The 251,034-nt window shown below is 38.8% G+C and overlaps 5 protein-coding genes across 13 annotated transcripts; 4 read left to right on the top strand and 1 right to left on the bottom strand.

Moving 5' to 3' along the window:
- Positions 1-2,837: 2,837 nt before the first annotated feature.
- NRROS (negative regulator of reactive oxygen species) lies at positions 2,838-26,702 on the top strand. 4 transcript variants are annotated; one of them, XM_045540022.1, is made up of 5 exons: positions 2,906-3,019; positions 14,392-14,442; positions 14,893-14,972; positions 20,593-20,713; positions 24,477-26,702. In XM_045540022.1, the coding sequence occupies exons 4-5, from the start codon at positions 20,606-20,608 to the stop codon at positions 26,445-26,447; spliced, it is 2,079 nt and encodes a 692-aa protein (XP_045395978.1). In that variant the 5' UTR covers positions 2,906-3,019; positions 14,392-14,442; positions 14,893-14,972; positions 20,593-20,605; the 3' UTR covers positions 26,448-26,702. The 4 variants fall into 4 exon arrangements, with proteins under 4 accessions (XP_045395980.1, XP_045395978.1, XP_045395979.1 ...); XM_045540023.1 differs by lacking the exon at positions 2,906-3,019 and having other exon boundaries at positions 13,943-14,442; XM_045540024.1 differs by lacking the exons at positions 14,392-14,442; positions 14,893-14,972 and having other exon boundaries at positions 2,838-3,019.
- A 33,063-nt stretch (positions 26,703-59,765) lies between these two features.
- On the bottom strand, positions 59,766-65,620 carry CEP19 (centrosomal protein 19). 4 transcript variants are annotated; one of them, XR_006732678.1, is made up of 5 exons: positions 65,127-65,620; positions 62,728-62,927; positions 61,370-61,995; positions 60,119-60,305; positions 59,766-59,789 (listed from the first exon to the last, which is right to left on the bottom strand). XR_006732678.1 is itself a non-coding variant. In XM_045540018.1 (3 exons), the coding sequence occupies exons 2-3, from the start codon at positions 62,852-62,854 to the stop codon at positions 61,634-61,636; spliced, it is 489 nt and encodes a 162-aa protein (XP_045395974.1). In that variant the 5' UTR covers positions 62,855-62,927; positions 65,127-65,620; the 3' UTR covers positions 60,499-61,633. The 4 variants fall into 4 exon arrangements, 2 of the variants coding, with proteins under 2 accessions (XP_045395974.1, XP_045395975.1); XR_006732677.1 differs by lacking the exon at positions 59,766-59,789 and having other exon boundaries at positions 59,807-60,305; XM_045540018.1 differs by lacking the exons at positions 59,766-59,789; positions 60,119-60,305 and having other exon boundaries at positions 60,499-61,995.
- PIGX (phosphatidylinositol glycan anchor biosynthesis class X) lies at positions 65,302-89,688 on the top strand (the record flags this gene model as incomplete). The annotated part of the gene is made up of 6 exons (XM_045564782.1): positions 65,302-65,851; positions 69,121-69,184; positions 79,041-79,182; positions 83,472-83,685; positions 85,388-85,488; positions 89,001-89,688. Coding segments are annotated over 6 exons (1,215 nt in total), but the record flags the coding sequence as incomplete, so codon positions are not given.
- A 2,734-nt stretch (positions 89,689-92,422) lies between these two features.
- Positions 92,423-180,286, top strand: PAK2 (p21 (RAC1) activated kinase 2). The gene is made up of 16 exons (XM_045540017.1): positions 92,423-92,498; positions 106,537-106,694; positions 135,063-135,270; positions 150,312-150,412; positions 150,772-150,919; positions 152,533-152,564; positions 153,877-153,984; positions 157,451-157,583; positions 159,533-159,596; positions 160,828-160,876; positions 161,630-161,742; positions 162,919-163,036; positions 165,293-165,392; positions 167,938-168,134; positions 175,775-175,912; positions 176,370-180,286. Exons 3-16 carry the CDS (start codon positions 135,084-135,086, stop codon positions 176,454-176,456), a joined length of 1,575 nt encoding a protein of 524 aa, XP_045395973.1. The 5' UTR covers positions 92,423-92,498; positions 106,537-106,694; positions 135,063-135,083; the 3' UTR covers positions 176,457-180,286.
- Positions 180,287-200,714: 20,428 nt separating this feature from the next.
- Positions 200,715-250,460, top strand: SENP5 (SUMO specific peptidase 5). Of its 3 annotated transcripts, none has more exons than XM_045540014.1 (10): positions 200,715-200,865; positions 217,371-218,914; positions 229,813-229,918; positions 230,069-230,207; positions 230,452-230,499; positions 233,388-233,465; positions 242,527-242,664; positions 246,882-246,965; positions 248,438-248,488; positions 249,397-250,460. In XM_045540014.1, exons 2-10 carry the CDS (start codon positions 217,402-217,404, stop codon positions 249,505-249,507), a joined length of 2,268 nt encoding a protein of 755 aa, XP_045395970.1. In that variant the 5' UTR covers positions 200,715-200,865; positions 217,371-217,401; the 3' UTR covers positions 249,508-250,460. The 3 variants fall into 3 exon arrangements, with proteins under 3 accessions (XP_045395970.1, XP_045395972.1, XP_045395971.1); XM_045540015.1 differs by lacking the exon at positions 200,715-200,865 and adding an exon at positions 208,075-208,096; XM_045540016.1 differs by lacking the exon at positions 242,527-242,664.
- Positions 250,461-251,034: the final 574 nt, after the last annotated feature.

Here is a 251,034-nt window from a genome sequence, read left to right as displayed (position 1 = left end):
AAAGAGGCACCGACCAGGCATGGTGGCTCACATCTATAATCCCAGTGCTTTAGGAGGCCAAGGCAGGAGGATTGCTTGAGGCCAGGAGTTTGAGATCAGCCTGGGCAACATAGTGGGATCCCCATCTCTACAAAGAAATTTTAAAAATAGCTGAGCATGGGGGTGCACGCCTATAGTCCTAGCTACTCAGGAGGCTGAGGTGGGAGGATCACTTGAGCCCCGGAGTTCTAGGTGGCAGTGAGCTATGCTCATGCCACTGCACTCCAACCGGGGGGATGGAGCAAGATCCTGTCTGGAAAAAAAAAGAAAAGAAAAAAGAAAGAGGCACATAGTCTCTGAGACTCTCACCACTGGGTAGGGGGGTGTGGTTGGCCAGGACAGACGGGGCTGGATGCACCATGGGCTGTGTTTGAAAGGAGGCACTTTAGTCCCCTCTGTCTTGAACAGCATAGTTGGGAGGGAGCACAGAACATCCAACCAAGTCGAGAATCCTGAGCTGTGCGGTCAGGCTTAGAGCCTTGCTGGCTGTTTTCAGCTGCTAATCTGCACTGGTTTCAGCTGGAAGCCTTAGGGTCCCGCCTGCAGAGCCAGCTTGCTGCTAGCCTAGAGGACAGCTGTTGGCATTATTTGCCAACCAGCTGGCTTGTTGGCCATCAAGACCATTGGTTTACTAAATTTTTTTTGAGGCATAGTAGCTTCCTTTCTCAAAAGAAATTGAGAATCTCAATGTATAAAACATTTAACAGTGGAAATTCTTGGGATGAGGAGGGGATGGAATATCTGTAGTCCCACCCAGCCAGTCTTCAGGTATTCAGTCCTCAGTGAGGAACCCCTGAACCTGCTGGACCTGGCTTTAAACTACTGATCGAGGTAAGGGATGCTAGGGCCAGCCATTAAAGGGCTTTATGCAGGGAGTGAGACAATCCAATATACATTTTAGAAAGATGCCCATGGCTGTTAGGTGGAGTCTACATTGGAGAGGGACAAGATTAGGGACAGGGAGCCAGCTTAAGGAAGCTATTAAAATGGTCCGGATGTGAATTGATGAGGTCTAGACTCAGGGCACCGGCCCAAGGGTTGGAATCAAGAAATATTTCCAAGTTAGAATCAGCAGTTGGAGATAGCTGGGTATGAAGAGTGGAGTCTAAGAGGGCTGGACTGCCTCAGTTGAAGCGTGCCATAATGACAGCCACACAGGGAAGGAGATCAGCTGCGACAAAGGACGTGAGTTCAGTTCGGGATACATTGTGTTATGGCAACTCTGGGTCATCTAGGAGTTGATTAACTAGTAGACAGTTAAAAGTACAAGTCTGGATCTTCTCTCAGAAGAGAATGTTGGAACTAGAGATTAAAATTTGGGAGATATCAACATATTGGTAGGCACGGAAGACATGGAGCAGAGGATGTGCATGTAGTGAGAAGAACAAGGCCTGAATCAGAAACTCTGGTTTGTAACAATTTGATCTTTAGTTTTTTCACTGGTTTCATTGTTATTACACATGAATATTTTAGAGAGCAGCAGCAGTTTGCTGGATGTTTGGAGCAGGAAGAACCTACTTCTGTTCTCACAGGATGGACATGTCAAGGATAACAGTGCTATCCAGCGTCGTAAATCACCAGGCTACAAGAGAGGTGACCCCACTGCACTCTGACTCTCCAGATTTGATGGGAATGAGAGATCAGAACCAGAGGCCCCTTCTCTGAGCCTAGTATGATGGTCCACACCACTCGCTCAGCATTACAGCAGACACTGTAAATGTTCTGCCTTCTCCATTATACGGGGAGCCCTTGAGAACAGTAGCTCTGAGATAATGCACATAAAGCTCTTTGCACAGTGCCTGGCACCCCTTCGGTGGTGGCTATCTGGTTAATTCTCCTTATTCTTTTGAATTCTTGGCAAGAGCTAGCAAGGAACTTTGTACACATGAGGTATTAAAAAAACCCATCCAGGCTGGGCGCGGTGGCTCACGCCTGTAATCTTAGCAATCTGGGAGGCCGAGGTGGGAAGATTGTTTGAGCTCAGGAGTTCAAAACCAGCCTGAGCAAGAGCAAGACCCTGTCTCTACTCGAAATAGAAAGAAATTAGCTGCACAACTAAAAATATATAGAAAAGATTAGCCGGGCATGGTGGCCCACGCCTGTAGTCCCAGCTACTCAGGAGGCTGAGGCAGAAGGATCGCTTCAGCCCAGGAGTTTGAGGTTGCTGTGAGCTAGGCTGACGCCACGGCACTCTAGCCTGGGCAACAGAGTGAGACTCTGTTTCAAACAACAACAACAACAACAACAAAACCATTCATGCAGGCTGTGATCAAGAATCTCAAAAAAATAAAAAATAAAAAAAAAAAAGAATCTCATGGCACTCTCTGACAGTCTACCACAAAGCAATTTCTTTTTCTTTTTCTCTTTTTCTTAGCACAGTGCTGGGCCCATAAAAAGAGATTATTAATAATGGCTAGTTATGTGGATAAAACCAGACCAGTTGAATGGATGACCCTTCTAGACGGTAGACTCTCCCCCTTTACAATTGGAAAACATTTGTTGCCCACTCCTGAAGTCTGCCAGCTTGGTCCTTGGATAGGATGTTGAAGAGTTTCTGGGTCAGCCCACCTCACAGGCAAGGACCCCCAGCTGGCCACCCCCCAACACTTAAACAGCAAGAAAGCCTGGGGAGCCTGGTTACCATTTCCGGAGATCACTGAAACATCCCACCGCTTTGGTGACTAAACCTGGCAGGTATTCCAAGGGGCCACCGCTTTCCCGCCAGGCCTGCTCCCATCCCCCGCGCCACCGCGGCTGCAGTTCCCTCTAAGATGCCTATCTGTGCGAGCCTGAGTGCTGAGTCGCTGAGCAGCTCGCTCTCCATGTGACTTCAGTTTCCGTCTGTTCCTTCCGCAAGTGCTAAAATAATCTGATGTCCCAGAGAGAGGAGGCAGCCCAGCCCCGCGTTCGGCTGCTCTCGAGGAGGCCGGAGCCCCTGGAGAGGATGCGCCCCACGGAGCCGCCTGCGCCTGCGGGAGCCGTGAGTGTTTCCTGCGCGGGGGCCTCCCCGTGGGCAGCTGTGGCCCTTCTCGAGGGGGGCGGGCTGGGGCGAGGTTGGGTGGTAGGAGGTCAGCGACCGTGGTCCTTAGCTCTGGGCTGACGGGGGAAGCTGCGGCCTGCTGCATCCAAGCTGTGCCGCCTCCGCGCTGGGTTTGGAGGCCACAGCCCCGGGTACAGGTGGAAATACCTCCCTGTAAGAGCACTTAGAGCTGAAAAAGGTGGTGTGGTGTGGTGTAGTGGAAACAACAAGGGCTTCAGTCGTGAGTTTGATTCCTGGTTCTGCAGGGAGAATGTGAGCAGTCAGTAAACGTTTCTGAGCCTCAGTTTTTCTCATCTGCAAAATGGGAGCAATAAGGCTCCCTCCCTGGGCTGGGTGACTGGATATAATGAGACTACTCTGTGAACGCTCACCATGCTGAGCGCTTGGATCTCCTTTCCTGCCCGACAGCATGGATGGAGAATCACTATTTCATAGAGATACTAAGACTTGTTAACAGCAGCTATATTTATGCATATGTTATGGATGTCTTCCACGTGCCAGGGGCATCCAAGGCCCCGGAGACAGTTGCAAAGAAGATGTGCAGAGCCCCTTCCACCACTAAGCATTTGTCCTTGGGAGATTCACTAGGGTTCTGCTACTTAGATCCACAGCTAGCAAGTGTCAGAGGGAGGCAAGAACTCAGGCCCTTCCGACCCCTTGTCCAGTGCTCTTGCATTAGCCCTCATGGCCTCTACATGTGGGCTGGGTTCTGAAGGGGTCAACATGTATCCCCACGTACCGGGGGACTGGACAGAAAAAAGCCAGGAGCTGCTAGTGTGGCTCCATGCTGCCCCCAGAACGGGCTGCAGCTCCATTTCACCCCTGAGAGAAGGTGAACACGTGCCCCGTGGTGGCTGGGACTAGAGGAGGCTGAGGCAGGGTCCTAAGCATGGAGCCTCTGGACACGGCTGGCCCCGGGGTGTGCACTTCCAGGGGACAGAGGGGACCTCACTGGAGGTTTCTCCCATGATGGGTGCAGCCCAGAGTCTGCATGGTAGAAACAGTTTACGGAGCTGGCCCGCCACGATTTCCTGCACGCGTTTTACCTACTGGCTGTGACACAGTCTGTTCCCATGGATGTTGCTGGTTTGCTGGGCTTTATAGTTCTGAGACTTATTTATTTTCCTCACACGCCCCACTTGTTCCTCACACACCGGTAGCCATATGCATGCCTGAGAGTTCCTAGAGGGGTGTATAGAATCGTGGGCCCAGGTAGAAACAACTCCTGCCTTTAGGTTAAAAAAACAAAAACAAAAACCCAGCTTTCATCCAATGGTTGCCCTCCTGGAAAATTCATGAAAACTCATATAAATATGTTCCCCCATAGTTTGTAAGCCCATCATCCAAGAGCAGGCACTTCCCAGAGAGTAGGCTCCCGTTGTCTCTGTTCTGAGGTCTGCGTTAGAAATGCATTGACCTGTCTGTCCCTGGTCTTGTTGGCTGGTTTGGAAGAGCACTGCTGGTACCCATCATAGCTGCATCCTGGCTGCGGTGCATCCACGCTGCCACGTGTAAACTAGACTCTTGTATGGACAACTAATGTGCCTTATGTCATGCTCAGATCTGCTTTGTAGCCACATAAGTTAGGGGAGAGTGGGCTTTCAACCATGACTGAAAAGCACTATCTTTCTCAGGTCATGCTTGTCTGTAACATTCTTACAGGTGTTTCTGCTCACTGATACTCATTGATGTGTCATTGCACATCAGTGACAAATGTTTATAACTTTTTTTTGCCTTTGGTAGAGTTTCTTTATTATACTCATCCCTCCCCCTGCCACCATTCTTCTTAACTTTATCATGGAACAAGTGCCATGTGCTCCACGTGGGGGGTGCTCTGGGGTAGGTTGGGCGATGATTTCTGAAAGCTCGGAGAAGTGAGCAGAAGCAAAAGGGATACTGACGTGTGGATCTTCTAAAGCCTCACACACAACTCTAAACCTGAGTCCAGGGATCAGATTATGAGATAGGACTCTTTTAGTTGCAAATGACAAAACCCAACTCAAATTGGCTTCAGCAAAAAAAGAGGATTTATTATTTCAAATAAGTGAAAAGTCTGTGGGCAATAGCTTCAGGCATGGCTGGGTCCAAATGTTCGAACAGCATTGCCAGGAATCCATCTGCCTCCACCTCAGCTCGGCTTTCCCCTGTGTAGGCGTCACTGGCAGGGAGGTCCTGAGTTGGTGGTGAAGATGGCTGTTGGTGGCACCAGTTTGGCCTCTGAAGCAGAAAGAGAAAGCCTCTTTCCCATTACTTCTAGTAACTGTCTTTGCACTGATTTTCACGGGCTTGGCTTCTGGGACGTGCCTGTTACAATCTAATCACTGTGGTTAGGGAAATGGGGTGCTCTGAGGGGCCCAGCCTTATTCATAGGCCCCACCCTGGACCCAGGAGTTGGGATCAGACCCCCAAACATTGACTTTTTAAGAAAGGAAGGGGGTTGGTTGTGCAGCAATATAAATGTGTTTAACACTACTGAACTGTACGTTTAAAAACAGTTAAGTGTACTGTGATAACTTTTATGTTACGTGTACTTTAACCACAATTAAAATTTTTTAAAAGAAAGAAAGGGGGTGGTTTTCTCAAAGGGGAATTGAGGAGTTGTTACCAGGAGAAATGAATGTGAGTAGGCAAAACCAACCAATTTTGAGAGCAAATGGAATCAGGTGCTGAGACCAAACCACGTGTCTTTTCTCACTTTGATGCGTGAATGACTTCAGAGTCCACAGGGGTACTAAAGGAGGAAGCAGACTCTGCCATGGTTCTCACAGTGAGCTGGGTGCGAGGGGCAGGGCTGGTACCAGTTATGGGCTCAGTGAGGGTGGCCGTAAAGCCCCCTGAGGTCACGGGACTCCCCTCCTCCAGCCCCACCCCTAAAGCTCGCCTAGGTCGGGTACTGTGCCATGTGCCCCAAGCAGCTTTCTGCTGCCACCTCCAGGAAAGATAAGAATTGGGAGGGGATTTTTCCTCAGGAGATAGCCCTTGGGGCTCTGTCTTTTCACCCTGGCTCTCCTCAAGCAGGACCTAAGCGTCTGAGGCAGCTCAGCACCTACAGTGCTGCCAGGGGCTTATCTTGGGGTCCGCATCATGTCCTCCCAGTAACTTCATGTCACTCCATTTTGGATGTCAGCCTGGACAGTGACTCCTCCTGACCCCCCTGCTGTCACTCACTCCTCTCCTGGTCCAGCCCCTGTCCCTTGGGGCCCTCCTGCCTTTCCAGGGTCTCCTCTCTGTGGTCCCACTGGGTGCCAAGGCTGAGCTGTCTCTCAGCCTGCAGGGTCAGTGGGGCTTGGGTCTTTCCCTCCCTGGCCCTGGGCCACCTCTTTTAGGTCTCCCTATTACCGCCCAGTCTGGTCCTGAGATGACCTCACAGGACTCCCCAGTGGCCTTTCTTTTCTTCCAGGTTATTGGGCCCTGCCTCAGGTCCTCACACCGAAGCTTTCGTTTGACTTCTTATCTCCTTCTAAATCCCCAGTTTTTTCTAGGCTCTCTAGCTCCCTTTGAAGACGTCTAACGGGCCCACATCTTACCCGTCCCCACAGAAGGCCACGGTCCCATGACGCACTCAGGGGTGCTATTCAGAATATCAAGCAGCACATGGCACAGGCACTGACCAGTCAGAATGACATTGTCATTAGAAAGAGGGTCCTAGGGGGCTCTGCTGGATCAGGTGTTACCTCTTTGGTTGCTGGAGCATGGTGGGGGCCCCGGGAGTACCAAGAGAGGGGCCAGGCAGCTGGGGTGGGGGCTCATGGGATAGCTATCTACCAACAAATACACACCTGTGCACCCCAGGTGACCACTCACCTGACACACATTTCTCCCAGGCAGGTGAACATCCAGCATCCTGGGCCTGAACTCAGTTCTGGTTTGGTTTCACTGAATACAAGCTATGTGACTTGAGCAATTCGTTTTGGCCTTTTTGAGTCTTGGATTTCTTACCTGAAAAATGGAAATAATAAGCAGGGACTTGAACAGATACTTGCACACCAAGGCTCGTGGCATTATTCACAATAGCCAAAAGGTGGAAACAAACTAAATGCCCATCAATGGATGAGTGGGTATACAAAATGTGGTATGTACATGTAATGGAATATTATTCAGTTTAAAAAAGGAATGAGATTCTGATACATGTTATAATATGGACGAGCCTTGAAAATGTTACTTAAGTGAAATAAGCCAGACACAAAAGGACAAATATTACATGATTCCACTTATATGAATGCTTAGAATAGGCGAATTCATAGAGAAAGAAAGAATAGTGGTCACCAGAGGGGCTGGGGTGGAGGGGGAATGGCAGTTATTGTTTAAGGTACAGAGATTCACTTTCTGTCTTTGGGACAGAAAAGTTGGTTGCACAACAATGTCAATTTACGTAATCACTGAATTGCACATTCAAAAAGGGTTAAAATGGTAAATTTTATGTATATTTTACCATAATACAAAAGGAAAATAATAATGCTTATTAAATAGCACAATATTAAATGAGATCAAATGTCTGTAAATAGCCTTTGCAGCCTCAAGTGCTATTATTATTATTGACCAATAGCATTAAGTTATAATCCGATTCTCTTGGCTTCATCCAAGAATTCCCTAAAAATCATTTTTATTTTTTAGGGAGGGAATTTTATAAAAATCATATTACTCCTATTCCTCTGTGAATTCAAGTAAGTTCTAACGAAAAAACGAATCAGCTTAGAACAGCTTGCCAGTATTATTTGAGCAATTTTGAAAAGGACAAAATGATCTCCCTCATAATCTTGAAACTACACCATGAAAACTTTATTATTTTTCATCATTACATATAAAAATACCCATTAAAGAGCAGTGCAGGTTGGGTGCGGTGGCTCACCCGAGGACTTTGGGAAGCCGACGCAGAAAGATCGCTTGAGGCCAGGAGTTCAAGACCAGCTTGGACAACAGAGCAAGACCCCATCTCTACAAAAAAATTTAAAAAATTAGCCGGGCATGCTGGCATGCACCTGTAGTCCTAGCTATTCAGGAGGCTGAGGTGGGAGGATTGCTTGAGCCGAGGAGCTCGAGGTTGCCATCAGCTATGTATGCATCATTGCACTCTATCTGGGGTGACAGAGCAATAACCTGTCTATAAAAAAAGAAAGAAAAGCAGTGCATTACGGAGGACATCACCCATTCACACTTTACGGTGTCCTGAAAACATAAGGCAGTGGTTATCAATTTTTTTTTCTTTTTTAACAACACAGAAATATTTTTCCCAAAATATTAATAAAATATCTGACTTTGCAATCTCAGGATGCTCTTCAGTTGAAGTGACCCAGAAGATTAAAAAAGTAGAAGACACTTTTTCTTCAAAGTTAAATCACTTGGTGTGCATTCTGACGTATTTAGGGGAAAGTGTACCGATGACTACAATCTATTTTGAAATACATCAAAAGATAAGATGAATTAAAGGATGGATGAAAGGATAGACAGGTGGATGATTATATGATAAAGCAAGTATAGTAAAATGTTAATAGTAGAATCTAGGTGGTGCATATACTAATGATCACTGTCTAATTTTTTCTGTTTTTCTGCATGTTAAAATTTTTTCATAATGAAACGTGGAAAAGTTAAATTACTAACAATACCTAGTAACTGTTCACTTTCCTTTTCACAAACATAAAAATCATATAATAAAAAATCCAGAAGCTTCCACAGGAGCTTTAACTACCTATAATATACAACCATATTATATGGGTTATTAGATTATTACTCAACTGAACTATTAGGCTGTGATAAAGAGATGACACATTTACTGGGCCTTGCAGGATGAACAGGAGTTTGGCAAGTGAAGAAGATCTGAGAAAGTGTCTTTCCCACAGAGGAAACAGCATGTGCACATGTGCGGTTTAGTCAAGGATAACAAGTATCCCAGGATGGCTGGGGCTTGTGGTATTGAGGTTGAGTTGTTGCAGCAGTCACAGACCTGATTTGAATTGCAGCTCTAACATTCTCTAGCTATATGGCCTAAACCTTCGTGAACCTTGATTTACCATGTGTAAAATGGGGATGATAACATTTACCTAGTAGGATTTTGTGATAATTATTATGTGTAAAGCATTTGGTATGGTGCTTAATCCAAGGTGAGAACTCAATTGACATGAGCTATGACAGCTAAGAGCCCGGAAGGAATCTGGGGGCTGTTTGCAGCCCTTGAATACGATCCCATTGACTCAGTCCATTGTCAGGAATCCATATCATCTCATCCGGCAGCTGTACTCTTTCTCAAGGAAACCAAGTGGGGAGGGGGGAGATTTTTCATTTTCATTCCACTCTGGGCGCTAAATCTCTGCCATCACCTACAATCCCTGCCCAGAGTCTCCCACAGACACTGGGTGATCTCACCTCCCCTGAATGTCCCAAGGGCCACACTCTGCCACTCCCATGGGTGGGAGGAGGTACTGCAACTCCTTCCTTGTATTTATTTCACCGCCAGCTCCCTGTTTGCACAGAGGGACTCTGCTTTCCCTTTCACACCAACACTACCTTGTCTCACTGCAGAAAACGTCTGCCCTGGGTGTGGGGGTGTCCTCCTGCAGGCCTGGGAGGGTGGTGAGGGTCCCCCCCTGCACTTGAAATGAAGTCCACAACATTCCCTTGTGTCAACAAAGCTTTTTCACACACATTCTCTTATTCAGTCTTGACATGACCCTGTGAGGTCAGCAAGGCAGGTATTGTCACTATGGCCCCCATCAGAGTGCAGGAACCAGACCTGGGCACAGTCCAGGGTCCCTTCCTCTACAGGTCTCACCTGCTGCTTCTTACCAAGGATGGTGGCAGGTAGTCACCCCCTCAGAAGTGACCAGAGAGAACAAACCTGTGATATTGAAAGGAAATGAGAAGCTGCTGCCTTCAGGGTTGCGTGTCTATCCAGAGATTATGTGGGTCTCTCATATACAAAGGTGACCCTGACGAGCCACCACCAGCCACCACCAGACATGCAAGAGGAAGGTATTATCTTCCAGTGGGAGCAGATCTGCAATTTGTTTAATACCTGTGGCCTGATGCAGCCTGTGGCCATGGAACAGGACAGAGTGAACTGACCTCTGTTGGCTCTAACGGGCTGACGCTGACCACACAGGGAAGCCAGCTGACTCATTTGTGGCCCTGAGGAAATGAGGTCTGAGCAGGAAGTGCTCAAAGTGGACTCCACACATGCATTGCCTGGAGTCACCCCAGGAAGAGCCCAAGGGAAGAAGGGTTGAGTGGCCCTTAAACCTCCCTCCAGGTGGAAGCAGAGCCTCGCTCATTCCTAGAGAAAGTCTCTTCTCACAAGCAGTGGTGGAGCCTTGGCTGAGCAGGAGTGCAAGGCTGGGGTGGGAACCAGAGATCTGTATTTAAATGGTGCTTGGGAACCGCTGCACTCACTCCCGAGCTACTTTGTCCATATAATTTCATCTCCCTGGCCTGAGTGTTCTCACCTCCAAATGGTGGTGGGTAGTCCTTTCAGAAATGCTATAGTTCTTCTCAGAAGGGTGGTCAACACCAAATTTGAATCAATGTGCAGTTACCAGAAGGGTCACGTGCAACAGATCTGTCCTTTCTCATACACATTCTCAGGACCACACATTCAAGAACTGCAACAAATTCTAATGCTACAGCTCTTCACTTGCTTGTCCAGGCTCAGAGGGGGACCCAAGTCCTGGAGGCCAATGTGAAGGGGCCTCCCAGTAGTACAATCGGCTGCTTACAAAGCAGTGATCTCCCACCCTGGGTGTGTTTAAGCACAGGCAGGTTGACAACCTGCCAGGGACATTATAATGATGATGAAGACTACTTTTTGAACATTCTTTTAAAACTTTTCTTAATACAGTAGCAGCCTGCAAAACAGGAATTATTATTCCCATTTTACTGGGGAGGAAAGTGAGGCCCAAGGTCAGAGCCAGGCTTTGAACCTGTTCCATCTGTCCCTTTAGCCTGGGCTCTTCCTTCAGCCCTTACAGCCACCGTTCCAGGGAATGGGCTATGAACATGTAACCATAAATCTAAATCCTCTTGACCATGAAAAAGAAAGGTGATGTCCACAATGAAACTTATTTTAATTATTAGTCAATGATATTTTTCCCATGAATTCCAAACATGATCATTTTAAGCACAATCACAATAATTTCAATTCTAAGTACCTATAAGAAATTCTCTATTTCAGTGATATTTATCAGGCTCTGATTATGATATATATATTAATTTTTCAGTTATTATAGATTAATTCTATCCTTTCAAAACTTGACTTAATACAGCAATTGAAGTTGATTTTTGGAAAATTAGAAAATACAAAGAAACAAAAATACAGATACAGAAAAAGTAAATATCGGGGTGCACTTTTCCCCACTGTTGAGATTCTGATATGTACCCTTCCGAGTATTTTGTATGCACATGCAGATACATGCATAATCTTTTAACAAACTTGAGGATTATACTATATGTTCTGCTTTGGACTTTCTTTTTTTCTTTAATGTTATTTTATTATGAATATCTTTCCATGTCAATAAATATATTGTTCCCAAAGCATTTTTGATTGCAGCACACTGTTCCTATTACATAGTTGTATCACAATTTATTTAACCAATTCTTCCATTGTTGGACTTTTGAGGATTTCAATTTTTCATTATTATTACTAATGCTGGAATGAATATTCCTTTAAAAATATTTTAATATACATGATAATTCCATAGGATAAATTCCTAGAAATGGAATCATAGAATAAAAAAAACCTCATGCTTTCAAGGTCTTTGACAAATTGTGCTAAATTGTCTTTCAGAAAAAGTGTGCCAATTTGCTTCTCCACCTGGAGGGTATGAGACAGTTCTTAGAGGGGAAAAAAACCCAAAAGCCATTGTATTGCCTGTATTTTAACAAATTCATTATTAAGAGAAAGTCAGAGAAGGAAATCTCGAGATCTGAATTCATACATCACAGTTCTAAATGCTCTGTTGGCCCAATCCTCAATTTGCAAGTTCTTTTTTAATGTACCCAGCATTTGAATATTGATTTTTTTCAAAATATAAGAATGTGTTAATTCACTAAAAAATGCAGCCAGTTCTTTGCTTTTAAAACTATTCTTCATTTTCTTTTACATGTAATTTCAAAATCATAATTATATCTCAATTTTAAAAAAGTATATACATGGCTTATAGTAAGGGAAAGGGAACACATGGTATCTTTTTAAAAGTTTTAAACATCTCCCTTAGATTTGATAGCTAGTTATTGAAGTAATCCTAAATTCACTTATCAAATGTTGAATAGTTATCATATTGAATGTAAATTTTGGGCCAAAATGTCACTCTGCCTTTCTCTTCTATCCTGCCCTGTCTTCATTCTTAACTTTACCAGGTTATGTTTTAAGCAATAAATGTATTTGCTAAACTATTTGTTTGGTGTAAGAATGATTTCTCTGAGCAAAAAATGCTTGCAAATAAAATTAGTTTTATGCACAGATTCTTAAAAACATGATAATTTGTCAATACTCAAGTCATTTTTCCTGTGTTACATAAATCTAATTAGTATTAGAATACACTTTGAAAAACATTTTGTTCTTTGCGTTAATTTGTTGTTGTTGTTGTTGTTTTTGAGACAGAGTCTCACTCTATCTCCCTGGGTAGAGTACGGTGGCATCATCGTAGCTCACTGCAACCTCAAATTCCTGGGGTCAAGTGATCCTCCTGCCTCAGCCTCTCAAGTAGCAGGGACTACAGGCCCATGCCATGACGCCTGGCAAATTTTTTTATTTTTTGGTAGAGACGGGGTTTCGCTCTTGCTCAGGCTGGTGTTGAACTCCGAAGTTCAAGCAATCCTCCTGCTTCGGCCTCCGAAAGTGCTAGGATTATAGGTGTGAGCCACTGCACCCAGTCAGTGTGTGAATTTTTTGTAACTTTTTTTAAATGAAATTTCATACTTACAGAAAAGTTGCAAAAATAGCACAATTGATTCCCATAAACTTTTCCCCCAGATTCAACAATCGTTAACATTTTGTGTCACTTTTGCTTTCTCTCTCTCGATGTATATATAGGCACACACACATATGTGTATATAATTTTTTCAGTGTGTATTTTGTAAGAACAACGATCATAAATCTGGAAAGTTAACATTCGATTCAACATTATTATTTCTTCCCCAGTCTGTATTCAGCTTTGACCCCAGTAAAATATACAAAATTGAATTTTGAAAATATTCAGAAGTGCCCCAGTAATGTCCTTCATAATAATTTGGTCATTCGGTTGAGGAATCTGGTGATTTCTCCACTATAAAGTTGCCATTTTGGCCTTTGTAAAATTAAAAAGTAACTTGTGGGGAGATACTTTAAAACTATATTAGCATCTTGTTTCCCAACAAATTTTGACTTTTTATTTTTTTTATTTTTTTATTTTTTTTGAGACAGTCTCGCTTTGTTGCCCAGGGTAGAGTGAGTGCCATGGCATCAGCCTAGCTCACAACAACCTCAAACTCCTGGGCTTAAGTGATCCTAACTGCCTCAGCCTCCCCAGTAGCTGGGACTACAGGCATGCGCTACCATGCCTGGCTAATTTTTTCTATATATATATTTTAGTTGGCCAGATAATTTGTTTCTATTTTTTTTAGTAGAGACGGGGTCTCGCTCTTGCTGAGGCTGGTCTCAAGCTCCTGACCTCGAGCGATCCACCTGCCTCGGCCTCCCAGAGTGCTAGGATTACAGGCGTGAGCCACCGCGCCCGGCCTTTATTTTTAAAATCTCTTGCATCTCTTGATGATTCTTATCTGCAGGATGCACTTTGAAAAATATATTGCTGGAACACATTTCAGCCACTTTCTCTAAATTTTAAGAGGAGTTTTAAGATAGCATTAAAAAGATAGCTTGTGTTCTTTGGAAATATTATGTATGATTTTGTCCTTTATATTTAGGCCTGTTAAAGAGCCCAAGCTGTGTTTTAGTTAGGTTCTTTGGCTGCCAAGATGTAACAGCTGAGCCAGCCATTGGGGGTGGCCATGGAGGGGTGGTTATCATGAGAAAACATGAAGCTTGGAAACCAGCTTGGCCTTGGTGAGAGGCATCAGGCCATCAGGAACCCCCCAAGGCAACCTTAGAGCCCATTCTCTCCATCCTCTCAGCCTGCTTGGGCCACCCTATTCCAACTTCTCTGATCCCTGCCCTCTGTTGAATGTTCTATTCTTTTCTGTTCATGTGCCTTGCTGTCCACCTCTTCTTAGCTGCTGCTTCCCCGTGGTGGGATCCCTAAAAAATTCATCTGTACCTTCTCTCTGTGTGCCTCGTAGCTCCAATTTGCACAGCTAATTACCTCATTCTCTCCCTGTCTCCGCACCAGGATCACCCATATGGCGCTGGCAGCATAGAAGGATTGACTCCTCTTGGTCAGGTATTTCCCCCAGATTCCGTCAGTTTGCTGGTGGTGGAGGTGGTGTGGGAGTCTCCCAAGGGCTGCCCCTCCAGGGCGTTGTGGGTGTGGTGGACAAGCATGGACTGGAAGTTCTGTGAGCACATCAGCCTTATTTCCTGAACTACCGTCCAGACACATGATCTGTCACTTCTGTGCTCCTCTCAGATATGAGAACTCATCTGGAAGCTCTAATTTGAATGTCAAAATTTTGGAATTTTCAGGATTTTTTAAGGTTTATGTATATATGCAATTTTAACTTAACAAGTGTTTACTGAGCATCTTTCTGAGAAGAATGTTTGAAAAAAGTGTGATAAAAATTCCTGGAAATTTGGGGACAAAAGATTACCATAATTTTGCCTTCCCCTTTAGAAACTCCAACATTTATTTCATTTCCTCATTTTTTAATTTTGAAAATTTTGAAATTTACAGAAAAGTTAGAAGAAAGAACAATGCTAGATTTACCAATTGGTGATATTTTGCTTTCACTCTCTCCACTGAGCCATTTGAAGGTAGGTCACATAAATTATAGACATCATGAACTTCACCCCTAAATACTGCAGCATGCATTTCCCAAAAACAAGGGCACTTTGCTATATAACCACAGCATCATTATCATACCTATGAAAATTATCAATAATCTGTTCATATCACCTGTACATCTGAAAACACATCATTTATTACACATTTAAATTTCCCCAATTGTCTAAAATTTTTCCTTTAGAGATTTTTAAAAGTCCCAAATCTACTCAAGGTTCATGCATTGCACCTGGTTATTACGCTTCTTAGTTAATTGGGATCTAACCCAGACACCACCTCACGCCCACCCCCAGCATTTCTTTGTATTAGAAGACTTTGACCCTTGAAGAGTCTGAGCCAGCTGTCTTGCAGGACATCTTACAGCCTGGGTCTGTCAGATTGTTTCCTCATGACTGGATTCGGGGCAAATGTTTTGGCAAGGGGTCCACCGGGGTGGTGCTCTGTGACTCCCAAGGCACCACACTCAGAGGGTCAAAGTATCAGGAGGTCTCACCACGTGGGATGCCAAGTTTGAACATTTGGTGAAGGTTGAGGTCACCCTAATTTTGTGTTAAGAATCAGAGAGACCAAAGCAGCTTGCCTGCGGCCCTCAAATGCTTCCTGGGGGAAGGGACTGTGCGAAGCGGTCACAGACGGGGGTTCTGTTCTGTGTCATCTGTTGTCTGTGCCCGTCATCAGCTGCTCTTCCCCTTCTCCCAGATCCCGGATGGGACTGACTCCTTCACGTGTGCACGAAGGCAGACTCCCTTTCCTGTGAGGCCCTCCACTGGCCGCCCAGTGCCCCGTGTGTCACGGGCTGTCCGTCACACGTTCCCACGCACAGCCCTGCGGGCTCTGCCTCAGCACATTCCCTCCCCCAGACCCGTCTAGAAATACGTGTTTCTAGCACAGAATGCCTGTGATGCCCACTTTCTCCACAAGACCCCATTGCTTAAAGTTTTTCAGCTTCTGTGGTTATTTTGAGGAGGAAATTCTCAATTACATGGTAATATATGTAAAACACTTGCTAACAGCTCCTTTAGCAAAGAGGTTACAGTCCCGGCTCTGGCAGCAGCTGCTCTGGTAGTAGCAGTGGGGGTGTGGGAGCTGGGGCGTGGGGAGGGGTCTAGAGCAGCCCTAGCAGGAAGAGGCAACCACTCTGGCCTGAACATTTCTGCTATCCAGGGTGCCCCCAAATATTAGAAATCCAGCATCCTTCCCTTAAAACAAAACAAACAACAAGAACACTCAGATTTAAGTTAGTCCTTAGTATTCCCATACTTTTGAGTATGAGGAGACCTTTTTATGGTCAAAAATACCTGCAGATTGGCCCCTATTTGATGGCAGCTGTGCTCTATTATCAGCTGATTAAGACATTAGAGAAAAACAGAAAGCTACTTGTTAATAGAATTAATAACCCTTAAAAAAGAAAAGTTATATTTTATTAATATGGGAAAATCTTCCTCTGTTGGAAAAACAGGAATATACATATGTGATTAAGTGTCAGAGGGACTGACAAAATAGGGATGCTCCTCTACTTCTGAACTATTGTGATTTTAGTGATGACAGGGACAGGGATACTTCAGGACTTCAAGAAACAGAGACCAGTTGAAATATTTCACACACCCTTTATTTCCTGTCCACTGCAAAAGCAGGCAGCATCCATTTGTCCCCCACACTGAAGCCACTCCTTGGCCTGCATGTGGCCGTGTTCGTCCGTCCAAGCAATCCTGAGCCCCAATCTGACATGATCGTGGGGGTGGAAATGGAAGTGTTGCCCCAGCTTGCAGCCAAGCCAGCAGGATCAGGGATGCCCTTTCCCAAACGGGTAAATGTCCCCGTCCCTTCTCTTGTTTTGCACAACCCATGGGGCCATCCAATCATGCTCTTTTATCCTACTTGGGTCAATGAGGCAAACCGTATTATTCTGTGGAAACAAAAACAGCAAACAAGCATAATTTCTACGACAAAAGGGAATCTTCGCAGCTGGTGTACATTTATTTTTCTTCCTCACTGGTCGTGTTCTCCTGTTTCAGAATACAGTCTCGATTTGTGTTGGTGTCATGAATGGATCTATTCTCACCACTTATTTATTAGGACCAGGTTTAGAGGGAGAAAGCCAGGCCAAAAGCTGTATTGTCTTTCTGCCTAAAAGGGAACACCAACTCTTAATACACAAGGGATGGCTAGAGATTGAATCACAGGTTTTCATGATACCAATTAGAATGCATCAGTTTTCCAAACGGGCCAAACCTTGTCAAGACAGGAGCATCAGGCAGCTCGGGCTCCCAGGAACACTGACCGACTCACAGCCCCCTCAGGAAGCTGCTGGGCTGTGGCACCTGTTTCTGCATTCTGGGCACACTCAGGCTCAGACAGCATCTTACAGCTGGAGGCACTGATGAGTGGTCCTCCCCCACTGAGGGTAAGGTGGGGAGAGGGGAAGGTGTTCTGTGCACACAGGGGAGGGGCATGGAATTTTCCAGTGAGATATGGCATCTAGACTATTGGGCTCTCTGCAGTGCCATGGCTCTGAGGATGCTTTCTACGGCTACGCACTCTAGGAAGAGTGTTTCTCAACCTGAGTGGTAATCAGTGTGAAAGTCTTAATTTCTTTTCAGGGTCATTGCAGACTTTTAAAATTTATTACTGCTTCATGGCCATTCTCACATCATTGCATCAGGGTCTAACCAGGAAACAGAAATCACCGAGATTATTTAAAACAGAGGACACATAAAGCAGGAAATTGGCAACACGTGATAGAAGAGGCTGAGACACCAAACAAGAAAAGAGACAGTCCAAGGATTAGCAACTTTAGGAGCTTAAAGGAGGAGATGGTATAACCAGAGATGTGGGGTCACCAGAAGAAGCTCAAGGATGTCTCTGGCCAAGGCAGACAGGGAGACAAAGAGATACCCTGGATTCTCCCTGCCAGCCTCTAACCTCCCCATAGTGCTGCCCGTTGACAAACCAACTGTGGGCCAGCTGACTCTCGAGTTTGGGAAACGGCCTTCAGAAGTCAGCCCCCTGCCATCCAGAGCAGGCCAGGGAAGGGAAGGCATGGCCCTGAGGACAAGCAGAACTCAACCAATAAGTCTGTTCCTGGGATTAGCCTTGTTCTGGCATTTATTAATGTAGAATTTTTAATCCATCTTTGCTGTACACCTTTTACACATTTAGTTAGTATTAATATAATAATACATTCATCCTTCCAGCCAGGTTATTCACTCCTTTTATCCTGTTTTGTGAGCTGTTGAATTACCTTGGAGATTACATATAGGATTAACAAGTGCTCAACCAGCTCATTGGTGTTTGAAACTCATAAATAATAATTATGTTATTATTAATAACTCCCTTCACAGTTAATGAAGCACTTGCACATACATGATACTATTTTATTCTGTTACAACTCTGTAAACAGTCATTATTATTGCCATTTTATAGAAGGATTATCTGAGTCTTGGAGACTTTATGTGAATTGCTCAAGGACAAAAAACAACTAACAAACAGAGGCAGAATGAATGTAAACTGTAGACTATGTGGTTCCAAATTCCATAATTTCCCCGTGATTTCCTGCTGCTTCCTGCCAGAAGGAGTTGCTGGGAGTGGGGGTGGGGGGCGCACAGCAAGAGTTTCTCTGGGCTAGTTGGCTGAGTATAGAAGGAAGGAGAAGGTATATTTTAAACTTGCACAATTCTTGGTGACCTAGAAATTAAAATTTACTCTTGGGTGTAAGTGACACCAGGCCCATCCAGCATTCTGGTCTGAAGAATTACATTCTCCCTGAAGAGACTGCACTCTTGCCCTTTACACACTTAGATTCAGTATTTTAATAGGCAGAGCTGGCTGTTCTAGAAAGATCAGAGTCACGGCACCATGTACCTCCCCAAGAGTGACAGAAGAGGAGAGAGAGGAAGACAAGGAGGGAGTATGTCCAGGGGTCTCATCTCTCCACCTCTCCTCAATAAAGCACAGGATACCCAGTGAAACTTGAATGTCAGATAAACAATTTGTTACTATAAGTATGTATCTGACATTCAAATGGTGTCTTGTAATTTGCTAAATCTGACAAATTCTGCAAACTTCTCTCAAGGTTTTAGGGGCAGGGGTGGGGGGAAGAGTGCCGGGAGGATCCCGAGGACAGGAACCCATATGGCTCCGCTCGCGCCATCTGTGCCCGTGCAGGCCATCGGGTAGCAATTCCTGCACAGGTGCAGAAGCAGAAGCAGGGGCCGGAAGGGGGTCCCAGTGTCCGCCAAGTACTGGTGAATTCTGAATTGGAGGTTCTGTCTGTGGTGAGGAGAGTGGGCCTGGCCTGAGGTGAAGGTTAATGCTGATTTACTTGGCCTCGCTCAGCTGCTGAGCATTCAGATCTGCCCGAAAACTTAAAATTAGCCTTTGAGATGTGTAAACTTATTTGAAGTAAGGAAGGAGGCAGGAGTGGAAGAGATCTAGATGTGTCAGGCAGAAAGGTCAGTGAGTGGCTGGAATAGGTGAGAAGGCGCATGTCGGCGTTGGTGCCCCTGGCCCAGAAGACAGGAAGGCAGACACTGGGGCTTTCCCAGGTCGGTGTCAAGTGCGGGGCAGGTGCCATGCTGGGGCCAGACCCTTCGGTCTGATTCAGAGGAACGCAGAGCTGGGAGGGCATGCCCCTGGGCTTAACTCTCCCAGCAGAGGAGCAGTCTGTGCAACACCTCTGACAGGGAGAAATGACCCTGGTGACTGATCCTGGAGCTCAGGGAGGGAGACCTGGGGGCTGGTCTCAGCCCTGCCACTAAGGCAATCTGGAGCCATGAATAAGCCATTATTATCTCTGGGCCTTTGTTCATCTGACAAATACCACGGTGTGGGTCATATTACACTTCCTTATGGTTCCTCTTAGTCCCAAAATTCTGTTGGTATATGTTTAATTTCAAGCCTTCTCGTGACTGCCATTTTGTGTACACTGGCCGGGCAAGAGGGCTGGTGCGCACTCTTTTTCAATAATCTTTATTATATCTGAAGATTGCTTTTCCATTTTCCCCTCAATGCTTACCCCTATCCAGGCAAACCATCAAAACGCCTTTTTCAAAGGGCTATATTCAAATGAGTTAACCAATGAAATGGAGACTTTTCTAAAAGCCTGGTGTCAGCAAGACACTTAGTAACTCTAGGGGAGGACAGGCTGCAATTAGCATTTCAATCCCAGCTTGCCCTTCGTTTGTTCACTCATTCTCTCAGCAAATATTTATTGAGCTCATGTGATGCATCAGGCAGATTTGAGCTGCAGGGAGGGAAATTTAAGCAGAACTGCAACACCCGGGGAAACTCCAGGTGACTTGAGACCTCATTTCTCAAACCCTTTGCTTCTGCCTGCTGTGCTGGACGCATCGAAGTTTAGCAGTCAGCCGTCCTGTCCATCAAATGGTAGAGGCAAACAAAATGAGTCTTTTTCAATAGTTTTAGCGAAAGGTGAAAGGGTTGGATAAATTGAAGATTTGAATAACCCGTGGGTTCCACCTCTGTGTAGAGGAGCTGTGGGCCTCCAAGACCAGACGTAATTGGGGACTGGGTCCTTTCACGGGGCATGCAAAGCAGCCCTCGGGGCTGTCCTCACACCTGCCTCCTCCGTAGGGCTGCGCTTGAGATGGAGTTGCTGCCCCTTTGGCTCTGCCTGGGTTTTCACCTCCTGACAGTGGAATGGAGGAACGGAAGTGGAACAGCCACAGCAGCTGCCCAAGGGGGATGCAAGTTGGTGAGTTTTCCCTTGAACTCTTCTTTGTCTGTTGCTCCTGTCCTGATGAGGTTGAGTCCTTCTGGAAAGCGGATGGATTGTCAATCAAGAAGGACAGGGAATGAATGAGTCCGAATCACTCTGGGCCTGCCCACCGCAATGCCACGTGCAAGCTGCTCTTTAACCACGGGTTTTTAACATAATGCCTGGGAAAAGCCAGGCAGCCCCTGCCCCACCTTTTTCATACCTGCTAAAGACAAGAGGCCCCAGAGACAAGCCTAGGTCAGTATCCTGGAACAAGAGTACCTTGTTAAAAACCTGGATGGTTGAGCTCCACTAATGGTATTAGGATCTCTGCATGAGGCATATTAAAGCTGGGGAAGCCCTGCCTCGGAGTTTCTGTATGAGCCGACAGCAAAGGCTTCCGCAGCCTTGCAGAGCATGCTGCGTGCTGCACTGCAGAGCCACATATTGACCTCGCTGAGGCTTAAGGAGACCCAGAGGGTGGTTCCCTGAGCCTGGACAGTTGTCTTCTCCGGGGCTTTCAGCTTGTATATGGAAACAGATGTGCGTCATAATTGAGCACATTTCTAGCAATGTTCTCCCTTGCCTATAACTGAATGATATCAAAAGTCTGCTCAGGAAACACACAATAAATATTCCTTGAGCCCTATTACATCTTAGGCACTGGGAAGACAAATTGGATGTCAGGCTAATACTTACATTCAAGAATGTGTTCTTAAAGCTGATTAATCTTACAAACCCAGCTGTCATCATTCTTAACCACTTACAGTAACCTCTAACCACTATACTAGCGTGTGCTCCAGTATGGTGGAGGGGTTACGAGCCAGACTGACCAAGTTTAAAACCCAGCCACACCACCCATTAGCTGGTGACATTGGGGCCACCCTGTGCCATAGTTCCCTCATCTGTAAAATGTAGTGGTAATAATAATACCTACTAATAATACCATCACATTGGGTTGTTATGATGATTAAATGAGTTAATACATGTAAAGCACTCAGGACAGTGCCTGGTATATAGTAAATGCTATGTGTTTTATCTATTATCATTAATTTTATTATTGTTAATCTCGGCTACATTTGCCCTCCACCATTCCCTTACAGAGGCAATAACAGATCAACTCACAGTTGCTCCTCAGGGGTCACCTGGCCCACAAAGAGGAAGGGATAAACGTGAATTCTTTGACAACCTTTCAGAGTTCAGTCTACACCCTGCCTGACCCTCTCCGGCCTTGAGGCAGGAGTAGAACTCGGCTGCCAGAGAGCCCAAAGAGTGGGTTTCCTGTGGGAATTGAGGACTGAGAGTTCGAGCGCCAGCTACCCTCCATTGCCCTTTATGACTTCAGCCATTTGATGTTGTAAAACAGTGGATGTGGGAAGGTTTTCTGGAGCTCTGATGTGGTCATGTGGTCCGTTTGCAGCACTTCAGTGGGGCCACGGGGAATTGCAGAGGTGCGACCCCCATTACTGCACAGCTGTGTGGAATAGGGTCTCAGAGCTTGAGGAATCCCCTAACCACAACGTTCTTCAGGGAGCCGCGGTGGAGGGGGGAGACCAACACTTACTCAGATAAAGAAATACACCTTGTCTCCGGATGGGGAGATCCAATTTTGTAAAGATGTAAGTTCTCCTCCAAATTAATTCATAATTATAATGCAATCCCACTCAAAATTCCTAAGACTTTTTTTCAGGAAGGGGCATGTGGCAGGAATTTGACATTCACTGTCATGTTCATCTGGAAACTAGAAACAACTTAAATGCTCAGTAATGGGAGATTGATTAATTAGATCATACTAATAATTCTAGCTAACATTTATTAAGCATAATAAATGTGTCTTATGTAAATAATGACACTCAATCATCAAAAAAAAAACCCATGAAAAAATTACAAGTATAATTTCCATTTACAGGCAGGGTAATGGAGGTCTCCTCTGGTTAGTAACCAGCCCAACGTCACCCATTTGATAAAAAACAGAACCAAGATAGGCTGGCCCTAGAACTCTCACTTTTAACCACTGTGCTATTCATGCAGTGAAATGATATAGTTCTTAAAAAGGATGTGACCAAATTTATTTTTACTGCCAAAGCAGTATGTCTATCATACATCACTGAGGGGGGAAAAGTAGATTACTGAACAATTTGTAGAGTATAGTCGTTTTTTTTGGTTTTTTTGTTTGTTTTTTTTTTAAGAGAAAGAGGTACGTAACATCTTAGGAAAAAACCAGAAGGAGATCTAACAAAAGGTTAGTGGCATTTCTCTGAAAGTCTGAGATTACTGAAGAGTTTAGTTTTCTATATGTCAAACAGTATCAATTTTTAATTGTTGGAAGCTTGTATTTTAATAATCAGATAAAGAACTTGAGGCTTTAAGAGGTTAGTTCCCCACCCGGGGTCCAAAACTAGTAAGTAGCAGAGACGAGATTCAGACAGGAGTCTGTCATCTCTCCAAATCTGTGCTGTTTCCTCTCTCTCGGGATTTTCCTCCTCTGTCCCACTACTCTACTTGCCCTCTGGGATTATACCCACAATTTTAGGTAATCACTGGCATTGTCTACTGACCAACCTGTAGAAAGGAATGACATTGCTCTTCTGTCTTATCACTTAGAACTTTTTTCCTGGACACCTAACTGACATCCTACAGCTGGTTGTTTTTGCCAATTTTGCAAAGCATAGGTCTGAATTGAAGTATCCTGCCTTGTGTGATCTTTGCAGTGAGACCGGGATCGCCTCTCCTTCTGCCTCCTTACACTGCACTGCCTTGGGCATTCAGAGCCTTGGGCTTGGGCCCCAGCACTGCCATGGCTCCTCAGTGCCCCCTGCAGACTCACCTGACTTTTTTGTACAATTCAGAGTGGTGATGAGCTCCCAAGTCCTTTTATTTATTTATTTTTTTTTTGAGACAGAGTCTCACTTTGTTGCCCAGGCTAGAATGAGTGCCGTGGCATCAGCCTAGCTCACAGCAACCTCACACTCCTCGGCTTAAGCAATCCTACTGCCTCAGCCTCCCGAGTAGCTGGGACTACAGGCATGCGCCACCATGCCCGGCTAATTTTTTCTATATAGATTTTTAGTTGGCCAGATAATTTCTTTCTATTTTTAGTAGAGATGGGGTCTCGCTCTTGCTCAGGCTGGTCTCGAACTCCTGACCTCCAGCAATCCACCCGCCTCGGCCTCCCAGAGTGGTAGGATTACAGGCGTGAGCCACCGCGCCCGGCCCCAAGTCCTTTTAAATGGTAATATTTATCAATCCAGAATACAGGGGTGCCTCCCATGCAAAATTACTTTGTGTGAAATGAAGATGCCACAGTATTGTCGATTGTTTGTCAGTGGCTCTGTGAGATACACAGGTGTTATGCAGTAGTGATAATAACATAATGGTGACAGTTCACCAAGCACTGACTGCCTGCCAGGTACTGTGCTAAGTTCTTCAAGAGCAGCTGCTGGTTTAATTTCACAACAATCCTCCAAAGTAGGTATTATTTTTATCTCCATTTTTCAGAGGAAATAACAGACTTAGGCTAAATTATTTGCCCAAGGTCACACGGGAAATAAATGTGTTTTAAGGGAGGCCTGGAACTTGGCTGCCAGCTGACTATTTAAGTGTAATAGTAAAGAACATTTTCCTATCCTGTTTTAAAATTATCATCTCTAGCGCCATTTCCAGTGGTTGCATGGACAGTCCAATGGATGGACTAAGTTTCTGTGCATAAAGCTCTGCCTCAGGGCCTCCTCCCTGCTGACCAGTGTGTGTTTGGACCTAGGTGGGTGGAGCCGCTGACTGCCGAGGGCAGAGCCTTTCCTCCGTGCCCAGCAGCCTCCCGCTCCACTCCCGGATGCTCATCCTGGATGCCAACCCTCTCAAGACCCTGTGGAATCATTCCCTGCAGCCTTACCCTCTCCTGGAGAGCCTCAGCCTGCACAGCTGCCACCTGGATCGCATCGGCCGCGGCGCCTTCCAGGAGCAGGGCCACCTGCGCAGCCTGGCCCTGGCTGACAACTGCCTCTCAGAGAACTACAAGGAGACGGCAGCTGCTCTCCATACCCTGCCAGGTCTGCAGAGGCTGGACTTGTCTGGAAACTCCCTCACGGAGGACATGGTGGTCCTCATGCTCCAGAACCTCTCCTCACTCGAGTCTGTGTCCCTGGCCAGGAACATGGTCATGAGGCTGGATGACTCTGTCTTTGAGGGCCTGGAGCACCTCAGGGAGCTGGATTTGCAGAGGAACTACATCTTTGAGATTGAGGGTGGTGCTTTTGACAGCTTGACTGAGCTGAGACACCTCAACCTGGCCTATAACAACCTCCCCTGCATCGTGGACTTTGGCCTCACACAGCTGCAGTTTCTCAACATCAGCTACAACATCCTGGAGTGGTTCCTGGCGTCCGGGGGGGAGGCTGTCTTTGAGCTGGAGACACTGGACCTGTCTCACAATCAGCTGCTGTTCTTCCCACTCCTGCCCCAGTACAGCAAGCTGCGTACCCTCCTTCTGCGGGACAACAACATGGGCTTCTACAGGGACCTGTACAATGCCTCTTCGCCGCAGGAGATGGTGGCCCAGTTCCTCCTTGTGGACGGCAACGTGACCAACATCACCACTGTCAACCTCTGGGAAGAGTTTTCCTCTAGCGACCTCTCAGATCTCCGCTTCCTGGACATGAGCCAGAACCAGTTCCAGTACCTGCCAGACGGCTTCCTGAAGAAAATGCCGTCCCTCTCCCACCTGAACCTCAACCAGAACTGTCTGATGACGCTTCACATCCGGGAGCACGAGCCCCCAGGGGCGCTCACGGAGCTGGACCTGAGCCACAACCAGCTGTCGGAGCTGCACTTGGCTCCGGGGCTCACCGGCTGCCTGCGGAGCCTCCGCTTGTTCAACCTGAGCTCCAACCAGCTCCTGGGTGTCCCCTCCGGCCTCCTTGCCAATGCCAGTAATATCACTACACTTGACATGAGCCACAATCAGATCTCGCTTTGTCCCCAGCCAGCTTCCTCAGAGGAGGTGGGCTCCCCCAGGTGTGTGGATTTCAGGAATTTGGCATCTTTGAGGAGCCTCTCTCTGGAGGGCTGTGGCCTGGGGGCTTTACCAGACTGCCCGTTCCAGGGGACCTCCCTCACTCACTTAGACCTGTCCAGCAACTGGGGCGTTCTGAACGGGAGCATCGGCCCTCTCCGAGATATTGCCCCCATGTTGCAGGTCCTTTCTCTGAGGAACGTGGGCCTCCGTTCCACCTTTATGGAGTTGGACTTCTCTGGGTTTGGGAATCTGAGGGACCTGGATCTGTCGGGAAATTCCTTGACCAGCTTCCCGAGGTTCAGGGACAGCCTGGCCCTGAAGACCCTGGATCTCCGCAGAAACTTGCTCACAGCCCTTCCCCAGAGGGCTGTGTCTGAGCAGCTCTTGAGAGGACTGCAGACCATCTACCTCAGTCAGAATCCATACGACTGCTGTGGGGTGGAGGGCTGGGGGGGCCTGCAGCGTCTGCAGTCCGTGGCCGACTGGGCCTCGGTCACCTGCAACCTCTCCTCCAAGGTCTTCCGTGTGATGGAGCTGCCTGGGGGCGTGCCGCAGGACTGTAAGTGGGAGCGGCTGGACATGGGCCTGCTCTACCTCGTGCTCATTCTCCCCAGCTGCCTCACCCTGCTGGTGGCCTGCACCGTCATCTTCCTCACTTTTAAGAAGCCTCTGCTTCAGGTCATCAAGAGCCGCTGCCACTGGTCCTCCATATACTGACCTGGCTGCGTGCTAAGGTTAGAAATTTGGTCTCCGTGTGTAAGGACACTTTCTTGGCTAGATTTCAAGATCTTATGCAGAGGCCAAGTCTGATGAATTGAAGTTTAAATTAAAATTTAAAATGTTTCCATCCCTTAGCCCCCCCAAGTTCTTCTTCCACCATTGTGAGTTCTCGTCATCCTGGTAAAATATTTATTAAGTGACAGTCTATGAAAATAAAAGATAACATATCTCATAAATATTTTTTAAATCAAATGCAGTTTGTGCTTTTCTTTTTTTAATGTTTATTAGTGGTTTCACTTAGATTGTTTTTTAAGGTCCTTCCATTGGTGACATCCATGGAGCTGAAAGTGTGGCAATTCAGTGGTAGCCTAAAGCAAAAACAACTCCAAGAGCATGTCCCAGGGATGATGAGAGTCAGTGTCTCTCCCCTCCTGCCTGGCTAGCCTGTATTGCCACCACAGTCAGAATGGGCCTGTGGCAGGGCCCTTTCCAGGTGCCCTGGATCCATACCTGGAGTCTCTGGCAGACAGACATGACTCTTCTGTGGAAAAACTAAGAGAACAATAACTAGGCCCTGAGTTTATCCATTCAGTAAACACCAGATGCAGCACTTGTTCTGAGGGAGAGAAAGGAGGGAGGCAGAGAGGAGTGAATTCTGCTAACTTGTGGATCCTCCTAACTCTTCACAAAGAAATCACAACTTAGCTGATGTTCAGTGTCTGTATTCACTATAGTTCTAGTTTTCTTTCTCCCTCGATGAGTAGTGAGCAATTTCTGTGCTCCTCTCTGGGGGACAGATAACAAAGACACTGCTCCTGTCTTTTTGGTAGTTTAGAATTTACACTTTGAACTTTTTATCCCTGCTTACTAAATCATAAAAAGGGATTAAATGCAGTGGGGGAGGGAGGAGAGTGGAGGGGGGCTAGAAATCCAACCAACTGATTGCTATTACCATGCAGACTAAATGTCAGCAGAAATGTTTAGGCAAATCAAAGAGATAAAATCAGTGGTCTTACTTTGACAAAGCAGAAACTTCCCTCGGATGCTCTACGGGGGTAGGAAAAAGGCCATTTCAGTAAGTCTCCACATTCAATAGCATTAGTAGCAGGCCCTGTTAGATTTTGCCCTTATTATAACCCCACTTTTCCACACTGCTCCTACCTAGTGCCTGGGATGTCTCTCAGATTGCCTTGAAACCTCTGTCTAGTCCTTCTGGGCAAGCCCAAACAGCTGATGCCCATCAGACCAGACTCTTCTGATTTCCTCTCTCCCTCAACAAAACCCTTTCCCTGGGATCCTGCTGTTTCCCAATTAGACAAATGAATCTACCTGTGGCTGGTACATTTATAGCTTCTCTTGAGTTCATGTGTCACCCCTGTATCGATCAGTGTCCTTAGTTTCTTGCAACTGAAGATGGTTCTGTCTGATTTAAGCAGCATAGGAATTTAGTAAAAGGATATTGAGAAGCTCTAGACTCTCTAGGAAGGCTGAAGAGCAGGCTTGGAAACAGGAAGCCCAGCCTGAGCAAGAGTGAGACTTCGTCTCTACTAAAAATAGAAAAAAAATTAGCCGGCCTTGGTGGCACGCACCAGTAGTGCCAGCTACTTGGGAGGCTGAGGCAGGAGGATCGCTTGAGCCCAGGAGTTTGAGGTTGCTGCGAGCTAGGCTGATGCCATGGCACTCTAGCCAGGGCAACAGAGCAAGACTCTATCTCAAAAAAAAAAGAAAGAAAGAAAAGAAAAGAAAAAGAAAAAGAAAGGAAAAGAAAAAGGAAAAACAAAGAAAATGGGCAGGAACAGGGGCCACTGTACAGCAGTTGAGACCACAGCCCAAACCATGCCATGAACAACTGTGAGACATGAATGTAGCCACCCCTTAATAGGGGATGCCATGTTCTGCACTGCTGCCACTGCCACAGGATCACTGCCACTGCTGCCACCACTGCTGAAGTAAACACTCCCCCAGTTCTGCCACTGGCTCCTGATGCACAGTCTGGAGCAAGTGCATGGCTGGTTGACCTTAGGTCCTGTGTCCCTGTCCTGGCCACAAGAAGGACTGGGAAAGCAAATGCTGTGCCTCTTGGTGAGGTGTCTGTGGCAGAAGACGGGCTCTGCCTCCTCCAAATACTCATAAGGGGCAGAGTTCTCAAAACATAGGAAAAGTAAGACGCTGAGCAGATAAGAAGAATGTCAAGTAAGTACCATACCCTTTTAGACAGCATGCACATTTTAGCAGGCAACTTCTGTAAGCAAATTCTTAGCATAAAGGAATGACTTGAATGACGGCAACTCCAGACAGAACCTCAAGCCAGCAGTGGAGACAATTTGGGATCCCGCATGCCTTTTTTTTTTTTTTTTTTTGAGACAGAATCTAACTCTGTTGCCTGGGCTAGAGTGCAATGATGTCATCATAGCTCACAGCAACCTCAGACTCCTGCGCTCAAGCAATCCTTCTGCCTCAGCCTCCCGAGTAGCTGGGACTACAGGCATGTGCCACCATGTCCGGCTAATTTTTTCTGCATATATTTTTAGTTGTCCATATAATGTTTTTCTATTTTTAGTAGAGACGGGGTCTTGCTCTTGCTCAGGCTGGTCTCGAACTTGTGACCTGGAGCGATCCACCCTCCTCAGCCTCCCAGAGGGCTAGGATTACAGGCATGAGCCACTGTGCCTGGCCTCCGGCATACCTTTTGAAGCCCCTCAGGTTACAGCTGACCACCCATTCTTCCTGTTCTTAGGGTCCAGCCTGGCAGGAGGGCAAACTGAGAAGTCAGGACAGAGCCCTAGCCCTGCCTGTGGCAGCGACTTCAGAAGACTGTGGGCTTCCTTATCAGTTTGTGCCATTGCTAGTATCCAAAGGTGATTTCCTAGGTTTTTTTTCAGTATGGTGGGAGGTTAGATAGGACAGGTAGCTTTCTGCCTCCAGTCCTGAGCTATGGATTTTCCAGCAAATTCTGAACTCTTACCCTACTGCCCCCTACCTCTACCTGCAGGTCCACTCTAATGTCCACTCAAAGAGTACTAGAGAAGGAAGGACTCATAGAGCGAGTTCCCTGGGGGGGACCAGAAATGTCTGCCTAAGATGTCCCATACAGCCCGACTGGGCACCAAGTGGCTCTCCCTCAGTGGGTGAGAAGTGGGGGGCCACCCTCAATTGCCACATGCCAGCATATGCAGACAGGAGAATATTCAGAATCACAGATAAATAATGTCAGAGACTAGTCTATGAACATGAGTTAACAGTAATTCAGATTTTGAAAATCCAGTCATAAAACAAAAGTATAAGGTTTTTCTAGAAGAATGTAAGTTAGGAGTCAACTGATCTTTTTAAAGGACCCCAGTTGCAAGTAACTGGACAAACTAATCCTTGGTTCGTATCGCTGGTCTCCTCTGGTCCTCACTGATGCATGCATGGCCCACTCTTATTTACTTACGTGCCAGACAACTTCCATTTGCCCCTCCCGATCCACTTTCCACCCTTTCCCGCCCTGTCCCAGGAGGCAGACCTCAGTGGGCTCCCTCCCCCATTGGCTTCCAGTTGTATTTGGCTGAGAAGAAGCCTTGGCAAGTTAGAAAGGAGGAGGAGAGTGAGGTCGGAGTATTTATTCTCCTGACTCCTCCCTGTGGCTTTATCTCAAACTGGCCGCACACATTAACCAAAGGTCATGCTCCTTTCAAGGTGGCCCTTTGTACACAAATCTGTGCCTTGGGGTTCTAGGAACTATTCACTCCATAGGTCCCTCCGCTCTGAGCCTGGGATGGGTAACAGCTCTGCCTCACCAGCCCCGTGTAATTGTGCTGTCCTGTGGTTTGCCTTTCCCTCCCCTCCCCTTCGTAAATAGTCCCTTTGTAAAACCTCCCAGAGGTGTCCTTGTTTAATGTGCCGTCTGGTTCCTGTTGGGACCCTGAGTGACGCAGTTGGTTGTTCATGTAGTAATGCTGGTATCAGGGAGCCACAGAATGCTGGGTGCACCAGGGCTAGGGAAGCACATGCCGCAAAGGTGGCATCGCTCTGACTCACTGTGGTGGACGTGAGGGAGGTGGTGGACGTGAGGAAGATGGCACACCTCATTGTGTTACCAATGTCGTCATATTTTACCCAAATTACAGTGGGAGAAATTTCCAGCCCTGGAGACCTTCTTTAAAAGAGCGTAGGTGTTGTGATGGCCAACTCAAACAGAGGATGGTAGGAGGAAAAAAGTGTTACAAAAATATATTCCTCCCTAACCAGTCATCTTCTACTCTATCCTCATCAATAACTACCAAGCACTTATTTTGTGGTAAGTGCTTTATATGGATAATTTCACTTAATCTCAGGGAAACCCCTAGGCTGAAAGCAGTTTAGATTTGCTCAAGGTCACATAGAACTGCCGTGAAGATGTGAGTATTATGCTACAAAAGAGAAAGTAGCTCCAGCAAATTGATGTCTTATCAAGTTTATCAAACTGTCAGCTGATGGGCGGTTAGTGGTTGCTGAACAGCACATATTTTCTGATTAAATGGCAAACCTGGAGAAGGGTCATACGGGGCAAAGGTGAGGAAGCCCAGAGTGGGCAAAGATCACTCACTTCAAATGAAGCTGTTCGGCAGGCAGCAGCAAGGTTTGGAGGTAATGGATTAATACAACCGAGGAATCTGCCTCAATTCCTTCCTCCTTCAGCTGTGCAACATCTTCCTGCCAAACCATCAGGACCAAAGGCTGACATAAGAGGACTCTGGTTTTTGCCGTAATTTTGAAAGGTCATTGTGGGCATGGGCACTGATTAGGGAAACCATTTTGTCAAGGAGAAGATTGTTTCTGGGATAGTCACCTGATCCAAGATTTTCAAATGTAGAACCCAACTTTGGTAGGTGCAATTTCTCCAGAAGAAAGATTAGGTTAAATACTAGTAGACAGAGAACTTACTCAGATACTAGAGCTGTTAAAACACTGACCCATTCACTCCAGGACCTCTGAGCACTCAGTCAGTTAGTTCTTGGTTCTCAGCATTACCAAAGAAGGTAGATGTCAGATGAGGGCCGGGTAACCCGAGGAAAGACTTGAGAAGGATTGCAATGCATAGGTCTTGACACCCCAGATGGGGTATCTCTCAAATTATACTTTTCAGGGCTCTTTAAAAACAGTCTTCTGGCTGAGTGTGGTGTCTCACACCTGTAATCCTAGTGTGGGAGGCCGAGGCGAGAGGATTGCTTGAGCTCAGGAGTTTGAGAACAGCTTCAGCAAGACTAAGGCCCTCATCTCTACAAAAAACAGGAAAAAATTAGCTGGGTGTGGTGGTGCATGCTTGTAGTCCCAGCTACTCAGGAGGCTGAGGCAGGAGGATCGCTTGAGCCCAGGAGTTTGAGGTTGCTGTGAGCTAGGCTGACGCCACGGCACTCACTCTAGCCCGGGCAACAGAGTGAGACTCCATTTCAAAAATAAATAAAATGGAAAAAATAAAAAAATAAAAACAGTCTTCTTTAGTGATTGCTCCCAAGAGCCACCATGTCTTTCACGCATCCTAGACTTGGTTTTTAATTGTCCCATCTTCATGCAAGTGCAAGGACCATCCTCAGCAGCTTTTTGGCTGCACTTGGTCCTGTGGTCATTCTTCACGCATTCAGTCCTGCACTCCCACCACCTCCAGATCCCTTCATATGTAAATATGAAAACTAGATTCCAAACTTCCATCATATTTAAAACTCTTATCCCTGGACACAATGAGTTTGTAACCAATAATAAACAAATAACCCTCTGCTTATTTCAAACGTGTTTAGCTTATAAAGGGCAACACAATAAACCATTTTACATATAAGAACATGCAGATTCTGACACCAAAGGCGTCTGTGTCTCAATGATTGACCCTCAGCAACTTTACACAACAGTATCTTACACGTTGCTGAGACTGAGAGAAGTTTCTTGCATTGTCTCAAAATCTCAAGAGAGATAGATGGTCTTAGCAGATCACAGTTTGAAAACAGTCTTTCCCACAGATCTCCAAAAAACTTTATCTAAGAAGAGGGCACAGGGAAGGCATGGCCAGACCAAATTCCAGTGGAGACAGAGTGGGCGTGAACATTGGAGTGGCCTGAACAGTGCAGCCCCACTGGGGCCTCCCAGGCTCCGAGGGGGAAGTGGGGCCAGTGTGGGGAGGGCACGGGCAGCGATGAGGACGGGGAGAGGGTCATGCTTTCTGCAGGGTGGGTGTCTCTTTTCCGGCTACTGTTTTCAATGTGGTGAGCACATCCCTTCAGCTTAATGCCCTGGAGAGGAAGCCCAGCACTTCCTGTTATCTTACCAGTGCTGCAAAATGCAAGTTAGAAATAAAGAAAAAAGAGGAAAAGGGAAAAAAATGGGAAGTTCTCCTGGTTAGCTCAGGAATGCCAGCCTTTAGGAGGAAACTCAGCTCACTTTTTCCTGTAGACGTAGAGGAAGAGGCACCTCCCAGATGTTGATTGTTTCTCAAATCAATTAGATCCAGAAAATAATGTCTCTATATAAAAAAGACATTGTGAAAAACAACATAATAGACAACAAAGTTGAAGATCTTAAAAGGAAGAATAAGGAGATATATATATTGCCAAAGAAATACACCTATCCCCTGCTTAATGCCCTTAAAATCTTTCCATTCTGTGAGTCTCTACCCCAAAGTTTTGCAGGCTCTGAAAGAATCATTTTATTTATTTTATTTACTTATTTATTTATTTATTTATTTGAGACAGAGTCTTGCTTTGTTGCCCGGGCTAGAGTGAGTGCCGTGGCATCAGCCTAGCTCACAGCAACCTCAAACTCCTGGGCTTAAGCGATCCTACTGCCTCAGCCTCCCGAGTAGCTGGGACTACAGGCATGCGCCACCATGCCCGGCTAATTTTTTTTTTTCTATACGTATTTTAGTTGGCCAGATAATTTCTTTCTATTTTTAGTAGAGACGGGGTCTCGCTCTTGTTCAGGCTGGTCTTGAACTCCTGACCTCGAGCAATCCACCGCCTCGGTCTCCCAGAGTGCTAGGATTACAGGCGTGAGCCACCGCGCCCAGCCTGAAACAATCATTTTAATATTAGATTTTGTTTTATTGTTTTGCTGCTATGAGCCTCTTAGCTAGCTACACAATACTTTGTGAGATTTAGTGGAAATAACATCTTGGCTTCCAGGGTGGAGTATGCAGGTGGTGCTGACAGGTCACTATGTATTTACATATTTATTTATTTATATCACCGTAATCAATATAAATAAATTTATTTTTTAGTACCACCATACAGCTTACCATTCACCAAAATATAGCCTCTCGTTGGCTTATTTTCACTGACAAACTTTATTCTTCTGTTCTTCAAAAAGCTAGTATTATCCCCATTAAAATTTTGCTTGGCCATGTGTGTTCGCCGCCACGCCCTCATCTCAGATAAAGTCTTCCAGAGATCTGTGGGGAGGACTGTTTTCAAACTGCCACCTGCTAACGCCACTTCTTCTAAAATCTTGAGATTATGCAAGAAACTTCTTGTCTTAAATTGTCAAGCCAACCCTGACTTTCTTGAACTAGAGTTCTTAAACAGTATCATCTTCCTCTATCGCCTGTGTTTCACTTCACAGAACATCCTTCCTCTGAAAGAGAGATAACAACAACAAAAATTCCACTTTGATCATAACGGTTGATTAGAAAAAGAAACTCCTCTCCAATTTTCTGACTTTTCAGAAATGTCATGCTTTCCTTTTGAAATGCTTCCCCAATTTCATTTCCTACAATTTTCCTAACAGGCAACTACTGACTGCCCCATAGGTAGGGACAAAAACAAAGAGGCTCAGACACCTTTGTTGCTATTGTAACCTTAAGTTGGTTGTTTTTTAATTACATCTAGCTTTGATTCTAAAGATAATGTTTTCCTACTCCTCTTTGCCATTAAGTTCCAACCATGTTTTCTTGTTATGAAAGATTTTCAAATATTCGGCAATATGTATCAGATCCCAGAGGAATGACCTTACATTTGTGTCCAGTAACAACCTGAAGTGCAGGAGGTCCACAGAGGGGGCTGCTCAGCCCCATCAGCTGGCACTCCTTGGTAGTGGGAACATTGTGACACAGATTTGAATTAAGTTTTCTTGTTTCCTTTTCACTATTGGAAAAACAAAACCTGTCACTAGTTACAAAATGCTTACAAATTCTACTATGGCATTAATCAGATCACATACACTGCAAATGTTCATTAAGAAAGGGAGACTATACAAATAAAACCGAGGAGTTGAAAATGATCATGATATAACAACAGATTTAACATTATGTGCATTCGGTGGAAATGAAAACACAATCTGCCATACATGCCACATTGCTAAGGAAAATCAATCTATTTAATGGATCTAGAGAAAGTAATTGCTCAAGATAAGGAAAAGAAATATAGACCCTTACTTAATTTCCAGTTTCACATGAATTTTAATGGTGTTTGGATATGTGTATAAGGATAGATGAAAGAAGAAATCACACATTTTAAAAAAAGGGTCCAAACATGGAAAAAGAATGAGATGCCATCATTGTTTTAATAAAAGCTTAGTAGTACAGTAGAAATTCAAAATATAGAAAAGTATGAAATAATTCAGTAGATATATTCTCAATAAGGCATATTATGTTATAAAAAAAGAGGAAAAAAGTAAAAATATTTGTAAAGACAGTTGCATTTAGAAATGAAAGAACTGTTTGCACAAAGGATGTGTTCACAAACAAGAAATGGGCCTTTACCAATTCAGTGTCTGAAATACAATACTGTGTGTGAAAGGAGGGAAAGTACAAAGTCTTTTTAAAATGTGCTTTATTTACTTTTGACGGCTGGTACTTTTACTGCGGTTCCCATGGAGGGCGCAGTTCTGCAGCTACTCAACTTTCTGTGGGTTTTGGGGTCTCCCGCTCCCCCCTTCCCAACCCTGCCCCAGCACCCGGGAGGTAGAACATCATTGTTCACACTTTTTTGAAGTTTATTCAAACCAACAGTGAACCCTTTTAACAACTTGACTTTTTTTTCTTCTGCATGCTATTAACTTGAGTACTCCCTACTTTTTGGCATTTAAAATCTTGTAAATAGGTACAATTTGTTTCTCAGGCTTCAAAGGAAGAAAAGAGACAATATTAATCCTTCTCTGAGAAGCTTGGCATCTGGTGCCTGGCATTGAATCCAAATGGCTCACCACTGAACCTATCACCTTCTCCCTTCCTGATTTATTTAACCTTTTTCCTCCTCAATTTGCATCCATTAACTACCCTTTTATTTCACTTTCAGGTGCTCTTCTCTGGTATACTTTTGTGAGTTCATGACCATATTTTATTTCTTTTGGGGGAGCTTAGTTTTCCCATTTGACTTCTTTGCTCATGAACGTCTCTGTAGTCCTTGCAAAATGTCTTTGCACTTACTGTTTACTTTTGTAGTTTGTTTGTTGTTTCAATCACTGTGTCAGGTAGGGAGCTGTATTCCTGTTGTGTGGTAACTAAGACGGTGACTGCCATGGCTTGTTTGTTAAGACTCAAGTGGTGCCTGGACTTTGATGTTGTGAGGTTTGTTCTTTCTCAGAGGACAATTTAATTTTGAGTTGCTAGCTGAAACTACTACGTTGTCATATTACTGGGTTTCGATATTATATTCTAGATCCTGCTTAATTTCTGGTGGTGGATGACAGCTCTCATCACCATTTTGGAGATGATTGAGTATAGCCTCTTTTGGGGACTTGTATCAAGTGAAGAAGCGTTGCTGGTTAAACGGTACCAATCCTCTGAGTCATCGATGGCTAGCAATTTCTATCTTTTAATGAAACATATTGTTTTTCATAATCCCAAGCAGCCCTTTTCCCCATATATAATTTTTTAAAAAATCAACCATTTGGTGATAAGCTTTTCCACTGTCAGTTCCTGCCTGGGGCTTATTTCAAGTCAAAATGCACAGAAATCTTACTCCTTGTTGCATGTCCCTCGGTGTGCTATAGTGACGGAATGGTAGAAAGGGAGGACAGTCTTGGGTCTGGCTTTTGAATCCACTCTGAGGTGACTCAAGGTAGAGGAGCAACACCAGTATAGCAGAAAGTGCCTTTGACTAGGAGTTATGGCTGAGGTTATAGTCCCAGATTGGCTTCTAACTACATGTGCACCCTTGAGCCAGGCATTGCCCTCCTGGACTTCACCTTCCCCACCTGCAAAATAAGGAGATTGAACTAGATAATTTCTATAATTTCCTGTAAATCTAATATTCTGTGATTCTAAAAGTTTTCTGTTAGATTATCTGGGTGAATTAGGCAAATATTATAAATATTTATAAATAAAATATCTATTATAAATAAAATTAGAAAGAGTGGGAGGAGTCAGCTTAGTTAAGAAATGGAGCAATGCAGAGGTGTTTGGTTTGCGATGGCCCAAAGATGATCACGAAGCAGTCTTTCCTTCCTAGCCACTTTTATCTTATTGTGTATAACTGTGAGCTACTAGATCTGCGAGAACACACATGTGGATTTTTTTGTTTGTTGTCTGTGAGGGTTTTAGATAACTCATATCCAAAAAGTCCAGTAACCCTTGAGACTGGTATGTCTCAGCTCTATTTTTCTCAGCCAGGTTTCAGGATCTCCTTGTGGGGTATTGACCAGGAATCTCCCTCTTAATGCCCCTAGAATAGGTTGGAATCCCCCCAAACCAGTTGAGAGCAACTGAGGCGGACATGGCAAGAGGAAGGTTAGAAATGACTGAGCATGGCAGAGGGTACTCTATTGGAAAACTGCCCACAGGTTTCTTGGTATCAGTCAACCAGAGCTTTAAAGAAACAGCTTCTTCGCCCCACCCCACCCTCAACCTCAAATCTGATGTCCTAACCAGGGAATTGCAACTCAATGTCTTCCCTATACTTTTGACATCATAAGCCTTTTAGGTCTGTTAACTTTGAGGCATATGCATTTATTTGCTTGGGGCTTATTTCCAGTCCAAATGCACAGAAATCTTACTCTTTGTTTCATGCCTCTCGGTGCTCTACAATGAGGGAATGGGCACAGATCCCTAAGACCTTTATTCATTCAGCAAATATTCATTGAGCTCCTGCTCTGTGCCAGGTACTACTCAGCTCTGGGGATACATACAAAGCTATTTTTTTTTTTCCTCATTCGTTGTCATTTATAAATTACTTTTTGTACGTCCATCTCCCAGTCTCTCCACTGCTTCTTTTTTTTTTTTTTTTTTTTTTTGAGACAGAGTCTGGCTTTGTTGCCCGGGCTAGAGTGAGTGCCCTGGCATCAGCCTAGCTCACAGCAACCTCAGACTCCTGGGCTTAAGCAATCCTACTGCCTCAGCCTCCCGAGTAGCTGGGACTACAGGCATGCGCTACCATGCCTGGCTAATTTTTTCTATATATATATTTTAGTTGGCCAGATCATTTCTTTCTATTTTTAATAGAGATGGGGTCTCGCTCTTGCTCAGGCTGGTCTTGAACTCCTGACCTTGAGCGATCCACCCGCCTCAGCTTCCCAGAGTGCTAGGATTACAGGCGTGAGCCACCGTGCCCAGCCTCTCCACTGTTTCTGACTCTCCTCAGTATCCTTGAGAGCGGAGTACTGAACTACTCTGGTTAGTACTGGGCCGAGGTACTCCGTGCTATATTTGGGCAATGACGAGCAGGGTGTGTAATATAAGCTCTTTTCTGTGTCTTCAGTTTTCATAATTTAATGTGCTCCCGAAAAAGGAATCAGTTTGTGTTCCTGTGTTAACCACACATTTGCCACATAATACAATACAATAGTCCCTTTCTATTCTTGGTTCCAAAGCTGGGTGACACAGAGCATCAATTTGCCAAAGATCCAATTATCCAACAGACATATTAGTCCAGACTCTGATCTCAGATTCTCAAAGAAAGTGGAAATCAAGTGATATTAAGTAATATTGGCTTAGTCCTGGTGCCAGTCAACTGTCCCTTTACTTTCAGATCTGTTCTTCACCTTTCCCTGCTTTGCTCTGATCCTTCCATACCCATATAAAAAAATGATTGAAGAAATAAGTAAAATGGGGAAAAAGAGACAAATCTTCCTTGCGGAAGAATTCCAAATAATGTATGTAGATACTCCTCACTCTAGGAGGTGAAGCTTAACTTCCTCCTTCTTTCTCCCCCAACTTAGTGACTCACTTGCAAACAACAAAATATAGAGTGAAAAATAGTAACTTTACAGTGAAGCAACCTGGCAGATACCACTTTAAGTGACCAAGGTTAATATCACCAGTGATATCATGTGACTATCATATACCCCTAGATAGGATGAGATGGGCACATCATCTCTGTGGTATTCCTTCAAAAAACCCATAACCCTAGTCTAATCATAAGACAAACCCAATCTGAGGTACATTCTACAAAGTGTCTGACCCGTACTCCTCAAAACTGTCAAGATCATGAAAAATAAGGAAAGACTGTAAAACTAATAACTAAACACAATGTAGTATTCTGGATTGGTTTCTAGAATAGAAAAAGATCATCAATTAAAATATCTGATGAAATATGAGTAAAGTCTGGAGTTTAATTAATGGTAATATATCAGTGTTGATTTCCTAGTTTTGACAAATTTATTAGGGGAAACAAATTGGGTGAAAAGTGTATGGGAACTTTCTATGCTACTTTCACAACTTTTCTATAACTCTAAAATTATTCCAAAATAAAATGGCTATTTAAAAAAATTCCTAGCAACATTATCAAGAAGAAAAAACATGAATTACCAATATTAGGAATAAAAAGGAGACTATTGCTACAGATCCTACAACATTAAAAAGATAGTAAAATGTTACAACTATCCTTGTGTAACAAGTTAAACAATTTAGATGAAATTAGCAAATTCTTTGGAAAATACAAGTAAATACAACTGGTACAAGAATAAAGAAAAAATCTGAATATTCATATAAGTTGAATCTGTAACTAAAACCTTCCCACAAGGAAAACTCCATGCCTAGATGGCTTTAACAGTGAATTACTAAAAATATTTAAGAAAGAAAAAATATTAATATTCTTCAAATTAGGAGGCTGAGGTTAATCGCTTGAGCCCAGGAGTTAAAGTCCAGCTTGGGCAATATAGTGTCTCTAAAACAAAAGATATATAAAAATAAAATAAAATATATTTTAAAATGTTTTTAAAAATCTTCAAATACTTTTAAAAAGTAGAGAAAAAGGGAATACTTTTCAACTTGTTTTATGAGGCCAGCATAATCCTGATATCAAGATCTGAAAAAGGGCCGGGTGCAGTGGCTCACGCCTATAATCCTAGGACTCTGGGAGGCTGAGGCAGGAGGATCGCTTGAGCATAGGAGTTCGAGACCAGCCTGAGCAAGAGTGAGACCCCATCTCACTCAAAATAGAAAGAAATGATCTGGACAGCTAAACATATATAGAAAAAATTAGCCGGGTATGGTGGCACATGCCTGTAGTCCCAGTTACTTGGGAGACTGAGGGAGAAGGATTGCTTGAGCTCAGGAGTTTGAGGTTGGTGTGAGCTAGGCTGATGCCACGGCACTCTAGCCCGGGCAACAGAGCGAGACTCTATCTCAAAAAAAAAAAAAAAAAAAAAAATCTGAAAAAGAAAATGCAAAAGGAGAAAATTATTGGACAATATCTTTAATAAGATTGGATATAAATATCTAAACAAAATATTAGTAAAGTCCAGCAATAGACAAAAAAAGATATCTTGATCAGTAATGCCAGGTTTATGCCAGTAATGTAAGATTAATATAACATTTGAAAATCAATCAACATAAATCTTATGTTTGCAGACTAAAGGAAAATAACATATAATCATCTCAATACACAAAAAAAGCATTTGACAGAATTCAAAAGTTGTTACTATAATAATACTCAGCAAACTAACAATAGAGAAAATTTTCTTTAATCCAATAAATGGTATCCACCTACAAAAAACCTATAGATGTCATCAAACTTAATGCTGAAATATTGAACACTTTCTTCTAACATCAGAAACACGACAGTGATATACACTATCACTACCAATACTCAACAGTGTACTGGAAGTTCTAGCCATTACTATAAAGCAAGAGAGAAAAGGCATACAAATTGAAAATAAAAATTAAAATTGTCATTATTCACAGATTACATGATGACATATGTAGAAAATCTGAAAGAATCTGCAAATAAACTATTAGAACCCATTAATGCATTTAGCAAGGTTGCTGGATAGAAAGTCAATATACAAAAAGCAACTGTATTTCTATATGCTCCTACAGCCAATTAGAAAATGAAGGCCGGGTGCGGTGGCTCACGCCTGTAATCCTAGTACTCTGGGAGGCCGAGGCAGGAGGATCGCTTGAGTTGAGGAGTTTTGAGACCAGCCTGAGCAAGAGCGAGACTCCGTCTCTACTAAAAATAGAAAGAAATGATCTGGACAACTAAAAATATATATAGAAAAAAAATTAGCCGGACATGGTGGCGCATGACTGTAGTCCCAGCTACTTGTTTTATTTATTTATTTATTTATTTATTTTTTGAGACAGAGGCTCACTCTGTTGCCCAGGCTAGAGTGCCGTGGCATCAGCCTAGCTCACAGAAACTCAAACCCCTGGGCTCAAGAGATCCTCCTGCCTCAGCCTCCCAAGTAGCTGGGACTACAGTCATGCGCCACCATGCCTGGCTAATTTTTTTTCTATATATATTTTTAGTTGTCCAGATCATTTCTTTCTATTTTTAGTAGAGACGGGGTCTCACTCTTGCTCAGGCTGCTCTCAAACTCCTCAACTCAAGCGATTCTCCTGCCTCGGCCTCCCAGAGTACTAGGATTACAGGCGTGAGCCACTGTGCCTGGCTGTCACAGCTACTTGGGCGGCGGAGGCAGAAGGATTGCTTGAGCCCAGGAGCTTGAGGTTGCTGTGATCTAGGCTGATGCCACGGCACTCTAGCTTGGGCAACAGAGACTCTGTCTCAAAAAAAAGAAAAAGAAAGAAAGAAAGAAAGAAAGAAAGAGAGAGAGAGAGAGAGAGAGAGAGAGAGAGAGAGAGAGAGAGAGAAAGAAAGAAAGAAAATGAAAATCTTTAAAACACCATTTATAATAACATGAAAAACCCACTGAACATCTTGGAATAAATCTAATGAAGGATGTACAAGAGCCCTACACTGAAAACTACAAAACGTTGCTAAAAGAAATTAAAGAAAACATAAATGGAGAAATATATCATGTTCATGGATTGGAAGAGTTAGTTTTGCTAAGATGTCAAATCTCACAAATTGATCTGTAGATTCAGTGAAATCCCAAACAAGATCCCAGTAAACTTTTTTGTAGAAATTGACAGGAGAATTCTAAGATTTATATGGAAATGCAAAGGACTAGAGTCAAGGTATCTTCAAGAAGAACCAAGTTGGAGGAGTGTACTACCAGTTTTCAAGACTTAGTATAAAGCTATAATTCAGACAGCATTGTATGTGCATAAAGATAGACAAATATATACATGGAAGAGGATAGAGAACTCAAAAATAAACTCAACACACATATAATCACTTGATGTATGACAAAGGCACACTACTGAAATTCAATGGGAAAAAAGATAGTCTTGTCAATAGGTAGGGTTAGAGTAACTTGATATTCTTTTTTATTTTTTTTGAGACAGAGTCTCACTCTGTTGCCTGTGCTAGAGTGCTATGGTGTCAGCCTAGCTCACAGCAACCTCAAACTCCTGGGCTCAAGAGATCCTCCTGCCTCAGCCTCCCAAGTAGCTGGGACTACAGGCATGTGCCATCACACCCAGCTAATTTTTTCTATTTTTTTTAATTGCCCGACTAATTTTAGTAGAGACAGGGTCTCGCTCTTGCTCAGGCTGGTCTCGAACTCTTGACCTCAAGTGAGCCTCCTGCCTCAGCCTCCCAGAGTGCTAGGATTACAGGCATGAGACACCACATCTTGCCCAACTTGATATTCTTATGGAAAAAAAAAAAAAAGAACCTTGATCCTTCACTTCTGATCATACTCAAAATTTCATTTGAAATGGATCATAAACCTAATTGTTAAAACAAAGTTTCTAGAAGAAAATAAGAGCATATCTTCATGACGTTAGGATAGTCAAAGATTATTTAGCTGTGACACATAGGCAATACACAAAAGAAAAAAATTGTTGAGTTAGACTGGTTAAAATAGAGATTATTCATCAAAGACACTATTGAAAGAATGAAAAGACAAGTCTCACATTGGGAGATTTGCACAATATGTGTATCCAACAAAAGACTCATTATCTGAATATATAAAGAACTTTTACAAATCAATAGGAAAAAGAAAAACAACCTAAATTTGAAAAATGGGTAAAACACAAACAGTATTTCACAAAAGGATATCCAAATGGATAAATAAGCACATAAATAAGGTTCTCAAATGAGAAAAATGCAAATTAAAACCACAGTAATTTACTAATACATATCTACCAGAATGGCTCATCTTAAAATTACTGATAATACTAACTGTTGATGAGGATATGGAACAACTGAACTCTATCCGTTGCTGGTAGGAATGTAAATTGACACAATTTTGAGAAATTGTAGCATAGGATCTACTAAAACTAATCATATGTGTCTCCTGTAACCCAGCAATTCCATTCCTAATATATATTTGAAGAAAATGAGTCCATCAAAAGACATGTACAAGAACATTTTTAGCAGCTTTATTCACAATAACCCCAAACTGGCAACAATCTAAAAGTCCATCAATGGACCGCTGGATAACCAAGCTGATATATTCATATAATGGAATGCCACACAGCAATATAAAAGCATACATTACTGTTATATGCCACACAGTGAATAAATCTCACTGCTCAGTGTTGAGCAAAGAAACCAAATGCCTTGGGAAAGTTGAAGGTAAGAGAATAAAGAAAAATAACTAAAAAAGAAAAAAAGAAACCAGATGCCAAAGAGTATATACTGTTTGATTCAATTACGTTCAAGAAAAGATGGGCTGGCCAAGGTGGCTTATGCCTGTAATCCCAGCAATTTGGGAGGCTGAGGCGGAAGAATCACTTGAGAACAGGAGGAGTTCAAGACCAGCCTGGGAAATATAGCGAGATCTTGTCTCTACAAAAAATAAAAAATAAAAAAAATTAGCCAGGCATAGCGCATAGTGGCATGCACTTGTAGTCCCAGCTACTTGGGAGGCTGAGGCAGGAGGATTGCTTGAGCCCAGGGGTTCAAGGTTGTAGTGAGCTATGAAGCTATGATTGAGCCACTGTACTCACTGTAGCCTGAGTGACAGAGCTACAAAAAAATAAAAAGATGAAAATAATCTGTGATGGTAGTAGTTAGTTGTTAGTTTTTTGGGGATTAGGAATTGACAAGGAAGGGGATGAGCCTTTTGGGGGTGCTGGAGATGTGCTATACTTCTATCTGGCTGGTGATCACAGGGGTGTACACACATGTAAACATTCATTGAACTGTACATTTTAAATTGGTGAACTTTACTTCCATTAAATAAAATGAACTATGGAACAATAGTAACCAATCTAGACAATGATAACAATGCAAACAACAGGTGATGAAAGCCCGACCAAAGCAATAAATGCGGAAATGGGTGCCTGTGTGTGGCGGAGGGAGTCGTAGTTTCTGAGATAGACTCTTCAGGATTTAGAATCAACAAAGACATCTTGGAAGGAAAGATAAGTGTAATAAAATAAATTTATTTCTTCTGCAATTTTATTAATATGTTGTATTTTAAAGGACACTGTTGCTTTAAACATGTGATATAAACAGTTTTTTAAAAGTGAATTGCCGAAGTGTTACAACCTAGCTTAGAAAAACTTGCCAAAGGGCTTGTTAATTAATGAACACACATTGTGTAGAAAACATGCTACTCCCTGTGAGAAAGAAAAAAAGGAGCTGCAGGAAACAAGCTTGTAAATAACAGAAAGGAGGGAAATACGCTTCCTCCAGCCGGTAAGGAACACGTGCAGAAAGGATGTAGGTGACTATCTTTTCCCCCACCCTTCCCACCCTGGACTTTTCCCTCATGGAAGAAGGAAAGAGATGCAGATATATTTGCTGGGGGTATTTTCTGTGAAGCAGGGTGTAAAAAAGATATTATGAACCAACCAAACCAAGGCAATTTGTCCGTTAATAATTAGCATCTATTTGGTAGATCACAGATGAGGTCCACAGATCTCCTGACCCACATCATGGCCACCATGAAAGTAAGTCTTAGCCTAAACTTGGCCACACAGACATAATGTTTATGATTAGGCAAGTACATAAACAGTCTTGGAACTTCTCTGTAGACTTGATGAAGCCCCAGGTCTCCATCTTTTTAGGTACTACTCCATTTCACAGGAAAGAAATGAAATGCTAGTCTCCCGTGAGGATTCAGCTACCATTTTGTCAAACTCAACTTGCCCAAGTCTCTTCTGAATCAGTGGCTGGATCACAGGACCATTTAGGAGTCAAGCTGAGAGTGCTGTTCTACAGGGTGTGGGCCACTGGGCATGTGTCCCTGCCCCTGCCCCTGCCCCTGCAATGGCAGGGAATGCTCTTCAACATTTCCAAGAATCTGCACATCTGGGGTGCTAATTTTGCCAGTGAAACCCCTCTAACATCCATTGTGCTGGTTAACAAAGCCTCCCATGTGACTGGACACAGAGCCATCTGAAGCATTTGGTGGTGGGCTTCACTAACCATCCCTAGAGTGTGTGCTCCGGCATAGCGCATCTAGCCAGCCCTAGCTTGTAGATCCAATCTTGGTAACACATATTTATATTAGATGTGATTCTGCTGGAGTCTTTAAATTACAGACAATAGAACATAAGCCGTCACAGAAATGGCTTCCCAACGGAGGGACACAAAGTCAAGGTTGGTGGAAGGGGACGAGGCTCTCTCTTTGACAACTGGAACAGAGCTGAAAGGATTATGAATGAAAAAAATTAGAAATAAGTGGTGGTGGGGGGGAACATGAAAAAAATGAGTTACAGTAATAGTGCTTGAAGCTTTCGTAATGTATTGCTTTTAATAAAAGGAGGTTGAAAACATTTTTTAAATGTAGAAATCATAGCTATCCTCAAGTGAGCTCTAAGGGAGCTCAGCCCATAGATTACCCAAACCAGTGTTGAAATCTTACCTCTGCCACTCACGAAATGCTAGGTTGCCTACTATTTACTTCACTGTTCACCTCAGTTTCTTAATCTGTACAATAGGATCAGAAATTCCTCTGTGAGGAAACGGAAAGCCCAAACCCGGCAGACACCTGACATTGGCACACTCCTGCCCCCTGGTGGCAATTTTCAGAACTATGTGGGCCGTGGCGAGAGCAAAAGTAAAATGTGGAAGCTGTAAAGTGAAAACCACGGAGTTGCCTTCCTTGTAATGCACAGCAGCGTTTGAATTAATTTTCCTGCCTCCTCAGGGCTCTCTCCCTCCTACTACTCTCAGTAATCCAAACACACACTGCAGGAAGTTTCAGGAGTCATCCACTTACCCCAGAGGAATTGTATACAGCATTTGTTTTCATTTTTAATTTTCTTTTTCCTCTAGATAGCACGGATTTGTGGAGCACATCCACGTTTTCATGTCATTAGCATGACCTTTTTAGGAGATGTGACCATGGAGTCAAAACAAGCCATTTAGAGATATGCAAAATTCAGCTGGAGGTCATTTCAATATCTAACACGGCTTTAGCACTGGCGGGTAGAAAGAATAAGAAAAGAATTCAAGATTGAAAGAAGTACTAAATTGATTAATTAGATTTAATTAAGGAGCGAGGCAATTGAGTTATGGAAGTTCACCCATTCTAAACAGGAGGTGTCCATCCCAAAATACTTGGCATGAAAAAAAATAAACAGGAGGCAAAGTGGAAAAAAGTTCAAAGATTTAGGAGGAATTTAAATTGAATTGAACTCAAGGGAATAGGATTACAAACCCAAGCCCATCGGTAAGACAGCTTTCACTTAAAAAATTATCCCTTATTTCCCCCCTTTTTACAACTGTCAATGTGAGCTTGGAGTTAGAGTGGGAGAGGGAAAAAAAAAGAATGAAGGGAAAGAAGTAGGAGGAAGATTCTAAAAATGGGGACATAGTAAGGGAAGGGAAGGGATGGGAGCAAAGTCCTGGCATATAGATGCCAACATCACAACTCTTGCCCTGTTCCTTAGCTGCTTGGTGTCCCCACTAGGGCCTTTCCCACAATCTGTGGCCTTGGCACCTTCTTGTTGCCTCTAGGTTGAGCAGGGATGTTGCTCTGTTGTCCCACCTGGACATCCTTCAGTGGGTGCTGGCCCCACCCTTCACATCTGGAGCTGCTATCTGCTACACTTTCTTCCACTGATGCTGCCTCAGGCCCAACCCTGGGTAAGGTTGTGATGTGGCTGAGGTGTCTGGGTGCGATTCAAGAATTCTGGAAGGAGTTTGGGGTTACAGCTTAATAATTTACCAAGTCACAGCCTCCTGGATCCTTGGTTTCCTTATCTATAAAATGGATATATCTGTCTTCTCTAGCTCATAAGAAGTTGTAAAGATCAAATGTGTAAATATATGGGCAAGTGCTTATGAAAGGTGAGGCTTGTATCACTGTAAGGGGGTGTCATTGATAACTAGTATATGACAACCTGCTGCCTCCAGCCTTCCCCATGTGAACCCCATGGTGCTCTCAGGCTCCCTCCTTCCTGCCTGTCTTTCCCCCCTCCTATCACAACCTGCTCTTTGTATATATCTGCTATCTACATCTTAGTATAATAATGTTAAATCAGAGATTTATATGGTTAAATCTGAGATAATTACACTTTGTCCAGAGATATTTTCTTATTAAATCTCATCTCTATTTGGGTGGTAAAAACATTTAGTCCTTGTTCAAGAAATGTTAACTGACAGTTTGGGGTAGGAGAGAGAAGCAAGGCTTTCCACTGTATTTCATGCCTGAATTATCCCATCTGAGCTGGAATTCAGTGTGAATCTTTGGACCAATGTTTTAAAGGGATAGCTTTTGAGACTTTCATTTTTTTCTTCTATGCACAAGGTTTTTTTTTTTAAAACTGGGATCATATTACAGTCACAGCATCCAGTGGACCAATGTGGTCCACTGAGAGACATACTAGTGAGAGAAAGTGTACAAATCCTGAAGCCTGATGACTTGGGTTCAAATCCCAGTTCTCCCATTTATTACCTGTGAACTGCTCTGGGCCTTAGTTTCCTTATCTGTAAAATGGGGGAAATTAATAATATCTATATGCAGAGGTTTGTTGGGAGGATTAAATAAGTTAATAGGTCTAAAACACTTGGAATCGTACCTGGCACTTAGTAAGCATTAGCTAGTATTTATTACAATTGCATGTTTGAAAAAATTTAAACCATTCAGAAATTTAATTTTAAAACTAAAAAAACTCCACTTAAGCCCTCTACCTCCCACTTTAACCTCACTCCCCTTTCCACTGGCAAACTGTTAACAGTCACCTTGTGAACATCCTTCAAGAGTTTTTAACTGATTTATTTTTAAAATCATGGAAATATAATATACTCCCTATTTTGCCAACTTGTTTTTCTCACTTAACCATGTAACTAGGAGTAATTTCTGGGTCACCACGTCTAGTTCTACCTACTTTTTCCTATGGGCTTCATAATATGCTACAGCATAGACATTCCACAGTTTATTTAACCAATGTCTTATTGATGGGTATTTGGGTTGTCTCCAGTTTTCTCCTATCATATTCACTTTTTATACATTCTTTTCATAATTGAAAACCATCAAGCTGAAGCCCAGCAGGGCTTCCTTATTTCACCATCGTAGCTCATTTCCTATTGAGCAAAGCTTCTTCCTCAGGTCAGCTCTTGCTGCACCCTGCAGGGGTGGGAGCTTTTTCTACAGAAAGAAGAAGTAGAATGATCTGTCCTGGGCCTTAGGAGTAAACACACCCAGTCCCGTGATGGTGCTGCCCACACAGCACGCTGCCCCTGAGGCTCCAGGACGGCTTAATAACCTGCTACAACAAAATCAACATCACTGGCTCCAGCATGGCTGATGGCACTTAATAGGTCTTAATAGTTCTGGCAACAGACAGGCTCCTTCCCACAATGATTTCACCACCTCACTGCAGAGATGTTCCAGTGTGACTCGGTGCCTCAGTCTCATCCCAGTATGTACTCCTGTGCTCAGGGGTCACTGTGCATACGATCCCCTTGTCAGGAATGTTCTTTCTTCTCCCTTCTAAATAGACAAATCTCCCTTTGAGGATGCACCTAAATCCAACCCCTTTTGTGAAGCTTTCCCAGTTGCTCCAGCCGACACTAACCCTTCCCTCTGCTGAATTTCTTCGGCAAGAATGCCTTCTAAGTGCATAGCCTCTGTGTGAGGATGAACCCCTGGACCACAGAGCCAGTGGTCACAGAAAGGTTTAAAATAGAAGGCCACCGTATACCTTAATTCCATAGAAATAAAGTTACTGTAAGTGGACTACAAGCAGAGAGACATATTGGAGTTAATATGAACAAAAGGGAATTATGGGTTAGAAACACCAACACCCACAACAAAAAAAAGAAGGAAAGCAAAAACCTAGCATAATATTTCTCAAAGTGTGGTCTGGGTGGGGGGGCTTGTTAGAAATGCAAATTCTTGGGTCCCACCCCAGACCTACTGAATCAGAAACTCTGTGTGGGGCCCAGCAATCGGTGTTAAAATGAGTCCTGCAGGAGATTCCGATGCACCTTGAAGTCTGAGAACCAAAAACTTGAGTAGAGACTCAAAGTTTGTATCTCCAGCAAGATAGAGACTTTAGCACCCACAAGTCACAGAAGGTGTGAAGAAAGCAAGTAGAGAGGGCTGCAGGTGTTACTCATGCTGCATCCAAGTCAGCTGCAAACATTATCGAGCACCTGCTGGATTCTAGACTAGCTGGTAGGAAATAGGGAAACAAATCCAAGTGATATGTGGTCCTTTAAGGGAAAACAGGATGCATAAATAAGACAATAATTATACAAGATAAGATGGCCTCACTGCCGAAGTGAGTGATAGAGACTGGTGATTCCCAGATGGGGTCCCCTAAGTAAGTTTGTTACAAATAAGATTCCTGGATCCCACCCTGTAAAATGGAGCCATTCCTTTCCTTGATCTGGACACTGAACCTCAATTAGGGCAGCGCAGGTTTACATAAGCTTCCTTGGCAGCCACTCCACAGTGTGTTCTTAGTGCATCTGCTGTCAATTAAACGCCCTCTGTGTGCTTCACATCAATTGCTATTAAGTTAACTCTTTCCTATCCTGTGCTCTTGCAGTTGATATTTCTTAATGTAAATGCCGGACTTTGCTTTTATCTCCATAATATCTCATCCTGTTGGTGTTAGTCCAGTCACTCAAAATATTATAAAATCTTGACCTTGTTTTTCAATTACTTGCCAGGCTTAGTTATCTCAAATTTTAATAAACATTAATTCTGTACACTTGGAAGACAACATATCTGGAGCTCAGGAGGGGTGGAGGCAAGAGATTTTTTTAAACTTCCACATATTAGGTTCTTACCCTATGCCAGATACTGTGCTATGCATACACTATCTTATTTCATCCTTATACTAACCCAGTGAAAACAGGTATTAATATCCCATTTTACAAATGAGGAAACTGAGATGAAGGGACAAAGATAAAGGTATCCTGCTCTCTGAGGGGTCTTTTTCATCTGTCAGTCTCAGTGACGACTGAGCATGCAGATATTCCTACATTCACAGACACTTAAGCCCCACCAGTGGCTGAAAGCCTTGAACGGGAGGGAGGGAGAGCAGAAGAAAAACTCTCTCCTCCTTCCTTCTCCTTGGATAACATCTCTTCAACCTTTTCAAGAAAGTAAGGTCAGGTGTAGGAATGGACAATCAATAAACAAATAAATAAATATAGATAAAGTTGGATTTTGAAAATAAATCTTTATTGGTATATAATGCTATAAAATGTGACTTGGTCATACAGGTGTCTGTTACATGATGTTGGAATTTGCATACAGTGGCTTTATCAGGCTAATATAGTTGTTCTTCCTTGATTTCCTGTTTAGATTCTGCAGGAGGGAATGATGATTAAGTGAAGGGGTAATTCCACATGACCCCTACTTTATCTGCACAGCATTTATGACCATCTGATATTTTTCTTATTGATTATTTCTCCCCCATTTAGAGCTCTCCCCTGTGAGAGTGAAGTCCTGGCTGCCTTGTTCTCCTCTGTATCCCTGTTACCTAGAATAGTACTTGGCACATATTAAATGCATAAAATATATAAGATGAATAAATAAAGAATTACTGTAAATATGGCATACACAATCTACATTTTAAAAAGCCTTAACTTTTCTGTTTTTCGCTTGGAGGAGCCCAAGGTGCAACTTTCTTTGGGTTCATCCGACACCAGCCGCCTCCACCATGCCCCCTAAGTTCAACCCCAACGAGATCAAAGTTGTGTTCCTGAGATGCACCAGTGGCGAAGTTGGTGCCATGTCTGCCCTGGTTCCCAAGATCGGCCCCCTGGGTCTGTCTCCAAAAAAGGTTGGTGATGACATGGCCAAGGCAACCGGTGACTGGAAACAGGGGTCCCCAACCTTTTTGGCACCAGGGACCAGTTTCATGGAAGACAATTTTTCCATGCATAGGGGTGAGGGGGGGAAGAGGGGAAGGGGAAGGCGTAGCTCAGGTGGTGATGCAAGCGATGGGGAATGGCTGTAAATACATACAGATCAAGCTTCCCTTGCTGGCCCACCACTCACCTCCTGCTGTGCAGCCCAGCATGGGAGACAATTTTTCCACAGTGGGGGCAGGGAGGCGGAGCTCAGGCAGTGATGCACAGCCCAGTTCCTAACAGGCCACTGGTACTGGGCCTCGGCCTGGGGCTTGGGGACCACAGACTGGAAGAGTCTGAGGATTACAGTGAAACTGACTATTCAGAAGAGACAGGCCCAGATTGAAGTGGTACCTTCTGCCTCTGCCCTGATCATCAAAGCCCTCAAGGGGCCTGGCACGGTGGCTCATGCCTGTAATCCTAGCACTCTGGGAGGCTGAGGCAGGAGGATCGCTTGAGGTCAGGAGTTCGAGACCAGCCTGAGCAAGAGTGAGACCCCATCTCTACTAAAAATAGAAAGAAATGATCTGGCCAACTAAAAATATATATAGAAAAAATTAGCTGGGCATGGTGGCTCATGCCTATAGTCCCAGCTACTCGGGAGGCTGAGGCAGGAGAATTGCTTGAGACCAGGAGTTTGAGGTTGCTGTGAGCTAGGCTGACGCCACGGCACTCACTCTAGCCCGGGCAACAGAGTGAGACTCTGTCTCAAAAAAAAAAAAAAAAAAAAAAAAGACCTCAAGGAACCACCAAGAGACAGAAAAACATTGAACACACCAGAAATATCATTTTTGATGAGATTGTCAACATTGCCAGACAGATGCAGCACCTCTCTTTAGCCAGAGAACTCTCTGGAACCATTAAAGAGATCCTTGGTCTGCCCAGTCTGTGGGCTGCAGTGTTGATGGCCACCACCCTCATGACATGATAGATAACATCAACAGTGGTGCAGGGAAATGCCCAGCTAGTTAAGAAGTACAAAGGAAAATATTTCAATAAAGGATCATTTCTCACACAAACATACACACGCAAGATTTAAAAGGAATATAAAGGCTGAGCAAGTCTCACCATGGATGTGAATGCTTAAATTATAAGAAAATATTGCTAACATCTTTTGCCAAGCCAAAGCTACCTTTTCATAATCTAAAGAACAAATACTGCCCTCTGATGGTACAGAGGTTTCTTTTTTTCCCCCATTTTTAATTTTAGCAGCAATAAACATCCTAGTTTCCATAAAATCGAACTACAAATGTACACAATGGCAGAGCCATTGGGAGGGGCTTTAATATGCATAATGTGCTTGCTATATATGTTCAAGATAATTCTCCTACCCTACCCCCACATTCCAACTTTTCCAACTAGATTGCTGCCCGCCAGCCTCTCTTATATAGAAATTCTAGCTCCCTATTGGTTAACTTGGCAGTGCTAGGGTGGGCCTGCCCAGAAGTGCTGTCAGGAGCATAGTGACGCAGCTTTGCTTGCATGGGCCAGCTGGGGTGACCTAGAGGGGAGTGACCCTTAACATGGCAGTTGTCCTTTATCTGTCTGGCTTCTCAGCTTGGCCTCCTTCCTTTTTTGCCTCCAGGTTTCTGCTCTTGCTTGCTTCCTGTTCTCAGCTCCTCTCATAGGTGAAAATGTAAAAAGTCTAAAATATGTTAGTTCATTGCATCAAAAGGCTAAAGAGATGTTAATCTCTTTATCATATGGGCTATCTGTGTCAAAGTATACTTTTCAAAATTTAAAAAACATAATTCTCACATAAATATAAAATGAATATACGTTTAAGACTTATTAACTCATTAGTGTGGGGGACCAGTAAGATGGTAAAGCTGGTTCAAAGAGTATTTTGAAGAACTAAGAATTTACAGGCATTCACAAGGGATGTTAAAATAAAATTGTTAGGTTAGATACAAAAGTGGTTAATGTTGTATAGGGACATAAACCATAGCTTTCATGGTTGTCTTTTTTGTTGGACAGAAACCTTCAAGTTAACATGTAACTGCACAGTGTTTAGGCTCCAATCAACTAGTAAATAGCAAAGTCAAACACAGTTACATTGTTCTAGAAATTTAAATAATCACTGGATAAGCTTTTAAACAATACCCCAATATGACATTGAAAAAATGTTTGGCTCTCATTCTTTGTTCTATTTGTAGCTTTTGGATAATTAACATGTTTATCTATTTTTCAAGGTCTTACCTTTCTTTTAGTCTTTCCCTGTTTTGGAGTGTGTCATTACTTCTCAAATAGTGAATAGCAGATATAAGAGAGAAAAAAATATAACTTTCTCAAAACTTTTGTTACTAGTTGATAATTCTAATTTGAGGGTGGGGAGAAAAGAGGAAAAGTGAGGGAAGAGATTAAAATTTTTGGATCAAATGAACTTTGAAGATTTTATATATAATGGATTTTAATTTATTCATTCTATTTCTGTGATTCATTATCAGAAATAACAGACTTTAAGTTTCTTGAGGATAGAGAATGCATCTGAACAAAAATGTGAAAGTTATCTAGCATCCAGTATATAATATCAGGGAAGAGAGACAATGAAATCAAGAAATATTTAATATAATAGTAGTGATGACTTTTCTTGGCTCTGGTTAAAATTTCCTTCTAAGTAGAGAGGCATATGGTAATCTTGGTGGCCCAACTACACAAGACTACAATCAACAATTAACAAGATCAAGGGTCGTGAAGAATGCACCCCTAATGGGATTTTCTTACTAAGATTCTCTCAGTAGAAATTGAAAGGTTCCTAGATCAAGTGTCTATGTTTAAGTCAGGATCAAGGAGCATTCATTCAATTTGAAGAATACCCTGTCTGCCTTGAACATACACTGACAAATTTTGGGGGTTTTGGTGTTTTTTTGTTTTGTTTTGTTTTGTTTTTTTGCTTTTGGTAGAGCATGTATAGAAATATTTTTCTGATATCTATATATACATGTATTTATATTCTGATTGTACATTTTAAAACTATATATTTAAATCAAACCCTCCTAATCTTTCATCACTTCTCTGCACTTTTTCTTTTCCTCTTTCCTAAACATCTACTATAATTCCATCTTTTTACATTTTCTTCTTCAAATTATTGGTACCGTTGCTAAAACCATAGTAAGCATTTTATACCTACCCAAATGACTTTAAGCTCTGGCTGATTCTCTTCTCCCTTTTGTTCCTCATCAGTGTTCCTAAGATCTTTCAATATCTGAGCTGTTGCTCCTTCAGACTCCTTGATTTCACAAGACTCCATAACTTTCTTAATTTTATGGACTTCCCTCTCTATTTGTCTTGGTCTGGACCCTGCAGACACTGGATCTCATTAGTGCCAGAACTTGCTAAACTTCTGGAATCTCTTAACTCAGCATTCCCCTTCTCTGACTCCATCGCTTTGTCTGTTTTCTCCCAAGCTTACCTGCCCCAACTTGCTAACCCTGCCCTGGTGCTCCCTTCCTGGTATTCTTGATTGCTCAGCTCCTCCCATTTTACTCAGCTGCCTGCTGGCTGCACAGGACTCCACCAGCCTTAGATTCCAAGGTCCACTGCTTTGTTCCCCCCTTGCCAGTTCCCTGGCCTTCCTGAGTCCCTTATCCTTGCTCTGTTCACTGTATCAATCTCTTTCCAGAAGCCTCTGAGACACAGATGGCCCTTTTAGATCCAGAAATGGAAGAGGCCAATGGAAGAGTCTTGTTTTTTTGTTAACAGGAGTTTTTGGCTGCAAGAAACTGAAAAAGCATTTTAAATGGGAAATTTATTTTTTATTTTATTTATTTTTTTTTAGAGATAGGGTTTTGCTCTGTCACTAAGGCTGGAGCACAGTGGCACGATCATAGCTCACTGTAGCCTTGAACTCCTGCCTCAGCTTCACAGCTCAGCCTCCCAAGTAGCTAGGACAACAGGTACACGCCACCATGCTGGGCTAATTTTTAAATTTTTTGTGGGGGGTGGTAGAGGCATGAGAGCGTCTCACTGTGTTACCCAGGCTGGTCTCGAACTCCTGGCCTCAAGTTATCCTCCCACCTCGGCCTCCCAAAGTACTGAGATTACAGGTATGAGTCACCACACCTGGCCCTAAAATGGGAAATTTATCATTTCATATAACAGTATGTCCAAAGGTAGGGTAGGCTCCAAAAGCAATATTTCAGGGCTCTGGGTCCATCTTTCTGTGATTCTCTTTGTTCTGCCCTCACCAATGGTTAATGTCATCCTTAGGCTGGCCACAAAATGACTACAGTATTTCCAGATATCACATTCAGAGGCAACCATGTTTAGAGAAATAGAACGGTCTTTCCTCTTCTCCAATAAATATAGAACACCTCTTAAGTCCTTATAGACCTCCCCTTCACATCTTATTGGTCAGAACCAGGTAACATGGCCATCTCTAAACAAATAAACGACAGAATGGGACAACTGGGATTTATTTAGACCAATCAGGATTTGCCTTTGGATCTGTGACTTTTGTGGGACGCTTATGCCAGAACAAACAAAACTGGGTCTCTGTATGCAATGAAGAAGGAGGTTAAGGATGTTGAATAGATAATTAACAGTATCTGTGGCTGGGCACAGTGGCTCACACCTGTAATCCTAGCACTTTGGAAGGCTGAGGTGGGAGGATTGTTTGAGGCCAGGAGTTTGAGACCAGCCTGAGCAAGAGCGAGACCCCCATCTCTACAAAAAATAGAAAAATTAGCCTGGCATGGTGGCAAGTGTCTGTAGTCCCAGCTATTCGAGAGTCTGAGACAAGAGGATCGATTGAATCCGGGAGTTTGAGGTTGCAGTGAGGTATGATGATGTCACTGCACTCTAGCCAGGGAGACAGAGCAAGATCCTGTGTCACCAAACAAACAAACAAAAAACCCCCTACAGTATCTGCTATAGTGTGAAATAGTGAACTGTTGAGAGAAGGGCTTTATAGCCATAAAAGTTAAAATTTTTGAGTTTGAAGGTTGAGTGTTAATTTAACCATTAACACTCTTCTTGTAGATTTGACCATGGGAAGCTGTTTTATTTGTTTTTTGGGGAGAGATGTATTATCCATTTTTGTTTGACATCCCCCCAATCTACTTTCTCCATCTATGTTGAACACATCCAACCTCAGATTTCCACCTGAAAAAAGGTCCCCTGCTCACCTCCCATTTTCACACTAACGACTCACTCTTTCCCATTGTTCCTCCCCAGTGTCACTCTAATAACATGCCTCTGCTTGGTCCATTAAGGAGAAAACTGAAACCATTAACCTCAACAGGCCCCTGGCATCATAACTGGCCTACATCAGTCTTCTGTCTTGTTCTTCCCTCTCCTTTAAAGCTGTTTATTTCCAGACATCCTGGGGAGTTTCCACAGAGTAAATACTCAAAAGGTGTTTTATTGAATGAATGCATTTATTCTGTCCCTTCTCCAATCTTTTTCAATCTCCACCTCTATGCAAGGCTAATGAAGTTTTACACATATTTTTGGCTCTTCTTGCTTGGTCTTAGAACAATGGTCTGCAGACATTTTTTTCCCTATTTTTTAACAGCTTTATTGAAATATAATTTATATACTTCAATATATATTAATACTATAAAATTCACCTGTTTTTAAGTGCACAAATCAGTGACTTTTATGAATTTATAGAATTGTGCAAACAAAACACAATCCAGTTTTAAAGTGTTTCCATCACCCCTAAATCTCTCTCATACCCATTTGCAGTCAATTCCCATTGCTTAGCCTCCGCCCCAGGGAACCGATTCAAAAAGTTTTGGATTTTGGAGCATTTCAGATTTCAAATTTTCAGATTTGGATGCTGAACCTGTGTAATACGTTTCTGTGTAACTTTTAAGAAATTACCAAACTGTTTTCCAAAGTTGCTGTACCATTTTACGTTACCACTAACAATGTATGAAGGTTCCAGTTTCTCCACATCCTCATCAACACTTGTTATTATCTGTCTTTTTTATTATGGACGTTCTAGTGGGTATGAAGTAGTATCTTACTGTGGCTTTAATTTGCCTTACCCTAATTGCTCATGCTGTTCAGCATCCGTTCATGTGCTTTTCATGAACATAGCATATTTCTTTGGTGAAATATCTATGTAAATCTTTTGCCCATTTTTAAATTGTGTTCCTTCTCTTCTTGAGTTGTAAGGGTCCTTTATGTATGCTGGATACAAGTCCTTTTTCAGATTTGATTTGCAGATGTTTCCTCTCAGTCTGTGGATTGACTTCTTATGTTCTCAATGTTATCTTTGAAGTGCAAAATTTTTAAATTTTAATGAAATCCAGTATACCAATTTTTTCTTCTATAGATCATATTTCTGGTCCCAAGTCTAAGAACTCTTTGCCTAACCTAAGGTTATGAAGATTTTTTTTCCTTTATTTTCTTCTAAAAGTTGTAGTTTTAACTTTGTCATTTAAATCTATGATCCTGTTTCCTTTTTATTATCTTGCAATTTCTATCCTAATCAACCCCTTCAAGCTGCATTGTTGAATATTAAGAGACCTAGTTGCCAAATCTAGTGGCCTTTCCTCAATTTTCATCACTACTTTTGTCAAAATATTAGATAGGTGATTAAATAATGACAAAACCTTAATGAGTAAAATAATTGGGAAAGTACAGGTAGACAGATCTGGTCTTGTGAATCTCCCAGGACAAAATATTTAAGGTTAAAAAACTCATAGTACCTTGACACAGAGGGTACTTGATATATACTTTCTTAATTAATAAATAGAAAAGATTCTGTAGGTCAGTTGTTGGGCTGACTCAGGGGTTCATATACAGTCTCTGGTAACAGTGCAGGACACTTACGAGGTCCAAATGGAATTGCAATCCCAGGCTCACATGTGAACCAACCTATATCCTTTGATGAACCAGGGAATCTTAGGATCCAACAGACTGAGGCTAACCCAGGGCAAAACCAAACTTTCAGGGCAGCCCTTGAAGGATTGAGCTTCGTAGGCTGAGCCTGCATCTCCAGAACTGGACTAAAGCTAGATCTGCTCTAAAAAGTAGGGGTTAGGAGGAATGTTAGATTTATGTAATACTGAGATGAGTTAAACTTTGGTTAGATACAATATTAGGTACTGAAAGACTTAAGGCAAAGTCAAGTGTTTTATTGTTTTAATATAGAAGAGGCTTGCATATGTTTACAGACTGCACAGAATGAGCCAGCAAAAGAACAAAGCTGAAGGCCGGGTGCGGTGGCTCACCCCTGTAATCCTAGCACTCTGGGAGGCCGAGGCAGGCAGATTGTTTCAGCTCAGGAGTGCGAGACCAGCCTGAGCAAGAGCGAGACCCAGTCTTTACCAAAAATAGAAAGAAATTAGCTGGACAACTAAAAATATATATAGAAAAAATTAGCCAGGCATGGTGGCGCATGCCTGTAGTCTCAGCCTACTTGGGAGGCTGAGGCAGTAGCATTGCTGGAGTGCAGGAGTTTGAGGTTGCTGTGAGCTAGGCTGATGCCATGGCACTCTAGCCCGGGCAACAGAAAGAGACTCTGTGTCAAAAAAAAAAAAAAAAGAACAAAGCTGAAAATGACAGAGAAGGGGACACAGAGAAAGGATAATTGATGAAGCAAGGTCACAAGAGAAAGGATCCAGAGCCCTTACGGAAACCAATTTCTCTGCAGAGTGGGAACTGCGGGGAGAAAGTGAGGGGAGAACTTTCCCATTTTACTTTTACACTCTGGTATTTGTTTAAAATTTTAAAATAATGAATATGTATTAATTTTAAAATACAGAAAAATTTCTAAGAGCTCTGCAGAGAAATTAACTTTGGACAGGACAAGATACATGGAGAAAAAAATCCCCAAACTGCTCAACTCACATGATCTCCCCTTTCTGCTCTAGTTATAGTTAGTACCTCTATTGCATATGTGCTAATTTTGTTGCTTTGGCTAAACATGTGACACCTCAAAGGCAAAAGTTATGGACTATTTTGTATCTTTCTAAAACTTCTAACCTAGCAGACAAATGAGATGTACTCAATAAACAGCAAAAAACATGAATTGGGAAGTGTGCTGCAGATGATATTAACATCATCAAAAGATAAATATTCTGCTACATATGGTAATTTAGTGTATGATAAAGGTGACATTTCAAATCAATGGGTTGAAGATACATAGTTTAATAGGCAGTGGTGTGGGACAATTGAATGGGCATCTGGAGAAAAATCAAGTTGGATTTGCATTTCACATTTTATACCAAAATAAACTCATATATAGAAAAAAAAATCTTGGAATGTGGAATGCCTTTCTACATATGACTGAAAATGCAAAAGTATAGAAAAAAATATGATAAACTTAATCACATTTAAAAAATTCTGCCTAGAAAAATATCATAAAAAATTTTAAAAATATTGACAAGGTGGAAATATTTGCAACTCATCATAGACTAAGGACTAATTTCCTTAATAAATAACTTTTATACATCTATAAGAAAAAGACCAGCAATCCAATAGAAAAATGAGGAAAGAACATAACAGTTATTTCACAAAAAAATGGCTCTTAAATATGTGATAATACTCAGTCCCACTCAAAAGAAGAGAAACACAAACTATGAAGTACCACTTTCAAATTATAAAATTTGGCCAGGCCCAGTGGCTCACACCTGTAATCCTAGCGCTTTGGAGGTTGATGCAGGAGCATCACTTGAGGCCAGGAGTTTGAGACCAGCCTGGGCAATTGTGACATCTCGTCTCTGCACAAAAGAAAAAAAAAATTAACCAGGTATGGTGGCACACACCTCTAGTACTAGCTACTCAGGAGGCTGAGGCAGGAGGATTGCTTGAATCTAGGAGTTTGAGGTTATAGTGAGCTATGATGATAGCACTGCATTCCAGCCTGGGCAACAGCAGGACCCTGTCTCAAAAAAAAAAAATATATATATATATATATAGATAGATATATAAAGCTTGATTAACACTCTCTATTGATAAATATATGGGGAAAAGGTATACTCTCATATATTGCTGATAGTTTAAGTTGGTACAACCTTCACAGTAAGTACTATTGATGCACTGGCAAAATACACTCCAATTTCATCTCCTACCATTTTCTCTTTTGCCCCATCTGTATTAGCCACATTAGCCTTCTGCTTTTCCTCAAATATGTCAAGCACACTCCAGCCCCAGGGCCTATGCACTTGCTTTTTTCCACTAACACTGAAATGCATATCAATTTTTTCTTACCTCCTTCAGGTCTTTGTTCAAACATTACCTCTTCAGTGAGACCTTCTTCAATTACTTGATCTAAAACAATGGCTCCCACCTGCTCCACCATTCTCCTTTCACCATTTTTTCTTCAGAGTACTTATCATCTGACATTATTCTACGTATTTATGTTTATTGTCTCTATTCTCCAAATAGACTTTAAACCCTTTAAAAGCAAGAGAATGGAGAATGTACGATGTTATTTGCTGTAGCACTGTATGTAGTAATGAAAGAAGACCACTCAACTTTTAAAATAAATGACCTACATCTATACAATGGAATAAATCAAATACTATGTAGATACAGAAAGATCTGTTCTGATTTCAGATCTAATTCTGAAAATTCTTTTGGTACTTTTGGCAAATATACATATGAGACATGACTATCTTAAGATCCTGATGATAACACTACAAGAATGATTCCATTAATGGGGCATTTAATGGTAAAGAGACTAGTGATGGATAAGTAGAAAAAATGAATAATTATTTTTATAGTTTTATTTAATATCAATTTCCTCATAGAAAACATGGAATTTCTACCATTTAAATAATATTCTAGTAATAAATGTATCTATACACAGACAACCTTGTTAAACAAAGATTCTCTCTTGTAGATCCAAGTCATGAATAGGTCTAAACTGGCAGTCCTTATTGTTCATTTATTATGGGTGGATTTCCCACTTTATAAACAAACCTCTCATGGGAAGAGTTTTAGGGTTTCAGAATGTCTTTAGTATGTATTGCCTGATATGATACCGGAGGGGCAGAATTCCCCTGTTGTCCATCAAATGATATCTACTCGCAGCTGCAAGGCATTTTGCAGGGCACTCTTCCACTACAGTCAAATATAGATAAAGATATAATGCATACAGGATAATTCCCTGTACCACATATGCCCTCCAATCTTGTCAAACTATAATTTGCTTACTGCTTCTTAAATACAAATTTCTTTTTTTTCTGCCCACTTCAGATGCCAATCAAATACAAATTTCTATTTCTTGTTGTTTTACTACCTCCCTCCTTCTTGTTTCTAGTTGTCCTCATCTGGAATCCTACACAAGCTTCTATCCAAATATTACCATTTCAAGGACTAGGCAAAGTCCTGTCTCCCTACTAAAGGACAAAGTCTTCCCCTACTATTCTACACTACGATAATCTAGGCTCTAACCTTCTTTAGCCTTTATTTAAGCATCTGGTTCTAATATTTTCACTGCCTAATACTGTAAATTACCTTTTCACAGGTTTTTGACTTATCTTCCAATTTAATTGTAAGCTCCTCAAAGGCAGATTTCTTTATTCTCTTTTTCCTACATTCCTCGTGCACCTACATAGTAGATGCTATAAATATTCTGGTTTTGCAAAGTAACACGGTCAATCCAGTTATGACCCAACATATACATTTAGTGTTCTTTAAAGATTTTTCTAGAATCAATTTATGTACTTTGTATAAATATGGATATTCGGCTAGCCCAATAAATTTTTTGAGTGTCTGGTATCAGAACTCATCAGCTGACTCTGTGTCCCAACCACAGGACTGCAGTTGTTCATCCTGTGGGAACTCAACCTCAACATCATAAACAAAATTTGGATCATCCTTCTTCTTCTGATTTTTCTCAAAAAGTTCATCCATGATGCTCTTCCTTTTGGCAAGCTCCTTGTCATCTAGTTTGTTCAGGTCTTCCTCAGGATCAATGGTTGTTTCCCGTCGAATTTGTTCCATTGTTTCTGCCAAACTCTGTCCCCACAAGTAACCTCGTAAAAGGCTGAATAACTTCTCTAGCTGCCTCAGGGATACTTGTTCCAGGTAACTCTTGTGTCGTGGATTATTCTTTAATTGTTCAGCAGCTCTGGAGCAATCTAGGAGGGAGAAAAAAAACCCTATATACTACATACATCATATATACCACAAACAATTGATATACTACAAACCACTTCAAGGGCCAAAACAGAACAAAAAACTCAGAACCCTGAAAACATTATCTCCATTATAGCCAAGTAGCTATATGGCTTTATAAGAATAAATTATTATGTATAACCATTCTTTACATTGAGCTTTGAATATGGTGGGGGAGGGAAGGATGCATTTTTTACCTCCTCAACTTAAAATCACTTTGTGGAGATGTTAAATACTTTCAACTGGAGAAAATGTCTGAGAAGAAAAAGTGGTCTTATAGCTTTTAGATAGTAGTAGTACTACTACTATTAAAGTAGTACTACTACTTTAATAGTAGTAGTACTAATAAAAATCAAGATTATAAATAAACATTTGGAAGGAGAGAAGGGAATTAATATTACTGAATAATGCTATCTCATTCAACCCATATAATAATCCCTGAAGGATTAAATTATCAATTATCAAACTGGAAAAAATTATCAATTTTTTCCAAATTACCTATTCCCTTTTACAGATTAGGAAACGGAACTACATTAATTTAGCCAGTGTCATACATCTAGTCTCTGAGTTGTGATTTGAACCTAGGTCTGTCTAACTCTAAAGGCCATGTCACTCCATTGCATGAGACTCAAATTGTTCTTATTAAGTAATTTAGAGAATATTTTTAAAAGGAGGCAAGAAAAAACATGAGGTACCTGAAAACTTTGAAAAGTTTCGGACCGGCATAATTCGCTGGCGACTTTTCCCCTTGATTTCATTCTCATAGATTAAGATAATAGCTGGAGGCTGGAATTTAATCCCACATTTCTTGGCAGTGTACATTATTCCCACATACACTTCAGGGTAAATCAGAGGAAATCTGATGAAAATGTGTTAATTGCATAATGACTTCCTGCTAAAGGAAAAAGGAAAAAAACAACTAGGTATTGGATAAATCTCACTGCCCTCCATTCTCCTCCCTGGCAGATCTGGCTCTAGTCCAGTTCTGGAGACACAGGCTCAGCCTACAAAGCTCAATCCTTCAAGGGCTGCCCTGAAAGTTCAGTTTTGCCCTGGGTTAGCTTCAGTCTGTTGGATCCTAAGATTCCCTGGTTCATCAAAGGATATAGGTTGGTTCACATGTGAGCCTGGGATTGCAATTCCATTTGGACCTCGTAAGTGTCCTGCACTGTTACCAGAGACTGTATATGAACCCCTGAGTCAGCCCAACAACTGAATGATAGGTGTTTTCTATTTATCAGTTAAGAAAGTATGTATCAAGCACCCTCTGTATTAAGGCACTATGAGTTTTTTGTCCTGAGAGATTCATTAGACCAGATCTGTCTATCTTGTACTTTCCCAATTATCTTACTCATTGAGCTTTTACTAATTACTTATTTAATCATCTATCTTTCCTTCTACTCTATAGCGACTTGAAGGTAGGGAGCATATCCGTTTTTCACATCTCAGCACAATACCTGAAACAGAGTAGGCATTCCATATATACTTGTTTAATGCTATGTATTAATATAAGATAGCCCCTGTATATCCTCTAAGTATTTACAGTCTAGAAGCCTGATCAAAAAGGCAGACCTGACACAAAATTAGTCTCTTCACATACAAGACAATAATGTTTACATGACTTTTATTTCAGCTTATTTGTTTCACTATATGATATTTTTCCAGTTACAAGAAACACAGGCCGGGTGCGGTGGCTCACGCCTGTAATCCTGGCACTCTGGGAGGCCGAGGCTGGTGGATAGTTTGAGCTCAGGAGTTCGAGACCAGCCTGAGCAAGAACGAGAACCCCTCTCTACTAAAAATAGAAAGAAATTAGCTGGACAACTAAAAATATATGGAAAAAATTAGCCCGGCATGGTGGCACATGCCTGTAGTCCCAGCTACTTGGGAGGCTGAGGCAGGAGGATCACTTGAGCCCAGGAGTTTGAGGTTGCTGTGAGAGAGGCTGATGCCACGGCACTCTAGCCCGGGCAACAGAGCCAGACTCTGTCTCAAAAAACAAACAAACAAACAAAAACAGTGATTATACATGTTTATTGTAGAAAACTGGGGCAAAGGAGGGGATTAGGAAACATACATAAAATAATCACCCTCGATTACTTCCAGTCTTTTACTAGGTATATATATATTTTTAAAGCATAACATTTTTTAATATCATACATACTATTTCCTGACTTAAATTTAACAACCTATGTGATTATTTTGTCATTAAATATTTTACTAAAATGCAGTATTTTATGACTGCCAAGTGTTTTGTCTTATGAATGTGCCATAATTTATATTGGTCACCACTTATTTTTGGACAGGAGAATTTTTACTCTTATGAAATTAAAATACATAAAGAACTGCTTTTTCAAATTCTTGTGGTCTGCCTTGAAATTGATGCCATGATCCTCCCCCACTCTCCTTCCTTTTCTTTTCTTCTCTTTTTAAATCAATACTACTCCCAGTTCACCTGACTAACACTGTTAGTAAACTCTCTAGGAGATCCCACACAGCACAATATAAACTCCACACATTGAAGCAAATGGCTGTACTGGTGAATGATGTATGCAACTGATACTCAAAATGCAGTTTGACTACAGACTCCTTTCTTTTTAAAATTTAACTTTAATTTTTACTGACATAATTTTGTGCTCTCTTTGGAATGTAAAATAATTCTATGAGAGAATAAAAAACTATTGTTCTCTGCCCTACTCTTCATAGGGAACCAGTTTCAATTTTTAAAGCTATGTCTTCCAAAATTTATCTCTGTATTTCTTAACAACATGCGTATACTGCTATTTTCAGTTTTAGATCGTATTTTTTGACATACACTCTCTTTCCTGTTTGAGACAAGCATTGGCCCTCAGAGCCCTCTGTTCTGCTCCAATCTGCACTGGATGCTCTCCAGATTCCACTCAGTTCAGAAAGACCGACAGTCCATGTACCTAATTATTCTTGCTGGATACGAATACATTTCTCCCCAGAGATCAGTGACTGCCCATAATCTTAATTATCCCCCACAGCACCTAAGGGGGGTACGGATTTCCCCGGGGGGTAGACGATCCTCTCCCTACTCACAATCCCACTAGTGAAAGGCTAACTTTCTTACCCTTAGAGAAATACAGAAGGCCCATCTTCTCCTGCAGGCCACCGTCTAAACCTCCGGGAGGGGGCTGTTTCCATCCAACCGCAGTGCACAGAGGAGCACTTCAGTCGATTGTGAGGGCGGGCGGAGCCTGGCGCTGCAGGAAGAAGCGAGAGCCACAGCCCTGCCGACGTGACTGTGGACCGAATCCCTCAGCAGGAGGCCTGAACTCCGCAAACACCTGCAAGCGGAGGTGGAGGCCGGACCAGGTCGCGACAAGCGAGCACCACGACAGCGTGCGGGGGGTTCACATTCCTGCCGAGCGCTCGCCGAGCCGTTCCCACAGCAACAGCCCGGGCGCTCGCTACCGCGCTTGCGCCGCTGTTCGCCCCGCCCCCGGCTGGACGGCGAGGGGCGGGGCGGCGAAGGGGACAGGGCCTGCCGCCTCACGCGGCGCCGGAACTTTTGCGGACCGGGGCTGCAGGTAGTGGGGTACGGCGGGACGCGCACAGAGCCCTCGGCCCCAGTCCCTGAGTCCGCGACAGCGCGCTCTAGGAGCGGCGTGAATCGTGTGCAAGCCCCTTTCTCCGTCCGCATCTGCTCCCCGCACGCCCCTCTCGGGCGTCCGCCCTCCGGCGTCCTGGCTGCTCGGGCCGTGGCTGTCCGGGCGGCAGCCTGGCTGCTCCTCTGGGCGGTGACTGGGCGCACCCCCTGGCCCGCCAGGGCCTTCACCGCCCCTTCTGACCCTGGTAAAGGGAGAGGCGGGGCTGCGCGAGTGCAGGCGGGGTTTGGGGGCCCCGGGGTGGGAAGCAGGCCGGACTCGCGAGTCCTCTCTGCTCCGCGGTTTGCAGAGGGCCTTCGGTTACCCAGCACGGGACGCTGGAATGGTAGGGTGCTCTGGAGGAGGTTAAAAACAAAGGCCGCGTGCTTTCCTCCTCCTTCCCGCCTCCCCTCTGGTGCCCTTAGCTGTGTGGCCAATCCTGGGTTTCTGGAGAGTCCGGCTTTGTTGTTCCGAGGCGACACTGGCCGCTCTGTTACTAAAGTATTGAAAAGGAAGTGCAGCCGTGAAGTGTCTTGGGATGATCTTGGAATGCGTGAAGCTTCTGACCACCAAGGGGCCAGTAAGGCCTTAGCGCTCTGTGAAGTGTGAGAATCCCGAAACTGAATATACAGACTGGGGAAACGACTAGTTTTATCAATATCTTTGATAATAAAACGGATTGGGCTGAGGTTTTATTTTTCTTTTTTTGACTCTGGGCTGGGCAAGCGAAGTGCTGTGGATCCAGCCCTGAGCCAAACACGGCACCCAGCCGTGATGGAACTTTAATGAGGGAGACAGACGCGTGCAGGAATAATTAAAATAATGTGATAACGTTTGATAGAGGAAGGAAAGTCAGTACAAACCCGGTGAGTTTCTCCAGCTGTAAAATGAGGATGTCAGACCAGTATCTGTCAATCAGTGCAGTGCTGTTTTTGTGCTTACATATTAGGTTTCCAAATTTATGAAAGGATTAGACCAAAAAGAATTTTTAAATAACTGGACTTGATGATCTCTAAAGGGTCTTCCATTGGCATTTTATAATTAAAAAGGGGTCGATATCCAGCGCCCGTTCAGGCTACCACAATCAAATAAAGTAATTTTTTTTTTGAGACAGGGCTCGCTATGCTGTCTGGGCTAGAGTACAGTGGTGTCATCATAGCTCACTGCAGCCTCAAACTCCTGGGCTCAAGCCATCCTCCCCTCCTGCCTGGGCCTGCCAAAGTGCTAGGATTACAGGTGTAAGACACTGCGCCAGCCAAATAAAGTAATATTTAAGAGGAAAAATCTTAAAGGTGAATTCAGATACAACAAATTCATTTTGAAAATGGTACTTTTGCCTAAAAGTTATAAATAATCTAGTATGTGCCATACTGTGGTTTTACAGTAGCTTTTCTACCATCCCAAGAGGAGTGACTTAGTACTCTCTAGTGTACATTACAATAGAATTTAAGCGTATTTTTTTTTACTTTGTTGCGTTATTGAATATTGTTCATTCTGTCTATCTGACTATATTTTTGCACCCGTTAACCATCCCCACTTTATCCCCTCCTTCCTGTTACCCTTCCCAGTCTCTGGTAACCATTCTACTTTCTGTCTCCATGAGATTAATGGTTTTTAATATTTAGCTCCCACATATGAGTCAGAATGTGTAAGATTTGTCTTTCTGTACTTCGCTTATTTCAGTTAACATAATGTTCTCTGGTTCCATCCATGTTGTTGCAAATGATAGGATTTCATTCTTTTGTGGCTATATAACATGCCGTCGTGTATTTATACCGCTATTTCTTCATCTGTTCATCTGGTGATGGACACTTGGGTTGATTCCACATCTTGGCTAATGTGAATAGTGCTGCAATAAACATGGGAGTGCAGGTCTCTTTTTAATATACTTATTTCCCCTCATTTGGATATATACCCAGCAGTGGGATTTTGGGGTTATATGGTAGTTCTAAGTTTTTTGAGGAACCTCCATACTGTTTTCCTTAGTGGTTGCACTAATTGACATTCTTACCAACAGTACACAAGGGTTCTCCTTTCTCCACCAGCATCGTTATTGCCTGTTTTTTTGATAAAAACCATTTTAAGTGGGGTGAGATGACATCTCATTGTAGTTTTGATTTGCATTTCTCACATGACTAATGATTTTGAGACTATTAATCTGATTGTTTTCTTGTAATTTAATTTATAGGTAGATATTAGCCCTTATTTCCCACTCTACCCCCATTAAAATTAAACATTATGAAGAAAAATCTGGATTTGTATAAGAGCTACATACATATATGTTTATTTGAGAAAATATTATATGCTTCTTCAAATACGATTTCTTCAAATAGCTGGGTGAGTGGAAGTATCTTAGGTTTTAAAAGCCAGGTAAACTTTGCTTCTAATCAGTCACTTACTTAGTTGTATGATCCTGAGCCAATTACTAATCCTTGTAAGTCCATGTTTTCGCCTGTGTACAATTGGCAATAATTTTGCCTCTTTTGCTAGGTTGTGAAAGTTAAAACACATGTGAAAGCCCCAAGTGGACGATCTGGCATACAGATATTATTTAACAAATGTAATTTTTTTCTATTCTTTTTTCCTTTCTTCAAGTGGTTTCACCTTTATGTTATTTTTCTTAATTCATCTTTTTAGGAATAAATCTTGTGGATTCAGCAATATTAATAATTTATGGTTTTATGTTTGTTTTAATGTTCTTCCCATAGACTTACAACTTTTGAAATGGGGCAAAGTTCCATAGCAAGGTGCCTGGCAGAGTTGGTGGTTGGTAGTAACTGAGTTTTTAGTTTTATGGTGCTTACATTGAGTAACAGTTTTGATGTCTGAATTCTGCATGGAGTCAGTATAGTGAGATTTTCAGATGTTCTAAAGTAAGTTTACAAAGGAACCCTTTGAACCTTTAAGTGCCTCTAGTTTTGATTTTTTTTTAATCTCTCCCAACACTTCCACAAGGCATAAATATACCATCTTTCTAATTTTGTAGGCATGGATATTAGAATATAGAAGTTGCCAGTATGTATCTGATACACAGTTTCAGTGAGCTAGTATTAAAACTCAGATTTCCTGGCTCTTTAGGCATTCTGTTCCTTTTTGGTGTTGTGGATATCCTTTATCACCTGAATAAAGTAATATTAATAATAACAAACATTTATATGAAGCACTTACTGTGTGCTTCGACATGTATTAAATCCTTATGACAACTAGCAGAGAGATAAACTATCTTGTCCAAAGCCACAGAGCTATTAAATGACAAACTGATTTAAAATCAGACAATCTAACTCCAAAGTAAACGTTCTTAACCACTATGCTATACTGGAAATAGATTTATATGTAGCTCAAATTGCCTAAATTTTAAAAGTTTTTAAATTGGTTAGATTTTCCAGGCAAGTAAAGCCTACTGACATAATTCCTTTCTAATTATTTAAATGTCGTTTCATTGAGTGCTTTTAAAAAAAGATCTTTTGGTTCTTACAGGCATAAGGGCTACTTGTTCTGAAATTATTTTGAGGCAAGAAGTTTTGAAAGATGGATTCCATAGGTAAGTTGCCTGTTGATTTCTACTTATGTTAAAATACTGTCTTGCTTGACCTTGAGGCTGCAGTGAGCTATGATCATGCCACAGCACTCTAGCCTGGGTGACAAAGAAAGACCCTATCTCCAAAATAATAATAATAATAATAATAATGTTTTAAATAATTTGGAGCAAAATGTGAATAGTTGAAACATGTATAAACTGAAAAATCACTGGCTTTCTTAAAGTTTACCAGTGACAGATTTAGTATATGTGGTTCACACTTTGAAATAATGATTATAATCACTGAGTGGAGAAAAGAAGAAGAAAAAAAACATACTGTTCCCCATTTATAGTCATCCTTTGATATCTGAAGGGAATTGGTTCCAGGACCCCCTGAGGATACCAAAATCCTCAGATGCTCCAGTCCCTTATATTAAATGGTGTAGTATTTGTATATAACCTGTGCATATCCTCCCATGTATGTTGTATATTTTATATATATAGCTAGTAGCTATATATACAGTATTCCATTTAATCTTCACAATGGCTGTGAGATGGATGATATCTTTATTACTTTTCTGATGAGGATGCTAGGGCTCAGAGAATTTAAATAATTTGGTAGAAATTGGGTGATAGAGCTCTGGCTCAAGTGTAATACTGTTATACTTCAAAGTCATGCTCTCAAGTACTATGATACAGTACTCTAAATCACTGGTTTTTTTCTTTTTTTGAGACAGAGTCTCACTCTGTTGCCTGGGCTAGAGTGCCATTGCATCAGCCTAGCTCACAGCAACCTCACACTCCTGGGCTCAAGTGATCCTCCTGCCTCAGCCTCCCGAGTAGCTGGAACTACAGGCATGTGCCACCATGCCTGGCTAATTTTTTCTATATATTTTTATTTGTCCAGCTAATTTCTTTCTTTCTTTTTTTTTTTTTTTTAGTAGAGACAGGCTCTTGCTCTTGCTCAGGCTGGTCTCGAACTCCTGAGCTCAAACCATCCGCCTGCCTCAGCCTCCCTGGGTGCTAGGATTACAGGTGTGAGCCACCGCGCCTGGCCTCACTGTTTCTTATTTACTAGATTTCCAAATCACCAAGCTATTTCCAAAAAGAAATTATCTTTTACTCAGAAGGCTGAGGAAGGAGAATCCCTTGAGCTCAGGGATTTGAGCCTGTAGTGAGCTATGATTGTGGCATTGCATTCCAGCCTGGCTGACAGTGAGACCCTGTCTCTTAAAAACAAAGAATGACAAAACCCATAAAAATATCTTCAGAAAATATAAATCCCAGAATTGTTTGAGACCCTCAGAAAATGCCAGTAATCATTTTTTCAAAAAGGCTTTTTAGTTGTGTTTAGAGTAGGTGTCGTTAGTCTTGCTGCTGGGATGGGTAAAGGATTTAAGAGATTATGAAGTAGAGCTCTAGCTCTTCTTATTAGAGTTGCTTCCACTCTGGAAAGGGCCAAGAAAATATTGGTAGTGGGGAACTGAAGTGCAGAATATGTAAAGGAATTATACAGAAGGGCCTAACTACTGTAAAGGAGTTCAGGATTTCCCCTCCCTACTGAACTATATTTCATTACAGTAGGAGAAAGATTGCTAAGCTAATGGTTGCAGTCTTTGGATAACCTGGGAGTTAGGGAGAACTATAGAATATTGAGGTTGATGTAGATTCTGGGCAAAATTCTAGACCACATTATTAAAAGGATGGTTTGTGAACACAGAAGTGGTGGTCTCTGGAAACTGGCATGAATTTATTACAAATATTTCCTGTATAGAGTTACTTGATAGGTGAATCAAGGAAATGCTATAGTTATATCTGATTTTCTAGAAGACTTTTAATGAAGTTTTACATGTTACATTTGTGAACAAGATGAAGAAATGTGGACTGGAAGATAATACAGATAAATGACTTCATAAAGATTAACGTATACACCCATATCATGATTAACAGATCAAATGTCATCTTGAAGGAAGTTCCTAAAGGGTTTCTGTGTTTTAAAAGATATTTTTTTCTGATTATAAAAGTATTATCTGTTCATAAATACATGTATAATGTCCAGAAGGGAAGAGTATTCCACCTTTATAGAGGCATAGTGAAATAGTGGCTAGAAATGTGGGCTTTAGGGTAAAACTACCAGAATTTAAATCTTAGCTCTTGGATAAGTTACTTATCCTCTCAGTGCCTTGGTTTTCTTACAAGTAAAATAGGAATTAATAGTACTAGTTCATAGTTTAATAAAAAATAATCTTCATTGAGTTTTGACAAATATGTACACCCATGTAACTACCACCACAGTCAAAATATAGAACATTTTATCATCCTACAAAATACCCATGTGCTACCCGCTCCCAGCCCAACCACTGATCTGCTTTCTGATGTTACAGATTTTCTAGAATTATATGAATGAAATCATACAATATGTGCTTTTTTGTATCTGGCTTCTTTCACTCAGCATTGTGTCATTGAGATTGATCCATGTTCTGTGTAGCAGTAGTTCTTTTTTGTTGATAAGTGCTGAAATTTGTTTAAAGTTGTTTCCAGTGTTGGGCTATTATAAATAAAGCTGCGATGAACATCTGTGTACAAGTCTTTGTGTGGACATGTTTCCATTTCTCTTGGGTCGATACTGAGATGAGTGGAATTGCTGGATATATGATAGATATATGTTGAACCTTTTAAGAAACTGCCAAAATGTTTTCCGAAGTGTTTATACTATTTTAAATTTCCACCAGCAATGTATGAGAGTCTGTTTCTGCCACTTCCTTGACAACTCTTGGTATGGTCAGTCTTTTTAATTTTAGACATTCTGGTGGCTGTGTAATGGTATCTCCTTGTAGTTTTAATTTGCATTTCTCTGATGACTAAAAATGTTCAGCCTCTTTTCATGAGCCTATTGGCCACTTGTATATCTTTCTTTGTGAAGTGTCTGCTTAAATTTTTCATCCATTTTTAAACTGGGTTGTTATCTTGTTGAGTTGTAAGAATTCTTTATATATATATTTTTGATATAAGTCCTTTGCCAGGTACATGCATTGAGAATATTTTCTCCCAATCTATGGCTTGCCATTTCATTTTCTTAGTGAAATCTTTCAAAGAGTAGAAATTTCTAATTTTGTTGGAGTCCTATTTATTATGTTTTTCTTTTATGGATCATTGTTTTTGTGTCCTGTGTAAGAAATCTATGCCTATTTCAAGATCATGGAAATTTTCTTTTAAAACTGTTACATGGAATATGATCCATTGTGAATTAATTTTTTATATATTTTTAGTAAAAGTTGAAGTTAATTTTTTTCCATATGGATGTCCAGTTGATCCCAGCATCATTTGTTGAAAGGACTATTTTTTTCTCAGCAAATTACTTTGACACATTGGTTGAAAATTAATTACGATATATGTGTGGATCTATTTCTGCTTTCTATTCAAACTATGGCTCACAGGCCAAATGGCCTTGTTTTATATGGCCTTGAGCTAAAAATGATTTTTATATTTTTAAAAGTTAAAAAATAAAAGCAAACAAAAATATGCAACAGAGACCTTATGTGGCACGCAAAACCTAAACTAGTCAAGCTCTTTGTAGAAAAAGTTTGCCATCCCCTGCTCTGTACATCTATCCTTAGGCCAGTAACATTTCTCTGATGGCTAATAATGTTGAGCATCTTTTCATGTGCTTATTGGCCACTTGTATATCTATACTATCGTGATAATTGTAGCTTGGTAGTATGTCTTGAAATCAGGAAGTATGAATCCACCAACTTTGGGGTTTTTTTCAAAATTGTTTTGGTTATTCTAGATCCTTTGCATTTCCACCTAAATTTTAGAATTAGCTTGATGATTTCTTTAAAAAATTGTGACTGGGATTGTTGAAACTCTGGATCAGTTTGGAGAGAATTGGTATGTTAATATTAATTAATGAGTTCCAATCCATGAATATGGCATCTCTGTTTATTTAGGTTTTTTTCCAGTTTATAACAGTGTAGCTTTCAGAGCATAAGTCTTACATATATTTTGTTAAATTTATTGCTAAATATTTCATACTTTTTTGATGTAAAGGGTATTGTTTTAAAAATTTCATTTTTAGTTTGTTGCTAATAATAGAAATACAATTCACGTTTGTATGTTGAACCTGAGTCCTTGATGAAATCCCTTATCAATGCCTGTAGATTTTGTGTCAGTTCCTTAGGATAGTCTACAAAGATGATCATGGGTTTGCAAATAAAGACAATCTGTCTACTTTTTATTTCTTTTTCTTACTTTTTTTAACTGGGTAGGATCTCTAATACAATGTTCAATAAAAGTGGTGAGAACAGACATTCTTGTCTTGTTCCTAATCTTAAAGGGAAGAGTCTAAGTCTTTCACCATGAAATATGATATTTGTGTTAGGTTTTTTTGCAGATAGCCTCTGTCAGTTGAGGACATTCTCTTACATTCCTAGTTTCCTGAGAGTTTTTTTCCATGATTGAGTGTTAAATTTTGTCAAATACCTTTTCTTCATCTATTATGAAAGGATCATCAATTATTCTATTAATATGGTGAAGCACATTGATGTTTCCAATAATAAACCTACCACTTGGTCAAGATACATTATCTTCTTGAAATATTAGTGGATTTGATTTGCTAATAACTTGTTAAGGATTTTTACTTCTGTGTTCATGAGGGCTTTTGGTCTATACATTTCTTTTGTTGTGATGTCTTCTGGTTTTCGTGTCAGGGCATTGCTGGCTTTATAAAATAAGTTGGGAAATATTTCCTCCTCTATTTTCTGATTGTCTTATGCATCATTGGTATTATTTATTCTTTAAGTATTTAATAGAATTCAACAGTGAAACCATCTGAGCCTGAGGTTTTCTTTATGGTAAGGCATTAAATATTTTTTAATTTTTAAAAAATTTTTATATTTTATACAGATTCACAGCAAAGATAAATTTTTTTATTAGAAATGCAAGATATACAGCTATTCAGATACTCTACTGTGTCAGTTTAGTAATTTTTTTCTTTCCAGGAATTTGTCTATTTAAGTTGTTTAATTAGAATAAAATTATTCATAATATTTCCTTATTGCACTGTTAATATGGACAGATTGTGTAGTAATGTTCCCTTTTTCATTCCTGATATTGGTAATCTGTGCTTTTTCTCTTTTTTTTTTGTGATCAATTGAGAGATTTATCAATTTTACTGATCTTTGCAAAGAAAGCATTTCATTGATTTTTCTCTGTTATTTGTCCACTCTATTTCATGGATTTATGCTGTATTATTTTCTGCCTTTTACTGAGTTTAATATTTTCTTCCTTTTTAGTTTTTTTAAAATCGTTGATTTTAGACTTTTTTCTTTTCTAATGTAAATATCTTTGCATTTAAAGCTATAAGTTTCCCTCTAAGCAGGGTTTTAGCTGCATCCTGTACATTTTGACATATTTGTTTTCATTTCATTTACTTCAATATATTTTCTTTTCTTTTTTCTTTTTTTTCTTTTTTTAAACAGGGTCTTGTTGTCACCCAGGCTACAGTGCAGTAGCATGATCATAGCTCATTGTAACCTCCAACTCTTTGGCTCAAACAGTCCTTCTGCCTCAGCCTCCCTTGTAGCTGGTACTATAGGTGCATGCCAGCACGCCTGGCTAATTAAAAAAAAATTTTTTTTGTAGACATGGGGTCTTTCTATGCCACGCAGGCTGGAGTTCAGTGGCCCAGTCATAGCTCACTGCAGTCTCAAACTCCTGGGCTTGAGTGGTCCTCCTGCCTCAGCCTCCTGCGTAGCTGGGACTACAGGCACATGCCACCATGCCTGGCTAATTTTTCTATTTTTTGTAGAGACAGGGTTTCATTATATTGCTCAGGCTGGTCTCCAACTCCTGGCCTCAAGTGATTCTCCTGCCTCAGCCTCCCAAAGTGCTGGAATAACAGGCATGAACCACCATACCCAGCTTGGATTGGTCTTTTTATTCTTGCATTTCTCCCTGAAGTCTACTTTTTCTGATATTAATATAGCCATGTCATATTTATTAAGGTTTGCATATCTTTTCCATCCTTTTACTTTTATCTGTGTCTTCATATTCAGTGTGTTTCTTGTAGACAGCATATTATTAGGTGTTGCAATTTTATCCAGTCTGTCAGTCTCTGCATTACAATTGGGGTCATTAGACCATTAATTTTTAATGTAACTACTGATATGATTGGTTTGGTTTAAATCTATTCATCTTGCTACATTTTTTCTATTTGTTCCATCTAATCTTTTCTCTTTTTTCTTGCTTTATTTTAAATACATTGAGTATTTTTTAAGCTTTCCATTTTATCTTCATTTTTGGCTTATTAACTGTATCTCTTTCTTTTTTAACTGGTTGCTTTAGGGTTTACAATGTGCAATTGTTACCTATCACAGTGTATCTTCAAATAATATTATTCTACATCACAAATACTATATGAGTCTTTTATCAGAATAGTTTCATTTCCTTCTCCTCTCCTTTATGCTATTGTTGTCATACATTTTACTTTACATTTTACTTGTGTTATAAACCCCACAATATATTGTTATTAGTTTTGCTTTAAACAATCATATTTTTACATCATTTATTTTAATTGTGATAAAATACCCATAATGTAAAATTCACCATCTTAACTTTTTTTTTAAGTGTATACTTTGGTAACATTAAGGACATTCACATTGTTGTGTTGTCATCAACACTGTACATTCGTAGAACTCTATTCATTTTGTAAACCGGAAATTCTGTACCTATTAAACAATAACTATCCATTCTCCCTTCACTCCTGCCCCTGGCAATCTCTATTCTACTTTCTGTGTCCGTGTATTTGACTATTCTAGATATCTCATGTAAGTGGAATCACATAGTATTTGTGACTTTCTTATTTCATGTAGCATAATGTTCTCAAAAATTTGTCCATCTTGTAGCATATGTCAGAATTTCCTTTCTTTTTAAAACCCAATAATGTTCCATTGTATGTATATATAACATTTTGCTTACCCACATTCATTCGTTAATGGGCATTTGTGTTGCTTTTCTCTTTTGGCTATTGCAAATAATACTGCTATGAACGTGGGTGTACAAATAGCTCTTCAAATTCCTGCTTTCAGTTCTTTGGGGTGTATACCCAGAAGTGGAATTGCTGTGTCATATGGTAGTTCTATTTTAATTTTTTGAAGAACTATAATATGTTTTCCATAGTGACTACACCGTTTTACATTCCCACCAACAATACACAAGGGTTCCAATTTATTAATCATATTTAAAGCAAATAAAACATGAGAAAAAAGTCTTTCATATTCACCCACATATTTACCTTTTTTCCCTGCACAACAGGGTCTCTCTCTGTTGCCCAGGCTGGAGTGCAGTGGCGCAATAATAGCTCACTGCAACTTCAAACTCCTGGGCTCCCGTAGTCCTCCTGCCTTGGCTTCCTAAAGTGGTGAGATTATAGGCATGAGCCATGGTACTCAGCCATTTCTGATGCTCTTTTGTTTGTTTGTTTATTTTTGAGACAGATTCTTGCTCTGTTGCCCAGGCTAGAGTGCCATGGCATCGGCCTAGCTCACAGCAACGTCAAACTCCTGGGCTCAAGAGATCCTCCTGCCTCAGCCTCCTGAATAGCTGGGATTACAGGTGTGTGCCACTACACCCAGCTAATTTTTTCTGTTTTTAGTTGTCCAGCTAATTTCTTTGTTTTTTTAGTAGAGACAGGGGTCTTGCTCTTGCTGAGGCTGATCTTGAACTCCTGACCTCAAGTGATCCTCCCATCTCCGCCTCCCAGAGTGCTAGGATCACAGACATGAGCCACCACACCTGGCCCTGTGATGCTCTTTTATTTCTTTGTTATAGATTTATGTTTCCATCTGGTATCATTTTCTTTCTCCCTGAACTTTTACTATTTCTTACAGTGACAGAATCTCTTTGTGTTTATCTTAGTCTTTATTTTGCTTTTATTTTTGAAGGATTTTCTTCCTGAATATAAAATTCTAGATTGACAGCTTCTTTTCTTTTAGTACTTTAAATAGGTTGTTCCGTTGTCTTATTACTTATTCTTATCTTGGTTACTCTCTACAGAATGCATCCTTTTCCTTTGATAACTTTTAAGATTTTCTTTTTTTTTTTTTCAGTGATTGTATAATAATATGCCGTGGTGTGATTTTCTTTGTGTTTATCCTGCTTGGGGTTTGTTGAGCTTCTTGGGTTTATGGGCTTATAATTTTCATGAAATTCAGAAAAATTTCAGGCATTATATCTTCAAATTTTTTTTCTGTTAAATTCTCCCACCTTTTTCAGGTACTTCAATTATGCATATACTAGACCACTTGATATTGTTTAAATATCACTGAGACTGTTTGTTTTTTTCTGCCTGTTCTTTTTTCCTCTCTGTGTTTCAGTTTGGATGGTTTCTCTTGCTCTGCCTCCAATCACTGATCTTTTCTTCTTTAATATCTAGTTGCTTCTAATCATATCTGGGTAACTTTTTATTTGAGAAATTATATTTTTCATCTCTTGAAATTACATTTAGTTTTTTAAAAAAAAATCTTCTTTTTCCCTTATAATGTTCAAGTTTTTCTTGAAATCTTTGAACGTGTTGGACTTATTTATAATGACTGTTTCAACGTCTTTGGTTATTTTTGTCACTTCTGTCATTTTAGGTCTGTTTCTGTTGACTGATATTTTTCCTGTTTATTGGTCACATTTCTGTGCTTCTTTGCATGTTTAGTAATGTTTGATTGGGTGCTGAACATTGTGAATGTTTTGAATATGATCATTGATGAGGGTGAATTTTGTGATCTTTATTTTAAAAATGTTGGGCTTTTTTTCTGTTGGTAGTTACTTGTTTATCAGCTTGATCCTATTAACCTTTTCTTGTATAGTTCTAAAGTTGCTAGGGGTGGTCGCTCATGCCTGTAGTCCTAGGACTTTGGGAAGCTGAGGCAGGAGGATCCCTGGAGCCCAGGAGTTTGACGCCACAGTAAGCTATGATCATGATCATGCCACTACACTCTAGCCTGGGCAACATCTCTAAAAATAAATAACTAAAATAAAAAATAATGTTAAAGTGGCCTTTACTCTAAGGCTAATTTATCTACTAAGGCTCTACTGTATTGTGGCCTCTGCTGAATGCTTCAGTCTGTGTGTTCTGGTTGGTTGGAACTTGAATGTCTTCCGAGCCAATGTGAAATTTTGGAATTTTTCAATTTTCAGTTCACTTGTCATTTTTTGCCCAGTCTTGTGGAGTTACACCTTACTCATGCTTATCTTAGTATTCAGCAAGGGATTCCTATTTGGATTTTTGGAATTCTTTTTCCACAGGTTTCTCTGTGGAATTTACTACTGTGACTTATAACACTTCAGTCTCCCTAAACTTCTATCTCTGTTTCCTCTCATAAGCAAGAATACTGTGCTATGCTTTGAATCTCATTCCCTGCACTGTTTCAGATCTGCCTCCAGATGGAAAGCTGGGATAATGACACATTTAGGTTTATTATCTATTTAAATTAATATTTGTATATGGGGTGAGGTAGAGATCAATGTTTATTTTTGTCTGTATAACTATTCAGTTGTTCCAATATCATTTGTTGAAAAGACTAACCTTTCCCCATTAAATTATGTTGCTACCTTTATTGAAAATACATGTGTGACTATTTTTGGACTTTATTCCTTTCCACTGATCTTTGTCAATTTTCACACTAATGCTATACTGTGGCTTATGATATGAATTATGAAAGATCTAATGGCTGATTCTGACATAGTATAAATATTTCATTTGACTTTATAATCTACTTTTGGAAAATGAATTTGAAATATAGTGTTTCCACTAATACGAATATAGTGTTACGTTATCTTATTTAAGAATTGAATGAAGAGATTTACTGTGAATGTACTTGTCTTACAGAGACCTTTTAATCAAAGTGAAATTTGGAGAAAGCATTGAGGACTTACAGACCTGCCGACTCTTAATTAAACTGTACATCCCAACAGGACTTTTTGTGGATCCATATGAGTTGGCTTCATTACGAGAGAGAAACGTAACAGAGGTACAGTTATTAGAGGATTTTTTTGAGAGAAAGTAATTTAGGGATGCCATAATTTGGATTAAGGACAAACAGTAGATAAGACAACACTGTAGCATTTTTTTTTCATTTTGTCAAAGTGTATAAAGTGACATTTTTAGAGGTAGAATGGGAACATTGTTCAACAAGTGAGTGATACTTGTCAGGCATAAGCCAAGTAAATTGAGTTAGTTAAATGCTTTTTGGCAGGATGGTTCATAGTTTAGTGACTAACACAATTATATGTGTGTGTTTGTAAGTCTTGAGAACATTAATGGCCAGTAGTTAGTGCCTCAACAGCAACTTTGTTAATTGAATAGACATCTGCATAATTTTGGTATGTGATGTCTATTTACTAGGTATCTATATGCCAGATATCTTCATTTTTTCAGAGGAAACAAGGTAAAATTAAGCATTAAAGAAAGATTGTGTCCCACACACTTTACATAAATTAATCTTTATAACAGCGCTGGAGGTAGTATCTTCATTTTATAGGTAAGGCACAACGAGGCTAAATAACTTATCCAAGATCATATAGGTAAACAGTAGAGCCAAGAAATGAATCCAGGGTTGTCTAGTTCCAAAGTTGTTGCTCTTCCCAGATGTGAACCTTATGTTACCCCTTAGTTAAGAGTTTCCCCAATTTTGGTAAGGTTCACCTGGGGGTACTTTTTGTACAGATTATTGTCTTCCTGGGAAATCTTGATTTTTATAGGTCTAGGTTGGGCCCAAAAATCTGTTTTTAACAACCCAAATGATTTCTATTAAGAAATTTTGGAGGACTGTGTATTCAGGGCACCTTGAATCTATGCTCCTGGGTTGAAAAAAAAAAAAGAAAATTTGAGAGATATTGTCTTAGTTCATAACATTAATCTACATATGAATTTTTTTAAATGTAAAATAAAAAAAAATCACCCTTTTGATGTGTACAGTTTAGTTTTTAGTACGTTCACAAAGTTGGGTAGCCGTCATCACTATCTAATTCCAGAACCATTTCCAAATGAAACCACTTATTAAGCTCAATTTTTATTCAGTACCAGAAGTGAAATTTTTTGAACCATCACCAAATAACCCTTTTGTCAACAGAGCCCTCTCTGAAGACCAAGTTGCTGTTTCCACCTGCCTTATATCGCAGTTTAAATTCATGTAAAAAAGTATTCTCAATTTTACCATATTTTTATTTCTATGTCCAAAAAAACACCAAAAAACAACTCAAGAGGCCAGGTGAAGTGGCTCCCACTTGTAATCCCAGGTTTGGGAGGCCGAAGCTGGATGATTGCTTGAGCCCAGGAGTTCAAGACCAACCCAAGCAACATAGTAAGATCCCATGTCTACGAAAAATAAGAAAAATTAGCCAGGTCTGGTGGTGTGTACCTGTAGTCCCAGGTACTTGGGAGGCTGAGGTGGGAGAATGCTTGAGCCCAGGAGTTTGAGGCTGCAGTGAGTTATGATTGTGCCACTGCATTCCAGCCTGGGTGATAGAGCAAGACCCCATCTCAAAAAAACCCCCAATAATTAGAGAAATTGAAGATCACAATTCATCATAAATTCTAAATAGCACAATCAAGAATATGCTGTATGTCAGTTTCACTTATATTTAATTTTCAACTGGTCAAATATTGGCTATTTTATATTATTTAACCTAATTGAATAGTGGAATCAGTTTGACCTGTCTTTGAATCTTGGCTCCTGCACTTATTAGCTGTATTGTTTAACTACTCTGTTACTTCATTTGCTCATTTATATAATAGGGCTAATAGTTCTACCTGATAGGGTTCTTATGAAAGTTAGAGGAGTTAATGTTTATAAACCACTTAGCGAAATACCTAGCACATAGTAGGTGCTCAAAGAAAGGTACCTTTATTAGTACCAGGTCATATATGTATATATATAGACACACATATATACATACACACACACACACACTTGTTTATGTGAGACAAAAATTTGGGCTAGCCAGGTGCAGTGGCACATGCCTGTAGTCCCAGCTACTTCAGATGCTGAGGCAGGAGTATCTCTTGAGCCAAGGAGTTTGAGGCCAGCCTGGACAACATAGCAAGACCCTGTCTAAAAAAGAAAAAAGGGGAAAAAAAAGGAAAAATTTTGGCTCCATGTTGTTTTGGTTTTTATCTAGCTGTACCCAAAGAGAGTTCATTGATATATTTCTAGCATGAGATCACTAGTAGTCTTCCTTAGGACTCTGCTCTTGACCCTACTGGTTAACATTTTTATCTTTAAATAAATGGATTTTGGGCTTAAATAAAAATACAGAAGACATGATTATCAAATTTGTAAGTGCCATGTAGCTGTCAATAAAATCTCAACAACTTACAAAAATGGACTATAGCTAGAAAGTTAAAATTTAATAGAGGTAAGTTCAATGCCCTGCATTTCATTAATAAAAAAGTCAATCACTTAAAAATAGGATGAGTGTTACTTAAAGTTTTCTGCAAAAAGTGCAAATGAAAAGTATAGGAATGAATAGGTGGAACACACGGTTTTTAGGTTAGTGAAACTATTCTGTATGTTATTGTAATGGTGGATACATGTCATTTTACATTTGTCAAAATCCATATAATAAACAATATAAAAAGTGAACCGTATTGTAAACTACAGACTTTAATAATGTATCAATATTGGCTGAATAGTAATAAATGTATTACAATAATACCAGATGTTGAGTATGTGGGGAGTGGTGAGGAGGTATATGGGAACTCTGAACTTACTGCTCAATTTTTCTATAAACCTAAAACTGCCCTAAAAAATAAAGTCTATTTGTTTCAAAAATATAGATAGATAGATAACATACTGAGATAAGGCTGCCAAAAAGCTAATGTAGGTCTTGCCTAAAGAAGGTAATATTGTTACTATATGAGTATTTTAAAAGGAAACTAATATGATGAATGATTTGGAAACCATGTCATAGAAACCAAGAGAACGGTGAATATTTCTCTGATTAGGAGAAGACTTAGTGATGGTAATATGGTTGCTTTCTGATATTTGAAGGACCCTTAATGAAATAAACAACAGATTTGTTGCAGACATTGTAAACAAGAAGAACTGGTGAGTGTTATAGGCCAGTACATAAAGTTTCTACTCTTAAAAAAGAAATGACCTTTAACAGTAGATAGATTGAGATGATTCAAAGTAATGAGCTCTCTACAGTTATTGAAAGTAGTCAAGCAGTGACTGGATACCTGAAAAATACCTTTGTTGGAACAGTGGTTTAATTTGACTACTTCTGAGGTCCTTATGACTCATGAGATTATAGAATTCCTTGACTTTTGCCAGTGAGCTCTGTTACTGCTGTAATTAACTGAAAAGGAACAACATGTGAAAAAAAATGTAGCACTTGGTGTCGCTGTCAGATAGGGAAATTAGGATGCTCACTGTGATGGGAAGGAGTTAATGCTGGTTGTTTCTCTAAGGTATATCAGGGCTTTGCATAGAGAATCTAAAGGACAGTTGTGTGTGTGTTTCTATGTATGTCCATACATGCACACACAGATTATATAATGCCTTTATGTATATATACATATATGTGTGTACATAAATATGTATGTGTGGATATGTATGTATAATAAATACATTATAACTCAGAACTAATTTCTGCATTTTCACTTTTGGTGTATAATACTGTACTTATTTTAAAATGGTTTTTATAATATTATTTTTTTAAAAACTCATTAACTGTTTTTTCCATTAACTTTTTATACCCACTATATAGAGAGTGCTGACATTTGCTTTGACTTCCTGACCACAGTGCTCTATCTTACTCACTGCCGTCTCACTTGCTTCTCTGAAGAACAGGAAATTATCAAAGTGATACCAATCATTTTAACTCAATACAGGTTTAACTGTTTTTGTCATAATAAACTGTTTGTTTTTTAATAATTAAACTGTTTTGTCAGTAAGCATACTTACTGAATAATGCTATATTTATTCACAAAATTTTTCTTGGTACCTGTTTTGTCATCTTAACGAGACTAATAAGGAAATTTCACAAAAATAATTTTTATTAGTGGGAAATTTGGCACCCTAGAGTATAATTTCCTGAGTTTTCTTTTAGTAAGCAAATTTTTATTAAATACAGGTGACATCCTATGTTTTCTACTTAAAATGGAGGATGGAAGGGGAATGGAGATTGTTTATAAGGAAGGTAAATTTGATACTTCTGTGTATCTGTATAGCAGTCTTCTGGTTTTAATTTTGTTTTTTTTAATCTTCCTGATTCATTTCTTCTTTTCAATTAATATTTGTTTTCTTTTTGACAGGCAGTGATGGTTTCAGAAAATTTTAATATAGAAGCTCCTAACTATTTGTCCAAGGAAGCTGAAGTTCTCATTTATGCTAGACAAGATTCACAGTGCATTGATTGTTTCCAAGCCTTTTTGCCTGTGCACTACCGCTATCATCGGCCACATAGTAAAGATGGAGAAACCTTTATCGTAATCAATAACCCAGATTTGTTGATGTATTGTGACCAAGGTGAGGGTTACAAGTCTTTTCTGAGAGTTGAAAATAAGAATAAAGGTATGGTGGCAATTCTGCAGTCTAGGACAAGGATGCCAAAGCATGCAACTTTCTTTCTTTTTAACTTTTTGATTTTAAAATAAAGCACAGATATAGAAAAACTATACAAATATATAGTTTGGTGAATTATTATAAGGCAAATAGCCTTGTAACTACCACCAAGGTAAAAAAAAAATAGAACTTTGGCAGCTACCCTAGCAGCAGCTTCATGTATTCTGTCCTAGTCATAGCCTCCTTCTTCCCTCTAAGACTAATTCACTATACTAACTTTTAATCACTTCCTTGTTTCTTTCTACTGTTGTTAAAGATGGGCATTCTTAAATACTTTACCTTAGTCTTTTCCATTTATAAAAATCTGGTATTTCCATTAAGTCTTTTAATTTACAGGCTTCCCTCTATCCCTTTCCTTTCTTCAAAACTAATCTGTTCAAAGTAGAGTTTCTCATAGTTGGGGTTTTGCTGATTGTACTAATGATGCAGTTCATCATGTTCCTCTGACTTCTTTATTTCCTTGAAATTGGCAGCTGACTGCAGAGCTATAATCAGATTTAGGTTTGATTCCTTTGGCAAGACTATAGGTGGTGCTATGTTCTTTTATCAGTAGTCATATAATATAAGTAGACATACAATATGTGCTTTTTTTTTTGCAACATTGATCCACATTGCCCCTTTGCTGCTTTCTGTTTCTTCATACTGGTATTGCAGGACTTGTGGTTTTGGTGTTTTGTTTCCACTTGCATGTATTTTGGTGTTTGAGGGGATACTTTATCACTGGTTTTGTTGCAAATTTTGTCTATTATGAGTTTTTGGTTTTGCTGTGTAATTGTTCTTTCTGTTTTTATGTGGGGATTGGGGTATATTTAAAAAAACTACATTTTTGCCTTGCAGTCTTCTCAGAATCAAGACTTTTTCTTCAGTTTAAGAAGCTCCTTTCAGATTTTGGTTCTTTGTGTCTCTAAATTTGGGCTGACTTAGAATATTTATAAAAGTTAGTAGCACTGTTACTAAAACCTGGAGATGGGAAGTTTTTACTAATACATTTGCTACCATCATACCTTTCATGATGACAAAATTTTAGTATATGTGCTGCTGAAGCAAGGACCATGATGAGAAAATTAAAAAGTGCTTAGCTATGTTAGCTTTGCTCATCCATCCTAGTTTTCTGTTTCTATTAATTGTACCTTTTACTTACCCTAAATAAAATTTGAAAAAGTGCCCCTCCTGAGAGCACATCAGGGGTTCTGGTATTGTTCTGTTTTTTGATTTGAGTGCTCTTTTATGGGTTTGTTTCATATGGAAATTTATTTGGTTGTACATTTATGATGTGTTCACTTTTCTGAATGTATATTATATGTCACAAAAAAGTTTACATTAAACTTTTAAAAGAGTAGCCCCTAATTTGAATGTACTGGGATTTGTTAAGAAGTTGTGTTCAACTTCTGCAAAACCTTTGTAATTTTATAATTTCTTAGCATTCACTAAAAAAGGATGCTAAAATAACAGTATGTGATAGATGGTTCCAAATCATGTATGTAATATATTAAAATATTTGAATATTTTTATCCCAACATAAAAGACTTCTGTTGAGATTTAATACAAGCCTAGCCTTGAGTACTAATACAGGTTTTCTAATATCGTTTTCTATCACTTTTCTCAGAGTTCCCAATTTTGAAATGCTGGGCTCAGTCACAAGTGGCAGCTCCTTGTGCTTTGAAGAATAGGGATATCTGCCAGTGGAACAATATGAAGTATAAATCAGTAAGCTAATATTTTATGTTGTATTTAGATCATGCTTCCTCATTTAAAACTCCTTCTATAATGTTTCTGCCACATTTAATAGATTAGCATTTTATATGCTAACATAGAAATTTGTTTTTTGTTTGTTTTTAATGTTTCTTTGCTGCTGCTGATAACCGTATTTCCTTATTTGAGTAAAATCACAGAATTACTTAATTTTGGGGCTGGAGATTTAGGGTTAGTCCTATGCCTCATTGGTCCAGAACATAAGTATAGCTGATATGCTTTTTAAAGGTGTGAAATGGCAAAGGAAAACAGTGGCATGTTCATCTAGTTTTCCTTTATCAATAAAACTTTATTTTTATTTAGAGCTTTTCATTAATTTTTGAGCAGCAAAATAAACTAACTTCATTATATTACATAGAATAAGTAGAAAAAGGAAAATAAAACGCAAAAGTATCATTTCAACTATGATAAAGTTTCTAGATGGTTGTATTGCTATTTTATATATAAATCTTGGCAGTTTCAGGCCATTTTAGTAGTTTTAATCTCCCCAGCTTGTTTTCAGTTACTAAATCGAGTATAGTATTAATGTTTAATACTTCGTTAGCACTGGCTTTGTCTTAGGAGTCTACAGTTTTCTGCTTACCCTCTTCATGTAGTCTACTTCTTTCCTCTCTTCAGAGTGCTAAGTCTTTGAACAGTGTATCGCTTTCTCTCTTTTTTATCTTTTGTTCCCCTTTTATGAGCTGCCTTTTAACTGATGTGTGTAGTTTATTGTATATGTTTCTCCTTGTTCTTAATTCTCTTTAAGTCCTGCTTTCTTTGATTGAACGGCACAATCTGTGTCATCATTTTTACAACTTACCTTTTTTTTGGTGGGGGGAGACAAAGACTCGCTCTGTTGCCCGGGCTAGAGTGCCGTGGCATCAGCCTAGCTCACAGCAACCTCAAACTCTTGGGCTTAAGCAATCCTTCTGCCTCAGCCTCCTGAGTAGCTGGGACTACAGGCACGCACCACCATGCCTGGCTAATTTTTTTTTCTATATATTTTTAGTTGTCCAGCTAATTTCTTTCTATTTTTCGTAGAGAAGGGGTCTCACTCTTGCTCAGGCTGGTCTCGAACTCCTGACCTCGAGCTATACTCCCACCTCAGCCTCCCAGAGTGCTTAGGATTACAGGCGTGAGCCACCACGCCCAGCTGTTTTTACAACTTAATTTTACAAGAAGTCAAATGAGTTTGCAACAAAAATAGAATAAATTTAAACCAGTAGACACCATAACTGTCAATCAGATGACCATAAGACAGATTTATTCACATGTACTATTGTGGATATTTAGATTTGAAGTAATTTCCTTGTCTACCAGCTAGCTCAGAAAACAACTTATGGTAAAGCCTTACTACAAAACACTGCCGTTTTGTATTGGAGAACTTTCTTTGAACAGACAGTTGGGAAGATGGATAACTGTGCAGATATCTTATGCGATGTAGCCATTGCCATATGGTACCTGAATTTTTTTTCAAACTCTAAAATACATCTGGAGAACTGCGTTTGATTTTTTTATGTGAATGAAGAGTATGCTTAATGTTTATTTATTATTTCCTGACTTAGAAAATTACTAATAGGCATTGCTACAAAATAAGTAATGACCCTATTAAAACATTTTGAATTCAGCTTTCCTTAAAAGTATGTAATTTGAAATAAGAGATCATAATTAGGCACTTTAAGTATATTATTAAATTTTGTATTATATTTATTCTTTACATATACCAGAAAAATAGGTGACCAATTGCTAAGGTGGTATTCTGTGCTAAGGTTTGTTGAAGGTGTCATTTTTTTGAAAGATATTTTTCAGAAAGCACTTTGTTACAGGTTGGGTTGGTAACTTTAATTTTTTGAGTTGTGACATTATAATTCAAGTATTTATAGAAAGAAACCAAAAATAAAAATATTCCCAAGTTACCTAAATTTTAATGTTTTTAAAACTTATTTTTAAACCATAAATTTTCCCAGAGTTTCTAGTTGAAGCCCTTTATCTTCAAAACCAAATAGAAAATAGAAACTAAGTTGAACATAAGGGAATTATTGCATTGCTAGTCATGGTAAAGGTCACACTCAGTGGTTCAATTTGTGAGTAACAAACTTTTAAAAGCTATTTGGGGACAGAACGTAAAACAGGAATGAAATGATAACTTAGTTTGATTATTGTTTTAATGTTTTTCCTCTAGGGCTTCAACTTAGATTTCTATATTCTAGTTTGAAACATAGTAAAAGGAAGTAAATGTTTATATTGATTACAGAGGTAACATTGGGATGTAGCAGCAGTCCTCAACCTTTTTGGCACCACGGGCTGGTTTCATGGAAGCCAGTTTTTCCAGGGGGGTGGGGGGTGGGAGAGCTAGGGAGAGGGATGATTTCAGGATGATTCAAGAACATTACATTTATTGTACACTTTATTTCTATTATTATTACATTGTAATATATAATGAAATAATTATACAACTCACTATAGTGCAGAATCTAATGCTGCAAATCTGACAGGAGGCAGAGCTCAGGCGGTGATGTAAGCAGTGGGGAGTGGCTATAAATACAGTTGAAGCTTTGCTTGTTCACTCATGCATCCCACCCACTCCCCCACTACTCACCTCCTGCTGTGTGGCCTGATTCGTAACAGGTTACAGACTGGACCTGTCAGGGGCCTGGTGGTTGGGGACCTCAGGGATATAGCTTTTCTTTTTCTCCTTTTTTCTTTCCTCCTTATATATTCCCCTTCCCCTTTCTCTTTTCCTTCCCCTTTCCCTTCCCCCTCTTTCCTCCCTTTCTCTTTCCCTTTTCCTTTTCGACAGGGTCTTGCTCTGTTGCCCAGGCTGGATTACAGTGGTGTGATCATAGCTCACTGTAACTTCAAACTCTTAGGCTAAAGCTATTCTCCTGCCTTATCCTCTCGAGGAGCTAGGGCACGTCTGGCTAATTTTTAAATTTTTTTGTAGAGGCAGGTTCTCACTATGTTGCCCAAGCTGGTCTTGAATTCCTGGCCTAACAAGATCGTCCTGCCTTGGCCTCCCAAAGTGCTGGGATTATAGCCATGAGCCACCACACCTGGCCTCAGATATAGCTTTTCTTATATTAATATACTTAGCTTTATGTAAAAGGGAGAAGTCAGAACAAATGAGAATTAACGAATTATTGTGGGAATTGAGTTTGATTCTGTAACATTAAATGAAATATTGGATCCAAAAGCATCATTCAAACAATAATGTTATATATATAGTATAGCATTGGCTGCAAGATATTTAAAAGAAAGCCGGGTGCAGTGGCTTGTGCCTATAATACCAGCTACTGAGGAGACTGAAGCAGGAGGATTGCTTGAGCCCAGGAGTTTAAGACCAGCCTGGGCAACATAGCAAGATCTTGTCTCTAAAAAAAATAGAAAAGAAAGAAGAAGATCAAATAAAATAAAAAAAATAGTGGCTTCACCTTATGACATGCATTTTAAATGTTTCTAACTTCTCTATCCCTTTCTCTCCATAGGTATATAAGAACGTGACTCTACAGGTTCCAGTGGGACTGACTATACATACCTCTTTAGTATGTTCTGTAACTCTGCTCATTACAATCCTGTGTTCTACTTTGATCCTTGTAGCTGTTTTCAAATATGGCCATTTTTCCCTGTAAGTTTTATGCAGTTAAGTGCTTTCTATAAATCTAAATAAGACCTAGTCATTTGTGACTACAGGCGTTCTTCTAGAATTTACTTATTACTTTTGTCTTTTGTCTTCATTTATGGATGAAATTATGTTTACCAGAGGAAATTTTGGGTCATTCTCAGCTAATTCCAAAATTTAGTGCTCTGTTGCGTAGAACCTTGATAATCTTCAAGCATCAAGTGGCGATAGAGGAAACTTAATTCTGTTGAATTAATATGTATTTTGTGAGAAGTTGATTTTGTCTTCATTTGGGATAGAAAAATGAGTTCTTTATTTAGTAGAAACAAATTATTCCTATTTTGTGAATAGAAACCTTTTAATTTAAGCTAAAAATTGAAACCACCATTATAAATAAGAATAAAATAATTTGGATGAAGATCAGTTTTATTTAAATGTAAATTTCATAAGAATGTTAAAGCCACTTTTCCAGAGTTTCAAAGAAAATCATTAAAGTAGAACATCTAGGAAATTATTAATATCAAAATTGATTATTCCTTTTTAAAGCCCAGGCCGGGGTGCAGTGGCAAGATCATAGCTTACTGCGGCCTGAAACTCCTGGGCTCAAGTGATCCTTCCGCCTCAGCTTCCCAAATAGCTAGGACTGTAGGCACATACCACCTCACCTAGCTACTTTTTCTATTTTTTGTAGAGATGGGGGTCTCACTCTGTTGCCTAGGCTGGTCTTGAACTCCTGGCCTAACAGGATCCTCCTGCCTCAGCCTCCCAAAGTACTGGGATTACAGGCATGAGCCACCATGCTCAGCCTTGGTCATTTAAAAAAAATAAATAGTATCTTGTTTCTTGCTCATGTTTTCTAGCTCCTGTCTTCTTTAATCATTTAAATAAACATATTTTATATTCTGTAACCAATAATTCCAATATCTAAAGTCCATATGGGCTCCATTATTTTCTTTATAGTTTCTGTTGACTCACTCATGGTGCCTTATTTCCTCAGGTAATGTATTATAATTATATTTTGAGTGCTCATGTTGGGCTTTGGGTATTCTGCTTATTTGTGTAATCCTTTGAGACCTAGGTTAAGGGTGCACCTGTGCAGTGAGGATTTGTATTTGTTTCTTCCAGGCCCCCAAGTACTACCAAGAAAGTAGAACCACTTTCTTGACAAATTTGAACTTTCATACCTTTCTGAGGGAAAATTTGTGGTCATTAATTTTAAAGTGAAATTTTTTTCCCCCTCCACACCAACTCCAGGCTAGAGTAGGCAAATGTTCTGTATGTCTCCCTGGGCTACTCCAGGGGATTTTTTTTCCTAGTCTTGGGAAAGTGCAGCCATTTGAGTTTCCTGTCCTATGCAGTCCCAACTGCTTTTATAGGCCCAAGGCCTTGTCTTCAGTCTCCTCTGTCCTGTGCAGCCATTAAAACCCTAGAGATTTCTGGGATAAATAGGTACCCTCAATGCAATTATGGCTTCACTACCCTGCTTACCACTCTTGTTTTCTGCTTCTTTGGGTTGATGGTGGAATTTGGAAGACCACCAGAGGCATTTTTCTTTTCGTGCTTGCAACCTTAGTTATGCTTTTGAAAGTATGTCTTATTTTATCCAGTGGTTCTTTTTTTTTTTGAGACAGGGTCTATCTCTGTCGCCTGGGCTAGAGTGCAGTGGCATCATCATAGCTCACTGCAACCTTAAACTCCTGGGCTCAAGCAATCTTCCTGCTCAGCCTCCTGAGCAGCTGGGACTACAGGCATGCACTACCATGCCCGGCTAATCTTTTTTTACTTTTAGTAGAGATAGGGTCTCATTCTTGCTTAGGCTGGTCTCTAACTCCTGAGCTCAGGCGATCCTCTTGCCTCCGCCTCCCAGAGCACTAGGATTACAGGCATGAGCCACTGTGCCCAACTCTCCAGTGTTTATGTGTGTTTAATAATGGGAGCATTTTTCAGATTATCTAATAATGTGCCATATTTCTCCTTCATTTGTTTCTCTACTATACCCTCCATATCAATTGAGTTTTTGCTCTATATCCAGAGATAAGCACAATATGGCCAACTCTCTTTATTTCCATTGCTATCTCCCTAGTATCCATCATGATTACTGCCTCTCTAGTTTATTTCCTTACTATTCTTGCATTTCTGTACCCTATTCGCCACATAGCAAAGTGTAAACCACGTAACATCACTTCCCTGCTTAAATTGCTTTAATGGCTTCTTGGAATAAAGTGCAGTTTTCTTACCGTAGTATTCAAGATTCTTCATTACTGAATCTTGTCTGCTGTAGTGTTTTCTTATGTTATTCCCTTCTTGTACTAAGCCCCAGCTACACAGGCCTTCTTAACTAACCATAGCAAGCTCCTTTTTTCCTCTTCCTACCTGTAATGCTTTCCCCTGGATGTTTCTCATTGTAGTCTCTTTCTTTCTATTCTTAGCTTAAATGTTACCTCCACAAAGAGGCCTTCTCTGGCCACTGTATCCAACAGTACTCTCGCCCAGTTTTTTCCTGATACCAGATAGCACTACTTACATCACTGTGTTTTCATATTTGTAAGCTTTACAAAGGCTAGGTGAATCGTGTTCATCCTTGTATCCCTGATACCTAAAAATGTTTGGTACATATTGGACACTCAAATATTTGTAGGTAAGTGAATGCATTGATGAACTCTGTGTCTAAAACAGGGGGGCCTTAATTTGCAAGGAGATGGGACTTAATTTAGCAGCAAAATTAAGAGTTTTGTAGGTAAAAAAGGAAAATGGATAATGGATGAATTTCCAGAAACAAATGTCCTGGAGCAGATATGTATAACAACAATCATCTATCAGCATCTTCCTTTTGCAAAAACCTGACTGCAGACAATGCTGTATTAAATGAGGAACTGGCTGTCCTCAATACAAAGACTACCGCCCCCCCCAAAAAAGGCAGTGCCCACCACTAAACTACAACTCCCAGCAGCCCCTGCGCGGTCCGCCGATGGGGAGGAGGTGCTCGTCTCCGCCCGGGTGAGCTCCAGGGTTGGGGCGGGGAGGGGCGGTGTTCTGGCCCCGCCTCCGTCCGCTGCACGCCGTCGCCCTCCCCCAGGGTTGTGGCCACGCGCAGCGGCGGCGGTTGTTCCGCTTCCCCTCCGGCCCGGGCCGTCGCCATTGCCGAAGGCTCCCTGCTTTCCCCTTCCTGGCGGCCGTAGGGCTCCGCCGCCGCTGGGCCTAGCGGTAGCAGCGGCTGCGCTCCAACGCGGTTTCTCTTCCCGCCCCGCTTTCCCTTCCCTCCCGTCCCCTCCCCTCGCCGCGCGCTTGCCCGGGGCGGCTCCGCAGCCAGCCCCGAGCTCGGACGGAGGCGCCTCGCTGGGGCGGGGACCTTTCCTCGTCTGGGGTAAGTATGCTCACAGGCCCGCTCGCCCGGGACGCGGGCCGTCTCCTTCCTCCTCCTTTCTCCGCGGCCTGGCCCGGCGGGAGCGGCCCGGGACAGCCGACCTACTCGGCGCAGGGCCGGGAAGCTGCCACCTGCGTGCTTGCAGCCGCGGCTCCTGGGGCGGTGGCTCATTGTCTGCTCCCTAGGGCTGTTTTCTTCTCCGGCTTTAGCCCGAAATGGGAAGCTTGCTGGACTGGTGAGGTCTAACTCTTCCTGGACCCAGCCCTGCCCTGAACCGTGCCGCGCCACCGGCTCTGCCCTCTCTGTCTACCCTTCCCTCGCGTTTCAACCTCTTCCTTTTCTCCGTTTACTTTAATGTTGGACCAAACCTCTTGGATGTCGTTCCTTGATTTTTTCCTCTCACTGATTCTCAGCCTCTCCTCGCTAGCTTTCTGTTCACCCCCGTCTCGAGTTCCTTTAACTCTTTTCTCAGCTCCAGTGTGTATAACCTGTTTTTCATATTTCACATTGGTAGAAACGTATAGTTTTCCGGGGAGTTGAGGGCCACCGCTTAAGAACGGAACTTTCAGACCTTCTCATAGTTCTTGTTTGATCTTCAGCCAGGAGGTGAATATTTGGTTCTTTAGGTAACTTAGGTGAAGTTAAGGTTGGTTTTTCACCATGTTTGGCTTTCTTTGAAACACACACAAAACGTTGCCACAAATTCATCAGTGGACTCAACCTTTTGACACATTCTTTAAGGATAAAGTCATCCAGGAACCGAAGTGTGCAGAGTAATTGTCATTATCAATTGGTGTGAGGTTGTGTCCATCCTTGTATCGAAATTTTAATGGGAATATTCTCTGGACAGTGAGAGTGTGATTTGTTTCTCCCTTGATAAATAACCAACTCCCATTGATATTATCTCAGTACTGCTTTACAAGTTATCTGTAGTTTCTTAGTTTTCTTTTTTAACCTTTAGAAAAGACAAAATGGGTAGGCCTAAAATTAGATTACGGAGAGCTGTGTTTTGGATCACGGTTGTGCACGTCACATTTTTTCCCCTGCTGTTTGACTCTTCCGCTCTTGTAAGTAGGCAGGATATTGAAATGTAGAAGAATTTGCTCTGGGGGTTTTGTTTTTGTAGAGTTGTCCAAAAGAATAACATTCAATAAAGTTAGATTGGGATGAAGGCAGTGAATAGTCATTTTTAAAGCAGGTTAAAACTTGTCAACTTTGCCAGAAGCTCTGTGGCATTTGTAAAACACACCCCTGTTCCTATATATGTATATATAGATATGGAAGATCTTTTTTGTGTTCTCTTAGGGATATTGCTTTAAGGCAACTCTTTCACTTTGTTATCTTCAGCTTTTAAATCTAGCTATTAATTAGCCAAGAACACTGATTTACATTTACATTATGATAACTGAACCTCATGTTTTTTACCTGTAGTATATGCAGGTCTTAAATCAACTGTTAGGTTTTGGTAAAGGAGGTTGACCTAATTCGGTGTAGTTTGTGTTTTCACTAAATAGTTCCTTGTTACCTTTCCCTCTTGCAGGCTCTAAAAAAAAATGGCTTAATACTCAGCTTCAATACTGTCATTTGGTGGTATTGGTTGCCCTTAACTTAATGGATATGTTATTGCTCTTGGGGATTAAGATGTAGAAATGCTGGAGTATGAAACTTGGTCTATGTCAGCTTCTCTGCCCGTTCTTTCTGTAAGCAGATATTTTTATTAAGGGAGAGTTCCTGGGTAGCTCACTTCTCTTAGGGCACTGATTCATGGTTTGCTGTCGTTCAGAGAGAGAGAGTTATTCTTCTGGAGTTAGTGACATTTAATACTAACCCTGAAACCCTAATTCATAAAGTAACCTCAATTTGTAGTTGGCATATATGTACTAAACAAATGAATAGGGGTTCCTATGGTTCTCTGATCGTTGTGATATAGGCAGGTTTCCAAGTGAATGTGGTTAACAGTTTGTATTTCTTTTCAATTATACTTCCTAAAGAGAGAACTTAGAACTTGTTCAGGTTGCTAAGGATAAACTTTCAATTACAGTAGGTACTGTTAAATATTTCTATCTTCAATCTGTCAGTATTGGTTATTATAATAATATTTGAGTATAACATTTCTTTTGTTTTTCAGTTTTCTTTTTATTAAAACTTGAAACTGGGTTGGTTATCTTCAGGGTTTTGATCAGTTTGTTCTCACAAGCCCTTCCAGTTATTAGAGGGTTAACTATTTTCAGAGTAATGAGAGGGAAGGTGTTAAGTTACTTGCAAATTGTACCTCAGAGTTCTTCCTTACATCCTTCTTGTGCCTTGTCCCAGCAAAAAACTAAAGGATAAAATAGCCCCATTGCCCTCAAGAAATACTGCTTGTTTTCTGTTGTGATGAGAATTGAGTTTCATTACCTCTTCACTTCTTAGGATCACCAACCTGGTTAAAAGTAGTCAGTCTGAAAATGCGTTCAGGTTTTTAGAGGTCTAGCTTGTTACCTGTCTCTGAGGTATATTAGTACTTATTCCATGTATCCCAGATGGTTAGGAGCTGGAGTCCTGGCTTTTCTACTTTACACTGGGCAAGATACAAGATTTTTCAAGACTTGGTTTTCTCATCTGTAAGATAGGGATAATAATAATACTAATTATGTAGGGCTGTTTAGATCAAATGAGAGAGAATCCAGGTAAAGTACTTAGCAAGTGCAATGCTTAATAAACATTAATAGTCTGCCCTGGAATTTTTCAGGAGAAAAAAATAAAGTAGTTTCACTACTGAAATAAAATACAGATTTTTGGAATACAGGTTCTCAGATTTTAAAAGTATGCATATTCATCACAGAAAATTTGGAAAGTAGAGAAAACTATTAAGACAAAAATCACCTTAGTTTCAGCCAGCCGAGATAGCTGTCATAACAGACTAGAAGAGTGGGGTTTTTTTCCCCCTTATTTTGGGAAATTAAATTTTAAAAGCAGTCATGCTTATTATAAAAGCTTCAAACAAGTTCATTAAATATTTAGAGTAAGAGCCAGGTGTGGTTGGCTTGTACCTGTAGTCCTAGGGCTTTGGGAGGCTGAAGTGGGAGGATCGCTTGAGGCCAGGAGTTCAAAACCAGCCTGGGCAACATAGGGTGATCGCTGTCTCCAAAAAATTTTTAAAATTAGTTGGGTAATGTAGTGCATGCCTGTAGTCCCAGCTACTGAGGAGACTAAGGTGGCAAGAATATCCTTTGAGCCCAGGAATTAGAGGCTGCAGTGAGCTATCATCATGCCGCTGCACTCCAGCCTGTGCAACAGAGTGAGAACTTGTCTCCAAAAAGAAAATTAGTGTAAAAAATGAAAAGTACTGTTTTCTTACTTTCTAGTCCCATTCCTTCTACTCACTATTAAGAGTTTTATTCATTGAATTAGAAATAAGTACTTATTGTATATTATATAGATTTTACATTGATTTTAAAATAAAAAATCTGATCATTATGTATTGTTTTCCATATCAGTACATAGAGTGGCACCTCTTTTTTTTTTTTAAGTCATTAAGTATTACATTGAATGGTAGTACTTTAATTATTCATGGTCATTTATGTTATTTCTAATTTTGAACAACTAAAACTAAAGCCTCAATGCTTTTCCTTATATGTATGTCTTTGTGCCATGCATATATATATATATATATATATAAGTAGTTCCATAGGAAGTATTTTTAAGTGTACATTTAAATTTTGATAGATGCTAAATTGCTTTCCAAAAAGACTTTACCAGTCTATATTTCCTTATTGAATTGTGGAAGCTCTTTACACAAAATAGATATTAATTCATTGCCTTCTGTTTAGGAAGATCTCCCCCCCCATGCCACCTTTATATTAGGTTGTTAAGTATGAAATGTCTGATTTCTTTCCATACTAAGTTTGACAGTTGATAACCTCTGAAATTTCACGTTGACACTTCTTGTTTTATTTTTATTGTGAAGGTACATCCTCATTCTTTCAAATGCACGTTTTGGCTTGTGATTATCTTTCACATTTTTTTTTTGAATAATTGTTGTGAAGCCATGGATAAGTCAAAAATTCATGTTATTTTTTTAATGTGAGTTCCATCGTGGAACCAATGCAGTGCAGACAGCTGCAAATATCAGTGAAACATTTGGGAAGGATTTGGCTGAGGAACACACAGTACATAAATGGTTTGAGAAGTTTTGTTCTGGTGATTTTAATCTTAAAAGTGAGCGATGTGGGCGACCTGAGGCCAAAGTGGTTAATGATGAGCTGAAAGCTGTAGTGGAAGCGAATCCATCCCAACCTGTGCATGAGTTAGCAGCAAGGTCTGACGTTACTATTCCAACAATATTGGAACATTTGAAACAAATCGGCAAGGTAAAAACAGCTGTATAGATGGGTACTGCATGGACTAAACGAGCATCAGAAGAGAAATCCTCTCGGAGCTTGCCTTTCTTTGCTGTCACAACATAAAGGTGAACCATTTCTATATTGTTACGTGTGATAAAAAATGGATTCTTTTTGACAATCGCAAGTTCTGCACAATGGTTGGATGACGAAGATGAAGTGCCAAAGCACAGTCCAAAACCGAATGTTCATCAAAAAAAGCTACTGGTGTCTGTTTGGCGGTCCTGCACTGTTGTTATCCACTACAGCTTCATGAAACCTGGTCAATTATAGCAGTTGTCTACTGCAACCAGTTGGACGAAATGATGAGCATGCTTGTGATTAAGCAGCTGAGATTGGTCAATAGAAACAGGCCAATCCTTTTGCAAGAAAATGCTTGATCACATGTCGCACAAACAGTGCTGCTCAAACTACAGAAGCTGGGCTTGGAAACTGTCTGTCGTCCACCATATTCACCAGACCTTGCACCAACTGACTACCACTTGCTCCAGGCTTTGGACCCCTTCTTTCGAGGAAAAATATTCAATTCTCGATTGAATTGTGGAAATGTGGAAAACGTCTTTTGAGATTTCATTGCCACTCGCTCTCCAGGCTCCTTCCCTGTTGGCATAAACAAGCTACTGTTAAGGCAAAACTGCGTCAATAGTTTAGGTGCATACTTTGATTAATTGTACTGCTTCTTGTTTGAGATATGATAAACTACACTTTTGCCTCAAAATTGGACGTTTCATATTTAATGACCTAATAAAAAACATTCTTCTGTATTTTCTTCTGGTACTTATAATAATTGTTGTGTTTTAATCTTAATTCTTTTTGTGCCTGGTGGGTGTAAGAGAGTTTTAAAATACAAAATATTTTGCTGCAGAAATAAAATATAGGTATAAGAATGTTTTCAGAGTTTGATGGAGGTATGTAAATTAGTCACATTATATGGATTGGGAGAGGAAATACTGTAGTGGTTTGATTGTAAGCATCACATTGGAAAAGAAAATAAATGCCCCTCTTGTATCCCTACTTGTCATCTACCTAATTCATTCTCATCTTTTGAATCTCAGCTTTTGAGTGTAACTTTATTTGGAAGTCTTTCTTGATCCTTCACTATGATTGAGATATTCTTATATATTCTCTTAATATGTTAACCCACAATCTTTCTTTGCAGTATGCTGAAAGCATGAGCTACTTATCTGGAAATGAGTTATTCCTCAATTTTTGTCATTTGAAACTAATTATAGAGGGAAGTGCAAGGAGGAATTCAGTAGTGTTGGTTACAAGTGACATATGCATATGGGTCACTTTTTGCTTGTTTGTTTATTTGTTTTGAGACACAGTCTCGCTCTGTTGTCCGGACTAGAGTGCCGTGCCGAGTGCCATGCCGTCATCCTAGCTCACAGTAACCTCAGACTCCTGGGCTCAAGGATTACAGGCGAGTGCCATGCCCGGCTAATTTTTTCTATTTTTAGTAGAGATGGAATCTCGCTCTTGCTTAGGCTAGTCTTGAACTGACCTCAAGCAATCTTTCCTCCTCTGCCTCCCAGAGTGCTAGTATTGCAGGTGTGAAGCCACCAGGCCTGGCCCCATACAGGGGACTTTTAACTGGTGTTACTGAGTTCTTCCTTACATCTTTCTGATCAGAATATCATATTGGTAATATTTTTCATGTAAATATTTCATACATTCTCAAAAGAGAGAATTTGGGTTTCACATTTATTTCATGACACCAAAGTACATTTTAAAGTATAATCTCAGCTTTAAAATATTCCTATTCCTTTTAACTTTGAGATTATTTAGTAATTTATAGGCTTGTGAATAAATCAACATTGTTATGTAATAAACATGTGAATAATAAGACATGGGTAAAGCATTTAGACAAAATTTCAGGTGCTGTAAAGAGCAGATTATTAAAGAATAATAAGTTACATTGGCAGACATAATAGTGGAAGTATTAGCTAAATGTTTGATAAAGTATTCCTATTATAAATTCTACCCAAACCTTTTCTGCCCTCCTGGTTAAATATTTATTTGGAAAAATAAAATTTTTAAAACATATTCTTTATTCCATTACCTATGGATAACTACTGTGGATATTTTGGTATGTTTCTTATCAGTACTTTTAATTCTTTATATATGTGTGTATATAGTTAATTTTTATGGAATTGGAATCATATTCTGAATAACTTGCTGTCTGTTTTACTTAACATTAAATCTGGAATGTTTCCCTTTTTTCTCCTTAAAAATTCTTTTAAAAATGATTTGTAATGTTTGCCTAACATTCCATTGTTGTGGTTTGGTTTCACTATTTCCCTATCGCTGGATATGTAATTTATTTTCCAGTTTTTGATATAAATAATGCTATAGTGAATATCTTTCTGTGTAAATTTCTGTTTATGTCTGATTATTACTTTAGATTCTTAGAAGTGGAATTACTGAATCAAAGGATATAAGCATTTAAAAACCCCTCAGAAAGGTTTGATATGTACTATCACTAGCAATATTAATGCCATTTTATTGCTGTCTTCATCAAAACAAGCATCATTCTTAATGAAATTATTAAAATTTGCTTATTTCTCAGCAAATAAAAAATATAGTTTAATTTACATGTGTTAAGTTATTACTAATTGTTTTTATAGATTTTATTTATTTCCATTATTCCTAGTAGTTACACAGAAGTAACTAGATTTTTATGTTAACTAGATTTTCGTGTATACTTTTTGTTTGTTTGTTTGTTTGTTTTAAGAGACAGGGTCTTACTCTCTTGCCCAGGTAAGATCATAGTTCACTGCAGCCTCAAACTCCTGGGTTCAAGAGAGCCTCCCTCCTCAGCTCAGCCTCCCACCATAGGCTCGTGCCACCACGCCTGACTAATTTTTAAATTTTTGATAGGGACAGTGTCTTGCTGTGTTGCTCAGGCTGGATAATTGTTATCTTTATTATTTTACTGGACTTCAATAAAAGTCCATTTACTTTTGTTTTCCAGGTTCATTGTTTTATCTGAAAATAATAGTAACTTCAGCCTCCTTTTTATTTATAAGAGTTCAATATTTATTTCTATTTTAGGTCTTTATTACATTGGCCTGAAACTCCAAGACTCAGTTAAATAAGAGAGGTGATCATTGTCTTGTGATGCCTCTGTTATTTTTACAATGATGGCAGCTGTTGGTTTTAGAGAGAGATTCTTTATTATTTTATTCTTTTCCTACTTTACAAAAAGTGGAAATGACTTCTGAATTTTCTCAAATGTTTTTGTACCATTTATGTGATAATATAATCTTTTTCTTTTAACTATTGATAAAGATATATAATAGTAAATTTGCTGTTAACCAAAGGTATCATAAGGCATATATTGTGAGGGACCAAAACCCCATTCACATTAGTTGTGTGTACAGCATTTATTGAAGGGTTAGGTGAGAATCTCATACAAATTTAATGAAAATACGCCATATAGTAATGTCTGTGGTTACTTCTGTCTACTCAGGAATCCTTACTTATTCATAAGTCACTTTTGATAATTTGTATTTTCTTAGTTCATACTATTTTTAGATTTTCAAATTTATTATATAGATATATATAATATTTTGTCATTAAGATCTGTGATATTCATTTCTACCTTTTATTAGTGAGTTTATTATTTGTCTTGATTTGCCAAGTGTTTGTCTACTTAGTGGGTTTTTACTAACCAGTTTTGAGATTTTAATTTTATTTGCTATTAATATTATTATTATTATTTTAGAGACAGGGTCTCCCTCTGTTGCCCAGGCTGGAGTGCAGTAGTACAATGATAGCTTACTGAAACTTCAAACACCTGGGCTCAAGCAATCCTCCTGCCTTGGCCTCCCAAAGTGGTAGGATTACAGGGATGAGCCACTATGCCCAGCCAGTTTTGAGATTTATTTATTCCTTTAATTTTTTTGTTTTCTGAATCCCTGATTCCTACTTTTCTTTTTATTTTGCTCTCCTGGTGTCCCCTGCATCCCAATTTAGTGAATCTTAGTTCTTTTTTTTCTTTTAGTAATAAAAGCATTTGATGCTCTTAATTTGCCTCTGAGTGCACCTTTGGCTGTACTCTTTAATTTACATAAATGGTGTTCAGTACTTTCCAAATGGTAGTTGTGATTTACTCTTTGACTCAAGAGGTGTTTAGGATACTTTATTCACTCCTATATTTTCTTTTGTTTTGGTCAGTGAATATAGTCTTTTGAAATACCTTTTAAATTTATTGAGGATTTCTTTGTGACTTAAAGGATAATCCATTTTGGTAAATGTTCTGTGAAAACTTAAAAGAACATTTTCTGTTAATAATGTATTATATGAGTTTTCTTTTTCTTTTTTTTTTTTTTTGAGACAGAGTCTTACTCTGTTGCCTGGGTTAAAGAGTGCTGTGGCATCAACCTAGCTCACAGCAATCTCAAACTCCTGGGCTCCAGCAATCCTTCTGGCTCATCCTCCCGAGTAGCTGGGACTACAGGCATGCGCCACCATGCCCAGCTAATTTTTTCCTATATATTTTAGTTGCCCAGCTAATTTCTTTCTATTTTTAGTAGAGATGGGGTCTCGCTCTTGCTCCGGCTGGGCTCGAACTCCTGAGCTCAAACGATCCACCCACCTCGGCCTCCCAGAGTGCTAGGATTACAGGCGTGAGCTACCACGCGCGGCCTATATGAGTTTTATATATACCTATTAATTACATGTAATGATTCAGATTATTTGAGTTACTATTTCTTACTAATAGTTCTTACAAATTATAGAACTTAGTCCTTACTAGTTAATAATCAGTTCTTATTAACTTTTAAATCTTCTAAATCTGCCAAAAACTAAGAGGTAGCATTATTTCTGAGAAGCTTGTTCTCACATTGGGACCTTTACATTTTTATTCTGCCTGAGGCCATATTTTAAAGTGGTCTTCCCTTATCACCTGTCTAAAATATCCTCCACCTACCTCTACTCAGTATCTAACTTCTTGTCCTTCTATGTGTTTATTTTTCTTTATGGCACTGACATCTGAAGTTATTTTTTTCATTTACTTGTTTTCTTTATTTCTTTGGTACTCTTCACTGAGCTTCGAACAAATAGGTATAAAATAAGTATGTCTTGGTTGAATGAATGTCACTTTCTCTTATTTCTAATGATTTTTAATATTTTTTATTTAATTAGTGGACTTTATCTTATACAGTACTTTTAGGTTCATACCAAAAATGAGCAGAAAGTACAGAGTTCCTACATATCCTGTGCTCCCTACATCTCCCTCCACCAAACCTTCCTACCGTCAACATCCTGCACCAGTGTAGTACATTTGGTACAATTGATGAACCAACATTGACACATCATTACCACCCAAAGTCCACAGTTTACATTAGAGTTATCTCTTGATGTTATACATTCAGTGGGTTTTGATAAATGTATAGTGACATGTATCCACTATTACAGTATCATACAGAATAGTTTCCCTGGCATAAAATTCTCTGCTCTGCCTGTTCATCCCTCCCTTTCCCCTAACCCCTGGCAACAACTAACTTTTTACTGACTTCATCATTTTGCCTTTTCTAGAATGTCATATAGTTGGAATCATATAGTATGTAGCCTTTTCAGCTTGGCTTCTTTCACTATACCTCATTTCATTTTGGCACTGAATAATATTCCAGGATGTACCACAGTGTACTTACCCATTTGTCTATTGAAAAATATCTTGGTTGCTCCCAGGTTTGGTGATTATGAATAAAGGTGTTATAAACATTCATGTGTAGTATCTTGTTTTCCTTGAATTTTTATTGTGTAAAATACACATAAAATTTATCATCTTAACTGTTTTTAAGTATACAGTTCAGTGATATTAAATATAGTTATGATGTTGTGCAGCCATCACCATCTGTCTCTAAAACTCTTTCATCTTATAAAAGTGAAACTACCCATTAAACAGTAACTCCTCATTCCTCTGTCTGCATGGTTTTGACTACTCTTAAGCACTTAATATAAGTGGAATCATGCAGTATTTGCCTTTTTGTGACTGGCTTATTTCACTTAGTATGATATCCTTAAGATTCTTCCATGTTGTAGCATACGTGAGCATTTCTTTCCTGTTTTAAGGCTGAATAATATTCCTGTGTGTGTGTATTTGTATACCATATTTTGCTTATCCATTTATCCTTCAGTGGATGCTTGGGTTGCTGCCATATTTTAGCTCCTATGAATAATGCTGCAATGAACATGGATGTACAAATACCTCTTTGAGACCATGTTTTTAATTTTTTTTGGTATATACCCAGCAGTGGAACTGCTGGATCATGTGGTAATGTTGTTTGTTTGTTTTTTTGTTTTGTTTTGTTTTTTGAGAGGGTCTTCCTCTGTGTTGCCCAGGCTATATACTGCAGTGGTGCACGCAGTCATAGCTCACTGCAACCTCAAACTCCTAGGCTTAAGTGATCCTCCTGTCTCAGCCTCCTGAGTAGCTAGAACTACAGGTGCATACCACCATGGCCATCTAATTTTTTATTTTTCTTTAGAGATGGAGTCTCGCTGTGTTGCCCAGGCTGGTCTCAAACTCCTGGCCTCAAGCAATCCTCCCACCTCGGCCTCCCAGAGTGCTGAGAATACAGGTGTGAGCCACTGCATCTGGCCAGTAATTCTATTTTTAATTTTACTGAGGAGCTGCCATACTGTTTTCCACAGTGGCTGTATCATTTCACATTCCTACGAACAGTGCACAAGGGTTGCGATTTCTCCACATCCTTGCCAACACTTGTTTTTTTTTTTTTTTTGTAGTAACCATCTTAATGGATGTGAGGTACTATCTCATTGTAATTTTGATTTGCATTTCCCTAAGAGCTAGTGATGTTGAACATCTTTTCATGTGTTTATTGACCATTTGTGTATCTTTGGAAAATGTCTGTTCAAGTCTTCACGTGTAGATTTTTGTGACATAAGTTTTGAGCCAATTTGGGTAAATACCAAAGAACATAATCACTAGTTTTGGAAGAAACTGCAAAACCGTCTTCCAAAGTGGCTGTATCCTTTTTCATTCCCAACACAATGAATGAGAGTTCCTGTTGCTTCACATCCTTACCAGCATGTGGTGTTAACCATTGCTTTGGATGTTAGCCATTGTAATAGGTGTGTAGTGGTATCTCGTTGTTTTTCTAGTTTGCAGTTCTGTTACGATGTATTATGTTGGTCATCTTTTCACATGTTTGTTTCTTTGCCATCTGTATATCATCTTTGGTGAGCTTTCTCTTCATATCTTTTGCCCACTTTTTAATTGAGTCATTTTCCTATTGTTGAATTTTAAGACTTCGAATATTTTGGGTAACAATCCTTTATATGAGATATTTCTTTTGCAAATATTTTCTCCCAGTCTGTGGCTTGTTTTCTCATTCTCTCCATTCTGATGATTTTTATCATGTGTTTTGATGTAATATTAATTACTCGGTGCATGTGTAAATTCTACACTGCTGAAGATCTTCATTATGAATTATAACTCATCAATAAAAATGATTGTCGTATTTAATATTTTTACATCTTATATTTTACTCATCTTAAATTCTTATCTGTACTTTCTTTGTTTAATAAATTATTATTCAACTTTGTCTTTTCCTAGCTGTTTTGTTTTCATTGTCTCTTTTAAATTACATGTAGTTTCTTTCAAATTGCATGTAGCTTTTTTTTTTTTTTTACTTTATTCCAAAATTAATGCTTACAACATACACATTCATTGTCACAATGAATGGTTTGTGGTGTTTCTGTTATTTAATGCTTTCTGGGGTTTTTTTTTTCTTTTTTTTCTTTTTTGAGACAGGGTCTTGCTCTCTTGCCTGGGCTAGAGTGCAGTGGCATCATCATAGCTCACTTGCAACCCCAGAATCCTGGGTTCAAGCAATTCTCCTGCCTCAGCCTCCTGAGTAGCTGGGACTGCAGGCATGCAGTATCACACCTGGCTAATTTTTCTATATTTTTGTAGAGTTGACGTCTCGCTATATTGCTCAGGCTGGTCTCGAACTCCTGATCTCAAGCAGTCTTCCTGCTGTGGTTTCCCAAAGTGCCGGGATTATAGGCATGAGCCACCATGCCCAGCCAACTTTTAGATGTTTGGAATGTATACATCCTGTTTTTAAAGTCCACTAGTTTAAGTGCATTCAAGTCTAACTCTAAATTGAAAAAAAAACTTTCTAATTTGTTGGTGTGAAAAAGAAAACTGTTTTGACTCCCTTTTATCTGAAAACTGTAATGTTTTTCACTTTATCCTTTTTTCAAGACTTTTTTCTTATATTCAGTGTTAACACAAATTATTTAAATTTTATTTAGATGAATTCAATGCTCATTGTTTTCTCAGTTTTACATTTAAATTGATTCATCATGTATGTTATCTAGCATACATTTTCAGCTAATGTTTTTAGTAGGAATTACTGTAAGCCACATTTAATGATTGTTAGATCACTAACTTCCTCAGAAGTTCTGTTGATATTGTTCTATGTGGTCTTACATTAATCATTGCATTTCAGACCTCTTTCCCCGCTTCCATTTTTCCTGTGCCAGCATGGTGGAAGGAATTTTCCTTTTTCTTTTTATTGAAATATTTTGACAGATCATATCTTTTTTTTGTTTGTTTGTTTTGTTTTGAGACAGAGTCTCGGTCTGTTGCCTGGTCTGTTTGTTGCCCGGCTAGAGTGAGTGCCGTGCGTCAGCCTAGCTCACAGCAACCTCAAACTCCTGGGCTTAAGCAGTCTTTCTGCCTCAGCCTCCCAAGTATCTGGGACTACAGGCATGCACCACCATGCCCGGCTAATTTTTTCTGTATATATTTTTGGCCAGCTAATTTGTTTCTATTTTTAGTAGAGACGGGGTCTCGCTCTTGCTCAGGCTGGTCTCAAACTCATGACCTTGAGCGATCCACCCGCCTCAGCCTCCCAGAGTGCTAGGATTACAGGGGTGAGCCACCGCGCCCAGCCGACAGATCATATCTTGTACATGTTCACTAACGTCTGAAACATTTCATTCCTTATGACCTGCACACTTGATGCTTTTTTTGTTTTCGAAAATACCTTTTGTTATTACTTTTGTTTCACTTGTTCTGTTTTCTTCTTTGAAAAGGTTTGTTGTTAGGTTGGTTCCCCCTTTTTTTTTTTTTTTTTTTTTGAGACAGAGTCTCGCTTGCCTGGGCTAGAGTGAGTGCCGTGGCGTCAGCCTAGCTCACAGCAACCTCAGACTCCTGGGCTTAAGCAATCCTCTGCCTCAGCCTCCCGAGTAGCTGGGACTACAGGCATGCACCACTATGCCCGGCTAATTTTTTCTATATATATATTTTAATTGGTCAGATCATTTCTTTCTATTTTTAGTAGAGACGGGGGTCTTGCTCTTGCTCAGGCTGGTCTCGAACTCGTGAGCTCAAACAATCCACCCGCCTCGGCCTCCCAGAGTGCTACGATTACAGGCGTGAGCCACCGCACCCGGCCTTCTTTTTTTTTTTTGAGGCAGAGTCTCACTCTGTTGCCCAGGGTAGAGTGCCATGGCATCAGCCTAGCTCACAGCAACCTCAAACTCCTGGACTCAAGCAATCCTACTGCCTCAGCCTCCCAAGTAGCTGGGACTACAGGCGTGCGCCACCATGCCCGGCTAGTTTTTTCTGTATATATTTTTAGTTGTCCAGCTAATTTATTTCTATATTTTTTTAGTAGAGACGGGATCTTGCTCTTGCTCAGGCTGGTCTTCAACTCCTGACCTCGAGCTCTCCTTCCGCCTCAAGCTCTCCTTCCGTCTCAGCCTCCCAGAGTGCTAGGATTACAGGTGTCAGCCACCACGCCCGGCCTGGTTCACCATTTCTGTCTTCTGGGTAAGCCACTCAAATGACTAGAGTTTTTCACCTCCTATGTTGTCTTTATTTCTGCTATTTGCAATCTTAATTTCTTTGCATCCTTTTAAAGGACCTTGCTCCCTTTCTTCTTCTTCTTTTTTTTCTTTGAGACAGGGACTTGCTCTGTCTCCTTGGCTGGAGTGCAGTGGCATCATCATAGCTCACTGCAACCTCAAACTTCTGGGCTCCTTGCCTGGCTACCTTTTCTATTTTTTTTGTAGAGGTGGGGGTCGACTTGAGGAGGGGCATGCTTTTGCTCAGGCTGTTCTCCAACTCCTGGCCTAAAGCAATCCTCCCAACTCAGCCTCCCAAAGTGTTGAGATTATGGGTGTGAGCCACTGCGCCCTTCTCTTTTCTTCTTAAATCACTCACATTTCATCTTGGTTCTTTCTCTGTGTATATGCCTGTTTCATAGAGTTTGCCAAATAGTGATTGCAAGTTAGTTCTGTGTCCTGAAGTAATTTACCTTCTAAGTCAAGCTCTGCTTCTGTATGAAGGGTAATCTTCCCTCTTCCTAGCGCTTGTTGTTGGGATCAGTGTTGGAATTTTTTCTGCTTATCCATCATTGAGTAATAACTGTTATGTATTATCTGATGTACATTTGTCAGAAATTTTTGCAGATTGCCCTTGCCTCTACAGTTGATGGGGATTCTGGTTGAAACTTCTAGGTGTGTTGCCGAGGGATAAATACACAGCTCCTTACCTGATTTCCAGTGATTAATACACACTCATTTAATGTGGTAGTTCTGGGCTAGAGCAGTGGGATCATATTCTACCCTGGTTTAGTGTATAACTCTCTGAGCTGACATAGTATGGAAACAGCCCTGATTCTAGCATGTGCTGCTATTAGGGCTTTTCTGATTCCAACCTCCTACCCACAGCATACTACTTTACCTGTTAATTGACTGCCTCCCGGGAAGCAATTTGTCAGTTCAGGTTCTTCTGCCCTTACATAGTTGTACCTGAGTAAACCTTACATACACACAGGCACATAGACAGACACTTCCTTGTTTGTTTTCTGGAACTTTCATGGTAGTCTCCTAACAAATGAATGTGGAAAGATCAGAGGAGAAGATAAAGAACTCTAACTGCCACAAAAACTGCCACTGCATAGCAAGGAATGACTGACCAATTTGTTTCTTTGAGGCAGACTGTGGGTCTCTAAATACTAAAGGGATGGCTAGTGGAGAGAGACAGGGTGTCTTTGTATCTTCTTTAGGCAGATAGCTCCTTTTATGAGGCAGAGCATGCCTGACTCATGAACCTTTTTTCAGTTAATATTGAGTGAACTTACAGTCTTGGGGGAATCCTTCAAAGATCTGATATAAATCTTATTCATGGAGATTTGGAACAGACTGCATGGCTGACTTCTGATTGATACCATTATTTACTAGAATAAGCCTGTTCCCGTTTTTTAAAGCCTAGATAACTGCCCACTTTAAGTATTATCAGTCCTGACCTTCATTTTTCTGTAAAAGGTTTTACCTTAGATTGGTAGATTGTCACTTTGATAAGTAGGAAAGTGGTTCCATTTTGCATCTCTTTGATAAATCTAGTGAAGTTAAAAAACTTTTCATATATCTCTCCCCCTCCACCAATTTTTCCATTTTGAATTGCTGTTTGGAATTTGTGGCCAAACTTAGGGAAGGCTAGAGACTTCATAGTGTTTAACTCATTTGTTATCACTTTTTTAGTAATCTTTGTTGTTGCTTTCGTGTTCTCTCCCCATTCCCTACCTTACAGGCATTTTTCAAGCATTTTCTGAGTCTTACCATTTTATTACTTCCTTCATGCTTAGTCATTGTTTCACTTTTTCAGTAAAGTGATTTAAAGTGATTGGGTAGAAGCCAGGGGGAAGAAGAAAAACAGAAAGAAGGATCACATTTGAAATACAAACTTTCTTTCTTTTTTTTTTTTTTTTTTTTCAATTTTAGACATAGCCTATCTCTGAAACAAAATTTCTTTTCTTTTCTTTTTTTATTTTAGACAAAGCCTATCTCTGAAACAAAATTTCATTATACTCCCTGTTTCCTTTGTATGTGGGGACTTTTTTCTTTGCCTGGCAAGTTCCTTCTCATCCTTCAAAAGCCTATTCTGAATTTTTTGCCTAATTACTCTCTCATAAATAGGAGCTGTGGGTCCTCTTTTTCCACTGCATTCCATTGGGCCCTATCAGCTCTTATCTTATTTATTGCAGTATAGACATCTGTTAGTGTTTTCCCACTGACTCAAAGTTTGTGAGCTCCAAACAGAGACTAAATCTTTGATCTCTAGTATCTGACATATTTTAGGCACTAAATAAATGTTTGAATAAATGAGTTAGGAGAGACTTATTAAGAATTTTTTTTTTAACTTTTTTTATTTTTGTAGACCAAGTCTTGCTCTGTTGCCCTGGGTAGAATGCGGTGGTGTCCATCATAGCTCACTGCAACCTGGAACTCCTGGGCTCAAGTGATTCTCTTGCCTTAGCCTCCCAAGTAGCTGGGACTACAGGTGTGTGCCACAATGCCTGGCTAATTTTTCTATTTTTAGTAGAGATAGAGTCGCTCTTGCTCAGGCTGGTCTCGAACTCCTGATCTCAAGCAATCCTCTCGGCCTCCCAGAGTGCTAGGATTTCAGGCGTGAGCCATTGCACCTGGCCCCCCAAATTTTTACTTTTTTCCAACCATGTAATTTCTCTGCTTAGTAACTTTAGTGTGAAAGTATCAAAACAGGTATCTCTAGGAAGTGGAATTATGGATATTTTTTTTTTTAGTTTAATCTGGTTTGAAGTGTTTGTAATGATCATGTACTACTTGTATTATAAGAATAAAAAACACAATTAAAACCAAACCCCTCAGGCTTCCAGGTGCTCTCTACTGTCCGGCACTTGTGACTTTCTGGCCTCATTCAATTTAGTCTTCCCACTTCTTGCTACCATATGCCCTCTAATCTCCTTACCAGCTCATGAATTATATCATACTTATTACTGTTCCTGTTACTTAGAATTCCATCTTCTGGTTGAGAATATGATCTGTTGTAAATGCTGAGTAATAGTACTAGAGATTGAGCAGTGAGAGTTTAGACTATTTAATGTCCTGAGGGTTCTCATCCTGAATATATGGTGTTTAAGGTGTGAGGTTTCTGGATCACTTTTATCAGTTGTGAAGATCTAGATAAATCAAACATTTAATTGTCTTAGCTCTCTAGTGACCTTAAAGAAAATAGAATAGTGAATTTATCTTCAATTTTTCCCTGGTCTCCTAGCCTAAAGAAGAAAACCTTTGCTCAACTCTGATGCTATCACAGATGAAATCCTTTCATTCACTGATTTATTCATTCAACAAATAATGACTCATCGCCTACTCTGGACTGGGTACAATGTCCAGTGTGTTAGTGATACAATGGTCAACAAGATGCTGACTGGATCCATGCTTGTGGAGTTTTTATAATGTAGTTAGGGAAGACAGGCATTAAAAAAGCAAATCCAGTGTGATAATTGTTAAGATAGAAGGAAATAAACTAATGCTCATGGGGTGGGAATAAAGAGATGTCAGAGAAGGTTTCCTGAGAAAGTGACATTTAGGCAAATAGTTGAAGTAGGTGTTTGCCAAGTGGAGGTGTTCGACAGAAAGTAGGGTGATGAACTTATCCTAGTTTGCCTAGGGATTTTCTGGTTTTAACACTAAAAGTCCCATGTTGCAGGAACGCCTTTGGTCCTGGGCAAATGGGGTGGTTAGTCACCAAACAGAAAGCCTTCCAGGAAGATCATGTGTGAAGACCTGAGATGGCTGGTGGAGAAACTGAAAGAGGGGGAAAACTTAAAACCTGTAGAGGGAAAGACTAAAAAGAGATGAGTCTGCAAAGTTAGACAGGGGCCTGATCATGCGTGTATGTTTTGGGTTTTAAGAGCCATTGAAAGGTTTTAAGTAGGAGAATGAAGTGATAGTTTAATATTTTTAGAAGTTGCTACCTATGGTACGTAGGACAGACTGAGAGGACCTAGAATAAACTTAGGGATAATGAAGAACAGTGATTAAGTCATAAGCTGGTATGACTTGGAAGTTTTGAGGAAGCTGTTTTGGGAATTGGTGAATTATGATACAGGTGGGAAAGCCTGAAAAATGATTTTTAAAACTTACTTGCCTCGGCCGGGCGTGGTGGCTCATGCCTGTAATCCTAGCCCTCTGGGAGGCCGAGGTGGGTGGATCGCTGGGGGTCAGGAGTTTGAGACCAGCCTGAGCGAGACCTCGTCTCTACTAAAAATAGAGACCTCGTCTCTACTAAAAATAGAAATAAATTATCTGGACAACTAAAAATATATATAGAAAAAAATTAGCCGGGCATGGTGGCGCATGCCTGTAGTCCCAGCTACTCGGGAGGCTGAGACAGTAGGATCACTTAAGCCCAGGAGTTTGAGGTTGCTGTGAGCTAGGCTGATGCCATGGCACTCACTCTAACCCGGGCAACAAAGTGAGACTCTGTCTCAAAAACAAAACAAACAAAAAAAAAACTTACTTGCCTCTAAGAATATTAATTTCTTAAAAATGGAGAAACCACACATTTTTATTCTGTATTTTTCTGTCAACTGGATAGAAATGTTACTAGCAGAATAAATAATCAGCAAGTTTATTTTTTTTAAGTAGTGACTATTAATTTTTTTTCCCCAGATGTGAAGAATAATAGCATAGAATGCAGGAGGCATTGCTTCCAGGTCCTAGAAATTATTCTTTTCCCAAACACAGCAAATTTAAGAATATTAAATTATTTAAAAAATAAATGGTTTTGTCACCTTCAAAGTAGTCCCACTGAAAGGCTTACTGTGTGATTATTATAGTGATGCTTCTCCTCTTCAAATCATTTTTAGAACTCTTCTTTTTGAATTGCTCTAGGAGTCTCTGGCACATTCTTTAAGAGTATCTTTTTCACCAGGCAAACTCTGTACTCTTGCCACTGCCTATTTCAGGTGGGTCCCTCTTGCTCTCTACATCTGCCCCACTGTGGTTTCTTTCTTTTCCTTAAAAATTCCCTTAAATTTTTAAAAACTGAGCTACAACTCGTATATGATAATATTCACCCTTTAAGATTACATTTAAGTGGGCTTTTTAGTTTTTTAAGGTTGTGCAACCATCAGCACTAATTCCAGAATATTTGCATCACCTCAGCGAAATCTTGCACTCAATAGCAGTCACTCATACCCTACGCTCTAACCACTAATCTATTTTCTGTGTCATAAGTGGAACCATGCATTAAGAGTCTCCAAATTCAGCTGAAAGACAAATTTTTTAAAAAAGGAAAAAAAAATGGAATCAAACATCATGTGGTCTTTGTGATTGGTTTCTTTTACTTAACACAATGTTTTCAAGGTCTGTGTTGTGGCATGTATCAGTACTGGCATCCCTTATTATGGTTGAATAATATTGTGTGGATATACTATGTTTCATTTGTCCATTTGTCAGTACGGGATATTGGGTTCTTTTCAGTTTTTTAACTATCATGACTAGTGCTGCTATGAACATTCATGTACAGGTTTTGGGGTAGACTTAAGTTTCCGTTTCTTTGGGGTATATACATAGGAATGGAATTCTGGGTCGTATCGTAAGGCCATGTTTTCAAAGTGACTGCACCATTTTACATTCCCACCACTAGTGTATGAAGGTTCCAATTTCTCCACATTCTAATACTTGCTATTTTCTCTCTTTTTGGTTATAGCCCTCCTAGTGTGTATGAAATAGTGCCTCATTGTGGTTTTGATTTCCATTTCCCTGTTGGCTAATGATGTTAAATATCTTTCTATGTACTTTTGGCCATCTGTATGTCTTTGGAGAAATGTGTATTCAGATCTTTGCAAAAGCATTTTTTATACGTTTATAAATTGAGTGCTTTAGGTTAGTGCTTCTCTGGCATGAGGAACACTTAGAGGTAAAAAAAATAGATTAGTGCTTCTCAGAAACTTTGTGTTATAGACTAATAACTTTTGTAAAATACTATAAAATAGAAATGAAAGAAAAACTAAACTTATAGGTTATAAACCTCATTTTTTTTGTTAGAGTCAACTGACTTTAGAACATGTGGAGAAAGGCAAAAAAAAGTCAGCTGACATAAATTACTCTGTCAAATTGCTCTAAATGTTTCTAAACACTTTGTCTCAATTTTTATATTTCTTTGAAGACTGGTACTCCACGTAACACTGTGAGTAGTACTGCTTTAGATTACTGAAAGGCGTTTGAAGAGTAGTGCAAGGTTTTTCATGTTTGAACTCAAAGCAATTGCTTGATTCTTGTATTTTCTGCATTTCTAGCTATGGCTTCCAGTCCTAATTTGTTATTGAGGTAATCCTGCAAAGGGCTGCTTTTGAGGCTTGATGAAAACAAGCACTTCGCACAGATTTTACATAAGGGGGTTATATTAGTATTTTATTGGATAAGTTAGAGGGTACAGTTTCAGCAAAAGATAACAGGGCAAGTTGGGCATGGGGCCAGTGAGGGATGGCCCTCTCACTCTCTCTGTTTTTCTCATAGAAATAAACTCTCATTATTGGTAGTATTGTGCTTGTTGAAGGGGGGTGCAGTTTGCAAAGTTTCCAGAAGCACAGAATGGAGGCTTACCATAAAGCCTTTAATACTTCCAACCATATCACCCTGAAACCCCAACATAATTATCTTATTTGCAAATAATTTGCCCACCTTATTCTGACCATAATTTCTTACCTCATTGTTCACATTTATACCATTAATAAGTAGGCGTCATTCATGTGCCCCATTACGACCCTGTAGCCATCACTAATCTGTGAGCCAGAACGGTTCATTGTCTCCTGTCTTGCAAGGTCCAGGAGGTCTAAGCGTCCAGGAATCCAAGAGGGTGCCAGTTTCCTGGCCTTTTTGTTTGTTTGTTTTAGAGACAAAGTCTTGCTCTGTCTCTTAGGCTGGAGTGCAGTGGCACAATGGTAACCTGGAACTCCTAGGCTCAATCAATCTTCCTGCCTCAGCTTCCCAAATAGTTAGTAGTACAGGCGCCAGCTAACAATGCCAGCTAAGTTTTATATTTTTTATAGAGACAGGGTCTCACTCTGTTGCCCAGGCTGGTCTTAAACTCTGGGCCTCAAGCAGTTCTGCTTTGGCCTCCCAAAGCGCTGGGATTACAGGAATGAACCACCATGCCCAGCCAGTTTCCTGACTTTTAAACCATTTAGTCTAGGGACCCTCAAGGATGTATTTTTATGCTATCCAAATTATTTTTTTGTTTGTATGCTGGTGAAGATTCTGAAATAAAATGGGTCATTAGAAAGTGTTTTATTTGTTTATCGTGGCCTTAAACTAAATGAAGGAGTATAGAGTATTTATGAATCATTATTTGAAGTGTGAGTTTAAACTTTTGTTGGTACCTCTGTGTTAAAAGCATTATGTTAAACAGTATCAGATACATAACAGAGAGGTATGGAAGGTGTTCCTTGCCAGCCAGTTTTTGTTTTGTTTTGTTTTTTGAGACAGAGTCTCGCTCTGTTGCCCTAGGTAGAGTGCAGTGGTGTCATTGTAGCTCACTGTAACCTCAAACTCCTGGGCTCAAGTGATCCTCCTGCCTCAGCCTCCCGAGTAGCTGGGACTGTGGGTGTGCCTCACAGCGCCTGGCTAAAAATACAGGGTCTTGCTCTTGCTCAGGGCTGGTCTTGACCTCCTGAGCTCAAGCAATCCTCCCACCTCAGCCTCCCAGAGTGCTAGGATTACAGGCCCGAGCCACCGCACCAGGCTGCCAGCCAGTTTTTAATCTTGTAGAAAGAGAAGTAAAGTTAGAAGCCAAGTGACTGAGTTAAAGGAAGTGTGTAAGTACCATACCAGAGGATGGGACTGTGTCATTCTGGGTCCAATCAGGAGAGAGAAACCATACAGTAATTTGAACATGAAAAGAATTATTGACTAACAAGGAAATTGAGTAATGAGGGATTAGCTAGTAAGAAGTAAATAGAAGTAGTTCTAAGAATAGCAAAAGTAAGGAGCAACTGAGGTAGAACACCTTCCCTCCCCCCAGAGCTGAGATCCAGACCTTGTTGGACAGAGCATGGTTATTGATCACTGAATGGCAGAAAAGATTGCCAATAATGGTTATTTCTTGGCCATAGTTGCTAGACATCTGCCCTCAAAGGTGCCAGGGAAAGCTGTTAACTCTGCTACAAAATTGCCCAAGAAGGGGATGGGGGGAAGTAGGTGGAACAGAGTTAGAGTTGATTAAGTGCTGCTGGCCACCTTGCCTGTAGGAGCCTGATGCTGGAGGAACCACCTACCCATCAGGAGTCGGGTGACAACTGGAACCAGGACACAAAATTCTTTTCTTCTATTAATATAATGTGTCTCTAGCACCCTCTGCTGATAATGCTTAACACATCATGCCCCTGGCAAAGGAAAAATGCATAAAAGTCCCAGCTCCATTTCCTGAGTAAGCATGGAATTGAGAGGATACTAGATCAATAACTAGCGTGGGAATTATATTAATTACTCTAGGAGCTCAGAGAAGGAGTAGAGATCCTATCAGGTTATAACAGTAAAGGAAGAACTAGTATTTGAGAGAGAGCTTAGGAGTAGATTTTTTTTTTTTTTTTGAGACATAGTTCGCTCCATTGCCCTAGGTAGAGTGCAGTGGCATCATCATGGTTTGCTGCAACCTCAAACTCTTGGTCTCAAGCAATCCTCCTGCCTCAGCCTCGCTCCGGAGTATCTGGGACTACAGGCGCTCACCACTGCGCGTGGCTAATTTTTGTATTTTTGGTAGAGACAGAGTCTCGCCGTTGCTCAGGCTGATCTTGAACTCTTGCCTCGGCCTCCCAGAGTGCTAGGAATACAGGTGTGAGCCACGGCACCTGGCCTGGGTGGTTTTTTTTTTTTTTAATTGGAGATGACTTAACTGTTTTTCCTCATTAAAAAACAGCACATGTTCATTTTAGAATAATTAGAATATAGACATATTTTTGTTGTCTGCAGAGACATATCCAGTGTTAATTGCTGATAAATTATGTCTGAGTGGATATAGCAGGGAGGGAAGCTTTCTATGACAGTGCTTGCTGCTGCTTTTATATCTTTGTTTACAGGAAAAAATTGGCCTTGATGTAATAATGCTAATAACCTTTATAAACAGACACTTTGAGGAACTGTCTATCTTTGATATTTAAACTATATGAAGTTTATTTGCATAACTTATTTAACAAGTTAGTCAAATAGACAATACTAGACATTTTGGTGCTATTCAAGTGACCATTTAGGTAAAGATTTTCTGATGGAATGTTGTATCTTGGAAGTCCATCTTTTCTTTGTCCAAAGATTTTTATATGGATGCTCCTCTTAGGAACAAGGTTCTAGCAGACTCAATATGGGAAAGCAAATTGGAAACTGAATCTTGCCCTTGTTTAGGTATAGAGATTAATCCTCCCCCAGATACCAAAGACTTCCGGTTTCTCATGAAAGAGAAAGACTTTATAATGCCACACTATTTCTTGACATTTACATTTTAAAAATTAGATAGTGCTTCTAGAGAATGAAAACAAATAACTTGGGTGTTAACTGACGGCTGGGCTTATATAAATGGTTAGCATGTATAATGGCAGAACCATTTTCAGAGAAATATCCAATACTACTAAATCTAGACTAGTTCTTGTTGACTTGTTATCCTTGTAACCAGCTTGGTACAGAAGTGAATTGTTTGCTTCCCTATTTTGACAAATTTAAGGAAAAAATTAAAACTTTCATGTAAGTTTAGTTTTTAATCTGTTTATATACAATTTTGACTTAGAAATATCTGATTTATGCTGGGCATGGTGGCTCATGTTTGTAATACCAGCACTTTGGGAGTCTAAGGCAGGAGTTCAAGACCAACCCTGGACAACATAGCAAAACCTCATCTCTACAAGAAATAAAAAAATTAGCTGGGAATGCTGGTTCACAACTGTAGTCCTAGCTACTCTGGAGGCTAGGACAGGAAGATCGCTTGAGCCCAGGAGTTCCAAGGTTACATTGAGCTATGATTGTGCCATTGCTCTCCAGCCTGGAGTGAGATCTCCAGCAACAGAGTGAGAGCCTATTCCCCTCCCCACCCCACAAAAAGAAAAGAAATATTTGACTTAAAAGTAGTTTTCCTCTGACTCTCTGACTATGTAGGAGCAGTTGTATAGAAACCTGGGTAACGTTTAGAGCAGTGCTGTCCAATTAGAACTTTTTGCAATGATGGAAATGCTCAACTGCACTGTCCACTATGGTAGCCACTGGCCACATGTGTGTACTGAGCATTAGAAATGTGGCTAATAAGACTAAGAAACTGAATTTTATTTACTTAATAGTAATTTAATTTAAATAGCCATATATGGTTAGTATGGCCATTCATGTTGGATACTACAGTTTACAGAATGGTATGTTTGTAGGGAAACAAATTATAAAGTAGAGAAATAATTTGAAGATGACTTTAAGAGCAAATTCCTATTTAGAACTGATCTTCCTACGTGGTAGCACTCTATATCCCCAAAATATCTTAATTCGATAGTGGAAAATTTTTTTCATGCCATTGATGTACTTACTAAAATTTAGCCAACTGAGATCCATTTCTTCTTTTAAGGCATCTTTTAAAAATATGTAACACCTTGTGATGTTTGTTTCTATAACATATATACCTAGTCTCAGTTCATTTTAGTAAGCATTTGTTAAACACATACTGTGTGCCAAGCTCTGTACTGAGTGCTGGGAATACGAATATTAATAAAGCATGATTGTTGTCTCTAGCACCTATAGTTGGAATTAAGGGAGAAAGAGGGAGGTGTAAAGTGAAACCTTTAAGTCTTCACTTTTTTTTAACCTCTGTGTGCAATTTGATACTGTCTAGGAATATTTTTTAAAACTTTCCTCACCGTTTAAAGAAACATTTTTTTTTAAGTAAGAAGTTTTTGTTCGTTTGCCTCTCTGTCTTTGCTGGATTATTTCATTTCATTTTATACTCTCCCTTAAGTGGCATGCAGTCTCAGAATTCTCTTCACAGCATACAGGATGATGTGGCAGCCTGCCACTCAGGACCATTCAGGGTAGCTATTTGAGTAGCCTGCTTGCCATTTGTGATCTTTAATGAGTACCTGGAGTACCTTATATCCACTTTTTATCTGTGGAAGCTATCCTTTAAGTCATTTATCAAGTCATGTTCTTTCACATCATTGTGATGTGGTAAAAGTGATCTCTCACTCCTCTGTACTCATGCATTCATTTAATAGGTACGTATTGATTGCCTACTATGCTCCAGGTTCTTTTGATCTATGAGGGCAAATCAGGCATGTCACCTGTGGACTGAGACGATAAAGAACCCGTATGACTCCTCAGTCACTCTCTTGCATTTTGGTGGTGATGTGTTAAGATGGTGGAACTTGAAGATGGCAGCAGGCTTGATCCCTAAATCACCTTAAGGAGAAGAGCTAACTTTCTCAAACTTAGTATCCATTAGAAGTAAACCAGGCCGGGCGCGGTGGCTCACGCCTGTAATCCTAGTAATCCTAGCACTCTGGGAGGCTGAGGCGGGTGGATCGTTCGAGGTCAGGAGTTCGAGATCAGCCTGAGCAAGAGTGAGACCCCGTCTCTACTAAAAAAAATAGAAAGAAATTATCTGGCCAGCTAAAATATATATAGAAAAAATTAGCCGGGCATAGTGGCGCATGCCTGTAGTCCCAGCTACTTGGGAGGCTGAGGCAGTAGAATCGCTTAAGCCCAGGAGTTTGAGATTGCTGTGAGCTAGGCTGACGCCACGGCACTCACTCTAGCCTGGGCAACAAAGCGAGACTCTGTCTCAAAAAAAAAAAAAAAGAAGTAAACCATTGTTGCCATTGAGATTTTGGGATATGTTTGTTAGACAGATGGTCAACCTTACAAACTGATAGCAAATTTTCTTAAGTAGTCTTACCAATTTACACTCCTGCCAGCAGTGTATGAGAATTCTCTTTGTGCCACATCCTTGCTAACACATGGTTTTGGTCAGCCTTCTTAATTTTTGCTAGGGTAAAAGGTGTAAAATGGTATCTGCTAGAGCAGGGGTGGAGAGCCTTTTCATGTTGGAAGGCCACATTAATTTAGCTGTAATCAAATAAGGCCGCATTCAAGAGCTTCAATTAGATATACTTAAAAATGTACATTATTTTGTAAAAATCTAACTACTAGATAATAATTTCAAAAAATGAAAACTATGTTAATTTTAAAGTTAACTAACCTTTAATGACTTTGTTGTGTCTGCTTTTTGTTGGAAAGCATTTCAATATTTGGTTGCAGCTTTTCAGTTGATCCTCTAGCTGGGTATTAGTCATTTATGACCTTAAGGGCGTCTTGATTTGGGTTAGGTAGGAGAATGTAGATTGTAGTGGTTGAAAAGCAAGAAAACATTTTTCGGGTATGTTGCAAAAGGCATGGGTGTTCTACTGTATTTTTCTGTATTTCAACTAGATCTTTCTTAGCATCAAACAGTGACTTTAAAATGTCATCTACTTGAGAGCTCAATCAATTCCATCTTTAGTTCTTTAGGTACCTTGATGATATCAACTAGGTGAGGCAGAAGTGCTAATTTGAGTATGATGTCCTGATTCTCAGTGTTGGTGAACCTTTCATTGTATTTTCCAATTAATAGGTCTATAATGGCTGTGTATTCTTCAAATGATTTGCATACATCATCCTACTCATCAGTGACCTTTGCTACCTGGGGAAAATGTTCATCTGAAATTTCCTTTTGAAGAAGTTTTTGAAAAAAAGCTATCTTTTTTCAAAGATTTTTTGGATTTTTTTTGCCACATATCATATATAGAGTTAGTTTTACCTTGCAAAGAAATATTCAAGTCATTTTGATTTGACATGATATCACACAGAAATCTGCATTCTTGTAGAAATCTTCTTTCAGTAATTCATGTTGCTGATTCTGTTCTTAAAATTTAACTCTCTGCTCTCACAGAGATAAAATTTTGACTAACAACTGTCCCTACAATAGCCAACACACTTTAGAACACACTGAATACTTCATGGTTCAACTTCAGCTTGTTAGGAAACTGGCTATACTGTGTTGCATTTGCAGGAATATAGTTAACAATACTTGTAACTCATTGCAAAGTGTCACAGAGATTTTGCTGATGCAAGATACAATGAAAAGAAATGAGAGCATCTAGATCTGTTAATATTTTTTTTATCTGTGCAATAAATTCTTCATGTTTTCCTGTCATGGAAGGTGTACCATCTGTACATACACTCACTAAATTTACCAGATTCAGTCCAGCTTCACAAGATTTATCTTGAAAGTTGTTGAAGATATCTATTCCCCGTGTTCTGTTCATAAGAGTGCCCAAAGTGAGTAACTCTTCATAGCAAAGAAAATCTTATGTTATGACCTGAAGGAAGTATAAATAAAAAGTGTGCTGAGTCAGAAGTATTAGTTGATTCATCGAAAGTAATTGAATAATACATATTTTCCTTTTGAAGTATTGCATGAAGTTGATCTGTTAAGTTGAATGCTAATTAATGCTGCCGATCAGTTATGGTTCCCCTCAGAAGAGGCAGATGTTTGTACTTTGAGACGTTATCAGGGTCTAAGCATTCTGCAGCTTCGACAGTGCATCCTTTCACAATGTCTACATCACTGAATGGCTTCCCTTTTTTCCCAAGTATATAACCTACTTTATAAGTTGCTTCAGTGGCATTATTTCCAGGTCTAATTGCTGCATGAAAGAATTGTCATTGCTTTTGTTTTTCATCTTTTAATTTCTGCAGTGTAACCTTTTTCACCTGTCCCTCTAATTTAAAATATTTGTGGTCCTTATGAGTGTTATAATGCTGATAAACATTGAGTTTCTTTAATATTGATATTGCAGTATCACAAAGCAAGCAAATCATCTTTAGCAAGAACAAGATGATATTGCAATTCCCAATCCTCATTAAAAAATCTGTTTTTGGCTGGGCGCCATGGCTCACGCCTGTAATCCTAGCACTCTGGGAGGCCGAGGCGGGTGGATTGCTCGAGGTCAGGAGTTCAAGACCAGCCTCAGCAAGAGCGAGACCCCGTCTCTACTAAAAATAGAAAGAAATTATCTGGTCAACTAAAATATATATATATATATATATATATATATATATAAAAAAAAATTAGCCAGGCATGGTGGCGCATGCCTGTAGTCCCAGCTACTGGGGAGGCTGAGGCAGTAGGATTGCTTAAGCCCAGGAGTTTGAGGTTGCTGTGAGCTAGGCTGACGCCACGGCACTCACTCTAGCCCGGGCAACACAGTGAGACTTTGTCTCAAAAAAAAAAAAAGAAATCTGTTTCCTTCCTTCAGTGTTCTCTTGGTCTTCTTTAACATCATGGGCTGTTAAGCAGACAGCATTAAAAAAATACTGTCAAGCTGTACAACTGTTCACAAATTCCACTTCAAACAGAAACACAGTGCACCATTGTGAAAAGCTGATAAGAGACTGGCAAACTCAACCCCCATAAACTCTCACCAACCAGCCTTGTGCGGTAGTGGTGCCAGTCAGGCGGGGGAAGTTAGAACTAAATCATGAGCTTGGACAGCTGTCAGTTTAGCCCTATGGCTTACTAATGTTATAACTGTGCCAGTCAATCTGGGAGGATTATTTCATTGAAACTTATTTTATTCTTTGGTATTTTAAATACATTCATTTTAAAAATAAAAATATAAAAGATGAACAAAAATGTATTAATAAAAATAAAAGGATTTGTTCTATAAAATTTGGATTCAGTCAAAAGGCCACCCACACTTAAGGACCTAGAAGGCCATATATGGCCCTAAGGCCGCAGGTTCCCCAACCCTTGCTAGAGGCTTTAATTTACATTTCCACAATTTCTGAAGTTGGGCATATTCTCATGTGTGTTCGCTGTTTGTCATCTATGAAATGACAGTTCATGTCATATGCTCATTGTTAGGGTGAGGAGCTCACTGCACAGGTAGAGAAGTTTTTCTCGCACAAAGATTAGAATGGTTTTAAAGAAAGAAAATTTATTTTACTTCCCAAAGGGTGAGAAGGACACAACACAAAGAGAAAGGAAAAGTATCAGCATGGAGGACAAGAGATCTTGGTTTTTATTAGGGATTTAAGAGAAAGAAAAAAGACAAAAGTGATTGTTACCAGCTGATAGCAAAAACAGTTACATAGCTGCTGCAGCTGCTTTTTTATTTTTTTTCTTCTTTGTGAGGCTGGCTTATCAGAGTCCTTGGAATCTGGTCTAGCAAGAACTGGAGCAAGAAGCTCGCATCCTGCTGTCTGCTTAGGGCTCTTAAAGGCTGTGAAAAGGAACTCTTAAGGATACCACAGGTGGTTAATCTTAAAGACAAGGAGTTGAGTCCCAGGTATTTAATCAAACAAAATGGGAAGTTCTGTTGTGAGTTTCCTTTTTTTTTTTTTTTTTGAGACAGAGTCTCGCTCTGTTGCCCGGGCTAGAGTGAGTGCCGTGGCGTCAGCCTAGCTCACAGCAACCTCAAACTCCTGGGCTTAAGTGATCCTACTGCCTCAGCCTCCCAAGTAGCTGGGACTACAGGCATGCGCCACCATGCCCGGCTAATTTTTTTTGCTATATATATTTTTAGTTGGCCAGATAATTTCTTTCTATTTTTAGTAGAGACGGGGTCTCACGGTCTCGAACTCCTGACCTCGAGCGATCCACCCGCCTCGGCCTCCCAGAGTGCTAGGATTACAGGCGTGAGCCACCGCGCCCAGCCTGTTGTGAGTTTTCAAAGGACAATTATGTGCTGTGAGTTTATTTCTCTTTTTGTTTGATAGTTAGCTAGTTTATTAGCAAGGCCGTCCTTTCACTCACTATTTTATTGCCTTGCTTGTCTTTTTTATATGTCCAAGACATAATTTTTGTCACTTTTGTTGCAGATTTATCCTGGCTTGTGATTTGTCTTTTTCTTTAGTTTGGTACATCTTGGTATGATGTAAGGATCTTTCTTTACCTGGATTCCCTTGAGGCAGAGGACTTATATATCTTTTCCTTGTTAGGAAGTACATTCCCAGGGAGCAGAAGTGTGGGAAAGGGGGAGTGAAACATGAAAGGAGCAGTAGCCAATATGAAAGTGTAACTGATGGCTCAGTCTCATTGTATTGTGCCCCCTGGAAGTTATATAAAGTCACTGGATGAGAAAAGGAAATAATTGTTTCCATCACCATTAGCCAGAGGCTTACCCCCAAGTTAACTCCCCTGTATTACCAATGTGTGGGTGCCACATGCCATTGCAGTGTACAGCTCAGACATGAAATGAGGTGTTGTCATGTTGTACCTGCATGAAAGAGTTGACCACAGCAAATATATAGCTGGTTGCTGGAGTAGCAGCTTAAACAAGGGATAGGTGAGGCTAGGAGGATCTGCAAAGATGTATAAGTGGTGTGGTATCTGGTACGGGTTCCAATGTTTGTTTGTTTGTTTGTTTTCTTTGAGGCGGAGGCTTGCTCTGTTGTCCGGGCTGGAGTGCAGTGGCACCATAGAACTCACTCCTGGGCTAAAGCGATCCTCCTGCCTCAGCCTCCTGAGTAGCTGGGACTACATGTACATGCCACTGCGCTTGGCAAATTTTTACTTACTTTTTTAGAGATGAGTTCTGGCTGTGTTGCCCAGGCTGGTCTTACACTCTTGGCCTCAGGCGATCTCTCTTGCTGTTGTCTGTCTTTTTGAAGTGGTTGACTGAGATTAAAAGCATGAAAGTCAGTATGGAACAGGAAATGAGGGTGGGTGGTGTCCAAGGTTTGAAAGTTGTTCAGTGTCCATGAGACACGTTTCCCATTCATAAGTACTCAAGATTGAGAATGAAATAAAAGTATTATTTTCTTTCAATTTGTGTGTGTGTTTTTTTAAGATAGTTACTAAGATTTTAGGATGAGAATACTAATGAAGTTGTTTGGACCTAACTACTACATAAATGAAGCTGTTAGGAATTTCCTTTGGCCTAGAGACACTGTGAAATACTTAGTGAGGTAGCAAGGGTGTCATGAACCGAGAAGGTTTGGGAACCTCTGTCCTAGTAACTTTATTTTTTTAATGATAGTATAAATAGTATCTTTTTTTTCCATTTCATTTTCTGTTTAGTATACAAAATATCAGTTGAATTTTGTCCTGCAAGTCTGCATTTATCCTAATGATTTATCTGTAGTTTTGTAGACACTCTTATTTATAATTGATACTTGTTTCTTCTAATATAGCAAGACATTGACAACAAAAGAAAAGTGATAATAATGAATTCAGATAAAAACTTTTCAAAGCACTTTTCAGATCCTGTAGTCTCCTGTCCCTGCTTACTCACTGTGAGAATAGGAAATAGAGGTATTATTCTATTTTATTGGTGATTGAATGAAGGAACTAAAAGGAAAAGTGATTTGGCTTTCAGTATGCAACTTGATTAGGGGCAGCAGTTTCTTTGCCTAAACTGGCTAACATTGTTTATTTGAAAAACACATTTTGAGTTTCCATGATGTATATAACACTTTGCTAGGTGCTGTTGGAGAATAAAAAGAACTATAAAACTAGTATCTCACAAAGCTGAGAGTTCAGTAGAAAAAACATGATACATCATAGTAGATAGTAATAGAGGCATTGTCATAATTTGGTTAATGAGTATTTGTTAAATGTGTAATACATACAATACAAAAAGTTCCTATTGTAGATATGTTAATCTCTAAAGATGTAGGAATAGAACAACATGAGAATTTTTAACCCCTGCCAGTTTACACTCAATTCTGTTCAGTGTTTTGGTCTCGTTTGGTTTAATTGTAAAGCTAAATGAGGTTCATGTGTTGTCTGCAAAGTAACCAGTACAAGGATTTTTATCATTTTTTTTTGTAGTGAGCAATGGACTGTTAGATTGGGCCTTTCTGGTATCTTATTACAAGCAATGTTATTCATTCTACAAAGTTCCATCATGGGGCAGAGCCCCATGCTTCCCTATGCCATTTGGACAGAGCCTGGTAGGGTAACCTCCCAGGGTACCCACCTTGGATACACTAGGATGTTATTGTAGCATTATCTGTAACAGCAAAAGACTGCAAGCAACTGAGATGGCCATAAATAGGGGAATGGCTGAATTAACTACAGTACATCACATATTAAAGTATTATGAAGTTATAAAAACTAATAAGAAAAATTATATACTGCTATGGAGTGATCTCCAGGGTATACTAAGTGAAAATGCAAGATGAGAGGAAAATATATGTATGGTATGCCACCAATTACCTAAGGGGGTGGGGAGAAGGAGGTATATCAATACACACACATACACATGCTTATATATTCTTTTTAAATGGAAGGATAAACCAAATTTTTTCCCAGCTTTATTGAGGTATAATTGACAAAACTGTATATATTCAAAGTGTACAACATGATGATTTGATATACATACACACTGTATAATGATTACCACTATCAAATTAATTAACACATCCATCACCACCCATAGTTACCATTTGTATGTGTGTGTGTGTGTGTGTGTGTGTGTGTGTGTGTGTGTGTGTGTTTCTTGGGAGAAGGGCAGGGGAGTGAGGAACCATAATTTCTTTTAATGGTTACACTGGGGAAGGGAGGGAACAAAATGGAGAGGACCAAGTTAAAAGCTAGACTTCTCTGAATATGTCTTCCTTATATATTTGATTTTAGAACTTTGTGGAAGTCTAGTCATTATTTGTTTTCCTTTAGGAAAGAAGAGGAGCTGTGCTTCACTATTGGGCATTGACAATACTTAATTTTGCATCATTTAATTAGCAAAGAGTTGGTAAACTGACTTCCTTTTTTGAACAGGGAGAGTTTGAATCTTTGGCACATGACTGGAAAAATTTGGAGCATATTTGACAACTTTAACTGCCCTTTAAACAGATAAGTCTGCTATTCTAATATTAAAGACTTGATTCATATGGGAATTGGTTACAAATTCAAATTTTCACATCACCGCATTAGAGATGACAGACTACTCACTTGGCCTTATGCCCCCCAATTCCAGAAGGGGCTGAATGTTGGCAGTTATGTTAAGAAAATACGGTCAGTGCCTGTGAAGTTGAAACTAGTCATGATGCTAAGATTGTTTAGCTTTTTTCCCCATTCACAAGTATAGTTGATTTTGCAAGTAATTAAATAATTAGTACAAAATACGCAGAAACATAAGCTAGATGTCATTAAAGAGGAACGTGTTTTCATTTTTGTCTAATGTAATTATCTAATCTGCCTAACAACCTCTCTAAACTAATGTTTATATGAATTTTTAAAAAATCCTAGTGCATATATCTTTGTATTTTTGCCAGAGTATCCTTGGAATAGATTACAAGAAATAGGATATCTGAGTCAAAGGGTCTGTGCTCTTAAATGCTATGTTATACTACTTTCCTATGAAATGAAAATCATAGATTATTAGACCTATCCTCAATATAATGTTCTAGAAAAATCAATATAATGTTCTAAATATGAAAGAAAGAAGAAATAAAAGACAAAACAATTTATATTATATATTTCCATTTGTAAATACTGATCACCACTATACTGTCATTATGAAGTGACAGAGGCTTGTGTCTGTGCATAGGCTGGGCCAGAGTACAGTCTCATACGTAAGGACCACTGTCAGTGACTCAGCCAGCATGAGCACGGCACTCTTGGTGACATGATTTTCTAAATTGTGAGTAAATGTCTTGGTAAAATCTGAGCAGAACAAAGTATAAACTATTCTTGGTTTAGATAGTGATTCCATAACTGGAAAATTTGGTGCAAAAACTGCAAAAAATATCTTTTGTAGTAGGTTCAGATAATTATAATTTTTTAAAATTATAAATCAATACATAGTAGGATGTTTAGGAGTTGTGAGTACATTGCAGAACATCTAATATTTATGACCTCTGCTCACAAAATGCCTGTAGAACTGCTTTTCATTCCTGATGTTGTTTATTTTTGCTTTCTTTCTGTTTTGATTAATTTTGCCAGAGATGTTTTACTAGTTTTGTGTAAGACTCAACCTTTAGCTTTATCTTCTCTATCATATATTACTCTTCTATTCCGTAATTTTTTGCTTTTATCTTGATTATTATTTCCTTTCTACTTTCTTTAGGTTTATTTTGCTATTTTGGGAGCTTCTTAGGTTGGACACTTGTTAATTCTTAGTTTTCATTTTCTAATGTAAAAGTTTAGAGCTGTAAGTGTCCTTAAGTGCCTCACATTCTGCACCGTTTTTTGTTGTGCTGGTGGTGAAATATACATGACAAAATTTACCATTTTAACCATTTTTAGGTGTACAAATCAGTGCCATTAAATACATTCACAATGGTTATACAACCATCACTACTATCCTTTCCCAGGACGTTTTCATCATCCCCAATTCTGTATCCATTAAACAATAACTCCCCGTTTTACCCTTTCCCCAGCTTCTGGTAACCTCTATTTTACTTTCTGTCTCTATGAATTTGACTTCTCAGAAGTGAAATTAATACAGTATTTGCCCTTGTTTGGCTTATTTTTTTCTAAATATAGATCCTTTATAAATAAACTAAATGCTATTTATTCCTTACTTGTGTCCTCTTTTTCAAAAATTCCAAGTTTTTAGAGGTTGGATGTTCTTGATCTGTCCTACATAGCTATTGTAACCTGGCTCACTATTTTCACATATTTGTACATTGTCATCACTCTTGGAGCATTTTCTGCAAGTATACCCATGGTTCTATCTATGTTTTCAGCTATGGGTACTCGGTCCTTTGTATCTTTTTTTGGGGGGGGGTATAAATTTAAGGGATACAAGTGCAATTTTGTTATATATATTGTATAGTGGTGAAGTCTAGGGTTTTAGTGTAACCTTAGGCCCCCCTCACCCTCCCACCCTACGTTTGGTTTATTTTACTTAGCATAGTATTTTCAAGGTTCATTCTTGTTATAAAATGTATCAGAATTTCATTCATTTTTAAGGCTGAAATTTTATTGTATGTATGTGACACATTTTGTTTATCCGATCCAGCAAAATAGATTTTTGTTGTTGTATTGCTGTTTGGGTTCTTTTGTTGTTAGTGAAAAAACCTAGAGGGTTTTTTTTTTTTTTTTTTAAAGAGTCTCACTCTGTTGCCCAGGCTGGAGTGCAGTGGCCTCGTCCATAGCTCACTGCAACCTCAAACTCAAGTGATCTTCCTGCCTCAGTCTCCTAAGTAGCTGGGACTATAAGTGTGCACCCTCATGCCTGGCTAAATTTTCTGTTTTGTAGAGAGAGGGTCTTGCTCTTGCTCAGGCTGGTCTTGAACTCCTGACCTCAAGCAATGCTCCTGCCTTGGCCTCTCAAAGTGATAGCATTACAGGTGTGTCTGGCTGATACATAGTTTTTAAATTCTAAGTCAATTCTAAATATTTTCTTATTTTCATTATGGTGTCTCTTCTTAACCAATTTTTTTAGAGGTGTTTTAAAATTTCTAAACATGGGTTTTTTTCCGTTTACCTTTTGGTTACTGATTTTCAACTTAATTGAATTCGATTAAAGAATATGTAGTGATTCCAATCTTTTGAAAAATACCTTTTTTTTTTTCTTATTTTAGAGACAGGATCTTGTTCTGTCACCCAGTCTGGTGTGATCATAGCTCATTTGTAGCTTTAAACTTGTGGGCTAAAATGATCCTCCTACATCAGTCTCCCAAGTAGCTGAAATTACAGGTAGGAGCCACCATGCCTGGCTAATTTTTTTAAAATATTTTGTAGCAAGCAAGTCTCACTCTGTTGCCCAGGCTGATCTTGAACTCCTGGCCTCAAGGGATCCTCCTGCTTTTACCTCCTGAGTCACTGGGATTGCAGGAGTGAGCCACCTTGCTCAGCCTAATTTACCTCATTCTTGAAAGATAGTTTTGTTGGATTTGCAGTTTGTGTTGGCAGCTTTTTCTCTCAACACACTGAGGATATTCTACTGTTGTCTTGCTTTTGTTGTTGATATTAAGAAGTAAGCTGACAGTCCAACTGCTGCTTCTGTGAAGTCTGTCTTTTTTTTTTCCTTTGGCTGATTTTAGGAACTCTTTGTCTTTGATGGTCTTAAAGTCACTGTGACGTGTGTACCTGTAGGTTATTTTTTGTCCTGCTTTTGATTCATTACACTTCTTCAACTTATGGATCTGTGTTCTTTATCGGTTCTGGAAATTTCTCAGCTATTAATTTACCCTGTGAACAAGTGTCTTCATTCTGTCATCTTCTGGAACTCCAAATAGATGTGTGTTAGACTGTCCAACTTACTCATCTTTCCTTTTTTCCTATCTCTTTGTGTCTCTGTTGTATTCTAGGAACTTTCTTCAGATATATCTCCCAGTCCACTACTTCTCTCTTCCACTGTGTACTGCTTTTTACTTCAACTGTTGTGTTTTCAGGTATTATATTTTTTCTTACTGAATGTTCTGTATGGTGTTTTTCATATTTGCTCTTTTCTGTTTTTATTTTCAAGCTTCTTACATGTATTCTGTGTCAGCTCATTCTGTATCTATTTCACCAGTCTGTTTTGGCTAGTTCTCAATCATGGTGCCTTGTTTTTCTTGTTTATTTTCTTATTTTTAACATGAAGTGCTCCTTTCCCTTAGAACTTTATTGGTACCTGTGTTGAAGTTGATTTCTCCCATGGAGGCTTTATATTTTCTTCTATCACTCATCAGAAAGTATAACCAACTTGGGACCACATTTAATTAAATCTCTTTGGGGTTTTTTTTGGACCGCATGGGGGCATGAATTCAGATCATAAACACAAATTTTGTTGTTAGGATTTCTCAGAGACTTTATTTTCCCTGCTTGCCATCACCAAGCTCAAAATGCTGAAAATTTTCTTCTTCTTTTCTGTCCAGAGGGATTTATTCCTGATTTATCTTTAAATAGATTATAGCCTTTTAGATCCTAGCCTCATGTGGGAGGGACTTCTGTTAGACTTTTCAACGTAGGCAGACTCTGGGTTGTATCACCTGTCCTCTGTGATAGCCAACAAAGTAGAAGCATAAGGTCTTCAGGATTTAGTCAGAATCCTTCGAGAATAACTGGATTAGTAAATTGCTTACTCTTTTGAGTTTCTGGTTTCACTTTGTTTTGGGGCTCCGTGGAATCATCCCTTTTGTTTTACTAGCTCACCCATGCATTTTAAAAGATTTGATATGTTATCCAGTCCTTTATTTATTTGAGTTTGAAGCAAGATTTTATTTTCCTTCTGTATTTTTTAACAGTCCCCTGATTGTGTTTTCTGCATCTCTTTTCCTTCTCTTCCTCTTTTCTTTCTGGCTTTCTTATTAGTGGGCCTGATGTTATAGCTGTTGTCACCAAATGAGAACACTTCTTTACTTCTGAGAGTTTTTTTTTTTTGAGACAGAGTCTCACTCTCTTGCCCTGGGTAAAGTGCAATGGCATCGTTGTAGCTCACTGGAGCCTCAAACTCCTGGGTTGAAGTGATCCTCCTGCCTCAGCCTCCTAAGTAGCTGGGACCCTTTCCTTCTGATTTGTGAACCTTCTGTTTATAGTGTTATGTTGTTACCTTCAGGTGATTTGGAGGTGTTTTCATTGGTTCTTTTGCTCTCAAAGGTATTTGAGGCTTTTTGTGTGAGGGGTTATCATTGGTGTTGGGGCTCCTGCAGTTTATTGAGAGAGTGTTAGAAATCTGATTAATTAGTGTTGTGTTACAGCATTTATGAGGTACTGAAAAATCAAGGCTCACATGTTATTTACATAAAATGTAAAGCAAACTTATGCTTTATTAATCATATTTTTCAGTAGTTTATGGTTTATACTTGGAATACCATAGTTCTGCATTCCCCAACCCCTGTACTGTCTACTGGTCCACTGCCTGGCAGCAGAGCTCCACCCCACCCCACCCCCATGGAAAAATTGTCTTCCATGAAACCAGTCTTTGGTGCCAAAAAGATTGGGGACCACTGCTAGTTGATCCCAGTGGACTCTAATAAATTTAGTAATTTCCACTAATTGGACTGACTGGTTCCAGACACCACTACTTTTTTCATTTCTGCTGTATATTTAGCTACCCCTAGTCTCCTTCAGTAGACAATTGAGGAATTGTTTGTGTTTGAGTCGTGTCACAGTTCAACAATGGGCCTGATAGAAGAGTACAGTGTGTTTGGGGCACACTTTTTGTTTCGCCTACTTGTTTTTCACTGAAAAGTAGCAAAGTGTTTGAACAAATTTGGAGAGAGTCAGTACTTACCATTTGCTCTTTTTTTATAAAACATTTTTGAATAATGGTGGAGCAAAAACAAGGTAAATCAGTATTTTATCATGAATTGTTTTGTATTCAATTATTGGTTTTGGCTAAAATATAAGGTGAGTTTAAAGAACCTCATCACAACCTGTATTCGGCACTTTTCAGGCCTTAGACATTGTCGGTTGCAGCAGTGCACTAAAAAATAACACTGCTTTATGGAAAAGAGAACCGAAGTCCATGACTTAGCCGTGAGGGGGGAAAAGTGTAAATCTTTCCAAAGATATTTTTGTTAAAATAGGGTAGTTTATATGTTGTTTAGTGAAATGCTGTTTGATTTAAAAAACTAATAGATTCAGGAAGAATAGTATTTCATCTGGGGACAGAGTCTTGTACCAGGAATCGGTAAACATTGTTGTCTAATCCATGCATAGTCCCTGCCTTTAAATTGCTTGAAGTCTTGAACAGGAAAAAACATAAAATAACTAAGGATGTACAGTTATAATTCATTGCCAAAGAATGGTCCGGTATATTAGCATAAGTAAGGAAAAAAGAACATGAGATCGTTAGAAACTTAAATTTTAGTCTTAGTTCTGTTAATAATTAGATTTGTGTGACTTCATGCAAACCACTTAATTTTTAGTGGGTTAGTTTTTTCACATATAAAATAAGGGAGATGGGCCAGATGAATTCTAATCCTTTGTAATTTTTAATAGTCTCTGAATTTATTTTCCTTTGTAACTCGAGTTCAGAGGATGTGGGAGATCATTTTGAGCAGGGATAGACAGGAATGACCTTACGTAGAAATAATTTTTACTAAACCTGAAAGATTTGCTTGAGTAGATAAAAGGAATGAAGAAAAATTAAGAATGTAGAAATATATGCACAAAAATTATTTAGGCCAGGAAAGTCCATGGTATATTTGGACAATATGAAGCACAGGATTTGAGTGGTACATCCATGAGAGATCAGATTAATTCAGCAGTTTGGAGTTAAATGGCCCTAAATGCTAGAGTTTAGTCCTCAGTCTATAGGTTGTGGGCAGCTGCTGAGGAAGATGTAGCCAGGGAGAGTGATATCGTGTGTTACTTTTAGTCATCTTCTATGCGATGAGTAAAGTGTATTTAACCAGTTCTAACTTCTTTCTCTAAACAAAAAACTGAGCACACAGAAACTCTTTAGGAAGCGAGAGTTTATTCTAATTCCCTCTGAATGACAACTGAAGATATGAGACTAGGAGAAATCCTGAGATTAAGTGATGAAGTCTTCAGCTAAGCTGGTGGCAGAGGCATCAATATTGTACCAAGGGTCATGCTTATATTTATTAAGATCTTATCACTTAATGTGGCATATTACTTAGAATTGTTGCTATCATATTTGTCATCAAGTAGTTTCATTAGGGACATCTATGACTCATGTGTTTAATATTAAATTTGGGTTTTGTTTAGGCAGATACTTCTTTAAAGGGTAAGTCAAGGAACCCTGAGGCACAGTTAAGTAATTTGCCCAGAGTTACACATTTAATTTAAGTAAATAGTGGAACCAGGATTCCAGCGAAAGCTGTCTGACTCCAGACTTCATGCTGTTAACTACAAAACTGGACAACATGTAGCTCGGGTTTTTTTGTTTGTTTTGTTTTAATTTAAGGTGCACTGGCAGTTTCTAGTCATGTTCTATCTATGAGCCAGCCTTAAGGATAGAATTTGTGGTCTGTTTACACTAAGTAGTTATTGTGTCCTGACTGTGTTTTTTAATACATCTTTTAGCCACAGCTCTTATGGTAGTGATTAAGTTAAAAACTACTTATTAGCTGCAGATAACCACTGTTAATATTCTGATGTGACAATTTGGGAGGCCGAGGTGGGAGTATTGCTTGAGGTCAGGAGTTTGAGACCAGCCTGAGCAAGAGAGAGACCCTGTCTCTACTAAAAATAGACAAAATGAGCCAGGTGTGGTGGCACGCACTTGTAGTCCCAGCTACTTGGGAGGCTGAGGCAGGAGGATTGCTTGAGCCCAGGAGTTTGAGGTTGCTGTGAACTAGGCTGATGCCACAGCACTCTAGCCGGGTGACAGAGCAAGATTCTATCTCTAAAAAAACCAACCAAACAAAAATTTTTCATGTGAAAAATATAACTAAATAAAAAATAAATTTAAAACTATTTTGATGCATTTTTTCTATAAATGCTATAATGTATTTTGAAGCTTTTGTTACATTATCCTGATTTTTTCCACTTAATTTACATAAGTAGTGCATATTAATATGTGTTCATAGTGTACCTGAAAACCAAACATTGTAACTTTGCATGCTGTTTCTGTTGTAACTGGTGATTAAGATGAAAGTGAGCTATTCCAGGGATAATCTACTGTGCCTTGGTGTTATGATCACGTTAACACCTAAACATTTGTCTTGATTTAGCCATTCATGAAATAATCCTTGCAATATTGTTCCTAAGCTTTCTTCCTTCTTTCTGTAGCAAGATAGGTCCCCTCTCGTAATGCACACTGATAGCAGCCCATACTTAAGAACAGCCAGTTGCACATTGCATGCACCCTACCCTAAAACAAACCCCACATGATGTTAGGAAGAATCAGCTGATGGCATGTCATCTATACTACCTTAGATCCCACCCTCATACCTTCCTTGGACCAGTCAGTCATTTTCACACAGAGATCTAGATCTTTCTTACTCCTCTTTCCCAGCTCTTCTCTAGCTAGTTATCCCCCAAAATATATGTTTTTCCTCCTTTACCTTCTCTCATTCTTACTCTTGTAGGCTGAAAAATAATTGTCATTTTGGCAGATAAAATATACAGTAGTCCTGGTAACATACTCTCATGGAGGAAAAGAAAAGCTATAAGATTTGGAGTAGAATTAGGCATAATAATCTCTTCATCCCCTAGTTCTCAAATCGAGCCTACTTTTCTTCAGGTATTAGCATTCAAACTAAAAAATAAAATGAAAATTTATTTTTAATTTTCTCTAAAAACAGTTGGCATTCTTTGTATGTACATAAAGTTTTGTTTACTTTGATGCATTAAATAACCTTATAATCAAATCAAGATACAATTACCGAACAAAATCTTGATTAGGGCTGGGCACGGTGGCTCACACCTATAATCTTAGCACTCAGGGAGGCCGAGGCAGGAGGATCGCTTGAGGTCAGCAGTTTGAGGTTGTGATGAGCTGTGATGATGCCACAGTACTCAACTCGGACGACAGAGTGAGACTCTGTTTCAAAGGAAAAAAAAAACCCAACAAAACCTTGTTTAGTGGGAAAGTGTGTTGTTACCTTTTTATATCAGAACTAATGTGTAAGTTAGGGATCCCCTCCCTTTTACTACTGATTTTAATGTATACAATCCACTTTTTTTAAAGACATAAAATATATACCTATAAGTATGTAGAAACAAAGTTAAAATTTCCACTAAATTAACCATGTGGATAAGAGAAGTTGTCTAGTCAGGGGATTACAGTGTCACAGAACCTGGGCGGGGGGGGCGGGTTGTGGCCATACTCTGGTTCTCAGCCAAGCTCTGGATTTGATTTTGTCAGTGTACCTAGGTTGATCAAGCTTCTTATGACTATAAAACTCAGAAGAGACTAATGTGTGTAAATTAGAATATCAAGTTTTCAGAGAGACCAAATACTACATCGGTAGCACAGTCTTTTAGGAATCCTTTAGGAAAGATTATGTGAAGGCTAAGTTGTAACCACAGGGCTGGTGTGCAAGGAATCAGAGGGGTGTTTGATAGGTTTTAACAGCCAGGCATCCATTACTGCTCTAGAGATAGACCTAACAGAGATATCCTGTGATTGGCTGCTCAGAACATATTCTTCCTCTTTGGAACTCTCTTATTTTAAGATTCCATGTTGTCTGTCTTTTTGTTGGAACAGTCTCTTAGAATCAATTGATTACATGGATAGCTTTTGCTATATTAGTGTGATCATGCTTTCCACTTGGCTTTTCAAACATTCCGGAACTTAGCCAACCATTTACCAACTTTATTAGGGGAGATTACCTTTGTTGATAACCAGTTACATCTATTTCACATTGATTTTTCCAGATTTTGCAAATGTTACTCTAAATGGATAACATTTTCTAATTTGGAGTTGTGGCAAGGAGTAGTTGCTACTATTTTGTGCTTGTAACTCTTTATTTTGTTATTAATTGTATTTTTTTTTTTTTTGCCTATATGTTTCAGGCCATTTCATAGTTCTGAATCATGTCTGATAACGGAGAACTGGAAGACAAGCCTCCGGCACCTCCTGTGCGAATGAGCAGTACCATTTTTAGCACTGGAGGCAAAGACCCTTTGTCAGCCAATCACAGTTTGAAACCTTTGCCATCTGTTCCAGAGGAAAAAAAGCCCAGGAATAAAATCATCTCCATATTCTCAGGCACAGAGAAAGGTAAACAACTCTTGTGGTTTTGCGAGTCCCAAGTATTGATTTATTATATTATAGTATCCCATGTCGATATCTTTTTTGGTAAGAACAATAAAACATAATCAAGAAAACACTAATGTTAATATATAGGCAATATTTAAAAGGCTAGTTTATTTTAAATTGTGATAAAAAAGAATAAAGCTATAAAGTTGTTACTCATCCTGCTTGTTATGGCCAATGAATTTCTCTGTTCATCTTCTTTATTTTCTGAGACCTTAGCTATAATTTATGGCTTCCTGACATTAATGGGATACAAATCACAATATATTTGAGGAAGATCTGTTGTTATTATTAAATAGAATGGTGATAGAGGGTCCATAGTCCGCTGTCTGAAATTCCTAGAGCCAACTGTGTGTTGGAATTAAGAATTTTTCTGATCTTTGAGTAATAAATACTGTCTTTTTATCATGTATTCGATAAATGCCCTCAGACATATCTGAAGAAGACTTAGTAATCAACACATTGATGTGTCTTCAGCAAAATATTGTCTAGTCTGCAGTTTCTCAGCCTAGGCACTATTGACTTTTTGAGACAGTCTCGCTCTGTCACCCAGGCTACAGTGCCTTAGCTCACAGCAACCTCAAACTCCTGGGATCAGGTGATCCTCCTGCCTCAGCCTCCTGAGTAGCTGGGACTACAGGCATTAGTCACCATGCCCAGCTAATGTTTTCTATTTTTAGTAAAGATGGGGGTCTCTCTCTTGCTCAGTCTGGTCTTGAGCTCCTGAGCTCAAGCAATCCTCCAGCCTCAGACTCCCAGAGTACTAGGATTATAGGCGTGAACCACCAGGCCTTGCCCACTATTGATATTTTCTGGCCAAATAATTTATTGTTGCAGGGAGTTGTCCCTGTGCATTGTAGGGCATTTAATAGCATTCCTAGCTTTTACCCACTAGATGTCAGTAGCACCTTGCAACCCAGCTGTGACAACCCAAACCGTCTCCAGACATTGCCAGATATTCCCTGCGGGGCAAAATCACCCCCAGTTAAGAACCACCAGTGTATTCAAAGGCAGGATAAAGACTATAAATAGTCTTGTATAAGTTGAAGTTACTAAAGTAGTTTTGGTGTCAATAGACAAGGAAATCTATTGGTTTTCAATTTTTTTTGGATTTTTAGAATTGGATAAGGGATTACGAACAATATTGGATATTAGAATAAGGGTAAGAAATTCATTTGTTTAATCACATTAAGCATGGTAATATGACTCTGATAGCTGCTAATAGGTATAAGCAGAGATAAAGATATATCTCCTACATGGAGAGGTAAACCCAAGTGGAAGAAGAATGGTACTTTGTATATAATAATACTTAATACACATTTAATTTGAGATTATATGATACATATTCAGTGAAAATTTGGGTGAGTATTAATAAAGGATCAAATCTTGGGTAATTTAGATTTGTAGACAGGACATAATCATTGAACAGTTGAAAACCTGTTCATTTATTTTAGTGTAATAATTACAGTTATTTGTAATTGCAAGCCTTTTTTTTTTTTTTTTTTTTGAGATAGCATCTCACTCTGTCACCTAGGCTGGAGTGCAGTGGTGCAATCATAATTACTGTACCCTCAAACTCCTGGACTCAAGCATGCCACCCGGCCTGGCTAATATTTCTGTTTTTTGTAGAGAACGGAGGTCCTTCTATGTTGTTCAGGCAGCTCTTGAACTCCTGGCTTCACACAGTGCTGAGATTATAGGCGTGAACCACTGCCCCCACCTAATTTTGCTTTTATTAAGATTTCATGTAAAGTCATAACTGAAAAGCCTAATGGAAGTATGCTTTTAAAGTTTATTTAACAGAAGCAATAGAGTGTGTATTTGGCATGTTTGAGAATGCAAAATGTACTTGGACTGGATCAGGTAAATGATAAAGGGGAAAATGAAACAATGAACCAAAAATTATGCATGGGAAGAAGTTGAAGAAGTGTGTGTTTTGCAGAACGACAAATCCATTATCTTCCAAAGTAATAAATCAGTGCATTTCAAGTGGGAAAACCTAAAAATGGCAGTGTAAACACTGCATTTAAACTTATGGAGGTTAGAAAAAAATGATGGAGTTTAGTACTAGAAGAACTTGCTAAAAGAGTGGAAATTACATACCTATGGAGAATCAGAGTCCAAGGATTCTATTCCTTAAAATAGAATAAAATATACTTGGACAGCATTGGAAAGGGGAATAGAAGATGATAAAATGAACAAAACAAAAGAGAAAGTGGGGACAGTCTAGTAACTTGACTTTGGTTAATGGAAGGATTTGTGAACAAATTGAACGTGCGTTTGCATAAATGTGAAAGAGCATACCCATCTCTCTGATCATTTGGCGGATCTTCCAGTTTTATCCTCCTTTACTAAACCCCTTCTTTCCATTCCTTTTCTCAGAATTTTCAGCTACAACTAACTCAGGGTCCCTGCTTAACAAAGGCAGGGTGAGAGTACTTCCCATTCAGTTTTTATTGATGATTTCTGAAGTCTTTGTTTTCTTTTGTTTATAGTTAAGATGTGAAAACTTTTTAGTGCTAATCTTAAAGCTTTACAAGCTCTTTAAAAAAAACTTGCCTTATCTAATTTTTTCATCTTCTTACAAATTTGTATTATAGAAAATATCAAACATATACAAAGTAGAAAGAATATGGTAATAACCCCATCATCCAGCTTCAACAATTATAATCATTCTGCATTCACTTGTCTCTTATTTTTAAATAAAATTTGCAAATATCAAAATGCACAAATATTAACTGTACAATTTTGACAGATGGATGATACACCCATGTAAGCCATAATCACTATCACCATGTCACATAATAGACCATTTCTATCTCCTCAGAAAATTCTTTAACATTCTATCCCAGTTAACCTAATCCTCCCCTGCCTCCAGGCAACTACTGTGTGATTTTTTTTTTTTTTTTACGTTCAATCAGTTTAGCCTGTTTTAGGACTTTATATAAGTATAATTTTGTTTTAATATTTTACTTTGTGTTGACATCATACACACAATAGTATATATAATACATACATTTTAATAAAACACCCTTGTACTTACCACCCAGCCTAGAATTTTATCAGTGCCTCCGAAGTCCCTGTCTTTCGCACCCCATGCTATCTTCTCCTCCCCCTTCCCAATGTCCACCATTCAGAGTTTTGCATTTTTTTATTCTTTGACTTTTTATTATAATTTTATAACATTTTTTCATTCTCAAATAATATATGGCTTGGGCATGCCTGCTTTGGAACCTTTTCTGAAAGGAATTATACTGTCTGTACTTTTTCTAGGACACATTATTCATTCAGCTTTATGTTTTAGAGATTTGATATGTACAGCTGTAGTTCATTTATTTTCGCTGCTGATATTCATATATGTAGCTGTAGTTTGTTCATTTTCACTGCTATATACTATTACACTGTATAAGTGTACTGTAACTTGTTTAACCAGTTTCCTATCAGTAGATATTTGTGTCATTTTCATGCATAATGCTGCTGTGGATTATCTGGAACATGTATCTTGGTGGATATGTGCAAGTGTTTCTCTAGGGCAGTCCTCAAGCTTCAGGTGACCCATTAGTTTAGTTTTTCTGCTAATTAGAATCGTCTGGGAAGTGTAACGAACTCTGTGTTCAAGCTCCATCCCATTCCAATTGAATCAGAGTCTTCAGGGGCTTATCTGGGCATCAGTTTTGGTTTTGTTTAAATTTTTAAATGCCCTGGGTGTTCAGCTCATGTTAAAAACCAATGTATTATGCAAGATGAAAGAACGAAAAAAAAATCCAGTGCATTAGCGGGTTATGAAATCTGTTTAGTGGATGACACTAATTTGAAATAATCAGAGTATACTGCACACAGTAAAAGAGTTATTTCATGAAACATTTTTTCAGCCATATGTGTAGTAGGTTAGGATATAAAATATGTTTCTAGCTTCTATTTTTAGTAGAGATGGGGTCTCTATCAGGCTGGTCTCAAACTCCTGACCTCGAGCGATCCACCCACCTCGGCCTCCCAGAGTGCTAGGATTACAGGCGTGAGCCACCGCGCCCAGCCTCAAGTCATTTTCTTTTGAGTGGACTAATATATGTAACTGTATCAGGTCTCTTTTTAAACTTTTTATTCTATACCCCTAACATATATGAAACTTCCTTTAATGTATTTCTCTGAACTCTTAACATTCCCAAGTCGCAGAATATGAATGGGCCTTAGACACACCAGGAGTCGGGGATTCTCTTGCTACGTGCCTTATCTCTCCCCTTTTTGTATACCTGTTTCATATTTTTTTTGTATTTCAGCCTGGTCCTCCCCCCCCCCCCCCGCCCCCGGTGTGTGAGGAGAGTCACTGGAGACAGACTGATTCTCAGGGTGTCATGTCCAGCTTAGTTCAAGTATTCACCCCTGAACCAACTGGTCAAGGGGTCATGGGGAGCTTTGGGTGACCTGGCTTGAATTAGATGCCCACCTTGGACCAGTCATCTCTGATCATAAGACAATGATATCTTTCCCAACTTTATGCATAGAGAAAGGGCGAGGAAAGTTCTCTCAGAAATGAGATGCTGAGCAGATTTCTAAAAAAGAAGAAACAAATATTTTCATGGTACATGAAATTGTAAACTATTAGTTTATAGTTGGCTAATAAATATTTCCTCCTATATGCAGGATACTGAGTTAGAAGATGAGATATAAAGACAATAGAGGACACAACCTTAGATTACTCAAAGTCTAGTGGAAAATGAGAGGTTGTTTAAGATAGATGTAATTGTGCGTTTTAGTAAAGATGGCAAAATTAACCCAGGCTTAACAGTTGTACTACTCTTGGCTCCTTTCCACAACCAGTGTGCCCTGCACTCCTACCATAGCCAGATCTAACAAGTAAACACTGTATGTACCTTGAGAGGAGGTGGACATTTAAGCACATATGTGTCATCGCTAGTCAAAAAAGTAATATTGTGTTTCCCACTAATGTGAGATCAGTATATCTTTGTAAATAAAAAATGACATACAGTAACATTTCTAAGTTTATATGTGTAGACCTATCAAACAGCATGATTTTTAACTATGATATTAAGAGAATCTCTTCTGGTTAAACATAGCATATTGACTACATACTTTTCTTTATTCTCCCTCCCAAGATCCAACTAAGATGACAGAAAAATTTTTTTTAAAAATATTACAAGGGCAAAGATAATAGGAGAGGAGACAGTAGTGTGCAAGAGGTTTCAATACACATTGAAAGACTAAAGTGGTGGAGAGGTGGCACCTGGCTAAGCAGAGGAAGGGGACACATAACCTAAGTGTTTACAGGTGGGAATGTCTGTGAGAAGTGCATCAATTTCCCTTGTAAAAATCCTGCAGGCTTTAATTTAGAGGCTTTAATTTAGAGGCACACAATATCGTGTGTGTGGTGGTGGGGGTGTGATACACATGCTGGAAACGAGGAATTAATTGAAAAACTGCGTAGAAAGTTACCAAAGGCCCTTTAGGACTCCTCTTTTATCCCATACATCCATGGAAATATAACCCCATCCTCTGGGGGGAAAAAGAACAGACTCAGTTTACATTTCTTTTGGGAGAAATTGAACCAGAGAGGCCCCTATTCTTGTCAGGGAGTCAGGAAAAGTTGAAGTACCAGAATAAAAAAGATGGAGTCAATGAAAGTCAACACACTAAGCTCCTTTCCTCTGCCCTGCTTTCAGAATACTTGCAGCCTGACTCATAGCCTTCAGACAAGAGACTGGAAGATTTTTCTCTGGATAACAAGGATAGCCTGGAAAAAAAAAAATGGTTTAGGTACCCTATACCCTATCCTCATCTTTAGTGAAAATGCTGACTTATTTCCCATTTTACTTTTTAATATTTTGTATGAGTAGACAGCAAAGAATCACCAGACATTTGTGAGAAACCCTTAAACATAAGAGAGTCCAAAACAACAGGGGATTAAAAAAGGAATTTAGGGCCAGGCCAGGTGGCTCATTGCCTGTAATCCTAGCACTTTGAGAGGCTAACGTGGGAGGATTGCTTGAGGTCAGGAGTTTGAGACCAGCCTGAGAAACATAGTGAGAGACCTCCATCTCTAAAAAAGAAAAAAAGGGGAAAAAAAATCAGCCGGGTGTGGTGGTTCATGTGTAGTCCTAGCTACTTGGGAGGCTGAGGGAAGAGGATCACTTGAGCCCAGGAATTCGAGGTTGCAGTGAGCTATGATGATGCCACTGTACTCTAGCCTAGGGGACAGTGAGACCCAGTCTCGAAAAATAAAAAAGGAACATAGAAGAAACAGACAATGTAAGGAGTAAACAAACCCAAAACCCTAGCCTATACATATGCAAACACTATATAATCTTCAAAGAAAGAGATAAATTGAATCCATGAAGCAAGAAAAGGGCTCTGAGAATGATCAGAGAACAATGAGAAATAATTCTTGAAAATGAACATTTAAAATTACCAAACAAAAGGTATCAATAGGAGGAGGATTGGAAGATAGTTAAGAAAATTCCCCTAGAGAGTTAAACAAAAATATAAAGATGGAAAATCTGAGAGAACAGGTCTAACTAATAATGATCTAACTAAGGGACTTACAGTTCCAAAATGGAAGCGTAGAAACAAGCTGGCTTCACCCCCACCCCACCCAGAAAACCAAAAACCCACAGCACCGAGATTATCACCAGCAAAATCCCAGAACGCAAATAGGAGGAGACAGTTCCTGGCGCAACAGAGATATGAAAAAACTCTGCGTAGACAGTAAAAGAATTGGGCTTCTTTATCCATGATGTCCCTTCCCCCCATCTGCCCAACACCAAGCCTGCAGAAAATACCCCACCACCAAGTCTCTGTTTCTGCTCTTAAAAAAGAGATCAAAGTGGACAACCAGCTACCATACCATCCTGGGTTCCCTGACAGGAGGGCTGTCCCTGCCTCACCCATAGGGAGTGCCTGAAGGGAGGAACATTCCTGAGGACAGTCATACACAAAGCGGGAGACAGGACTACCATCCCCAGCCCTGGAAACACTGTTCTATAACTCGGCCAAAGGAGACACCAAAATCAGAGTGGCTGTTCAGCAGTACCGCACTGTAGGAGGTTCATTCCACTCCACGGGTACCCTGGGCACTTGTACCCTGGGCACTAGCCACTTACCAGCCTTCCTACGCTACCCGGATTTGGGATGGGCTGCACTCTGATTGTTTACCAAGAACAGAGGCAAAGCTGGGCTTATGGTGCCATCTAGTGTCAAATGGAGGCAGCAACCTAGCAGGGGAAGAAATGAAAATCAACAGGTAAATTACAAACAACCTCTAAGCAAACATATCGGTAAAAACCAAAACAAGCCAAACAGAGAAGACTGGAATAAATAACTATAAATAACTGATCCTTCAGTGCAAATACATAGATGTACCTCTGCAAGAAACAATAGCAAACAGGGAACCACGACCTTCCCAAATGGACAAAGCAAGGAACCAGTGACTGACCCTATTGTGATATTTGAACTCTCTGACCAAGAATTCACAATAGCAGTTTTAAGGAAGCTTGGTAATCTCTAAGATAACACAGAAAAGCAAAAAAGAGATTGAAATAATAATATGAAGCAGAAATCTTGGAACTGAGAAATACTTTTGCTGAACTAAAAAATTCATTAGAGGCTCTCAACAGCAGAATGAATAAAACAGGAAGAAATCAGTGGGCTGGAAAACAGACTATTTGGAAATACAGTCAGATGGAAAGAAAAACGAAAAAAAAGGAATGAAGATTGCCTATAAGATATAGACAATTACCTAAGAAGACCAAATCTAAGAATTACTGGTATTCAAGAGGGAGTTGAGCAAGAACAAGAGGTAGAAAGTTCATTCAAAGAAATAACAGAAAACTTTCTAAAACTTGAGAAAGATAAATATCCAGGTACAGAAAGCCCAGAGAGCACCCCAAGCAGATTTGACTCTTATTATTAAAACTACCACAAGGCATATAATAAACTCAAAGGTCAAGGACAAAGAGAAGATCCTAAAAGAGGCCAATAACATACAAAGGAGCTCCAATTTGTCTGGCAACAGACTTCTCAATCGAAACCACATAGGCCAGGAGTGGGATGACATTTTTAAAGTGAAGGAAATAATCAAATAATGGAAAAAATTTCCTAGACCTGCAGAATATGATTTTTCAGATAGAAGGGGCTCACTGAGTACTCAGTACAACAAATGAATAAATGAAAACCACATCAGTCTCAAATTTTGTAACACCACAGATAAGACAGTAATGCCTGTTACACTTCCTATCAAGATGCAGTAACAAGGACCGGATTTACCCTCCCATCTGAAAGAACTAAAATAATAGGGAGAAAAGTGTACAAAACAAGAGTTTTGAAGACATTGTACATCAGATAATGTACAATTTCTAGGAGAGGAGAGACTACTGAGGTGAATCCTACAGTTTATTGCCTGGGGGGAATTTCCAGGCTGCTGCACAGGGAGGGGGAATTTGATGATCTCCCTGAGTTGAGAAACAGTTACAGGATTAATAGTAGATAAGACATTGCAGAAGAAAAGATTACTGAATTTGAAAACATGACATGGAAACATGAAACTCAGAAAAAAGAATGAAACAAAAGTAAACAGCTGTGGGACAATTTCAGGCAGACTGATATATGTATAGATGAAGTCTTCAAAGATAGAAGAGGAGAAATTTTAAGAATTTTTTTTAAATGGCTGAGTAAGTTCCAAATTTAATGACAACTATAAACCCACAGATTCAAGACATTTAACAAATTCCAGGCGCAGGAAACATGTAAACTCTACACCAAAGCATATAGTAGTCAAACTGTTTAAAACCAATGATAAAGAGAAAATCTTAAAAATTGCCAGAAAAATAAATGACATGTAGAGGTCAAAAATAAAAATGACAGCAGACTTTATATAAGCAACAATGCAACCCAGAAAACAAGGAACAGTATCTTTAAAGTATCAAAAGGAAAAAAAAAATCTGTCAGCCTAGAATTCTATGCTAGTGAAAATATTTTTCAAAAACGAAAGAAGAAACAAAGGCTTTTTTAGATGTGTAAAACCTGAAAGAGCTTATTACCAGCAGACCCATTACTACAAAAAATGTTAAACCAAGTCCCTCAGGAAGAAGGAAAATTATGTCAGATGGAAATGTGAATCTATACAAAGGAATGAAAAGCACTGGAGATAGTAAATGTTCTTTCTTGTCTAAGTCTCTTTAAATGATAATTAATTTCAGTTTTTAAGGAATGAAGTACTGATACATACTATAACATGGATGAATCTCAAAAACATTAAACTAAGTTTTAAAAAGCCATTCACAAAAGACCACATATTGTATGATCCCATTTCTCTCTCTCTCTCTCTCCATATATATATATATATATATATATATATTTTTTTTTTTTTTTTTTTTTTTTTTTTTTTTTGGAGACAGAGTCTTACTCTGTTGCCCAGGCTAGAGTGCCATGGTTTCAGCCTAGCTCACAGCAACCTCAAACTCCTGGGCTCAGGCAATCCTCCTGCCTCAGCCTCCTGGGTAGCTGGGGTTATAGGCATGTGCCACCATGCCAGGCTAATTTTTCTATATATATTTTTAGTTGTCCATATAATTTATTTCTATTTTTAGTAGAGACGGAATCTCACTCTTGCTCAAGTTGGTCTCAAACTCCTGAGCTCAAATGATCCACCTGTCTCGGCCTCCCAGAGTGCTAGGATTACAGACGTGAGCCACCGAGCTCGGCCCCATTTATATTAATATTAATGGCCAGAATAGGCAAATCTGTGGAGAAAGAAAGTAGATTAGTGGTTGGGCTTGGAGTGGGGTAGGGAGTGGAATGGAGAGTGATTGCTACTGGGTACAAGGTTTCTTTGGGGGATGATAAAAAATGATTGCAGTGATGGTTGTAAAACTAAATATAAAACCCATTGGAGGGTACATTTTAAACAGGTGAACTTCATGGCATGTAAAGAGTTATAGCTTACAAAAACAACATAAATAAAAGATAATAACAAAAAATATTTAGTTGATCCACAAGAAGGCATAAAAGATTGATAAAGCAGACCCAACTATATGCTGCCTGTAAGAAATCTTTAAAACAGGCCGGGCGTGGTGGCTCAGGCCTGTAATCCTAGCACTCTGGGAGGCTGAGGCAGGTGGATCGCTCAAGGTCAGGAGTTCGAGACCAGTCTGAGCAAGAGCGAGACCCCGTCACTACTAAAAATAGAAAGATATGGCCAACTAAAAATATATATAGAAAAAATTAGCTGGGCATGCCTGTAGTCCCAGCTACTCGGGAGGCTGAGGCAGTAGGAGTTTGAGGTTGCTGTGAGCTAGGCTGATGCCATGGAACTCACTCTAGCCCAGGCAACAGAGCAAGACTCTGTCTCAAAAAAAAAAAAAAAAGAAATCTTTAAAACATAAATCCACAAAATAAGTTAAAATAAAAGGATAGAGAAAGGAATGCTAACAGTGAAAAGAAACCTGGACTAGCTATATAAATACCAAACTAGATTTTAGAGCTAAAAAATATTATCAGCAATAAGGAAGTTTATTTCATAATGATAACAGAGTTGGTTCATTAAGGTAATATAACAGAACTAAATACTTGTGTACCTAACAACAACTTCAAAATATGTGAAGCAAAAACTAACAGGATTTCAAGGAGAAATAGATAAATCCAGTTATATTTGGAAATTTCAATACAGTTCTCAATAATTGGTAGAACAAGTAGACAGAAAATTGGTAAGGATGTATAGTAGATTTGAACATAACAGTCAACCAACTTGACCTAATGGACATTTATATTTTAATTAGAACACTGTACCCCCAAACAGCATATACACATTCTTTTTAAGTATTCATGAAACATTTACCAAGATAGATCATATTCCAGGGGTATAAAAAAAAGTCTCAGTAAACATAGAAGGATTTAAATCATATAAAGGGTATTTTGTGACCCCAGTGTAATTAAATTAGAAGGTCTCTGGAAATATTTGGAAAGTAAATAAAACACTTCCAAATAAATGAAGAAATCAAAAGGATATTTAGAAAGTATATTAAGCTAAATGAAAATATAATACTTCAATATTTGTAGGGGTACTGCTAAAGCAATACTTAGAGGAAAATGTATAGTATTAAACACCATATTAGAAAAGAAGGCTGGGTGCAGAGACTTGTGCCTGTAATCTGCTACTCAGGAGGCTGAGGTGGAAGGATCGTTTGAGCCCAGGAGTTCGGGGCTGCAGTGAGCTGTGATCAGATCACTATATTACAGCCTAGGTGACAGAAAAAAAGAAAAAAAAAGAAAGAATGATTGTAAATCACTGGCTTTAGTTAAGTCATACTAATAAACTAAAAAGGAAGAGCAGATGAAATCCAAAGTAAGTAGAAGAAAGGAAATAATAAAGCAAAATCAATGAAATAGACAAAAAAGCAATAGAAAAAAGCCAATGAAACCAAAAACTGGTTTATTGAGAATATCAGTAAAATGGATAAACTTATAGCCAGACTGATTGGGAAAACAAGAGAGAAGACACAAATTACTAATATTGAGAATGAGATAGGTGGCATCTCTACAGATTTTACATATATTAAAAAGATATGGTAATATTAGTACAAATATGCACCAATAAATCCATTAAGTTAGATAAAATGGAGAATTTTCTTAAAAGGGAAAAATTTCCAAAGCTTAAGAAGAAGTAGATAACCTAAAAATCCTGTATCTCTTAGAATTTAGATTGTAGCTAAAAGCCTTCTCACAAACGAAATGTCAGAAAAATAGCCTCATTGGTGAATTCTATCAAACATTTAAGGAAGAAATACTACCAATTCTATACAAACTTCTAAAAATTTGAATAGGAAGTAATGCTTCCCAACTTATTTTATAAGACCAGCATTACCTGGATACCCAAACCAAACACATTACAAGAAATGAAAGCTGTGTATCAGTATTCCTCATGAACATAGATGCAAAATCTTAGCATGTTTTAGCATTTGGAATCCAGCAATATACAAAAAGGTTTATACATTGTGCCAAGTGGATTTCAGTTTAGGAATGCAAGGTTGATTTAACCTCTGAAAATCAATCAATGTAATTTACTGTTAACAAAAATAAAAAGGATACGCCATAAGTTCATCTCAATAAATGTAAAAAAGCATTTGGCAGAATCCACTATCCATTTCTGTTAAAAGTGTTCCGCAAATTTGGAAATAGAAGGGAATGCCCTTAACTTCATAAAGGACATCTTTGTAAAACCTACCACTGTCATTGAATTTAGTTGTAAAAAGTATGACTCTTCCCCCTTAGATCAGGAAATATACAAGAATTTCCCTTCTTACTATTTTTTATTCAACAATGTCCTGGAGTAAGGCAGTAAGCCAGTGGGGGGGGGGTGCAGAAGAGGTATCCAGATTGGAGAAGTAAACCTGACTTTATTCACCAACAACATGATTGAATTTTTATATAAAATCCTATGATATCTGTAAAAATACTACTGGAAGTACAAAAAGCTTTTAGGATATAAGATCAGTATTCAAGAATCAGTTGTGGGCCAGGCGTGGTGGCTCACACCTGTAATCCTAGCGCTCTGGGAGGCCAAGGCGGGCAGATCGTTTGAGCTCAGGAGTTTGAGATCAGCCTGAGCAAGAGTGAGACCCCGTCTCTACTAAAAAAATAGAAAGAAATTATCTGGACAACTAAAATTATACAGGAAAAAATCAGCTGGGCATGGTGGCCCATGCCTGTAGTCCCAGCTACTCGGGAGGCTGAGGTAGAAGGATTGCTTGAGCCCAGGAGTTTGAGGTTGCTGTGAGCTAGGCTGACGCCATGGCAACAGAGCACAGGCAACAGAGCCAGACTCTGTCTCAGGGGGAAAAAAAAAAAATGAGTTAATTGTGTTTCTATATGCCAGCAATGAATGATTGAAATTGAAGGTTTAAACTGTGCCATTTGCAATAGCATCAAAAATTATGAAATACTAAGGCAGAAATCTGACAAAAGCAGTGACAGATCTGTACTCTCTACATTGACAATTACTGCTGTAGTTTGAATATATCCCCCAAAGTTCATGTGTTGGAAACTTAATCCCCAGTGCAACAGTACTAAGAAGTGAGACTTTGAAGAGGTAATGAGAGACCTCATGAATGGATTAATGTCATTATAATGGGAGTGAGTTTATTATAATAAAAGCAAGATTGGCCCTCTTGTACAATGTAATGCCTTCTGCCATGTTGTTATACAGCAAGAAGGCTCTCACCAGCTACAGCCTCTTGATCTTAGACTTCCCAGCCTCCAGAACCATGCACCAAATAAACTTCTATTGTTTATAAATTACCTAGTCTGTGGTATTCTGTTACAGCAGCACAGAACAGACTGAGACAACTACAAATGTTGCTGAGAGAAATTTTAAAGACCTAAATAAATGAAGAGATTCACTGTTGTTATAGATCAGAATACTCACTGTTAAGAAATAAATTTTCCCTTAATTGATCTGTAGATGCAATGCGATCCCTATCAAAATCCAGCAGGCTTTTTGTAGAAATTAACAAGCTTATTCTAAAATTCATATCAGGCTAGGTGCCATGGGTCATGCCTGTAATCCTAGCACTTTGGGAGGCTGAAGCAGGAGAATCACTGGCCAGGAGTTTGAAACCAGCCTGGGCAACATAGCAAGACCCTCTCTTTACAAAAAATTTAAAAAATAGCCAGTGTGGTGGTGCACACCTATAGTCCCTGCTACTCAAGAGGCTAAGGCAGGAGGATTGCTGGAGCCCAGGAGTTAGAGGTTACAGTGAGCTATGACTGGGCCACTTCACTCTACCCTGGGTGACAGAGACCCTGTCTCAAAGTAAAGTAAAGTAAAATAAAATATACATAATAAAATCACATGGAAAGACCTGCAATAAATAGCCAAACAGCTTTGAAAAAAGGACAAGATGACTTACATTATGTAGTTTCAATGCTTATTACAAAGCAGCAATAATCAAGGCAGTTTGGTATTGGCATAAAGGTAGACAAACAACTCATTGCAACACAGCAGAGCATCCAGAAATAGATGCTCATATAAATAGACAATTGATTTTTAACAGTGGTTCAAAACAAGAATCAAAATGGCATTGGCCTTCCTAAATAGCAACCCTAGAAATTGTAAGGGGGGAAAAACACATTTCTAACATACATACATACATACATACATACATACATACATACATACATAAAAAATTAGTCGAGAACTATCAATTAAAACAAAGGGGTAAAATCAAGAGGAGGAAAATAGGATCCAGAAAACAGATTCTAGCACAGGGCAAGAATGAAGAATGTTGTAGGACAGCAACCATGCAGGAGGCTACTGTATGAACTACTACATTAGAGCAGGAGGAGCTAGAGGGAGGTGGTCCAGGGGAAAGGAACTGATGTGTCTACATTTACAGAAAATATTCTTGATAAGTGTGTGGCAGAAATATTGCAAAAATAACTTACAGAGAGACCTTAGAAAAGGTGGGTAGTTTTTAAATGTAGCAGTTAATAATGCCAATAAAAAGGAAGGATTAGGGTTTCACAAGAAAGGAGATACCTCTCCTTTGTAAACTACTTATCTTTACAGTATATATTATCTACATAGTCATAATGTAAATTTTACTTTCTGGGTGAATATAGCTAGATGAAAATTGGGTTTGATAAGCATTGTTTTCCAAATTGTTCAGTATCTGAGATGTTGCCTTTTATTTATGAGTGAACCAGTGCTTCAGGGGGATTTCTCTTCTGCTTGTGCCCTTTTATTCAGGCTTGGTGCTGGTCAATCCTGTGCTTCTTTGTCAGGACACTGTCCTGTTGTCCCCACCCCTGCTTTATGGCAGAATAGGTTATTTTACTTCGTTTACCAGTTTTCTGTCAGCCAGTGTGTTTTTAGGGGAAATCTCTTTTCCAGAGTAACTTTGTTTCTAATCTGTTTTAGGAAAAATATAAACACATAAGTGCCTAATTATTAATCTTATTTAAATAGGCTGATTTTTTTTTTTTTTAATGCCTTCTAGGAAGTAAAAAGAAAGAAAAGGAACGGCCAGAAATTTCTCCTCCATCTGATTTTGAGCACACCATCCATGTTGGTTTTGATGCTGTTACTGGAGAATTCACTGTAAGTTTACCTAGTTGGGGTCATTTAAAACATTAAAACCAGCACTCAAACATTTTCCTTTAGTATTAAATTTGAAGTTAACTTTTCTATCCATATGTTCACTGTGAATTCTTGCTGTTATGCACTTCTTATAAATATTAGTGGTTGGATATTTCTTTTTCCTAGAGAACTGAGCCTATTAATAATTATGCAAAATAGATCTAGAAAAATAAACCTTTCGAAAACTAGACTTTTTGAAATTTAGTTGAACCTACAATTGTGCAGATTGGTTTGTCTTATGTATTTTGTCATTTATCTCTGGAAATTGATTTTATTAAAGCAATTAAACCACAACTAATTTCTGAATATGTTTTTGTTAGGGCATGCCAGAACAGTGGGCTCGATTATTACAGACTTCCAATATCACCAAACTAGAGCAAAAGAAGAATCCTCAGGCTGTACTGGATGTCTTAAAGTTCTATGACTCCAACACAGTGAAGCAGAAATATCTGAGCTTTACTCCTCCTGGTAAGACACTGGTAAAAGACTGAATCAAGTGGAAGAGATGTGAAGTACTTCTAGATAAAAAAGATTACTTCTGGAAAAATAAAAAGCTAACCTATCATTCTCATCTCCAATTTTTTGCCTGCATAGATTCTGCCTTTTGTAAACTGGGCAGTTTTTAAGCATAATGTAGATCTGGGGATTATATTAATCTCATAGCTTTGCCAGAAGTGAAAATGATGAATGTTTTGACCTTTTGTTTATTTGGTTTTTTTCTCCTCACTGCTTTTAAATAACTTCCAGTGATACAAGGAAAGGATGCTTATTTATAGACATGTTCAGACTACAAATACATTTATTGTTAGTGGGATAGGAAGAAAGTTGTTTTACTATATAAACGTACAGACTTTGAAGTAAAACATATTTAAGTCCACTCAAAAATTGAAATTCATTAAATATATAAATATAAGCATAACAACTAAAAAAATTTATACCTCAGAGTTAGAATACCATTGAGTAAGAATTGGTATATAGTGGATTTGTAAAAATAGTTTATATGTTCAAATGAGGGTCAGAATAAAGTCCATACATTACAGTTGGTTGATATCTCTCAGAATCTCTTGATATTCAGCTTTCTCCTTCTGCATGCTGGTTCTTATGCTTTTTCTTGCAATTTATTTGTTAAAGAAACAGGATCATATGTGCTGTTTCCCTCTGTTTAGATTTTGCTAATTACACCCCCAGGGTGTCATTTAATATGTTTCTCTGTCTTTGAAGTCATACATGTACTTTTTAAAAAGAATATGACTGAACTAAAATCAATCATACTTGTGGTTTTAATTCATTGTACTTAATATGTTTGCATCCTCACAGAAATAAAGGCCTCTTTGCAAGTGATCTTGACCTTTTTTTCTTTAGATCTAGTACATCCTTAGGAAAAGGTCAGACTTGTTTGTAGAACTTTTGTGTCAACTAGTAAGTCTGTGTAAATTAGTAATTTTTTTTAAAAAATCAATTTTTGACCAGAAAGTGGTAATTTTTTTCATCATATTTATATATACAAATATATATATTGAAGTCTCTATTAAATATACATATAAAAACATATTTTAAAAAGGAAAAACAAAAGTATGTCAAGATTTTATTTTGTACAGTTGCCATTGTCTAAATTGTTGCTTTAAGTTTCTCAGTAGATACTGTTCTGGAGAAGGTGTCTTTATGAATAAATTTGTTTTGTTTTAATAAATACAGATTGATAAGTATAGTTTAAAATACATTTTAATAACTTCATTGAGGTATAATTTACGTGCAATAAAATTTACCCATTTAAAATATGTAATTCTTACATACCCATAATTAAAAGTTTAAAAATTTTAAAAATAATAATAAAATAAGTACATTCAATGATTTTTTTTTAGTAAATTTACAACATTTCATTAAGATTTGAGATTCATTAGCTCGATCTTATACAAATTCTTCCTGGAATACTGGTATTGTCATTTTTATTGAGAGTTAATTCAACTTAAAATGAAATCAGTTTAAGAACATTTCACTTGCTCTGCTTTTTTTTTTCTTTTATCATATGAAAGTTTTATTTCTCAAATTGTTGACATTATATTTTTTTGTTTCATATACAGAGAAAGATGGCTTCCCTTCTGGAACACCAGCAGTAAGTTAATTATGTCATTTCTTGTAGCTCTTGTTCTAATTTAGGTTACCCAGAACAGATCTCAGTTTTTATTTTGCTTTTTAAAATTAATTACAGCCACCAGAGATAAATACTTGATATGTGTTTTTAGCTAGCCACTTGATTAGTTGAAGAAGATATATTAAGTAAGTAGAAATTCCTTAATATGATACTTAAAGTAATTAAAATTTATAATGACCTTCAGAGCAGGTTAGCTACTTTTGGTAATGTTTACATATACAAACATGAATACAGATAACTTGCTAGCATATTTCTCCCTTACTCCAAATTCTCCTTCTAGGCTGTTCTAATGAGTATAGACCAAGGAAACGTACTGAACAATTGAAACTTGTCAGATTCTTCAGAGTCATCTGAAACTTTATCTGAGTTTTCATGTAAACACACTTACCTCCTGGAAACAATCACTGTTTTATTTTCATTTCCTCAATTGGGAGGAAACAGTCTTCTGGAGTTGTATGAGGACCAAATGAGATAACATGTAAAATATTAACCTACCATACACGTGTATAAAGAGCTCTGTATGAAGGTTAATTCCTTCTTCTTTTGCTTCATTTGCCACAGCTTTTTCTGGTGAATCTGGTTATTTTAAATGTCCAAAAATGACTCTGACATATACAAAGCCCAGGGGATCTTTGTTTTTGGTCTTAACAAATAAATTGATTATTTACTTTGAGGGCATTGCATATGTGTAACTAACTATTTAAAGCACATAAATAAGTATTCTCTTAAGAATATTTGATATTCATATGTACATTTATTTCATAAACTTTCTCATAATTCATAGAATCACCTTTACTTTTTAAATGATTATACTAGAATGAGTGGGGTTTAAAGGTTCTTTTTTTTTTTTTGAGACAGAGTGTCGCTTTGTTGCCCTGGCTAGAGTGAGTGCCATGGCATCAGCCTAGCTCACAGCAACCTCAGACTCCTGGCTCCTGGGCTCAAGCGATCCTACTGCCTCAGCCTCCCGAGTAGCTGGGACTACAGGCATGTGCCACCACGCCCGGCTAATTTTTTCTATTTCTATTTTTAGTAGAGACAGGGTCTCGCTCAGGCTGGTCTCGAACTCCTGACCTTGAGCGATCCACCGGCCTCGGCCTCCCAGAGTGCTAGGATTACAGGCGTGAGCCACTGCGCCCGGCTGGGTTTAAAGGTTTTTAAATGCGCTATTAAAGAAATTAACTTTTTCAAGTATGTCAAAAAGAGAGATAGTGACATTGTAACCTATTTTATTTGACTTCTCTTCCTTACTTTGCTCATGTGATAAATGCAGCTGAATGCCAAGGGATCAGAAACATCAGCAGTAGTAACAGAAGAAGATGATGATGATGAAGAGACTGCTCCTCCTGTTATTGCCCCACGACCAGATCATACAAAATCAGTGAGTGTTTGATTAGTGAACTGAGCCATGTGTGTTTTAAAAAAACGGTAGTCTGTATTGGACTTACAGTGATTGATTTTTTAAAGCCCTGAATTTTTATAATATTGCAGTATGGAGACACTTAACTAAGAGATCTTCACCTAAAGACCACTCATCAAAAACTAGTTGTTTTTTATTTATTTTTTTTTTTTTGAGACAGAGTCTCACTCTGTTGCCCAGGCTAGAGTGCCGTGGCGTCAGCCTACCTCACGGCAACTTCAAACTCCTGGGCTCAAGCAATCCTTCTGCCTCAGCCTCCCAAGTAGCTGGGACTACAGCATGTGCCACCGTGCCCAGCTAATTTTTTCTATATATATTTTTAGTTGTCCATGTAATTTCTTTCTATTTTTAGTAGAGATGGGGTTTCGCTCTTGCTCAGGCTGATCTCAAACCCCTGAGCTCAAACAATCCACCCACCTCGGCCTCCCAGAGTGCTAGGATTACAGGTGTAAGCCACTGCACCCCGCCAAAAACTAGTTTTTTTTTAAATTAAAATATAATAGCTTCATTAAAACTTAAAATACTTAACTCACTGGGATTTGTCTTTCTATATTACATCCTCTTTTCCAGAGAATTCATCTGTTTTTCTGGCTTTTCTGTTTATCTCAATGTAGATAACTACTGTATCTAAAACTTAAATCTTTCCTCTTACCTAGATTATGTATTGGGTTACTAAGTATGGAATGTCTGATTTCCTTAAGTTTGACAGTTGATATCTCTGACGTTTCACTTTGACACTTCTTGGGTTTTTTGGTTTATTGTGAAGGTACATCCTCATTTTTTTCAAATGCACATTTTGGTTTGTGATTGTCTTTCACATTTTTTTTTTTAGAGCAATTTCTGTGAAACCATGGATAAGTCAAAAATTTGTGTTATTTTTGAATGTGAGTTCTGTTGTGGAACCAATGCAGCATAGACAACCAGAAATATCAATCAGGTGTTTATGAAGGAAGTGGCTAATGAATGCACAGTACGTCGATGATTTGAGAATTTCATTCTGGTGATTTTAACCTTGAAAATGAGCCATGTGGTTGCCCTGAGACCAAGGTGGATAATGATGAGCTGAAAGCTATAGTGGAAGTGAATCCATCTCAACCTACATGTGCATTAACAGCAAGGTTTGACAGTACCATTCCAACAATGTTGGACCATTTGAAACAAATTGGCAAGGTAAAGAAGCTGGATAAATGTGTACTGCATGCATTAAACAAGCATCAAAAGAGAAATCATCTTGAAGCTTGCCCTTCTTTACTGTCATGACATAAAGGTGAACCATTTCTACACTGTATTGTTACCTGTGATGAAAAGTGGATTCTTTTTGACAATCGCAAGCATTCAGCAAAATGGTTGGATAAAGATGAAGTGCTGAGACACATCCCAAAACCAAATATTCATCAAAAAAAGGTACTGGTGTCTGTTTGGTGATCCAGTGCTGGTATCATCCACTACAGCTTCATGAAACCTGGTCAGTCGATTATCGTGGATGTCTACTGCAACCAGTTGGATTAAATGATGAAGATGCCTGTGATTAAGCAGCCGAGATTGGTAAATAGAGACAGGCCAATTCTCTTGCAAGACCACATGTCGCAAAAAACAATGCTGTGCAAGCTACAGAGGCTGGACTTGGAAACTCTCTGTCATCCACCATATTCACCAGACCTTGCATCAACCAACTACCACTTCTTCCAGGCTTTGGACCACTTCTTGTGAGGAAAAATATTCAATTCTCAACAAGCTGTGGAAAATGCCTTTCACGATTTTATCTCCACTTGCTCTCCAGCCTTCTTCACTGCTGACATAAACAAGCTATCATTAAAATGGCAAAACTGTGTCCATAGTTTAGGCACATACTTTAATTAGTTGTACTGCGTCTTGTTTGAGATACAATAAACTTTTGATTTGAAATCGGACATTTCATATTTAATGACCTAATTTTTTTTTTTTATTTTGCATTTTATATTTCTCTCAAAGCCTTACTGTCATTCAAGAGGCAGTTGAGAATGAAATTCCTAAGCCGGTAAGGGAGAATTTTAATATTTATGACCTTCGATGGAGCCTGAAAGAGAGGAATAACTGCAACTGCTATCCTCCTCCCTGTTTTAAGACAAGTAGAGCATGGGGAAGGTGCTGTGTGGTGGCATAGTTGGTAGGCAGAGCCCTGAGGAGTGCCATGGATCCTGATCTGATCTCTATTTTCTTTATCCCTTAGAACTGGCTGTTTGAAATGAAATGGTAGCCATTGTAATTGTTTAAAAAAAAATTGTGGGAATTAATAATAGTTATTTCAACATCAAGATTTCTTATCATTTATAGTAAAATCATGATTTTTAATCTGTGCTTCTTTTGCTACATTTTAGATCTGGTCACACATAAATGTCATTCATAAACCTGCTGTTTTGCTAGACCTTTTTTTTTTTTCCTTAAGAGACAGAGTCTTGCTCTGTCACCCAGGGTGGACTGCAGTAGTACAATCATGGCTCAGTGCAGCCTTGAACTGCTGGACTGAAGCCAGCCTCCTGCCTCATCCTCCCAAGTAGCTGGAACTACAGGCACTTGTTACCATGCCTTGTTACTCCTGGCCTCAAATGATCCTCACGCTTCGGCTCCCAAAGTGCTGGGATTATAGGCACGAGCCATGGTGCCCAGCCAGACTTTTAAAATATATACATGCTATGCCAAAGAAAAATGTTTCACAGTTATTCTTTTTTTTTTTTTTTTTTTTTTTGAGACAGTGTGTCAGTCTGTTGCCCGGGCTAGAGTGCTGTGGCGTCAGCCTAGCTCATAGCAACCTCAAACTCCTGGGCTCAAGCAATCCTTCTGCCTCAGCCTCCCGAGTAGCTGGGACTACAGGCATGAGCCACCATGCCCGGCTAATTTTTTTGATATATATTTTTAGCTGTACATATAATTTCTTTCTGTTTTTAGTAGAGACGGGGTCTCGCTCTTGCTCAGGCTGGTCTCGAACTCCTGAGCTCAAATGATCCACTCACCTCGGCCTCCCAGAGTGCTAGGATTACAGGCATGAGCCACTGCGCCCGGCCTCACAGTTATTCTTCTTAATCACATGTCTTTTATAGTCTGAAAATATTATTCTCATTTTTTAGAACAATGGAAGAGACAGCTTAGTTTTGGTTAAAAATCAGGAGCTGGGCATGGTAGTTCATGTCTGTAGTCCCAGCAACTCAGGAGGCTGAGGCAAGAGGATTGTTTGAGCCCAATAGTTCAAGGCTGCAGTGAACCATGATCATACCACTGAACTCCAGCCTGGGTGACAGAGCAAAACTCCATCTCTATTAAAAAATAATAAATAAATAAATTAATTAATTAATTAATTAATTAATTAAAAAAAAAGAACTGAATAGCATGCCAGTAAGAATATCTGAAAGTATTATTCCTCAAATCTCAGTAATGAACTATGTTTCTGCAGATTTACACACGGTCTGTAATTGACCCTATTCCTGCACCAGTTGGTGATTCTGCTGTTGATGGTGGTGCCAAGTCTTCAGACAAACAGAAAAAGAAGACCAAGATGACAGATGAAGAAATTATGGAGAAATTACGTATGTTACCTACATTTTACATTATTCTTAAATTGTTAACAGCTCTTAAAACATTTGACCCATGTGTATTTTAATTTATACCTTATATTTTGACTTAAGGCATAAAGAATATTGTTTTCATACAGGAAGAATGGCTTCAATAAAAATTTAATGAAGCCAAAATAATATTCCCATCTTTACCTGTTGATTTGAAAGGTATTATGTGTTGGCTCATGCGTAGTATCTCTGCAATAAATCAGTACCTTTGGGGGCAATACTTTTTCTCTAAGGAACGTAGTCAGAAACCTTGTCAATGGAGGTTTGTACATGTTTATACATACCTATAGCTTCTCAATATGAACCTGCAGAAACATCTTAAATAAACAAACAAAACAATTTTTCTCTGTAAATGTGGTAGGCCTAAAATCCGTTCCAGAGAAAATTTTTTTCTCTTCTCCCTTTTAATCTGTCAACTATCATTGGCCTGTGTCAAGTATTGGAAATAATGTAAACAGTGCCAGGTAGAGGGTAGCAATGTCTGATCACAAGTTACAGCAACTATAGTTATAGAGAACACTGACTTAGAGAAATGAAGGAAAAGTACTTTAAGGGTGGATTGTTTTAAACATTTATATGCTCTGTGTTTATTTGCTCTTGATTTCTCAGTGCTTTCAAGTATAAACCTGGTTTTACTCTGGCATTCTATGAACATATATACTATTCCTTCTTTTAGGGGAGCTGCTACTTAAAAAAAAATTTAACTAGAACAATGATTCTCATCACTCAGTTGTGACCTTTAGCTATCACATCTCCTATCTTTTTGGTATCTTTTTGCCTCTTATTGTTGATCCTGTTCTTGTGCTTGTTGACTTGAGGTTGGGTACCTATGTAAACTTATTTATGTGAGTTTCCTTGATATGTCCCTGTCTTTTTTTTACCTTGAGCAAGTGAAAATTTAGTGTGGTTTTTCTCATGTTTTGACTTCCTGGTAACAAAAATATAAGTTATAGTTTTATATCCAATCTCTTAATTCTAAAACCTGTTTCTTTTTTTGTTTTTTTTTTTGGAGACAGAGTCTCGCTCTGTTGCCCAGGCTAGAGTGAGTGCCGTGGCATCAGCCTAGCTCATAGCAACCTCAGACTCCTGGGCTTAAGTGATCCTACTGCCTCAGCCTCCTGAGTAGCTGGGACTACAGGCATGCGCCACCATGCCTGGCTAATTTTTTCTATATGTATTTTTAGTTGGCCAGATATTTCTTTCTATTTTTAATAGAGACGAGGTCTCGCTCTTGCTCAGGCTGGTCTCAAACTCCTGACCTCGAGCGATCCACCCGCCTCGGCCTCCCAGAGTACTAGGATTACAGGCGTGAGCCACCGCGCCCGGCCTAAAACCTGTTTCTTAGTTGTGACTTTGAACTTTCCTAAAACAAATACATGATTAGTTTCTATTAAAGTAAATATATTAAAAGATGGAAGATATACTGGAAGAGTCAGAAAAGCCATTTAGGGTTATTCATTTTGATCTCATTCATGTATTTTTTCTAATAGTAAGTAGTTTGATAACATCACCAATTTAATGCATTTTAGTAGAGTAGAAAAGTAAACAATTTGTCTGTTTACCCTGGAATTGCCCAGTTTTAAATCTGAACATCTGAGAATCCAGTTACTCTCAGAATGACAGTTCAGTCATTCTCAAATGTGATCCTTTTTTAAAAAGTGATTAATTAGAAGGTCTAACCTAATGGAAATAACGTGTCTTCTTGCTTCTGATACTTTTAAACTTTTATTATGTGTTTAAGTTTCTTTAGTGTTTTGTGTTTAAAACATTATTTTTAAAACTTAGTATTATGTTTGAAAATTACTGTTCTAAAGTTTTTGGAATTTATTAAAAGGAATAGTGATATCAAAATTAATTTGCACTTAAAATGCTTGACTGAGCTTCCAAATTTTTGTTCATTTTGTTTAAAATAGGAACTATTGTAAGCATAGGTGACCCTAAGAAAAAATATACAAGATATGAAAAAATTGGACAGGGGTAAGTATTTGTAACTGTATTACCATAATATTCAGTACTTTCTAGATATACAACATGGTATCTCTTTTGCATGCTGACATTGAGCACTTACAGTATTCTGTGACTGGTACCCTTGGGGATTTATGTAAATAAATAATGTAGTTACTTCTGGATGTTGTTGAAAAACTGTGCTAGTTAGCAATGACTTTGTATCACTGTTTCTTAAATGTCATTGTCCATTGGTGGTAAGGGATTCGGTAGGTGGAAAAATTGTCCGTAAAATGTATTTAAAAGGTAATAAGAATATTTGCTTCAGGATTATAGGCAATAAAAACATGCATTTAAATCATATCATTGAGTATTGATCTTTGAGTCTACTGATCTTCTGATTTTGTCCAATAGTTTATATTCTTAAACTATACTAACTAAACTCTTTTTTTGGTGTTGTTTGGAAGCAAATGAACATCTTAAATTTTTTAATGTTATTAATCTCTAGGAAAGTTTCTGTGAATTTAGAAAGGGAGCTTAAATTAAGCCTTTTTTTAAAACTTCCATATGAATTTCTTTTCAATAACGAAATGCAATTGCAGCACTGGTTTTATAACAAAAAATTGAAAACCATCGTGATATTTTTTAGCATGATAGTGGATGTTGTATACTGAATAATATACAATAATAGTGAATGAACAAGCATAATATCTATCCATATGGATGACCATCACAAATTCAGTGTTGAATAATAAAAGGAAATTGCAGAAAAATACATAAAATGGAACTATTTGAAGTTTAAAAGTTAGGCTAAGTATATTTTATGGAGGTATACCTATGTCCTTTGTAGTTAAAGGTATAAAGAAATGTGTGGAATGCTGCACATCTAATACAGGTTACCTTTGGGAGAAAGGAGGATGCTGTCAGAAAGGGCAAACAAGAGTCTTCGAATTTATTTGTAGTTCTTTGTTTCTTCAGCAGGGAAGTAAATCCATGACTGTATGTTATATATTTTTTTCTTTATCTTATTTTTCCCTACATTTTGTAGGTCTGAAATATTTCAAACATAAGTTTTGGCCACAGGATTGCCTCTTTTTCTTTTTTTTTTCCATTTGCTTTTGTTTCTGCTTTTACTTCTTTTAAAGATGTTAGGTCATAAATGCTCTTTAATCCTTTTTCAATTGTTCTAAGTATAAAGTCTTTGAATATTATAAATTGCAGTGATTTAGAAACCTTAAATCTGGTTGTGTCTTTTTCCTCCCAGGGCTTCTGGTACAGTTTTCACTGCTACTGATGTGGCATTGGGACAAGAGGTAGCTACTTTTACATACTTCTGAATGTTACCATTAGCCTTTCATATAGAAGGAAACTAGATAGAGCTGAGAATAATCAATAGAAATCTCTTTTTAAGTTGAACATGTTGAAAGAATTGTTGTATATAATTTTATAGCACTTCTCTCATTAAGGGGAACAAAGAAGGAATTATGAGTTCAGTGTCATAAATATACAAACATTAAAAAATTATTTTCCTAGCTTGAAATGTAAAGAGAATTAGTTCCTGCTGCTGGGCTGACCTTGGGTTTGTTAATCAACTTAAATGTAATTCTAGGCTGGGTGTACTTTGGGAGGATCATTTGAGGACAGGAATTCTAAACCAGTCTGGGCAACATAGCAAGACCCCACCTCTATAAAACATAAGAAAAATTAGCTGGGCATGGTGGTGCACGGAAAGCTGAGGCAGAAGGGTTGCCTAAGCCCACGAGTTCGAGGTTGTAGTGAGTTATGATTATACCACTGCACTCCAGCCTGGGCAGCAGAGCAAGATGCTCTCTCAAAAAAAAAAAAAGTCTAAAAATATTTAGGCTTTATGTTTTACAAAGCATTGTGCATAGGCAGTATGGAAGTGAAAGTACTATCTGTGAGTAATCTCACTGTATGATTTAATATATGTACCTATAACCTCATTGTGTAATGTGTGTACAATAAATTAAATTATTAACTGATTGGTGTTTGTAATTTTCTAGGAAACCTGTTTTGATTTTTTTTCCATTCTGTTTTCATTGTAGGTTGCAATCAAACAGATTAATTTACAGAAACAGCCAAAGAAGGAATTGATTATTAATGAAATTCTAGTGATGAAAGAATTAAAGAATCCCAACATAGTTAACTTCTTGGACAGGTAAATATGAATATTTCTTAAACATTGGGATCAAAAATGTGGAAATTTTAAGTCTTATAGTTTGAGGAGGTTAGCCACTTGAGAGTAAAATGACAATGCTGGGAAGTAAAACTAATTGAAGGAGGAAGAGGAGAGGTAAAAATAGCACATTACAGTTTTAGAAAGTCCTTTCTCTAGAAAGATACCAATTGGCAAGTGAGAGAAGGCAGTAAAATTAAAGACCTAGCTGATGATGTTATATTCATTGCAAATGATCAGAAGCAAAAACATTAAAGAATGGCCAGCTGTGATTCATGTCTTGACTGACAGGTGACTGGACACACAGTTTTTAAACTTTCAGATCAATTTTTATTTCGGATACAATTTCATGGGCAAATTGTATATGTCTGTCAAAATCTGATTTAGCTTAGGAATTGATGTTAAATAATGGAACAAAAAAAACAGAATAGAAAATTATGTATATTATTATACCTGTGTTTTTATTTATTTTTATGTAATAATTCAGCAAAACAACTGTTTTTAAAACAATCACATAATATGAATGAAAGATGACTAGTTGAAAACAATAATAGTGGTTGTATTGAGATAGAGGATTATAGGTGATTTTCTTACTTCTGTATTTAAATTTGTTTAGAATAAGGAAAATAATATATTTTGAGACTTAAGCTTTACTTATGGGGACCACGTTTATGGAAATAAACTTTTCTTGTACATGTCCCTGCTTTTTAAGATAGTGTTTCGAGTCAGTATGGCATGGTGGTTAGGATAAGGCTTTGGAATCATTGATACTTGGCTTCAGATTCTGGTTCTGTCACTTACTAGCTATGTGATATTGGATGAGTTACTTAACCTCTCCAAGCCTCTGTCACTTTATCTGTAAAACAGGACTAATAATGTCTGCCTTGTATGGTTATTTTAATTGAAATAATCTAAGTACACACTCAAACTACAGTTGTGGGCAAACTGTAATTTTAAGATGATTCAGCATCATAATGACCCTCAGTTTTATTTTTCTGTGCTGTTACATAGCACCTTTTCATTTTTCTTCTTAGTTCTCAGGCTACCAGCTCTCTAGTTTTATTATTAGGGTGTTTAGCATCTGAATTCTTTAACATAGAATACTATATATTTACAAAAAATAAAAATGTGAGCATATTTTGTATGTTCTATTTTTAGTTACCTGGTGGGAGATGAATTGTTTGTGGTAATGGAGTACCTTGCTGGTGGGTCACTTACTGATGTTGTGACGGAAACCTGCATGGATGAAGCACAGATTGCTGCTGTATGCAGAGAGGTGGGTTTGCTCCCTTTTTGATATGTTACAATGATGAATAGTTAACAGGAGGTGAAAAAAGGAAAGTTTTTCTGCACAGGTCATTATTAATATTGTGTGAGATACTTTCTCTGTGTACATTCTCTGTAAGTTACTGTATCTCTGTACCATTTCATTCTACTTGAGAGTTTCAGCCCTTTCAAGTGTGAGATAATTTGGGAATGAGTCGTGGACCTCTGAAGAGCTGAATTCACAGGTGAATTTCAGTAGGGTGATCATGATAGTTTACCATCCTAATAGGACGCTTTCAAGAGTAAAAGGCATACCATTAAAAATACACCGCTCAGCAGGGGAAGCTAGGGGCATCTTGGGTAAAGCAGGACACATGTTGCCTAAAGTATCAATAAGCCTGCTTCTGGCTTTATTAGTTTCACTGACATTAAGAAACTGTTGTTTCTTTATATTCATTAATGAATTTCTAGACAGACTATTTGCTTAAGCCACAGAATTTTGCCAAATTGCCTAAGTTGAAGCCAAAAAACAAGCCTTCCTTCTTATATCTATATCTAATCTCTTTCTACAGATGAAACTTGGGTTAATGGTTTGCATGTTATCATTTGAAATGTCAAATATCATAAGAATCATTGTCAAAAAGGGCAAAATTTATAAGTTTAATTTAAAAGTTTATAAGATCGGGTGATGGATACCCTAAAAGCCCTGACTTGACCACTACACAGTCTCTGCATGTAACAAAACTACACATGTATTCCATAAATATGTACACATAAAAAACAAAAGGCATATCTAAGCAAATAAAAGTTTATCAGGCTATGTTATGTTTTCTGTGATTTGGCTTTTAACAATTCTACAGTGACACATAAGTGAATTATAAACTTTGTTCATGTTATAATACATATGATGTTTTCATTTTTCAGCTTTCATTAAGGTGTTAAATATTCTTTGAAAACTTTAATTCTAAGTTAATTGTGTTCTACCTGAGGGGTATTACCTCTTTGGTTGAAAGGAAGAAAGAAGAACTCTTTAATAATTATTAACATGGTATTTCTTAACAAAGAATGTTGATCACTTAAAAGCTGATAAAAAGAAGTTATTTATAATAAATTTATTTTTCTAATACATTTTTTTCATAATTGACATAAAAATTAATTTGGGGAGTTCTCTAATTGCCACACACTTGGTTTTTCTTCTATGTGCCAAAATTTTTAAATTGTGACAAGTTTGTTTATTTGTACAAGTGTTTTTCTGGGGCTTTGTTCTTTTTAAGAATCTGATTAATGCCAGTAAATGTAATGTAGTAATACCAATTTATCTGTTTTTCTCTGAATAAATAATAGAAGATTTTGAATGAGATTTTTAGTTGTTTTAAATAATGTACAGACTTTATTTGTTCTAATCTGATGGAAGTTGCCGTACTCTCGTGGGAGTAAGAAATAAAAGCACAACTAACTTTTTCCAGGTTTACAACTTATACTGTCAGTTTATATTAAAAAACACTAGGGCAAGCAGGTTTTTGAAATGTCATCTCATTCTTGTATTTAAAAAAGGGAAGAATTTATCCTCACTCTTTGACTCAGTGCTTTCTGAAATGTAGCATAAGAGGAAAATTACTCTTTCATTATTTGTGTCCTGGTTGTGGTTAATAGAACTTAATGTAAAATTCACCACAGATGAAATGAAAAAGACATTTTATATCACATTGATGAACAGCTGAATGGAACCAGGCCACTCAGAATCTTACCCACTTCTCAGTGGCTTACATTAATTAGACTTCTGAGTATCTCAGATTCAAGTGGTAATGATCACAAGTTTATTCATTACTGTTGAAATGATTTCTGAAGAGCTTGTACATGTTTACCAAGTGCTGTACATCTTTAGACATTTAAACCTGAAAAAGCCTAGAAATTATGTAGACCCATCCATCATTTTATAAGTGAGACCATTGAGGACTGAGTTGTATTCTCAGGGTTTTAACTATTATTCAGTGGCAGACAAAGGACTAGATAAGACATTACTTAACAGTGCTCTGGGTGTAAGAAAATTGCACAAGTACAAGATGAGTGGGTGTGCATCTAATTAATTAAGGCATCTTATTTTCATAACGTTGCATATGAGAAGAGTTTTCTCTTTATAAATATAAGTATTAGAGGATCTTCTGCTGGCTACTAGAGGTAGTGTTCAAATCATAACTACTGTATGTGAACCTCCCTTAGATTTTTCAGGGACTGATTAATTAATAGGTGTTTTTCTTTTCTTAAGTGTTTACAGGCATTGGAGTTTTTGCATGCTAATCAAGTAATCCACAGAGACATCAAAAGCGACAATGTGCTTTTGGGGATGGAAGGATCAGTTAAACTTAGTGAGTAACAAATGAACAAATAACATATTTGTTATTTGTTGTTATAATTTCCTGCCTTTTGTTTTCAAAAACCCTTCTGCTATTAATGTTTTTATGATTTAATATATGAAGGGGTGGGAATCTAGTGGTAAAGAATGTGAACTCTTAACTAGATAGCCTGGGTTTAAATAACAGAACAACACTTGCTGAATAATTTTGGGCAAGCTATATAATCTCTTTGTGTCTAATTTCTCATTTGTTCAATAAGGAAAATAATAATACCTATCTCAGAGAACTCTTTGGAGGATTAAAACTTTTAAGTGCTGAGGAACAGTGCCTGGGACTATTGTAATGTTGATGCTGTCTTTCAGAGATGAACTTGAATTTGTTTCTGCCATCTGTTAAAGTAGTTTTTCTCGGGCCGGGCGCGGTGGCTCATGCCTGTAATCCTAGCACTCTGGGAGGCTGAGGCGGGTGGATTGTTTGAGCTCAGGAGTTCAAGACCAGCCTGAGCAAGAGCGAGACCCTGTCTCTACTAAAAATAGAAAGAAATTATCTGGCCAACTAAAATATATATAGAAAAAATTAGCCGGGCATGGTGGCGCATGCCTGTAGTCCCAGCTACTCGGGAGGTTGAGGCAGTAGGATCGCTTAAGCCCAGGAGTTTGAGGTTACTGTGAGCTAGGCTGATGCCACAGCATTCACTGTAGCCAGGGCAACAAAGCGACACTCTGTCTCAAAAAAAAAAAAAAAAAAAGTAGTTTTTCTCACCATGCTGTTCAGCCTTTGAAATTCTGTAGAGCATGGCCTAATCAGGGGAGGGCTATATGACCCTGACCTCTGGGATGACAAGGAAAAAAATCCCATGTAAACTGCTTTCTCTGATTATCTTCTATATCAGACATGATAGAGTCATGAAAAAAATCCTGAGCCTCTCTTTACTTTGCTGGCTATAATCTTGCTTCTCTCCAAACTCTGCCGGCTGGAGGATTCAACTCAACCCTTACTGAGGGTTCTCCAACTCTGTAAAATTCAAAATATTTCTTAGATCAAGAGACCAAAAATTTTTTCTTCTGTTCCCCTAGAGGATTTGGCTCCTTTTTCAAAAACTCTTTTATTTTTAAGCTACATCCTCCAACAGTTATTCAATCAGATGGTCATAATATAAGATTGGTAATCTTTAAGTAATCTTAGTGGACAAACTCTCATACATTTTTGGTTAATATACAAGTAAACTGATTTAGACGTTTTTGGACATTTTTTCCTGGTTTTGCCACTTAACAGATGAATGATCTTAGGTAGGTTATCTTTAAGTTGTTTTTATATGTGTGTCTCAGTTTCCCCATTTGTAAAATGGGAATAATTATAATAATGTACCTATCATGTGGTTATAATGAGGATTAGATATTTTAATTCTTATAAGGTACTTGGAACAGTGCCTGGCCTATTATAAGCACTCATTTTAGCTATAAATATTATTATTTGACCAAACAATTACTCTTTTAGGATTCTGTCCTGTAGAAATACTGAACTTATATACCACAATAAGTACAAGGATGTTCTCTGCAACATCATAAAACTAAAACCATCTTAAGTGTTAAGCAATAAGGGAATGGTTAAATAAATTAAGATATTTTTATATTTTGTAGTTTTTAAAATGAGACAGATTATGTACTAATATGGAAAGAGCTCTAAAAAAAAATCAAGTTTTAAAAAACAGTTTACAAGATAGCCTAGTTGAGTAAAACAAACCAAGCAATTTGTAGATATTCATACATATGTAAATGCATAACAGAAGGTCTAAAGTTTATAAACCTAGATGTTAACAGTGGTTACATATGGAGTAGAATGAGTTTAATAGTGGAAGGAAAGAAAAGATTCTAAACACTAATCTTGACTTTGCCTCTAAATTAACATTGGATACTAAAATAGGGATCCTGCCCTTTATTTATAAAATGAGGTAGTTGAGTAGAGTAATGCTGGTGAGGACCTTATCAATCATTGCAGTTAAATGTATTCTTTTTCTAGGCTCTCTGCTAAGTTAGATGTTTAGTGATTCTAGCTTCTGTTTATTTTATTCAAAAGTCGTTTTTATGTCCTGACCTTTGTCTGATTCACTGCATTTAGTTTTGGTGTCCACCTTTGATTACTTTTTCTTTTAGACCTCTTTCAGTTTCATTAAATTTTGTAGGATAGACTTAATTATTCAAAATAAAAGGGCTCCTGATAATTTGTACTCAGCTTGTGGGAATTAAAAAGTGAGAGTATGTAACATCATCAAAATATTTTAAATTCAACCAGGCACGGTGGTGTACACCTGTAGTCCTAGCTGAGGCAGGAGAATAGCTTAAGCTCAGGAGTTCAAGGCCAGCTTGGGCAACATAGCAAAACCTCATCTCTTAAAAAAATTTTTAAACCCCATTCTGGTTTATTTTATGAATAAAATCTTAAAAACAGGAGGCTGAATAGTCAACATGTAATTATGTCATCTGAAGTGAATTCTCTTGATAAAAACTGTCCATGGAAACCATTAACTCTAGATGTTTTGTTTTGTTTTGTTTTATAGCTGACTTTGGTTTCTGTGCCCAGATCACCCCTGAGCAGAGCAAACGCAGTACCATGGTTGGAACGCCATATTGGATGGCACCAGAGGTGGTTACACGGAAAGCTTATGGCCCTAAAGTTGACATATGGTCTCTGGGTATCATGGCTATTGAGATGGTAGAAGGAGAGCCTCCATACCTCAATGAAAATCCCTTGAGGGTAAGATCAGTTAAACGCTAGCTTTATTGTAAGAAAAATACTTTTCTTTAAAACATTTACTTAGGACTTACTTGTTCCAGGCCCTGGCCAAGAATTTAAGGTAGAAAAAGTTGATAAAACCTATTCTCATCCTTACTCTGCATCTAAAAATCATTTGCCTTCTGAGTTATGGAGTTAAACTTGTTAGGTAAAGAGTTCATAGATTTTTAGAAGTAAACTGTATGATTTCTTATTTTAAATATAAAGTTTGGCTCTAGCTCTCTCTCTGTTTCTCTAAATCTTTTTTTCTTCTCCTTTTAAGTGACCATATATGGCTAAGTATTATTAGTTATTAAGGAAATGCAAATCAAAACCATAAGATACCACTTCACACTTGCTAGAATAGCTGTAATCAAAAAGACAATAATAAGTGTTGGTGAGAACATGGAGAAATTGCTGGTTTGGAAAACAATTTCACAAAAGGTTAGTACTGAGTTACCATATGACCTAGCAGTTCCTCGTCCACATAAAAACTTACATATGAATATTCATAGCAGCATTATTCATAATGGCTAAAAAGTGGAACCAGCCCAAGTGTCGTCACCTGATAAACAATGGAATACTATATGGCCATAGAAAAGAAGTAAGTACTGATACATGTTGCAACATTGAACCTTGAAAGTATTACACTAAGTGAAAGAAGCCAGACGACAGATGGCTTTGAATTTTGACGCTCTTTTTCCTGATATTTTCCATCCCATTGTCAAAGATTTCCATTTCAAGTGAGCAGTTAAAGTACTTTCATAGTAATAATTACTTTGGAACACTTTTAAGAACAATTTTTAAAGCTCTCTAATTTCATTCATTCATTCAGCCATTATTGATTTGAGTACCTGCCATGTGCCAGACACTAACTGACGAAAATGCCTGCCCTCATAGAATTTACATTCTAGTGGGAGGAGAGACACAATAAATAAAATAAATCATATATAAATAATTTGTGGTATATTAAACAATGCTGGTGCTGGGATAGGCAGGGAGAGGATCAGGGTATTTGCTTTCAAAAGGGTGCTTGTGGCCGGGCACGGTGGTTCATGACTGTAATCCTAACACTCTGGGAGGCCGAGGCAGGTGGATCGCTCAAGGTCAGGAGTTCGAGACCAGCCTGAGCAAGAGCAAGAGCAAGACCCCGTCTCTACTAAAAATAGAAAGAAATTATCTGGCCAACTAAAATATATATATATATATAAAAAAAAAAAAATTAGCCGGGCATGGTGGCGCATGCCTGTAGTCCCAGCTACTCAGGAGGCTGAGGCAGTAGGATTGCTTAAGCCCAGGAGTGTGACGTTGCTGTGAGCTAGGCTGACGCCACGGCACTCACTCTAGCCAGGGCAACAAAGCGACACTCTGTCTCAAAAAAAAAAAAAGGGTGCTTGCTTCACTGAGGCAACATTTGGACACAAGAGGTAAGAGAGTAATACTTACCCTAGGGAAAGAGCATTCCAAGCAGAAGAAATAGCAAGTACAAAAGCGCTAAAGCAGGAGCATTACTGGTGCGTTCATAGATCATTAAGAATTCCAGGCTGGGCGCGGTGGCTCATGCCTGTAATCCTAGCACTCTGGGAGGCCGAAGTGGGTGGATTGTTTGAGCTCAGGAGTTGGAGACCAGCCTGAGCAAGAGCGAGACCCCACCTCTACTAAAAATAGAAAGAAATTACATGGACAGCCAAAAATAGAAAAATTAGCCAGGCATGGTGGCACATGCCTGTAGTCCCAGCTACTCCGGAGGCTAAGGCAGGAGGATTGCTTGAGCCCAGGAGTTTGAGGTTGCTGTGAGCTAGGCTGACGCCATGGCACTCTAGCCTGGGCAACAGAGTGAGACTCTGACTCAAAAAAAAAAAAAAAATTAAAAAGAAAAAAGAATTCCAGAATAGCTAGAATGCATTGAGCAAACAGCAGGAAATAAGGTAGATCAATGAAAAAATGAGGCCAAACTGTGTAGTGCCTGTGAGGCCTTTCAAAGGATTCTGGCTTTTACTCTAGGAGGAGTAAATTGGTGTTACTTACATTTTAAATAGGATTTATCTGGCTACTTTGTTGAGAAGAGATTCTCAAGGAAGGCAAAGGCAGAAGCAGGAAGACCAGTTAGGAAACTGTTGTAATAATTCAGGCAAGAAATTATGGTAGTTTAAACCAGGACAGTAACAGTGGAGGTGGTAAAAAGTGGTGGGATTCTGGATATATTTTGAAAGGAGTGCCTATGTGAAAGAGAAAATAAGACCCAGAGGGATCTATTCCCAAGTAACTTAACTGCATCCCTGAACAAAGCTCAAGAACGTTTATAGGGCTGCAGCGATAGTCATGAGTATGCTCAGGCTTAAGAAGAGGCTCAACTGCAGTGTCCTCTGTTGAGGCCAAAAGGTCTGGTTGAACCCAGTGAGACCAATGAAATCACCAATGCCAGCTCCCATCAGCAGGTCCAGAAGCTGATCAGAAGTGGGCTAATCTTTGATCAGTCTGTGACTGTCCGTCCTTGGGTTCAATCCAGAAAAACATTTTAGCCAACGGGAAGGGCGGGCCTAGGGGCAAAGGTAAGTGAAAGGGTACTGCCAATGTTCAAGTGCCAGAAAAGGTAACCTGGGTGAGGAGGATGAGAATTCCACACCAGCTGCTCAGAGATACCGTGACTTTGCCAGATGCAATGGCTCACACCTTTAATCCCAGTGACTCAGGAGGCTGAGGCAGGAGAATTACCTGAGGCCAGGAGTTTGAGCCCAGCCTGGGCAACATAGCAAGACCTCATCTCTGAAAAAATAAGAAAAATTAGCCAGGCATGGTCGTGCATGCCTATGGTCCTAGCTACTCAGGAGGCTATAACAGGAGGATTGCTTGAGCCCACCAGTTTGAGTGTGAGCTCTCATCGTGCCACTGCACTACATCCTGGGTGACAGAGCAAGACTTTGTCTCTTGAAAAAAAGGAGAAAAAAAAGAAGAAGATTTCAGTGAATCTAAGAAGATTGACCACCACATGTATTAGAACCTGTACCTGAAGGTGAAGGTATTCAAAAACAAGCAGATTCCCGTGAAACACATCCAAAGCTGAAGGCAGACAAGGCCGGCAAGAAGCTCAGTCTGGGTCACACAGGTCTGAGACCAGGAAAGTAGGCAAGTTCCATGAAGAATGCCTCCAGGCCAAGAAGGAAGAAGTCATCGATACTCTCTCCAAGGAGGAAGAAACCAAGAAATAAAGCTCTTCCTCTCCAGTCTGTACATAGTGGCCTTGGCAATTACATAGATCAGTCATTCAGATAAAACAAGACTGTATCTGCCTGGGAGGGAAAAAGATTATTTATAGGAATACAGAAATAGCCAAGACCCAGCAAGCACCCAGACATCCAAAGTTTACCAAGAGGCAAAGCAGCAGGAAACTGCAACCCATAATGAGGAGAAAAACTAATCAATTGACCTAGAACTGACACAGATAAAAGAATTAGCATACAAGGCCACTAAAACAGTTTTTAACAACTGCATTCCAGGTGTTATAACAGTTAAATAGAGACATTTGAAAGGTGTATGTTTTGTAAAGACCTAAAGCAAATTTACAGATGGAAACTCCCATGTTTGAGATCGGATTAATGGCAGATTATACATTGCAGCAATAAACACTATCCAAAATCAAAGCAAAAGGACAGCAGTGAACTTTTAAAAAATGAAATAGCATCAGTGAGCTGTGAGACAACTTCAAGTGTTCTAATATGTGTAATAAAGTTTTGAGAGAAAAAAATCAGTCAATCTTAAATTCTGTAGCCAGCAAGTATCTTCCAAAACTAAGGTTAAATACTTTCTCAAACATAACAAAAATTAAGAGTTAATAACTCTATGGGTAAATATATAATTTTTTTCTTATATAAATATCATCAAAAGATAAAACTTTAAATAAAAATAGTAACCATGGAGACAGGAGACGAACATAGGCGTAAGTAAAATGACAACAAAAGCATACACATAAAGGCCAACAGGGAGAGCCATAAGAATCTTCTGCTTTGTGGAATGTGGTATGTCATTTGATGGTAGATTGTGATAGTTGAAAGATGCAAGCTATAAACTCTTAAGCGAACGCTAAAATAACAAAAGAGAGAGTCACACCTGATAACTAAGGAGATAAAAAGGCAGAGTTAAAGAAAAGAGGCCATTTACAGTGTATACATATATCAAAACATCACACTGTATCCCATAAATATATACAATTATTTTCTGTCAATTAAAAATAAAAATTTAAATAAAATGAACAAAGGACACATTGATGGGAGTATGTTAAGGGGGACACAGGGGCCAACTGAAAGAGCTTCTAATGGTCAGCTAGAGCAATTTGAACAACAAAATAGAGCAATATGAGGTTATATCCCAAAGTATGAAATACCTGTGAGTCAATACTGTTATAAATAACTGATTGAATAAATAAATGGGAGAGGAGAGACAAATCTCCAATGCAGAAGAATTCCAAACAGTTTATATTTGGAGGTAGAATACAACTAACTCCCCACTCCTGAAGTCTGGGCTGCACCTAGTGACTTCCTTCCAAAGAGTACAGTATTGGGTGTGAGCATGGGGGGAACTTTACAGTGGAGAAACCTGACAAGCACCACCTCAGCCACGTGGTAAGGTTAACATCAACAGTCCGAAGTCATGTTGATAGTATGTATCTTTGATATCATGCAATGAAAATGGCACTCTTAATTCTGTGATCTTCCTCCCCAAAACCCATCATCTCAGTCTGATCATGAGAAAAACATCAGGAAGCCTGAGGAAATTGTTACAACTAAGAGGAGTCTAATGAGATGTGACAACTAAATGTTACGTGGTATCCTGGAATAGAAAAAGAATTGGGAGAGTGAATGAAATAGGGAAATCTAATATTGCTGGAAGCACCAAGGGCCCATGTGAGATAAGTGGATGTGAATTTTTAAGTGATGCCAGTTAGCATGAATATATGTTTTTCTCCTGCCATACTTAGCTGTTATAAGTACCAGCAAAGAGTAGGTAGAATTTTAGCCACGTTTAGCCACGTGAATGCTGTGAGGTGAGAGAAAGTCAAGGAAGTGATCATGTGAAAGGAATGATGGGCATTGGAAAGATGGATGGGATTTAGGTCCCAGTAGAGTCATAGGATTGCTGGTGTTAGGGTACTAGGAATGAAAGGGATAGGAAGTAGAGTACGACTGAGATTTAAGGGTTCTGGTTGTTGGTACTGACAAGCTATGGGGTGTGACCATGGGTGTGTGTGGCTAAGGTAGGCTAAAAGACAGGAGCATCAGAGAAGAGGAGGTCAAGAAACTGTAATGTGTATCTATGTAGCTATTGAAATCACCACAAATTATAACAGGAGTAATGTTAGAGATAATGGTGTGAAAGGAACTATTTATTCTCTTGAAGGAGTTGAGGGGGAGACCTCGGGTTTGGTAGTTATTTGGAGTAAAGAAAGGTAGATATGCGTTTGAAAGCCTGGGAGTTACAGAGGAAGAGAGAAAGAGATCTCATAGAGCAATGAAGAGCCAAAAGGACAGTTATTTCATTTGCAGGCCCAGAGTTGTGGGTGAAAAGAAAGCCATTGCTAGAGAGCACTGCTGGTGAAAGTGGGGCGAATGAGCAGAGCCCTGTGAGCATTAGAATGGAGACCAGGGAATGCCTCCCATCTCAGAGACGATTTCTTAGAATGGAATTTTTAAATGAAAAATTTGGGAGAAATATGTGAAGAAAAGTTAATTTAGGTGACAAGTAAATGGGCATGCTTATACACTTATGGTTTGTGTATAAATTGGTATCCTTTTTTATGGCATTTTGGCAATATAGCAGAAACCTTAAATAAATAATTCAGGAGAAAATCTGGTTGACCTTGAGTTTGGTGATGTTTTTAGATACAACGCCAAAAGCACAATCCATGAAAGAATAAATTGGACTTTGTCACAATCTTCTGCTTTGTGAAAGGCACTTAGGAGAATGAGAAGACTAATCATAAACTACAAGAAAATATTTGAAAAACACCTAGCCGATAAAGTACCAAAGAACTCTTAAAACTAAACAATAAGAAAACAAACAACCCAATTTAAAAATGGGCAAAAGATCTGAGCAGAGAACCCACCAAAGAAGATGCACAGTTGGCAAATAAGCATATGAAAAGAGCTCATCATGTAATTAGGGAACTGCTGAATTAAAACAGCAATGAATATCACTACACACCTATTAAAATGGTCAAAGTTCAAAAAACTGACAGTACCAAATGCCAGGTAAGGATATGGAGCAATAGAAACTCTCATTCATTGCTAGCAAGAATGCACTACTCTGGAAGACAATTTGGCAGTTTCCTACAAAACTAAACATAATCTTACCATGTGTGACCTGCCAGTCATGCTCCTTTGAAAACTTGTCCACATAAAAACCTACACACAAATGTTTATAGCATCTTTTATTCATAATTGTCAAAAACTAGAACTAACCAAGATATCCTTCAAAAAGTGAATGTATAGGCTATGGTACATGCATACAATGGAATATTATTCATTGACAAAAAGAAATGAGCTGTCATACCACAAAAAGACTTGGAAGAACTTTAAATGCAAATTGCTTAGTAAAAAAATCTAGTCTAAAAAGGCTACATGCTATATGATTCCAACCAGTGGTTGTGGGATGTGGAGAGGATGAATTTGGGGATCTTGAGGGCAGTGAAATTATTTTGTATGATATTAAATGGTGGATTCATGACAGTATTCATTTGTCAAAACCCATAGAACAGCTGGGCACAGTGGCACAAGCCGATAAGTCCCAGCTACTCAGGAGGCTGAGGCAGGAGAATCACTTGAGCCTAGGAGTTCGAGGCTGCACTCTACTCCACCCTGGGCAACAGAGAGAGACATTCGTCTCAAAAAAAAACACAAAAACACTCATAGAAGTATATAATACAAAGACTAAACCATAATATAAACTATGGGCTTTAGTCTAATAGAAATGTGTTAATATTGGTTCATTTGTCACAGGCATACCATAGTATAATGTAAGATATTAATAATAAGGGAAACTGGGGGTATTTGTGTTAGAACTCTGAATCTGCTCAGTTTTCTGTAAACCTAAAACCTTTTAACAATTAAAAAATAATTCCATTTCTAGAAATTTAAAGGAAATAATCAGAAGTATAAGGATTTTCTAAAGGGGATTTATTAAATTATGAAACATCCATATAATGCACTATTTAATGATGAGGCTGGGATATAACAAAATTTTAAAAGATATTTCAACAAATCCCATTGTTTCGAGTAATATATATGACTTGAAAAAAGCTTGAGAATAGTAAACCAGATGGTTGATGGTGGTTGTGGTCATTTTTCCTTATACCTTTAAGTATTATAGTTGGTTTAGTTTTTTAAGCATTATGTATTACATTTATAATCCAGCCCAAAAAAGGTGAAGCTGATTTTGGAAAAAGAACATAGGGAAATGTAACATCTAAAAATAAAGAAAATATTAAATCTAAAGGGGTAGAGATAATGATAACCTTACATATTTATGCTGATTTTCTTTAAAGAAGTAAGAGTTTCATAAACTTTATAAAATCCTCTCACTTTGTTGTTCTACCTTGAGTATGTCAAAGGTGTTTTTCTATTATTTAGGCCTTATACCTGATAGCAACTAATGGAACCCCAGAACTTCAGAATCCAGAGAAACTTTCCCCAATATTTCGTGATTTCTTAAATCGATGTTTGGAAATGGATGTGGAAAAAAGGGGTTCAGCCAAAGAATTATTACAGGTAAATTTGGAAGGATTCCATTTTTGGAAAAAGTTGACTTTTTAAAGTAACCAACAGTAACCCTATTAACCAATCATAGGGTTAATCATTTCACTATTAATCACCAGCAGTATGGCAGCTGCTGCATTTTAGGGTTTCATCTGCTGGGAATAGAATTCTGATAACACCATAATGTTCAGTTTTTGCGTATTATCAACTTTCCGACCTATTCGTTGCTGGCATGTGTATATCTATAGGTCATTTAACTGTGGATCTTATGACAGTACAAAAACTAAAACAACTCTTTTTTCAACTATAAAAGTATGTGTTGATTATGTTGGCTTTATACGGTATTGAAAGATGTGTGTTTAATTTATTAAATAAATTGTGTCTTTGGAACTTTATTGAAAGAAATTATTTTGTTTCTGAGTTGATGGAGGACATTTATACATTTATTTTTTTCCCTTCTTTCTGGCAGCATCCCTTCCTGAAACTGGCCAAACCATTATCTAGCTTGACACCACTGATCATGGCAGCTAAAGAAGCAATGAAGAGTAACCGTTAACATCATTGTCGTGGCCTCATATTCTTTTTTCCATTTTCTAAAAGAAGTCCTTTAATATATGAAAATTATTACTCTTTTTGGGGTTTAAAGAAATGGTCTGCATAACATGGAGGAAAAAAAGCAAGCTACTATTCTCTGAGGACAAGGAGAAAATTGCAAAAAGAAAATTATGACTTTCAAACGAACCCCTTCTTTAGGGTCCAAAAGGAATTGTGGACTGAATCACTAGCCTTACGTCTTTCAGCAGACAGCCTATCAGGGCCATTTATCATGCTTGAGATTTGCATTTTATTTTGCTGACTTTGTTGTAATAGATACCATTCATTGTCCCCTTTTGGGATATTTTCAATACTTGAATGGCAGATTCGAGTTTTTCAGAGTATTTGTTTCATCTGCTAGTCTTCTTTTTCTCTCCTTCATTAGCTTTCCTCTTCCTTGACTTGCTCCTTTTGAGTTGCTTTGAGAAGTTTTTCTCATCCTAAATTCAAGACAAGTGTGATAGAAATTATGTAGCTCCTTATATTGGCAAAGGAGCTCGGTATGGTTTAACTTTGTATAGAAGTTAGGAGCAGCTACTGTTACATGTTATATTTTAGTTCAGAACTTGACCTGAAGGAAGGGAAGAAAAAGTATGTGATTTGTACCTTTTTTAACAAATGTGAAAAAGTCAATTTTAGAAATTTCATGGTAGTGAGTTTGGCATTTGTTACATGTATAGAGAGAAGACTAATCTATATTTATAACTAACTAAATCATTGAGATAGAAAAAGAATCCCATTGACTATACATTCTTACAGTTTTATCTTCCTTTCTATTTCTTCTTCAGATTTGGCTTCAGGAACCAAAGTGATTTGTTCTTGTTCCAACTTAGGCTTTATGACTTTGGTTAGTGCCATGACTTTTCCCTTCCCTTCTTCCCCGACCCGGCCCCTTCATTTTGGAAATAAATTTTTGTATATGTTGCAATTTTAGGTTTAGGTTTGTTTTTTGTTTTTTTTTAATTAACCCTCTCTGACTTCACACATCGCCCCACCCCGCCGTGGCAACTAATACAATAACTCTTGAATTTTCTGAATTTAAAAGTTAACTTTTTTTTTCCCATTTAAAGGATAAAAGTATTTGGGGCTAGCAGAGACAAAGTGAGAGACTTAAACCTTGGTGAGCTCTGAAATAACTAGATGAGATTATATTCAAGAAAGAGAAATGTCAGTATTACAGACAAGCAGCTTATGACCAGTTAGCTGTAGAGATATGTCATAAGTTACATTGCTCCCAAACCATTACCAATGTTTTACTATCTATGAGAACTTAAATGACAAAGTACTTCCTGAAGAATTAATGGGTCATTTGAGATGTTGAGTTACTTTAGTTTTTTGGGGTTTTTTTCCTCAAATTTTAAGTAGAGAATATTCATGTAAAAAAAACTGGAGAAAAGAAAGATGAAATGTATTTGTTGAAAGAAATACTTTTTTTTATTTTAAAGATTAAAAAAAGGTCTGTGACCTATAGCATTAATTATTCGAGTACCCTTTTTTTCTCCCCCCCACTTCTCTTTTTTTCTCTACTTCTCTCCTTATTTTTCGGTTGTTTTGCTTTTTGAGTAGGTATTGTTCCTTCTGACATACCTGGAACCACATTAAAGAGAAATATCTGTGGTTTGGTTCTGGCATTTTGTTCCTACCATCCCCTCCCAATTAACTTCACTCCTGCTTGCCATGTTGCAATAGTACAAATCATGAATAAAAATAATTTTGCCATTTTGGAGTACATTGAGGAAACTAGTAGGGTTTTATTTCCTATTATTCCCATTATATCTGTGTTAAGATACAAGTATAAAGAGAGAAGTGGCTGTTTCTTTATTGGTAAGACAGGAAGATTTTCAGAAAAATGACTTAAATAATTAATGAAATTTATATTTAGAGCACTTAATGGTCTCCTTTCAATATAATACTTGATTTCCTTTTTCTCTGGACTATGTTGGCCTTCTACAGCTATTACTAAATTACAGGAACAAGCTGGTTTATTTCGGTGGAAAGCTACAGTGCCTCTTGAGTTCCAAATTTGAACATTCTTTCTAAACAGTTGTCTGGATGGATTGTGATAAAGAAGATGCTACCAATGAAATAGAAAACCAGCTAGATGATAAGACTGGTCATCATGACCACTTGAGAAGGAAGGCACTTTCATCCTAAGTCATAAAGACCATATTCATTGAATATGTGCCAATGCCCCATTTTATGCTTGTGACTCAACAAAGGGCTTTTCAGTCAAAAGAAGCAATTTGGGATTTGTATTTACAACTTCTTTGATGGTTACCTGCACGTCCATTGCTGGCAACGGACTTTGTCGTTAAAACCTGACTCCTAGGTTAAGGGAGCTACACTGTGGTTTATTCTTTCCTTACTTGGATAAACTAACCTGTAATAGAAATATACTTTGGTTAATTCTGAAATGTGTCATTTTTAAACAAAATAATCTTAAAAGCAATACAGATTTGTGATTTATTAGTTAATTTTAAATTAAAATGTCCAGATCTTGTTGAAAGAACAATTATATCTGAATCAAGATTCATTTTTTAAAAATAATTGCCTTTTGTATTCCCTGTTTTTATCCTCATCTTAGGATGAAAATTCCCATTTAAATCTAAAAGTTACCTTAGTAGTCCTCTTGTTATTAGAACAATATTACTATAGTACTTATTTATTATATTTTAGACTGTCTGGTGGTCTTAAAGTTATCTTTTTTTCTTTTTGCTGCTTTTAGGGACAGTTAAAACTGGGAAACCGTGAAAACATTGAGCATTTTATCCTACCTGAATAGTAAACAAGTAGAATGATTATGTATCGTGAGACACCAAGGCTAACACAACTCTGTCTTCATGTGTTGGGTGCCTGGCACGTAGTATGAATTCTCTTCCCTTCAACATATAAATATTAAGCTGCTTAAAATTTATCTAGTAACCACCAATCCTAAATGAGCCTGTGCCTTTAACAAGCAATTTTAAACTACCTATGAGTATTTCTTTATAGGGCTCACTTAATGTTTGTTTATATATACTGTATTCTGGCCAGAATAATTTTAGATCTGATCAGGTAATAGCTATAATTAGAAAAAATAGGTGCTTAAAGAATTTGCATCAGTTTTTAAATCTAAAATTATTAAAATATACTGAGATCCATATCAAGTGAAATGTCAAAATACTATAGATTATAGCTAAAATCGAGATTAATACTCTGGGTTTTTATAGTGGAATTTCATAGTAATATAAAAAGCGAATTATCTCCTCTGCTCCCACAGTAGATAATAATATTTAAGCAGTTACATCAGTTTTTCCATAGTGTGTGTATGTGTGTGTGTAAGAAAAATATACACACAATTTTTTTTCTTCACTCAACAAATTTATTGAACACTCTGGCAAAGATGCTGTGGTAGATGATTGAGTTACAAAGAAGAATCAAGCACTGGCCTGGCCTTGAAAGAACTGAAGTCTTTCTCCACCATTCTAGAATGTTGCCAAGACAAGAGGCACAAAGAAATATATGATAATTCTGTCAAATTATCATTTTATATTAAGAAAAACAATTACATTTGGAATTCAACATCTTTGGTTGGAATGTGTTGGCTTCTTTTTTCTTGTTTTGATAGAGGTGGAATTAAGTGAAAGTAGCTTGTCTTTTCTGTTGTGTCTTCAAATTTTATAAAGCCTTTTATTTTTAATTTAATCCCATTCAAGTATTTAATTGTTATATTGACATTAACTGCTGTATTTGATGACTTTGTTCAATAATTTTGTTCTTTCAGGGCTAGAAATAAACTTTTTTTAATGTTTATTTTTCCCTTTCCTAAACTTCCATTCTTTCTTTTGATCAGAATAGCATAAAAGATCGAGTGTTTAAATGTCTAAACCTTTTAATGGTGTCATGGCACCATTTTGAATGTATCATAAAGGTCCAAATTAGGAAGGTTTCTAGAAATTTGTAGGTAGTAAGCTTGAGCTTTCCCTCTTCTAAATCAGTTTCAGAATAAAGTTCTTATAAATGTTCCTATATCAGACGGAGGGAAACACTTCTGATTTGTTTGAACACCTCCAATAATTCGGCTTGAAATTCTAATGCTTACCTAGCTGGGATAATAAAAATCTAATGAGAATTTCTGTGTTAAATGCACCAAGAAACCTTCAAGAGTACAATACTTTAAGGTATCACTTCATCATACAAATTTAGTTTGGAATATTGGATACCCTAACATGGGAAACAGCTGCAATAATAGTTCACTATAAAAAAGCCTAAAATACACATTTTTTAGCCTGGGTGAGAGGTGTAGGCAATGCTTGCTTTAAATGTATTTGTTATGCTATACAGCTGTTTAGTCCTATTCTAACATTTACCTTTCCTTAATTATAGCAAATGGTAAAAGCATTTACCTAAGAAAAGTTCTAAAATGCCGAGATGACTGATTTGAGGAGCTCTATTTCTAGGGCTTAGTACATGCTTTACTACTTTAATGTTTGTAGTGTTTTTAAAATTCAGGAATTATTTTTTATGGTAAATTATTTAATAGGTTTTATCTTTGGAGGAGGAGGAGTATGACAACGAAGGGGAACATTTTAGGCCTGGTTATTCTAGATTTTTAACAAAGTAACAGACATATTAGGTCATTAAGTATGAAATGTCTGATTTCCTTAAGTTTGACAGTTGATATCTCTGACACTTCAATTTGGACACTTCTTGGGTTTTTTTTTTCCTATTATGAAGGTGCATCCTCAGCACGTTTTGGCTTGTGATTATCTTTCACAATTTTTTTTTCAAGCAATTCTTGTGAAACCATGGATAAGTCAAAAATTATTTTTGAATATGAATTCCATCTTGGAAAGAATGCAGCACAGACAGCTCGAAATATTATTGAAGTGTTTGGGGAGGATGTGGTTAATGAAGGCACAATATGTTGATGGTTTGAAAAGTTCCATTCTGGTGATTTTAATTTTGAAAATGAGCCATGTGGGTGACCTGAGACCAACCAAGGTGAATAATGATGAGCTGAAAGCTGTAGTGGAAGCAAATCCATCTCAACCTACACGTGAATTAACAGTAGGATTTGACATTACTATTCCAACAATATTGGACCATTTGAAACAAATTGGCAAGGTAAAGAAGCTGAACAGATGGGTATTGCAGGAATTAAACGAATGTCAGAAGAGAAATCATCTCAAAGCTTGCCTTTCTTTGCTGTCAGGACATAAAGACAAGCCATTTCTACACCGTATTGTTACATATGATGAGAAATAGATACTTTTTGACAATTGCAAGCATTCAGCACAATGGCTGGATAAAGATGAAATGCCAAGGCACAGTCCAAAACCAAATAGTCATCAAAAAAAGCTAATAGTGTCTATTTGGAGGCGCAGCGCTGGTATCATCCACTACAGCTTCATGAAACCTGGTCAGTCCATTACAGCGATGTATACTGCAACCACTGGGACGAAATCATGAGGATGCCTGTAATTAAGCAGCCAAGATTGGCCAACAGAGATAGGCCAATCCTCTTGCCAGATCACATGTTGCAAAAAACAATGCTTCTCAAACTACAGAGGCTGGATTTGGAAACTCTGTCATCCATTGTATTCACCAGACCTTGCACCAACTGACTACTTCTTCCAGGCTTTGGACCACCTCTTTCAAGGAAAAATATTCAATTCTCAACAAGCTGTGAAAAACACCTTTTGTGTTGTCATCACTACTGGCTCTCCAGGCTTCTTCACTGCTGGCATAAAGAAGCTACCAGTAAGATGGCAAAACTGTGTCCATAGTTTAGGTGCATACTTTGATTAATTGTACTGCTTGTTTGAGATATAATAAACTAAACTTTCCATTCGCAATCAGACATTTCATATTTAATGACATTAAAAATTAAAATAATCTGCCAGGCGTGGTGGCTCACAACTGCAATCCTAACACTCTGGGAAGCCACAGTGGAGGATCGCTTTAGCTCAGGAGTTCAAGACCAGGCTGAACAAGAGTGAGACCCTGTCTCTACAAAAAATAGAAAAATTAACTGGGCGTGGTGGCATGCAACTGTAGTCTCAGCTACTCGAGAGGCTGAAGGAGAAAGATCACTTGAGCCCAGGAGTTTCAAGTTGCAGGGAGCTATGATGCCACTGCACTCTAGCCCGGGTTAGACTCTGTCTTAAAAAGAAAAAGAAAAGTAATCTTAAAGGAGTTGTAATACACAGTGCCAGTCACCATGTTTAACCTTCCTCACTGAGGCACCTACTTTTAACTCTTTGAGCTATTTTTAGCATATGTTTTCACATTTCTAAATTGTATATGTATACAGGTAATTCTCAGTGTTTTTATATTTTTACTTTAGTGACTTTCTGCTGTGGCTGTTGAGAATTTGGGTACTATCTCTTTCTTGCATTTCCTCTCCCCTAGTCTCCCAATCAAAAGGTGGCAGTTTTTTATTAGATTAGTAATCAGTTTTTACCTTATGTGAGAATACTGTTCTCTTCAATCAAGTGGCTTATCATTACATGTCATTTATCGTACAACTCTTTGCTTTTCCTGTTGTTAATTTTCTTGTGTTTTGTTTTCCTCCTTTTGCAGAGAGTTAGCTACGCTCCCCGCAAAAGTTTGGGTTCCTCAGACAGAGGCTGTCGCAAAGGATGAAAAAAATAGTAGGAAACAGAAACAAAAATAATACACAGAGCCAAAGATATAGTTTATAAAGTAAAGATTTATGAAGATAGATGAAGCAGGGTGCCTGGAAGGTTACATCTCTTCCCGTGGAAATGCAACCCAGACTGAAGTTTTATACAGACACTTACAGGGCAGGTACAGGTTCTCGGTTGCCAAGGGCAATGGGATTTACATAATGATAGTAGTTTGGGTTAGGGTCAAAGTCTTCTAAAAGGCTACTACAGATCCTTAAACTAACTCTATCTAGGTGAACAATGAGTTATAAAATCTTAGGGCAAACTTCTAAGTTTTATGATAAGGCTATTTAGCAAAAACAGAGACATCGTGGCTCTGGATATTGTGTATTAGAACATAGATTTCAGAAGGCAAGCATGAGCTGTCTCTTAAGCTATTTGCCGCATGGTTCCATCTGGGCCCAGATCAGGCAGCAGCATATCTATTTGATCAGCTCTCAGCATATCTATTTGATTAGCTCTCATCTCCAGCAGCCTGTCTTTGTTGATCAGCTCTGGCATCCTATGGCTCTTGGCAAGACTTGCTTTGTCTTTCAAAATAGGTGAGAGCCATAGGCCCGGATTGCAGCATCGCCCTGGAAAGCAGCTGCTACTGACCATTGAGACTCTCTCCTGAGGCAAGGCAACTTTTGACATGCGAACTAACACATTTACATTTTCCTTTAGGGCAAAGCCTTGCTTGACTTCTGAAATCATATCTGTCTCTAAAAATATATGGGGCATTTCTATAAATCAATATTTATTAGGCTCAACATCCTTTGAAAGTTTCTACGTTCCTATCATTAAACTTCCAGACTTGCTACAAAGTTGCAAAAATCCTCTGAAGACTATTTGCTATATACAATTAAATGTCTCAGCTTATAAATAACAGTTCCTTTTTCTTTCTTGGAATTTTGTTGGGGCTCCAGTTGGGGTTCTGGTGCTCTCCTGGCTTTCTGCACCTCTGGCATCTGAGACTCAACTTTACCTGTCTATTGGGTTAGATCCTTTGTTTCCTCAACACCCTATCTTCTTGCTTGGTTTATTCCCTTATGTTGGAGAAATACATTCTCTGCTTCCTGAGAAAAGGATACATGAGAGGTAAAAAGTTTAAGAACTTGCATATCTGAAAATGTTTGGGTTTAACTGATAGTATAAGATTTTAGGTTGGAAATTATCTTTGAGAATTTTGAAGTCATTTCTTCATTATCTTATAGCCTGCCATTTCTGATAACATCTTTATATATGACACATTTTTCTGCCTCTCTGGAACTTTTGTTCTGAAAATTTACCATGAAGTGCCTTGGCAATAGTGTGTATATTTTCATTGACTTTGGGCATTTGGCAGGCCCTCTTGGTTATTGACTCATTTGCTTCAGTTCTGGGAAATTGTCTTGTATTTCTTTGAAAATTGCTGCTTGTATTTTATTCTGTTACTTCTCTCTAGAATTCTCGCATTAATCTCCCTTGTTTCTGATCTTTGCCCCTTTCCATCTCTTTGCCTTTTGTTTTTACCTTTCTGGGAGAATTTCCTTTTGCTTCTCTCTGACCTATTTTGATTTTTTTGTTTTGTTTTGTTTTTTATTTTTTGTTTGTTTTGAGACTGAGTCTTGCTCTGTTACCTGGGCTAGAGTGCAGTGGCATCATCACAACTCACTACAGCTTCAAACTCCTGGGCTCATGCGATCCTCCTGCCTCAGCCTCCTGAGTAGCTGGTGTGTGCCACCATGCCTGGCTAGTTTTTTGTTTGTTTTAATAGATAAGGTCTGATAGATAGGCTGATCTCAAACTCCCAGCCTCAACCTCCCGAAGTGTTGGGATTGCAGGCATGAGTCATTGTGCCTGGCCCCTATCCTGATGAAGTTAAGAGAGGATCTGATTTTATTTTATTTTTGAAACAGGGTCTCTGTCACCTAGACTGGAGTGCAGTGGTGCAAGGCTCACTACAGCCTTGAACTCCTAGGCTCAAGCATTCCTCCCACCTTGGTCTCCCACAGTACTAGGCCACTATCCTGTTTTAAATTTCCAAAAGCTCATTCTTGTTTCCTGATCTTCCTTTTATAGCCTTCTGTTCCTATTTCAGTACATTGCCTGAGTCATTAATTATAAGGATCTTGTCTTAGTTCAGGCTGTCATAGCAAAATACCATGGACTGGGTGGTTTAAACAACAGAAACTTATTTATTAATAAGTTCTGGAGGGTGGGAAGTCTACAATCAAAATGCTGGCAAAGTAGGTTCATTCTGAGGCCTTTTGGCTGGTAAGTGGCCACCATCTCACCGTGTGCTCACAGGACCTCTTTGTGGGCAAGCTCTGGTGTCTCTTATAAGGACACTAATCACATCTGAGGGCCCACCCTCATGACCTCATCTAACTCCAGTCACCTCCAAAAGCCCCCATTGGATGGGTGGCCCCATTTCCTAGTGCCATCACTCTGGAGGTTAGGGCTTCAACATACGAATTTGATGGGAACACAAGCATTCAGGCCAGAATAGGTCTCTCTTCCATTTTTTTTTTTTTAATTTCTAGAATGTGTTTTTCTGGATTCTCTCTTAATTTGTTTTTAACTATCTTTTCTGCAAAGAATTTTTACAAAGGTTTGGTACATACTTGCATATTAATGTTGTTTATGTAATAACAGTAGTATAGCACCATGTCAGGTATTGCACTGAACAAATACTCATTTAACACATTGATTTTGCATAATTCTCACCTGATCTCTTGGTGCTATCCAGCAGTCATTCATTTTGCTCCCAGATCTTGTTTCTGTTCCCTTTCTCTTCAATCCATCTCAAGACTCCCAACCCCTTTATCCTACCATCTCAACACACACAGCTTTCTTCCATCCTACTGCCAGAATTTTGTGGCGTTCTACTTTTGCCGTGTCCTTTGGGGCTCAGTGGAGCCGGAAATATGGCCGGGTGCAGTGGCTCACACCTGTAATCCTAGCACTATGGGAGGCCAAGGCAGGAGGATTGCTTGAGCTCAGGAGTTCAAGACCAGCCTGAGCAAGAGCGAGACCTTGTCTCTATTAAAAAAAAAAATCAAATTTTAAAAGAAAAACAATGTAAAAAAAGAAAAAAAAATAACCATCAATATATATACACCCAACATTGGAGCCCTCAAATACATAAAACAAATATTATCAGAGCTAAAGAAAGAGATAGACCCCAATACAACAACCACTAGAGACCTCAACACCCCACTTTCATCCTTTGTCCATTTTTAAATCAAATTATTTGATTTTTTCCTATTGGGTAGTTGGAGCTTCTCATATGTTCTAAGTAATCCCTTGTCAGATGAGCAGTTTGCAAATATTTTTTCCCATTCTGTAGGTTGTCTATTCACTTTAATTGTTTCCTTTGCTCTGCAGAAGATTTTTAGCTTGATGTGATCCCATTTGTCCAATTTTGCTTTGGTTGCCTGTGCTTTACGGCTATTACTCAGGAAATCCTTGCCTAGACCAATGTCCAAAAGTGTTTCCCCAATGTTTTCTTTTAGTAGTTAGGTCTTAGATCTAAATCTTTAATCCATTTTGATTTGATTTTTGTATATGATGTGAGATAAAGGTCTAGTTTCATTCTTCTGCATATGGATATCCAGTTTTCCCAGCACCATTTATTGAAGAGACTGTCCTTTCTCCACTGTGTGTTCTTGGCAACATACAGAATGCGGTTATGTCATCCTAGCTCACTGCAACCCCGAAGTGTTCTGTGGAAATGATGTATCACATTGATTGATTTACATATATTAACCATCCTTGCATTCCTAGGATGAATCCCACTTGATCATGATGAATAATCTTTTTAATGTGTTGTTGAATTCGGTTTGGTAGTATTTTGTTTAGGATTTTTGCATCTATTTTCATTATAAATATTGGTTTTCTTTTTTTGTTGCATCTGTGTCTAGTTTTGGTATCAGAGTGATACAGGCCTCATAGAATGAGTTTGGGAGTATTCTCTCCTCTTCAATTTAAGTAGGTTTGGTATTAGTTGTTCTTTGAATGCTTGGTAGAATTCAGCAGTGAAGCCAATGGGTCCTGGACTTTTCTTTTATGGGAGACTATTATTACTGCTCCTATCTCATTACTTGTTATTGGTTATTCAGGTTTTGGATTTCTTCCTGGTTCAATCTTGGTAGGGTGTATGTGTCTAGGAATTTATCCATTTCTTCTAGGTTTTACAATTTATTGGCATATAGTTGTTCATAGTAACTCTAATGAGCCTCTGGATTTCTACAGTATCAGTTGTAATGTCTGTTTTTTCACCTCTGATTTTATTTATTTTGGCCTTCTTTTTTTCTTAGTCTAGCTAAAGGTATTTTGTTTATCTTGCTTTGTTTTGTTTATCTTTCCAAAAAAACCAACTTTTTGTTTCATTGAGCTTTTGTTTTTTGTTTGTTTGTTTGTTTCAATATCATATATTTCTGCTGTAATCTTCATTGTTTCTTCTACTAATTTTGGGTTTGGTTTGCTCTCGTTTTTCTAGTTCCTTGAGATACATTGTTAAGTTGTTTATTTGTAGCTTTTCTACTTTTTTGATGTAGGCACTTAACTGCTATAAACTTTCCTCTTATTACTGCCTTTACTGTATTCCATAGGTTTTGGTATGTTATATTTTGATTTTTATTTGTTTTGAGAAATTTTTAATTTCCTTCTTAATCTCTTCATTGACCCTACTGGCCATTGAGGAGCATATTGTTTAAGTTCTATGTGTTTCAAATGGTCCTCTTGTTAATTGATTTTTAATTTTATTCCATTGTGGTCAGAGAAAATAGTTGGTATGATTTCAATTTTTTTGAAATTTTTAAGACTTGTTTTGTGGCCTAACATATGGTCTGTCCTTGACAATGATCCATGAGCTGAAGAGAAGAACATGTATTCTGCAGCTGTTAGATGAAACATTCTGTAAATATCTATTAGGGCCATTTGGTCTATAGTGTAGATGAAGTCCAATGTTTGTTGATTTTCTATCTGGATGATCTGTCCAATGCTGAAAGTGGGGTGTTGAGGTCTCCAGTGGTTGTTGTATTGGGGTCTATCTCTTTCTTTAGCTCTGATAATATTTGCTTTATGTATCTGATGGCTCCAATGTTGGGTGTATATATATTTACGGGTTTTTTTTTTCTTTTTTTTAAATTATTTTTCTTTTAAAATTTGATTTTTTTTTTTTAATAGAGACAAGGTCTCTTGCTCAGTCTGGTCTTGAACTCCTGAGCTCAAACATTCCTCCTGCCTTGGCCTCCCATAGTGCTAGGATTACAGGTGTGAGCCACCACGCCCAGCCATATTTACAGTTGTTATATTCTCTTGCTTAATTGACCCCTTTATCATATATAATGAGCTTCTTTGTCTCTTTTTATAGTTTTTGTCTTGAAATCTATTTTATCTATGTGCTGCTTAGCTCTTGCCACAAAAAAGAAAAAAGTAATTTAAGAAACATTTTTTTTTTTAGAAAAAAGAAAAAATTAAAAAAAATTCTGTTTTATCTAATAGAAGTATAGCTACTGCTGCTCTTTTTTGGTTTCCATTTGCATGGAATATCTTTTTCCATCCCTTTATTTTCAGTCTATATGTGTCTTTATAGGTGAAGTGTGTTTCTTTCAGACAACACATAGTTGGCTCCTGTTTTGTTTTTTTTTTAATCCATTCAGCCACTCTGTGTCTTTTGATTGGAAAGTTTAGTCCATTCACATTTAATGTTATTATTGATGGGTACGGACTTACTACCGCCATGTTATTATTTGATTTCTTATTGTTTTTCAGTCTTCCCTTCCTTCCTGTCTTCCTTTGTTAAAAGTGCTTTTCTCTGGTAGTGTGTTTTAGTGTCTTGCTTTTTATTTTTGTGTATCTCTGGTAGGTTTTTTGTTTTGTTTTTGGGAGACAAGCCTCACTCTGTCACCTGGGCTAGAGTACAATGACATCATCATAGCTCATTGCAAGCTCAGACTCCTTGGCTAAAGTGATCCTCTTGCCTTATCCTCTTGAGTAGCTGGGACTATAGGTGCACACCACCATGCCTGGCCTGATGTAGGTTTTTGATTTGAGGTTACCACAAGGCTTGCAAAAAACATTTTATAACCAATTATTTTGAACATATGACAACTCTGCTTACAAACAAACAAGCAATGAGAAATCTAACTGAAATTCTACCCTTTAACTCCATCCCACCCACATTTTTTAACTTTTTGTGTTTCCATCCATATCTTTTTATACTATCTCTTTAAAAGTAGTAGTTACTTTTGACAGGTTTGTCTTTTAGTCTTCCTACTCAAGATATAAGTGGTTTATAGACACTGCAATTATAGCAATAGAGTGTTGTGTATTTGTGTAGTTACTAGTGAGTTGTATACCTTCAGATGATTTCTTATTGCTCATTAATGTTCTTTTCTTTCATATTGAAGAACTCCTTTTAGCATTTCTTGTGGGATAGGTCTGGTGTTGGAAATCCCTCAGCTTTTGTTTGTCCATCATGTTTGAAGGATATTTTTGCAGGATATTATATTAATATTCTAGGGTTAAGGTTTTTTTTTCCTTCAGCACTTTTAATATGTCAGCCACTCTCTCCTGGCCTGTAAGGTTTCCACAGAAAAGTCTGCTACCAGATATATCAAAGCCCCTTTATATGTTATTGTTTTTCATTTTTCTTGCTAACCTTAGGACTTTTTCTTTATATGTGACCTTTGGGGGCTTGATTATTAAATGCCTTCAGGTAGTCTTGTTTGGGTTAAATCTGCTTGGTGTTCTATGACCTTCTTATACTTGCATATTGATATCTTTCTCTAGGTTTGGAAAGTCTCTGTTATTATTTCTTTGAATAAATTTTACCCCAATCTCTATTTCTACCTCCTCTTTAAGGCCAATAACTCTTAGATTTGCTCTTTTGAGGCTATTTTCTAGATCTTGTAGGTGTACTTCATTCTTTTTTCCTCTTCTGACTGTGTATTTTCAAATAGCCTATCTTCAAGCTCACTAATTTTTTATTCTGCTTGATCAGTTCTCCTGTTGACTCTGATGCATTTCTCAGTTTGTAAACTGAATTCTTAAGCCCGAGAATTTCTGCTTTTTTTTTTATTATTATTTCAATCTCTGTTAAATTTCTCTGATCAGCTTCTAAATTCCTTCTCTGTGTTGTCTTGAATTTCACTGAGTTTCTTCAGAACAGCTATTCTGAATTCCTTGTCTGAAAGGTCACATGTCTCCATCATTCCAGGATTGGCCACTGGTACCTTATTTAGTTTGTTTCGTGAGGTCATGATTTCTTGGGTCTTTTTGATGCTTGTGGATGTTTGTCAATGTCTGGGCATTGAGGAGTTAGGTATTTATTTTAATCTTTGCAGTCTAGACTTCTTTGAACCCCTCCTTCTTGAGAAGACTTTCCTGATATTCAAAGGAAGTTGAGTGTTATGACCTAAGTCTTTGGTCACTGCAGCCATATCAGCACTAGGGGTGCCCCAGGCCTAGTAATGCTCAGACTCCTGGTGGTACCAACTTAGTGGACTTCTGTACTCCACCATCTTGCTTCCTGTGGAGCAGGTTAGACTTGAGCTGAACATCAGTAGGATTGGGGTTCAGGTCCAAGCACTTAGACAGTTAAGATATGGCTGAACAAACAGAGGAAGGGAAGTTATTTTAGTCAAAGGTGTCAGCACAGGCTGTTGTGATCATAGCTCACTGCAGCCCAGAACTCCTAGGCTCAGGCAATCCTCCTGCCTCAGCCTCCTAAGTAGCTAGGACTATAAGCGTGCAACATCATGCCCAGCTAACTTTTGAAATTTTTTGTAGGCCAGGCGCGGAGGCTCACGCCTGTAATCCTAGCACTCTGGGAGGCCAAGGCAGGAGGATTGCTGGAGGTGGAGCCCAAGACCAGCCTGAGCAAGAGCAAGACCCCGTCTCTACTAAAAAATAGAAAGAAATTAACCAGACAACTAAAAATATATAGAAAAAGTTAGCTGGTCATGGTGGCGTATGCCTGTAGTCCCAGCTACTTGGGAGGCTGAGGCAGTAGGATTGTTTGAGCCCAGGTGTTTGAGGTTGCTGTGAGCTAGGCTGATGCCACGGCACTCCAGCCCGGGCAACAGAGTGAGACTCTGTCTCAAAAAAAAGAATGTAAAGAAAATTTTTTGTAGAGATGGGGGTCTTGCCATGTTGCCCAGGTTGGTCTCAAACTCCTGGCCTTAAGTGATCCTCCCGCCTCAGCCTTCTAAAGTGCTGAGATTACAGGTGTTAGCTATCACTAACCAGAAACCCTCAACTTCTGTCTAGAATTGTCATTTGGCCCCTATAGCTGCAAGAGAATCTGGGGAAGAATATTTTTAAAAGCTAGGTACATTGCCTCCCCAGAAAAATCAGACTTGTTAGTAAAGAAAGGGGCCTGGAAATGGTATATAGTAGTGGCTACCATAGCTTGCATGTGAAAACTGCTCGATTTCAATTTTTCCTAACTCTTCCCCTAATATTTTTTCAGGGCATTTTTTACGTCTGTTGACTCCTTTGTTACTTCATGGTTGATAGGGATTAATATGCTCACTTTTCTTTCTTTCTTTTTCTAAGGAGAGGAGTGAGGAGAAAGGTTCAATTTCCTTTTTTCTTTTTTTTTTTTTTGAGACAGAGTCTCACTCTGTTGCCCTGGGTAGAGTGCAGGGCCATCATTATAGCTCACAGCAACCTCACACTCCTGGGCTCAGGCCATCCTCTTGCTTCAGCCTCCTGAGTACCTGAGATTACAGGCATGCACCATGACGTCTGGCTAATTTTTTCTATTTTAGTAGAGATGGGGTCTTGCTTTTGCTCAGGCTGGGCTCAACCTCCTGACCTCAAGTGATCCTCCCGCCTTGGCCTCCCAGAATGCTAGGATTACAGGCATGAGTCACCTCACCCGGCCTTATGCTCACTTTTAGATAGGAGGAAAAAAGGCCAGAGAGGTTAAAGATCTTGCTCAATATTACCCAGCTAGGATTTCAGCCTTTCTGCTACCTTTCTGCTTTAGCTCTTCTGAGTTAGCAAAAAACAACTTTTCAAGTTTCTAGGTCTCATTTTGAAGAAATGTAATTGTTTGCATTGTTTATGAAACCATACGTAAAATTTAAATATAGCTGGCAGTATTGTACATTTAGTACTCCATCAGTGGGAGGGGACCACAAGTACCTGCTATAAATTCCTAATTAAGTGATTGATTGATTTAGCTTACTTAACTGAAGCAAGGCAGCCACCCAGAGCAGGAGCAGAAGCGACCCTGACCAAATGGTCCTTCGTTACTGTTCCTGGCCCCTGAGCTTCCTCTAGGGGGCGCCGCCGCCACTGTCATTCTTCTCAAAGACAGAGCCTGCCCGAGGTGAAAAGCCCAATTCTTGTCATTGCCCTGTTATGCTCGGGTTTACCCACCACTCTGGAAGAACTCAGATGTAACAATGTGACTGTTCAGAAACACCGGGCTCTTTTGGTTCTTTTTTTTTTTTTTTGAGACAGAGTGTCGCTCTGTTGCCCGGGCTAGAGTGAGTGCCGTGGCGTCAGCCTAGCTCACAGCAACCTCAAACTCCTGGGCTTAAGCGATCCTACTGCCTCAGCCTCCCCAGTAGCTGGGACTACAGGCATGCGCCACCATGCCCGGCTAATTTTTTGTATATATATTTTTAGTTGGCCAGATAATTTCTTTCTATTTTTAGTACAGATGGGGGTCTCACTCTTGCTCAGGCTGGTCTCGAACTCTTGACCTCGAGCGATCCACCCGCCTCGGCCTCCCAGAGTGCTCTTTTGGTTCTTGAGTCAAACTCGGTATCAGCAAAGCCACATTCTCACAGGGGGAGAAAGCAAGTCTAGGTGTCTCTCCCACTGCCCAGCGCTCCAGACAGCCCATCTCCCTGTAATCATAGTTATTTTTTAAAAAATGTTCAAGTGCATAGGTAATAGAGAAATACATTCTCATGTTTTAAATTTCAGCAATTCAGATAAAAGAAAGGCTCCCCAATCCCAATCCAAGTTCCTATTCCAAAAGGAAACTATTACTACTTTTTTTCCTTTAAGACCTTTCTCTGTGCATTACATCTAGATATTGGCCAGTTATGTAAACCAAGCAGTTCTTGAAGGGTACAATCAAAGAAAATTTATTTTTGTTTCCTTCTGTCCTAACTCATTTTATGGGGCTAGTTCTTCCCCATTCCATGGATGAAATTTAGAGCAAAGGTAGTTTTACCAATGAGCTCTACAAATATTCAAGAAAAAATGATTCCAGTCCTGCATAAATTATTCTAGAATATAGAAAACATTCCCCAAATTCTATTATGAGTATGGCATAACCATTGTACCAAATAATAATTGAAGGAGAAAATTATAGGACAATCTCATTCATAATCATAAATACACAATTATTAAACAGATCGTTAGCACACCAAATCTAGCAATATATAAAAAAGATAGTACATCCTAATCCAGTAGGGTTATGCAAGGTTAGCAAAATTTAAAAATCACTATAATTCACCATACTAGTAGATTATGCAGGCATCTCTATAGATTAAAAAGAGTCTTTAGTAAAATTCAGTATCAACTCATAATTTTAAAATATATATTAGGAGTGAACTTCTTTAATCTGTAAAAGTGTACCTACAAAAACCTGCAGCAAGAAATCATGCTCAGTGGTGAAGCACTGAAGTAATTCCTCTGAGGATCAGAAAAAGACAAAGATGCCCAATATTGCTACTTTGATTTAAATTTGAAATTGGAGAGCCTAGTTAGTGCAGTAAGAAAAAGAAAAGATATAAGAATTGGAAAGGAAGATTAAAAACTGTCATTATTTTCAGATAAGGTTGAGAACACAGGAAACCCAAAAGAATATATGATAAGCTATTAGAATTAATAAAAAAGTTAGCAAGTTTGCTGTATACAAAATCACTGTGCAAGGGTTAGTTTTACTAAACACTGGCAACAAATAGAAAATGTAATCTTAAAAATCTACCATTTCGGCCGGGTGTGGTGGCTCACGCCTGTAATCCTAGCACTCTGGGAGGCCGAGGCAGAAGGATAGTTCGAGGTCAGGAGTTTGAGACCAGCCTGAGGAAGAGCGAGACCGCGTCTCTACTAAAAAATAAAAAGAAATTAGCTGGACAACTAAAAATATATAGAAAAAACTAGCCAGGCATGGTGGCGCATGCCTGTAGTCCCAGCTACTCGGGAGGCTGAGGCAGAAGGATTGCTTGAGCCCAGGAGTTTGAGGTTGCTGTGAGCTAGGCTGATGCCAGGGCACTCTAGTCAGGGTGACAGAGCAGGACTCTGCCTCAAAAAAAAAAAAAAAAAAAAAAAAATCTACCATTTTGCCCTGATCCACCACTGAAGAAAAAAAGTAAAAGAAAAATCTACCACTTGTAATAGATCAAAAATAAAAAGTACCTAGAAATAAGTAACAACAAAGTATAAGACAGTTGTAGAGAAAAGGTGAAGATTGTATTGAAAGATTTTAAGATAGATTGGCAACTGTTTTATGGACAGTTGAAATTGTGCTTGTTGAAAAGAAAATTAAAATGAAATAATTTAATTCAGTTTAACCCAGATTAATGAAACATCGGTTCAAAGTCAGAAATATATAGTCCCCTGAATTTGAGTATTAAGAGGCACTTCCTAGAAGCCATGAAGTAGCATGTATACTAATCTAGCCCCCTCTAGTTTTTGTTAGATAATAGTTTTTTTTGGTAGGTGCCATTCAGTCAACATGGAATGTACCATTCCTTTGGGGGGATCTGGTTTCTACACATTACATCTTCGCTTCTATCCATCCTGCCAGGCAAGAAACTTGATTAAATTCTAGGAGCTTCTTTTCACTTTTAGTTGGCAGGCCTGAGATTTCCTTTTGCTAAAGAGAGATGAAAGAATGGTTGATGACAAAAAAAAAAAATTCCAGGTGTTCTCCTTTGATACATGCTATTGAAATTAGGTCCCAGTACTTTCCATGAGAAAGAGATTTGTTTAGACTAAGAGCTTCTCTTTGTTGCATATATCCCTTGAGGGATTTAGACACTGTCACCACCCCTCTTTTGGTGTAAATTTCACTAATCTGTTAATCTAAACTCTAGTTGAGCCTTCATTAATCTCTCAAAGAATGGATGTTTTGTGTGTGAACCTGGAAGGATAATTTTGGAGTATGAAAGGCTGCCAAGGTAAGGGGGACTTTCGCAGCATTGGTGTAAACTGGAAGAAGCTGGGCAGTATTTTTTAAAGAGATGATAAGAGCCTTGACATGGAAATTTGGTCTGCTTCTCAAGTTTGTTTAGGTAAGACCTTGGTGTCAATAGTATTCATAAATGGGAAAACTTTGGAAGGCTATAAATTTCACTCTATCCTAATTCAGGAATCCTGCTTCTGGGAGGAAGAGAAAAAGAAAAAGGAGTCAAATAGAGATGAAAGAATGTCATAGGCCTGCGTTCCCTTTTTCTGGATAATTTAGTGCAAACTTTAGTATTCCCCATTCAGATGATCTTTAGTATATAACTCCTAAATGTGTTGAGGGTGTGTTGTGAGTCTGCATTAGTGGGTTGGGCATGAAGGTACAAAAGGCAGTTTTGGAGACTAGCCTATTCAGAATTGCAGAGTATGGTGGACCTTTATAATAAAGAGCTTTTGCAGTAGACTCTGGACTTTCGGAGGGACAAGAGGTAGAAAGGGGTAAAGAAAAACATGATTTGCCGATTGTTGCAAATTAACCTAAGCCAATTTGATCATGCTTAGGTTCTTAGCTACCCAGGAAATTTGAGGTGGTGAGGGTTAACTAACCTCTGACAACCTCGCTGCCAATTTATAGTGAAGTGAGTCTTCAGAGCAATTTCCACCACACACCTCGAGGTTAGTTAAGTAAACATTTATTAGCAAAAGTGTTCAGCCTATCTGTAGCTCACTATAATCCAGGCTGTCTGTCCTGGTAAGTGCTCTATCCACAGCCTCACATGAAAAGTTCACTTGAGGCAGAGAAGGAAACATTCCAGAGGCCAGGATTCTGTTACCTTTGAAGACGGCATCATGTAACCAGACATCTTCCTAACCAGTGGCTGGTCACAGGATCATTTAGGGATGGAGCTTTGAGGGCCATTCCTAGGGGATCAAGTTGCGGCCTCACTAGATTCTTACACCTGTTCATTATGCAAGGCTGCAGGAGTCTCTCAAATTACTTTAGCCAATGGAAATATCTTGAACACAATCATGTCCCTGATAAGAGCCCATTTATGATCTCATTGCTAATTAACAAGCAACTGTGTTCATAAAGAAACATCCATTTCTGATCTTCACTCTGCTTTTTAACAGGGTCTCAGGTGTTGAAGAGATGAATAATAGAAGTGCTTGTAGTGGCTGCCTCTAGAGTGTGACCTTTCTGACTGGGCACCGACCACCCTAATGTGTGAATTTTCTATTAGAACAATACACAGTGTCTTTGCTCAAACATTTTAAAGTACATTACAGACATTGTAATACAGACAAAGTTGGTTCTTGACATTTGCAAGTTTAATATTTTTGGTTTAACTGCTTATTAGCAGTAAACTGTAGTTGCTTGTCATTTTACTAAGTTAAAAATTTAATTCTGTGACCTAAAAGACCAATATGCAGGAAAGAGGGTCACTTGGTTAGTAAGCGAATTTAGCTGGTCACTCCTTATCCAGATTTTCTTCTTGGTATTTAAGCACTAACTCCCATTAATGGCTAAAAGAGGACACTTAAAATTTCAGTTGTACTTTAGTGATTTTCTCGAGGGATGTTATGTTATTTAGTACTGGTTGGGAATTTATGATGGTGTCAGGATGTAAGAGATTTACTGTGCTGTATAATTTTGCCTGTGGCAGACTGTGTCTCCAGTCTTAGTCCCAGAAGTTAAGTCCGATATCTTTATCTCTAAAATTCCAGTTTCGTGTGGCTAAATCTGAAAGTCCGTATCTCAGGATCTTTTAATGTTTATACACAGATGACATGATCTTGTATAGAGAAAATTCTAAGGAATCCACACATACAGAAAAATATTAGAACTAATAAGTGAGTTCAGCAAGGTTTCATGACACAAGATCAATATACAAGAAGCTACAGTAATCAAGAGAGTGTCATACTGGCATAAAAGTAGACATATAGATCAACATAATAGAATTTAGAGTCTAGAAATAAACTTTCACATTTATAGTCAGTTGATTTTTGGCAGGGGTGCCAAGACAATTTGATGAGGGAAAGAACAGTGTTTTCAACAAATGGGGCTGGAACAACCAAATATCCACATGCAAAAGAATGAAATTGAACCCCTTCCTTATACCATATGCAAACATTAATTCCAAATAGATCATAGATGTACATGTAAGCGATAAAACTATAAAGCTCTTAGGAAAAATCATAGGAGTAAATCTTTATGACCTTCAGCAAGGCAATGGTTACTCAGACATAACATCAAAAGCACAAGACACAAAAGAAAAAATAGATAAATTTGACTAGTCAAAATTAAAATTTCTTATCTTGTAAATGATACTATTCAGAAAGTGAAAAGAGCAAGGAAGGGAGGGACAAAAACCTACCTAATGGATACAATGGACACATTTTGGTGATGGGCACACCTACAGCCGTGACTCAAGCATTACAAAAGCAATCCATGTAACCAAAACCATGTGTACCTCCTTAATATTTTGAAATTAAAAAAAAGAAAGTGAAAAGACAACCCACAGAATGGGAAAAAATACTTGAAAATCATACATCTGATAAAGTATTTATATCCAGAACATATATCAATAAAGTTATTAAAAAATAAGGCCGGGCACGGTGGCTCATGCCTGTAATCCTAGCACTCTGGGAGGCCGATGTGGGAGGATCGCTTGAGATCAGGAGTTCAAGACCAGCCTGAGCAAGAACGAGACTCCGTCTCTAAGAAAAATAGAAAGAAATTAGCTGGACAACTAAAAATATATATAGAAAAAATTAGCCGGGCATGGTGGTGCATGCCTGTAGTCCCAGCTACTCGGGAGGCTGAGGGAGAAGGATCGCTTAAGCTCAGCAGTTTGAGGTTGCTGTGAGCTAGGCTGACGCCACGACACTCTAGCCCGGACAACAGAGCAAGACTCTGTCTCAAAAAAAAAAAAAAAGGAAAGAAAAGAAAAAGAAAAAGAAAATAAATAAATAAATAAAAACAAATCAAATTTTAAAAATGAAAATGCAGTATTTAAAATTAAATCAATGCATAATTTTAACAGTATTAAATGAGGTTGTAAAAGACAGAATTAGTAAACTCAAAAACAGGTAACTAGAAAACATTCAAACATCAAGAAAAAAAATTAAAGACAGTACAAACAATAAAAGATATGGTGAACAAGGTCAAATAACCTTACATATGTAACTGGCGTCCCAGAGAACAGGAGATAGAGAATGAAGCAAAAGCAATATTTGAAGAGATAATGGTTGAGAATTTCCCAAAATTGATGAAAGACATCTACCTACAAATTAGAGAAGCTCAGTGAAACCCAAGACAGATAAATACAAAGAAAACTAAGATAGAGCACAAAATACTCAAATGGCTGAAAATCACTGACAAAGAGAAACTATTAAAAAGGAGCTAGATACTTGGGAGGCTGAGGCAGGAGGATTGCTTGAGCCCAGGGATTTGAAGTTGCTGTGAGCTAAGATCAGGCCACTGCACTCTAGCCCTACGTGAGACCCTGTCTCAAAAAAAAAAAAAAAAAAAAAAAGGGAGCTAGAGCATTCTGTTTGTTCATCTCTCTCTTCTCTGGGACTCTTTCCAGGAACTGTGGCTGCTTTGGCCTTCCCAGCCTCCCAGCTACTTCCCCTCAACTCATGGAGACCCCCAGGCTCCTGATGGTTCCCCCCCATCTGTGAAATATTCTGGAGACTGTGTAGGCAGTAAACTGGGGCATCTAGGGGGTTCACCCCATTTATTTTCCAAATCTCAGGGACCATCATTCTTCTTTGCCTGATGGGCAATGTCTTGAAAACTGTTGTTTCTTATTTTCATCTGTTTTTTTTTTTTTTTTCCGAGACAGAGTCTCACTCTGTTGCCCAGGCTAGAGTGAGTGCCATGGCGTCAGCCTAGCTCACAGCAACCTCAAACTCCTGGGCTCAAACGATCCTTCTGCCTCAGCCTCCCGAGTAGCTGGGACTACAGGCATGCGCCACCACGCCCGGCTAATTTTTTCTATATATATATTTTTAGTTGTCCAGCTAATTTTTTTCTATTTTTAGTAGAGACGGGGTCTCGCTCTTGCTCAGGCTGGTCTCGAACTCCTGAGCTCAAACGATCCGCCCGCCTCGGCCTCCCAGAATGCTAGGATTACAGGCGTGAGCCAGCGCGCCGGGCCCTCATCTGGTTTTTTAATGGTTTCACTTGGGAGGGTAAATCTGATCCCTTTTATTCCGTCTTGGCTAGAAATGGCAATCTCGAAAGATTTACTTCTAAACTAAGGAAATATGCCAATCTGAAGTTATTATTGAAAGTCTATAGTAACTGCACCAAAAGACTAAGGAAAGCTTCTGTTTGGGAAGGAGTACTTTGACACTGTTTAGAGTTTGCTGACACGTGGTGATAAAAGCAAACCAAACCACCTTGTAGTCAGTTTCGTCATAATGTTTTCTTCTCTACAATCAGTGCACATCCTTATTGCTTACACATGGCTCTCAGCAACCCAACCTTGGGTTGTAGCCATCCACTGTAGCCATCTCCACTTTATTCTTCCAAATCGAGTATGTCCAAAACTGAATTCATATTCTGCCATAAATCTGCTGCTATTATATTTTCTACCTGTCAGGACATTGGATTGCAATTATCTATTTATGTCTCTTTCTCCCAAACCAGACTAAGGTCTTGTAAGAGAAGGATTACTTTATGTTCACATACAAAAAAATGCTAATTGAATGAATAGTACTTCAATATACAAGGCTAAAGTCACTTTCCTCTCTCGTCAGAAAGACAATAACAGATTTACTGCAGACTTCCTAAGCCCTTGTTGGCAAGTCACTATTTGGAGCTGAGGTTACAATGGCGAATGAGACAAGGCGCTACCATCCCTGGAAAGCATTCCCAGCTAGGAAGAGTGGGGAACAGCTAAAGAGGCTAATTACAATCCCCAGGGGTAGGATCAACGTGGGAAAACCAGATAGGAAAAGCCTGCCCCAGGCCTCAAAAAGTGCAATCCAGAGCAGGAAGGTGGTCTTTTGTTTTGGCAGGGGGGAAAGGGATCAGTGGAGGGCGGGGCCGTATAAAAGCTGAGGTCTGATTGAGCCCTTTTGGGTTAAAATCTTGAGAAGGTGCTGAACAGAAGTCTCAGACGCGCTTTGTAGAGCCTCTGCAATTTCTCAGTCACAGTTCCTGCAAGTCCTGGCGCGCTCCCAGGGAGGCGCGGCGCGGGGGACGGACTGGGGGTCCGGCGGCCAAGAAAGGGACGGTACCCAGCCACCCGGAGACCCGGGAGCCCGGCGCCGGAAGCGGGGGCACGCAGCGCCGGGCCCGCCGCCGCTCTCCCCGCCCCCCGCACGGGGCGCGGGCGGGGCCGCAGGCGGAAGGGCACCCGAGGAGGTGACGACGTAAGTGAGCGCCGGCGTCGCGGCAGCAGCTCCGGAGGAAGCTCGGCGGCCGTGGCCGCTGCGGGCAGGCCGGACACCTCCTTGCTGGCGGGGCTTCCCCTAGAGCTGGCGAAGGCGGGGCCCCAGTCCCGGCTGCCGCATCGTCTGGGCCGCCGGTGGGGCAGGTGCCAGGAGCCAGGGACGTAGGTAAGCGGGCGCACGGGCGTCCAGTCGGCCGAATGACAGACAGACCGATCGCCTGGCCGGGCTGGCTGGCGGTTCGCGCGCCAGTGGCGCCAGCTCGGCGACCCGGCCCGGAGGCCTCGAGCACTGCCCTCTTCCCCGCCCCAGCCGGAGGCCGCACTTTCCCCTGGGCACGGTGTGCCTTTCTGTGGGAGCGGAGGGAGCTCGTCCCGAGGGGCCACTGCCTCCCCTCTCTCTCCAGCCAAGCTGTGCGACGCAGGCACCGGGAGAGCTAGTGCCCCCGGCCGCTCCGCGTGAAGCCCGAGAAAGCTTTGAGAGAAGGAGCTGCTGTTAGAGGCCCTCAGCTCCTGCCTTTTTGGAAGTCAAGGGTTTAGTTGTTAGGACAGGTCTGCCTCCTTCCTGCCTTGGTTCCTTCCCCCACACTGTGGGGCCCGTTTCCAGTGAAAGGGTATGGCACGACTGAACATTAGGGTGATGGGAAGCCGTTTTTTCTGTTCTGTCTCTGCTAGGCAGTGTCAACCCCCGTTGACTCTATGGCCACTCCGTTGGCGGTGGGGCAGGGATGCGGAGAGGATGTGGGAGTTCTGGATGTAGAGTCCCAAGAGCTGAGTTGAAACCCTAGACTACCATTTGGTGGTAGTATTTTTAATTTCATGCTGAGAGAATTAAATGAAGAAAGTAGAACGTTAGTCATGAAATGTTTTAGGATTTTACTTAAACTTGGTTTAAAAATATCCAGGACACTTAATGGTAGGGTCTTAATTATGTTGTTGGGGGGGTTTTTTTGCCTTTTTCCCAGAATAAGCTTGGTATGGAGAAGGGTGCCCGAAGAGATACCAGGCTCTTGTATGGTCAGAACCTAACTGCAATCTGTGTTTTGGGTGGGCAACATCAGGAAGAAACAAGACTCTCTCCTAGTCATCCAGATGTCTCATCTTGCTGATAAAACATGATTGGTATATGAGGGATGACTTAAATCAATTTTGCTCAAGATAGCTTTTGCCCAGTGGGCCCTTTCTAGAAGAAAAGCTGAGAGGGGCTTCGTTTGCACATTGGCCCATTTAGAGGGAATTCTCTGCTTCTGAAACATTTCATGTTAATTGAAAATGTGCACAGAATGAATGAAGGAACTTGAGTGACTGGGTATTACAATTCTGAGTTAATTTGTGGAGACGCCTTTCTCTGTATTGGAGAAAGAATATTCACCACTCAGTAGTTTAATGGACCCCAAGTTAGAGAAGTATTTGGGGGACACAGTGGGGGGAGATGCAGTGAATTATTTGAATGCTCTTACCGTTCCTTGATCAGGCAAATTAAGGATGCTTTCCTTTCCTAGGTGAGGCATGATGGTTGCTGCTCTGCAGTGTGTATGTAGCTAAGTGCAATCTTTGGTTCCTTTGATGTAGAATTGTCAACTTGGGATTTTAAGTCGTGGTTACAGAAGGAACATTGAGAGTCATCAAATCCAGTAGTTCCAAAGCCTGGCTGGGCATTATAATTAGTTGGGGAATTAAAATAAAAACCCAAATGCCTGGACTCTACCTCAGTAGGTCTGAAGTGGGACCTGAATATTTGTGCTTTTTAAAAAGCTTCTCAAGTGATACTCATGATTTGAAAACTCAGGTGCAGATAATGTTTCACATTTTAGTTTATAAACAGGCTCATAGAGAAGAAGTGTCATGTCCAACTAGTTTGCTGCCTTCTTAATTTTCTTCTTTCTCTTCCTTTCCTTAGCAAGTCATCTTAATTGAATCAATACAGGTTTATAGTGCCTTGAGCCCAGAAATTAAAAAAGAAAGTCCTTTAAGTTGGTAGCTTTGTATAATTCTGTTTTTATACTTTCTTAGGCAGTTAGACTCCTTAATGCTTTTTAATGAATTAGTACATGTTATGTTAAAATTTGTTACTAAATATTGCATAGGTTTGTTTTTAGGGAGACTTATATAAAAATTATATCGACTGGGAGTGTGGCTCACACCTGTAATCCTCGCAGAATGCTGAGGTGGGAGAATTGTTTGAGCTGAGGAGTTCGAGACCAGCCTGAGCAAGAGCAAGACCCCATCTCTACTAAAAATAGAAAAATTAGCCGGGTGTTGTGGTATGCGCTTGTAGTCCCAGCTACTTGGGAGGTTGAGGCAAGAGAGTCGCTTGAGTCCAGGAGTTTGAGGTTGCTGTGAGCTGGGTTGACACCATGGCACTCTAGTCCTGGCAACAGAGTGAGACTGTCTCAAAAAAAAAATAAAAAATAAAAAAATGCGTTGGAACAAAGGCAGGTATAGGAAGTAGTAACAACCCAATGAAAAGTGAAGTTTAGGGGTCACGTGCTGGTCCTTGAGGCAGTCTTCTGTTTCTCTAAGGATTTGAGACCAAAATTAGATACTTAATCCACTGTATTTGGTGGCCGAATGTGATGAAAGTATCACCCACTAGGTAGCACAAATGCACAAATCTCAAATTGCCAATCTTGATCTTTTTTATGGTTTCTTTATGCCCTCTGATTGCCCAATAGGCAGTTAAAACAGCAACTCATTTCCTACTCCAAATCCATTTATTTTTGTCTCACTTTTCTGGGATGGGTAACCCTGCCTGTTTCTTTACTGTACAACAGCTATTCTCATTACTGCCTTATTACCTTGTGGAGGTAATGCTAGTGATGCTTGAGTAACCTGTATAGTGGCTGCACTGCAAACTTTCACCCAAATATTGGGCACCTTAAGGATTGTTTAGGCATAGGGCTGTCCTAGTGTCAGTGAGTATCTAACAGGAGTTGAAAGCTTCTATTTCTTTGTGTGTTTTATCTTTGAAGGAGTGTTGATATTTGGTGAACATGAACATACAACAGTATGGCTGGGAATACAGGGGCAGAAAAGTAGAGGGACCCCATATAGTGGTTGTTTTTAATTTTTTTTTTTTTTTTTAGTGGAAGCAAGATTTATTCAGCAACTATAGAAAGTTAAAAAGTCTACTCCACAGACAGAGTGCAGGCTCTGTTTTTAATTTTAATTACATGTGCTCTGAGCACATGCTTGGAATTTTTCAATTTTAGAGTGCACTGGCTGGACTGTTTTATTGAGAACCTTCAATAGCAGTATCTTTGTCTTTTCTCCAGAGCTAGTTAGATTCCCCAGAGAAGAATCTTTGGGCCTCCTGCTTGGAAATCCAGCATTCTGACAGCGAAATTGAGGGAAACTCTGGAAGTCTTAGCATTCAGTATATAAACACTCACTCATGTTCATTTAACTCAGCTGTTTTCAGTGTGATGCCCTCATTTCTCAACTCCACCAGTTGAAATGTTTTCCAGTCTAGGAATCCTTTGTTTTACCCAGGAGAGCTGTTCTGTCCAATATGGTAGCCACTAACCACATTTAGAAAGTTAAATCTAAGTAATTAAAATTAAACATTTAGTTCCTCAGTTGCACTGGACACATTTCAAGTGCTCAATAGCCACATTTGCCTAAAGGCTACCATGTTGGACAGGGCAGATAGAGAATATTTCTATCATTGCAGAAGTTTTACTATACAGTGCAGTTCTAGTCTAGAGAATAAGGCTCCAGGCTTCTGCAGCCTTGGCTGGTTTTGTGGCATATGGGAGGGTATCAAAATTATTGACCAATCCTTTTGTTTTTATTGTCATGTTCACACCCCTCTGATGCTGCCAATTCCTGATCTATTTTGAGGTACTGTTGTTTGGATTGCTTTCCTCATTGTAAGCTTGAGATTTAACTTCCTTAGGTCTTTAAGTCAATCTGCATTCCAACTTTCAAAATGTTTTTGCTCTTGTCCCTTCCATAGTACTAAAATTTCTCTTGCAAATGTCTGAAAATCCAATGGACATTTTAGTTCTTATCTTACTTGACTTTTCAACAGCCTTTGACCGTTTCCCTCCTCCTAGAAACTTTCTCTAGCTTCCTGATACTACATTTACCTGATTTTCTGCCTTATCTCCCTGATCATTTCTTCTCATTTTCCTTTGCTAAGGAGTCTTCTTTCTTTACCTCACTCTTACATCCTGGAGTTCCTCAGGACACTGCCCTAGGGTACGTTCTCTTCTATCTTTCACAGATTCTTCCTAGGTGATATTTTCTATAGCTTTGGTTACTATAAGATGATGACTTAAACTGGAATTCCTATGGTATCCTCTTTTCAGAGTTCCTGAACTGTATATCCAACAGTATGCATCCACTTGGATTTCTTTCTTTCTCTTTTTAATTGAGGTGGGGTCTTGAACTCTTGGGCTCAAGTGATCTTCCCACCTCAGCCTCCCAAGTAGCTGGAATTATAGGTACCTACCACCATGCCTGGCATTTTTTTTTTTCTTTTTCTCCCACTAGTATTTCTTACAGTCACCTCAAATTCAACATGTTGAAATCTAAAAACATAGCATAACCTTCCCCCAATCTATCTTTGTTTGTGTTCCATGTAAATGATACTGCTATCTGCCTCGTAGCTCATGCTAGAACTTTTACACACCACATTTGGGTAAGAGTTCCCTAAGCCTGTCATTTCTGTGTCCTGAAAAATCTCAAGATTGATTCACTTTGCTAATGGTTATTAAGTATGGAATGTCCGATTTCCTTAAGTACTAAGTTTGACAGTTGATATCGCTGACATTTCACTTTGAAACTTCTTGGTGTTTTTTTGTTTTTGTGAAGATGCATCCTCATTCTTTCAAAGGCACATTTTGGCTTGTGATTATCTTTCAAAAAAATTTTTTAGAGCAATTTTTGTGAAACCAGAGATAAGTAAAAAATTTGTGTTATTTTTGAATATGAGTTCTGTTGTGGAACCAATGCAGCACAGACAGCTCAAAATATCAACAAAGTGTTTGAGAAGGATGTGGCTAATGTGAACGCACAGTACATTGATTTGAGAAGTTCCGTTCTAGTGATTTTAATCTTGAAACTTAGCCATGTGGGTGACCTGAGACCAAGGTGGATAATGATGAGCTGAAAGCGGTAGTGGAAGCGAGTCTATCTCAACCTATGTGTGAATTAGCAGCAAGGTTTGACATTACTATTGCACCAGTACTGCACCATTTGAAATAAATGGGCAAGGTAAAGAAGTTGGACAGATGGGTACTGTGCAAATTAAATGAGTGTCAGAAGAGAAATCATCTCGAAGCTTGCCATTCTTTGCTGTCACGACAATAAAGGCGACCATTTCTATGCCATATTGTTACGTGTGATGAAAAATAGATTCTTTTTGACAATTGCAAGCATTCAGCACAATGGTTGGATAAAGATAAAGTGCTGAAACACAATCCAATCAAATATTCATCAAAAAAAGCTACTGGTGTCTGTTCAGTGGTCCAGTGCTGGCATTGTCCACTACATCTTCATGCAACCTGGTCAGTTGATTACAGTGGATGTCTAATGCAACCAATAGGACGAGATGATGAGGATGTTTGCGATTAAGCAGCTGAAACAGGCCAACCCTCTTTGCAAGTCCACATGTCACAAAAAACAACGCTGTTCAAACTACAAAAAATCTGAACTTAGAAACTCTGTTATCCACCGTATTCACCAGACTTGCATCAACTGACTACCACTTCTTCCAGGCTTTGGATCACTTCTTGCCAGGAAAAATACTCAATTCCCAACAAGCTATGGAAAACGCCTTTCACAATTTTCATTGCCACTTGCTCTCCGGGCTTCGTCACTGCTGGCATAAGCAAGCTACCATTAAGATGGCAACTGTCCATAGTTTAGGTGCATACTTTGATTAATTGTACTGCATCTTGTTTGAGATAAATTAAACTTTTGACCCAAAACCAAACATTTCATATTTAATGACGTAATACATTCTCCCAGTTTTCTCCTTATTTCAAGCAGCTATTACACCATACCTACATTCACCTGTAACAGCCTCCTAACAGATTTCCTTTGCTGTGGCCTTCTGCACATTGCAGATAGAATGATCTTTTCAAGAATATAAATCAGATCTTTTACTCTTCTCTTTCATGGCTTTACATCAACCTTATGTTCTATAGCAGCATCATTAATTTAGCTTTTCTGTTCCTTGCCCATCTCTTCAGATCCTCCTTTAAGTGTTACTGAAGTTCTTTCAGTTCCCTGGACTCCTGCATTCCCTTTCCTGGACTTTTGTTTGTTCCCTTTGGTTAGTTACTGTTTCTCATCCTTTGTCTCAGCTGAAAAATAATTTCTTCAGGAAGTCTTCCCTGACCCTTTTCCCAGACATACCCATTTACACTCTGAATTTTACCTTTTTTATATCCATCCCATTTGCTAATATATGTTCAAATGACTTTCCCACTAGACTATAAATTCTTTGAAAGTTCAGTGCCTTTTTATTTATAGAAACTCAAACATTAATAGAATTAAAATTTAATAGATGTTCGTATATTTTTACAATTTGAGCGTGATTGGTATATAACCACCACAGGAAAACATGTTAGTTTAACTTTTTAAATTACAGTACGGGTAATTTTCTCTAATTTGGGGAGAATTTTTAATAATTTTATTGTGTGCTTTCTTCCTCTTCATTCAGAGTTTATTGACTCATAATTATGTACTTTGTGTTTGTGTGTGATATTCTTTTTTTAAAATTTATTTTTAATTATGGGTACATAATAGTTGTATTGTGTGTGATAGTCTTAATAGAATAAACATCTTATTAATTAGATGGCTCACAATTATATTGCCATTAATATGGAGAATAAATTCCAAGCCTTTCTTTATATTGGTAGTATACCATAATAAGGGCTTATTTGAATTACACTGTTTATTTCATATTAAGAAGTTTATTTATATTTAAGTGCTTCCCCCCAATAAAGTAAAATGCCCTAAACTAGAGATTCCTAAAGTTTCTTTTCATAGCTCCTTGTCTTTTTTCCAATGCTCCAGGCCTAAGTTTAATTTATTAAGCAATTAAGTTTAAACAACTTAATAAGTATTCACGTTCTAACAACCTAGTAGACATTTTAAAAATACATAAATAGGAAGACAAAATCATTTTTGTTTCATTCTAAAATAACATCAATTATTTACTGTATGTATTTGTTGGGTGCTATAAAGCTTCTAAAAACTTGGAATCATATTGGGCACTGCCACCCATTATTTTTTAATTTATAAAAATTTTTTTCTTTTTTGGATCCAGGGTCTTGCTCTGTCATCTAGGCTGGAGTGTGGTGGTGCAATCAGAGCTCACTGTAACCTCAAACTCCTGGGCTGAAGAGAGTCTCCCACCTCAGCCTCCTGCGTAGCTGGGACTACAGGTGGGCACTACCATGCCGTACTGATTTTCTTTTTTGTAGAGACAGTGTCACCATGTTGAACAGGCTGGTCTTGAAATCCTGGCTTCAAGTGGTCCTCTTGCCTTGGCCTCCCAAAGTGCTGGGATTACAGATGCGAGCCACTGTGCCCAGCCTTAAGGTTTTAAAAAATTTTTATTTTGTCCACTCATTTTTTGGTTTCAAATTGATACTTGCACAGTATTTTTTTTTTTTTTATCACAGCAACCAACAGATACTCAGCTTTGCAAAGACATGATATCAGAAGGAACATAGCATGATCTACTTGGAAACTGAACTATCTTGAACTAGTAGTTTATGGGGTTTTTGACAGATATAGAACATCACTTTTACCTTCTAATTTAGACTATCCTATGGCACCCTTGTGAATTCACTCGATAACCCCAGGTTGCCTTTGGCATAGTTTGAGAACTGTGGCTCAAAACTGTTAATACTTTGGTGTATATCCTTTTAGACATTTTTCCCTAAAGATTCAGGCGTATACATATATTTTTGCTTTTAGTAAAAATGCGCTCATACATATTGTTTAGCAACTTGACTTTTTTTCCATTCAACAGTATATCAGGGTAAAGATAATGGATTGAACATATACATTTAATTTCACACCAGCCTGAAAACTCCATTAAAACAGTAGAGGAGGCCGGGTGCGGTGGCTCATGCCTGTAATCCTAGCCCTCTGGGAGGCCGAGGCTGGTGGATTGCTCGAGGTCAGGAGTTCGAGACCAGCCTGAGCGAGACCCCATCTCTACTAAAAATAGAAATAAATTATCTGGACAACTAAAAATATATATAGAAAAAATTAGCTGAGCATGGTGGCGCATGCCTGTTGTCGCAGCTACTCGGGAGGCTGAGGCAGTAGGATCGCTTAAGCCCAGGAGTTTGAGGTTGCTGACGCCATGGCACTCACTCTAGCCCGGGCAACAAAGTGAGACTCTGTCTCAAAAAAAAAAAAAACCAGTAGAGGAATTTTTTTAACACCTCAAAATGACAACAGGAGCAGCAAGAATAACAAAATTCTGGAAGCTGGAAAGCAGAAAAGACTAGTGGTAACTGATTAGCGAGCAGAATTCAGAATGTCGCATCTTAAACCAACAGTGGAGAGAGCTAACAAGTAGTCATCTTACTGAACCTTTTTTTGTTTGTTTTTGGAGACAGGGTCTTGCTGTGTTGTCCAGGCTGGAGTGAAGTGGCCTGGTCATAGCTTATTATCGCCTTGAACTCCTGGGCTCAAGTGATCCTACTACCTGAGCCTCCCTAGTAGCTATAGGACTACAGGCATGCACCACCATGGCTGGCTAATTTTTTTTTTAACTTATTTTTTGTAGAGATGGGGTCTTGCTATGTTCCCCAGGCTGGTCTTGAACTCCTGGCTTCAAGTGATCCTCCTGCCTCAGCCTCCCAAAGTGCTGGGATTACAGGCATTAGCTACCATGCCCCACTGATAATTCTCATTATCCTGTTATCACATGATATTTAGCATCCCTGGACCCTAGCGCCTATGTGTCAATACCAACCTGAATTCATTACAACGACCAGGAATTTCCCACACATTTCCAAATGTTGGGTTGGGGTGTGCTATGGAGTATCTGGTTAAGAACCATTGGGTTAGATCAATGTTTATTATGATTATGTAAATGGTAGTCATAGCTAAGCCATGTAGTATACTGTGATTTACAAGCCAGTATTTTTTCCTTTCTTGTACAATTTTTTGTTGTCCCTGAAATTAATAACTATCTTTATCTTTAGTGTTCTGTATCTGTTGCTAATTTATCTTCAAACTTTTTTCTGGTTGTCTGTATCTCCTGTCTTTGCATTGATATACTTTAGAAATTCTATCAGTTTCACATTCTTGGAGACAACCCTCCCAGAGCCTTCTGACCTCTCCCTTCTGGATTGTTGGCTCTCTAGGCTTGAGGCACAGTTGTCATTCTGCATCTTTCTTTACTGTTTTCTTGAGTATTCTTCTTGCCTGTCCCTTGTTTTGGATCTCATTTCTAGATCTTTTGTCTTCCTTGATTTACTCATTTTGTCAGAGTACCTCCTCCTGTGGCTCTCTGAGAGAGATGCATGGGAATGTTATAGTTTGATTACTTTTGTCTCTGAAGACCTTTTTCTGTCCTCAATCTGGTTGATAATTTGGCTGGATCTAAAGTTCTGTGTTGAAAATAATTTTCCCTCAGAACTTTGAAAGCATTACTGTTTTTTCTTCTAGTTTCTAGTCTTGCTATTAAGAAGTCCATTGCTGTCCTATTCCCAATCCTTTATAATGTATGTCCTTTTTTTGGTCACCCTTCCTAGAAGCTTGTAGAAAGCTGTTTTTGCCCCCATTGTTCTGAAATTTCATAGTTGATATGCCTTGGTATGACTTGTGGGTCTGTTTTTACTCACTGTGTTGGGCATTTGATAGTTTTTTATCCATGTACAATTTCATGTCCTTTAATTCTGGAAATTTTCTTGAATTATGTATTTGACACCTCCCTCCTGTACTTTCTTAGTTTCTCTCCAATACTTTAGATATATACCCTCCCGGCCTGATCTTTTAATTTTCTTATCTTTCTCTGTTATTTTCAATCATTGTGTGGTACTTTCTGGGAGATTGCCTCAAAATTTTAAATGTTTAATTTTTTTTTAACTTTTCACTTTGAAATAACTTCAAACTTATTTTTCTTTCTTTCTTTCTTTTTTTTTTTTTTTTTTTTTGAGACAGAGTCTTGCTCTGCTGCCCAGGCTAGAGTGCCGTGGCATTAGCCTAGCTCACGGCAACCTCAACTCCTGGGCTCAAGCAATCCTGCTGCCTCAGTCTCCGAATAGCTGGGACTACAGGCAAGCGCCACCATGCCTGGCTAATTTTTTCTATATATATTTTTAGTTGTCCAGCTAATTTCTTTCTGTTTTTAGTAGAGATGGGGTCTCGCTCTTGCTCAGGCTGGTCTTGAACTCCTGAGCTCAAACGATCCACCCACCTCGGCCTCCCAGAGTGCTAGGATTACAGGCGTGAGCCACCGCGTCCGGCCCAACTTCAAACTTAAATTGCAAAAATATTACAAAGTTTGCATATATGCTTCACCTAGCTTTTCTCCAGTGTCATATTGTGTAACTACACCACATTATCAAAACTGGGAAATGAAGATAATGCTGTTAACTGATCTACACACCTTATTCAAATTTTGTTGATTGTTCTATTAATTTTCTTTTTCTGGACTAGGACTGAATCCAGCATTGTACCGTGGATTAATTGTCATGTCTCCTTAGTTTTAGTCTTTTAATCTGGGATAGTTCCTCAGTCTGTCTTTGTCCTTCATGACCTTGATTGACACATTTGTAGAGTATTGGCCAGTTATTCTGTAGAGTGTCCCTCAATTTGGGTTTGTCTGTTGTTTCCTCATGATTAAATACAGGTTATACATTTTTGACAAGGATACTACAAAAGTGATGTGCCACATCAGGAGGCCTATGATGTCCATGTGTTTCATACTGTTGATGTTAACCCTGATCACCTGCTTGAGGTGATGTTTGCCAGGTTTTTCCATTAAAGTTACTGTTTTTCCCTCTGTAATTTGAAGTATTTTGTGGGAGATACTTTGAGACTGTATATATCTTGTTGCTCATTGTACTTTCATCCTCTAATTTTAGCATCTATTGATGATTCTTGCCTGAGTCAGTTATTTCTGAGACAATTGCAAAATGTAACTTTTCTATTTTCATCATTCCTTCTATATTTATTAATTTGAACTACCCCCATCCCTGTTTATTTAGTCAGTTTTTTAATAGCACAGTAAACTCGAGGATATTTATTTTATTCTTGGGTTATAATCCATTAATTGGTCAAGGTTTTTTGGCCATTGTGAGTCCCTTCCGATTGACTCCTGTGTCCTTTTGACATGTCATTTTTTGATCACTTGTATACTTTCTGGCACCCCAGTGATATTTCAGGCTTGTCTTGCTTTTCCTCTGCCCCAGCTCTGGAATCAGCGTTTCTTTAAGTGAAGAATAATATTAGGAAACCAAGATTCTGGGTGCTAAGTGTTCATTGCTACTGGAATGGTGTTGCTTCTAGGCCCTCTAAGTGGACAAAGCTAGGAAATACGTATATGTGTATGTATCCCTTCTCCCCGTTCATTTAGTCAGTTTTTAAAATATCACTATATGTGACCACATCTGAACTGACTCTTTAAGAAGATAATGTCCCATTTCTCAAGACTCATTTAAATTCCAAAACAACTGTTTACCAGTTAATCTTTGTTCCCTATCCATTCATCCTCCCTAGTAATCCTTTATTGCTCCTGAACAGAATTCCTCTTTTCTCTCTTCATAAAAAAAAAAATCACTATAAGCTCAAGGATATTTAATTTTTGGGTTATAATACATTACTGTCATGTCCTTAGTTGTCCAAAGTTTATTGGCCATTGTGAGTCCCTTTGGGTTGGCTCCTGTGTCGTTTTGTTATGTTATTTTTTTTTTTAAGCAGTTGTATATATATTAAACACTACGAGTTCATACTGATACCTCTGATTTCAGTGTAGCCCTATGGGTTCATTCTCACTTCAGTGTCTCTTTTGTTAGTTCTCCATTTCTCCAACAAGGAGAAACCTAACTCTAATTATCCACAACATATTTACTTATTTGCTCAATTTTAGAATACTTATAAAGTAATTTTACAGTTAACTTTTGTGAAAAACAAATTTTCCAGCCAGGGTACGCTATTTGTATAGTCCTTTGACCTTTAGTTTTAGAGCATGCAGTCAAAATAGTCTCCAAAGTTACTTTGGCTAATTTTTCTCTACTCCTTACAGTGTGGTTGTGCTATTCATTTGAAATACAGTTAGGTTTGTTTGTTATTGTTTGTATTTCATTTTGGGTATCTCTGCATTCTGGTTAAATTTAATTATTTGTATATTTTTAAAGTATGTGAAATATTAACATGGTTCTAAAAAGTCAAAACTTTATAAAAAGGCATATTCAGAGAAATGCTACTCATCTCATTTCTTCTCCCCTTTTTCAATTCCTCCAATCATTTCATCCTATTCCCACCTACCATGCAGTGGCATATTATTTATGTTCAATTGAACTTTGCTTTTTCTCTTAATGATATGTCCTAGAAATTGCTCCATATTAGCTCATAGAACCCTTTTTCATTCTTTTACAGCTTCATTTATTGTGGGATAAACTATAGTTTATTCAGCTACTTTCCTATGTATGGAGATTTAGGTTGTTTTAAACATTTTGTTATTACAAACATGTTACAGTGAATAGCAATAATAATAAAAATACATATGTACAAGCCAGCAGTGAAGTATGATGACGCCACTGCATTCTAGCCCAGGCAACAGAGTAAGAATCTGTCTCAAAAAAAAAAAAGGAAAAGAAAAGGAAACTGAATCCCCCTCCTCACTCCACCCCTTCATATTATTAAAAAAATAATGAAAAAATAGTCACTGCTTACTCATTGACTTTCCACTACCAGCTTTTTCTCCATTGCATCCCCAGATATGGTTACCTAAAAGCTGGCAAAAGAGTAAATCCTGGTCTGCTCAACAGCATTGTGAATAGAATTGATGGTCAGGTAATGACGTTACTGTTTGAGATGTTGGGAACAGGTACTAAACCTAAGCAGTTTCATACTATGATTCTCCTAACAGTCTATCACCTATAGTAGTAATAAACAGATAAAGGAAGATTTAGAGGAAGGATACCAGAGAATGGTGAAGGCTGGAATTCTCTCTAAGTTTTTTTTAACTTTTTATTTAAGTGTAACATATATATGCAAACTGTATAAATATACATAAGTGTACATATACCTCCATAAATTTTTACAAACCAAGATCATCTTGTGTAGCCAGCATGAAGCTCAAAAAATAGAGTACGACCTTTTTTAGTTTACAGTAAAATTCACTCTCTTTGGTATATGGTTCTGAGTTTCAACACATGCATGGAGTCATGTAACCACCACCACAGTCAAGAATACAGAACAGTTCCATCATCCAAAAACATTATCTGATGCTTGCCCCATGTCAATTTCTCCTCCTACCCACAACCTCTCACAACCACTGATCTGTTACTAGTGTTCAGGGTAAAGTCCATAAAGTGGTGTTGCTGGATTAAAAGGTAAATACTTTTGTAGCTTGATTAGATATTACCAAATTCCCTCCAAAAGGATTTTATCAATTTGTGTTCCCACTAACAAAGTGTGAAAATGCCTTTTTCCCCACCAACAGAATGTGTTATAATTGTTGCCAGTTTTCTTATGAGTGAAGTTGAACATCTTAAGTTTAAGGGCCATTTAAAAATCTTTGTGAATCATTTTCTTGAATCATATCTCTTTCCCATTTTTCTATCAGGCTTTTTGTCTTCTATCCCTCAATTTAAGAGTTCTTTATATATTAGGGATATTATCCCTTTATCTGTGATACTTGTTGCAGATTTTTTTTCTGGTTTATCAGTTGTCTTTTGATTTTATTTGCCTTTTTTTTTCTTTTAAAGATAGAATCTTGCTCTGCCACCCAGACTAGAGTGCAATGGCATCATCATAGCTCACTGCAACCTCAATTTTTTTTTAACTTCCAAGCTTTCTATTGAGTTTTTCATTTCTGCTACTATTTTCAATTTCAGGGCTCCTTCCTTGTTTTTGATCATTTTTGAAAAAAATAACATCTTCCTCCTCCTCCTCCTCTTTTTTTTTTTTTTTTTTGGTGACTGAGTCTCTACGCTGTTGCCTAGGCTAGAGTGCATCAGTGTCAGCATAGCTCACTGCAACCTCAAACTCCTAGGTTCAAGTGATCCTCTTGCCTCAGCCTCCCCAGTAGCTGGGACTATAGACATGTGTCACCATGCCTGGCTAATTTTTTCTTTGACTTGTTTATTTTTTTTTTGGTAGAGATGAGGTCTGGTTCTTGCTCAGGCTGGTCTCAAACTCTTGACCTCAAGTGATCCTCCTGCCTCAGCCTCCCAGAGTGTTAGGATTATAGATGTGAGCCACCATGCCTGGCCCATCTTCTTTTTTTCTAATGAATATAATATTTCTTTTGCATATTTTAAAGACAGTGTTACTGTTTTTCCTTCTCTCTCTTTTTTTATTGTGGTAAAATATATGTAAGATTTAACATTTTGGCTGGGCATGGTGGCTCACGGCTGTCTGTAATCCTAGCACTCTGGAAGTTTGAAACAGGAGGATCGCTTGAGCTCAGGAGTTGGAGGCCAGCCTGAGCAAGAGCCAGACCCTGTCTCTACTAAAAATAGAAAAATTGGCCGTCTATGGTGGCATGTACTTAACAATATCCAGTTGTTTTTAAGAATGACTACTAAGAAGCTGCTTGGAAACTCTGAACACATGGTGGGACATGTCAACTTTGGGGTGCATGGTGGGCCTTGCTGAGCCATTTTGTGGGAAATATCTGTATCTTTATGGAGTTTCTTTTGGACCAATCATATTCTCCAGAGAAGAATCTTCCAGTCTTCTGCTTGGATGGCTAAGACAGACTGCGAGGGTTCTGAAAGATGAGTGGGAAAAAATGTTTGGAATTTCATATTCAATATGTAATTCCGTCTTCAAACTATGCCTGGAGTCCCTCTGTCCATTTTACCCTTTCTGAAGGATAAACCTCCAATTTTGCATAGGGAAGTGGTAGTTTCCTGTTATGTGTAGTTAGGGAGGGATCTGTACTCTAATTGCTTCTTAAACTTTAGGATATACAGTAGAGTAATTGTTCAGGCCTGTTTAGTTGAGACATCCCCAAATGTCACTTCACTACCTATTAGTCTTTTCTCTTTAATCTTTTCTCTCCAAGGGGCTGCTCTTCTCCTTGGAGATACATACCTGGCTGCCAGTCTTCTAGAAGCTGAGTGGGGAGGGGTTGAGGAGAATTCACTGTAAATGCATTTGTTCTAGCATATCCCTGCCCTCAGCTGCACGTGATGTACCTAACTGTCCTGGTTCAGCTTCCCCAGAAAATAAAACTTTTGTTATTTGTCATGGTAGGAGAAGGGATCTGGGGGTCTATTTTTTATTCAGACTTTGAGCCAGTCCTTCCCTTTTCAGCTCCCCCGTACTCCTGACCTTCATGGGTTATTTACTGCCCCCAATTCTGAGCCTTTTGGAAGTCCTGTTGCTTGCTTGGCCTCCCATACTGTTGGCTTAGACTGCTTGCTTCTTTCAAAAATGTTACTGCTTTTGTCTCCTCTTTCGTTATCTTTGTCCTTTTAATTGTTTTTGCAGTTTAAAAAGTCTGATTTGTCATCTTAAGGGGATTTGGAGAAGAAACTGAGGTAAATGTGTTCAGTCTTCCATCGTTTTTTTCAGAGAAAATTGATGCACAGAAAGGTAATACAGCTTTCTTAGTTGTTAGCAAGCTGAAATTAGAATATTGGTTTCTGATTCATAATTTATTTATTCCACTCTACCTGCTGTGGCTGGTGCCTTTCTTTCTATGCTGAAGAGCCTTCAGTAACGTATAGTCTTATTAAATCCTGAAGGGAAGTCATGTTTGGTTTTGACTGTCATTCATTTCCATCTACCATCTCTATCAGTGTGTTCCTGAAGTTCATGTATGTGTTTGTGTTGGTTCTTTTTTTTACATTTACTTGAGATCTGAAACCATAACTGGTGAGAGCACCTGATACAGTCCTGTTTCTCAGTGGTTACTCAGAGAGTCTTTGATTGGCAACACAGGAGCCTGATATCCCTCTTGAGCTACTGATGTCACATGTATTTATTGACTGTCTACCTGTGGATGACTAAACAGAGAAAAAGTACCTGCCCCTTTAAAAATTTGCTATATGAAATAAATTGTTTTGCTATGAGCAAATTATAAATAAATGAATATGAAATCAGTCTTAAGTGGTGTCTGGTCTCTTTTCCCTTCCCCATCCTCCATTTTACAAATGAGAACACAGAATTGGGTGACTTTTCAAAATCACTTTGCTAATGAGAAGCAGGGCCAATGCTAAGGAATCTTCTTGACTCTCCGCCCTGTTCCATCAGAAACTGTATATGGGAAAATGATTCTTGAAACTTCTGTCAGAGGCAGGTGTATAGCAATTGGGGTCTTTTAGAGTACTCATGTCTTCGCCTTTCCACAGTGTTCATTGTGATGAAAACCTTAATGAGGTGGGATTTTACTGTGTCTGATAGTCTGAATTAAAGTATATATGTTCTTTTTTCAATTTTCTACCTGAATTTCTGTGAATATATCTTCGTGACTTTATTTTTAGGTCAAAATGTAACTTTTCTTTCTCTTAACAGCTACATCCAGATCTCATTATGCATCAGAAAAATGAAAAAACAGAGGAAAATTCTATGGAGGAAAGGAATCCACTTAGCTTTTTCTGAGAAATGGAATACTGGATTTGGAGGCTTTAAGAAATTTTATTTTCACCAACACTTGTGCATTCTGAAAGCTAAGTTGGGAAGGCCAGTTACTTGGAATAGACAACTGAGACATTTCCATTGTAGAAAGAAGGCCCTTCAGATCCAGAAAACATGGATCCAGAATGAACCTCTTTGTGCTAAGACCAAGTCTGATGTGGCTATTCAGAATGTTTGTACTTTGTCTTCTAAAGTGAAGAGAAAGGACACTAAAAACTTCATTTCCTCCTCAAGGACTCTCCTGAAACTCCAAGCAGAGAGGTTTCTGACATCAGCAAAGAATTCTGACCATGAATACTGTAGAGAGAAAAGTCTCTTGGAGGCAGTTGCCGACTTTCCAGCAAATAGTGTTTTAGGACAGGCCAATGGTCACAGACCTAGGACAGAGCCGCAAACTTCTGACTTTCCCATGAAGTTCAATGGGGAGAACCAAAGTCCAGGTGAGAGCGGCACGATTGTGGTTACCTTGAGCAATCATAAGAGAAAGCGCTTTTGTTATGGCTGCTACCAGGGGCTGGAGCACCACAGGAATGGGGGACCTCTGATTCCAAAAAAGTTCCAACTTAACCAACATAGAAGAATAAAAGTATCTCCTCTTATGATGTATGAGAAATTATCCATGATTAGATTTCGGTACAGGATTCTCAGATCCCAGCACTTCAGAACAAAGAGCAAAGTTTGTAAGCTAAGAAAAGCCCAGCGAAGCTGGGTGCAAAAGGTCACTGGGGACCATCAGGAGACACTTAGGGAAAACGGTGAGGGTGGCAGTTGCAGCCCATTTCCTTCCCCAGAACCTAAAGACCCTTCTTGTCGGCATCATCCGTACTTTCCAGATATGGACAACAATGCTGTGGTGAAGGGAAAGAACTCTCATAAGCCTGATAGCCACACTAAAGGAAGCCCTTTCTTGGACAAGGAGCTTAGTTTAGATGAAGCATTCCCTGACCAACAGAATGGCAGTGCCACGTACACCTGGGACCAGTCACCCTGTTCTTCTCCTAAGTGGGAGTGTACAGAGCTGATTCATGACATCCCCTTATCAGAACATCATTCTAGTAACATGTTCATCTCGGAAACTGAGAGAGAAATTATGACTCTGGGTCAGGAAAATCGGACAAGTACTGTCAGTGATGACAGAGTAAAACTGTCAGAGTCTGGAGCAGATAAATCTGTGAGTAGTATAGATGGGCCTGTGTCTGAAGAGACTGTTCAATATGAGAACTCATACCAGATGGAGGAGGATGGATCTCTCAAGCAGAACATTCTAAGTTCTAAGTTGCTGGATCACCCTTACTGTAAAAGTCCACTGGAGGCTCCCCTGGTGTGCAGTGGACTCAAACTAGAAAATCAAGTGGGAGGTGGAAAGAACAGTCAAAAAGCATCTCCAGTGGATGATGAACAGCTGTCAATCTGTCTTTCTGGTATGCATTCTTCCTTTATTCTCCCCCAAACTCTAGCCCACACTTGCTGTCCACTGTCCTTTCTAGAAGAGTCCTGTTTTTTTCCTCCCATACATAGATTTCCCTTAAAGCAGTTAGACATTCTTCTTAGATTTTTTTATATTGCTACATTATTATGTAGATATTCCATAATTTATTTAATTCTTGGTTGATGGGCACTTGCATTGATTCCAATTGTTTCTTTTGTAGACTAATGATGCAATGAAATTATTTACACTTACACAATTGTGCTTGTAAGCTAAATTCTCAGTATTGAAATTGCTGGTGAAAGGATATTCCCACTTAAAATTTTAAGAGAATTGTTGAATCACCCTCTAAAAAGTTGAACCAGTTTACACTTGTTAAGCTTTGAGAGTTTTAATTTGCGCTTTTAAGTTTGAACATCTTTTTCTGTGTTTATTGGACATTTGTGTGCATGATTTTCCTTTGTCTATTTTTCAGTCGCATTGTTTCTATTTTATTTATTTAATACATACAAAACTCCTATGTACCAGGCACTGTGCTGGTTCCTAAGAATGTACCAACAAACAGGATATACTGTCTTCAGGGGCCTCAGCATCATTCTAGCTGTAAAGATGTCAAATTGATTACTAATTATAAATATTATAAGAATTGTTCCTCACAAAAAGCTTTTAGTGCTCCAGAATTGTTTATGGTATTTTGATTTAACAGAAATTTTCAGCTCTTACATTGTAAAATTTATATCTTTGACTTTATGCTTCTAGTTTTTATGACATGCTTTAAAGGCCCTCTCTTATCAAAATCTACCCCTTGAAGTAAATTGGTATAAATGTTTTTGGAAGACAATATGCCAGTATCAGTCTTTGATCCATTCCCCTCCTTGGAATTTATCCTAGATATAAAAGAGTACAAATATGTTTGTATAGGGTAATTACTTGTATTATTTTAGTAAAAAAAAATGCAAACAATCAAAACAAGTGTTTCTATTGAAGCATAAATTATGGAACATTCAGGCAATGGTATACTATGCAGCTGTTTAAGAATAAATTAGATCTATATTTTGATACTGAAAGATGTCTATGTAAAGCCAAAACAAGTTGCAAAATGGCATAGCATTTTGTTAAAAGGTATATATGCATATAGATAGGATGAATATGTATATGTACATGTGTATGTACATTTATATAGGACATATCTGAACAGATATATCAAATTGTTATAAATGGCTTTTTTTGAGGGAGTTAGGAGGGTTACTTCTTGATAGTTCAAACAATTCTGAGGACTTTATCTTTCCAACCATTATGTGTAACAAGTTCTTCCCACAAAAAAACACAAAGTAGGAGTCCTAGCAAATCTTTAAAAAAATGTGTATTCTAGAACAGTTGTCGTTATTATCGATACTGTCTTAGAATAGATATAAATTTTCCTAATAAGTTAGCAGAACTGTGATACTTAAACCGGAAAAAAAATTAGTATTTACCCACAAATACCAATTAACTTTTATAGATATAACACTTCCAAATACAACTGATAAATTGAATATGGCATTTAGTAAAACTGTAGCATGGCGTGAAAAAGTAGGAATTCTTACAGAATTCACATTTAGTGATCTGTAATGAAATTCATTATTATAATAGGCTAAAGGAGAAAAATCATGGCATCTCAGCAAGTGCTGAAACGCCTGTTAATAAAACTTGGCTTCCCTTTGTGTTAAAATCTCTGAGAAAACTAGTAATAAAGGAAACTAACCTCATTTACTAAAGAATGTCTGTCTGGAACCAATAGCAGGTCCAGGTTTAAGAGGATGAAGTAAGGACATGAAATTTCTTCCTCCTCCCAGCAAATCCATAGAAATTGTGAAAAATATATTAAAAACACATATGTATCTCTATGCTCAAAAACACGGAGCAGAGAGTTTTGGTGGATCTGAAACTGAGAAGCTCCCACAAGGCAGAAAATAGAGGGATGATCCAGAGGGGCAGAAGGAAGATTAGTGCAGGGAAATGGTGTGACATTGAGGGTGTCCATTTCTGGAGGTTTTAGAAGTAGGGAGGAAAGGGGAGACCCATAGTAAAAGACTGAGTAATTGGGGGAATCCTCCCTGCCTGTGCCACATATCAGCAAAAAAGATACCTGCTATTGAGCCAAAATTCTAAGAACAGGAGACAGGACACCTTTCACCCCCACCCCCAGCCCCATGTACCCCATATCACCTGGCAAGAATGAGGAACATCCATTTTCAGAACAGTTGCTAAGGTTCTTAGCATCCCTACTTCACCAAAAATAGTTCACAGCAGAGCAACAGCTACTGCCCATGACAACCCTTCCCTTCTATCCCCAGCAAGTTTACCCAAGTAAAAATGAACTCTCAGTGTGTCGTCATCATCTGAGAAAAGCCAACACCATGAGACAAATTCAACAAATAAAACAACTAAACCTGAGTAATTGGGATTAATAGAGCAATCAGAATAGTAATCAGTATAGGGCAATCAGTACAGTAGATGCTGCTTTAACTGACTTTTCGAGCTTTAGACAATTTTGAGTTCCATGGTATGCTGAATGCTGGCTCATCTCTAATGTAACTGTACCTTATGCTTCTTTGACTTGATTTATATATTTAAGAGTTGTACTTATGGGAAATTTCCTTATTGCCATTTCACACGATTCAGTATTATATAAATTGATGAAATATGAGCATAAGAAGGAAGTTACATGTTTGAAAACCAAGTTGCATACATTGTAATGATAGTGAATTACTGCAAAAAAAATTAATACTGAATTACACTTATTCAAGACAACTGTGAAAGATTTGAGGGAGTATATGAAAATCTAGGATTCCGTACAGAGATTACTTTGCAAGTATCTTGAAGTTCTTGCTTTACTTTAAAGAACTGAAAGTTCTAACCTCCATTTCATGGGTGTGCCAGGAAATAATGGAAGGGAAACTGAAAAAATAAAGAATATTTTCCAGAACTGAAGAGAAAGGTATGAGTCTTAAATTAGAAAAGCTTAGTAAGTGCCAGTCAGGATTAACGCATATATACAAATACAACCCCACACTAAATTTTGTGTGGTAAAATCACAGCACATTAAGTATTAAAAGAAATAACTTGGACAGTTAGCTGTCTGTTTTGGAAGGAAATGGAATAGATTCCTGTGCTGTAATACATTCCAGGTACATTAAAAATTTGGCTAACTAGAAACATACACAAAAATTTGTACATGAATGCAATAACAACATCATAATAGCTGAAAAGTAGAAATGATCGAAATGTCCATCAACTGATGAGTGGGTAAAATTTGGTATATCTACAAAACAGAATATTTTATCATAAAAAGAATGAAGTACTGATACATGCTTCAATGTGGAAGCACCTTGGAAACATGCTAAGTGAAAAGCCAGACACAAAAGGCCATATATATGATTCCATTTATTTGAAATGTCCAGAATAGACAAACACAGAGAGATAAAGTGTTAATAGGTTAATAGTTGCCAGGAGCTGGGAAGAAGAGAAATAGGAAGTTGACTGCTAATAGGTACAGGGTTTCTTTTTGGGGTAATGCACATGTTCTGGAATTAGTAGTGATGGTTGCACAACTCTGAAAACCACTGAATTATACTTTTTTTTTTTTTTTTTGAGACAGGGTCTCGCTCTGTTTCCTGGGTTAGGGTGCCGTGACATCATCATAGCTCACTGCAACTTCAAACTCCTGGGCTCAAGAGATCCTCTTGCCTCAGCCTCCTGAGTAGCTGGGGCTATGGGCACATGCCATCATGCCTGACTAATTTTTAATTTTTTTGTAGAGATGGGGTTTTGCCATTACTCTGGCTTGAATTGTACTGTTTAAGAGGGTGAGCTTTATGGTATGTGACTATCTCAAAGTTATTAAAAAGAAATACAAGAGACCATTGAAATTATTTCTAGACCTGGTGGTTCATGCCTGTAATCTTAGCACTGTGGGGACTGAGGTGGGAGGATCAGTTGAGACCAGGAGTTTGAGACCCCATCTCTTAAAAAAAAAAAAAATGGTAGGTGTATGGCAGGCACCTATACTCCTAGCTACTGGGGAAGCTGAGGTGGGAGGATCGCTTGAGACCAGGATTTGGAGGCTGTAGTGAGCTATGATCACACCACTGCACCCCAGCCTGGGTGACAGAGTGAGACTTCATCTCTTAAAAAATTAAAAATTATTTCTGATTGACAAAAATTCTATATATTTGTGGGGTACAACGATATTTTGATATGTGTAGTATACGTTATGAAGTGATTAAATCAAACTAATCAACACACTCATTGCTCATGTACTTCTTTTCTTTTCCTTTTTTTTTTTTTTTTTTTTTGAGATAGAGTCTCACTCTGTTGCCTGGGCTAGAGTGCAGTGGTGTTGTCGTAGCTCTCTGCAACCTCAAACTCCTGGGCTCAAGCGATCCTCTTGCCTCAGCCTCCTGAATAGGTCGGACTCTAGGTGCGAGCCAGCATACCTGGCTAATTTTTCTATTTTTTGTAGAGATGGAGTCTTGCCATGTTGGTCAGGCTGGTCTCAAACTCCTGGGCTTAAGTGATTCTCCTGCCTTGGCCTCCCAAAGTACTAGCGTTACAGGCATGGGCCATCACATGAGCCTTATTTTCTTTTGAGAATATTTAAAATCTGTTCTCATCAGTTTTTAAGTACACAGTACATTATTAACTATAGTAACCAGACTGTGTGATAAATCTTTAGAACTTATTCTCCCTGTCTAACTGAAAGTTTGTACCTTTTGTCCAACATCTTCCCATTCTGTCTCTCCTAGTCCCTCGTAACCACCTTTCTATTCTCTACTTCTGTGAGTTTGGCTTTTTTGGGTTTGTTTTTTGTTTGATTTTGGAGACAGAGTCTTGCTTTGTTCCCCGGGCTAGAGAGTAGTGGTCATCATAGTTTGCTGCAAACTCCAACTCCTGGGCTCAAGTGATCCTCCTGCCTTAGCTTCCTGAGAAGCTGGGACTATAGACATACATTACCATGCATGATCAGCTAATTTTTCTATTTTTTGTGGAGATGGGGTCTTGCTGTATTGCTCAGGCTGATCTTGAACTCCTGGCCTTAAGTGATCCTTCTGTCTTGGCCCCCCAAAGTGCTGGGATTACAGGCGTGAGCTACCACACCCAGCTGATTTTGACTTCTTTAGTTTTCACACATGAGAAAGATGCAGTAATTTTCTTTCTGTGTTTGGCTTATTTCACTTAGCATAATGTCCTCCAAGTTCATCCATGCTGTTGCAAATGATAGGATTTTTAAAGACTGAATAGTATTCCATTGTGTATATACTAACATTTTCTTCATTCATCCATTATTGGACACTTAGGTTGATTCTATATCTTGGCTGTTGTGAATAGTGCTGCAGTGAACATAGGCGTGCAGATGTCTCTTAGGTATACTGATCTCATTTCCTTTAGATATATACCCAGAAGTAAAATTGCTAAATCGCACTGTAGTTTCTAGTTTCAATTTTTTGAGAAACCGCTATAGTATTTTTCATAATGATTGTATTAATTTACATTCCCCCCAATAGTGTATAAGGATTCCCTTTTCTCCACATCTTTGTCAATACTTATCTTTTGTCTTTTTGATAAAAGCCATTCTAACAGATATGACGTGATATTTCATTGTGGGTTTTTTTTTTTTTTTTTTGAAACAGAGTCTCACTCTGTTGCCCGGGCTAGAGTGCCATGGTGTCAACCTAGGTCACAGCAACCTCAAACTCCCGGGCCCAAGCAATCCTTCTGCCTTAGCCTCCCAAGTAGCTGGGATTACAGGCATGTGCCACCATGCCTGGCTCATTTTTTCTATATATATTTTTAGTTGTCCAGCTAGTTTCTTTCTATTTTTAGTAGATACAGGGTCTCGCTCTTGTTCAGGCTGGTCTCGAACTCCTGAGCTCAAACGATCCACCCGCCTCTGCCTCCCAGAGTGGTAGGATTACAGGCGTGAGCCACTGTGCCCGGCCCTCATTGTGGTTTTAATTTGCATTTCTCTGATGATGAGTGATGTTGAGCATTTTTTCATATACCCGTTGGCCATTTGTATGTCTTTTTTTGAGAAGTGTGTATTCGGGTCCTTTGCCTATTTTTTTTTTTTTTTTTTGAGACATTGTCTCACTCTGTTGCTGGGCTAGGTGTAGTAGTATCAGTCATAGCTTACTGCAGCCTCAAACTCCTGGACTCAAGTGATCCTCCTGCCTCAGCCTCCCCGGTAGCTGGGACTACAGGCACACACCACCATACCTGGCTAATTTTTAAAAAGTTTTTGTAGAGATGGGGTCTTGCTATGTTGCCCAGGCTGATCCTGAACTCCTGGCCTCAAGTTATCCTCCTGCCTTGGCTCCCAAAGTTCTGGGATTATAGGTGTGAGTCACTGAGCCTGGCCTTTGCCTATTTTAAAATTGGCTTATGTTATTGCTATTCTTTGAACAGACCATTTTTATAATCTTATATTGATAAGACATTTTTTGTACGATAAGAAACTCAGAAGCAATAAAAATATACCAATTGACTCTATAAACATTAAAATTTTGTAAATGTGTATAGTAAAATTCATAAATGAAAATTTAGAAGTTTAGATATGTATACCCTGTGACCCAGAAATTTGACTTTTAGCAAGTATGTCCTAGGAAAACAGTAGAACAAGGATTAGATCAAGGGTTTTGATGAATTATTTAGAGAGCAGAAAATTAACAGATGGCCATCAGTAGGGAATTGGTTAAAATATGGCATGCCCATTTAAATAGGCTACTAGATCATTTTGATTTGACTTAGGAATAAAAAGCTGTCCATGGTATATTGAATGGAAAAAGCACGAAGACTGTAAGTATGGTGTGCCACTTACATGTTTAAGAAATACATGTTAAAGGGTATGAAAGTTCAAAAGGAATTATGGGGTGACCAGCACTTTATTTTAAAATGTTTATGGTCATGTATTAGGAAAAAAATTACTACTTAAAAGCGAATTTTCATTTATAAAAGTGAAAATGTGTCCAAGTCTTTCTTCTAAGCTATTAATGTATTATTTTTAAATTTAGCTCTTTTTAAAAAAGTGAAGATGGATCCTTACCTCAGTCTTTATATACCAAAATGAATTTCAGCTGTGGATAAAAGAGTTAGTGGTTCTAATACTATTTATTGAGTAATTCATTCTTTTTTCTGTGATTAAGAAATGCCACCTGCCATTGGGTCTCTTTCTGGACTTGGTCTCTATTTCTATGCTAACACTATTTTGCTTTAACTATTATTGTTTTATAATTTGATGGTGTTAGGTAGATAGTTAGGATCTCCAGCTCTTCTCTGGAAAAGGGTTCCCTGCTTTGTTGCTGTCTTGAGCAATTGCTCCACCTGGGAAGAAGGATAAGGGTGGAGATTCCATTTTTGTGTTGCCTCCCTTCAATCCTATCCTGAGCAACTGCTCCACCTGGGGAAGGAGGGACGGCATTATCAATGTGGGAATTCCCTAGCCCTGTTGTGATAGGATTTAGAAAGTGACCTGCAGAAACCTAAGGGTAATTATGCCATTAGCTTGAATCTGCAGTGTGGTTCACCTCTCCTTCCCCAGGTGGGCTTTGAGAGAGGGAGCTTGAGTTATAGGTACGTGGAATTTTGAGGGCAAATGTTGATCATTTGATAACATTCCACACCTCCCGAGGGCCCGCCCCTAGACTGGGCTAATGAAACAATCTCCAAATTCAGAGTGGGTCAGTCAGTGAGTCAGTCTGTCTCTCTCCACTTGTGAACACAGGCCTGTTTTGTTCTTCAATAAAGAGCTCGTGAAACTGCTTCTTGCCTGGGGTTACTCCATCATATTGGCCCTGCTTGTGATTTTTCCAAGGTAATAGTCTGGGCTTGAGACTTTGAGTCTGGTCATTCTTTGCCCAAGAGCTGAGAGCAGACTGCCACCCTGACCGTGGAACTAGGCCCTCCTCTTCCTCTTCTCCTGCCTCTTATTCATCTTTCTTTTTTAATCCTTTTCAGAAATTCCTAGAATTTTCTCACATTTTTGTCCCAAGATGAATTTGTAATTGTTTTGTAAATTTTTTTAAAAAGTGTGATTTTTGCTTGGTGTATTGCATTATATTCATAGATTAATTTAGGGGAAAATTGCATTTATTACAATATTGAGTTTTCCTGTCTAAAAAATAAAGAATTATTGATTTGTCTCCCTTAGTAGTATTTTGCAGCTTTTCACTTAGGCTTCGCACATACCTTAAGTTTGTTCTTAGACATTTTATACCTTCCTTATTGTTGATGGGACATTTCTGAGGTGTGTATTATTTTTTGTTGGAGAACCAAGTGGTTGCAGTTCTTATGTACACAACACAATGAACCCCATTCCACATTCAGGGTGGGATGTGACCCAGATCAGTTGTATCAAAGAAAAACTGTCCAGTGCAGTTAGTTTACCATTGTGGGTAATTTAACTTCTGAAATAACACCTTAGGTTTTTTTTTCCATATTATTAAAATTTTGTACTTGCAGGATGCAGGAAAACATCGAACTAGTTTTTGTTTGTTGTTTTTCCCAATATTTTATCCATGATTTCTTGGGTCACTTTGAAATTTTAGTACTTTTGGAGAAAAGTAGTGTATTCCAAGTACCTCTTTCCTTTTTATTTTTTATATGAACTTATTTTAAGATATATTTTTCCTTTGTAGTTGACTAATAAAAGCAAGTGGATAAAGAATAATGGATTTAACTGTTACTTTATGAAATCTCTTTGTGGGCAATTCTTGGCTCATGGGGGTATTAAAAGGGAAAGGTGATACAGTTGTAAAGTGACAACGAAAAAAAAAATGAAAGGTGAAATGAAGAACCACATTTTTTGTAGAGAAAAGATAATAGATATTTCATGCTTTAGAGGTGGCATAGCAGCATCATATTAATAGTTAACAGCCCAGTTTTGGTAGTCACATGACTACAATCAGCATCTTAGTTCAGCCATATGCTAGTTAAGTGTCTTAGGGAAGGTTACTTAACCTCCCTAAGCTTTCAGCGTCTCCTTTTGTAAAGCAGGGATCTTAACACATACAGTAGCTATAAGGATTAAATGAGATATGCTAGTACTTGTCTTATGATAAGTGTTCTTTAACTATTTGTTGTTTTACTTCTGGTTCCAGTGAGATAATGGTGTGTCTCAGTGAGACATTGTCATCTAGGGTTCTCTTTGAAGATCCTAGAAGGGTCTTTCTGCTGAATAAGGAATCCATGTTTATCATCTGAAAGCAAAAACATCCACATGCTCCAGCTGAGGTGGGAGGAACACTTGAACCCAGGAGTTCTAGACCACCTGCCTGGGCAACATAGCAAGACCACATCTCTTTAGATAAGAGAAAAATACATAACAACTTAAAATCTCTGTAATACTACCACCCAGAAATAACATTGTTAACAAGAACACTGCTTTTTCATAATAGTATTTTGAAATTGGGGTCCATATTCCATTGGTGAAGCATACTGCTTTCTTATGTTGTTAGGGGCATTATTTTGCTATAAAATTTGTTCTTTAAATGCAGTTTCTCAATTGTTGGGATTCCTTATCTTCCGTTTGGCTCATTCTCCCCTGTAAACGCAAGACTATGCTTAGATAAGTATAAGATGTGATACAGTAAGTACTAGAGGCAAATATATGTTCTGTTCTTAGTTTAGAAACCACAAATCTTTATCTCCTACCCTGATTAAGTTGGAACATGGAACTACCTTCCTGTCTTCTGTGTTTGTTTCGACCAGAACCAGGCATAAGCAAGCACCTTTTTCTTGTTTACTGGACCCTGATCTTTGGTCTTGTCTTAACCCTTTCAAATTGAAAGCTACTCTGGTGGGAGATTAACAGAAGAAAAAATTCCCAGAACACTTTGTTGTGATCTTTCCTGTTCATTTTGTATTGATGCATAGCAGAGACTATTCTAGGAGTTAGAAAGGGAGCTGAGTAAGCTGTGGCTAAGAGTCCTCATTTTTCCCATCTTAACTCAGTAGACTTAACTGTCAGACTGATGGTTAGCTAGGCTATTGCTTTCCCTGTTCAGCATCAGGGAATAGCCTAAGTCATGTCTGTACTTTTGTTAAGATTCTAAGCCTTTCGTTAGCTTTTTTGTATTATATTTACTTAGAAATAATGTCCTGGTTTTATTTCCTAGGGCCTTTTAAGGTATATTTCTTCAGTGGATCCTCCTTGAAGTCATTAAACATATATAAGTATTATTTAGTTGACCTGAAGACTGTCCTATAGTCTGGCCGAAAAGTCACCATTTAAATTCTATTTCTCATCATAAAATATGCTTCACTAGTAGCTATTATCAAGTTAAACTGACAGAGTTATTCAGTGTCATAACTACCAAATTAAATTGTATTTGTCCCTTGCTGATACTCAGTTACACACTTATTTACCAGATAATAGTGACAACGATCCCACCAATTAATTCCCTCTAATTGTGATTTAAAAAAGTAATTCCTTCAGTTAACCACAAGGGTAGACACATGTGACTAGGTGACTAAGCCCTTTAGATTTCACTCTTTAGGAGATAGGATTCTTTTCCAAGGTTAAGCTATGGAAAGATGTCAGTATTTAATTTTGGCTATCTATTAATATTCTCTAACTGCATCAGTAGCCTAAAAATCCAATGTGATGAAATGATGCCTCACAGCATTTTTCTCTAGATTGGAATGATGAGGGCCTAGTATATTTTACTTTATTTTTTTTTTACAAAAGACATAACTTTTAAGAGACTTCTTTATAGTGTAATATAATACTATGTAGTAATATAGGTTGAGTACCGTATGTGTTAAGTGTTATGTATAGGTTAAGTGTTGGGAGAATGGCTTTGCTGAAGAGGGATTGTTTTTCCATCTTAGTTTTTCTCTCTTCCTGTGTTTAAGGATTCCTAGATGAGGTTATGAAGAAGTATGGCAGTTTGGTGCCACTCAGTGAAAAAGATGTTCTTGGAAGATTAAAAGATGTCTTTAATGAAGACTTTTCTAATAGGTATGTAAGTGATGCTAAAGTTAAGCCCTTGAAAATAAAATTGTTGGCCTATATGACTTTTCTTTTGATTTAGGGGAGAAAAGATACTTAGCAATACATTGAGTAGAACTCATGTTTTTTACCTTTTCTTTCAAAATCTTTCTGTTTCAGAAAACCATTTATCAATAGGGAAATAACAAACTATCGGGCCAGACATCAAAAATGCAACTTCCGCATCTTCTACAATAAGCACATGCTGGATATGGATGACCTGGCGACCCTGGATGGTCAGAATTGGCTGAATGACCAGGTTAGTGTATTGCAGGTTCTCAGCATGGAAAAGGTGCAGAGGATGTTGGTCAGTAAAATATTCTTATAACCTCTGGGTTGGCCTCACAGTTATCTTTTAGAGTCAAGGATTCTTTATTCCTACTGAAGTGACTCATTAACCCCAGGGTTTAAAAGGTTTGATTACAATATCAATATATTAGTCATTCTGATTGGAGTGTTGTGAATTGTATAGTTAGTAAGCCAGTTTTGTGTTGCCTTTTTAGGTCATTAATATGTACGGTGAGCTGATAATGGATGCAGTTCCAGACAAAGTAAGTAGAAATTTCCTCTTCTTTAGGAGAGAGAATCCTTGTGTATTAAAAGTAGTAGTTTTTTGTTTCTAAACTTTATGTAATTGTTTGATATTCCTTAAATTTTTAAAAAAGGGTTTAATTTTGTCTTGATCATGTGCTAAGGTTGAGCATAATTTCCAGCAAACCGCTTCTGTGTAAGAAGGTCACGGTGCAATTATTTTCCTACTTACTTGTGTCAGAGTGGGTGTGTTTGTTGATATCTGGGGGGGGGGGGATGTTGTTTTGTTTTTGGTGGCAAGATGCACATAAGGGATTATTTATGCTCTTAAATTTAACTTGAAATCTTACTCTCTTTGAAAATGTAAAATAGTATTCATCTTCATTTTTTCTTGGATAAATCTTTAATTCTCAGTTCCAATACAAACTCAACCTTCATCAGCCCTATTCTCTTAAGAGGTTAGTTATGTGGCCGGGCGTGGTGGCTCACGCCTGTAATCCTAGCCCTCTGGGAGGCCGAGGCGGGTGGATCGCTCTAGGTCAGGAGTTCGAGACCAGCCTGAGCGAGACCCCGTCTCTACTAAAAATAGAAATAAATTATCTGGCCAACTAAAAATATATATAGAAAAAATTAGCCGGGCATGGTGGCACATGCCTGTAATCCCAGCTACTCGGGAGGCTGAGGCAGTAGGATCGCTTAAGCCCAGGAGTGTGAGGTTGCTGTGAGCGAGGCTGATGCCACGGCACTCACTCTAGCCCGGGCAACAAAGTGAGACTCTGTCTCAAAAAAAAAAAAAAAAGAGGTTAGTTACGTATTAAAACTATTTTTGACTTAATATATTAATTTTTATTTATGAATACTTAAATGCCTGATGAATGGGCTGCAAAACTTTTTGAGTACTTTATACAACTTTTATAAACTAAAAAATAAGCAGATAAATATTTAAAAATATCAGATTCTGATACTGTTTATGAATATAGAAAAATGATTTTAACTTTCCACTTAAAATCACAAATGTGTTGTGCATTGTAAATTGGAATCATGAGGATAATCTGCCAGATTCTTTAGTATGTCAGAATCTTAATCATTAGAAAGTTTAAATCTAAACATATTTAGATTCTTTTTTAATATTAAAGTATTTTTTGTTGTTGTTGTTGTTGTTGTTGAGACACAGTCTCACTCTGTTGCCCAGGCTAGAGTGAGTGCCGTGGCATCAGCCTAGCTCACAGCAACCTCAAATTCCTGGGCTTAAGCGATCCTACTGCCTCAGCCTCCCGAGTAGCTGGGACTACAGACATGTGCCACCATGCCCGGCTAATTTTTTTTTTTTTGTATATATATTTTTAGTTGGCCAGATAATTTGTTTCTATTTTTAGTAGAGACAGGGTCTTGCTCTTGCTCAGGCTGGTCTCGAACCCCTGACCTCGAGCGATCCACCCGCCTCGGCCTCCCAGAGTGCTAGGATTACAGGCGTGAGCCACCGCGCCCGACCAATATTAAAGTATTAATTTCAAGAGTTTAATTTACCTTCGCTGTCTCTACAGTTTTTCTTTTTTTTGAGACACAGTCTGACTGTTGCCCAAGCTAGAGTGCGATGGTGTCATCATATCTCACTGCAACCACAAACTCCTAGGCTCAAGCAATCCTCCTGCCTCAGCCTCCCAAGTAGCTGGGACTATAGGCACACACCACCATGCCTGGCTAATTTTTGTGTTTTTTTGTAGAGACGGGTTTCACTTTTGCTCAGGCTAGTCTTGAGCTCCTGGCCTCAAGCAGTCCTCCCACCTGGGGTTCCCATAGTACTAGGATTACAGGTGTGAGCCCGGCCTTGTCTCTACATTTAATTCTAAACCTTTGTGGGGTTAACAGGACACTTACTAAGGCAGTGGGTCTCAAAGTGTGGTCCCTACACCAGCAGCATCAACATCACTTGGGGACTTACTAGAAATGCACATTCTAGGACCCCAGCCCAGGCCTATTGAATCAGAAACTGGAGGTGGGGCCCAGCAATCTGTGTTTTGACAAGCTTTCCAGATGATTCTGATGGACACCAAATTTGAGAATCACTGCTCTAGAGATAGTTATTACAAGCTCTTTTTATGTGTATGTTAAACCGAGTATTTATCAAAAGAATGTGCATCAGAATCATCTGGAAGTTTCAAAAAAGTAGAATACTGGGCCCCACCCTCTGAGTTTCTGCTTCAGTAGGTCTGGGGTAGGGCCTGAGAATTTGGATTTTTAACAAGTTCCCAGGTGATGCCGATACTACTGATCTCATGGTGACCACACCTGGAGAGCCACAGCCCTAAGGGAACAGTTTTATCATCTCAAGTTTACTGAGTGAACACTTCAGTACCACAATATGTTTACCATCTCAGATAAGCTGATACCGCTTATAAGTCAGAAATTTGAAGCCAGTAATGCAGGCCCTGATGCTGCAGATGGCCAGGGTAATTCTTTTGGTACTAGAAATGATCACACTGAGGCCTTTTCATAGTTGTTACAACAAGAGTCTACGTATATACATCCTTCAAATGGGATTAGTTTTGTAATCCATATCCCTTGAGTTCAGGTAATCATTGCCTCATTTTTTCATAGCTTCTTTCAACTTTATCACCTGATTCGGAGAGATTTGTCAGATTGCTTCTGGTTCTGGATTCAGATAATCTGTTCAGCTCTGCCTTGTAGACTACAGCTATAAGGTCATTCTAATAAAAATTTGGAACAGAATCTTCTGTAAACCATGTAATATATGTTATATATTTTGATCATTATTTTTTGAGAAGAAACTTTTCCTACCCTTTTGTCTATTTTATGTTCAATAATTTTTAAATTTTCTTTTTCTTTTGAATTTAGATCTGAGCAAGCCTAATATAATCTGGTTGCTTGTATTTGGTGTCTGTTCTAGGTTCACTTCTTCAACAGCTTTTTTCATAGACAGCTGGTAACCAAAGGATATAATGGAGTAAAAAGATGGACTAAAAAGGTATTATCTTTATTTCTTTTTTATCCTAAATTTGAAATGCAGGTGATAGGCCACTTTGGATGAAAGGATAAGAACTTTAATACCAATATGATGTTAATCTTTTGAATCTTATTGTTTGAAAGACCTTAATTGCCTCCTGGTCTCAGTTACAGTGATAGAACAGTGGGGAGATAGAACAAAGAGCTGACATTTGGTAGGCTTGTCAGTAGAGTCTTTCAAAAATTTTTTGCTGGCTCACTCCTGTAGTCCCAGCTATTTGGGAGGCTACGATGGTAAGATCATTTGAGCCCAAGAGTTCAAGCCAACCTGGGCAACATAGTGAGACCCTATCTCTTAAAAAAAAAAAAAAAAGAAAGAAAATTAAACTCTGATCCATTAGGAGAAACCTATATACAAAATTATGGTCTATACATAAAATCATACACATAACTGAAAGAATTCCCCAAAACCATGTACCTAATTTACTATTAACAAATATGGTATACTCTATTTTCTATTCTGTAGCTTATTTATTAAATGTTTATTATGTGCTATGTCATTGGTAGAGGGCTGAAAATATTAAGATGTCTAAGGTTTTATTGACTGTCCAGTATGGTAACCAGTAGCCACATATGGCTATTTAAATTAATAGAATAAAATTTAAAATTCAGTTTTTCAGTTAACTCTAGTCACATTTCAAGTGTTAAGTAGCCATGTGTGACTACTGGCTACCATATTGGATGGCACAGATATAGAATATTTTCAACACAGAAAGTTCTGTTGGACAAATGCTGGTCCAAAAAGTAGAGAAACTTAAACAATGCCAAAATAAGACATATACTAATAAAACTGATATCAAATGCTATGGGAGCATGCTAATACTGAACCAAGTAATTGTGGGGGAAAGGTTTGAGGAATCTGAATCAACAGTGATAGTCTGGGATCAAATGAATACAGGAAAGGGATAGTTGGAAAGTGGCCCATAGGGTCCCAGGATTACAAGAACTGTCGACCTCCAGGGATATAAATTGGTAGTTCTTAATGGAAATCCCAATTTTACATCCCTCAACCAGGGTAGAAAATTAAAACTGAGAGAAAGGACACTGTGAAAAACATATTTAATGTTATAATTTTGACTTTGGAAAATAGTAAAAAGAAGTTTTTATAATATAATATAAACTGTAAAAAATAAAATTAGGTAAAACTTCGGCCTGCTGGACATAGGGACATAGATTAATAAAGGTTGAAAGGCCGGGCGAGGTGGCTCACGCCTGTAATCCTAGCACTCTGGGAGGCCGAGGCGGGCGGATCGTTTGAGCTCAGAAGTTCGAGACCAGCCTGAGCAAGAGCGAGACCCCGTCTCTACTAAAAATAGAAAGAAATTATCTGGCCAACTAAAATATATATAGAAAAAATTAGCCGGGCATGGTGGCCCATGCCTGTAGTCCCAGCTACTCAGGAGGCTGAGGCAGTAGGATCGCTTAAGACCAGGAGTTTGAGGTTGCTGTGAGCTAGGCTGACGCCACAGCACTCACTCTAGCCTGGGCAACAAAGCGAGACTCTGTCTCAAAAAAAAAAAAAAGGTTGAGAAACATGTTTTGTTTGGTTGCTAATGGTGTACTGGGCCTGGACTGATGGGACCTGATCCTGGAGTAGAGGAAGCTAATAATAATGGTGTGGAGTGAGAGAGAGAAGAGGAAGGGAGATTTCTCAGATAATTTATGAGCATACAAGAAGCTTTAGCTGCAAATATTCTGTCTTTCAACAAATATTTATTGAGCTCTTAATATATGCCACTTTTTTTAGTCACGGGGACACAGTAGTAGACAAAAAAGATAAAGGCCTTGCTCTTATGAGATTCACAAGTAAGCCAGTAGATAAAGTCTAATTAGGGAGTGGTAAGTGCTATTTGCTGTGGAGACATGAGAACAGAGTATGGGAATACAGAGTAATGGGGGTAGGGTAGCAGGAGGAGCAGGAAGATGGGCTGGCTGTTTTAGATAGGCTCGTAGGGAAAGGTCTCTTTGAAGAGGCCACATTTCACTGAAAATGACTGGTCCTTCTCAGTGGTGAGAAGGACCAACCATGTGATAATCAGAAGAGCATTCTAGGTGGATGGAACAGTGAAAGTAAAGGCCCTGGAGCCGAAGCAAGTCCAGGCATGTTGGAGAAGTTACACAAATGAGATCACGAAGGTAGGTAGGGATCAAGTCATGTGGGGCATGTAGGCCATGCTGAAGAGCTTGGCTCTTGAGTGCAGCTAGAAACCATTAGAGAGTTGAAGCACAGGTGGGGTGGAGTGTGTGTATGTGTGATAGCTAAGGTTGTCCTTAGCATTAATTCATTCATTCAACAGTTATTTATTGAGTACCTGCTATGTGCCTATGTAGAAAAACTCAAAACAGTTTTTTTCCCCTGCTGTCATACCACAACAACAGTCAACACACGGAAGACTTCTGTGGCTAAATGTGCGGGGGCTTTTCCCCAAACACCAAGCAAATAAGCAGTTCTGCAGCAGACACCAGTTGGGTGTCCTCTAATTCAATTCTGACACTATCTACCTGGAGATAGCATCAGATCCACAGGTTGAGGGCTCAGATCCCAAGACTGCCCACTCCCCCCAAACTATTTGGAAAGGGATGTAAAGGGGAACACATCTTACCGATTGCAAGTCTAGGCCTCTGAAACTTCTTACCTGCTGGCTTCAAGTTGGGGTTTCTACGGCTCCTCTTTGGGTTCCCACAACCCCTCTTTGGGTTCGCTAATTTGCTAGCGCAGCTCACTGAATTCAGGGAAGCACTTACTTACACTTACCAGTTTATTATAAAGGCTATTACAAAGGATACAGATGAAGAGATGCATCAGCCCAGGTACAGGGGAGGAGGCATGGAAATTCCATGACTAGGCACAGCACCGTCCAGGAACCTCTATGTATTCAGCTATCTGGAAGCTCTCCAAACCTAGTCCTTTTGGGTTTTTAATGAAGGCTTCATTATGTAAGCATGATTGATTAAACCACTGCCATTGATAAACAATTTAACCTTTAGTCCCTCTCTTCTCCCGAAGTTAGAGGGTAGAGTCAAAAGTCCCAATCCTCTAATTCTGCCTTGGTCTTTCCCAGCTATATACTGAATATAAGAAATAAACATAAAATAATATGAAAAAGAAAGGTTAAAAATAAAGTAACAAGGTACTAGGCAAATACAAACCAAAACAAAATGAAGGAATGACAATATTATAGCAGATGAAGTAGAATTTGTGTGATGATCAGATTTTAACATGTAGAAGATAAAATAGGGCCGGGCGCGGTGGCTCATGCCTGTAATCCTAGCGCTTTGGGAGGCCGAGGCGGGTGGATCGCTTGAAGTCAGGAGTTTGAGACCAGCCTGAGCAAGAGTGAGACCCCGTCTCCATTAAAAATAGAAAGAAATTATCTGGCCAACTAAAAATATATATAGAAAAAATTAGCCGGGCATGGTGGCGCATGCCTGTAGTCCCAGCTACTTGGGAGGCTGAGGCAGTAGGATTGCTTAAGCCCAGGAGTTTGAGGTTGCTGTGAGCTAGGCTGACGCCACGGCACTCACTCTAGTCCGGGCAGCAGAGCAAGACTCTGTCTCAAAAAAAAAAAAAAAAAAAGAAGATAAAATAATGATCAGTCTTTATGCACCAAAGAACACAGTTGCTAAATATATATAATGCAATTATAACAGAACCAACGAGACCTTTCTCATAATTGGGTGAATCTATTAGACAAAATAAAATCATGAACAAATTAAATAAGAAGAATATATTTGATTTAATAGACTTATACTAGATCTTTATACCCCTCAAAAAGAGAATATGCTTTATTGCTACATCTAAGGAACATTTGTAAAAATTGATTATGTACTTGACCACAAAGAAAATTATTATAGACATTATTCCTTGATCACAATTCAGTTAAATTAAAAACAAATAATAAAAGGTGGCTAAAACCTCCTAACAATTTGGAAATTTTACAGACACATGTTACTGGATATAACCTTTGGATCTAAAAGAAAATAACTTATATACACAAACTATTTAGAAAGGGATGTAAAGGGTAATACATCTCACCAACTATCATGGAAAATAATGAAAGCTATTTTGGGAAAAAAGTTAATGACCTTAAATGCCTTTATTGTTAAAGAAAAAATTAGAATAATTAAGTATTCATCAGATTAGATTATAGTAGATAAATTACAGAATGACCAAAGGATTTGAATGCATAAAAAGAGAAACAATAAAAATAATAGAATCTGTAAGAGAATTTAAAAAATAATCTCAGAGTTGGGAATTCCAGTCTAAAACCCAGATGCTATTAGCTGGGTTTGGTGGCACATGCCTATAGTCCCAGCTACTTGGGAGACTGAGGTGGGAGTCCCAGAGGTGGAGCCTTTGGTGAGTTATGATGATGCCACCATACTGCAGGAGACAGAACGAGACCCTGCCTCTAAAAATTAAAAATAAACAGAATAGCATAATGAGTCCCCACAAATCTATCATCCAACTTGAAGAATTAACATTCTGCCATTCTTGTTTTATGTTTATCTCTACCCACTCCCTACCCCTACTCGATTATTTTTGTCAACTTTTTTGAGGTATAATTTATGTACAATAAACTGCATCCATTCAAAGTATGTAATTCAATGAGTTTTAACAGTTGAATGCATCTGTGAAACTACCACCAAAATCAAGATATAGAACAATTCCATCACCTCCAAAAGATTCTTCATAATGGTTTGCAGAATCTATCTTCTAACCCCACACCAACCACCCACTAGTCTGTTTTTTTGTCACTATGAATTATTTCACATTTTCTAGAGTTATATGAGTAGAATCATATTATGTATTATTTTGTGTTTGGTTTCTTTCATTCAGCATAATGGTTTTGAGATTCATCCATATTACTATTACATGTGTGTCAGTATTTTTTAGTTGCTGAGTAGTGGTCCATTAGTATTTACATTTTGTTCATCCCTGCACTGGCTGATGGATATTTGAGTTGTGTTCCATTTTTGACTATTGAGAATAAAGTTGCTCTGGGTAAATACCTTGAAGTAGAATTGCTAGATCATATGGTGAGTGCATATTTAACTTTTCAAGGAACTGTCCAACTGTTTTCCAAAGTGATGTACTGTTTTACCATCTGACTAGCAATGTATGAGAGTTCCTTTGCTCCATATCCTTACATTTGGTGGTGTCATTCTTTTTAATTGTATCATTTTAATGGATGTATGTAGCATTGATTGTCTCTTTGTGGTTTTGATTTTTATTCCTTGGTGACTAATGATATTAAGCACATTTTCATGTGCTTATTGGCTATTTATATATCATCTTTTTAAGAATTATATTGTTACATAGATTATTATGATATGAAGTGTTTCCTACAGCCATATGCTGTGCTGAGTATTTTTTTACACATAATATACATCTTAACCATTCTTAAGTGTACAGTTCAATACAGTGTTAAAAGTATTTACAATGTTGTATAACCAATCTTTAGAATTTTTCATCTTGCAAAACTGAAACTTGTATATCATCTTTTGTGAAGTCTGTTAAAGTTGTTTTTATTGGATTGTTTGTCCTTTTATTATTGAGTTGGAGACCTTTCTATGTTCTGGATTAAGTCCTTTGTCAAATCTTTGTTTTCTCTCAGTCTGGCTTGTCTATTTTCTTAACCATGTCTTTTGATGAAATCTAATTTACCATATTTTTTTCCTTTATAGTAACTGCTTTCTATGTCCAGTCTAAAATATATTTGCCACCTATGTTTTCTAATAGCTTTATAGGTTTTAGTTTTACATTTATATCTCTGATGCATCTCAATTAATTTGTTATGTAAGAAGTGAGGTAGGGAGGGATCAAGGTCTTTTTTTTTCCCATATGAATATTCAGTTGTTTCAATGTCATTTGTTGAAAAAACTTTTCTTTTCCAATTTAATTGCTTTGGCACCTTTGTAGAAGAATCAATTGACCATTTATGTGTAGGTCTATTTCTGGACTTTCTGTTCTCTTACATTGATCTTTGTGTTCTTATGCTAATACTGTTCTGTCTTGATTACTGTATCTTTATAGTGTTTCTTGAAATCAGTGTGCATCTACCAGCTTTATCCTCCTTTTTCCAGATTGTTTTGGCAATTCTAGGTCCTTTGCATTTTCATGTAAGTTTTAAAATTAGTTAATCTCTATTTTTTTTTTTTGAGACAGAGTCTCACTCTGTTGCCCAGGCTAGAGTGCCGTGACGTCAGCCTAGCTCACAGCAACCTCAAACTCCTGGGCTCAAGCGATCCTACTGCCTCAGCCTCCCGAGTAGCTGGGATTGCAGGCATGCGCCACCATACCTGGCAAATTTTTTCCTTATATATTTTTAGTTGCCCATATAATTTCTTTCTATTTTTAGTAGAGATGGGGTCTAGCTCTTGCTCAATCTGGTCTCGAACTCCTGAGCTCAAACAGTCTGCCCGCCTCAGCCTCCCAGAGTCCTAGGATTACAGGTGTGAGCCACTGCGCCCGGCCTAGTTTGTTAATCTCTATTTTTTAATAAGCCTGCTGGGTTATGATTGGGATTGGGTTTAACCATACATACAATTTATAGATTGTATTTGTCTATACATTAGTTTGAGGAGAATGGACATCTATTAAGTCTTACAGGCTATGAATGTGGTGTATGTTTCTATTTATTTAAGTCTTTAACTTTTGTCATCAATATTTTGTAATTCTGTGTACAGGTCTTATTCATTTTTTGGTTAAATATATCCTTAAGTATTTCACATTTCTGAAACTGCTATGAACAGAATTTTTAAAATGTTATCTTCCAATTGTTTGCTGTTAGTATGTAAAAATACAGTTGATCTGTATTCACTCACTAGTTCTAGGAGCCTTTTTGTAGATTCTGTGAGATTTCATAGACAATCATGTCTGTATGCCTTTTTTTTCTTGCCTTATTGCACTGGCTAAGACTTCTAGTACAATGTTGAATAGGAATAATGAGAGAGGACATCTTTGCCTTGTTCTCAATCTTGAGAGGAAAGCAATCAGTTTTTCACTATTGTGTGTGATGTCAGCTGTACTTTTTTTTTGGTAGATGCTGTTTATCAGGTTAAATTCTCTACTATTCCTATTTTGCTGAGAGTTTTTAGTCATAAATAGATATTGAATTTTAATCAAATGCTTTCCTACAGCTAAGAAGATGATTTTATGGTTTTTATTCCTTATTTTGCTAATAGGACCCAAACTGAATGAGCAGCACCTATCTTGAGACATGCCAGTCTCACGTGGTAGCTCTGGAAGCTTCAGTTTGGTCATGACATAACTTTACTTCTGGTTATTACATCCCATTGGTTAAAGCAAATCACGCGACAGGACTAAACTGCTGTCTCTGGTAGGAGCAGAGAAGTCACATGGCAATAGGCTGGTCTGTATAATCTTACAGGGAGGGCAACAAATAATTGGGATCGATAATACAGTCTGCTATACATCTTTCTAAAGTATATGTACAGGTTGAATATCCCTTATTCAAAATCTTTGGAACCAGAAGTGTTTTGGATTTCGGATTTTTTCAAATTTTGGATTATTTGCATATATATATAATGAGGTATCTTGGGGATGGGGACTGAAGTCTAAATACAAAATTTATTTATGTTTCATATACACTTTAGATACATAGCCTGAAGGTAATTTCATACAATATTTTTAATAATTTTGCATATGAGACAAAGTGTGTTTAAGGCTGTGTTTTAAATACGATTCGTTGTTTTAGATGCTCAAAATTTTTGAGCTGGAAAGGACCAGTTATCTAGTCTGTCTGCTATTTTCTGCTGCCCACCTCACTCCCCAGGTTTATGGATGGAGGAACTGAAAAGCAGAAGTGCTTTGCTCCAAGGTCGTGGAGACTAGTAAGAGATTCATTTAGAGCAAGACATTATCTGGATATGAAATAGAAAGCAAGACGGAAGCCACGAGAAGTTAGTTTCTGAGAATTTTTTTTAAGCTTTTGTAGAGACAGAGTCTCACTATATTGCCCAGGACCGTCTCGAGCAGTCCTCCCACTTTGGCATCCCAAAGTGTTGGGATTACAGGCGTGAGCCACTGCATTTGGCCTCTGATAATTTGATACAGTTTAAAATGTTTTAACCCAAGAAATCACTAAAATACTCTCAAAAAATACCTGAATGAGAAATTCATTTACCTTTTACAAATACTTATTGAGCACCTACTACTTTGTCATCTGATCTACAACTGGAATTTTGAGTAGAATACCAAATATTTCTAGATTGTGCAGGATATCCATTAGAATATAAAGGACGTGTTAGGATTATAAAAGATGTATTTGGATATAAAGAGTGTATAAAGTATTATCAAGGATGTTTTCTCAATTTCAACATCTGAGAGACCCAAGGGAGGAATAATGATACTAGCTAAGATTTATTGGCTACTCATAATGTACTAAGCATAGTTTTATGCATTTTACATGTATTCTCTTATTACTCTCAACAACTTCATAAGGTTGGTACTATTTTATGCATTTTATAGGTGAGGAAGTCAAGGCACAAAGAGGCTAAGAAGCTTGCCAAAGTCATCTGGCCAATAAGTGGAAGAGCCACAATTTGAATTTGAGCAGACTTGCTTCAGAGCCCATGATCTTAACTACTATACCAAGTCTGTAGAAAGATGGAAGATTTATACCTTATATTATTTTCTAATACCATGATTCTTTCCTAAATAAGAGTTAAGTCTAGGTCAAATATGTGCCACAAGAAAATTAAGCAAGCATAAAAATAAGGGGCCAACTCATATCAGGCAGTTGCTAAGCACAGGTTTAAGTAGGTTAAATGGAAAACAGTACTTTCTATATCTTCATTTTTCTTATTATTATTATGTATTTTGGCTTAGTAGTTACAAGCATGGGCTTAGAGTAAGACCTGGGTTCAAATTCTAGTTCACTGCTTCCTAGTTTTTATAACCTTGGGCAGGTAAGAGGTCTGTAAGTAGAAGCTGCTGTTTGTTGTTGGTTTGGATAGCCTGTGGTGATGTCTGCATTTCTTTCTCTTTTCTTAATCAGGTGGATTTGTTTAAAAAGAGTCTTCTGTTGATTCCTATTCACCTGGAAGTCCACTGGTCTCTCATTACTGTGACACTCTCTAATCGAATTATTTCATTTTATGATTCCCAAGGCATTCATTTTAAGTTTTGTGTAGAGGTAAGTTAATATATTGCCTGGTTTTTTTTTCCATTTATCTTGTGATTGGCCAGATAGCATCTTATCTTAGCTCTAGACAGAACAGCAGAAGTCAGAACCATGGAGGAACAGTTTCTGTCATGAAAACCCTCTAAAATGTTAGCAGACAAAAGGACTATAAGAGGACTCTCCAGGTAGGGAGAGATAGCTGTGTAAAGATCTCGATTCCCCTCTGAGATGCCCTATTTGGATTTTGTCTATGCTTTCCTTGGTTTCTCTTAGCGCTAAAATTGGCCCATATCTTCAAAACAACTTTAGAATAATTTATAAGCCAAGAGAATCAACTGACAAAATGTTAGAGTTTAGCTAATAACAGTTCAGCAAGACGATGGGATACAAAAGCAAGAGAAATCAATAGATTTCCTAAGTTCCTTCACTGTCCAGAACCAGTTAGAAAATGTAGCTGAAATCAAAAGATTCCATGTACAAAAGCAACAAAACATAAATAACTTGGGAATATACCCTAGCAAGAAATGTGGACATTCTTTATGATTAAAACTCTAAAGCTTATTTAAGTATTTAAAGGAAACCTTAATGGTGGAGAGCTAGGCAGACTCAATATTGGAAAGAGACCAATTCTCTCCAAAATAATATATACCAATTTTTATCGTAATCAATTTCCCAACAGGATTTTGAATGAAACCTAATAAGCTCCTCCTAGAATTCATATGCATGAATAGCTAGAACACTTTTGAGCTAGAATAGTGAAGGAAGGAATACTTGCTCTACTAGATGTCAAGCCGTGTTTTAAAGTTTTTGTAATTAAAGCTGTATTTATATTGGCTTAGGAATAGACAAATAGATTGGTGGAACAGCATAAAGAATCCAGAAATAATTCATGTATAAATGGGAATTTAGTATATGATAAACTTGGGAAAAGACTACGGCACTGGGAAAATTAGCTGTCTAATTGGGTAAGTGAAATAGAGCCTTCCTTCATATTACTTAGGAAAACAAATTCCAGGTGGAATAAAGACCTAACTACAAAATACAAAACTGTAAAAATATTTGAATAAAATATAAAAGATGCCATGTTCTTGGTGTAGAGAAAGTTTTCTTACACAGAACCAAAAAAAGGCACAGGAAACATTTTGAAAAATTTAACCATCTCGTAATTTAAAATTTCTGGTATGTCATAAAGTTAAAAGACAGGCGACAGACTTGGAGAAAATGTTTGTGACGTTATATGATGGACAATTCTTACCCAACATATATAAAGAACTCCTCCAAATGAATAAGGGGAAAAAAGGACCTAATAGAAATGGACAAGTGACAATACAGTAAATTTTAGGAAAAAAATGCAAATAACCATTGAACTTACAGGGAGATGTTCAGCCTCACCAGAAATAAGAGAAATGCAGATTAAAACCACATCAGGGTTATTTTTGTCCATTTGATATTCAAGTGTTTATGTGGGTGTAAAGAAATAGACATTCTTGTATTTTCTGTGGGGTGTATAAATTGATATGGCTGCTTGAGGACAACTGCAATTCTAATCAGTTCTAAGTGCCTTACAAATTAAAAAGATGCATGTCCTATTGCATATCATTTCCATTTCTTGGTATCTACTAGGAAAAAAATGCCTGCATGTGCACACAAAGATGGGGCATGTACCCGGATGTTCATTGCAGCATTATTAATGAAAACAAAACAATCTAAATTTAGCTCTACCAAGAGAATAGCTAAATACCATATAATACAGTATATCCTTACTATTAAACTGACTGTAGAAGTTCCAAAGAATATAGTAGATCTTCATGTCCTAACATGGAAAGATGTCCAAGACATAATTGAGTTTAAAAATGCCAGTTACAGAATGATAAAGTATAATACGTTTACAGAAAAAAATACATGCATGCATACATGTATATTTGTATATTTACAAATACCTCAATATGTATATACGTGTAAATATATATTTGTAAATGAAAAGATGGTATAGATGTTTACCATTTTTCATATCAGTGATTATCTTTGAGTAAGTGTAGAAAGGAGTAGGACTAATAGTTAAAGGGGATTTGGCCTTGTTTTAATTTTTTTACAAGGAGAATGTATTTTCATGTTGTTTAATTAAAATTTAATTTAAAAACTAAATATAAAGAAAACAAACTACAAGGAAAATCAAGTTCTCAAAATTCAGGTTTTTGTTACTAAGAAATACGGGGGCGGGGGGTGGCAGGGAGGTGTCGTGATAAGGAATTCTTCTGGGCCCAGAGTTCTCTAACTCCATCCCAGAAGAGTTGGTACAATATCAGGTGTGAGTGTGTTTTCCAGTTCCCTTCCCTAATTCCTTGCCTGTCTCTCAACCAACACATCTCTGTGCTTGCTAGAGCCTGTGTATTTTATCTCTTCCATAGATAAACTTGAAAAGATATAAACAAGAATGTAGCCATATCAGTGCCTTTAAGAGTCAGATTCTGACAGGCCAAGGAGGACAGGGGTGTCAGAATCTAGGATATATTAATACTTACCTGCCTCCGCTTTGTGCCAGGCACTGATGCTGGGGAGTCAGGGAGGGGCCAGACAGACATTTATCTTCATGGAGTAAATGGTGGTTAAACAGAATTTTGATTATAAAACAGGCAGTTGATTTTTAAGTTGATTCTGGATTATTGGAGCCTGGTTCTGCATAGTTACTGAAATAGTCATCTGAATTTTTGCCCAAGCCCTCCTGCAGAGTTTTAACCTTTTTAGCAAAATTACAATTGGCCTGATCATTTTGCACATTTGCAAAAGGATCCTAAGAGCAGACTTGTTTTTGGTGATACCTAAAAGTCATTTAGAGCCAAGTACAGTCATCAAGGCAGTGGGGTTAGGCTGTTTTTTGTGTTAAGAGGATATGGGGTCATAGAGGTGGCTCTAAATGAGAGTTGGAGGGGGTGCTGTATTTCCAAAGGTTTGATGAGAAATATTTTAAACACCAAATAAATGTGTAGATTCCGTGAGACATGAGAGCAGGGACTTCAACAGCTGTGTACACTACTGTGTTCCCAGCACTTGACACATTATAGATGCTCAGTAAGTATTGAGTAGGTGACCATTTTTAAGGATATCTTTTTTGCCTATATTTTGTTTATGAATTTACATATACTGCTTATTCTGAGAACTTGAAGTTACTTGTTTGGAGGAAGAAGAGCAGCAGGCAGTCATACTTTGTTAAATATTAAGTATCTGCCTTCACCAAATGTGTTTTCTTCAAGGAGGTAGCTGCTTCTATTCCACCTTCAGGGACATGTATTTAATTCACATAACTCTCTGACTTCACCCTTGATGTAGAGAGAGAGAGATGCACAAAGAGGTTGAGTGAATTAGGGACATTTTGAAACTCCAGCAGGCTTCATCTTGGTAGACTTGACCATATTCGGTATTCAGAATGGGTTTGAGTATAACTCTTCAGAAACTAAATGTTACCTTCCCTGCAGCCCTCTAAAATAAGGAGTATATCTAAGGCTGGAATGTTTTTGTTTTGTTATGTTTTGAGACAGGGTCTCATTCTGTCCCCCAGGCTAGAATGCAGTGGCGTCATCATAGCTCACTGCAGCCTCAAACTCCTGGGCTCAAGAGATTCTCCTGCGTCAGCCTCCGGAGTAGCTGGGACTACAGGCATGGGCCACTACATCCGGCTAATTTTTCTGTTTTTAGTAGAGACAGAGTCTCACACTTGCTCAGGCTGATTTTGAATTCCAGGCCTCAAGCGATCCTCCTGCCTTGCTCTCCCAGAGTGCTGGGATTATAGGTGTGAGCCACCGCCCCTGGCCTGGAATGTCTTTCATTTAGTTTTAGTTATTAATGAGTTCTGCCCTGGTTTCCTTCCCTCTATTGAGCATTAGACAGTGATTAAGACTTTCTTTTTGACTTACCAGTATGTAAGTTTCAAATGCAGCAAGTTGACTTACTGCTGGAAAAGGCTAACAATCTCATAAAAACATTCTAATTAAACAAATACCAGTGTTCACAGTCTAAGTGCATACCTTGAGTACAGAAGGTTTGAGTCCTCCTTAACACCGTGAAATGAAAGATCTGAAATAAAGTTCCAGCTTTATACTCTTCATCGCATACATTCTCTGCCCAGTTATGGGGCCATCGCCTCTTCCTTTGCTTCTGTCTGCTGTGGGCATGTTCCATTTTTCACCGACTGATGGAACACAGCATCTGTGTTGTGGTTTCTTTTTAACCAGAATATAAGAAAGTATTTGCTGACTGAAGCCAGAGAAAAAAATAGACCTGAATTTCTTCAGGGTTGGCAGACTGCTGTTACGAAGGTAAGTATTGTGATAAAAATGAAACCCAGGCATGTCCAGGGGATGGAGTGATCTAAGGGGTGGGTGCCTTTAAGAGCATTTGAAGACTGGTGACAGAGACACCAAGACCCTGGAGGCTTCAGGGAGGCAGCTCAAAATAAACCTCAATTTAGCATTCATCATGTAGCTGCTCAGTTTCCCAGTGCCTGCTGGGTGCAAATAACTTCGGTCATTTCATCCCTGAGGCAGTTGCTAATGATGTAGTTGCTCTACTGAAAAAATAAATTTTGGCGGGGGTGGCACCTGCCTCATGCCTTCTGGTTCTTATTTCCAGATGACCCATATAGACCTCGAGAAATGCTGAAATGACTGTTTCAGTGCTCTCAGGGAGAAAGTGCACTGGGCTGCTTGCCAGGCATGTGAGGAAGACAGTCGCCTAGTGCTTCAGGCTGAACACAGCCTGGATGCACACCATGTTTGGCCCACGGACATTAAAGCTGTTTGTGGGACAGACTGCCTAGGCATAGTCTCTCCGTCCAGTCCTGACTGCCAGTGCCTTACATTGTGTCATCAGTGTTTTTGTGTCTGATCTCATTTGATCCTTACAACCTGTGAGGTAGGTGGGTCATTTAGGGATGAACATCATCTTTTAACCTATAGATGAAAAAATGGATGTGTAGGTATGACCTTCCCCAAAGGACATCTAAACTATCAATAGAGTCAGGTCCTTTAACTCAGGTAGTGATCCAGATGTCTCTCTGGGTCATTGGCACAATGTTATAGGCAGGGTCTTGAAACAAACCTTTAACCTAAATCCAAAGCAACAAGATTTATTAGTTTATCCTTACACTGAACCAAATGCTAAATTTTAAAATTACCTTAAGTTTTGTGTTTTGAATAACCTAGTATACCAGTTCAAAGCAGAACTGAACTTGTAAATTTTCTGAATTTACCCAACTAGACTATCTGGACATTCTAAATTTAGGATCTTTAATATTCCCACTTTAGGCTGAATACAGTAACCAATTCTTTGAAAATATATTGTTTACCTTCACAATTTCTTTCAACGAATAGGACACAATTGAGTAATATGAGATAAAAAGTGTAAGCAGAGTTGTTACCATCTAAGTATTTAGAGTCTAGGCACAGGCATATGTTCTGTTTTGTGACCATGGTTTCATTTTGACTTGATTATCAGTGAACTGATAGCAAAACTAATTATCCAGATGGATGTTTTTAAAATAGGTTATTTTTTCCCATTTCTCATATTTAGGCAAAATGTTTATCCTATAAATTGTGGTTGCCACTTGATAGCTCTTTTTATGTGGCTAGATGCCTCCGTACAATTAGACACGTGAGATACTAGAGGTATATACCAGCTGTCCTGGACGGAGACAAGTTTCCTGTCTTTTGCTCATTTTTCATAATAGAATTTTTCTTACCTGAAGGAGTACTTGATCTTATTTTAATGACCATTTTGTTTTTCCCCTCAGTGTATTCCACAACAGAAAAATGACAGTGACTGTGGAGTCTTTGTGCTCCAGGTAAAGAAATACTGTTTTTTTCAGAATTTACAGTGTGTGAATTAAATTTGTTGGGTGTAGAGCGGACAGATGGCAGTCTCTGTATGTGCGTGATACTAGGTACAAGCAAGAGAGTACCTAGTATCTAGTACTTTCCCTCCCTCCCTCCCTCCCCCTTTTTGTTGAGAAGCAGCAGTTCCTGCATTTTCAGATGTTAACATTGGGAAGAACTGCCTTCCAGGGCCAAGAACGAGCAATGGGCATCACCTGTGTCTTATTGGAGGTTACTAGGGAGCCACACTGGACACCGACTCAAACACGTCCATATCAGAGGCCACTGGCTTTTGCAGAATTACCTTTTTTTAAAACCATTGGCAAGCAATCTGCAGGTCTCTGACCTAGAGTAATTAGATTTTAAATAAATTCAAAAACTGCCATCTCATGTTGTAGGTCTCCTTAGAAGTCTAAAAAAGCTATGGAAGAATTTCAGTTAGGCATATATTTATGAAAGAAATTATAGTGTATAATCCATAAATTTAGAGATTTGCAAAGATCTTGGAAGATACGTTCACTCATACATCTCATGATGTTGGGGGTTTGTAAACACATTCAGGTTCCTACTTAAAGGCCATGTCAGGTCTAGCTGCACTCTCAGCAGGTTGCACTTGGGGAGGAATTGAGGCCTGTGTCAGTTGCTGCTTTTCACAGTATTGGGTCGGGAGGGAGGGAAGATCCCTAGCCATACACTTGCCTGGCAAGTTGACACTAATTTGGAGGTAAATATTTTAAAACAATGTGTTTTACAACCAGTTTAAACAAACCTCAAGATGCTGCCTTAGACCAGACCCTATTAGGTCTGCATCGGGTAAGATATAACGGACTGGTATTCAGCTTTCCACGCCACTTAAGTGTCTCTGGGACCTTTGCAGTACTGCAAGTGCCTCGCCTTAGAGCAGCCTTTCCAGTTTTCGCAAGAAGACATGCCCCGAGTGCGGAAGAGGATTTACAAGGAGCTGTGTGAGTGCCGGCTCATGGACTGAAACTCAGCAGGGACTCTGAGAAGTCTGACCAAGTTGGAGCAGATGGTTTGTTACTTGAATCTCCAAACACTTATTTGAATTTTTACAGATATTTCAGATCAGTGGTGTTGGGCCACTATTGTTACCTCAAATTTATTTTTTGCCCTTATTCATTTCTCCAGCTACCATGTACTTTTGTTTAATGTTCGGTTTGGTTTCATTTTTAATTTTGTGGATTCTGTGCGTCCCCCCATATTTAATATTTATTATCCAAACGCATGCATATAGACAGAGCATGCAGTGAAGAGTATTAAAAAAAGCTTAGTAGATTTGGTGCAGCTTTTGAAACTTAGTTAGACATGAACTGAATACAGGTTTCAAATTTAATCCCAGAACCTAAAAATGCAAGATGTTTTTGATACAGCATAACTCTGAGAATAATAGATGTTCCCTGGGACATAAAGGGTAGCTGGGAGTGGCTTTGATAAAGCCAGTCCTGTTTTACATTTACCAGCAACACCTTTCACTGACTTCCCTCTCCAAGTGAGTCTTAGAGAGAGACATGCATTCCTTTTGAAGGGTGAGATGGGAATGGCTGTAAACAGACTGGTGTGTTCTGTTTATGGAGGCACACTTGTAAGCACAGCACCTGCTTTGGGAATAGTTGATGAAGATATGAGAAAAAAGACAACCACCTTGGAGGCCAATTATCTTAACAAATGAGAGATATCAGTCTTGGTTTTAGGATCATAATACATGGCCTACATCTTACAAAGGTTTTCACTGGGACACTGAATTCCGTGGATTTTTCTGGTTTTGACCTGTTAAAAAACTTAACAGGCATCAAACTCTAGTGGTCAACCAAATGAGAATTCAGCCTTTCTAAGAGTAATTTGCAAGTTGTAACTTCCCTTGTGTGGCCTCCCATGTGGAAGAGATTAAGATTTACCAAATAAATTTCTCTTTCAAGGGTATCTGAAATTTAAACGTTCAAAGTCAAAGATTGACTTTAGGTCTTTTGCAGGGTGGATGGGGAGAAGAGGGAAGGTTATAAAGACAACTTGATCCCAAGGGTGTGCAGCAAATATATTAGAGTGTTTTTTTCCTCCTATCTCTTTGGTGATCTCAGCAACATGCAGGGCTCATTTGGCTTCTACACGAGCAGTCCTGACACTCTAGCATAGTTCTTTTTTTCTTTTCTATCGAACCTCATTTTTTCTGAGGGAAAGGCCAAAGTGGCCCTGTCCTTATGCTTAGCTGCATTGGGATTAAAGTAATGGATCTTACATCTTTCGTTTGGCCTTTTGTGACATATTTGAAAGAGAAAGAAATAAGGAAAGATGTATGTTAAACCTACCCAATTATCATTTCTGATCCAGGGGAGGAAAAACAAAAAATGTATGTGTGAGAAACTCAGAAGCCTGTACAGAAAAGTATCAACTAAATGGCAGAAGATACTTGAATTTATGCCTGGTTGGGTTTGGAGTGTTGAAAAGAAAAAGCTAAAATGTTTAGTTTAACTTGGCTATAAGGTATGGCTGAGAAAAG

This window comes from Lemur catta, chromosome 1 (genome assembly GCF_020740605.2).
Source record: "Lemur catta isolate mLemCat1 chromosome 1, mLemCat1.pri, whole genome shotgun sequence".
NCBI lineage: Eukaryota > Metazoa > Chordata > Mammalia > Primates > Lemuridae > Lemur > Lemur catta.
Note: the sequence above shows the minus strand (reverse complement) of the source record. Positions and strands in the feature narration are given on the sequence as shown.

Bases quoted from the DNA above. Each gene is read 5' to 3' on its own strand.
- NRROS (XM_045540021.1), top strand. From the start codon at position 20,546: ATGCAAAGCAGCCCTCGGGGCTGTCCTCACACCTGCCTCCTCCGTAGG. The intron at 20,714-24,476 runs GTGAGTTTTCCC...GTTTGGACCTAG, and splicing joins CCCAAGGGGGATGCAAGTTG to GTGGGTGGAGCCGCTGACTG.
- CEP19 (XM_045540018.1), bottom strand. From the start codon at position 62,854: ATGTACACTGCCAAGAAATGTGGGATTAAATTCCAGCCTCCAGCTATT. The intron at 61,996-62,727 runs GTACCTCATGTT...TCTCCCTCCTAG, and splicing joins AAACTTTTCAAAGTTTTCAG to ATTGCTCCAGAGCTGCTGAA.
- PAK2 (XM_045540017.1), top strand. From the start codon at position 135,084: ATGTCTGATAACGGAGAACTGGAAGACAAGCCTCCGGCACCTCCTGTG. The intron at 163,037-165,292 runs GTGGGTTTGCTC...TCTTTTCTTAAG, and splicing joins TTGCTGCTGTATGCAGAGAG to TGTTTACAGGCATTGGAGTT. The intron at 175,913-176,369 runs GTAAATTTGGAA...TCTTTCTGGCAG, and splicing joins CAGCCAAAGAATTATTACAG to CATCCCTTCCTGAAACTGGC.
- SENP5 (XM_045540014.1), top strand. From the start codon at position 217,402: ATGAAAAAACAGAGGAAAATTCTATGGAGGAAAGGAATCCACTTAGCT. The intron at 229,919-230,068 runs GTATGTAAGTGA...TTTCTGTTTCAG, and splicing joins AATGAAGACTTTTCTAATAG to AAAACCATTTATCAATAGGG. The intron at 233,466-242,526 runs GTATTATCTTTA...TTTCTTAATCAG, and splicing joins TAAAAAGATGGACTAAAAAG to GTGGATTTGTTTAAAAAGAG.